At 33.0% G+C, this 288,358-nt stretch overlaps 11 protein-coding genes across 14 annotated transcripts in view; 6 read left to right on the top strand and 5 right to left on the bottom strand.

The window, feature by feature from the left end:
* Nos (Nitric oxide synthase) overlaps positions 1-42,881 on the top strand; it is a 103,146-nt gene extending 60,265 nt beyond the window's left edge. Inside the window, exons 1-22 of one of the 2 annotated variants that reach the window (XM_085204370.1) lie at positions 4,492-4,901; positions 6,470-6,606; positions 7,292-7,454; positions 12,147-12,238; positions 12,881-13,022; positions 14,831-14,970; positions 17,253-17,427; positions 17,767-17,948; positions 20,595-20,709; positions 20,947-21,186; positions 22,145-22,249; positions 24,415-24,476; positions 25,060-25,176; positions 34,781-35,006; positions 36,129-36,377; positions 36,540-36,693; positions 37,399-37,568; positions 37,800-38,010; positions 39,015-39,102; positions 39,476-39,746; positions 39,837-40,028; positions 40,418-42,881. In XM_085204370.1, the coding sequence (XP_085060496.1) occupies positions 4,584-4,901; positions 6,470-6,606; positions 7,292-7,454; positions 12,147-12,238; positions 12,881-13,022; positions 14,831-14,970; positions 17,253-17,427; positions 17,767-17,948; positions 20,595-20,709; positions 20,947-21,186; positions 22,145-22,249; positions 24,415-24,476; positions 25,060-25,176; positions 34,781-35,006; positions 36,129-36,377; positions 36,540-36,693; positions 37,399-37,568; positions 37,800-38,010; positions 39,015-39,102; positions 39,476-39,746; positions 39,837-40,028; positions 40,418-40,525 (3,657 nt within the window). In that variant the 5' untranslated portion in view covers positions 4,492-4,583 and the 3' untranslated portion in view covers positions 40,526-42,881. Of the gene's footprint in view, positions 1-4,491; positions 4,902-6,469; positions 6,607-7,291; positions 7,455-12,146; positions 12,239-12,880; positions 13,023-14,830; positions 14,971-17,252; positions 17,428-17,766; positions 17,949-20,594; positions 20,710-20,946; positions 21,187-22,144; positions 22,250-24,414; positions 24,477-25,059; positions 25,177-34,780; positions 35,007-36,128; positions 36,378-36,539; positions 36,694-37,398; positions 37,569-37,799; positions 38,011-39,014; positions 39,103-39,475; positions 39,747-39,836; positions 40,029-40,417 lie in introns of those variants that run through there. The other variant, XM_085204371.1, reaches the window with a different exon arrangement.
* Positions 42,882-49,032: 6,151 nt separating this feature from the next.
* On the top strand, positions 49,033-87,522 carry LOC146527848 (nitric oxide synthase-like). The gene is made up of 22 exons (XM_085204750.1): positions 49,033-49,527; positions 64,888-65,024; positions 65,252-65,414; positions 67,310-67,401; positions 69,413-69,554; positions 70,604-70,743; positions 71,495-71,669; positions 72,729-72,910; positions 74,208-74,322; positions 74,667-74,894; positions 75,099-75,203; positions 77,524-77,597; positions 77,965-78,116; positions 78,461-78,690; positions 79,002-79,247; positions 79,699-79,852; positions 80,498-80,667; positions 81,143-81,353; positions 83,088-83,175; positions 85,052-85,319; positions 86,227-86,418; positions 86,715-87,522. Exons 1-22 carry the CDS (start codon positions 49,204-49,206, stop codon positions 86,823-86,825), a joined length of 3,699 nt encoding a protein of 1,232 aa, XP_085060876.1. The 5' UTR covers positions 49,033-49,203; the 3' UTR covers positions 86,826-87,522.
* A 299-nt stretch (positions 87,523-87,821) lies between these two features.
* On the bottom strand, positions 87,822-91,171 carry LOC146527847 (cilia- and flagella-associated protein 299-like). Its single transcript, XM_085205050.1, has 4 exons — positions 90,889-91,171; positions 90,165-90,342; positions 89,494-89,691; positions 87,822-88,130 (listed from the first exon to the last, which is right to left on the bottom strand). The coding sequence occupies exons 1-4, from the start codon at positions 91,056-91,058 to the stop codon at positions 87,960-87,962; spliced, it is 717 nt and encodes a 238-aa protein (XP_085061176.1). The 5' UTR covers positions 91,059-91,171; the 3' UTR covers positions 87,822-87,959.
* A 22,078-nt stretch (positions 91,172-113,249) lies between these two features.
* LOC146527846 (annexin B9-like) lies at positions 113,250-130,418 on the bottom strand. Of its 3 annotated transcripts, XM_085204737.1 has the most exons (10): positions 130,267-130,418; positions 130,121-130,170; positions 129,584-129,997; positions 126,339-126,515; positions 124,852-125,056; positions 120,198-120,277; positions 117,669-117,750; positions 117,186-117,359; positions 116,788-116,969; positions 113,250-115,569 (listed from the first exon to the last, which is right to left on the bottom strand). In XM_085204737.1, exons 2-10 carry the CDS (start codon positions 130,133-130,135, stop codon positions 115,513-115,515), a joined length of 1,386 nt encoding a protein of 461 aa, XP_085060863.1. In that variant the 5' UTR covers positions 130,136-130,170; positions 130,267-130,418; the 3' UTR covers positions 113,250-115,512. The 3 variants fall into 3 exon arrangements, with proteins under 3 accessions (XP_085060863.1, XP_085060865.1, XP_085060864.1); XM_085204739.1 differs by lacking the exon at positions 129,584-129,997 and having other exon boundaries at positions 117,669-117,741; positions 130,267-130,416; XM_085204738.1 differs by having other exon boundaries at positions 117,669-117,741; positions 130,121-130,368.
* A 2,141-nt stretch (positions 130,419-132,559) lies between these two features.
* On the top strand, positions 132,560-140,620 carry LOC146527845 (15-hydroxyprostaglandin dehydrogenase [NAD(+)]-like). Its single transcript, XM_085204779.1, has 5 exons — positions 132,560-132,719; positions 138,556-138,795; positions 139,239-139,412; positions 139,777-139,931; positions 140,311-140,620. The coding sequence occupies exons 1-5, from the start codon at positions 132,624-132,626 to the stop codon at positions 140,459-140,461; spliced, it is 816 nt and encodes a 271-aa protein (XP_085060905.1). The 5' UTR covers positions 132,560-132,623; the 3' UTR covers positions 140,462-140,620.
* Positions 140,621-143,871: 3,251 nt separating this feature from the next.
* LOC146527844 (15-hydroxyprostaglandin dehydrogenase [NAD(+)]-like) lies at positions 143,872-147,528 on the bottom strand. The gene is made up of 5 exons (XM_085204778.1): positions 147,410-147,528; positions 146,768-147,007; positions 146,262-146,438; positions 145,137-145,300; positions 143,872-144,807 (listed from the first exon to the last, which is right to left on the bottom strand). Exons 1-5 carry the CDS (start codon positions 147,503-147,505, stop codon positions 144,657-144,659), a joined length of 828 nt encoding a protein of 275 aa, XP_085060904.1. The 5' UTR covers positions 147,506-147,528; the 3' UTR covers positions 143,872-144,656.
* Positions 147,529-148,129: 601 nt separating this feature from the next.
* On the bottom strand, positions 148,130-150,271 carry LOC146527843 (15-hydroxyprostaglandin dehydrogenase [NAD(+)]-like). The gene is made up of 3 exons (XM_085204061.1): positions 149,880-150,271; positions 149,301-149,540; positions 148,130-148,262 (listed from the first exon to the last, which is right to left on the bottom strand). The coding sequence occupies exons 1-3, from the start codon at positions 149,967-149,969 to the stop codon at positions 148,257-148,259; spliced, it is 336 nt and encodes a 111-aa protein (XP_085060187.1). The 5' UTR covers positions 149,970-150,271; the 3' UTR covers positions 148,130-148,256.
* A 1,110-nt stretch (positions 150,272-151,381) lies between these two features.
* LOC146527842 (15-hydroxyprostaglandin dehydrogenase [NAD(+)]-like) lies at positions 151,382-154,815 on the top strand. The gene is made up of 5 exons (XM_085204059.1): positions 151,382-151,557; positions 152,443-152,676; positions 153,371-153,547; positions 153,811-153,959; positions 154,638-154,815. The coding sequence occupies exons 1-5, from the start codon at positions 151,462-151,464 to the stop codon at positions 154,780-154,782; spliced, it is 801 nt and encodes a 266-aa protein (XP_085060185.1). The 5' UTR covers positions 151,382-151,461; the 3' UTR covers positions 154,783-154,815.
* Positions 154,816-157,145: 2,330 nt separating this feature from the next.
* LOC146527841 (15-hydroxyprostaglandin dehydrogenase [NAD(+)]-like) lies at positions 157,146-166,097 on the top strand. The gene is made up of 5 exons (XM_085204058.1): positions 157,146-157,663; positions 158,046-158,282; positions 159,128-159,301; positions 163,468-163,619; positions 165,778-166,097. The coding sequence occupies exons 1-5, from the start codon at positions 157,571-157,573 to the stop codon at positions 165,926-165,928; spliced, it is 807 nt and encodes a 268-aa protein (XP_085060184.1). The 5' UTR covers positions 157,146-157,570; the 3' UTR covers positions 165,929-166,097.
* A 2,092-nt stretch (positions 166,098-168,189) lies between these two features.
* LOC146527839 (uncharacterized) lies at positions 168,190-274,897 on the bottom strand. The gene is made up of 14 exons (XM_085204057.1): positions 274,347-274,897; positions 262,039-262,320; positions 201,202-201,338; positions 179,278-179,569; positions 178,411-179,000; positions 176,048-176,400; positions 175,553-175,786; positions 175,009-175,197; positions 174,585-174,791; positions 174,109-174,322; positions 173,386-173,616; positions 172,451-172,638; positions 171,658-171,880; positions 168,190-171,315 (listed from the first exon to the last, which is right to left on the bottom strand). The coding sequence occupies exons 1-14, from the start codon at positions 274,360-274,362 to the stop codon at positions 171,208-171,210; spliced, it is 3,264 nt and encodes a 1,087-aa protein (XP_085060183.1). The 5' UTR covers positions 274,363-274,897; the 3' UTR covers positions 168,190-171,207.
* LOC146527840 (15-hydroxyprostaglandin dehydrogenase [NAD(+)]-like) lies at positions 185,259-189,672 on the top strand. Its single transcript, XM_085204912.1, has 5 exons — positions 185,259-185,579; positions 185,761-186,000; positions 186,588-186,758; positions 187,298-187,431; positions 189,472-189,672. The coding sequence occupies exons 1-5, from the start codon at positions 185,469-185,471 to the stop codon at positions 189,623-189,625; spliced, it is 810 nt and encodes a 269-aa protein (XP_085061038.1). The 5' UTR covers positions 185,259-185,468; the 3' UTR covers positions 189,626-189,672.
* Positions 274,898-288,358: the final 13,461 nt, after the last annotated feature.

Genomic DNA, 288,358 nt, shown 5'->3' with positions numbered 1-288,358 from the left:
ATCTATCGAATATAAAGCACAATTCGGCGGAAAGTGGGGAACGGAGTATCTTAACACTAGGTTCCCTCTATCTACCGTGCTGTGTGCGGGATAGAGCGTGAAGCTGATTTTATGTTGCGGCGTTGAGTTCTGTTATTATTCCAAGTCAACCAAAAAACCAAAATATATGAGATTGTATCTATATGCAGGAAGGTATTAATTTTACCTTGCTCTATGGTCAACCAACAGTGACATACTTTCAATTATCTGTTTCATTAAACATTTACCGTCATAGAAAACTTTAATTAACATCGATTTTATTGATAATGTATTGATTGAAAATATATGATTTTAAAATGACAAACTATAACATTCGAACAATGCTATAGTTATTTATTTTAACTAAATCATTTGTTTATATGTTTCTTTGTATGTAATATTTTTTTTAGATTCACATTAACTAGGGTTGGCACAGGGAACCTGGGGACCTAGTGTTAAGACAGTCTGTTCTCATCAAGACACTACCGTTCCTCACTTTCCGCTGAATTTTGGAGGCATTGCGTGTTGAATAGTGCTTGTTTATTTTGTGTAATTTTTAGGGCTTGTTGTGGATATATTATTAAAATTCCCAACAAGCCCTAAAAAAATTGCAGAAATTAAGCAAGCGAACTTGTTAAAACATTTTTGCATACAAACAACTTGGTTAATGCCATCGTCTAAATTTTAGTGACTTGTGCATTTCAGTGTTTAACTTTTTAATAAAACTTTTACAGTTTTACTTTTAAAGCCTTTATTTAAATGGAATTGTACAATTAAATATTGTTTTGTCATAATTTGGATTATGTTTGTCTTAAAAGTACGCATATACTACTCTGATATAAAAAAAAACTTTTATATAAGTTTTTTTTAAATAACACATATTTTTATCTTAGCAAAGATTATTAATTCCTATTTAACTCGTTTAACCAACTATAAATTGACGTAGCTCAACGCCGTAATTTTTCTAGTATGTCTGAGATATCTGTGGTATAACAATACAACTGTGACAATACAATAATAATAAAGTTTATTTTTATACGGCATCTTTTGCGTATAATATAACATTTTCTCAAAGAATCTCAAGCAAACGATAAACAAGAATACGTGAAGCGAGCAGTCTAAAACTAGCATAATAATAAAATAATATTTCTTATGAAAACAATAATATTACAGTCGAATTGTATATTAGGTATAACATTATTTGTACACCACATATATATTTCCCCAAACATACATACAGCTTCACGCTATACCCCGCACACAGTAGGGTAGGCCGAGGGAACCCTGTGTTAAGACACTCCGTTCCCCACTTTCCGTCGAATTTTGGAGGCATTGGGTGTTGAGTGGCGGGACACAACGCCGCGCTTTGCCTCGAAACTAGAAATATATGTAAATTTAGATAAATGTTTCATTTCCTCGAGTGGGGATTGAACCCACAACCGTCGTGCTAACCTTTTAATTAAATTAAAATTACATTTTATATCACTCCAAATTTTTTTGTTTTTTTTTTATTTTTGTAAAGACTAGCTTTACTTGCGGTTTAGCCCCCGGTCAAATGGGAAACAGCCTTTCTTCAAAAATGGAATGTCCAACACAATATAATCGAGGCCAGCCGTGGCGCAGGGATACGAGCGTATTACTGTAATTGCTTCAGTTTATAGATTCGATCACCATTCGAGGAAATTAAATATTTAATATACTCTTTTTTTCACTCTGGTGAAAGTAAAGTATTATAGATGAGACAATAGGAGAACGATATGTAATATAAAATATCTATAAGCTTAAAACATTGCAAAATTATTTGTGTCTGTGGATAATTGGAAATAACGATTATCAATTAAAAAACAGAACAAACACATACAGAACTTATTTTTTACTTACAGAACTTATTATAAAATCTTTCAAGGTATTTTCTTAGCCAGGCGGCTCATTTTCAAACTTAAAACAAAATAGGAAAGGATTTCTATTTCCTATCAAGGTATATTTAGTTTTCTCGAGTGGGAATCGAATCCACACCTACCGCGTTGTTGGCACACTTTGAACCACAACTGGCCCAAGTCTCTTAGTACATGTTTATACTATTTAAATCATAAATAAACAGCATGATTTCAAATCGAAACGTTATGCATGACTTAATGCAAATATTATTAGTATGGCACATGACTGAAGTCGCCATATTAGCTGGTTTGCATAAGAGATAACAATGATATGTACAACCCTATGGTGACAGTAGTATTTATTTACATATCAAATATTTGTGATAGCCAAATATAGTGGATGATTTGCACGTGGTGATTGCCTGGTAACTGTTAGATATTTTTCTATTTTTCTCCTTAACAGCAAGGTAATGTTAAGGCACTCCGTTCTCCTCGTTTTTTTTTAGGTTTTTTTCTTTAGTTCTGTACAAAGTGGGTAAAACAGACTTAGTGATATGTAAGTAAGCATTTACATTACTGGAACTAGTGCCTACCAACAAAAAGATAGAATAGTCTGAAGTTCAAATCAAAATAATTATATTGATTATCTCTGGAAAACAGCTTTACTTTATCTTCATAATAATAAATGAAATAATGTTTTATATCCTACTCGGGATATTCTCATCTAATTAATCGCGGAATTACATTTTAATTAGGGGGTAAAAAAAATACTTAGAAAAAAATTAAAGTGTATATGGCGTTGAAATTATATGTTATTTCTACAAGTACCTCGATGCAAAATGCATCTTAAAACTTTTTCTGACATTATTGAAAATAACCCACTCGGTGGAATTATATAATTTATTTTCATTTTGCCACTTTGGTAGACAAAACGAAGCATTTCTACCTCTTAATGCGCAACGACTCAAGAAATGGAATCAAAAACTATCAAAGTTGGGAAAAGTATAAAAATTAATATATAACATGAGATAATTAAAATTCATGTTATATATATGTCTAGTATACTTTAAGACTTCATTCTACATTAGATTGAAGCCTTTATATAGGCCCTTATTATCTTACTGTTCTATAAATAGATGCCGATAAGGTTCCTAAGTACTGCTCTTACTTAAGTAATGGTTTACGTCACGAGGTTGTCTAGATTTAGCTCGCCGAAATAACTTTTAAAGAGAAATATTCCATTGTTAGAAATCGGAAGCTGTTAGCGTTTTTAAGAAAACACGATAAAAATACATACGTACATACGTCTATATGTTTCCAACGTACTCGGCTAGAGGTTCCACGTAATTACAACCAGTGACATGTATCACTCAATAACAACACTACATACTAGATACCTTCCAATCAGGGCTTCCGCCTACAAGCAACTGTGTTCGTTTGACACAATTTCACTGCTTTTAAATTTTTAAATCTACCTACTTTTACACGAGTACGCTAACACTATATATATTTTTTTCTTCACACTAGCTTAGTAGCGGGTAGATGGAGATAATTTAGATTTTCAATTTTTTAAGCTCAAGTTTCAAGAAATTGGTTTACTTACATCGCCCTTAGAGTTAGAGGCTGTTCCACTGAACTGAAATTGAACCATTAGTTTTTTAACTTCATGTTAGGTAGGCAGAAAGAACCAGAAAACCATGTGTAAAGACACTCCGTACCCATTAAGACGGCGGATGTTGAATGGGGGTACTCAACGCCGCGTGTCGCCTCATTACAAGAATAAGAATATAATTTTTTTTTGACAAACTTAAGTTTGCGGGCGTGTGCACGAAACTATACTTATATAATTATAATAAAATTATAGTTATATAAATTGTCAAATTTCTTAATTGTAGGTCTAAGGGAAATATCTTATAGGTTTTGATTACGTGTACACACGATCTCGAGAAACGGTCTTGATAAACGGACAGACAGATAACAAAGTGAACCTCTAAGGGTTCCATTTTTTTTTCTTTTAGGTATGAAACCCTAATAATTAGAATATGATGTGAACCAACACAAATTACTTACATGCCTAACTGAGACTAACTGAGCCATGACGGCCCCAAAAGTTGGTTCAATAATGTTTAAAAAAATCGTCTTTCGATACCTAAGGATGAATATAATAAAAAAAAACTAATTTTTATGTAGATGTTTGTTAACCGAATTCGCAGTTCAAAAATGCAATCTCTCAAACGCACTCGTTTTGACTGTCATCAATCATTTTCACTCTAAAAACATAACTGAAAAATATAACTTTCTTTTTGTACAAGTATTTATTTTTTTGAAAGTAAATCGTATTCTACAAGTTAAGTTATTATTGAAAATAACATAATATACTCGTAGTTCAAGACCTGTATAGGACCTGTTTATATTTGATTTTATATATCTTGTCACAGATAAGCTATTTCATTTTCATACATTAACTAAACTTAACCAATTATTAAATAAGATTCAAACCTTTGTTTGCAAATATTAAAAACAAACTAGTGCCTTGTCACAGACGATAAAACTGTTATATATACACCGGTAACACCTACTTGTGATTAGTGCGCCGCGTATGCGCCTGCGCATCATTTGTACTTATAATTTTAAACCTCCTAATTTTTACCAATTTTAATAAAAAAAGTGTAAAGCTAACAAGTTAAAATGGCACCCGGTGTTATACAAAATTCGGAAACAGTTATTAACAATACTTTAGAAGTTATTAAACGAAATGAAGATCTTTTACCAGGCTTGAGTGAGGAAGTCAATACATGCCCTATCGACCATCTTGTTTTGGCTCAAGTAAACAAAGATCAAAATGGTGAAAACAGTAACAACGGTGAAAACGGAGAGATTAAAATTCTTATACAAAAGCTCGATAGAAAACAACCCCGCAAAGTTACAAGGCCTAAAGTGTTAAAGAATCATGAATCTCGGGAATATTTGTATGATCGACTTTATGATTCTACATGTCCAAGAGTGGTAAGTTTTGTCATATTAAATGATTTTTTAATTAAGAGGGTAAATGTAAAAAATAATAGAAATATTTTTATATATAGTAATACTAATTAATAATGAAATCCTATATAGTATAAACCGTGAAGTGTGTAAAATAATTTGTCATAACTCCATCTTGCACGTTTTGCACGTCGCAACCTCGTTTACTTAATAAGACCTGGTTCACGTAAATTTAATTGTTTTTTTAAGAAAATTTTAATTTTTTTTTTGTTATTTTGTATTACAGTCTCATACTTTAAAATATTTTTATTTTACCTTTACCAAAATCTTTTTTTGAATTGATACATTATTATAATGTTTTGATTCTGTTTTTTTGCAAGCGCAAAGCGGACTGTTGAGATCGGCCACTCAACACTCAATCAATGCCTTGAGAATTCGTCTGAAAGTGGGAAACGGGAGTATCACAATTAGGTTCTCAGGTTCCCTCTTCGTACCCTGCTAAGCGTAGAATACCCTAATTTAAAACTTAATATGAAAAGTTTATCTTACTTTATGGAATGGACAAATTAAATAATTATGTTGCTTCAGTGGGAATCGAACTCACAACGTGTCGCGTTTATAGTCATACGCTTCTGCCAATGTGCCACAAGGGAACTCTTTTAATTACTACTAACATTATGAATATTACTTAGGGTCACTTAAGTACATTTATTATGGATAAATTATCATAAATCTACATTGAAATCGTTAAGTGCTCTATAAATAACATGATCTTAATAGGACATTGATATGTCACTGGTAAAACTTTGAGGTCATTATGGCGTAGTGGGTCAGAGTTGGAATGTAAACGTTAAGGTTCTGGGCTCAATCCCCACTCGAGGGAATTAATTATTTTAAATTTCCATACTTTGTCAAAAATTAATATCTTCACTAAGGATATAAATGTTTTATTACTATATTTTTATTTATTTTTTTAGCTTCTATGTTGTATCCGGCACATAGCAGGGTAGACAGAACCTAGTGTTTATACACTCCGTTACCATTAATACAATTCCCATCGTTACAGAGAGAGGAAACGAAAATATTTAATATTTCGTTCCCCTGAGAAATAGGATAGGATGTGGATTTCGAACCCATAAATAAAACTTGCGTTTACACACGCTTGTGTCCTTATGACCTACAAAGGCCTTTTTATTATTGTATTTATTAACAAATATTTTAATTTTTTTATTGATTACTTTAAATATTATGAATCTGTGAAGATTTTTATATATCTTTGTTTAAGATTATAATACATTTAATCATTTACATTAATAACTATGCAAGTAATATCTACGAGTATATTTATTTTTCAAGTCTAGTTCTAGTTTGCCAGTTATTAATAAAATAAATAATTTGTAAGTTTTAAATGTTAAAAATGTGCATCTAAACTATAATATGTCAGGATTAAAATTAAATAATTATATAAAATTGAATATGTATTGAAATATATATTTCTACGAAAGGGCAATATCTGTTGTTCCTGGTCTTTTATATTATTATTTTTTGAAAAATATATAACGTATTTTTTATTTAATTTAATTTTTTTACAGCCAACGCTATGTAACGAGAGGGCTTGCCTGGGTAGCCTTATGGCTATACCAGGCCGCGGTGATGTGCCGAGAAGTTCTGAAGAAGTACTTAACGACGCTAAAGACTTCCTCGGACAGTATTTTGCTTCAATACGAAGGTATATCTATTTCAATATCTTCATGTATATGTCATATTTGGCTATATAGATCATTTTACTAGAACTTAGTGATCGTTCACTCTGCTGGATTTAAAACATATTGTTCTAGAAATAAAACAAAATATTATACAAAAACATATGCTATGATCAGATTTTTATACATATGTGTATTCTAAAAACCGCAGACCCGTTAAGAATAAACAAAAATATTCAAATACTAAATTTCAACATTTTATTGTGTAAACTAGTTCATCTAAAATACCTTTATGTTTTTCACATATGTTGCCCGAGCGTGGATATGCATCCATAAATTTTTAGTTACATGTAGATTTGTTGTTAAAAGCTTAGTTTACTTTTTTATGTCAAAAAAACTATAAATTTCAGCTAACTTTGCTAAACTAGAGTTAAATTGTATTTTATATTTTAATAAATAATTATCATGTAAATTTTAGTCTTTAATAATTTTTGCATTTATGATATTGTAAGATTCATGACATTAAATTATAATTTAAATATTTATACTTTTCACTTATGGAAAAATTATTATAAAACTGCACTTACTTTAAAATATTATGGTTTTTAATATGCCATATAATACTTTTAGATAAAATACAGTAAGATTTCTTTGTACCGATTTATAAATAAATATATTATACAGCAATATATAATAAGTTATTAATTGCAGGGCGAACACTGTAGCCCATGAGGCGCGCTGGAAAGCTGTTCAAGAAGAAGTGCTGAAAACTGGTACATATCAGCTGACGACCACAGAGCTGGTGTTCGGCGCTAAGCTGGCTTGGAGAAACGCGAGTCGATGCATTGGTAGAATCCAGTGGTCTAAACTTCAGGTGAGAATCTAAGAGTTAAGGGTCTGTAGGACAGTGTTTGACATTTTAACTTCAAAAGATTGGCTGTCGTTTCGACTTACACTTAGGCGGATAGCTTATATTTGAAGTATCTAAATGGTGTGTTGAGGGCGACGCATTGGGGTACAAACGTGTGTTTGTTAACGCGTCGGTTGTGGATTCGATTCTCAGTCGAGGAATAAAATATTTAATATTTTTTTCCTCGCTTTGCTTTTAAGGCCATTTATTCCGCCACTTCAAGAATTCGAGGGTAAGTGCCGAACGGAAGTGCCTTCATGGGAAACAAAATGTCTTATCACTACGCTCTCAGGTTCTCAGCTTGTAGCTGAGAAAAAAGTTGACTATAAAAACGATTCTATTTATACACGGGCGTTGATTATATTTAGGTTTATTTTGATTTTCCTGCTCTGGTAATTAAAATAACATGTTAATTCCATGCCTTGTCTGAAGCTCAAAGTTAAGAATGGAGTGTCTTGCTACTACTAGTACTACTTAGTGTAAGTACGATATAAATTAATGTTATAGAAAAAACATTACATTAAAGCATAAACATAACATTATAAAATCTTAACAATACAAATTAATTTGATCGTTTTTGTTAAAAATATCTAAATTTTTTAAAACATATAAACTCTGAAAATTATACGTTTAACAAACAAAATTGCTGTCAGGAATTCCCCAAGTTACGTAAACACGAAAATGATAAGGAACCTAGATCAATTAACTCAATTCTTGTTACGCGTCCAACCGTCTCGGCGAGCACGGGGGAACTAAATGAATTTGCCGAGTGCCGACTGTAATGAGAAAACTCCTATTTCCTGCGCCGACACAAAAACATAGCCAATTAACTGCCAGTTTGTTTTTAGTTCAACTTTAACTTTAACTATCTTGGCATTCCGATAAGAAAGGTTTTGGGCATTCATCAATGTAGCTAAAGTTGTAAAGTTAATTTAAATTTAACATACTTAGGGCAAGTTTCGGTTAAGAAATGTAGGGATAGGGGATTTCTTGTAAATCGAAAATTCATATGTAATGTGTATATTTAGTCCATGGTGGTGCAGTAGGGCAGATATTAGTAAACGTGATGATTGGGAGTTGGAATAATATTTTTCGTTAGCCCACGCTATATCCGCACATAACAAGGCAGGCAACCTGGGAACCTAATGTTAAGACAAGAGCAAATGAGAATATTAAATATTTCACTCCCTCGAGTGGGAATTGAATACGCAACCGACAGGCACCTCGACATAATAATGATTATATTTAAATTGATGTTGTTTTCCCGATTTTGTAGACTAAGAATGGCGTTAAATTCCGCCACTCCAGAGTAGCCAAGCCATAGCCAAGTGGCAGTGGGCAAAAGGCGTGGAGCTGCTTTTTATATATTTATATTGTTTTTTATTAAATTAAATGTAATTATATTTGAGGCCAGTCGCAAGGGCACAAAGTGTGCTGCAAAATCGACTAGTTGTGGGTTCGATCCCCACTCGAGGAAAGGAAATATTTAAAAAAGTATATATTTTCATTTCTTCACTCTGATGTTGAGGGAAAAGTGCGGCGTTGAATTCCGAGTTGAGCAGGATAGACAGAGGGAACCTTGTGTTAAGACACTCCATTCCTAACTTTCCCCAGATATTTTTCGACTTCCAATAGATTCCCTATGTACTCTGCTATATAAAAAAAATCTTATTTTTAAGATGCAAAGGCAAAAAATTTAAAATTACGTCGAAATTAAGGCGCAATTACTACACGAACAACGTTTAGTTAAACAGAGTAATGGTTAGTTTGTTTGTCTTACGTGATTCGAATGCGTGGTCTCGATACTGGACATCTTACGTGGTTCACATGTGAAGGTATTATATATGTATACAATATACGTATGTATGTGGTACTCGTTATACCCACTTCTAAGATATTTAAACGGACCTAAAGTACGTGATTTTTAACTATTTGCTACATTTTATATATAATGTATTAGTATGACGTATTTTACTATGTAATTTGTAAATATAAAGTATGGGGGAACTAGAAAAATATTATTTTTTATAGGATAAGGATAACTAATATGATGCATTTCACGATAGACTTAGATATTCTTTTTTCTTCGAGAGTTGTCTAATAAAACCAGAAAATATATATTATTATAAGCTAATATAGCAATTATTTTCTACTTTTTTTAACAATTAGAGAAGAGATATCTCTTCTCTATAAATTAATCTCATACAAATGATATGAAAATGTAAACCAAAATCACACACACATATAGGCACACTCTCTTAAATATGATGATGATAAACATTACCATCACCAATTTGTTTAAAAATTGAGGCGACGAAGTGTTAGTGACACCTAATATCCACAAAAGAAATAGACGAAAATTGAGGAAATTATCAAAGTAATTTTTGTAATAGCTTTTCTTTTCTTAAATGACCCGGCCATACAAATATTCTTTGAGTCTGTAATAATGGTAATTCAGCACTGATTGCCGGAACTCTGTGGTAGTCTTACTAATTTGTGATATACATTTATGCATTAGGAGGAAATGATGAAATGTTTCTTAGATGTAATATAATTTTAAAAATAATATCATATTTTTAATCTAATTGGTATATATATTCTAATAGATATTTTTTTATTATGTTTTCATTCAAAAAAGTGTTACCGTCGTCGTCGCGAATTTTTAAGTTTGCATTGTAGAACTTTTGCAACTTTAGTTTAATAACTTACACAGTTAAAAAGTTTTGTTGAAGTGTAAAAATTACATGCTTAAATTCTGTTATTGTGCTAGTTATAAAAAATATGATTTTTAATTACATTTTTAATATAAGTATGAAAAAAATAAATAAAATGAAATATTACAAATAAAACAAAACACTGCTAAATACAAAGTAATTTAAATTAAACATTAATTACAAACAAAACAAGGCTAATGTAAGCTCCAAAAACAAAAATTAAAAAAAAACCATGACTTAACGATAATATCATATAAAAAAATTACATTCCAGCAATTATTTTCACCGTAACAGCAATTAGAGAAAAGAGAGTTTAATCTCAATATTTTTGTAATTAGCGAGCTTGATTGAGCCGCGGTCGTTCTAAACTTATTACGAATAATTTATTCGTTCTACCGTCATCGGGTAGGATGGGAAGTAAGAAGAGATGGTGGTAGGTTGGGGGGGATGGGAAAGGCTCAAATCGGAATTAGTGGTACTAAATTTAAGTCTTTCTGATGTTCGCGACTTCATTTCGTAATTACATTGCTTAAATAGATTGCTTGGGTTAATCTGTATGAGGATCCGTGGCCGCCGGAACACTCTAAGTGAATGGAGTACTTTATTTGTGTTTGTTCTTTTCAATTTGTTTATATAGCGTGAATTTGGTTTTCATTTTGTATATTTATTTTATTTTAAATGTTTTTGGAGAAGTTAATATTAGCCTGTATTGAGTTCTTTTTCTTTTCAGCATTTACGTATAGTTTAACGCAATCGTGGTTTAATTATTGAACATAGAATATTATCTCGATATTGGAGAAAGTTAATCTTTGTTCTACAATTTCTTTCTATTACAAAAAAATGTGTATTGTAAAATAACAGGCGTTTGTTTATTTCTAAAGTAAATTTATTTCGGAATATTGTTGCGATGGCAATTTATTTATCTAAGTAGGTATATAAAAGGACTTGTCCTCACTGACTGAGGTAAGACGCACGCACAGCCGTAACCGCTGATGGTAGAAACGTTAAATTTGGGGAGATGTTTACTTTTGTAATCTGGACATCCACTAAGAAGGGATTTTGTATAAATAAATTTAAATCGCCACCGATTTTTATAAAATTTAGATTTTTAAAAGTATTTAATTGAACACGTATTTCATCGTTTTCTAGAATTCTCCCCCTAAGGGTGCAAATAAGGTGTTGAAAGTTTGTATGGAAAAATCTTTAAATGGCCACCGAATTTTATAAAATTTGAAATTTAAACTCTTAAAAGTATTTAATTGAACACATGTTTCATGGTTTACTAGAATTCACCCCTAAGGGTCCAAATAAGCAGGCGAAGCTGCGCGCGCCCACTAGTTTATTATATTTTAGTTTTATTATTCAGTCATTGCAAGTCGGGGGTTGGAGAACAAAGCGTGGGGGGTGAAGCCCCCTACTACGTTAATATAAAAATGACAACATACAAAAACATCTACTGAAGTTAAAGTAAACAAAAACATAGCAAATATCTATAAAATAACACTTGTATGCCAAGCACGTAGTGCTTTGATCGCTGTTTACGCTTTTGGTATAAAAGTTAAAATATGTATTTATGAACTATAACAATAACTTTTAAATAAATTTTGAATTTACTTTTAAATATAAAGTAATGATTTGAATATAGTATATGATTATGTTTTAAACAAGTTCCAACAAGTTCACTCGAGTGTCTAACATTAGGTTCCTTCTGTCTGTTACAGCGTAAAGTAAAAAAAATGTTTATACAAAACATATTTAATAGTAGAGTATTTATTTGGTAATTAGTATTAACTAACAGACTTCTATACTTCACTTAGAACTGGAAAATAGTGAAAACCACCATCTTCTACACTCAAATTCTATCATCAATCACTATACAATAAAGTTTTAAAACTTATCAAACATAAATGTCATAAATTCATAACATTTTATATCTCAACAGGTATTCGACTGCCGGCAAGTGACAACCACCAGTGGAATGTTCGAAGCGCTGTGCAACCATATCAAATATAGTACCAATAAGGGAAATATCAGGTTAGTTTTCTCTTACTATGGAGTAAAAAAATTACTTAGTAACTAGTATAGCGAAATATATATAACGAATATACAGCGTGTTCATAAAGTTGATTGGAAATGAAATGAAAATGTATTCAGATTGTATTGCTTTTGAATGTCTGTATTTGAATAGATTTTTAAAGAGATTTTCTTTTAGCTCGTTAAGTTGTTTGGTATGATGCCAGTCTTGGCACCGTGCACAAGCGTGCGATTATAAACGCGACGGGCTATGGTTTGACTCCTAGCAATTAAGTATTTAATATTTTCATTTCCTTGTTTTGGTAACGAGGCAGAGCGCGGTGTTGAGTTCCGCCGCTCAACATGCTATGCTCTAGAGTTTAGCGGTAAGTGGCGAAAAGAGTGTCTTAAGTCTTAACACTAGGTTCTCTCTGCCTATCCTTTGCTTCTGCTTTGGTTGAGAATACCGAGACGTGACGAGACAGTGACTAAGACAGTGAATAAGTGCTATTTTCAGGAATGAAATATTTCTATTTCTTCACTATGTTAAAATAAAGTGCGGCATTAACTAGCACTAACGAAAACAGTGTGATCTCGATTCTAGTTTGTCTTCGTTTGCTTTCCCTTAATTAAATAATTAATATAATTTCTATAATTCAATAGATCAGCAATAACCGTGTTCCCGCAACGTACAGACGGCAAGCACGACTACAGGATATGGAACAGTCAGCTTATAAGCTACGCCGGATACAAGCAGCCTGATGGCACCGTGCTGGGGGACCCCATGCATTGTGAGTTCACTGAGGTAGGTTACCATTTGAATTAGTTACAGTATAGTTCCGGTCGCCCTGAAGTTAGCTGTAGAAGAATGCATAGACTTATTTTTTAGACATGTATCTCACTTCAGATTGTACTATTTTTTTCAAAACTTTAGGTGTAATAATCTTTTTGAGTTTGGTAATTCTAAAGACAAAAAATATTTTTTAGTTGCGAGAAATTTAATTTCTCCATTATCTGTTTTGAAAGATAATTAATTTATTTAATATTTAGTTTTGTTAGCATCAATAACTTGAAGTATATCGAAAAATAATCTTACCTATCTAAATACACTTTTATTATTTATTAAACATTTTTGCTATAAAAATGTTTCTCATACAATTGAATAACTCTACAAAGATTTAGATTTTTAATCTTATTGAAATAGTATTACAAACCAAAACGACGGATAGGCTCTAGGCTAGGTTTTGTCACCAGAGACTAGCTCTCAGCGGACTATCGATGAATCCGTTTTGAAAACTGGGCTGGATGCAAATTGTTTAGATCTCTAAACAATCGTATATATAGAACAGCTGTAGAAGGATTTACTTAGGATTTAAGATTGTTTCTCTGCATCGTTTTGTAAGAAGCTTTGTTTTTGATTTTCATATTTTGTTTTCGTACATCGAATATGTTTGTTAAGCGAGAAGTTAAGTTTGTTTTTTAAAATATTTCACATTTTATATATAAAAATATGACATAAAATTTTAAATATATAAAGAAATGCTATTTTTGGTCAAGTTTAATATTAAAGAGACTTTCGTAGCGTAGTTGTATAAGCGTGTGACTGTTAACGCGATGGTTGTGGGTTCGATTTCTAATCGTCCCTCGAGTAGAAATTTATTTATTACTATTTTAATTTCTCCATTCTGAAGGCACAGAGCGGCGTTGAGTTCCGCCACTCAAAATCCAATGCTCATGCTCAAAAATTCGGCGGAAGCTAGGGAGCGAAGTGTTATGTAGATTACTTACTAAATATAAAAATAAGTATTCACAAATAAAATATATTCTTTAGATAATTTGCGTACATTTGTTAATGACATAACAAGCTCCATTACGTTTAATTTATTTCAATATTTTATTTTAATTTCCAAAATTATAATATAAATACTTTCCAGTTTACACAGAAATATCAACTTTGACCTTTTATTAATAAATCCCTCAATAGTGTCTCCCCAGCCTTACCACACCTGATCCGTATTATTTATTGTTCGACAGAGTTTGATGTCTAAGTTTATTTATTGTGTATCGATAATCCTAAGATATAGGATTATTATTTTACAAGTTTTTTATTGAAAGGCTGTTTTTAATGTCTTTTGTAAGAAAGAATATTTTGCTTTATACAAAGAAATACCTTGTAAATATTTATTTTTAAATTTTATTTTGAGATATGGATTGCTATAACAATAAAATATTAATTGTTATGGTATATTACCGACCATTTGTTTTTAATACATATAATTATAAATACACACTTTTTTTTCAGCTTCACGCTATATCTCGTATGTCTCGTAGCTGGGTAGGCAGAGGGAGCTTACAGTTATTTTTCACCGAATTTTGAAAGCTTTGCGAAAGACGTGATTGGAACTCAACGCCGTGCTTTGCATTGAAATCAGAGCGAACAAATGAAAATATTAAAAATTTCATTTTCTCTAGTTTGAATCGGACCCACAATCTACCGCGCTTGCAGTCACACTATTGCCCCTGTGCCATGAGTGACTCTCCCATATATATATTCCCATATATGCTCTCCCATATATACTCTTAAAGTAATCGTATGTTATATTCTTTATGTAGCTTTGTATAAAACTGGGATGGAAGCCGCCACATACTGCATGGGACATACTACCTCTCGTACTTTCCGCTAATGGAAAAGATCCCGACTACTTCGAGATCCCGCGAGAGTTCGTCATGGAGATACATATGACTCATCCTATGTAAGTATTGTATTGGTAAAACTTTGCTATTTTTAAATTACTTTTAAAAAATGGAGAATTTATCGACTGTGATATTTAATTTTTGTATTTTAATTCATTTTGTAGAAATCTTTTGATATTTTTTCCTGAAGAAGTTTTCTTCTTCGAGATTTAATATAAATATCAAAAAATTAAATTATATGTTTTTTCTATTTGCTATAGACAGCGTTACAGCTTAAATATAACTCTTCCAGTATTCGTAATTTACGTATAGCTAAATATATTAATAAAGAATATATTTAACGATTCTCGCGATTTTTACACATTTAAAAAAACTTATTCGCATGAACATTGAACTTTGCAGTAGTCCGTAGTCACAGTTAGACTCACGGACGAGTTTCATCTAAAACAATAATATATAATTACATAGATATATAAGTATGTATAATTAAAAATATAGTTATCCACAGATATAAATATGCATATTTTTAATTTAAAATACATATAAACCATACATTGCTATATCAACATAAGCGATTAATCGATACAATGTATACAAAAGCTACTTAAATGAAAAACGTATCGTACGATTTTCATTTGAGATTTATGCCGACATAAAAAACTCTAAGAATGCATATAGTGGTTTGTAAAGGCCCGCAAATAGGCGAATAGGAGAATGGCGTCCATACAGAACAGATTGCTTATCGTAAAACTGTGGTCCACTGATCTCCAATCTGCGTTTATAGCCCATAAATCTGGGCTCATTCAATAATGTTTGCCTATTGATAATGTTAACTGCCTGTAATGTGTTTGGAGGTGATAGGTTGTTATTGACATCTTGTGGACTATATGTAAAGATTTTTTTCTTGTTTATTTTGTTATGGTATAGAATAGAAGGATTTATTAAGGTTTGTTGTTAAGCACGATGATTGTAAGTTCGATTTTTAATTGAAAGAATGATAGTAATTAAAGGTAAAATGAAATTAAGTAGCCATATTTGGCCTGAAATTTGTAATTTTAAGACATTAATTGTCATTATAGTAATTGATTCTAAATTTCTTACATATGTAATTTTAGAATATATTATACTAAATCCACATAGATAATTTAATTTACGATATGCTAATCCGAAGTACACAGTGATTAGAAAATTATAAAATAGTTGTAATTTTTATATAGTTTTCTAGTTTACTTTACCAAATTTATAATTCACGTAGTGTAAAACAGAGTGATTTATTACTATCTAATACACTCAGATATCACTAATATAAATGTAGTAAACAACATTCAATCCTATATCATTACAAAACAATATTAAAACGCGATTTCAATATGCGAGACGCATTTAAAAATATTTACATTTTTCCACTGCATACATTCCATCTAGTTTTATTATCATTATTTTTTCGCACAAATAATCTCGGAGTCTCTAGCGAGTTTCAAAACTAACACGTGGTGCATTGTTTGAAACGTATCGAAGCGTGTATTCTGCTGAAGAAACTTGATCCAGTGATACTTTAAAAGATTTTTCTAGATGCAACATTTCTATAGATTGCATTTGCTTCGTAGCGTTTGTTTTTAATTAGAACAAACAATAGTACGCTGCTATTAAAGTGGGGTTTTTCGATTATATTTATAAAATAGAGATTTTTTCCTTGTCACTCTTGCTTCCTTTTCTTTTTAATTATGTTGCGTAATGTCTTTTTGATGATGAGATCTAGTTTGAAAGATGATGATGATGATAATGAAATTTAAAAGAATTCATTTCATCATTTTGGTACTTTACCAAATTTTGAAATTCTTTTGATTTATATCACCGTTTGTGATGTCGCGTTTTGTGGGATTGAAGTTGGCAGAAAAGTTAAATCCATTCGTACTCTCAGTTAATTTTTTCTAGAATTTTGTTGCATTTCTATTTTACATGTTTTACATATTAAAAGTATTAAGTAAGATCTTTTGGTTATATCCCGCACGCAGCAGAATAGGCAAAAGGAGCTTGGTAACCTAGTGCTAAAACACTTCCGTTTCCCACTTTCCGCCAAATTCTGAGGGCATTGCGTGTTGAGTAGCGTTGATGAACGCCGTGCTTTGCTTCATTACCAGAGCGAAGAAATGAAAATATTTCATTCTTCCGAGTGGGAATCGTACCTACCGGCCGCGTTCACAAAGGCATGCCTGTGCTTCTACGCTACGATAGGCCTCCATCTATATATATTATGTGCACATATAAAAACAATCTCATATCTATATCTATCTATTTTTTATTTTACAATAATTTTAACACTATTATTATATTAAAACAGCCACGAGTGGTTCGAAGAGTTGCAACTCCGTTGGTACGCGCTACCAGCGGTCTCCAACATGCGTTTCGACTGCGGTGGTATAGAGTTCACGGCGAACGCCTTCAACGGCTGGTACATGAGCACAGAAATAGGATGTCGAAACTTTTGCGATGCTAATCGATTGAATATGATGGAGGTAGATATTTAGTTTTCATTTGTGTTTTAGATGTAGTAGAAAAAATTATAGCTAAAACTATTAGTTTAGAAATATACGGACATTTAATATGCAAATTTATGTAATGATATCTTAAAAAACTGCTAATTATAACTAAGTACTTTTTATTGGCTCGATATTAAATGATAATGTTTTTTTTTCTCTATTAAATCTTGCATCTTAATTTGTGCAATTTAATAAGTCATTTGAAAATTATTTATATTTAATTCAAAACGATCGTAGGTAGTGTATTCTTAAATTACGATAACTATCACAAAAAATATCGAAAAATTTTATATTTCATATTTTTCATGAATACAGAAAGTAGCACAGAAAATGGGATTAGACACACGAACTCCTGTCACCCTCTGGAAGGACAAAGCCCTGGTGGAAGTCAACATCGCGGTACTTCACAGCTTCCAACAACACAACGCTACTATTGTGGACCATCACACTGCTTCTGAGAGTTTCATTAAGCATTTAGATAATGAGAATAGATTACGGTAAGTGCTATATATATAATATTATTCATATTTAATTATAATATTTAATTTGCAAGTAATATAGTAGACGATTAACTAATCAATAATTAACTCAAAAATTAATCAGAAAATTGAGAACGGAAGTATCAATGGGGAACAGATTGTCTTAACTATAGTTTCCCAGGTTCCCTCTGTGGGATACAAAAAGCTAACAAAAAGTTTTTACAGAATAATATTTAAACCTTTAGTAAATTGTAAGGGACGTTATTATTAAGTAATGGAAACAAATATGCTTTAAAGATAAATGTCCAATACATGATAATAGATACCCTTCAGTCATAGAAATATATAGAAAGGATTTTTATTTTTATTCGTCCCGGCTCGCTATACTTTAATTAAATATTCAAAACGAAAGTTAGCCTTAAAGATTAAAAGTTTAAATTGTGAAGGTTCATTAGACAAAATATTACCCGTTAAAGTTAGCATAATTCCAACTTTAAAACACTCTTCTATAATAAAAGAAGCTACGAAAAAGTAAAATTCCTTTATAGAGGTTAAGAACTGAAAGTTAAACAATTTATATGAATTTATAAGCTTCGTAGCGAAAATATTTCAACTTTTATCAGAAATAAAACAGTATATGTTAGTATGAAATATTAAAAAAAAATCTTAGAATGTTCTTTTCAATGTGACATGAAACGTATCTCATTCGATAGAGATTTGATAGTAGCAAAATCACAACTTAATTATAAAACAGAATTGTAGCGGGTTAGGTAGAGGGAGTCTCATGTTAAGATCCTCCACCCCATATTATATATTTCATTTTCTCGAATGGGAATCGAACTCACAACCTCTACGTCTACGGTTACACACTTGTGCTTGTTATTATTATTCCATTATTCCTGTCCTCGTAGTATTATTAGATATTTATAATTTATAGATATGTTCGTCAATTACTTTAAATATATAAATAACATTTTGGAAAATAATTGTGATTTCAAAAAAAAATTAAAAATGGCTTCACTCTATTTCCGCACGCAGCAGGGTAAGCAGAGGGATCCTAGTGTTAAGAGACTCCGTTCCCCACTTTCTGCCGAATTCTGAAAGCATTGTGTGTTGAATGGCGGACCTCAACGCCGCTCTTTGCCTCGACACCAGAGCGAAGAAATTAAAATATAAATGTAAACAAATATTTCACTTATTCGAGTGGGGATTCGGACCCCACAACCCTAAAATTGTGATTTAACTAACCCAAAAAGTCGTTAAAACGGAACGGAACGGAACGTAATATATAAATCATAATATTTACATGTAAAACTAAGTAAACGTATGGCGTAATTGCAAGCGATGTAGACAACTTGCAACCATTAAGCTATCATCACGCCAGCCTTGCGTCTGTTTGGCCACATGTCCGGGAGCAACGTGTGACTGTTTGTGTCTGTGCCAGTAAATGGGTACGGGTGGGTACTACGGGATATCGATGTTATCATGAAAAGCCAGTGCTAATTATAGATTTGGCCTATTTTGTTTTTTAAGTAGGTAATTTGGAAAAAAAATTGTAGCAATTATCCTTAGATAAATCTAATTGTAATACATGTTTAGGTTGTATAACAATGTCTAGTCAAGGTTTGCAAAGTGACAAATACAAATACTTATTTTAAATTTTACATGTCCTACGAAAACCTCGTAGAAGTGAAAAAAGAAGCACTTGCTATAACGACTTATAATTTCATAGCATAAACTTCTTAAAAGATCGTCGTGGTGCAGTGGCACAAGCGTGTGACTATAACCGTGACGGTTATGGGTTCATTTCTTCGCTCCAGTAACGAAACAAAGAGCGGCATTGAGTTGTGTGACTCAACACACAATGACTCGAAAATTCAATGAAAAATAGTGAACGGAGTGTCTTAACACTAGGTTTTCTCTGCCTACGCTGCTATATGTGAAAAAAAGCGTGAAGCTGAAAAAACATCTCTAAAATTTTCACAAGAGAAAAAATATGTATTAGTAAATTCCATTGAAGAATTGAGACTCAGGTATTATGCGTCAGACAGTACGTCGGCAAGAAAGCGAGGAAATTAATTAAAATCTGGTAAATATTTACAATACGAGAGCATTGTTCATACACTATTATCGGCTTACAAATTATGAAATGCATGCCACGTAATACTTCCAACGTTCTCGAATTTAGTATGAAGAAATTGTTTTATATATATACATATATAATGGAATATATGATGAGGATGTTTATCGGTTATATTCAGTTTTCGCGTTATAATTTATCTTTGGAAGGTGAGCATAATAATTATGATGAAATTGTCTTAGAATAGATATCTATTTATATCTTTTTGTTTGGTGAACATAATGGCTTAACTCTAGATTTTTTTTCTGTCTATCCTTAAATGTGGAATGTGGAAGAAAAAAATGAACTCAAATCTAAGTGCAATATTCCAAAGTGATTACAAGAAGTTCTTTGAGAAAAAAGTTCCTTTGTAAAAATTTCAAATTAATCTAATACAAGATGTATAAAAATTACTAGATCTATACAAATACATATGCCTCCAAATTTAACTTCTTTTGAACATATGTGAGGGTTGCTTCCTGTTGACTGTACAGTACATACATATGTTAAAAGTGTTATTACTATATATAATATAATTTTCAAAGGTCTGGCTGTCCGGCGGACTGGATATGGATCGTGCCGCCGATGTCCTCATCCATCACTCCGGTATTTCATCAAGAGATGGCGCTATACTACTTGCGTCCAGCTTACGAATATCAGGTTATTAAACTTTAGATTTAATATTTAACAGATTTTTTAACGTCAGGTAATTTAACTTAAAACTTTTTCAAGTTAAATTACTTGACGTCTAGTTCAGTTTTATCATTTTTTCAAGATTCTCATATTATAATGATATTTTAAAGTATTGAATTCGTAACTATTCCATTTCAATATGAGAATCTTCATCATCAGCGTGATTTGTACTTACAACCAAACACTAACACCACATTCCTCCAGGAACCAGCATGGAAGACCCACCAATGGCAGAAGTCGAAGCCGATCACAGGCAAGAGGCCCATAAATAGAAAGTTCCACTTCAAGCAGATTGCGCGCGCCGTCAAATTCACATCTAAACTCTTTGGACGAGCTCTCTCTAAGAGGATTAAAGCGACCGTTTTGTATGCGACGGAGACAGGCAAATCTGAACAGTATGCTAAGGAGTTGGGGGTGATATTCGGGCACGCGTTCAACGCACAGGTATTTGTAAAGCAATAAAACTATTAGTATTGGCCATTGTAGTGCTTGTTATGGTGCTGGTAATCTCTTTGAGGAGTTCCAGTTGACAGCTGTTTTGGGGTACTTACTGTTTGTTTGTATGTATATTTCTATTTATTATGTGAAATGTAATTGTCTAATTTTATACTGTTTTGAGTCATTGTTTAAGACATAAACGATTTATAGGTATGTTATTTAAGGGAGAATAATGTGAGAGTCAAAATGATAATTAATTGTTTGAAATATTATATGTATTGTTTTTCATTATTCGTGAAACTCTATGGAAAATTAAAGTTATTGATTTGTTTGTAGTGTTGGTCTGTTAACAAGCTGTATTCTTGGAACTTTTACGAATTAGACGTAATTTATATATATTAGGAGTATATTTAAAATATTATGCTTTAAAATATTTTAAAAGAAACGATCTCGCAAGATAAAGCGTGGCGTTGAGTTCCACCACACTAACAGTATCGAATTCGGGCAGGAGGTAGATAACGGAGATTCTTGACAATAGATTGTCTCTACTTATCAGGAAAAAAGACAGGAAAAGCGTCAATATTATCAATAAACTATAAATTTTCTCACCCAATATGTAATTACTAATTGAGACAAACATAGATAACTATCGTAATGTCTTTAGATTTATTAAATAACATTTAAAGAAGCAGTTATAATATCTTAGAGTTTTATTGGCACATAATGATGTAATGATGAATAATTAACACTTCGTCTTATAACATCGATATTTATAAACTAACTAAAAATAAAACGAATCTACCACAAAATACCGTTTTAAGAAAAGACCGACGGTTTAAAAATACATTTATGGCTTCAAAATCTTATTTTTCTCGTGAAATCTGTCATATTGGAGCGGATAATAGATTTTTAAATTATAAACGGGTGAGTCATAGACGACGGTTTCAGTGGAATTTACTTTCAGGTTCATTGCATGATTGATTACGACATCACTTCTATAGAGCACGAGGCGCTCTTGCTGGTCGTCACTTCGACTTTCGGCAATGGTGATCCACCGGAAAATGGCATTGTGAGTACGCTTTTGGTGATGAAACTATTGTAGCAGTGGACAGCATCTGAGTTTGATTCTTGGTCAGGGGAAATTATTATTTTAATTTCCTGTAATATACCTAACATTTTATAGTAAATAAAAGTTTTATATTTTATTTAATATTATTAGAGATAATAATAGTTTCGAACTGTCATACGCGGAATATTTTACCATATATGTAAATAACGATACCTTTGTATGATATCTTATTATAGACAAGTTAATCTATAGGATTAATGAACATATAAATATTTAATAACTAATAACTGATTATTTACTTATAACATATACAAGTATATATTATCAATAATAATATATTTTAAGTTACAAAAGTAAATAATGAAAACCTCTCGAATGGTAATGGTCGTTAAATTAAATTAATAGTCGATCTCAGGATTTATTGTGTGGTTTGTAGTTAAGTGCTGTTTAAGGTCTATTTTTTTTAAACGTTTATTTAGATACGAATGTTTACCTAATTTTCTAAAAAGTTACGAAATTACGATTTTTATGCGGTAAAGTTTTTTACGAATGGTGTCGAGACGAAACGCGGCGTTTAGTTCTGCTACACGCAATACCTACAGAATTCGGTGAAACGTGGGGAACAGAGTGTCTTAACACTAGGTTCCCTTTGCTAAACCTGCTGTGTGCGGGATACATCGTGAAGCTGTATGATTTGAAAATAAAACAATTTCTAGTATTTGTTTATCGTAAATTTTTTTCTTTAGCTTTTTTTATAATTATAATTGTTTAGTATATCTCTCAATTTTAATAAAACTGTAGGGATAGCATTAACTTTTTAATTTAAGCAAAGTTATTTAATTTGATAATAAAAAAAACACTTGTTTTAACCAGCAAATAAAAGAGTTTCTGTAATAGTAAATTCTAACAGCTTCTTATATGTTCAAATGTTTTGAATTTAAAAATAATACTTTTTTGTAAACAAAACTTCTCATTCATGTAATGCGTTTACGTCTTTAGTGATTCATAATTTGAAAGTGAGTTGAAAGAAAGAACTAGTTGCCTTCATGTCTATAAATAAAGATTAACATTCTCAACATTTATCAGATAGTTAAAAATAGACTAAAAGTTAAATGTATATCGCTATTTAATTAAATATCTATTACTTCAATCAGGAAGTCTGGCTTTACACGTGAAATTTTTAATAGTTTTATTTATTTTGCCATTGTTAATATATTTTTTAAGCATTACCTTTTTTTTTTTCTCGTAAATAAGGAATAGTAATAGAAAAAAATCTTTATCTACTATCTTTTACCTTATTTTAAAGATATAAATATGGTGATACAATGATAAGAAATTAAATAACTCATTTCCTTTATAGAAATCATACTCACATCTTAACATTCAGCTTCTGTCCACTGCACCATGACGACCTAATTGGTAGTCGTTGATATTTTTCTTATATTTAAGCAATATGTACACAGAAATTCCCCCATAGCAAATACTTTTTTAGATACAGAACTAATTTAATCACAAATATAGAGGACAATGGAACCTTATCTCAATTATTATCTATTATTAATATGCATAGACCTACCTATCTGTGATAGAACCGTTCTATCCAGTAATAATTTGGTTCAACTTTAACAAACATTTTGCATATCATAATTGCATATACAAGCTATTTGTCAATGGTTCCGCGTTAACTGTGATTTTGCGTTAACCGCAATAACATACCACGCATACCACGTGTTTGGTTATATATAATGGAAAGCTAATATAATTATTGTTTAGTAATATTAGTATTATCATATAATTATGTAATTTCTTCTACTTTTCTGTAGTTTCTGTAGTTTCTGTAGTTTCTAGGAAATGGAGAACGGAGTGTCTTAACACTAGTTTCTCCCAGCTTTTATTTAATAAGGAACATATTTATTGAGTTTTCTTTAATATTGTAATAGTGTTATTAGATAGGAAAAAAATATTTTAGAAAACCTACAAAAATTTTAACTTAAATGGATTTATTTCCAAGGGGTGGGTTCAAATCCAAATATGTAAAACTTTTGATAAGTGTCAATAAATGTATTTTAATTAAAGTTCACTTTAATTAAAATACATTTTATAAATATTTTGTACAAATAATAAATATATATATTTTTAAATAATTAACTATTTATTTTATATAGGCTTTTGGAGAACATCTCTGTGAGATTTTGTATGCGGATCAAGTTGGAGAAGAAGGTACCGGGTAAGTTAAACTATGTTTTTATAACATTTCAGTAATACTACTAAATTACATAATTATATTTATAATCCTTTCCTTATTTTGATTGTTAAGATATTGCAATATTTAAATGTATTAAATATGTAGATAAAGCAGAGGTGTTTAGTTTTTCTTAGAATGATTTGAATTTTAACGTCATATTTATTGTATTTATTACAAGAATACTATTAATAAAATTAAATTTATCCTCTTAATTAATATATTTCTTATTATTTTTCTTAATAGTATATTTCCATTATATGTTATTTACATTAAAATTAAGTATAAAATATTTTATATTAATGATATATATTCGTATTTTTATGGATTAGGAGAAAACATTTTGAAATATAATATTCTAATAATAAAATGAAAGTTCTAATATAAAACGTGAAGCTTTTAGCTATATTACTTACAAAATGCTTGCTTACAATATATAATGTCAAAGTTTAATGAAATATTTTAAACACGTTTTTGTTATTATTATTAAAAACACGAAAAAATAATTATCAAAAATAATAAAACTATTATAAATAAGTACAAATTTTAATCATAAAATATATTTTAGGGGTTCCCAAATGCTAACACCAAAATCTTTCATCAAAGCGAATAGTCAAATTGATCTCCAAAGATACGCCGTCGCCAATCCCAAACAACTCAGCAGACTTGAATCATTGAAAGGTAGGTCTGATATAAATATATATCTAGAGTACGGTCTAGACTTCATTTTAATTAGAAAGTAATATTTTTTTATAGAGAAATATATTTTAAGGCCGTCGTGGCACAGCGGCACAAAGGTGTGACTGTAACGCGACGGTTGTGGGTTCGATCTCCACTCGAGGAAGTGCAATATTTATTTACATTTATATTTCCATTTCTTCGCTCTGGTGTCGAGGCAAAGCGCGGCGTTGAGTTCTGTCACTCAACACGCAATGCCTCCAGAATTCGGCAGAAAATGGGGTACGGAGTGTCTTTACACTAGGTTCCCTCTGCCTACCCTGCTTCGGGCGGGATACAGCGTGAAGCTGATTTTGAAGAAATATATTTTGCATTAGTTAATTGTTACAAAAAAAAGTGTTTTTGGTTTCAACATTTACAACGTCTGTTATGAATGACGATTGAATGTACTGGAATGGATAATTAGTGTACCGGACGGGCGGAACTCAAGTGAATGAGCCGCTGACGCCCTGCACACTATAGGTTCCAGATCATGGGAACACGGAGTATGCTGAGACCCCAAGACGTTCTTGTGAGTCGTTCTTGTGAGACGTTCTTGTGAGTCGTTCTTGTGAGACGTTCTTGTGAGACGTTCTTGTGAGACGTTCTTGTGAGACGTTCTTGGGAGTCCTTCTTGTGAGACGTTCTTGTGAGTCGTTCTTGTGAGACGTTCTTGTGAGTCCTTCTTGTGAGACGTTCTTGTGAGACGTTCTTGTGAGACGTTCTTGTGAGACGTTCTTGGGAGTCCTTCTTGTGAGACGTTCTTGTGAGTCCTTCTTGTGAGACGTTCTTGCGAGACGTTCTTGCTATACATTGAAACAAGATACTGAAACAGGATGTTGAAACAGGATATTGAAACAAGATGTTGATCACTGTATAACGGTCGGTGACTGTCGGCTCTATTCGTGTCTTGTTCCGATTCTATCTTCTTCCTGTTGTGCTCACCGTTGATTGCCGACTGTCTCTGTCTCGCCCGACGCGCACCTCCGTTGCGCGGAGCTAAACGGTAACGAGAGCCGCGAGCCACCGAGCCGTTTTATCTTTATTTACAACAATATTTTTACTATGATTATCACACATTTACATTTATATTTTAATAACTAAAAATCGGATGTTTTTACAATTTATACATATTAAAAGAACATAAAAATATCTATCTATCTATGTATAAAACATTATACTATTTAAGTATTATCTATTATTAAATTACGAAAAATGCTGTTACGATGACGAATTTTACATGAGTTTTTACAATGAAAATTCTCTCTAAAATTAATTACACACATTAGGAATATACAAATCTGTTATTTTGTTACAGAAAACTATGACAAACAATAATTAATAATAAAATTTACTATACGGAAGTTACTATTATATAAAAAGCGATTAATGCGGCAAATCATAGTACAACTATACAAATAAGATATAAAGTCGAAAATTATTATCTAAAACGGAACCCAAATCTATTTATATTTATTATTTAATGTAATTACTTATTTACAAAGGAAAAAACACTATTAATTTAGAAAAGACACTAATAATAACATTCAAAATTACGAGAGTGGTATGACGTCACTTTTTGCCAAACTAAACAGTCTCTAACATGTTGTGACGAGTTCACAGCCGATGATGCGCGTCGGTTGTCGCGAACATTTCTCCCGCCGTGCAGAATCAGGTCTCGATGTGATGCTGCATCTTTCCCGCGGTGAGCGACGACGTCTTCTTACTTTGGAAGCGGAACGAGTTTTTTGGTTGGCCTTTTCAGAAGACCACCCTTAGTGCGTACTTCAACTATTCGCACTTGTCCATCTGCACCTGGATATACTTTTTCTATGCGTCCTCTTGGCCACGTATTTCTTGGAAGTTGTGAGTCGGCTATAAGTACCGGGTCACCTATTTCATAAGTAGGGCCTCGACCATGAGGCTCCCGCCGGTGTTGAAGTTCAGGGAGATATTCGCGAACCCAGCGTCTCCAAAACATGTCCGCTAATATCTGTGAGCGTCTCCACTGCTTTTTGCTATCGATGTCGTCCTCACTAAATGTGCCAGGTACAGGTAGACGAGCTGAACCCCCAAGTAAAAAGTGATTGGGTGTTATAGATTCTTCGTCGTCATTGTTTACAGAAACATGTGTGAGGGGACGACTATTCACAGTATATTCTACTTCGCAGAGTAATGTAGCCAAAATTTCTTCTCGGGGGTATCTCTCACGAAGAATAGTGTATAGAGCTGTTTTCACGCAGCGAACAAGACGTTCCCATGCGCCTCCCATGAATGGTGCAGATGGTGTTATGAAACGCCATGCGATGCCTCGACGACTGGCTTCTTCTTTGAATGCTTCTCGAAGTTCTTTGTCTGCTCCATGCATGTTTGTACCATTATCTGAGTAAATTTCGGAAGGACATCCTCGACGTGCAGCGAATCTTCGCAATGCAAGTATGGCAGAGTCTGCGCTTAGGCTGGCGGCGATTTCCAGGTGAACTGCTCTAGTGGTAAGACACGTGAAGAGTGCGACGTAACGTTTCACGTGTTGTCTGCCGACGACTACTGTGAGAGGGCCAAAATAATCTAAGCCGGTGTATGTAAATGGTCTTCGATGATGAGCGAGACGGGATTTAGGATGATCACCCGTAGAAGGCTGTGGGGGTTGTGCCTTGCGAATACGACACTTGAGGCACTGATGAACTATCCTTTTCACGGTGGGACGAAGACGAATTACCCAAAAATGTTGACGTACTTCATTTACTATTATTTCGGTGCTGCTGTGGTGAAGACAACGGTGGGTCCAATCAATATATAACTGTGTGATGTAGTTATCTCCATCTAAGACTTGTGGTTTCTTTGTTTCGTCTTTTATTCCCTCGGCGGCGGCTATACGGCTGCGAAGAACGACAATGTCATCTCGGAGTTCTACGGGTAATGAATGAAGGCGACTTTGTTTGGCAATAGTCCTGTTGTATCTTAAGTCTGTGATATCTTCATTGAAAGATTCTTCTTGAGATGTTCGGATGAGAAGATTTTCTGCTTTTGTAATGTACTTCGAATCCAATATCAGAAAATTGTTGGAATCCATAGATTTCTTGCTATGTAGAGTAGTAGATTTCTTTTGCAATGTTTCTCTTCGTTTGTTCCACGTAGGATCTGATTCCATATTTCTACGTGTTCGCTTATAAAAGATCTTCTCTTTTTTATTTCTGCAAATATCTAAAAATTGCAAGACTCTAGCTGTGGCACGAAGTAGTCGCTCCCATTTTGAGAAGCGTTGTGGATCAGGAATTGCTTCACGTAATTTTGTCTTCAGCTGGAGTTCTTTAACGGTAAAAGTATGTTCTTCACCAGTATTATTTGACACGACCGGTTTTTCGATAGGCCAGGTACTCGGATTTTCTTTCAAGAAGGCAGGCCCGTGATACCATTCATGATCAGCTCCAAAATCAGATGGTACTTCTCTGGTGGCTATATCGGCGACATTGAGCTTAGAAGGTACCCAACGCCATTCTTCAACTTTGGTATATTCTTCAATGGCTGCTAGTCTATGTGCGACAAATGGCTTATAAGACCTGGCTCCATTTCTTATCCACGTCAGAACTGTCTTACTGTCTGTCCAAAAGATTTTGCATTCCGGCGCAATACGATGTTCTTTTATGACAGCTTCTGCTATGCGAACTCCCATGACGGCTGCTTGTAGTTCTAAACGAGGAATTGACATAACCTTGAGCGGGGCTACTTTCGCTTTAGCCATGATCATGTTGACTTGGACTTTTCCATCCGGAGCAACCACCCTCCAGTAGGCAGCTGCTGCGTAGGCTGTTTCACTGGCGTCGCTGAATATATGTAGTTGTACAGATGTGGCATCACTATAACCAGAGTAGCATCGAGGTAAGCTCACATTTTTCAATTTCTGAAGGTGTAGCATCCATTCTGCCCACTGCTTGGAAAGATCTTCATCCAGATGTTGATCCCAATCTATAATTCTTCGCCAAGATTCTTGAAGAATTTGTTTAGCACGAATAGTAACGGGTGAAGCGAAACCAAGTGGGTCATAGAGTGACATAACTATCTTCAGAGCTTCTCTCTTCGTAGGAGCTGTTTTCTTTAATAAACTGGGCGGTAATCTTGCTAGTTTTAAATTGAATCGTAATTCATCGGTTGACGGTCTCCACATTAAACCCAAAATCTTTTCTTCTTTGGTACCCAGGTTAATAGTTTCTGTCATATTTGATTGTTTTTCAAGTTCATTTATTATTTTCGGGATATTTGAAACCCACTTGCAGAGTTTGAAACAAGCTTCTCCGTGGATATGTTGGACCTTTTTGGAAGTTTCTATAGCTTCTTCTATACTTCGGAAACTGTCTAGGTAGTCATCCATATAGTGGTTGTGGATGATAGCTTCCACTGCTTCTGGATGCGTGTCGATGTACCTTTTTGCGTTCCAATCTTTAGCGAATATCGCGGTGCATGGTGAACTCGCAGCTCCAAATATAAGCGACGTCATGCGATATTCTTCAGGAGTTCCCTCCCGCCGGTGTCCTCTCCACAGGTAGCGAAGGGCATCCCTATCTTGAGGTCTTACTTTGACTTGCATAAACATTTCGGCTATGTCGGCTGATACAGCGAAAGCATGACGGCGAAATCTCATCATGACTCCAGGAAGCGATTGAAGAAGGTCTGGTCCAGTCAAGAGGAAATCGTTTAGTGACATACCTTTGGTTTTAGCAGCGGCGTCGTGAACAATGCGAAGCTTCTCTGGTTTAGCCGGGTTTTGCACGTCGAAGTGTGGCAGGTACCATGTTCTGCCTGGAGAGATACTTTTAGGTGCCACCTCAGCGTAGCCCTTCTGGACGAGTGATTCCATTTGTTCGGTGTATCTCCTTTTCAGTTCAGGATCACGATCAATTTTTCTCTCTATTGATATGAGCCTCTTCAGCGCCGACTCATAATTATTAACCATGATGCTGTTCTCTGATTTCCATAAAAGTGTGGTTTCAACATGCCCATCTTGTAAACGGTGTGTGTGTTTCTTCAAAATGTTTTCAGCCTTTATTTCTGGATCAGAGTCTGGCCGACGCGGATTAATGATAAGAGATTCCAAGGCAAAGTAATCTCTCAGTTGTTCATCCATTCTATCTTCAATAGCAGTAACTTGATTGACGAAATGGATTTTCTGACCCAATGTCCTATTGTGCGCACCATGTAGCACCCACCCGAGCGACGTGAGTGAAGCGATTGGTTGGTTCTTCGGTCCTATACGGACATCTTCGGCGAGTAGTAAATTCCAATTGTCTTGACCAATTAGAATTTTAGGCGTGGCTGAGTCGTAGGTGAGCTGGTTCTTCAAATCTATTAGATGATCGCAGGCAGCTAAGTCTTCTTCACGAATTGTTTGCGGGGAAAGATTAAGATGCGGAACGGTACGAGCTGTAAAGCTAATCTTCTTTTTCTGTGAATTAGCAAGTGTCACGGTAACACGCCTTGATCCCGGCGTTTCAATAACTATATCCCCGATTGCTTCCATCTTTAAAGGATCCAGCCGTCCCTCAGCACCGACTTCCTTTGCCAAAGCTTCATCTATGAGAGATACAGTTGATCCGTCGTCTAATAGAGCGTATGCGGAGGTTTCTCCCGCCGGTCCATGAACTCTGACTGGTATGATTTTAAGATAAGCATGCGCCTTTGACGGTACCCATGCGTTGGCCACGGTTTCCTTTTCTTCTTGTTGATTTCGAATTTCTGATTTCTCCTTTTTATCATAGTGTAGTAATCGATGATGAGTACCGATGCATCCCTTAATATTGCACTTCTGTGGTTTACAGGAATGTCCTGATTGTCGGAACCGCAGGCATCTGAAGCACAGTCGGTGTTCTTTGGCGAGTTCCCATCTTTTATCTGAGTTGGCATCTTGAAATTTCTTGCAGCTAATACTGTGATGACCTTCTTTGTTACAAATTTTGCACGTACTTTTCACCATTCCATGAAATCTATTAGTTTTCCTTTCTTCGGTAGTATTGTGCGTTCTATGTATCACACGACGAGTAGGCTCTGAGTGCGGGATCTCTGTTGAATAAGGTGTGCGACATGCTGCTTGTTTGGTGAGAAACTCGCTGAAGTGCGTCAGGTCTGGTTTGAATATAGATGCTTGTTCCTCGTACCACCTGGTACATAACGACGATGGTAGCTTTTCACGAAGGGCCCTCGTTATATCTGGCGCAGTGATAAAGTTGTGTAAATCGAGGGCGCGAAACAGATTGACACTGCTTCTTACCTTACTGGCGAATGCATGTATCTCCTTTGGATTGTCAGCACAACGAGGTAGAGATCGAAGCTTGTCATATTCACTATATGCGATTGCATCTGGACGACCGAAATTCATTTCAAGCTCTTCTATGATGGCATCCGGTTTTGAATGAGCTATGAGTTGTGTGTCGACGACTTCCAATGCTTTTCCAGTTAGGCTTCTTCGAATTCTGGCTGTATTTTCAACTTCATTGAAGTATCCCTTAGTGTTTTCATATATGGCCCTGTATGATAGCCATTCATTTAACACTCCACTATATGTAGGAAGATCCATGATGACTTTGGACGCGACGGGAAAATTGTATGACGATGATGGAGGTAACATTGTAGGTTTAGGTACCTCTGTTTTCATACACAACGATGTAGGAGCGGTTTCGGCTTTTTCGCATCTTTTCTTCAAATTTTCTATTTCCTTTTTTAGCTCCTCTATTTCCTTTGTTGAATCTCTCTGTATTGCTTGTTGATTTTCGGAATTGTTGCCGATATTCGGATGTTGAGGCATTCTATAGCATGACGGCACTGGATGTGGTTGCCTCGGAACATCTGCACATGGTGTAAGTGATTTTTGTACGATTTGTGCATTATCTTCAATCCAGGAGCTAACGTAGTCGGTTTTCGATATATTATCTTCCTGGGATTCTGAACTATCTGATTCAGCATCTTCCAGAGCTATTTGCGCGAGTTCAAGCTTGATGCGAAGTATTTCTTCACGAGCATTTCTTGCTCTACGTCTGGATTTCGTAGACTTCTTCGAGTTTGCACGTTTCGAAGTTGTCGACTTTATTTGTGTGCCTTCAAATTGTTCCTCCTTGTTAATTGAAATAATTCTTGAGTCTTCCTTTTCGTCACTTGGTACTATTAAGTTCTTTTCTATTTCGGAATCCTCTTGTGTATTCGTAGGCGGGTGTGTCACCTCTGTGTGACTAGATGAAGGGTCGGCTTCATATCTCAATCCCTCGGATCGACCTCTTGATCTTGTGATAGGCATCTTAGTAAAAACCTACGATAATTGGTAAAACTCACCAAGACGAAACGATAATACTCGAAGGCGGATGCACGAAGATTCTCGGAGACGAACGACGACACTCGAAGGCGGAAGCACGAAGATTCTCGGAGACGAACGACGACACACGAAGGCGGATGTCGGAGGATGATGCACGAACACTCACGAAGACTTACGATAATACTCGAAGGCGGATGCACGAACACTCACGACGTGACTTACGGCGCGATAGATGTCAGCGCAGTAGCGAGCACGACAGTCAATGCGGACGCCAACGGAGGCGGCGGAGAGCGCAGCGGAGAGCGCTATGTGACGGAGAACACTGCGCGACGGAGAGCACTGCGCGATGTAGTACGATAATACTCGAAGGCGGATGCACGAAGGTTCTCGAACACTCACGATAACACTCGAAGGCGGATGTCAGAGGCTGATGCACGAACACTCACGAAGACTCACGATAACACTCGAAGGCGGATGTCAGAGGCTGATGCACGAACACTCACGAAGACTACAGGCGAGTAAGGCGACTTCAGCACAGTTGCGAGCGCGACAGTCAATACGGAATATACTGCGCGATGGAGCACGGCGCGACGGAGAGCACTACGCGATGGAGCACTTACGAAGACTCACGAAGGCGGATGCACAAAACACTCACGACGTGACGGGATATGTGACGTCAGCGCAGTTGCGAGCGCGACAGTCGATACGGATGCGAAACGCGACGGCGAATGCGTTTGCGAGCGCGACGGAAAACACTGCGCGATAGAGTACTGCGCGACGGAGCACTTGCGCGACGGAGCACTGCGATAACTTGCACGATGACGGATGATGCTTCAGCTTCGGTGAGGAGTCCCCAGATCCAGCTCGAAGGACCAGCACGTTGTACCGGACGGGCGGAACTCAAGTGAATGAGCCGCTGACGCCCTGCACACTATAGGTTCCAGATCATGGGAACACGGAGTATGCTGAGACCCCAAGACGTTCTTGTGAGTCGTTCTTGTGAGACGTTCTTGTGAGTCGTTCTTGTGAGACGTTCTTGTGAGACGTTCTTGTGAGACGTTCTTGTGAGACGTTCTTGGGAGTCCTTCTTGTGAGACGTTCTTGTGAGTCGTTCTTGTGAGACGTTCTTGTGAGTCCTTCTTGTGAGACGTTCTTGTGAGACGTTCTTGTGAGACGTTCTTGTGAGACGTTCTTGGGAGTCCTTCTTGTGAGACGTTCTTGTGAGTCCTTCTTGTGAGACGTTCTTGCGAGACGTTCTTGCTATACATTGAAACAAGATACTGAAACAGGATGTTGAAACAGGATATTGAAACAAGATGTTGATCACTGTATAACGGTCGGTGACTGTCGGCTCTATTCGTGTCTTGTTCCGATTCTATCTTCTTCCTGTTGTGCTCACCGTTGATTGCCGACTGTCTCTGTCTCGCCCGACGCGCACCTCCGTTGCGCGGAGCTAAACGGTAACGAGAGCCGCGAGCCACCGAGCCGTTTTATCTTTATTTACAACAATATTTTTACTATGATTATCACACATTTACATTTATATTTTAATAACTAAAAATCGGATGTTTTTACAATTTATACATATTAAAAGAACATAAAAATATCTATCTATCTATGTATAAAACATTATACTATTTAAGTATTATCTATTATTAAATTACGAAAAATGCTGTTACGATGACGAATTTTACATGAGTTTTTACAATGAAAATTCTCTCTAAAATTAATTACACACATTAGGAATATACAAATCTGTTATTTTGTTACAGAAAACTATGACAAACAATAATTAATAATAAAATTTACTATACGGAAGTTACTATTATATAAAAAGCGATTAATGCGGCAAATCATAGTACAACTATACAAATAAGATATAAAGTCGAAAATTATTATCTAAAACGGAACCCAAATCTATTTATATTTATTATTTAATGTAATTACTTATTTACAAAGGAAAAAACACTATTAATTTAGAAAAGACACTAATAATAACATTCAAAATTACGAGAGTGGTATGACGTCACTTTTTGCCAAACTAAACAGTCTCTAACATGTTGTGACGAGTTCACAGCCGATGATGCGCGTCGGTTGTCGCGAACAATTAGAATGTACTAAACATGTAGATAGATTTGTTGAAGGCAGGCTAGGAATCTAGTATTGATAGGTAGAGGTGTCACCTAGTTATTTGTTTCTTAATTAAAATTTATCTTAAAATTAATTATAAAATACCGGTTCAAAGTAAATGAAACTTAATAAAACAATTAGGTAGCGCAACGGATGCAACTTCAATAGACAGTTTTGGTCCATTGAGCAACGTGCGCTTCGCTGTCTTCGCGCTCGGCTCCAGCGCTTACCCAAACTTCTGTAACTTCGGGAAGTATGTAGATAGACTGTTGGGAGACTTGGGAGGGGAGAGGATCCATGACGTGGCGACGGGAGATGAAATGTGTGGACAGGATCAGGCGTTTAGGAAATGGGCGTCTAGTGTGTTTAATGTAAGTGGATTCTTTTTTACTTTAAAAAAATATTACAATTATGGAAAACTTGGAATATTTGAAATATGTATAACAAGTTACAAACTTATTCATTTTTAATATTACTTTTACTTCACTTCACTAAAACGTATTTTTTTTCAGTTTTCTCAATTTTTTTTCTTTACATTTGTATTCATATTATTTTAATAGTACGAGATTACAGTGAAAATATACCACGATAATGGAACATTTTTATTTCTCATTGATGTTGGGATTCCCATGTTTCATATACAATTCCATTGTGTTTCAACTTAACATATTAACTATGTAATAATATATCAAAGTAATTACGACGTTAAGCCGGTGAAAAAAATTGATTATTAAATGATTCTGTTCTTTTTAAGAAGTATCTCCAAAGCGTTGGATATTAAGAAAATTGTGTAGCGCGTAAAATATTATTGTTTTTAGTTCAAATGAAACGATTAGAAAATATAAAATAATATGAAACAATATAAATTATCAAATATTGATTTTATATAGCCGCCTACACTAGGCAGGATACAGGGTGAACCAAAAAAAGTTCTAATACCTTTAGAGTGGAGAACGGAGTGTCTTAACACAAGGTTCCCTCTGCCTACCCTGCTGTGGGATACAGCGTGAAGCTGACCTTTAAAGGAAAACGATGGTTGTTCACTGAAATAAATGACTTCATTCAGGCCGACCATATAATCCGATATCTATATATCTTAACAGCCAGACATTCTGTCACTGTAGATAAGATTTGAATAACGTAATAATGTAAATATTTGCTTTGTTAATCTTTTGATAATTGTTATTTTAAGAGTCATTAAGAATGATCTATGTTTATCTTTCTTTTTCCCTAACCTTATCTTATCAGATACGAACTTTCTTTAACGTCATTTCTTGGATATAGGTGATCATAATTATTTTTATGATGCTGTTCGCCTTTTATTGCGTCGTAACGTGACTAAGTATTAAATTGAATGAAGGCTATATACATATTTTAATTTCGGACATTTTTTTTTAATTATAGTAGAAAAATATGTAATATTCATATATATAAAAAAATTATATATAGAATATGTAAAAAAATATTTCATTAAGTATAAGTTCCTATTTTAGGTTGCCTGTGAAACATTTTGTTTGGATGATGATGAAACCTTGCAAGAGGCTAAAAGAGCTCTAGGAACAGTGGCGCTGAGTGAGGAAACAGTGAGATTCGCCCTCCCTGCTTGTAAACCACCAGCTTTATTAAGCGCCTTACAATCATCACAGAATAGACAACTAGTCACGTGCATTGTTAAAGCTAATAAAGATTTGGGAGACTCTACTGCTGAACGTTCTACTATATTCATTGATTTGGAACCTCAGGTATGTAAATTGCGTTAATTTTTTTTTATTTCTACGCCTTTACCTCGCGTCTTCTCCAGATAGACAGAGAATCGAGATATTCATATAACATTTGCCAATTTGCTTACAAAGATATACTTAATAACATTCAGAAACATTTTGTAACTAATAAAATGATTTCAGTGCGAAATAAATTACGACCCTGGCGATCACGTCGGTATAATGGCCTGCAATCGCAAAGAATTAGTCGACGCCTTACTTGCTCGACTGAAGGACATCGACAATTATGATGAACCGTTGCAATTGCAGCTCATGAAGGAGACACACACTTCAAGTGGTGAGCAAATATTATTGAAATGGATTAAACTGACACGTCTTTATTAATTTACAACCAGTAAATTGCAGCAGTTGCAGCTGCAATCTTTGCCTTTCAGCTTTTTTTGCTTTCAGTTTCATTCATTTGATTTAAGTGGGTAAAAACCATTATAAATATTAATTTCAAGGCTGTATTACTTAAATGGTTGTTTGTTTTTTGTAAGAAAGCTGTTAAATTATATGTCATTCTTTCTTTTTCGGTTTTATAGTAAATATTTATGCAACAAATATTTGATATATGCAAAGTGATTTTTTATGTCAAGATAATGCACACTATGTTGTAAACATGTATAATACAAGATAAATAGAATAAGCAAATATATTTAGAGCACTAATAAACTTACACAAGTCAATAATTTATTAGCCTTCTTTATGTTAGAAATAGTCAAAATATGTAATGTCAAGTCAAAATTACACTTTTTTTTATTTTTTATTATGGAAACGACGTAATTGCCAAAGATATGTGGGTTTGAATCCCGCTACGTTACAATTTTTTGTACGTGTCTAAATAATTATTAGTGATTCTTTATTATTGTTACGTGCAAAATCATTTTTTTTTAAATATTATATTTATAAAATATAATTTATTTTTTATTGCTAAAAGTACCATATATATAAGAATAAACATAAGTTAGGATTATTTAAATTTAAATTCAATATTGTGTAGGTCCAGTAAAATCATGGGAACCTCACGAGCGTCTTCCGGCCGTCAGTGTCCGTGATTTGTTCACGCGTTTCTTAGATATAAGTACGCCACCGACTACCATACTATTGCAATACTTAGCTAAGACTAGCGACAATGAAGAAGAAAAGAAGCAATTGAACACTTTGGCTACGGTAAGGTTATTTTTGTTTGAATAGAGTAAGTTTGCAATAATTAAATTATTAATGGGACTTTTTCCTTTTTTTATTAAGTCACTATCAAACAATAAAAACGATGAGTTATAAGAAACATTCTAGAAATATGTTTCTAGGTCCAGCACAATTGAAACAAGATCATTTTTTAGTAAATCATATATATAAAAAAATCTTATTGTTATTTTTAAATGTAAATATTTCTTTTAAAAGGACCCAGCAGCCTACGAGGACTGGCGCCACTATCGGTTCCCAACATTACCTGAAGTGTTACAACAATTTCCCTCAGCGAAACCTAGCGCGTCTCTTCTAGCTGCTCTGCTGTCTCCTTTACAGCCAAGATTCTATTCTATATCTTCGTCTCCCATAGCTCATCCTAAACGATTGCATTTGACTGTCGCTGTTGTTAGTTATAGGACTCAAGGTGGGTTGTTTTTTTCTTTTTGTTATATTTAAAATACTAGTATTCAAATTTTAAGTATTTTTAATCATTAATAATAGGTAAAGTAAATTGACATTAAAAAATAACTTGAGTTTCTCGCCGCTTCTTCTCAGCAGAACTGCCTTCCGAGCCCGTGATAGCTTTACTCATATATTCGTTCGACGAGTCAAGTGTTTACTATAGTTGTCTATTAGAATTAGGAATAATTTTAATTTAAATTTCAATTTAATGCCTATCTCTTCTTTTCTTGTTAGAAACAACTCTTATATTAATTTTAACAATATAATATAATTAAAAATGTTGTCCTATACCGAAAATATGAACGATTTTACATATATTCGCTATACGTAAAAAATATTTAACTTAGCCTTTTCAAAATACAACATAGGTACGTAATAAATGATAAAAACATTGTATAACATATAGCAGCATCCATCATTATAATCGAGCGCCAGATGAATTATTTACAAACGAAACGAACGAGCGGACATTATTTGGGGCATAAGCACGTTTATAGATCAAAGTTTACAATGTGAGATCCCACGTAGTTTACGTAGATCCCGCTGTAGATTGCAAAACATTCTATTTTCATTGTGAGATATGTGAGAATGTCTATTGTAGGTTGTGATATAAATTGATCTGAAAATGTCTTATGTTCGTAGTTAATGTTGTTGTTTTTAGGTAATTTTATTATGACTTCAAATAGATATAGAAATATGGTCAAGATTTATTTTCAGGCGAATTATACCGATAGAGTTTACCATTTAACAAAGCAATAACTTTATATGGACAGAAAGTAGTAAATAGAAATTGTAATCGTATATAAAATTAAATATACATTCCTTAATGTAGGCTTTAATTTAATTTAAATTAGTATTGTTTACGTATAATAATATTATAAATAACATTATTTCTTATTTATTTATTTTTACAATTATTTATTATTCGCCCGTACGTACATACATGGTGATGTAATGTTTGAACAGATGGCGAAGGTCCTGTCCACTATGGTGTTTGTTCAAATTATCTCATGGATCGTAAAGCTGGGGATGAAGTGTGTCTCTTCATCCGAAGGTAATCGCTTCCTTATCGTATATCAACTTTCTATGAAAATACATAAAATATTGGGCTTAAGATAGATAAAAGTGTATTGAAGTGTCGGTAGTATATCAATTTTAATAAGTTATTTATATTACAAATATAGATATTTTAGATTTTTATGATATTTGATTTATTTTTGAAGTATATTTTATATAAATTTGCAAATTTGAATTCTTAACCAGAAATAATTATTTTCATTTCGCTGCTCTCTCGTTTTCTTAAAGTCCGCCAGGTATTGCCTCATCATAGGCTTGCCCAGATTTACTAATTTCTCAATCTACTCTACCAATTACAAATGGTCTACAATTTTGTCTACTTTTTTCTTTACAATATTCTTTGCTTTCAGCGCTCCTAATTTCCATCTCCCGCACGACCTTTCCGTGCCTCTCATACTGATAGGCCCAGGAACAGGCATAGCGCCATTCAGAGGATTTTGGCATCATCGCAAAGCTCTTATAAACACTCGTTCTAGATCCAATATTGGTCCAGTTTGGTTATTCTTCGGATGCCGAACAAAGACCATGGATTTGTATAGAGAGGAAAAAGAGCAAGCGCTCAAAGAAGGCGTTCTTACTAAAGCGTATCTAGCATTGTCAAGAGAGAAAAATATTCCTAAGGTAATAATTTACTTATTTCTAGTCAGTAAAATAAATAAAATATCGTATAATATTATTATTGAAACTTTATATTGCTTAACTTTTACTTAGATGTACGTGCAAGAAGTGGCTGAAAATGAAGGAGCAGAGATTCATGATTTGTTGATCAATAAAGGAGCTCACTTTTACGTTTGTGGAGATTGTAAGATGGCTGAGGACGTGCACCAGAAATTGAAAGGCATAGTGAAGAAACATGGAAATATGACGGATGAGCAAGTACACAACTTCATGTTCTTACTCAAGGTGAGTAAATAATTATAAGCTATCTTAGGATCATTGATTTTTGCTTAAGTTAGATGACCGTTATTTAAAATTTGGGGTGTGTTATTAGCATAGAATGTGTTAATTTCTTTACGAAAATGTAATGTCTGCTTCAATTACCAAAAAATCTATTTCTTGATTCTTAAATATTTTCACTGAAAATCTATTACATCTATTATAACTGAACATCTTAAGTAAATTTACAAAATCTAAGCAAATTAAAGTGTATCTGTAAATTTGAAACATTTTAAATTATATCATAAACCAGATATTTATTGATTCGAATTTTGAAAATTTTGCATCTAAATAACTAAAAAAAGTATTTTCCAAAGATTTATCCCCTATCTCATACTATACTGAAACAAATATAGGAAGAGAACCGCTACCACGAGGACATATTTGGCATCACCCTACGCACCGCGGAGGTGCACAGCGCGTCACGCGAGTCGGCACGCCGCAACCGTGACGCCGCGCCGTGACGACGCGCCTCGCGCGCCACCGCCCTCGCCCATACTGCTGCTGCTTAACCTTATCATAACAACTGCTGACCAAACCTTTGACGGCATCAAAGCTGATGTTAAGTATTGATGTGGTCTAAGATCACACATAGTTGCTTAAAGGTACTTACACTACTAGATTTGAAGACCTCCACATTGTAAAACTCAATTTAATACATACATTATAACATAAATATTGCTCATATTATAATTCAAATACATACAAAATATAATTGTAATATGTACGTAGGTATAGATTTTCACATATCCACTTACATATACATCAGAAAGTAAAGGAACATCGCTCGTTTTAAAATTAACAACAAGAGGTTTAAAGGCATCGAATATCAAGAATCGAGAGGTATCTAAAATAAATGTATCATCATTAAAAATTATTACATATTAAAAAGTATATTACATATCTCACGATATAAGACCACGAGTACTTCTGAGTACTTTATTTTTATTATTTTTATTTTCATTCCGATGAATGAAAGTCTTTGAAAAGCTAAAATTCAAAACAGCCTAAAATTCAAATGTTAGCGCGTGGTTATAAAAATATAAGGTTGTTGATACATTTTATTCCGATCGAAATTTGAAACGTTTAGAACTTTAGTATATATTTCAAATGGTAAAATATTTATTTGCTAATTTGATTTCTTTTGAATATTTGAATTTATATTAATTTTTATCACTAAAAATATTTATGACATAGTATTATACTTTCATAATAAAAAAAATTACATTCCAATATTTTAATTATTAATATGTGAACTTTTACAAATGTACAATAATTTCTTACAAATTGCTTTATTTCTTTCATATTGCACCTCAATATATAACTTAAATAATTATCTGGTTAATTATTTTTATTTAAGCCGACTTGCAAATAAATAGGTTACATTAAAAATACCTCTATATTAGCTTCCCAAATATTTTCTATTTCACAATTATCAGTCTTACATATATTTGAAGACTGTATCAGCTTTTAATGTACATAATAATCTTTTAAATTATTTTAAAGATTTACTTCATTATTATCAATTACAGCATCTCGTCTCTATGGTTAATCTATTGCCATTTAAAAATTCAGTTTAAGTGCATTTACATAAGTATTCTCATTTGTTATATTAATTTCGTTATATTTCAATCCACTATGACATATTTTTGTATGTTTATCATAAATTTATGAAAATATTCTTTACATCGATTTATTGACATCCAGCATAAGAGTTAAGTAAATTAACGTTTATTTCTTATTCCAACTTATATTTTTATTATGATATAAAAATGAAATATATCTCTAAAAATTCTTTAAGATTTTAAAGCAGGGTTAACATGTTTTACGCACAATTTTTTTTGTTTACTAAAATTTTTTAATTGAACAGCTTCAATTAATAAGGTCATTGTTACAAGTTTTATCATCTTTATAATTATAATATGAATTTACTAATCCATATCTACTCTTTAAAATGTAATTTTAATACATTAGATAACGATAAATTAATAACTTTTTAATCGATTTTAATATTCACATTCATATTGTCCATTACAATTATTATAATTATGATACTCTCATATGTATATGAAATGCATTTAGCTTTAGTACGTAATTAAATTTTTATTATATTTTTATATTATTTTCTATTTAATGTAGTTAGCGAACAACGAGTTTATTTCAAACGTTTGTGATTGCCAAAATTGTACAAAATACTTTATAGCTAGGTTATTTTACGCTTTTGTAAATACAAATATTCTGTTAACGATTTTCGTTTGCGTTCTATATCCAATATAATCATTATTATTATTAATAAAATAATTATTTTAAGAAATTACAATACATATTTACTTATACCAAATATAATAAATAATTATTTAACCAATTTATTTTAGAATTTAATAATTAAATATTAAATGTTCTAGATACATACGTTTATCATCGTCTAATACTATTCTATCTTCTACGCTGTTAGTCGTGAATGTTGAATTTGTGATCCTTTACGCTAGTTCTAAGAAATGTATTCATATTTTCTATTATTCATGTTTAAATATTAAATATACAAAAAAATATTTCTAATGATTAATATTTCTATATCATAATTATTATGAAATTAATACAATTGTCTTTACCAGATATTTAATAATGAGGTCATATCTTCTAAATTTTGGCACGTTTGGGACTAAAATGTATTATCAGATTCATATCAAAATATATTTCGCACTATTTCAACTAGATGTGTTTGACTGCGTGTGCATTGTAAGCTATTTGCGAATATTGGATTTAAAAATTGTCTGTTATTTAACAAATAAAGTTCCTTAATATTATGGTAATGACTAATTTTTGTTTTATTTTTTGTATACCCATACATATATATATGAAAAATCCGATACGAAATTTTTAATTTTTTTTCCCTATAAGGATGGATACTCGGGGTAAGTAATTATAGTTTCATCTTCTCGATCTAGCAAGACCAAGAGCAAAACTAGGGAATAACGAAAAACGGAGAATCTATTACTCTGTAATAGCTGAAACTGAAAAAACATTCCCCATAATTTTTAAATTTATTTCAAACGTATTATATTACATGGTTTTAATTATAAACAAAAATACTGTTACGTTCTGCTCTTTGAGTATCTCGTTCATAATGAAAAGTTTTTTATAAATACGCTTGAAACTCTGAACTCTTGAATGCTGAAGTTGACAATTAAAATAAATAAAAAAAACTATTACCTTTTTTATTCAATTTTACACAGATTATTCACTAACCAAAATTGACTAGATATTTCTAAGATAAGAATGACTCATACTATTGTCTGCTAATGAGAAGTGCCATGCCTTTAAAGCATATAACAAGAATTAAATTAAAAGTCATTGACATTTGGGTATTAAATTCGTTTTGTTAACTATTTTTTTAGAGGCCAGTCGTGGCGCTGAGGCACAAGTGCGTAAATGTAAACTCGAATGGTTGTGGGGTTCGATCCCCACTCGAGGAAATGAAATATTTAATATTTTAATTTCTTAGCTCTGGTGTAAAGGCACAGCGCGGCGTTGAGTTTCATCATTCATAGCCTCCAAAATTCCTCTGAAAGTGAATAATTATGATAATTATTTATGATGAAGAACGTCAAATATTTTTTTAAATATTATTCGTTTATATATAAAAAAAATAAAATAAAGAACTATGAAAACTTGTACTTGTTGTGATATACAATGCTTAAGTATCAGGGTTAACCGCAACAATAACTTTCACTACAATATTATCTTTGAAATATCCTGTACTAGCCAATTCTTAGAAGTTCACATATCAGTGCAGAATTGGCCCAACTGTCATGAGTATTTTCCAGGAAACTAAGCAGAAATGTAATATGAGCAAGAAATCTCTGTACTTGATATTGGTTTTTTTTTTATTTTTATATAATTGTTTTTTGTTTCAGTTCTATCTTTCAGTGTCTTTTAGTATGTCAATCATTTCATATAATACTTTTTATCAAAATTATTATGACATACAAGATCTGATGAAAGCATGCGATGTGACTTGGATTTGAATTTGATTTCCACTCGAGTATATATTTGTCTTATTAAAAAACAAAGTGGCGTTGAGTTACGCCTCTCGAAAATGTGTAGTTATTGGGCTGATAGAATGACTTCTGTACGCGGGGTGCAGCGTGAAGCTAAAAAAAAATCAATAAAAATATTTTTATGAAAGTAATAGTTCCAGGTATAATTTAAATGGACAAGTGAAAGGAGATCATATCAAATGACGTAAAAACTGGATGTCGTGGTCTATCTGCTACTCTGAGGACCTTTAACTTCCTCTTCCGTATCATAACGTTATTTTTTTTCAAGTTTCAAATTTTTTTTAAGTAAGTATTAGAATATTAGTAATATTGATAAAGCCTGACATAACTCACGTACACAAACCGCCATTCGTAATATACTATATACATAGAATAGTATGACGGTTGAGCAAATACTAAAATCCGGAAAGTACCTGTTGATTTGCCACGTCCAACTTACAATCGATTGTCGGCTTCTAAACGGAATTACGTTTTAATTCGCATAATAAATGGAGGGGCGCCATTGTTTTTATTGTAGTTATTTTTAATTGTTATAAAACATTTTTTTTTACTAAAAATTACGATTCTCACTTTCCATCGATTTTTTAGCACATCACGTGTAGAGTGGCAGAACTCAACAAAGCTCAAAGCGAGAAAACAAAAATAATTCATTCTTCCAAGGAGGAATCGAATCTACAACTATTCGTGTTACAGTAAATTTGACATTAATATTTATGTACATACCAAATATAAAAAAATATTTGTTAACGTAAACTAATTAATTGGATATTAACCTACTTACTTAAGATATTCGCTGCAGTTTAATATTAATTGTAAGAAATCATTATCAAATATAATGTAAGCTAATGTCTTAAATGAATTTAGATTTAATATCCTATCCTATATCTTATAAAACAAAGTCGCTTTTCGTGTCTGTCTGTTGTTTCTAACTCTTCTTCTTCTAAACCACCCAACGGATTTGGATACGGTCTTCACCATTAAGTCGAGTGTTTTTCGTAGAAGGTTTATATATAGTTTATTATTTGTACATTCTTATGTAAATTAACATAAATACGATAAATGTGTATAAAGTCCTACCCGTTGAGACACTTTCGCGCATGCGCTGCTCTAATGGTAAGTACTACATGAAAAAAATGTACTGGAGTATTGTTCCTCTTAATAAGATCTACAAAAAAGTCCGCGATGGCATATTCGTATCTTTTAAGAATAACGTGTAGTGATCATTTTTCTATCTAAAAATAATAATTTCAATATATTTTTTATTGTGAGGGATATTTTTCCATAATGGTATTAATCCTTATCCTTTAAAATACTTTATTAATTTTCTACGTTAAACGAAGATAAAATTTGCTTTTTACACTATTTCGAAATTGCGAATAGTTTTACAGAAAAACGCATTTAATTGTTGACACATCACGCCGTTGACACATCAGCTGTATGTTACTCAAGTTTCACTTATCCCATACTCTCAGCATATAAATAAGTACATTAGTTACGTTGGCCATTTAATGTAGACCAAAACTGTCTTTTACTATTTTTCATTTTAATAAGTACTTTAGAAGTTGTTACAATATCAAAAAAATCCTTGCAGCGAAACGGCTCGCCACTCGCCATGCGTCCGCCGTGCCCGCTTGCCTTACATGCATCGGTGGTTCAGTAGTAGAATACTCGCCTGCCACGCGGGCGGCCCGGGTTCGATTCCCGGCCCATGCATTCTATTTAATTTTCCTCACAGGCAGCCACGTCGTGCCTGCTTTTCATCAGGGACAGAATACCCCCTTCAGCATTAACCACAAGCTCGAAAAAAAAAACCCGGCTGCCTCTAAAGCAACGAAGATTTAGTTTGCACGTATTGGATAATTGGAGTTGAATGTATTATTTAAGCGCGATATATTTGGTTTCACATTTTTTGTAGTAGTTATTAGTAGGTAGGTTTTTGTTTATAATTTCTTCCGTTTAAAAATAGTCATTTAACTATCTAAAAATAGTCATTTAAATATATTTTAATAAGTACTTGAAAAGATTAGTAGCACAGATTTAAAATTACGGTACCTACTAAAAAATCCTTGCTGTGTAAAACAATTGGAAAATCCTTATTGAAACTACAAAAATGCGGGTTGCATTAGGGTTTAATTAATTTTTACAATTTCTTAAGTGCTTTGCAAACATACATTACATGAATAATCCAGTAGATAAAGCGGGCGAAGCCGCAGGAGGGTCGCTAGTAATAATATATTTTGAGTACAGTCATAGCGCAAGAGCACAATAGTGTGACCGTAAGCGCGACAGGTTGTGGGTTCAATTCCCAGTAGAGGATATTAATAATTAAATCTTTTCATTTTCTTCGCCCTGGTATCGACGCTAAGCGGGGCGTTGAGTTACGCCACTCAACACGCAATGCCACCAGAATTCGGCCGAAATTGGAAGTGGAGTCTTAACACTAGGTTCCCTGTGCCTACCCTGCTATGTGCAGAATACAACGTGAAGCTCACAAACAAAAAAAAAAAAGGAAAAAAAATCAATTTATTAGTTTAGTTTAAAAGAAAATGGTTTATTCTACTTTTTAAGCTTTATAAAATATTCCTATCCATACCTATATTATAAATTCGAAAGTAACTCTGTCTGTCTGTCTGTCTGTCTGTCTGTCTGTCTTTTACGCAATCAGGCCCAAACCGCTAATTTAATTGTGATAAAATACTCATATAGAGATACTTGAGGTTCCCGGGATGAACATAGGATACTTTATTTTCTCATATTTGTAATATTTTCGATATATATCAATGATTGATTGATTGATTGATTGATTGATTGATTGATTTCTTGATATATGGCGTTCCGAGCGTGCCAGTAATATATATCAATATATTAAAATACTTATTAATTTGACATGTAATTTATTCCGCCATGTTTATAACAACCGCCGTTGCTAAGCAACGATTTGCAAAGTTTGTTGTTAGAAAACGTCACCCAAAATGAGCTTGCTTAACGCATCTGTCTATTGAAAACTGAAAATAATTTCATAAATATATTTAATAAATATTCGTATAGTTCAAGCGGGCGTAGCCGCGTACGGGTCCACTAGTCTTTTATAAATATATTATATTTTCTTAGCGTTGTTCATTATTAAAATAGCACGATTGACAGGTAAATATTACACAGTTAATACTCATAGTTGATTCACAAGTGCATAATTGATAGTGCATGCTTAGTAAACGCTGAAAAGGGTATTTTTTTAAAAGATTATATTATTATTTCGGAAAATACATAAGATATCTACTCGTCGACCTAGTATAGATATGGATTGGTTTATATTTGCAGGCAAACTCATGCCTTGGGTTCATTCAAATGCCGATAACTTTTTTTTTAATGAACCGATTTTGATGAAACAATCTTTCGATGTTAAGTTGAGTTAAAACAAAGCAATGGTGAAAGTTTCAAGTAAATCGGTTCAGTATTTTCGGAGATTAAAAAAGAAATAAAAAAAATATATTTTAGCTTTCTATTATTCTTTTTAAGTGTCCCTCTATCCATTTCAGTCAAAAATACTAAATGTACAGATAAAATATTTTTATTGTTTTATTATACGTATAAATAACTCTAGCTGGTCGCAAGTAGAGACAGTATTTATGTATTACTGAAAAAAATATTCTTCAGTTTCCATCTCTATTTATTACCTTGGCTTATTATCTACAGGTTAATGATACGCATTTATTTATATTTATATAAAAATATGTGACACTTCCAGCAGTACAGAACGACACTAAGATAGGACTTCCTGATATTCCAATGAAAATAAGAAACGGGATTTTACACTTTGTAGAATCGTCTCTTCTTTAGAACGAGCCAATAAATTATCGAGAAAGGAATTAAGTTATCGAGAAGGAAATTATAAATTATACGAAACCGTCGTGGCGCAGCGGCACAAGGATGTAACGTGACGGTTATGGGTTCGATCCCCATTCGAGGAAATAAAATATTTATTTACATTTATATTTTCATTTCTTCGCTCTGGTGTCGGAGGCTAAGAGCGGCGTTGAGTTCCGCTATTTAGCACGCAATGTCTCCAGAGTTCGGCAGAAAGCGGCCCCGCTGTCAGCGGGATACAGCGTGAAGCTGACAATGAATTATCTCGTAGCGTAGTGAAAGCAGCGTCTGATTATAATGATAGTTTCAGTCCATATTCGGTGAAATAGCCAGTTTTTATTTTAATGTGGGGGGGGTATGCCTACTTTTTGTAATCTATTCAAAAGGAAGAATTCTCTCTAAGAAACAATTTTAGATTCTAGAGTTAATATGTATATCAATGTTACTTATATTCCTTTACAGACTATGGTGTTTTGGCTTTACGGTTTATAAAACGATTTAAACGTAATTTTATTAACTTCTAGTTAATGTTTACCGTCGACTAATCATATTATAGTTTCGACCTTCGAAACCTATAAATAATACAGAGTTAGTCCACATCAAGTAAATAATTACTGCTTTAAAAGGTAATAATATTTAAATTCCTTAAACTGCCGTTCAAACAAATCAAGGTTACAAGTTATCTTTAACTCACGAGAGTCAATGGTTCACAGCAACCTTCTTAGCACAATACAGATAACAAGCCATTTTTAATAAATAAAAAAATAAATATATAAACACCTTTAAAGAAAACAATTTATATTATAGCAATAAATGGAATTATTCCAAAGCCTTATCAACAAACATCAACAACTATAGCATAATTATCTAATACCGATTCATAATGTCTCAGCGGCCTTCACTTGAGTGGTGACAATAACTAAAGCGGATGTACGTGTAACGGGAAGACGTGTTAAATAATTGGAAAGTCCACTAAATCTAAAACCAAGGCTCTATTATGTTTAATTTTTATTACGGTAGCGAGGTGTGACGCATGGTTGTTGATATTTTTTTTCTATCAGTGCTTAGAACTGGCGGACCGGTTGCCGAGACAACCGCGTTCAGTCCGCTCTTGGATCTACTCCAGGTTACATATATATCATGCTGCAGTGAGTCTCTTCCTCAGTTGCCTGCGCCGGTTACAGGTTTATAGTGCGTGTGCGCGTTTTCCTAAATAAATGTCAATTATATTCAAGTGCTGCATGAAGGACCAAGATTGTGCTAAAACTGAAACTGCTTTTGTCAAAATGGAGAGGAACTTCGCCAAAATAGAAACTAATGGGAAATCGGAAACTGATTTCGGGAAAAATATTTTTAAAGAACAAATGAATGGGCACGCGTCCTGTCCGTTTACAGGTTCCCAACTGATAGTGGAAAATCAAAAACAAATGAAACCAAATTTGAAATTAAAAGTTCCTCAGCCGATAAGACTGAAGAATCATCTTGTTGGTGAAGAAAATTTCGATGTGTTACATTCACAGATTGAAGAAATCAGTAATTTTGTAAGTATTTATTAAGTTTTTCTTTATTATTAAATATTAACAAATAATACAAGTAAATTATTATTTTATTTGTGATAATAATTCTAATATATAGTTTGCGTATTAGTAGGCTCTGTACTTATAAAAAAGTAAGAATATTGTTCGTATAATATAAATTACAAGACATTTTTTTTGATCAGCGTGTTAAGTCACGTGGACTATATTTTAATAGATCCTCGTTGACACAACGCGATAAGGTAGGAACTTCCTGAATTGGATCACATTCTTTATATTATTAATAAATATTGTATTGGTACTTAAGCGTAATTACCTCTACATAGGTTATTTTACTATAATACATACGATTTATAGGAAAAGACATTAAATTCACATTGTTAACCAAATATAGAAGATGAAAAGTTATTTTTAAGAATCTCTCTTTCTCTCTCTCTCTTTTAAGTTCTTACAATCAAACATAATATATTTTATTAAAATCTTGAGGCCAGTCGTAGTACAGGTGCACAATCGTGTGACTACAAGAAATATTTAATATTTGAATTTCTTCGCTCTGGTGTCAAAGCAAAGCAATATATTGAATTCCCCCACTCAACTCGCAATGCCTCCTGAATTCGGTATAAATAAGAATTCCCTCTGCCTCATTTCTCTCCTCATTCTCATCCATCAAAAAAGAAAGATAATATAAAGATAATAGAAAACTATGAAACAAAGATATCTTTGCTTTAAGTAAACACATGCAAGCACTAATAGATTTGACATTTCCTTAAGTACAATGTGATTAGCACATTTAAATACTAAGATCAAATTTGAAATTCTGAAAAGGTACAATAAACTTGGTGATTTGTAGCCATAGTTAATATAATTAACATCTATATAAGAAACGTCGAAATGAAGTTTATAATAGAGGATTAAATATGTATGGATTTTTACCATATAAACTTATTTGTTGTAAAATGTTTTATTTTTATATTGTAAGTTTAATGATAAATGTTATTTTTGATGTAATTTTTATTGAACAAAAAAAAATATATTCACAAAAAAAAGTTAAAATAATTTTATAATCTATCCTTATATTTAATGTTAAGGTTTAATGCATATTGTTAATAGTCAAGTATTCTCATCTTTTGCACAGAAGGCAAATTGGCAATTAAATATAACTATAATAAAATCAATTATAATAAAAAAAAAATTAAATACTTCAACAATTCCTATAGAAGTATTAATACATATTCGATTTTCGTCCCGACGATGAAGAGATAACCAAAATATACACGTTTGTATTCACATCACCTTACGTAGCTCAAGGAATGTTATTGTATCAGCGCTGCCCTTGCAAAAAGAGAGCGAAGCTTAAAATGATAATGACTGCAAGTCTGTTCTTTTAGTTTTTGTTCTTTTAGTCTCGAAATATAAGAGTTAGTTAGGTAGTAAGTGTTCATAATATTTATCTAAGCCTTTAATAATACAGAAAAATAATAATTAATCGACTTCACACTATACCCCGCACACACCAGGTAAGTAGAGGGAACCTAAAGTTAACGCAACGTTCTCTCGACTCAGTTCAATTCAGCAGTTCTACAGAACTAGATATCCTCATAAATGCTACAAATCTGATGTAGAGGTCAACACACTATCTATTTAATAATAAAAAAAAGAAAATTAAAAATACGAGCCTCGAACCCATAACGATGATGTAATTGATGTCAAAATATACTATAAGCGAAAGCCGAAAATTTTTAGTTTAACAAAAATATTTTTTTTCTTTTCTATATTATATATATTTTATTAAAATAATTTCAAAACAAATTGTTACGGGATTCGAATTTGAATTAGGTTACATTAATAACATAATTATCCACTGTACTATGGTGGCGTTTCTAAAATAACTTACTATAAATATATCGATGATAGACAAAAGCTAATCTCCTCAATTTTTATGAAAAAAAAGATTATAATACGTTTTGTAAGACAATAATCCCGCAATATCCTATACAGGTATATACAGGTATACTATAGATGTATAGGTACTTTACCATATTCAGATAGTTTTTTTTTTATTTTGCACTAGTGTTTCGCTCTCAGCTTTGCCCACGTGGGCTTGAAATTATACCTGTTTTATTCGTTTTGGCAAGCGCATAAAAATATGTTTTTAGTACATCATATTACGCCAATGACAGCAGGTGCCCAATTATGTGACTGTAAACACGACAGGTTGTGGATTCGATTCCCGCTCGATAAAATTAAACATTTAATGTAGTTTTCGAGGCAAATCGCGGCGATGAGTTCCGCCAATTAACACGCAGAAATCGAGTCTAAGTGGGGAGCAGAGTGTCTTAATATTACCCTCCTTCTGCCCTACTCTATACGGGATACAGCGTGAAGCTAAAAAAATAATACACTATTTTCATATTCTCGATTTTAATATCCCTGTCTATTTATAAGTGAAAATTGTATTAAAAACCGATGCATCATTTAAAAAATTTAACTGAACATCGATGGAGAGCCAGTGCCAACTAAAGGCAACTAAATCGTACTACGATATCTTATAGATATATTAATTTACATTGTTTACGTTACATATATTGTTTCATAAGATTTCGCATGCACGTGCAAAGATGAAAATTCTCATGATTTAATATATTTTGCCTGGGCTAGTTTCAATATTTATAACCGACCGGCTCATGTGCAAGCGTGGTATATATTTACTTAATAGCAAATGATTACAGCAAAAGTTAATAAAAAAGCTTGACTATTGCTTCTTAAGCCAAAATTCATTGTTTTTCATGAAATATTTATATACTTGTTGAATCTTATATTAGTTTCAATAGAGAAGCTTTCAGTAGTGAAGCTTTTTGTTCTGAGTATACTTGTTTTAGTTCCCAAAGTTTCTCTTGTGTAGTTTAAGCGTCGGTGCAATAGGAAAAGTACTGTAAAGTAACGTAATTTAAATTTTGCTTAAGGTAATTAAAATTTTGAAGTAATACATTCCATAATTTATTATTGAGGTTAGATTCCCCCTAGAAGAAATTAAATATTTTATATTTTAATTTCGTCGTCCAGGTAACGACGCCTAGCGCAGCGTTGATTACCGCCACTCAATACGAACGCCCCCAGAATTTGGCCGAAAGTGGAGAACGCTATTGTCTTAAAACTAAATTCCCAGGTTCCCCCTACCTACCCTGATGTGTGTGGAATATAGCATTATAAATTTTAATGTACTTTTAAAATAGCACGAAGCCTTATAACATATTAATTGTACCAGGGACATATTCATATAAAATTATTAGAAATGTATATAATGCAGCTGAATAACAGAAAGAGGTATTATAATAGTTAATACGGATTAAATTATTCTATAGAAGACTTACAATTATAGTCGTCACACGCGATTTCCAATACAATGAAGTTAATTATCCTATACGATAAATATTGGCATAAAAATGAGAATTGATTTTTTTAATTAACTTGTAATTTTCTTTTTCAGTTTTGATTTCTTAATGTTTATGTATAATTCTATAATAATATATTGGTTCTAAAATTATTATATACTATGGACTATTTGGTTGTAATTGGGCAAATTTCAGATTTTTAACAAGTGACAGAATAACCGCTCTAAAAGCATCATTAGAATTAAAATGATTAACATTTTTAGTTGAACCATACAAATTAAAATAAAAATAATATATATTGCAAGTAAAACTAGATGCTATACATATGTATATCATAAAGGTATCGCCATATCATTATATCGAAATCCATCTTTGTCCCTTGTTCGATGATCATAATTTTTTTTAGATATGACTAAACATTATTGAGAATCTATAAAAAGTTCATGTGTCCGGTTGTTAATTACAACAAAAAATAGGTTACGTATTGTTATACTGTGAATATACTGGTAACTATTTGAACTAGACGTTGTTATATCATTGGTATTTAAAATGGCAGGAAAATATATCTTCGAATCTATCTTTATCTGCAATTACTTGTAATCAATAATTGGAAAAACTAGGTAGATTGATACAGGGTGGAAGAGGCAGCGCTCCTTTTACTGAAACTGCATATAGGGTAAAATATTTCAAACCCAGAGCTAAAGAAATTAATCAAGGTACTTGAACAGTTTTGACGTAGGTTTTTTTTTCATTTTACGATTTTTATCCCTACCTGTATTTCGTGTGACGCACATATACGTGTGCGAAATACCACTATTAAAGCAAATATTTTTTTTATTTTTTCAATAAAAATATTACATTACTTACACTAAAATATCTTTTCATATCTTTCTACATCATTTATTACAACTAACATCACATAGAGGTTAGGTTCTGTGCTCTGTTACGTTCCATTATAACCGGATCTAAAAAATTTGACAAGTGAAGAATATCCTAGAAATTATTGTATACCTATATTTAATTAATAGCTGCATATATAAGGTATATAATATATTCTATCTATTCATTTCATCACAATATAAAAAATATATGTTTTTAATACGAATAAAAAAAACAAACGTTATATGCATTTGTAATGCAGCGAGCACTCACAGACGATCTATATTCTGCCATTGTATTAAGACTGAGACAAAAAGAATTATAAATAATTTATAAAACGTAGCAGTTTCTTTTATTACATATTTTTTATTTTAGAGGCCGTCGTCGACAGTTGTGGGTTCGATTCAGTCTCGGGAGAATGAAATATTTGATATTTTTATATCATCGCTCTGACAACAAGGCAAAGTTCGCAAAGTGGGGAATGGAGTGTATTAACACCACTTTCCCTCTGCCTACCGCAAATATATGCGGGTTAAAGCGTGAAGCTATTAAAAAGACATATTTTGAAATATTTCAAATACATATAGAATTTTAATAATATAATTTTTGTAGGATATTTATGTGTTTAAGATGTCGGTGATATCATAGAGGAAGTAGACGTTTTCAACGCTTGATTAGGCGAAATACGTGAGTTACGTTATCCAGATGTAGTACACCTACATACTACACGTGGAATAGATATTTCGGAACACGTAACAAGCTAAGCAGTAAATTAATAACATTTTGTAATGGGAACTATCCATTATGAAAAACAAAAAAAAAAAAAATTTTTTTCTTCAAAATAGAATTAGAAATTGTAGTAAATATGTAGTTAATGTTAATGATATTCATTAGATTAGTGCAAAATTATATGTAACAGGGTCTACAAAATTAAATATTTTAAATATGTCAAACAAAAAAGTCAAAATCAATTTTAAGTCAAAATTCAATTTTATGGCAAAATTTTTGATATTCTTTCGTATTTCTTGGAATATGCATTAGAAAATGATTTTATTCTATAGTTATCGTCTTCTTTCCGAAATTATTAATAGGGAAGAAAGAAGTGTTGTAACAAAAGGTTATCTTTCTTTCTTAACAAAGGTTCCCTCTTTTTTCCGTACAAAGACTATCAATTACTTTTAAATACAAAGAGGACATTATTTACAATATTAACGGTACAAAATGCACATAAACAGTCGACTCTTACATCAGTACTCAATTATCAAAAGCAAATAATGCGCTCGTCTCATACATATTTATAGATTTTGATGAGATAATTATGAATAGGGTTTTGTTATTGATAAATTATGTGACGCTTACACATTGACTTCTTGAATTAAACTTTACAATAATAGCAATAAAGTTGTAAATTGTATAACAAAAATAAATTTTTCCACTTTTGATAATGAGGGTCGTTCAGGCGATTATATGGCGAACCAATAATAACGGAAAGAAGAAGTAACGGAACAAAGGAGTTTTAGTTCAGATAACTATATATTGCCATAATATATAATTTTTTGTGCTATTTCGAATATACTAGTTGAATTATTACATTCTCAAAGTTAGGCGGAAAGTCGAGTCAGGAGTATTTTTATATTATCAGAGTGCTTTAGATTTTTTTTAAATTAGCTAGTTTCAAGGATTGGGATGTATTTTTTTTTATAAAACATTATTTTCAATCTATTTGAACCTGTGCCCGTTTCCCGTTCTATTTAACATGAAGGTTGTCGTTTTTTTACCATGTCATTATAATTTAGAACCGTTCAGTTGAAACTAATCCGTTTAAGGTAATGATGATTTTACAGAAATTATGTTATTGATATTTTAAGTCACGTTTCCAACGGATTAATGATTGCTCGAAGATGATTGTGATCTTTCCAAGGAATTTTATAGCTTATGTATTACATAAGGTATAAAAATTGAAAATAAATATGTATATTTTTAGATTCTATCCTTGTTTTACAAAATTAAATCTTAAGCAATTTTTTAAAAAAGTTATTTTTAAAAAAATATTTTATTCTTAATTACAATTTTGAGGCTTAAAAATGTTACAATTATATTTTATTTTAGTACTTATTTTCATTTCCTAGTTGTGGTAAGAAGACAAGTGCGGGATAGATTTCCACCACTTAACACAGAATCAAACGCAAAAAAAATTTTTATGGGATTGTATATATTATATTTTTATATATATTTGTATAAATCTATAAACAGACTATCTGTAATCTGGTCTTCCATTTATCTCGATATCTCAAAGTGTTTTAAAGATAAAATTACTGTTGACGATATGGTTTCTCAAGTGTTGATGAGGCGGAATCCATAACGTTATACGTCTATACTGGTATATAATAAAATCGGTCAAGTGCAAGTCGGATTTACCCACTGAAGATTCAGTACCAATTTCAGGATTCTAGGTCAACGGGAAGTACTTTTTATAAAAGTTGCAAAGGTTAACTTTGCGGGCTTAAGTTTTTCATTTTGTAAGAAGTGAGGAACGGAGTGCCTTAACACTATGTTTTCTCTGCTTACCCTTTAATCTATTGATCTGGTAACATACATTACATATAGTTTTGCTTGTTTTAATTTAATCTCTTAAGCAAATTAAACTGATTCTGTAACATAATACCTGTCAAGCACTCTTGTTGAGATAATGATGGATGCTATCTCGAAAAGAAACCAATCGGCCTTTGCGTTCCGTAAAGAGATTTCAATTTTAAGATAATAAACTTATATAAGAAATAATGTCATAGATATGTGCTGTAGAAAGTTTAGTTATTAATAATCCATTGTACCTATTTGGTTGTTATATAAATGAAAAGTCTAATTTCACAGACCTGTATCTACAAAATATGTAAGTCATTAATTTCACTTTTTATGTGTTTTTTTTTTATTATTTTATAATTAAATGTGTAAAAAAATATTATAATGCTAGGGAGAATTACACCCCTTTTGCCGCAAAAATAAAAGTTATTCAAGATTTAGATTTATTTATATTACATGCTTATTTATTAGTGTAGCAAGTACTCAAAGTCGAATAGAAATTCTAGTTTCATAATAAAAAAAAACAAATTTATATAAGAATTTCATAATATCACGCAACTTTTCCTGAAAGACCTCTCACGGTCGTGAGAACGGACGGAGAACGAGTCTAAGTGCTAATTTGTTAACAAAGCCCGACTGACACATAGTATTAAATAATGAACTAGTTTTCCGAACTACTTGTTAGAACACTATAATTAATTATTATACACTTAGAGAGCCAAATGACGAGTTTAGTGGTAACTGACCTGATGAACCGACCTGACCGGTAACCAAACTGATTAAACACGTCATTTGGCTCTCTAAGAAGTGAAAATATTAAGGATTATCTCGAGTGGGAATCAAACCCACTACCGTCGGAGCCGAACCCTTGCCTTGTGCCTCTGCGCCACGACGGTCTTTATTATATATACATGATACGGATGGTATTTATGATATATACATAACATAATACAAGCATACTCGGCTATTATAATAAGTGGTCATATATTTATTGGTCATATATTTATTTAACATTCACATAGTGAACTACTCAGTTAACACTTATAAATATTCGAAAAAAGAGCTAAAATTTTCCTTATTCTTTTAATATATTAGTTTTATCAGTAAAAAATTGTGTCTCGTGTACATATATAGTATTAAAATATCAGTAACACGATTAAATTAAATATTAATTTTAACGTAACTCTTAACAAAATATAGTTATTTCACATTAAATTTACCTATTTTACAGACAAAAGCCGCCATTTTAAATTTTACTTTTTTTACAAAAATAAGTTGAATAGCTTTAAATTTAAAATGCTTCCAAGAAACATTTAAGTTAAAAGAACCAGCCAATATAATTTTGTATTGTATTCAAACGAGTAAAAAAAGAAAGATGCTCCAGAATCAGACGATCCACAGACGAACAATAACCTGAGTTAAGCGGATGCGGGGAAAACCCTGAGACTGGCTGCGCGAGCGCAGTTAATATAAGGTTCAACGTAATTATAAATCGAATTTCATTGTTACTTATTACATCTATCAGTCACGTTTAACATAGATTTTTTTTATTTTGGGATTTCTAACAGTTAGTTGTTTAGCTTGAAATAGATATTCTTATGATCTCTTATATTTCTTTTAGCGTACGCTGTATCCTGCACAGAGCCGGGTAGGCAGAATGAACTAAGTGTTAAGACACTCCGTACTCTATTTCCCGCCAAATTCCGAAAGCATTGCGTGTAGAATGGCGAAATTCAACGCCGCGCTTTCCCTCGACACCAGAGCGAAGAAAATGTAGGAATCGAACGCCAACCTGTCGAGTCTACAGTTACATTTTGTGGTTCTGCGCCACTGGCGTAAAAATAATAATGCAAAGTATTCAATATTGATTTTGAGCATAGCTGTGTATATAAACAATTCATTGGTAAACATATTTCAAGTAGGTACTGACTTCTCATACGTAGAACGAACTATATGTAATAGGTAAAATTTCGTAATACAAAAATTATAATATAATAAGCTTTTATATTATTAGAACAATGATAAATGTAATTATGAACGATGTAAACAAGATAGATAGACCAAAAAATAAATAGGGTTAGATACACGATTATACGTTTAGTTGAGATAACCGGATATTATAGATATGACATATTATGTCGAGTATCTACTTATTGAAAGGTAGGTAGTTCTATAAAAAATCAGTTTCACGTTTTGTACCGCACACCAGGCAGAGACAATTAGGTGTCAATTTACTCCGTTTTCCGTTTTACTTTCGATGTATACGCTACCAGAGTAGGGAAATATATAATTTTTCATTTCCTCGAATGGGAATCGAACCCACAATCACATCAAGTCATTTTTGTACTACACAATTGTGTGGATTTAAAAATTTACACATAAAATTGTTATTCGAGATTTAAATATTTGCAAACAATGTTTTTATTTATATTGTAATTGAAAGTTTATGTTAATAGCATATTATTCTCGTACTATATTAATAATAAATTTTTATGAAGTACGTTTGTAGTGATTTTTTTATAATAGCAGAAAAAATTCTTTGTGAATGTTTTATTCATTAAAAATTTCATGAATTAAACAAAGAATCGTTCTACAATTGAAATCTGTATAAAAGAATATTAAATTTTTAAATTTACTTTATAAAATTACATTCGAGTACAATTGCTTAGTACTTCTTTAAATACGTTACGTACAAGTATTTTAAGTTACTCTGTAATAATTTAGGACATATAACAAGCAAAACAGTATTTTTTAAAATTTTAGCTTCCCTCTGCAACCCACCAATATCAGGGTAGGCAAAGAGAACGTTAGAGAGTAGTGTTATAACACTCCGTGCCCCACTTTTCGACGAATCTTTTAGATATTGCGTGTTGACGGAATTCTACCACTGCGCCACAACGGCCTAGTTATTATTAAAAACATAGTCATTTACTCGTCCAAGGTCATTTTCGAGGAAGCATGTCAATGTCTATTATTTTATGATAATTTAAAATGTCAATTTGATCAGAAGCCAGTTCCAGGTAATAACGGTGTCTCGAAAGTACACTGAACCCAATTATAAATATAATATAGTATAATGAACATTTGTATAGTCACGATTTGCTTTGATTTATCATTGGAAATAGAACTACATTAGTCATTGTAAAATTGCCTAAATGTTTTTTTTTATTATATCGGTTTCTTTAAATCGATAACGGTAATCGGTATTTTTTTAAGTAAATATCGTAATGTCATCTTTCATGAAGAGTTCTTCTTCCTCCTGACATTAATCCCGGCTATTGCCAGGGTCCGCTTTCCTACTCCACTTTGCACGGTCTTTTGCGTCCTCGGTGGTTAGACAATTGGCTTTCATGTCCTGCATCACGATATCCAACCAGCGCTTCCTTGGGTGTCCGGCAGGTCCCAAATCTTTCATGAAGAGTTATTTATAATATTATTAAATACAAGTACATTGGTAGAGTGTTAAATTAGTTATGAATTTCATAACGCGTTTATGTGCTCTAGTCAATTATAACTTCGATAATATGTTTGTACCATTCTATTGAGTGCATAGCCTGTTAAAAGATTTTATAAAACTTCATTATTCTGAAATTAAATAAGAATAAAAAAATATATATTTCAGGGTAATATGTTTTTTTTATTTTAAAAATTAAATGACATTTTAGTATAAAAAGAATGTATATCGAAATAATAAAATATGAAGTAAACTAAAACGGAGCGCTGTGAGATGAATGTACGTAATATTTTTCTTATAATTTTGATGAAGATAATTAATGAGCGCTTCCAACTACATAGTAATGGGGATTATAAATGACCATCTTGACAGCAATTACTTTGCTCTCATTAAATAGATAAAATGTTGAAACCTAGCAGCTAACATTCGCCGACTAAAAAAACAGTAACCGTATACTTTCAATATAAACATTATTATATATTTTTTTAAAATATTTTAAACAAAATAAAAAAAATACGTAAAACTGGCTAGACTGTAGGAAAGCCTACAATTAATAAAAAAAAAATTGGCGCCAATAATATGATTAACGCAATATTTTATCTGTGGTTGTATTTCTAATGATTGTTATTTGAGTTTTAGTCAATTCCACTTAAAATTTCTAAATTAAAAATACATTATATACCGGTAAGTAGCTTTTAAATTAAAATATTTTTTTTAATTAACGTAATTTATTTTTTAACTTCACACAGTATGACTAAACCACTGCGATACTATTATTAATATCAATTATTAATTATTATTAATTAAAATAAAACTACAGTAGTACAGTACTTGTTAGTTGTTGAAACGCATACCAATCAATATTTTATATGGATCTGTCAGTGCATGTCGACATGAGTTGACAAGACAGGCGGTTGATTGGCTTGGACTTAATAAACCAATAAACAAACAAAAGACAGTACAATTGATAGTTAGCCGAGGTTTCACTATAGCTCAGGCCAAATATACTGTGGGATTTCTATGTTTTATTCATATCTGTAGCTAGAAACAATCAGCTTCACGCTGTATCCCGCATATAGCAGGGTAGGCAGAAGGAAACTAGTGTTAAAACACTAATTTTTCGAGGTTTCGCTTTTTTTCCTTGGTGCAAGAGCGAATATTCAAATAGGTACTTATTTAAAACTGTAGAATTAATTTAATTCCTGTATATAAAATCACTGTAAACATAATACAATACATTTAATTAGCTCATATTATCAATACAAAAAGCGATATTTAATAAGCATCACGAATATATTAACTGCGTTTTAAATCTGAATTCTGATATAATAATATTAACATATAATTATGTACCCAGTCATTACTGTAATTCTATGTTTACATATATTGCACATTTGGTGCAACTATTACGTGACGGTTGTGGGTTCGAGAGAATAGATTATTACTTATTAATATTTATATTTCTTCGTTCTGTCACCGAGGCAAAAGCCCGGCGTTGATTTCCGCCAATCAACACGAAATGCCTCGAAAAATGACGTGATTGCATTTTTTTAAATCGTTGGATAATATTATGTCTAATTAAAGTGATTTTTTTTTTAAAAGTGCTAATGAATGTACGTATTTATGTAATTTACATTACTTTTATAAAACACAGAAAATTTGAAGCCTACAAAAATAAATAAAAAGAGAGGTACTGTATTATTTCGAATATGGATCCGATAAAATGTCAGAAAAACCAATCGCAAATCACGTACAGAGGCAAATTCATAATTCTCTTTTCACATTCACTCTTTTACCTGAACTCGAAAAGCTGTGGGTAGTTTGATATTTTTTACTCTACTTTTTTTGTTTTTTTTTGCGAGTAGACAAAGAGAATCAGGTGATATGACATGACTCTTATGGCGCAGTGGTGTAGTGTTTTCTACATGTAACAGTTACGAGTTGCATTCCTGCTCATGAAATTATTATATTTAAATTATAATCATTTTCATATATGTATTATACTTTTACCTGGTATTTTTGATAGGAAACAAACGCGGCGCTAAGTTTCTTCGTTAGCCAATTTTCGTTTTTTGAAGGAAATTTGTATTGGGTAGGTACCTAATATGTATTCTAACATATTTTATTTCGAAAATTCTTTGAATTATTTCAAACATAGGTATTTAGCGTATTATCAATATCATTTGTTAAACAAACAATAAACACGGCGGTCGCTAACCGGATTGGAAACGTATTAAGATTGTAATATTAAATTAACATTTAAATTCCTTAATGTCACGATAATATTACAAATGCAAAGTATATTTTGTAAAAGCTTACAAAAATAGTAAGTTTAATCTACAACAAAAATCATATAAAGTGATTTTTTTTTTTTTTTATTCTAAATCTATGCTAAAGCTACAAGCAAAATCAACCGATTTTCTGATTTTCACCAACTCAAAAGTTCTGAGGTAACAAACATAAAAAAAAAACAATCTAATTCATAACCTACGTCTTTTGCAGAAGTCGGTTAAAAACTAGTAAAAATCGATTTTATTGGCATTTTATTAATACATACATAGAAATTGAAAAGATTGTTTTACTTTTTATATCACTTTTGAACGAGACCTTTGCCGTTGATTTTGTAGTACGATATAATGGTGATCAAACAATCATTTTGTATTTATCTTAAATATGCAAGGTTTACGATTAATTAAGGTAAATGTTAATGTTTCGAGATATATACAGGCTATAACGTTTAGTGCCTCTAAATGTAGCAATTTAATGAGACACTACATACATTAGGAATAGTTATGGCACAATATGTGAAATATTTAGCTACAATGTGCATTTCTCTCTTTATTAACGACGAATTCTATCTTCAATATTATGTAAATCATTAGAATTGGACAGAAAGTTTTATCTCTATTTATTATTCGGTTCATTTAGTGTAAATATTTTTACAATTTTTTTTATAATGTATCGCTTACGTATTAAAAGATTCAAAAATTTTTTAATACGTAAATAGGTATGTATTGAGGTATAATGTTTGAACAGCCAGATGTACAATCCATATACAATAAAACATTTTTGTTTACTTTTGCTAAAAAATAATTTTATTTAAATGAACTTATTTTAAATACAATTTAGACTTGTTTCTAATAACAAAGCTACCTCCACACTATCCCCACTTACTAAGAAAACTTGACTGATTAATTTAAAATTCAAATACACTATCAACAAGTACAATAGTCACAATCTCTAAATAAACTAGCCATCTGCGATAACTATAATTATCAACCTTCAATAAATAGAATTCAAAAGAGTGACACGACTCGTCATATTTTTCCTCGTATCAATTGTGGACGTCATTTCCGCGGAGTTAATTCTAATGCATTGTAAACGCTTTGATGTTTGTTGCTACGTAATTACTCTCTACATTATAGAATGTTGTTATAATCTTGCTATGAATTTATGTTTGTTTTATTTGTCTATTTTTATATGTAAAAAACAATTTAAATTAAATCAGCTTCACGCTGTATCCCGCACACAGCAGGGTAGACAGAGGAAACCTAGTGTTACGACACTCCGTTCCTCACTTAATGAGGTCAATTTACCGTTCATCACCGAATAAAAGAAAATACCAAGGTACTTATATATGTAAAGTATACTGTTCTGATGAAACAAAGTAGAGTACGAAAGTACATAATTTTTATAATATAAAATAGAGCATACAAAAAGAATAAAAAAATGTAAAATATCGAATTTAAAAGTTATATTAAATTCTATTTCATTTCAGCGTATAGGAATTGAACCCATAACCCGTTGCTCTTACAGCCAAACGCTTGAGAACTTACGCCACAACGAAAAGAATAAAAAAAATCTCTTGCTTCAAAAGAATAAAAAAATTAATATACCTAAACAACTAACGCAAATTACGAATATAAATTATTCATCATATGGTCAATCTAGTTACCGAGCTTCAATGAGTCCTGAATCTTGCAGACGACAGGTCCCCGAGGAGTTCGCGACAATGTAGACCTGATTAGCAGATGCTGATGTCATGTTTCTTAAGTGCCAGCCAACTAATTACTGTTGCTTGGAATTAGGTTTTGGTTGTTTTGAGACAAAAAAAGTAAATAGCTAATTTTCGGCTAGTAATATTCATTCAATGTATTATTATGTATTATTGAAAACAAGAAAACAAATCGTGGTAGGATTTGAATTGAAATTTTATAGTACATTTCATGATCTATTATCTCAATTGTGTTTTCATGGAATTTTTAATATTAGTAAAACGATATTTCCACTAGGAATAAAAAATGAAACGTGATGTTGAATTAGTCTCAAGGCCACAAACAAACAATATTAAGTTATATAACAATAACATAAGAAGAATAGTGGTGCTTAAAAAAATATTTTTGAATGTAAACGACAGTCTTTCCTTGGTTATATGGAAAATAATAAGTAATAAGTAGTTTCCTATAGACTAATAAGAACCCCAATATAGTCAAACAGAGTAATGGTGGATTTACTTGCCCTCTATCTTCTAAAATAAATAAGAATTGAAAATAAACAGTTATATAATTAAAACATAATTTTTACTTTATAAATAACAGCTTTGATAATTAATAAATGCATGCTAGTGTGAAAACGTGCGGTTTTGTGCTTTTTGTGCAATAACGAGAAGAAAATGGATACTCCAAGCTCAAAGCATTCTACAAGCTTCGTATCTAAATTTAAGCTTAGATTAATGTGTGGTTTTTCAAGAGGTTTTAGAATTTACACATATAATTATAAGTATCTACATGAGTTCCACTGTAAACGTGACATTTGCGGGTTCGATTCCCACTCCAGACATGAAATTATTGCCATTTTGTCGTTCTGGCAAGAAGATAAAGTACGAAAAGAAAGTTTCGCCACTTGAAAATTAAGTGAAAAGGTTTGTATGGAATAATAGCGTGAAACTAACAAAAAATCTCTGATTTCGGTTACTTTTGGAAAACCAAAACCAAAATATATTAATAAATATTAGTACCTACCTATGACAATTAATTAAATACAAAATTTCTATTCTTAAAGAACACAAAATGCACACCGGCCGTATGCCAGAATAGTATAATGGACATTCCAAACAGAGGCGACACACCGAGAAGTGTGGAAGAAGTGTACAAGGAAGCTCAAGCTTTTCTCAAGCAATATTTTTCTTCAATACGCAGGTTGCTTACTTTTTAATTTTCAATCAATTCAATTATTGTTTATTAACTACTAAAATGATTATACAGCATATTAAATAAATACATATTATATTAATTTAATTATTATTATTCACCAAATTATCCACCAGAATTTCATTTCCAAAGACTTTATTACTGTTGAACTTAGTATTTAATATGTAAATAATTTAATATATTTATTAATGACTAATTTCATATACTATTTTTAGAGAAAACACAGAAGCCCACATAAAAAGGTTACAAGAGGTGCAAAGAGAATTGGACCAGAAAGGCACTTATCAGCTAAATACGTCAGAGTTGGTATTCGGAGCTAAATTAGCCTGGAGGAATGCATCACGATGCATCGGTAGAATACAATGGAAAAAATTACAGGTAAATAATATAACATTTTTGATATATTATGCGCGTTATAGTAAATCTTAATATTTTTGATATATCTTTATGACGACGGCTAAAATATTCTTTTTCCTTTAAAAATGAATGTTTTTCAACCAATTTTTGTCACGACTGAGTTATAAATGTGTAATATTTAGACACTATTAGAAAAACAATATTAATTTCTAAATTCTGAATATTTTAGTTGCAATAAAAACAAAAAAAAAGTATTTTGACGCTACTTACTAATTAACGACACTTGTCAGAAATAGCAGTTCTTAATATCCTTTGACCACAACTGGTCAGTCACATGTAAAGTTTTAACAAGGTCAGTTAAGAACTCCTTACTTTTGGTATAAGTAGGGCAATAAAAATGTAGAAACACACGAGTTTACAAATAGACATAGAGATGGAAAAATAAACATTAAAGTCATATTGGTATCGGATCGTTGCTAAATGCATAAATATGAATGTTGTCAATGAAAATATTTTCGTTTATTATTTTTATTATTATAGCATTCGTGCGTAAAATTTAAGTAGTTTTTTTAAAATTATATAGTCAAAAAGACTAGAAAATACATTTTTATTGTGCACTGAAAAGTACAAAATGTGTTCAAAGTTATAAATTATATGAGTATTAACTCGAGCGATTTATGTGGAGAGTGGTCTATTAACCTCTGAAGAGTTCCGCTACATAAGTCCGGCTCTATTATATATATATTCTTGTATTGTGACCTAAGCTTGTTAAAGTAAATAATAAAAAAATATTAAAAATTTTAGTACTCATCATATACAAATAAATTTTACACTTTTATAGAAATACTAGCGGACGCGCGCAGCTTCGCTTGCGTATTTAAGGGTGAATTCTAATAACCCATGAAAAATGCGTTCAATGAAATATTTTTAAGAGTCTAAATTTAAAATTTTGTAAAAATCGGTGGCGATTTAAAGATTTTTCCATACAAACTTTCAACCCCTTATTTGCACTCTTAGGGGGTTAATTCTAGAAAACCATGAAACATATGTTCAATTAAATATTTTTAAGAGTCTGAATATCAAATTTTATAAAAATCGGTGGCGATTTAAGAATTTTCCCATACAAACTTTCAACCCCTTATTTGCACCCTTAGGGGGAGATTTCTAGAAAACCATGAAACATATGTTCAATTAAATACTTTTAAGAGTCTAAGTTTCAAATTTTATAAAAATCGGTGGCCATTGATAGATTTTTCCATACAAACTTTCGACCCCTTATATGCACCCTTAGGGGGAGAATTCTAGAAAACGATGAAACACGTATTCAATTATATACTTTTAAAAATGTAAATTTTAAATTTTATTAAAATTTTTTTCATACAAACTTTCAACCCCTATTTCACCCCTTTAGAGTTAAACTTTTTCAAAATCCCTCCTTAGTGGATGTCCAGATTATGAAAGTAAACATTTGTCCAAATATCACGTCTGTATCATCAGCGGTTACGGCTGTGCGTGCGTCTTACCTCAGTCAGTGAGGACAAGTCCTTTTATATATATAGATTTTGTCCAAATTATTTACCCGAAATAAATTAAGGCCACATCAAGGAGGCTACGTTTTCGTAGTCTTTTCGCTTCATTAGCTAGCTTTCGCAGTTAAATTTAAGTAGCGGCCTCTTAACTAAAAAATATATTTTTTTTATAACCTGAATAGTTTTTATCAATTTTCGGCTAATTGAAACGAAAAAGAGATATTTTGGCGCAACTCGCAATGCCTCCAGAATTCAGTGGAAAGTGGGAAACTGAACCTCTTAATGGGAACGGAGTGTCTTAACACTAAGTTCCCAGGTTCCCAGGTTCCCAAGGTTCCCAAATAAACAAAATCGAAACAAATCTTGCAATAAAATTTATTTTTACAGATATTCGATTGTAGAGCCGTAACGACCGCGAGCGGCATGTTCGAGGCGCTCTGCAATCACATCAAGTACGCCACAAACAAAGGGAACATAAGGTAAGGTATTTATTTATTGGAGAATAATATTCCTCATACCCATTTGTATGGTAATACTGATTTATTGTCACGCAATATATCTAGACGACGCTACCCGCGTTTAGAACTTACTGTCATTTATTTCATTGGTTCAATTAATATGAATATTGAATCGTTAGTAGTAAAGTGTCAATATTCAAATTTTAATGAAGATTTAATCGTTTATATATACAAGTTACAAATTATTAGTAAATGATAGAATTCATTTTGATATTTGATTTATACGTTATATGAGATATTAAATATTTTTAATATTATTTAATAGTAAGACCGACAAGGAGGTTTTTTTATATTATGTTGGTTCATCTCTAAAAGCTATGTTTGTCGGTTCGGTTCCTGTTTGGGGAAATTAAATATTAAATATATGCATTTCCTCGCTGTTGCGTCCGCTGCATTCAACACGCAATGCCTGTAGAATTTCGCTGAAAGTGGATATCTTAAGGGGAACGGATCATTTTAGTACTAGATTCCCAAGTTCCCTCTGCCTACCCTGCCAAATGAAGGACACAGCGTGAAGATAAAATAATCCTTGTTTTGTTTCCATAGCATAATATTAAATAAATTTTAACTATTACATTGCATTAAAACTCCGAATTAGGACTTAATATGACTTGTAACTTGACTTAATAACTTTTGACTTAATAAGAAGAGACTTAATAAGAAAAAAAATATAACGTAATGATAATGATATAGTTTCCGAAGAAACGATCATTAGAAACATGAATGGATTAGCACTCAATAAGTTTTTTTTTAACATACCTGTGTCCTTTTGTGCCCAAAACAAAACCCCTAATGAAAGTTTTAACAAAGCAAATTAAAAGGAAGAGTAAAGTTGACAATTGTCTTAATGAATGAATGGGTGGACAACTTTTTTATACTCGTATACACCCATTATGTGAAACAAAGGGGTATATTTTGTATGGCTGACCTGACTTTATTTTTTATTTAATGTATTATATGCATAGTTATATCTAGTTTTTTAACATTTTTTACATTTATTATGTAAATAAGAGGCGCAGCGGCACAAGGGTGTGACTGTAACGTGACGGTTGTGGGTTCGATCCCCACTCGAGGAAGTGAAATATTTATTTACGTTTATATTTCCATTTTCTTCGCCCTGGTGTCGAAGCCAAGCGCAGCGTTAAAACCTGCCACTCACGCAATGCCTCCAGAAAGCAGAGAGTGTGGAGCGGAGTGTCTTAACACTAGGTTCCCTCTGCCTACGCTGCTTTGTGCGGGATACAGCGTGAAGCTGATTTTTTTATATAAATAAATACTGTTGCATTGATGTTTTTTTGCATAGTTTTACAATTAATATCATAGTTGTAAATTCATTTAAACAAAACTCTAATAGATAGAATAGAAAAAATAAAAATGGAATTTGCTTCCACTATATGCTACAATTCCACAAATGGACGACCAAAACTCCAGGACTTTGGATTGGATTAAATTTTTCATTACTTAACTGCTAAACAACATAAAACTAAAAACTAAAAGTACTTTTTAAAACTATTTCCATTTAAACTCTTATTAACTGTTTTAGAAAATGCTAGCCTCTCGTCGCTACTACAAGTACTCGTAATTTAACACAGACAAAGCTGGCAGCGAGTAAATTGATATGCTTAATTTTAAAGTTAAACTTAGAAATTGTTGATTGTACTTAAATTCATTGGTTCAATTCCCGTTTGGTGTAAATATTTATTTTTTTGTTGATTGTGTGTATATCTAATGGTAATTTGTTTGGTTAAACGCGCTAATCTCAGAAACTAGCCAGTCAAGAATAAAAAATACACTTAAAACATTACGTCTTATATCTATCTTATTTCAACGGAGAACGGAGTGTCTTAAGTCTACGTTCTCATAGTCTAAACAGTGAGGCTAAAAATATACTATTTATTTTTTTATCAAAATATATGTTTATATATGTATATGCTTGTTGTTTAACAAGTTAATTATCAATTCGTATTTGTAGGTCGGCGATAACCATATTTCCACAACGTACAGACGGCAAGCACGACTACAGGATATGGAATCCGCAACTCATCAACTACGCTGGCTACGTCGAGCCAGATGGGACTGTGCTGGGTGACTCGGCAAGAGTTGAGTTTACTGAAGTGTGTATTTTTATTTTTCTGTGCTATTATATTTAGATTGATGTTATATTAAAAATAGTTACAATATTGGTAAAAATGGTTTATTTTTTTTGATAAAAAAATCTTAGCTAATTAAGATATTCGCTGGTAATTTTTTATTTCAGGATAATTTTCTCGTAATAAATCTATTTTTTGAAGCCTCGTAGCGCAGGGTCACAAGTGCGATTGTAAACGCGACAGGTTGTGTGTTCGAATCCCCCTCGAAAAAATGAAATATTCAATATTTTTATTTCTTTTTTCTGGTAACGGGGTAAAGCGCGGCGTTGAGTAGTGGCACTTAAAACTCAATGCCTCCAGAATTCGGCGGAATGGAGTGTTTTGACACTAGCTTCTCTACCCTGCTGTGTGTATCATACTGTATAGTGCGAAGCTAATTTAATTTAATTTTCTTCTTCAATGACTTTAATAGTGATTTAACAGAGACAAGACAACAACAACCCTTAACAAATCGAGCATAATAGAGACGATGTTTATACGAAAACTTACGTTAATTCTAAAATCGCTGGTACCCTAATAAAGATTAATTTATTTCGCAATTCTGTAACTTGTTTGCGTTTTCCCTTGTAACGAAGCTTACTTATTTGTTTGTTCTTTCACGCAAGCATATTTTAACTTTGTAATTAAATTGATGGACGATACTAAATAAAAATCTTTAATCTTAAAAATATTATTGAAAAAATACTTTTACCTAAGATTCTTTAGTTTTCAGAAAAGTTTTTAGCCTTTTTTTCATTAAGAGCATGAATGGCTACTATAATTGATTACCCGAGAGACCAAAACCGACTGTTATTTAGAATTTTTCTTCCGTTCCTCTGAAAGCTTTAGGCTTGATTTTTTTCTTTTACATTTTTATGTAATCTAGTTTTTTTTATAAATATGTGTATATGTATATATTTGATTATCACCTAATGCTATTTTCATATTCAAATTTTCGACATAAATTATAACCTCATTGTTTATATACACTATTTTTATCGAACTTAATATATAAAATATCAACAAAATTTTAGATATGCATGAAGCTTGGATGGAAAGCGCCTCGAACAGCGTGGGATGTTCTACCCTTAGTGGTGTCAGCAGACGGAAAAGACCCCGAATATTTTGATATACCACGTGAAATTATAATGGAAATTGAAATGGAACACCCACAGTAAGTGAAAATAAAACTTAATAAATAAAAGAATAGTTCTAGCTCTACAGCGTAGCAGAGTGGACGTGTCGAGACAATTTCTTCTCTGCTATCTCCACGGATTCAAGACATAGCATTGGCAGAACTTAACGCCGCGCTATGTCTTCACGATGCATGGAAAAAAGTAATATCTGTTATTAGACATCGAATCCACAATTATCGCAACAGACTCTATCGTATTGTACTACTATGACTTCTTACAGACTATTTAAATGTACTTTAGAGAATCGCTAATGTTTCTAACTTACTAATTCTCTCTACAAATTAACTTTGTTATTTCAATACCTTAAAACTCATAGAATTGTGTAAACTTGGTTTAAGTTGTAATTAATGATGCAAATGTTTCATGAACTTTGGGTTAAAATATTTAGCGGCATTACGTTGTTTTACAATCTTAATGTACGGGTAAGATTTGTTTTACAAAATATGTGCGTAGGTGTATAAAGTTATGTTTTCTTGTTATTTTACGTAAATTGAGGGTATTAGATATATTTTTATATATGGATAAAGCAGGGTAAGAAGAGGGAACCTAGAGTAGGGCACTCTCATCCCCACTTTCCCCCCAATTTTCGTGACATTACTTGTTGAGTATCGGATGACGTGCTCTGTCTTGCTACCAGAGCCAGGAAACAAAAATAATTCATTGTGTTTATAACGACGGCCTCATATATGTGTAAATGATTATTATTTACTTTACTATTACAATTTTTAGATACGACTGGTTCAAGGACCTAGGTCTCAAATGGTACGCCCTGCCCGCTGTATCTAACATGCGGTTCGACTGCGGTGGTCTGGAGTTCACGGGCACTGCGTTCAACGGCTGGTACATGGGCACTGAGATTGGATGCAGGAATTTGTGTGATTCTAACAGACTTAATATTACTGAGGTAAGAATATTATGTTAATTTATGTACAGTGCGGTTGACGAGTTGTGGCCTCCATAAAGTTTGCTGTAAATAAATGGCTGTTTGATTTTTGGTGTTTTCTTATTGTTAATTTTATTATTTTACTATAGTCGAAGTAAAGTTCTTATTACGTACGTTGAGTTACGCCACTCAACACGCAATGCCACGAGAATCAAGAGACGGCGGAAAATCGGGAACGCAAGTGTCTTAATGAGAACGGAACGGAGCGAAAGTTTTAACATTAGATTCCCAGGTTTGCTCTGCCTACCCTGTTATGTACAGGATACAGTGTAAAGTTAAAAAAATAATAATAATCTTTTATAATACACCAAGAAACCATATCAGAAATTAAGCTTTTAATATTTTTTTAAAAATGAAATTATAAAATATTTGCTAACTACAATTTGAAATAAAATAAACATTTCAAATATAAAACTCATTTCACATTTAGCTTTCAATTTTGAAAGACCTGTCCTAATATAGAGTGGGGATTATTGTGTTTCCGTTACTTCAATTTGCTGGGTATCGTTAGAAAGCTCCTTGAAGTCGAGCTTTTATAAATTACTTTACATAAAAGACTTTTTTTAATATCGCTCTTTACATTTAAAATAACTCAAAGTCTTAGTATAGATTTGAAAAGGTTCATTTTATTGCATATCTTTTTGTTTAAATGGGCTAATGGGATTGTCAAAAACTTTGGTTTGTTCAACTATATATTAAAAAATTAAATAAAAAGTAAATGCTATTTATAGATAATGTAGCATGACTGCGAATGGGTTAAAGGTTCTATTACAAGTTAGAACAAAGATTGTTTAAAAATAATTTTATTTCATGGTCTGGAAAGGCAAAGCTTGGCGTTGAGTTTCGCCTCTCACTACTGCACTAGGGCGACTACTTCAGTAAGATAGGCAGAAAGAATTATTCCGCAGCTTAGCTTAATTACATGAAATAAGGAATATAAATAAAATATAAATTATTTTTTTCACAATTGAACTTATTTTTTTATTATAAAAAATGTACAAAATCAATAACAATTTTCAGAGCGTAGCCACAAAATTAGGATTAGACACAAACTCATTCGTCTCCCTGTGGAAGGACAAAGCGTTAGTGGAAGTGAACATTGCAGTGCTGCACAGCTTTCACAGAGACAATGTGTCTATAGTGGACCACCATTCCGCTTCCGAGCAGTTCATAAAACATTTGGATAACGAAAACAAAAGCAGGTAACATTTTTTAAAAAATATCTTAAATAATTTCATTAATTATATTTATAACAGCATAATTAGTAAAGTAATAATAAAAATATTTTGTCTAAAATTGATTTAACAAAAGAAAACTTATTTTGCTAATTTAATTTTGTTCATTGCACATTTAATATCCAAGCTTCTCTTTGCAAATCAGACAGAATAACTGCAGAATCGCAGAGCGCCAAATTGATGTAAAATATGAAATTTTGTGGAATATGCTGAAGCTAAAATCGTAAAACGTCTTCTACTGTCTTCAATATTTATATAATTTTACTTTAAAAATATGAAGAACCGAATAACTCTAGAAAGAGTATACTGCGATATATTATAAAATAAACATATTGCAGTATGCCATTTATTTACGATTTTTTTGAAGTATTTAGTACTATATAACGTTGTCGAGGCATTTATTTATTTTCTAAGTAAATTCACGCCCGTACATAATTCCTGAATTTTTTTTTATTCTTTTTTGCCTTGCCTTGAAATCCGGTGGTTTATGGATGGAATTGACCTTGTTTTTATATTTTCATATAGTTAAAATGTGTTCCTTAGCATTTTAATTGTTCCTGAAGATGAATAACCTATGTACAATTGAAAATGAAAGTCCATTTTTAGGTATACCTACAATTATCTTCGATAGTTTTTAGGTCGAAGACCAGTAACAGCCAATTCTCTCTTGTTATTTTCAATTGAAATTTTATTTAAGCACTTACAATAAGAACGAGGATCAATTCGCAAAAAATATTTTACAGTCAATTTTTTGACCTCACACTAATAAATATCAATCAGATACAGACATGGTCATAAATTGCAATCTTGCATTAATTGTGTAGCTTCTCTCGTTTAAACTTATTTTTTTATAAAAAAGAATAATATTTTTTTTGTCTTCATATCATTTTTCAGTCTATGTCCTTTATTTATCTAAGAATTTGTGCGTAATGATCGGTTGAGTAGTTTTGGAGTGAAAGCGTTGCAAACAAACTTACATTACATTTTAAATATTACATAATATGATTATATGGCAAGCCATAATAAGTTATTGACTATTCCTATATAATTGTTTATAGGTAGGTACGTTTGCGTGTTGGGTCACGGAACTCAACACCGTGATTTTTATGCGAGGATATGAAAACAATCCATTCCCATGAATGGGAATCAAACCTATGAAGACTCTGTAGACGCCTTCAGATCCAATGAAATTTAAGGATTTAAAACAAGTCAACTGTCATTAATGATTAACTGTTTAATATACATAATGATTATTTATGAACAGGGGAGGATGTCCGTCAGACTGGGTTTGGATAGTTCCGCCGATGTCGTCATCCCTTACTTCGGTTTTCCACCAAGAAATGGCATTATATTACATAAGGCCTTCGTACGATTATCAGGTAAGTTGGTTAATTAACATGGAATATATCATCTGTATAATGAATAATAATAACAAAATGTTACTAATTGGATGACATTTTTGTAAATAATTTGGCTTATAATCTAAATTATATTCCGTTTTCAGAATTAAGCTATTTAATCTTTACGTAAATATAAATTGAGGACGCATTGAACGTATAATTTAAAACCATGTGCTATAGTTTAACATTTAATTCAGAAAAGACTTTGAGTCCCATTGTTATCCCTGGTTATCCCGGAAAAAGTAAAAAAAAGTAAAATAAGAAAGAAATTGTAAAAAACTAAAATAGTAATAAATATTTATACACAATTATGAAACCACCAGGAACCAGCATGGAAAACCCACCAATGGACCAAGGACGAAGGTAGACCTAAAACTAGAAAGTTCCATTTCAAGCAAATAGCTCGAGCTGTCAAATTTACATCCAAGCTGTTCGGACAAGCGCTCTCTAAGAGAATTAAGGCGACGATCCTCTACGCGACTGAAACTGGCAAATCTGAACAATACGCTAAGGAACTTGGCACTATATTTGGTCACGCTTTTAATGCTCAAGTAAGTCTTTTTTTATGTATTTTACTTATATTTTATTTTACGTATTTATTGATAGGTAACTGAACCTACAGAATACTTAATATATTAATGGACTCTATGCTAGCTATGAAAAAAATAATACCTGATAGGAAATTGAACCCGTAATTCTCGCGTTTATAGTTAGGTCTCAAAAAATATAATAAAAAACTATTGTATTATCCTTAGGTTCACTGTATGTCAGAGTACGATGTGTTCTCCATAGAGCATGAAACCCTCTTGTTGATTGTCACCTCAACGTTTGGCAACGGCGAACCACCGGCTAATGGAGAAGTATGTACATCTCTTAATGATTAAAAATCGTGAAAGCCATATAAAAGGAAGTGTGGAATAAAAAAATATTGTCTATGAGAAATACAAAAAATATGTGTGTGTTTCTGTATTTCTAAAAATATATTTTATTTTCTCGAGTGGGAATCGAACCCAGAACCGGTCGCGTTACAGTCAAATAGTACCCCAGCGCCACAACTGGCCTCATATAGCACTTTTTAATTTAGTAATAGAGTTATTTTTTATTCAAAGATAACATCAATTGATATGCTATCTATATAAATAAAATCGAAAGGTCACTCACTCATCACGAAATCTCAGGATCTACAAGTGCTAGGAATCTCAAATTTTGCATAGGAGTTATTTATCGGACGTAGGTGCTCGCTAAGACGGGAATTTGCAATATTCGATTTCTAAGGGGATGTTTTTGGGGTTGAAAGTTTGTATGAAACTTCGTTACTACAAATTCTAGGAGTCTCAAATTTTGCATGGACGTCACTTATAGGATGTAGGTACTCATGGAGACAGAAATTAATAATAACGTAGATCACGCGTGCGAAGCCTCGGGCGGGCCGCTAGTACTTTATAAAACTATTACAATTACTTGAATAAACTAATTGAATTTATAGTTATGAATAAGAAGTAAAATATAATTACACTTCTCACTTCCTAAGTTATTGTACCATAATAAAACTAGAAGTTGTTTATTATACTCATATATTTTATATCGCCTATAAAATTATTATAACTAATTATCCGAGTGTGTATATGTGTGTGTGTGTGCATGTATGTGTGTGTAATAGGAATACATAAACGCTATAATCAGTAATGGCGTTTATCGAGTTATAAAGAAATATTATTATTAAATACAATATTCTATTAGCTTCAAGCATTGAGAAAAAACCCCATCTCTCCATTCGGTGAAATAATTATAGTATTTTTTTTATTTCCATGTTCTTATAAAACAAAATCCGGGTTTTAAGTTTCGCTACTCAACAGGAAATGTTTAGAAACGTGAGGAAAAATAAGAATCGAACCCATAACCACCGCTCTCCATATCTAAGTACTATGCCACTGTGCTAAAATGGCGCCAAATATAATTTATAAAATATTTTGCCAATCTATAAATATTTATTTATTTATTTATTTATTTATTTATTTATTTTAAGTTGGGAAACAAACAGCATTTTACAGTACTTTTTAGTATAATACATATCCATATTCCAACTGCCAATAAAGTTTCCACTTATACATAAAACATGGAGTGAATATGTTGCTAATTAACAATTAAAAATTAAATTTACTGTCTAAAGAGAAAAAAAAAAAAACAAAGATTTTTACGAATGAAAGGTTAAGGTTTACATTAGGTTAGGATTTACAGAATTTTGAATTTTGTCAATGATCTTACATGAAAACTGCATCAAACTACTATGAAAAATGTCAATATCACTAAAGCAATTATTGTATGCCCTACAAGATCTTAGTATAAAACAATTTTGGGCATAATTGGTTTTTCGAGCAGAAATGTAAAAGGTGTCTCTAGATCTGGCACTAAAAGTTGGACATTTTATGTGAATATTACTTAGCAGATAATTGGAATCTATAAGATTGTGTAACAATTTATACAAAAAAATTTGATCTCTATATCCTCTTCGTTTTTTTAATGATAGTATATTTAGGTTATGAGAGTTATCTAATTTAAATTTGTAAAGTAATCGCCGTATAAATTTATTTTGGACACTTTCAATTGCAAATACATATTTATCATACTGTGGGTTCCAGACTGGCGAGGCATACTCTAAGTAAGGTCTAACATATGAATTATACAAAAGCTTAAATGTATGTATGTTCTTAAAATCACTCCCCTGTCTAAATATAAAACCGAGCATTTTATATGCTTTTCCTATAATATTCGCAATATCATTGGGGTATTGGGGTTCATAATCTCTTTCGTTTAAGTTTTCTGTTGTTTGTGTTATTTATTCAAGTGTGTTTTTTTAAAAACAATTGAAAAATCCTTATTGGAACTACGAAAATGCGGGTTGCATTAGGGTTTAATTAATTTTCACATTATCTTAAGTGCTTTGCAAACATACATTATATGAATAATTCAGTAGTTAAAGCGGGCGAAGCCGCAATCGGGTCGCTAGTAAAGCATAAATTCTTAAAGACCACATATAACGATGAGATAGAACAATATTTCCAATATGGCTATCCATTTAACTCATATTTAAACAATATATATGTAGTTACAAAATAGGTGTTACTTTTCATATTTATTTGTGAAGTCATATGTTTTGAATTGTAAGTATAAATTTCACAGGGTTTCGCTAAACACCTTTGCCAGATGCTATGTAATGAGAAGAAGAATTCTGGCGATCAAACCGACAGTGCCGGGTGAGTATTTAGTAATATAGAAAGCCTTTTAAAGTCATTAAAATTTATGGTGGTGACCCAGGGGCATACAAATTAAATATTTAACATTTTCATTTCTTCTCTCTGGTGTTAAGGCAAAGCGTCGTTGAGTTACGCCACTGAACACGCAATCACTCCAAACCATGGCAGAAAATGGGGAACTGAAGTGTCTTCATGAGATTGGAATATCTTACCACTGAGTTTACAGGTTCCCTATGCTATTATAAACATTACTTAATATTTCCCCGCATGGTATTTGAACCTATATTTATCACGATGTGATACGAAACTCTACCAAATTCTTTTTTCAGCATATAATTATAATAATATTCTAATTTTATTTTAACAGCCCCACAAAATTACCGACGCCAAAATCTCTAATGCGTACAAACAGTGTGACGCCCAGCATTGAATATAAGAAACAGCTTTCACGTATGGAGTCCAATAAAACTAATGTTAATGACTATAAAAGGCAATTGTCGAGGCTAGAATCTAATAAGAGTAAGTTAAATGTTATCTTTAATTAAAAGTGAATCTGATAGTACTTAGTACTTTAGAAGAAATAAATGTGTTGCAACTTAAAATAAATGTGAGAAAAGTAAGTAAAAAAGTCAGAAGGCAGTTGTGGCCCTTGTGGATTCGATTCTCACTTGAGAAAATGAAATATTTAATAGAAATTCGCCATTCAAGACGCAATCCGGTGAAAAGTGGAGAACGGAGTGTCGTCCCACTAGTTTCCCTCTGCTTACTCTGCCTAAGTATTATTTAAATCTAAAATAACACTTTAAAATCTTCAAAATATTGTATTATTTATGTAATATTGTTATTTTGTTATATCATATTAGGTAGTATAACAGTGACGTCATCAGCAGAAAACATAGGACCACTAAGTAACGTGTGTTACGCAGTATTTGCTCTTGGGTCTAGTGTTTACCCAAAATATTGTCAATTTGGTAAAACTGTTGATAAAATCTTGGAAGATTTAGGAGGGGAGAGACTATTGGAAGTAAACTGTGGGGATGAAATGTGTGGGCAGGAGCAACAGTTTCGTGTTTGGTCGTCTAATATATTTCATGTAAGTGTAAATATTTTATAGCATATTCTATGTAATACGAGTATATGAAAAAAACTTATAAGAGCACATATTATAACGTGACGGTTGTGGGTTCGACTTCCAATCACAGGAATAAATTTTATTTTCTATTCCTTGTACCTACAAAAAAAAACAGCGTTGAGTTTCGCTATTCAACAGACATTGATTCGAAAATTGGGGAGAAGTGTTTAGGTTACCTCTATATACATTGCTATAAACGGAAAACAGGAAATGAGGCTAAAATAAAATGAATAGTCATTTCATAATTTATATAAAAATCTTTTATATCTCAGGTTGCTTGCGAAACGTTCTGTCTAGAAGAAAACGATATGGTAAAAGATGCTAAGAAGGCTTTCGGTAAAATACCGTTGACTGAAGAAACTGTGAAATTCAGTAGAACTGATAGCAAAAGAGATATGAAATCTGCACTCGAATATAGTAATAAGAAGAATTTTATTACATGCAAAATAAGTGAAAATAAATATCTTGGAGAATCAACCAATGATAGATCTACCATATTTATTGATATGGAATCGGATGTAAGTATTAAATATAAGATTATCTAACATTGTTTATGATACAGTTGAAATCTTCGTTAAGTTATGAGTGTTAGAGTGATGTGCCACTATCACTAAATCACTCACATTCTATCACAACATGCCTCGCAAGTATTTTATTAAGTAGTATATTATTTGCGAATTATTATCATCTAAAATTTCTCTTTTACAATATAGGGAACACTATTTTTTTAATTTACTATAACATGACATCTGCTTAATCTACTCTAAACATGTATATTTAAATTTAAATTAAATATATTCCTATTTTTGTGTATTTTTAATATTAATCAAATAAGCACAGTAACAGCACATATTACGAAAATATCTATGGATCTTAAATATAACAAGCTCATTTTATTATAAAAAGGCCAAATTACAATAAAAATTATTTTACTTTCTGCATTTAATATATATTCTGCATTTTTTCCAGTCTGAACTCAAATACGAACCCGGCGACCACGTCGGTATAATGGCGTGCAATAGGAAGGAGATCGTCGACGCTGTGCTAGAAAGGTTAAAGGGAGTCGACAATTTCGACAAACCCGTGCAATTAAAGGTTATGAAGGAAACTCTTACGCCTACTGGTATGATTTTTTTTTATTAAATAAATACATAATATTTATTAAGTACCTTCGATTCCCATCCAAAGAAATGAATGATATATGATTTAATATTTTCATTTCCTCGCTCTGGTGACACGGCAAAGTGCGGCGTTGAGTTTCACCACTCGCAATGTCTCAAAAAAGCGAAAAGTTGTGGAAAGGAGAGTCTTAACTCTAGGTTCGGTCGACCTCTCGTGGTATCCCGTGATAGAGCATAAAGTTAAAAAATAGATGTACCGATGTTGACCTACTGTCCAACTGAAAAGGATGAATTGGGGCCAAATGCCCAAAATTGTTTTATGATTGAAATAAAAGAGTTTTTCAGTCTGATCAAACTTCAATATTATATTCTGCGCCTAAATTTGTAAAATGGGCGAAAAGTTGACGACGGAGCATATCTGGATAATTAAATTCTTCTATTCTTCTCATATTTTCTATTCAATAAATCGAGTCAGATCTCGTCAATATATTTTTTTACATGCAATTGACATGTTATCTTTCAGCAAACTAGTTGTTTTATAAAAAATAACACATACATAAGTTATGTATATAGTATATTATATCCATACCTCTTTATTTTTCTTCATCCCTCTAACCCTAAAAAAATCTTTAAATAATCCTAATCAGGTGCGGTAAAGTCCTGGGAGTTCCACGAGCGTCTCCCGGCGCTGACAGTCCGGGAGATATACACGCGGTTCCTGGACATCACGTCACCGCCCTCCACCAAGGTGTTGAAGTATCTCGCCTCAGTGTGCAGTGAACAGAGCGAGGCGGATTATTTGAGGGAACTTATTGAGGTAAGAATGGTAGAAATGGTGTATATCATTAAAATATATTGCAATTTAGGTATATAAGTGATTTTTGTCAATATTTTCTATTAAATAATAATTATATGTTTTTGGAGTGATCATTGCGGTAGAAATGTTAGGTTACGTTCAAATTAAGATTTATAGAAGTGCTGTATGGAATAAAGCATTTATATAAGTTTATTTATATAAGTTCAATTATGGTGTTCATTTAAATGTGTTAAAATAAATAAATAAATAAATATAAGTTGAAAAGAAAATTTTGACACGTTGTTATCCTCAAAATTGGTAATCATTTATCTAACTGCTCCATAATATTAATATCTTTATACAATTGATATGTATTTCATTAATAATATAGGATTCAGAATTGCATAATCTTTGCTATCTGATATGAAATAATCGAAAATGCTACGAAAAGGAATTCTTTATTATAAAACTAATTTCTTTATATTTGATTCAAAAGGACTCCAACAAATACGACGAGTGGAGTCACCACCACGCCCCCAACTTAGCAGAAGTGGTAGACCGCATACAGTCATGTCGAGCTCACGCAGCGTTACTCGCAGCACTGTTGCCACCTCTGCGCCCGCGGTACTACTCTGTGTCGTCCTCGCCGAGGGCACATAAGGGACACTTGCATTTAACTGTTGCTGTCGTCGTTTATAGGACACAGAGTAAGTTAAATTTTGATTTATATAAAAAAAATCAAATTTACAAATAATATACCTAGATCGAAATTAATACATTGTGTATCGAGTGGCGGAATTTAACGCCGCGGCTTGTCTTGGCAGAGTTGAGTAATTAAGTATAATCATTTCTCTTGTTGCTTAAACATTGAAACACATAAATATATTATAGAATTTGAACTACTTATAATAACCTCTAAATTCGAGTACTACTTTGTTTAATTTTAACCGACAGAAAATAAAAGATATTTATGTACATTAGACTGTAGTTGTTTATGAAACAAAAATGAATTACATGTTGTATTTCGAAATATACTACCATTATTTTCCCGTATAGTAGAATAGACAAAGATAGCCTAAAGTCAAATCTGCCTGTCATACCATTTTTCACCAGAATTCGAAACATGTGTTTAATATACTCTATATACTTAAAATATATATTAATAAGAAAACTTAAAACTGTAAGCGTTTACAACTTTGTATGTAACACATCCTGCAAGCAACATTGAAATTACTATTATATTATCAGTAGCCTAACAACTTCGTTCGTGCTAGCTTTATGACTTTTGCCATACTATTTCCATTTACAACCCGTTATGATATTTCTATTAATAATTCCACGTAAGCTTTTTAAAGTTATTATTTTTAATACTTATCAGTATATATAGAGAGCAGCCGCATAAACCATCTTGCCTGATTTCATTCGAGTTTTTTACATCGTAATTTCGGAAACTAAAAAACAAAAAAGTTTAATCAAAATCTATCCACAAAATTTGAACGACATATAGAAAAGATCCCCTATTACATTTATTATATGCATAGGAAGTAAAATCTCTCTCTATGACCCAATTTCACTATCTGCGTTGTTTTTAGAACAGGAACACACTAATGTTTTCACATCACTGACTTTGTAAGCAAAATATTCGGTAATTATCACTAAAATTAGCTTTCCGTATAATAGACAATAGTTATACCCTCATTTAATTTTATTATCTATTTTCACCATATATTATTAAGGAATATTAATTTAATACTTATCCATACCTATATTATAAATTCGAAATATAATATTCGTCTGTCTGTCTGTCTTTTACGCAATCAGGGCCAAACCGCTAATTTAATAATTATAAAATACTCATATAGAGATACTTGAGGGTCTCGGGATGAACATAGGATACTTTTTTTCTCATATTTGTAATATTTTCGATATATACCAATATATTAAAATACTTATTAATTTGATATGCAATTTATTCCGCCATGTTAATAACAAGCGTCGCTATGCGACCGTTGCTAAGCAACGATTTGCAAAGTTTGTTGTTAGAAAACGTCACCTAAAATGAGCTTGCTTAACGCATCTCTCTATTGAAAACTGAAAATAATTTCATAAATATATTTAATAAATATTCGTATAGTTCAAGCGGGCGTAGCCGCTTTCGGGTCCACTAGTATTGTTATATAATATTTTTATATAACAATACTAGTGGACCCGAAAAATATAATATTTTTTGTATATGAATCGTGCTTCCTCGAATTGTAGATTATCATAATTACAATATGTATATTTATATAAATTTAGTAGAATTAGTAAGGTCTATACTTTCTTTCATACAGAATAAAACAAAAACACTTTTTTACTCCTAATCTATTTCATAAAACCTAATTTACATGTAAATTTTAACTTTTAAAAATATATAATATTCATGTAACAAATTGTTTCAGACGGTGAAGGCCCAACTCATTACGGTGTCTGTTCAACTTATTTAGAAAGTTTGAAACCTGGCGATGAAGTTTACGCTTTTATAAGGCGGTAAGTATTGTAATTAACAATAGAATAACTTCAACAATGTTTACATTTTCTTTCTGTTTTAGACATTTTTAATGAATATTCATTATATTTTTACTTTCATATCAAGACATTATTATAAGAATTCTCCACTTTCTACCCGATTTTAAGATATTGACATGGTAGAACTTAGTGAAAAACTGTTCTTACTAAGGGAAATTATTTTAATTCATTCTCCATAGAGGGATTGAACCCTCAACCATTGAGAATACAATTAGATACAGTCCACAAATTCAAAGCTGAATGCAATTCAAGTAGCGTATTTACTGTCTTGAACATTCTTCTGTATGTAAAAATTTTCTCTTACCAGTGTTCAGTGAAATGTAATATCTTTATATTATAATTGGTTTAAAATTATACTTTTCCAGTATGATCAATTTCAAACAGTTCTAACATATGAATGGTTGTTAATATTCTTTATGATATATATGATCCCATATTGCCAATATTTTTGGTTTACCTATCATTTTTCCGTATTTAAAAAATTGTAAGATTTATATTACGAGACCATCGTGGCGCAGTAGCAGCGTGTGGATTGTAAACGCATAACTTGTTGGTTCGATTCTCATTCCAGAAAATGAGTTATTAAATATTTTTATATCTTTGCTCTAGTAAAATAAAAAGCACATAGAATTTCGCCACCCGATAATTTAGCGCAAAGTGGGGACGGAATTTCTTAACACTACGCGATTTAGGTTCCCCCTGCCTACCCTGCTATATATAAACGGAATATAGTATGAAGCGAATAAATAATCTTATTTAAATATATAATCATTATTAATCGACATATAATTTTATAATAAAAATTATATACAACTTTAACATATTTTTTAGATGTCTAAATATATATATTGTTTTTATAAAAGTTAAAACTCACCAAGGGAGCCGTTAATACTAAAGGCTTATCTACTAAATCTGTAGTTCAAACGTGACGGCTGCAACATACTCGTAAATCGTCGATACTACCTACTCGATACAAATGTAATCTGCCATAAAATCAAATTGAATTATCGTAAAGCGTTATAAATCAATAGAAACTATTATAATATATACAATGCAAATAAATTTATATTGTATCTTTGTGAAATGATATTGTATATGGTTATTACATTATTATATTGATAAGAAAATCAGTTACTGCTTTACTCTTATACTTTAATTTATAATAATAATTTTGTCTTTATTTTAGCTTCACGCTCTATCCCGCATGTATTCTCTGCAGGGTAAGCAGAGGTAATCTATTGTGACACCAAACACAAATGATACCAAATCCGCCCTCGACATAAGAGCGAAGAAAAAATAAATAAATATTTCATTTCTTCGAGTGGGAATCGAACCAACAACCGTTGCGCTCACAGCCGCACGCTTGCACCCTTGAGCCATGATAGCCTTAATTTATGCTATTTATTTAACATAGGTACATATAACAACTATGTAATCGGCTCTAGTTATTTTGTTGTTATTCATTCTCCGTTCGATTAAGCTTTGTTGAATTGTAACAGACGCGCGTTTAAATTTTTAACGAAATTTCAGTCGACGCTGTTTATATGTATTTTTAATAACAATTCTGTTTTTTGCAAGCATAAAAAGTGCATTTAATGTTTTACTCATGTATTCCATTAATATTCGTCGTGGCCAGGCCGCACAGCATCTAAGTCCCACTCAGTCCAATTAACTATTTTCATCTTCTCGTTCTGGTAACAAAGCAAAGCGGGGCGATGGATTTCGCAACTCAACACGTAATGTCTCGTAAATTGAGAAACGTAAACACTAGGTTCCCTCTGCCTCTGCTATATGCAGGGTACAGCGTGAATTTTAAAAAAATATTTTTTATTGACAGGGCACCAACATTCCACATGCCACAAGACATATCAACACCACTTATCCTGGTAGGACCTGGTTCAGGAATAGCTCCGTTCAGAGGCTTCTGGCATCACAGGCGAAGTCTTATGAGAGAGAGTGTTAAGAAACCCGGCCCTATATATTTGTTCTTCGGCTGTCGATACAAAGGCATGGATTTGTATAAGGATGAAAAGGAGAAAGCGGTAGGAGATGGTGTCATCACCAAGTCTCTACTCGCTTTGTCTAGAGAGAAAGGTTCTAATAAAGTAAGTTGTATAGATATTAAATGTACCTAGTAATTATTATTAAGTGTTATATTGTTGGTAAATATAATAAATAATCTAATATATGTAAAGGGACTTGTCCTCATTGACTGAGGTAAGACGCACGCACAGTCGTAACCGCTGTGCGTAGAAACGTGAAATTTGGACAGATGTTTACTTTCGTAATCTGGAAGGGATTTTGAAAAAATTTTAACTCTAAAGGGGTGAAATAGGGGTTGAAAGTTTGTATGGATTTTTTTTAAATCGCCAACGGTTTTTATAAAATTTGTTTTTATAAAAATTGAAATTCAGACTCGTCAATTCTCCCCCTAAGGATGCAAATAAGGGGTTGACAGTTTGTATGGAAAAATCTTTAAAACGCCACCGATTATTATAAAATTTGAAATTGAGACTCTTAAAAATACTTCATTGAACACGTGTTTCATGGTTTATTAGAGTCCGCTAGTATTATATAAAATTTGATAATAAATTATAATTGCATATTTCCATTACAATTCACCGATATAGCTAATGCGTTGTATAACTATTATGTTGTCATTTGCACGTTACACGGAAAATAACCCAAATAAATAATAATTCATATATAATTATTATTACTTTTTATCTATTTATTTCTATTCTGTATGATATTTAGGCTGTATATTTTCATTGTTCTCGTGCCAATAGCAAATTAAATTAAATTTTATTTGGAGTTATGTATGTTGGTTAAATCGTTGATTTACTTGCGATATCATACAATTTTCTATATGCGGGATCCCGCGAGATTAAAAATTCCGAGTCCCGCATTTCGAGATTGAATTCTGATGGCGGGATTGGACGCCCTAACCGCAAAAGCCTTAATGTATAAAATAGATAATGATTTATTTAATGATATTTGTCTCTCTCACAGAAACACGTCCAAGCTCTCTTACAAGACGAAGGGGCGGACATAACTCGCATGTTAATGGACGAGGGCGGCCATTTTTACGTGTGCGGTGATTGCAAGATGGCGGAGGAGGTGCAACAGAAGTTAAAAGAAGTTATTAAACTGCACGCTAATTTAAGTGAAGAGGAAGTTGAAGACTTTATATTATACTTAATGGTAAATATATATATTTTTTGGGTTACGTGGCCTTTTGTCTAATAGATAGAATATAGAATGTGTACCTATGTGGGTTGAGGAAGGACCTGGAGAAAATTATGAATCACTTGACTGAACTTGACAGAACTCAACGCCGCGTGTTGCCTCATTTTCCAGAGCGAGGAAATGAAAATATGTAATATTTAATTTCCCTGAACGGGAACCGAACCCACATTCTATCTGTCATGTGTCGCCACGACTGGTTTTCCTAAATGTAGAGAGCCCTTATTTATAAACAAATAATATTTATCTTACAGGATGAAAACAGATATCACGAAGATATATTTGGTATAACACTACGTACTTCTATAGTCCACAAAGCTTCAAGAGAAACGGCGAAAAGGACAAGATTCGAATCCGGATCATAGCTTGTTAGTTAAAGAAAACATTATTATAAATATTATATAACTAAAATTATGCTATTTTTATAAATGTGACATTAATTTACATATATTTTTTGTTTAATAAGAAGTACAATCTTGCCAAATATTTTTCACATATTTGGAAGAAAACGGAGAGAAACATATTTGCTTGATATTTAAACTTTTTTTTCCTTTCCTTTACAGTTTTATTATATTATAACAATATATTTCTACTTTATTAGTTAGTTACGTATAATATTCACGGCTATTTTAATAAACAGTATTTATAGATTTATTTATACGAGATCAAATAAATGAAAAATTTTATAACCAGAAGATCTTTTAATATTTTTCATCCTACTGAATCTCTAAGAAAATAACAGTATAATAATTAGAATTTTTTAATTTCTTAAAAATCATAATAATATAAAAGTAACATGACTGCGCATTAGAGTAGTAGGTTCAATTCCAGCTTAACATTATGTACCTAAATTGTTATTGATGTCTCGATTTCACATAGCCTTTAAGTTTGACGCCAGAATTGCATAAATATTATATGAAAATAATATCAAAAAGACTTTTTTTGTATAAAGTCTATATATAATTAGATATTAGAATAGAATAAGAATATAACTGATTATTATAAAGGTTTTGAAGTGACCAAAGTAAATAAGCACATTACAATAAAATGACATTCACATTATATTATCTTTTATTTATATTTAATGTTTTCATTTTATTTAAAAAAAACTGCTTCACGCTGTATCGAGCAAATAGCAGGACAAACCAAGGGTAATGCTAAGACACTCCGTTCCTCACTTTTCGCGATTATGTGTTGAGTGATGAAACTCAGCGAAAGGATTTTGCCTTAATGCCAGAGCGAAGAAAGGAAAATATTAATAAACAATAATTTATTAATTAAAGGTTAACATAAAATCATGTTTAAATTTTTAACGTGCCAATTAAGCTCATGTTTCTCCGCCTTCGCTTTCGCATCGAAAATTTAAAAAATCATATTTTTGTTAAATTACTTTATTAGTCAATCCATGACCTATATACAATATATTACAATATCCAAATATATCATTCAAAACTATGAAAACAATTAAAAAAATATTGCAATTCAATATTTAAAAATACTTAAGTTTTCCTTCTAACAAGATGATCGTATATTTCAATTTGGGTGTATTTTGGGGAGTAAATCCTTCTCTTGGTGGTATTCTGTCCGGGGTCATGGCGCGGGTCGGGGCATATGATCTTATGGTCGTGACGATTTTGGAATAGAAGACCCCGATCTGGATCCATTACTGGCTGTAAAAAACATTTTTTTAAAAATATTTATTACAGTTGTTTGTGCAAAATATAAATATGTACTTGCTATGTCAAACTACACATATGTGTAAATAAGTAGTTGAGTTTAACATTTTCATTTCATCGCTCTGGTTCGGGGCAACCCGCGGCGTTTAATTCCGCTACTCAACGCGCAATGCTTACAGAATTCGGTGAAAAAGGGAGAGCGGAGAGCGGAGTGTCGCTAGTAGATATTATGTATTTAGCAGATCAATATGAATATCTATATTTTATTAACATATACATATCACATATTTAACAACGTCTTCAACCTTGTGGTCAAATACAAATAACTAAGAGATAGGTGAGACATATGAGACATTCTAAGGGTCAGAGGTAAACCCGACCACAAATACCAACAGTGAGTTACACTGAAACATAACATAACCTAGCTTTCCTCGATAAATACAAAATTCAATACAAAAACAATTTTTCGATTCAAACTATTTGTTTCTGAGATTAGTGCGGTTAAACAAACAAACTCTTCGGCTTTATATTATTAGTATAGATACAAAATATTTGGTTGACATGTTGACGATCGTTGTTATACTAGTATGGCACGTTGTTATTATTATAGTTAACTTATATCACTTTCGAATTTCACATAGAAAATCTAGAATTTGTTTGTGAGCCTTTTTTAGCATCACGCTATATCCAAAGGCAGAGGGAACCTAGTGTTAAGTCATTTTCACCGAATTCTGGAGGCATTGCGTGTTGAGTAGCGGAACTCACATTCATTTCCTCGAGTGGGAATCGAATCCACAACCTGTCGCGTTTACAGTCACGCTTTGTGCCCCTATGTCTTAGGAAGAGAAAATTAATCTTAATAATAATAATGTTAATTAAGCAAAATTTTACTTTTATTTTTTTTTAATTATCCAAAAATGTATTGTCAGGTGACAAAGTTCCTTACGCTACCCTATTATCTTTAGTGCGATGTTAATATCTTTTGACAGAAAATGGCGATAGTAATTTTCTTTTGTTGTAGATGTAAAGTGTTCCTTAAAAGGAAAGCTAGATAAAATTTAATGATAATTTAATTAAAATATATAACATTATTAGATTTATTTTATCATTTTATACAATAATATAATGTATCCACATAACACTAGCAGTTACAAAAATATTCTACTCTATACATAGAAAGAAAAATCATAGAAAGTGGGGAAATATACAAAGCAATCTCTGAAATCATCGCTGTGCCTCGGTACCAGAGCGGGAAGTTTAAAATATTAAATATTTCATTTCCCCAAGTGGGCATCGAACCCAGAACTGTCGTTCACTTGGGCCCTTGGATAGTAGTTAAGTTCAAATATACAATTACCTTATAATTTCTACTAATATTGCTCCTAACGGTGCCATGTCGCCAATGATAATACCCTAAATCGTTGTCTCTCGGCCACAACATTTTATTACGTCGGAAAAACGTCCCCCAATCCTCAGTCAGGAGTCGATGCGCGTAGTCTATGTAGCCGGATATTTCGAAACCGCCTTTGGTGAAGTGACGAATGAAAATTATGGACTGCAATCCGAATGGTAATCTTTGTTAGTCGATAAAATTTAAATAAGTTTGAGTGCAAGCTTCAAGTTATTTATATTATTTATATATTAGGTACATATTATAAATTTTACAGATTTTGTTATAACAACACACGTAATGTTAGGAAAATTGAGCGAAGAGTGGGAAGCAGAGTGTCCTAACACTAGGTTCCCTTTGCCTACCCTGCTATAGCGGTATATAGCATGGAACTCAAAAATAAAGCTTTTAAACGACATGATAATATTTACGACAATTCGGCAGAAAGTGGGTAACGGAAGTGACATGAAGGGAACGAACTTTTTAAACACCAGGGAACCTGGAAAAGGTTCTCTCTACCTACCCTGCTATATGCGAGATACAGCGTAAAGCTAAAAAGTTAAAAAAAATGATATAAAAATATATTTAACAACTTCTTACAATTTTTTTGGAATTATTAAATTAAGTACAACTAATACCTGTAAAGCCCCAACTCTATTGGCCCTCTCCCGCGCCGCCAGCTCGCGGTTAAAGGGATCGTCGATCCTCGCCCCCTCGCTGACCAGCACGTGGGGCCGCACCACGGGGTACACTATACTGTGTATGACAGCTCGACGAGTGTAGAACTCTTTTTCGGTTAACGTATCGCCATTGGCTCTGATTTCAGATATTTTTTATATGTTTTTTTTTTGTAATACAATGAAACAAATATGAGAAAAAAAAACAATATTAAGAATATTTAGACATCCTGCATTTTCTATGATATTTATAATAGGTAAACTATTTTTTAGTAGTTCTCTTATTTTTTTCAATTTTTGTCGAATTTATGGAAGGCACGTGTTAAATGCCGTAATTCATAACTGTACGTCTTGTAACTAGGCGAAACTAAGAAACGCTTATATTTTAAATATACATAAATGAAATAAATAGTACTTATTTGATTTATCTATCCACACTATCTATTCCCTTCCAAAAAGGAATGATATGTATCTATAGTCTTCACAGTCTCATTCATCCCATACAAAGAATATATATATAAAAATACAGAAACTTGAAATTCTAATATTTTTTTATATTAATGTAGATAAAACGCATTAAAAAAATCAACAATAATTTTTAACTAAAAATTATTACCAAAATATTACTAAAGAAACATAAAATAAAAAGTAAAAGTATTTTATTAGGAGTTCACATAGATTATACCTATAACCCAGAGCAGCTACAGTACGAGCGGATTGGATACTCCTGAGATTACAAAGATCAGCAATTTCTATGAGGGAATCCAAGTAATCTTCCCATGTATCGAATGGCAACAAGCGTCTATCCGCTTCCACGCTCGGCGGATATTCGTTTTTCTTTTCCGCCATTGCCATTATTACAATTTTAAAAATAAACACGAAACACAAAAATAAGGTAAAAGATTAAAAATTGTCAATCACATTTTGAATTTGTCAAATCATTATTAGTTTTATGAGTACAGATAAAAATATTCTTATTGTCAATACAAATTTAAAAAGTTGCGTTAGTTATATTTTTTATCTGTGATGCTTATTATTGGCTCGTAAGAACAAAACAAATATATGCTAAAATATTAAAAGAATAGGAGCGAAAGTATTCCAGTTTATACCATGAAATAAACCATTTTCTTAAAAATCCAGTTTCTATAATTTAATTGAAAAAAAAAAAAGATATTATGTTTAAGAACCCATTGAATTGAAAACTTTCTTATTATGAAACATTGAACTATTTGTAATAGAGGAGTGGTCATTTTCAAGTAGATTCTTTAACAAGAATGGCACTTATTGACAGAATCTATGACTTAAGTCTGGAAAGTCTTGGAAGGCATTGTGTCCAAGCGTTTGTTAGATGTAATTATAAAACTAATTTAAATTGTATAAAATATTATTTGATAAATATAATATAAGATATTTTAAATATAAAAATATAAACCTTCATATAAAATGCATAAGAATTATTTCTATACAACTCCAACCACATTATAAATTCAATTTCACAATCTTGTTTAGAGATCGAATTTTCTTAAAAATAAAAAGAATTTTTTTGTTAATTTATCTTCATACTGTATTCCATATATTAGATAATTTAAAACTTCTGTTAATCTTAAAAATAACATGGAATAAAAACCGTTCCTTAAATAGATAAATTGTAACCAAACCTTTCAGGGGCTGTAGGGGTAAAAAATATTGTAACAGAATGCCTTAACACTAGGTTCCCCGATCTTCCCTGCCTTCCTTGCTATATGCGGGATGCAGCTAAAAAAAGAAAAAATAATCTTTATAGAATAGATGTCGCTTATTAAATTATGTACGACACAATATTTTTAAAGAAGTCGCCAAGTACTTTTCGTGGGAGTGCGGACGTGATTCGATTTAGTGCAAGATAAATTGAAGAACCTGAATGCAATTTTGGATAACAGGAGGAGTTTTAAAGAGTTAAAGTTGCGGCTTCGAGAAAATATACTGGATATTTTAAATATTAAAGATTAGAGAAGTAAAATTCTAAAATTGGTGTATAACTTCACGGTGTGCAGTAAAAACGTATTCACACTGTATCCTGCACATAGCAAAGTAGACATAGGGAACCTGGGAACCTGATATTGACACTCCATTCCCCATTAAGATACTTCCCTCCTTCATTCAGCACTAGAAGAAAATGAATATATTTTATTCGCATTTACAGTCGCACCTTTGCGCCTTTGCCCACTTTGTTTTTTAATTAAAAGTAATTTTCCTTATTAACTTTATTTATATATCTAACTGAAATAAATTTACATAAAAATGCGTGCAAGTTTATTTTAATCAAATATTTCTATTAAATAATTTAAAGTAGCGCAGTGTTTTCTTTTAACCAATGTTAACGGAATTGCTAAAACTTCCGGGATTTCTCCTTTCAACTTTTGTTTTAATTCAATTCATATTCATATGCAAATTTGTTCAACTAGAATTCCAATTCTGTACAACTTCAATAATATTCAATAAAATAAGGCCGACAGAGCTTCTATATTACCAATATTGGATAAACTGTACCGGTAAAATCATAATATTTATGTATTTCGATGACAACAAGTAGGTACTGGTGGAAAATATAATTTACCAGATTAAGTTGAGATTATTTTGTATTATATTAGAATAATAAAATGTTAAACGTTATTGGTGGGTATTTTATATTGTTTAATAATAATATAATAGACTCAACAATTTTGATAAACTTGGTTACCTCTCAATTGGAATTTAATAGCTTCATTTTACTAGAAGAATATTTTAATATTTGTATTGTGGCCTTCTATGACATTATATAAATATATTATAGTATGTTTATTGTTATATGTATTCAGAATGGACAAATAACTTTATAAGAATAATACAGTATATGAGTGTAAGACAATTTTAAATCACACCAAAACACAAAATAAACAATTAATTCTATATATTACAAAACAAACTTCAAAATTTTTAAGCTTCATGTTTTTTCCGCAAAGTGAAGGTAACAGAGCTTAGTGTTAAGACACTCCATTCTTCGAGACATTGGGTGGCCAATCTTGACGTCGCGTTTCGTTTTACCAGAAAGATATTTTCCTCTGTAGGTATAGCTCAATAACTTGTATTTTGAAGCTAAAAATAAAATAGGTTGTGATTTCAAAACAAATAGAGCGTATAACAAAAGCATTGGAATAGAATAATAGATAATGCATTCTCATTTTATTGTAAGGTATTCTAATATATGTATTACTTGCACAGAAATGCAGCTTTTCTGTATGTCAATTTCTTATATTATTTTTTAAACTATGATCAATAAATACTAATTTATTATTTTTTTTAAATATTAATTTTTAATTTATATTGAAAACTAGTGTCCAATTCCCGCCTTGACACTTTCACGTGTACTTTACATGTTATTATTATATTTCGTTATATAAGCTATAATATTTTTGACTCTAGTCTAAGATAATTTGTATCTATTTTACATAAACACGGGACAAGTGTGTGACCCTCGGTTCCTTCCCCATCGGGGAAATTAAATATTTTTGGTATCGAGGCCTCTAGAATTGGGCGGAAAATGATAAACGGAATTTCTTAACACTTGATTCCTTCTGCCTACCATGTGTGTGCGGGATACAGCGTGAAGTTCGTTTTGTTTTTTTCTCGTATATTAAATAATAAGTTAACAATAAGCGACATTGAATATAAATATCAAAGTTTAACCTTTATTTTGTTGATGTAGTATTTGTAATATTTACATATTATTTGTTTTCGAACACACTCAGCAAGACACCGGCAGCACCTTCCGAAGGTATAAATTATTCGTACCATATCCCTTGCCTCGGGCTTATTTTTACCACATACCTCAAGCTAAACATGTTTAAATATGTCATGGACATTGCTATTTTTATATTGATTGGTAAAATTTAAGTAAATAAATAAAAGGAGAAAAGGGGGAGAACAATAATAATAAATAAAAGATTCAATACTAAATTTAATTACATGTTTATTTGTAATTAGTCCATTACCTGACCCAAAAAATACAATTGGAAACATTAGTTTCTAGAAACTTAACTATACGCGTTTTTTACATTTTTATCGTCTTTAATATTTAAAATCGTATGTAAAAAAAACAGTAAATTCCTAAAAGCTTTCCCAATATCAAGAGTACGGTAAATTTGGGGTTTTTGAGTGATCTTAAGTAAATTATGTTTTCCCACCTCATAGAGTGTATATATCTACATGCTAAGTAAATAAATACCTACTTGAATTCTAATCCAAAGTAATTACTTTACGACACTCAAATCAAGATTTATATATACCTACACATTTTTTAATTTATTTAAAGATATTTGTTCATACTTGTATCATTAATATATACCTAATATATCAATATAATTTAAACTACTTTCTAGTCTATATTAAGTACCAAATTATACAGGAATTTATATGAAAATTTTTAATATCAGGAAATGTTAAATTATTACACGAAACTATCTATTACTACTTTATAATATAATCAAAGTTCCAGTATATTTATTTATATACTTTATTTACCTAAAAACTGTCAAAGTAATCATCATCTTAATTTCATCAGTTATATAAAACAACGAAAGTATGGCTGCTTGTGGCTCTCCTATAAAAGACACCTTAAAAACTATTTTATTTCATAATTTTTGATTATAAATTATAAAAAAAAGAAATAGATAAATAATCTTAAAATATCCTACACTTTTAAATGACTTTATCATAATATATTGAACTTTTGTATGGCGATATTTATACAGGTACCTGACAGAAATGGCTTACGTTGGCGGACGTCGTTTGTTTCTGACATGTTCTCTTTCAACTCTGTCTAGAATTTCTGACTGAGCCAAACATTCATAATTTACTTTAAAAAAGTTTTTTTTTACCAATACTTGCTAACCGTTACTTTTTTTTCAGCTTCACGCTGTATCCCGCACACAGTAGGGTAGGCAGAGGGAACCTAGTGTTAAGACACTCCATTCCCCAATTTCCGCCGAATTCCGGAGACATTGCGTGTTGGAAGGTGGGATTAAATATTTCATTTCCTCGAGTGGAAATCGAACCCAGAACCTGTCGCGATTACAGTCATACTTTGTGCCCATGCCCGACTGTACCACGACTGGCTACTGTAGGTATTATGTAGATACAACAAGACGAAATATTATCTGTAGCACCATTTTAAATAGCCGCATTCATCTCAATCGGAATGTAAACTTCATAGTACGATTTTAAATATGTCCCAATAAAAAAATACAGTCGATACCTCCTTCTTTTTAAAGTCGGTTAAAAATAATAAAAATTACATAACTAAGAAATCTAATTTCTATATCTACGTATATATAATACATTAAATTAATACTATACAGTTCAAAGTTAGTAACTTAAGCAGATATTTAAATCCAAAACACTCTCATTAAGTTTCAATATATAGAAGGTCGATTTATACACGAGATTTACAGTCTGTTAGTTTGTTTGGCTTAAAGTTACTTGTTGATTAAAAGTTGGCTTGAATATGTTATTTATTCGTTCATTATAATGTACGCGTACGTTTTATATTCGTATTATTTGAAATTACTTTTTATAATGAATATTGCAATTGAGAGGAAAATTAGTGGCTTACAATGGTTGCGGGTTCGAATATTAATAAGTATACTGGTGGATAAGTTATAGCAAAGTAATTAATGGTGAGAGAAATACAAAAACAATTTACATAGGTAAATAATACACTGCCAGAAAATATGTATTAAGATTTTAAAGTATTGGGTTTTATAAGTTTATACTTAGACGTACGTATTAATGATAATATTTTAATTTTTTGCTAAAAAAAATGCTCCACGCGAATTTTTTAAAAGGTAAGGTACAAGTTTCTATAAAAACGCCATGAAAATATAAAATCAGAACCGCAATAATATTCAACTGAAAGGTACTGAACTGAACCCTTTATATAAACTAAATTGAAATACTAACCTAATACCGTGCAAATCCCAAATACTCTATAGAAACCATGGAAGCAGTAAAATTTTATAGCGGCGACCCCAAGAGCGTTGCGTTAGATAGCAATTTGAATATATATTTTTTTATAAAATTAAGTATAAGAGACAGATATACATAGTTTTCTTCATTCACTTGCTATAGCAATATATCGTATATTGCAAATTTAATAATTCGTTAGAGGACATCGTGACTGGGGCATAATGATGTGACTATAACGCGACGAATGTTCGTTCGATTCCCACTCGGAAAAATTAAATATTATTTATTAATATTTTCATTTCTTCGCTCTGGCACTAAAACAAAAGCCCGACGTTGAGCTTAATGCCTATTTTCACTCAACCTACCCCGCTATAAGCAGAATGCTGCAGAATGAAGCTATAGAACAAAAAATCTGTACAACAAAACCTTATTTAACGCAGCGACGTAATAAAAATAGCTATTTCGATAGGGTTTCGAACCCACCACCCTCGCATTTACTGTCGACCAATGTGTCACAACGTCGTTAATATAAATATATTATAAAATATTATGCACATTAACCTAATTTACAATTTGTATTTATAAGCTCTTAAAGTATAACAGTACTTTAATGAAGCCTCAGGTGTCGACGTAAACAAAAGGCCTACTTCATTGAATGAAATGAGCTAAAAAACGAGAAACATTGAGAAAAATAGTATTGAGACAGGAAGCGAAGCGCCGGTCACTTCATGTATGTGAACATTGTTAATCAAGCGAAATAAATGACTATGTGGTTATAGGAATTACAATTTATTTATTAAATAATGAATAGGGGACAGAGTGATTTGACACTAGGTTTCCTCTGTCTACCCTCATATGTATGGTATAGAGCGTAAAGTTAAAAACAAATATCTACTACCTATATAATTTTTAGGTATCGAATTTCTTATACACATCACATTCCGGCCGTTGACGACTGTATCATCGACGTAAATGGAAAATGGATATTTTATGGAAGTTGTAAAAAATGCAGAACACTCCAAGGAACAGCGTTAGTGAGAGACGCGGTAGAATGAATATTGTAATAGGTACGCACTTTGCGTTATCGCTTACAAAAAACGGAGAGAAGAACGAATTTCTTTTGTTAAATTCCAAGTAATGCGAAATATTAGTGTAAGATGAAATAGAAATATCTAAAATGTGTGATTTTTTTTACACGAAACGAAGTAATGAAAATATTAAATATTTCATTATGGCAATGTGATATTTAATATTTTCATTAATTCCGAATCCTATTTCGTGACGTGATGTGATGTGACTAAATGTAAAATAATAATAATAAATAAAATAAATTTGAAAACGTTTATTGGAACTATTAAGGGTTATATATGATATTAAGTTACAATATTATTTGAATACACTGATAAAATGACCCTTGGATTGTTTTTAATTTAATATTTATCTAACTTTCAAGTGCAGCTTTGCCTCGTAGTCAACTGTAAATATAGGGTGGAAAGCGAAGGATGTAGTATGCTACCATTAGGTTTCTTCTACTATTCCTTCAACATGGGAAATAGGAAAAATTAAATATATATATATATATATATATATACGTAGGTATAACATAATAAATTAATAAAATATTTCTAAGTTACGGAATTCAGGCTTGTAAGTCAGGCTTTGGCACCTAGATATATGAGAAAGAAGACAAGTAAATACATTTTAAATTACGAAATGGAATTATGTATAAGTAAAAAAAAATGGCCTATGTCCAGCAGTGGACGAGGACAGGCTGATGATGATGATGATGATGATGATGATGAAAAAAATAATACAAAATATGATGGTTAAGAGAACGGATTCGTAAATTATTTCTATTGGTTTGCATTCGCTCTGCTACAAAGCCAAATAAAACAACTCACATCGTTAGAACGCAAATATTTGTGTCAACATAATGTCTTTTGTACGAACAAATATGACCTTATGCTTATTTACTTTACATTTGGTGTAAGTCGAGTTTACTTTATAGGATTTATAACTTTGCCCGACCTAAATCTTACTGTTTTTGCTCAGTTAACACTGTTGAATCGAAATGAGTAATTATAAATGAAAAAACCCCTTTTCAAAGTCAAGAAATTATTTTCATACGGTCACTATTTTTGTTAAGTTTTCGCTACATACTAAATGCCAACTTAATATTCAGTTTAAAATTTAAAGCTCATTTTAAATATTATGTACAATGGTATAGAAATCATGCAGGCAGTTGTGGATTCGATTCCTAGGGGGGAATGAATTATTTTCATTTCTTCGCTCACAACAAATTTGCTAACAAGACAAGTGCGGCGTTGAGTTCCGCCACTTTCGATAATCGGGCGGAAAGTGTCACATAATGTCTTTCCTCTGCTGATATAAAATGTCGGTATTTATTTTTATATTACTATTATATATATATATAATATTTTGCACATTTTTTATTTAAGGATTATTTAAAGATCCTTGTTAAACTACAAAATATTTTAAAATTTCATACTTTTCATAATTTGCAAAAGAATATTTTTTTTATTCGATCAAAATTATGAAAAAGTTTGAAAATAATTGATAATTACTTATTCTACTTAAAGTTTCAAATTAAATAAAATTTAAAATATTTACCTAATTAAATAACATTTCTTTATCAGCTGCTATGCGTCTTGAGTAACGCAATTGAACGCCTGTTTTTTGCCTGGACACCAGAGCGAAGAACTAAATAATATTAAATATGTCATTTCCTTGAACGGGAATCGAATCGGATTGTTACTTCAATACTGACCTTTATGCAAATAATAGGTACATCGTGTTAATTAAACATACGTTAGCTTACAAAATTTATATTCCAATTTGGTATAAACCAAACTGTTCATTAATACCAAAGTTACCTCGAATCATGATTTTAGTGCTTGTTGCTTATTTAACAAAAGCTTAATTTTAATGGACGCATAGTAAAATAAGCATTAATTTCTGAATTAAATATCATTAATGCCATAATGTTTATTTAATCTACAAATTAAAAATTAATTTATTAACTACAAAAACTATTAAAAAAACTGTAAATAACTTATTGAAATCATGTAAACATGACTCTATAAACTTAAACTTTACATTTTAAGAGATTAACAGCTTTGTAGTAAGCCGTTAATGTACCTACCACATAGCCGAACTAAAATTTACAATACCATTAAATATTTAACTAAAATATCTATTGTATAATTACTATTTATTGTGGAAAAGGAATTATTAACATTTCCACGTTCTGATAAAAAGACAAAGCGCGGTGTTGTGATCCGTCATTTAATAGACAATGTCTGGAAAATTGGGTGGAAAACGGAACTAGACTGTTAGAGCATACTAGGTTTCTTATCTACCGGAAATGTAAAAAAATCACAATTCTTCCAAGGATCGAGAAAAAAATGTCAAAAATATATTTTTTTCTATTCACTAAAAATGTACCTATATCTATCTATCCATACCTATATTATAAATTCGAAAGTAACTCTGTCTGTCTGTCTGTCTGTCTGTCTTTTACGCAATCAGGGCCTAACCGCTAATTTAATTGTGATAAAATACTCATATAGAGATACTTGAGGGTCCCGGGATGAACATAGGATACTTTTTTTTTCTCATATTTGTAATATTTTCGATATATACCAATATTTTAAGATAATTAATTTGACAAGCAATTTATTCCGCCATGTTAATAACAATCGTCGCTACGCGTTGCTAAGCAACGGCTTGCAAAGTTTGTTGTTTTAAGAAATCGTCACCCAAAGTGAGTTTGCTTAATGCATACATGGCGCGCGCCGATATAGATTTGTATACATTAACAAAAATTTGATGATTTCTATAATTTGATATTCATCCTTATGAAAATAAATATAATAGTCACTTTTAGCATTTCATCTTGATAAAAATTATAGTTTACTGTATAACATTCTAATAAATAAGATGTCACTGATTCGAAATGACCTAGCCTACGAGTGGTATAGTATGATCGACGCGAACGGGCAGATGACTTTGATGATTTTGTTAATTTTTATTTATATTCGAATTACTATTATTCATTATGTAATTATTTGCTGCTTATAATTAATTTATCTCAGTTCGGTTGCCTATACCGATGTTTGTTATACACTTAAAATATCGTAATTTTAATCATTTGGTATTTTATTTAATATTATTCGCAAAAATTAATAATTATTTAATATAGAAAAATGTTTAGTACGCGTGCACGGCAATCTTTAGGTACTTTTTCTAATATTAAGAATTTCGTTTAGTTACTTTTACTTCTTTTGTTTGTTCATTTCGGTTACTCAGATATTTTTTCTAATAATAAATCTCTACTTATTATTATTTTTTAACTTATTTTAATTATTTAGGCTTATATTTTCGCGGGCGTAGCCGCGTCCGGGCCCACTAGTCTATATATATATATATATATATATATATATAATTATTTCGACGTACAAAATAGAGTAGAACAATTAGATATCAAACTCCAGCCGTGTCAGTTGCATGAATATGATAGGTGTCTGACTGACATCGCTGAAAGTTATACTTAACTGACTGACGGCTGACAAGTGTCTACGTGTGTCATACTCATAGAGCTTAGCGCGTTCATTTGCTGAAAAGCTGAATTGATGACGAATTATTAATACTAATTAATGTTATGTTGTAATTTTTTTATGTAATTATTAATTAATAATCGAAGGCAGTAGTGGCGTAGTGGCACAAGCGTGTGACTGTAAACGTAACAGGTTGTCGGTTCAATTTCCACTGGAGGAAATTAAATATTTAATATTTTAATTTCTTTGCTCTGGTGTCGATTCAAAGCGCTAGCGCAAAAAGTTCCGCCATTAAGCAGTTCCGCCAGTAATGCCTCCGGAATTCGGTGGAAAGTGGAATGGAATGTCTTAGCACTAAGGTAACTCTGCCTACCCTGCCACAAACAGGATACAGGAAAATGGTTTGAAAATTATTTAAAACTTTTCAAAATTCAAATATAATTAAAAGTAAATATTTCACATCAGTTTAAAAAAAAATCAAAGCCACATTAAAAAAGTACAAAAAAGCTAGCAAATAAGAAAATATCATATAAAAAAGCCGCCTGGAATTGTTTTATATTTCCAGTATGTCAATAGTTAAGACAATGTTTACAAAGCTACAAAAGATGTTATACAAAATGAAACACTTCTCGAACAGATTCGGATCCCAATCTGTCGTTTTATGAGGGCATGACTTCACTCAACCCTCCCTTTGTAGGAGGGAGAAAAAACAGAAACAGAATTTGCCTTTTCTTTTGCCTTTATAACATAGATTCCTTAGAATATTCATTCTATGGGTAAAGATGCGTAACGCTGTCTGACGCCGGCCGTATTGGTATGTAAATAAAAAAGATGTGAAATATTCCTTTGTATTTCTTACCGATACAGTTTTTACAATACGAAAGTGTTTGTGTAGTTTTATTCAATTCATTATTTAAAGTATTCTTCAGATTAAACAAACAATAATGTTATACAATAAATATTTGTAAGGAAGGATGTATGTATATTTAAATTAATTGATTAAATAAAAAAATCGTGTTTAAGTACATTCAGTTCTGAAACTCATTATTTGTTTTAATATATTTCGAAAATTGGACTTATTTTTCTTTTTCATGCATCCTTTATAGTGTTAGGTAAAGGTATGTATACCATTCTCTATATTGGTGGGTGGAATTATGGAGGAATTGGAAATAAAAATGGTGGATTCGGCCACCGTCAAACTTTATCAAATTAAAGTGTGAGTTCGATTCCCGAATTCTATTGAATTGAATATAAAAATAAACTGTAGGTACCACGTTACTATAGATAATAATTAACAAATTTAAATAACACACTGTACCCCACAAATGGTTAAATCTCGTTTAAATACATGAATCGTAAATTCAAATTAAATTCGTACGGGAATTATGAATCAATGAAGGCAATGTTTCACGCTCAATTTGAGATCATTTATTTGTCGTATGAATTAAATCTGACTGCGCTCGATAAATCACGCGAATCACGCACATATTTGCACTGTTGATTAACTTTCAAATAAATTGCTGATGGACGCCGAAATTCTATTTTTATATGTAAATTTACAGTCGAATAGTTTTTTGTTTTATTTCTTTTAACTTCACGCTTTATCCCGCACTTAACAGGCTAGGTAGATGGAACCTGGGAACCTAGTGCTAAGACACTCCGTTCACTAACGTAGTAAATTATCACTAACAAAAAACACTACACTTTATCATATCATATCAAACCGAATAAAAACGAATTTGGATTAATTTGAAATAAATTAATTTAAATTACAATTTAGAATAAGAGACAACTTTAATCTAAGGTTAAATAATGAACGGTACTACCATTTGTCTAGATAAGTTCAGCTCAGTAAAATGGTGGAAATGGTTTTTTACGCAGATTAGTAAAATAGTTTCTGCGAATGAACGAAAACTAGACACGAAAATTTATATGAACTAACACGAATTTTATCTAGACATTTATATAAGATATTGGAACCTACCTACCTCTTCAATGTATTTTTAGTTTTTAAATTTAGTCATCATACGTTATACGTTATATTTTACTCTAATTTAAGAAAAAAACAATTAGTTATAGTTAAAAAAACAATAATACATTACTAATAAAACTTTAGAAGCCTGTCGTAGCGTCGGAGCACGGCGAGTGAATAAACGCGACTGGTTATGGGTTCGATCCCCACTCGAGGAAACGAAATATTTATTTAAATTTGTATTTCCATTTCTTCGTTCAAATGCTTCACTAAATTATGATATTGAAAAAATATCAGCATAATAAATAAAAAAAATATTATTTACAAGTATCATAGAATCTAATTAATATTATAATGACAAAATTATATCAACAAAAATGATATTTAATTTCAGCTAAAAACACTGTCTTATTTTGCTATCTCCGTCCTGAGGGGTCCCCAAACAATTGTTCAATGTAGAACAAACATCTTCACAGTTCTATTGCTCTCCTGCTTTACTCAATTCCTAATTAAAAGGCCCTACGGACTTTATTGTAGATATTTAAGGGGGAAATTTCATATTTTATATTTTGTGTAATAAAATCTTTTTTTAGAATTTCATTCCTCATCTGTCATTCGCATTCCTCATCTGTCATTCGTAACGGTTAGACGTTCAAACTCAAACGGTAGAAAACAAAAAAGGATAATTATGGCAAAGTGTACGCATTGCTCTAAATTGATAGCGAAAAAGAATCCTGGACTTGAATGTAATAAGTGTAGTGTTATAGTGCATGCTACAGCGATATGCTCAGGACTAACAGCGAAACAACTAAATTCTCTGAGATCAGCTGAAAATTTGGAGTGGACGTGCCGTGACTGCTCACAAAAATCACCTCGAAGAGGCTCATTCATTACACCACAAGAAGAAGTAGAGGACGACGAAGAAGTACAACAGCAAAGCTACTATCCATTCGACATGAAAAAACTACTTAACGATCTAACAACTGAAATAAACAAAATAATTAAAAAGGAACTAAGGGAAACAAACACTGCTTTCCAATATTGCAGCGAGAAAGTAGTCGAATTTCTCGAGTGCATGGAAGCTTTCAAGGACAAAGTAAAACAACTAGAAAAGAAAACCATTGATTTAGAAAATAAATACAAATCTACCGACAATAAAATTTGTGCCTTAGAACAACGTTTAAATGAGTACGAGCAAAAAGAATTAAATAAAAATATCGAAATAATGGGAATACCTTATCTAGAGAACGAAAATTTGGAAGAAATATCAAACACTATAGCGAAAAAATTACACAAAAACGTGGCAGATATAAAAAAAATCAAGCGGGTACCGACGCCACCTGGGAGATTAGGAAAATTAAAATTCGAAATGTATGATGAAATTAAAAGAAATAATTGGATTAAAGAAACAAAAACAACTCAAATTTACGTTGACAATATACTAACCACGACAGGCAACAAAGAAATGCATGGACATATTTACATAAGAGAAGAATTAACTTACTATAACAGAACTCTTTTATGGAACGCTAAACAAATATGTAAAGATAAATTTAAATTTGTATGGTGCAAGGAAGGGAAAATACTGGTAAGAAAATCCGAAAAGAGTAAGATTTTTACTATTAGAAGTGATGAAGACCTGAAGGAACTAGTGAAGTAAGCAAGTGACCTTTATTCGATATGCCAATATATATAGTGTTGTTATTAAAATGGCTTCTAGTATAACATCGAATAACATTACAGAGATATATGACTGTGTAGATATTAACGAATATTTTAAACATGTCTCTAAATATAACTGTAATTTAACTTGTATCCACATTAATATAAGGTCGCTTATTAAAAATGTTGTCTATATAGAATTAATTGTCGCCAAGGCTAAAAGAAATATAGATGTTTTAATATTAAGTGAGGTAGGTATAACGGAAAACCTCAGTACACTATTTTATTTGGATGGCTACAGTATGTATACACAGCTACGTAATGGTCGCAAAGGAGGTGGTATTATTATGTATATTTCAAAAAAGCATAAATTTAAATTAAACAATCGCGTTACTAAATATTTCGAATGTATCACTGGGCAACTAACGACACCCTCAAAGCGAATTATGTACCTGTGTGCTGTGTACAGACCTCCATCGTATAATGCATTACACTTTATCCGTGAACTAGGTAGTATACTAATTGCTATACCAGATAAGGATCTACTTGTTTTGGGTGCCATGAATATAAATCTTCGCTCATACAATAACATCCGTACGCAATATCTTAATTTAATGAGTGAGAATGGTCTTGAGTGTGGGATCTCCGATTATACTAGAATAGAAGCTACAATAGACTACACGTCCAAAACTTGCATAGATCACATCTTTCTGAGATCGCACACACAAGACGCGGTCAGCGCGGCGGTCGCAACTGTACTGGCAGATCATAGACTTACGATCATAACCTGTTTAGAACCAAGCAATATACAGGCTGTTTCTCAATATAAAATAAAATTTGATAATAACATTATACAAAATGAATTAAAAAACGTTAAATGGGAGAGCATATGCAATACGGATTGTCCGAATACAATTTATAAAGAATTAAAATTAAAAATATTACAATGTTATGAAGCGGGAGAATATAAAGTAAAAATAAAAAATTCTAAACGGAATAAACAAAATTGGGTAAACTTTAAGGTTGTAAAAGTATGTAAGGAAAAAGATAGTAAATTTAAGGAATGGAAAAATGATATTAACAATAGGATATTAAAACTTGAGTATACTAAAATAAGAAACAAATGTAATAAAATTATACATCAGCAAAAAGACAAAAGTATTCAAAATGAAATCAGATTACATAAACACAATCAACGAAAAATTTGGGAAATACTTGATAGAATAACAGGTAGAATTAAAGAATCACTAGACAGTGTAATTTTGAAGGCCTTTGATAGTGATGCTACTAAAAGAATTGCCGATAATTTTGCTTATGAGTTCAATAATAATATTAAGAATGTAATCTTGAAATGCAATACTCCACTATTAGACAAGAATTTATACAGACACGCTACAAATATGTCGATGAGATTTAAGAAAGCGGAAACAAAAGATATATGTAAAATTATAAATAATATCAAAACACAAAAATCTGCCGGCGTTGATAATATAAGACCCCTCGATATTAAGTGTATCTGTACAAAAATCACACAAGTCATATGTAAGTTACTCAACACAAGTGTTCATTCGGGCTCTTACCCTGACGAATTAAAAATTGGAATTGTTAGGCCAATTTTCAAAAAAGGATGTAAACAAAATTATAATAATTATCGCCCTATTACAATTCTGCCCGTAATAGATAAAATAATTGAAAAATTTATATCTAATCAAATACACGAATTCTATAAAAGTAATAATATACTAGCTTGTCAACAATTCGGCTTCCAATCCAATAAAAGTACGACACAACTACTATCTGACCTAACCGACTACGTTAATTCAAGCTTAGATAAGAAAAAACACGTTCTAATGGTATTCATAGACTATAGTAAAGCCTTCGACATCCTGCAACATAATATTTTGATAGAAAAATTAGAAAATACAGGCATTAGAGGACCCTTGCTGAGATGGTGTGAAAACTACTTAGCAAATCGAGCATACGTGGTTAAAATAGGTACCGAATACAGCGAAAAAGTCGATGTTACTGAAGGCACAGCTCAAGGTTCGGTATTAGGCCCCCTTCACTATCTGGCATATGTAAATGACTTGCAGTATGTAATAGGTAATTGTCAACTGTTCCAATATGCGGATGACACTTGCCTCGTAGCAGCAGACACAGACATTAGGACAGCTGTGGAAAATCTTCAATGCGACTTTAATTTGCTCTGTAAATGGTCACATGACATAGGTCTAGTAATAAACCCACAGAAAACAAAACTGCTGCATATATGCTCAAGTCACAACAGATTTCTGGGCGAGTACGAAATTATATCTCACGACCACGATTGTATGCATCGTAATAGTATGACCTGTAACTGCAAGGCCATTGATCAAGTTAAAGAACATTTATATCTAGGGCTTATTATAGACAACAGATTTAATTGGGATAAACACATTGAATATATATGCAATAAACTACGGCTTATTACAGCAAAACTTTATTTAGTGCAAAACAAACTTCACTTCAAAAATAAATTACAATTATATTCAGCTTTAATGGACAGTATAATCTCATATGGGCTTAGTAGCTACGGTCGAACATTCAGAACTCATCTCAACAACATTTATAATATTCAATTAAAAACACTTAAAATGATTGCACCATCGTCAGTAAGACAAAAATTCTACCACAATGAACATAAACTTTTCGAGTATTGCAAAGTATTACCAGTACAAGATAAAGTGAAACATATTTTACTTAAAGAAAATCTCTTTTATCACAACAGAAACTTCAAAGAACACAAAATATTAACGAGATCGATTTCAAATAATACAATAGAAACAACTGGAACAAACAATTTTTATGGTAAAAGGACAACAAACTATATAATCCCAAGACTGATTAATGAAATACCGAAAACCCTCAAAGATAAAATTACTATACATAATATAAAATACAAAATAAAAGATTTTTTCTTAGCAAATTATTAAAGTAAAACAATACAAAATAAATATTTAAGAAATGAAACAAAAAAAAAAAAAAATTATAATATATATTTTTTCTTATAATAAAAGTAACACACTGTAGCTCGACATATAAAACGTACGCGTAGTTACAAATACGCATCTTTTTCCAACCTACCTCACAATCACATTTTTATTTTTTGTTTTGTTAGTGATTTTGTTTATGTTTGTGTTTGTTAAAAATATTTGTATCTTTGTATAGTTTTTATGTTTTCTATAACTTAATGTACTTAGGAATGTGCAGTGGTCACACAAGCCAAATCGGGCTTAAGACCGCGAAGAATAATTAATTTTAATGTACTTTGTTATAAATAAATAAATAAAAAAAAAAAGAGTAAAATTAAGACATTAATTATGAGAGATATATATATATTTTTAAATTTCTTCAATTAAATAAAAACTAATATAATTTTAAGTATCAGTGTAAGTTATGAACTTAGAAACTTCGAAAGCTTTACTCATCACTAACAAATCGATATACTCGTAAATATAAAGACTATGAATACCGATGTATGTTATTATGAATCTAAAAGACTACAATATCTCCTTTAAAAAGATTTCAGTATGCCTAAAAATTACAAAAGGAATAATTTTAGTCTTATAATTTTATTTTAAAGGAAAGCGAATGCTTGTTTTCGTTGTAACAGCCTGTTTTACAGATATTGCCCACAAAGTGTTTTATTGGCAACGGTTTAAGTATTTAAAGGTACATAACAAAAATATATTTTCTTTTAGTGGTCTATATAAGATGTCTTAATGACATTGATAAAAATAGCTTTAATTTTCATTTTAAGATTTTAATTTTATCATATAATGGGACAATAAGTGTTTTTAGAGAAGTGAAAACTGAAGATCCATGAAAATATGTTACATTTCCTCGCCTTTTCCAGCATGACGTTGGGTTCCAACAGGAAATATCCCGGAACAAGAGCGGAAAACAGAGTGTTTTAACACTAATTTATCTCTGCCAACCCCGTCGATATACAAGAGAAAGGTAAAACATAAATTACGTAAAAGCTTAAAATTAAATAAAATATTTACATGTAAATCTTATAATTAGTGAATCGAAAATTATCGCGAACATGTGCAGAGTTAACGTCGCGCATAATATAAATTTAAATTAATATTCAATAATTGGAAAGCGTGTTACATTTGAGTCTACTTTTAACTCTTAATTAACGAATAATGATTCTGAACGATGTATTGTTGCTTATTATTTACTACAATTATGCTGATTAATAACTTTAAATATTCATTTTCCTTACACATACTATGTAAAGAATGGCATATAGATATATATGACGCTCTATATACTCGTCAACAACCATGGGCGTAGGAATAGGGAGGCACCGGGTAGGTTGTGCCCATCCCAGAAATTTTACTAACAAAAAAATTGAAAAATATAGAAAGAGAACCTAACAAACACCAATTTATACCTACTCTGCTATGTAGGATAGATATAGAAAATGTACGTAGATACATACATACCTACATATATCAATACATATCTTATATATATAAAATCGAAAGGTCACTCACTCATCACGAAATCTCAGAAACTACATGTGCTAGGAATCTCAAATTTTGCATAGGAGTTACTTATAGGACGTAGGCGCTCGCTAAAACAGGAATTTGCAATATTCGACTTCTAAGGGGTTGTTTTTGGGGTCGAAAGTTTGTATGAAACTTCGGTACTACAAATGCTAGGAGTCTCAAATTTTGCATAGACGTCACTAGGACGTAGTCATGGAGACAGAAATTAATAATAACATAGTTCACGCGGGTGAAGCCGCGAGCGGGCCGCTAGTATTATATATATTGATAATATTTATGAAGATATAGTCTAATGATTCTCTATAAGCAATAAATAAGATATTCTGAGGGTTGCGGTTTTATTGTAGACTCATATTATTATCAGATCTGACAGCGACTGTGTAGATGAGAAATTTGATATATATAAATTATTGGTACAGCTAACTAATGATGGGCCTTGCAGAAATAACTAATGACTTACCAGAGCGTTGTTATAGAAACAAAAGTAATATTAACTCGAAGAATAACAGTAATAATAATAAGTATTATTTGTGAATTGAATAAATTTAAATTTAAACTTGGTGTCTAAATATAGATATGTATTGAGTGACGCAACTTAACGCTGTACTTGAAATAACCGAACTTGTATAAGGAAGAATATATAACAGTCGACAAGTTATTTCGTTTTAAACTTTTTCCAAATTTAAAGGTATTTGTTATAATGGCCGGCTGCACTACGGTTACGACATATGTCCGAAGATACCTTGCATAGCAGGGAGAGAAAATCTACTATAAAGACATTCCTGTCTCCGCTTCCCGCCTGAATTGGAGATATTGCTCGTTCAGTGGCTCAGACTTGCTGTTTGTCTTGCCAAAGCAGAAAAAGTATATAATATATATTTTAGAAAACGTAGGTGCATTCCTTTTCCACTCGAGAAAATGTAATATTTTACATTTTATTTTCTTCCCTTTTGTAAGGACGCAAAGCGCGACGTTCAGTTCAGTTCTACTCTACTAAACACGCAATGCCTCCAGAATTCGACGTAAAGTGGGAAACAGAAATGTCTTAAGGGGAACGGAGTGACAGGTTCCCTCTGCCTACTCTGCTATGTGTGGGAAGCTTTTCAGTCTTTCATTTCTATATTTTACTGTAGGCATCCGAGTCGAGATCGAACCGATAGCCATTGTTTGCAATAACACGCTATCCTACTACACCATTATGATATTTAATATTATTCATAAAATAAGAAGAATATTAAATAATATCTAAAATACACAGCATATTTTCAATATAATCTTGATAAATTCAAAGCAGGTCTCAGGATAAGTTTAAATAAAAAGGCGCAGAAAAAGGGTTAGTGGGCTCTTGAATTACTCCATCGGTTTTCTCATGTAGCGGAAAATTGGGCATCTCTCAAGAAGGGTATACAGGTGCCAATATCACGTTTTCTCACTAGCGTTTACAACGTCAATGTTAAAATATTCATCTTTCTATTTCATCTTAATAATTTCTAAAATAGTTTTGTACTACTACTATATGACATAAAACAAAGGTCAATTTTGTATTTTTTTTACACTTTCGAATGGTATTAACATAGAGATAGTATAGATAACATTAGTAGATAAACAAAAAAGAAAAAACTTATTTTTTAATACACGAAAATTATAAAAAGTAGAATGCTCATCACATTATGTCTTTATTAGTTTAGTCAAGCGCTGTGATGAAATCGTTTAAGATTTTTTTTCTACTTTTACATGTCTTATCTTACATGTCTAACAACCCATAGCCTCCACGTGGCGCACCCTGGAAGCAGCTAGGTCTGGTAACGCAGGGCCTAGGCTGACTGATCCTGTCCCCACAATGAATTGGAATGTTCAAAATGGCAAAATATGATATGAATTCTCCAAGCATTGACACGAAGAAGAACAGCCCTTATAGGATTTTCTGTTATCTAATTTCCTCCCAAACAGAGACCAGGCAAAGTAAAATATTTTTAATATACATTTCAAATATTTCTTTATATAAAATAGAGTACAAAATGATGAACGCAATGGCCGCCCGTGTATTTTAGCTCATTAGTCTCGAGTCATTTATTTCACTCGATGTCGTTTTATAGAGTTTTTGTTGAAAAAACACGAAAATAAATTACTATGTTCATTTCAAAATGTTTTTATCGACACTGTTTTATGACATATTCGATGATGTTTTTTTCTGGCCTTAAAAATATTAAAGGAGTATAAAAAAACTGTAGGTATCTACAAAAAAAAGACACTATATTATGGTTTTTACAATTATATCCAAACTCGTTGCTATTTTAGCATAAATAACGACAGTTAAAGCAATGTAAACCTTTTTAAGCCCGCGACCAAAGGTTACTGTAAATAAATAAATAAAATGCTTAGTACTAAATATACGCATTTACTTATTCAATGTAAGAGTTTTATTTAAAACGTGTAAAAATCGTGAAAATCTATGTAAAGTAAGTACCTATTCATTTGATCTCGTGGTTCGTTCTCATTATAGATAGCGATAAAGAGAAATGCAGCTTCGTAAAATCATATAAATACTCTAAACATTTTCAATCACTGAAATCTCATTTGAGGCCCAAATTATAGGAGTATTTGAAATAATTTCAAAATCACGCTGTACAGGGTAATGGAATATTTGTTACATAGGTATTTATGTTATCCTCTCATTAAGCATTCGATAAATAGTTTTTGAATAAAATCTAATAAATCAGCTTCACGCTGGATCCCGCACACAGCAGGGTAGGCAGAGGGAACCTAGTGTTAAGACACTCCGTTCTCCTCTTTCTTCCGAATTCTGGAGGCAGTGGCCGAACTCAACGCCGCACTTTGCCTCGACACCACAGCGAAGAAATGGAAATATAAACGTAAATAAATATTTCACTTCCTCGAGTGGGGATCGAACCCACCACCGTCGCGTTACAGTCACACCTTTGTGCCGCTGCATCACGACGGCCGCAGCCTAAATAGTTTTTATATACCTTGATATTGTAACTCCACCTATTAATTATCATCTATCATCCTACTAAGTAATAATTGGGTGGATATTCTATTCCTACAAATATTATGAATGTTTTAATACTGATATGTCCTGGTAAAGTTCTTATTCCCTCGATATATCTAGAAACGGAATACTAATGACTTAAAAGCGAACCCTAGAGCCTTGACTTTGATGTGCAATCTATCTGTAATTTGATGCACTTTATACGTTTATAACTAACCTATTAATACCATTTGAGATGCTGTTGTCTCTTTAGAAATAATGATTAAATAGAATTTATTAATTATTTTTATGTGCATACCAAAATTTTTTAATTTTAATTTTATTTGAACCTGCGCTTTATATTTTTTTAGCCTTTCTATCTAAATTCGAGATATTGCGTGTTGGACAACGGAACGGAACGGAATGTCGTAACACTAGGTTCCCTCTGTCTACCCTGTTGTGTGCGGGATACAGCGTGAAGCTGATTTTTAACATTATAAAATTGAAACAAAACACTACAGCGAAAACAAGCTAACACAAAATATAAATTTATTAAGTAAAAACGTCAACCCAGGAGTGATAGCTTGCATATCTGATACCTCATTCATCAAGGAAATTTGGGCGGTCATTTTTATTGTCTCGCGAATGCGATGATCCATCACTCGTCTATTAATTTGTAAATGAAACTTACCGCCATTATGTTAATTTTATTACGAAGTTTTGTGTTACAGATAACAAAGAAATATTAATTTATTATAATTTTTTTTTGGTATTTTACTTTCAAAAGGATTGGTATTTTACTTTCAAGAGGATTTTTGCTGCAAATCAATCAATTTTATTGTTGTTTTGATTCAAAATAAATGTTTTAACTGATTTTGTTTATTTCAATTATATTAATGACAAGTTTAGAAATACGAAATTGTGTGATAAAATAAAACGTGCTTAGAATCGTGTAGTCCTTAAATACGTATAGTATATTATACGCAATTTTTTTATTTAACGATTTATGTTTATATTTTATTTGCTAATGAAGTAGGTTTCTCATTATTACAAGTACAAAGAATTTTTATTATTAAAGCTGGATATACATACGAAATTTATCAAAGAAAATTTCGCTTGGCAATTTTTTATAAATAAACACTACAATTTAGATGAATTCGTGTTATGAAGCAGACTACGGCGTTTATCGCCATCTTTATTCTGCCACGCCGTACATGATATTTTAAACAAAAAAAAAAAAGAAAAAACAGTGCAGCAACTAGGTTTTCTCTGTCTACTAATAAAACTATTAAATAAATAAAAGACTTTGGTGATTAATAATAAAATTTATTCATAAAGAAATGTAACTTATATAAAAAACGTTGGCCGCAATTAGCACTGTCGGTTATACATTTAAAGCGTACACAAGTGATTTAGCCATTTTTATATAATAAATATTATAGAGATGAATCTTTTGAAAAATGTACTTTTTGACTTAATATTATATTTATTGTAATTATAAAATGCTTTCTTTTAAGTCTATTGAAGTTTCCATAGGCACTTATATCAACAAGGACGAAGCTGAATGTGTGTTAATAATTATATGAATCACATATATTACTGTTTCCTTGAAAAAAAAATATTGCTTTATATGACACATTTTAGAATTTACTTGTTAGACATATTATACACAGATAATTGTAAAAAATATAAATATTCCTTTTAACTAAACAATAAAAACAATTTTAATTTTAAATTAGATAATTTTACACGATATATTTTTTTTAATAATTTTTATTTTATTTTTTTATAAAAAAATACAATAAATATGCAGAGATTCAAGTATTAAAACAAAGTAAATAAATATGGAAATTATTTGCGTCAAACAATCTAATATTATTGTGTAAAATGAAATAAAATGGCCGTAAGCTTAATATTATTTTAATAGGTATAAAACATATAATATAATCAATATGCACTTAAATCTATTATAGTATGTGATTAGCAGTAATTTTAACAATTTATATAACATTTAAGGTAAAAATCAACATTCAAACGTTATTGACTTCAGAAGTCTTTCTTGTAAGAATAGCATTTTGAAAATAAAATTATATCATTCAAGGTAACAACAATTACCAAAAAAAAAAACAATTTTTGCATTTTTATTATTTATAACACCACACTATGAAGAGATTAATCACTATATAACATATACATAAACATATAAAATCATAATAGAATAATAGATTTGTATTATAAATAATATCTAAATAATGCAGAACTTTTAAGTTTTTTTTAAGTCTTCAATACACAGTCTGTAATTTAGGCTAACTTTTATGCATTTCTTATTAATTATTGGGGCAATAATTGTGTATATTACATTATAGTTATTGTCTTATATATAGGTTTACATTAAAGCAAAAACAGTATAACAATATATTTTCATACAAAAAATACTTACTTAGCACTATGAAAAATATTGTTATTTAAACAAATTGTTTTATAAATACGCAGATTTTATATCCATTCATTCGATAAACTCATTGTTTTGCATTCTCATAAACTGTACTACAGATGTAGTCTTACTTCTTTCACCTTGAATGTATAGAGTTCAAAAATGTCCTTTTATAAGATTTTTTTATATTTTCATTCAATATGTTGAGTGCTTAGTGTGTATGATATTAGTGCTAAAAATCGCAATCGAGTTACATCAAAAAATGTTTAAAGAATTGTACTTTATAAGTATCAAATTATGAATTTGTGACATATATTTGAAGTCATTTACATAAAATCCAAGATGTACCTCAACATTTTGTATTTTGGTGGTTTGATTGCACTAAGGCTTCAAATAAATGAGATTCAAATTAAGTTTAAAAAGAAAGACTGCGTAAGAAAAACAGATTAATATATGTATTATTTAATATTACAATATTTCGATTTATTATTAAATCTATACTGACATTATAATTTATAAGCACCTTACTTTTAATGCAGAAAGCTAAATCTCTTTACGAGTCTAAAGGCACTTTAAGCAACGAACTAATTGTATATTGTACTTATATTTTTTAAATGTTATAGATTATATATATTATAATAATTTGTAAATGTAAATGTATGTTTTCAGTTTTACTGTATTCTCAGGAACATAACATTCGGTCAATGTTATGTTCTCAATGTATCTTTTATTATATTTTTTTAATAATTAACTTTATTAAGCTTTTCATTTTTTAATTTAGATTGGCAGCCAATATAGCTCAGATTACCCTAGTAAAAATAAATTTATTATATGTTATACCATCGTTATCTGAAAAACTTTATCAATTGAAATAAAATATTAACAAAACACATAATCAAAAGTGCTAACTGAGCAATCTAAAACCTAAGAATACTATTATAATTTTCTTACACATAAATTTATCTTTTCAAAGAAAGGAAAGTTATCAAAAATCTAATTTAATTAATAAGTAATATTTAAAAAAAGTTTTAAATGAAAAAGCTATTCGAAGTGTAAATAAAGATCTTAAAGAGATTGACGGTGGCAAAAACATCCATAGATTCAACATATTTCGTTTCCTTTTATCTTTTCAGCCTAGTAAAGGCCGAGTAAACCCAGAAGACACTTCTTGTAGTAGCCGGAACAATCATCCTGAAACAAAATTAAAAACTTTAGCGATGATGGCCGTTGAACTCTAATTGTAGTTATTTTATATAATTATAATTATTTTACAGCTTCACGCTTGTCTCCGCTTAGCTGAGTACATGGGCTGAGGGAACCCAATGTTAAGACATTCAACGCATTCTACGCCCAATTTTAGGTCTTTTTGTTCTAAAGAGTAACAGAGATGTGTGAACTATGTCATATAAAAATGATTACAAAATTACTCATAGTGATACAAGCACAAAAAATGGTTTATTACATGCTTTATCTTTGAATAAATATTAAAGAATCATACTACCATACTTCCAAAACACAATCAGTCTTAATCATTACATTCTTTCACTATATTTCCTATGTCTGTCCAAACATAATATGTTTGCAAAAGGATTTTCTAATCCATTTTATTATTCGTCATGTGAGTTTTAGTTAATCTCATAATAAAAATATTAAAAAATACGTTTCTCATCATGACTTCCAAGGCTTACTGTCGTAAAATTTACAAATGAATGGTTAAAATAGGTCAAAGTGATAAAACATTATTATTCAAGGTCACAAAGTTATAATACAATTATTTTTATTATTCTGCTCTGGTTATTATAACTACAAAAGTAGTCCAAGAAGTTTTCTACCTCAACGTCAAATGACAGTATTCTTAAATAAAAGGTAGTGAATTTAATTGTTCAAGTTTCTGCCATTTTGGACGCGCAGTTAGTTATTTGTGTAAAGGGTGTGAATCTTCTTGTGAAAATAGAAAATCTATTTTCTATTTGGATTCAGTGTATGGGGGCTCGCCGCTATCATTAATAACGAAATTAATATAAACTTAAAAAAATCCATTACAGGAGCCTACTTCGCATTATTACTTAACAAGCAGAAAAATATAAAACAGAATTAGCGAAAAACGACCACATTTGCAGAAAAAGAAAATCTTGTATCAAGGCACCGTCTCACACCTCGGTGGTTGTTAATAAAGGCGACAATCCATGAATTAATTTGGCCATTTGCATTTCCATTTCTTTGCTCTGGTGTCGAGGCAAAGTGCAGTGTTGAGTTCCGTCACTCAATACGCAATGTCTCCTGAATTGAAAGTGGGGAACAAAGTGTCTTAACACTAGACTTCTTCTGCCTGACTTGCTGTGTGTGGGATACAGCGTAAAGCTGCTTTAATTTATTTTTAATATTCGATAGAATATAAAGTAAACCCACCTCTATCCAACTCTGCAAAGTTTCTCCATATTTCGATTGGAACATGTCAGCTATGTCCCCGAGGTCGACTTCACATCGGGTCACCATTATGCGTATTAACTGACGATCGTTTGTGCCTAAGCCCTTCATCGACTTGTGGAGCCGTTCCGCGAAGAATAATGGCTTGTTGCGTACCACTTTTACTGTAAAAAAATTGAAATATATTCGTTTTTAGTATTCTAATAACAAATTAGATTGCGTTTCTATTATATTTCTTAAATGGTTGTTGAATATCAAGATTCTACTAAACTTTTTTCTAACGACACCAAAGTACATTGTTAAATAATAATATTAATAATAATTTAATTTCCAAGTATGTCCTATAGAATAATCTATTAATTTCAACAAAAGGTCCTTACCAATAGCTCGCATGGCTTTCTCCAGATCACCAGAAAACTCAGCCTTGATGGCATCATCAATATCATGACCAGTAAGGAAATGATATTCTTGGAATATGGCAGCCAGTTGTGGAAAAGAGCGAGAACATAACACTGCGTTGAACACCGACTCATCTGTTCCTAGACGGAGTTCACCTGTAAATTTAATATAAATATCATCAAAATCAATTATCAGATAATAGATTCTATGCATTAGACTCAGTTGAATATTTTAAGCACAAAAAGTAATTAATTATATAGTATATATAGCATACATATATAGGTAAACAAATATGAACCAATCAAAGGTCAATTATGTATTTTTAATACTTTCGAATAGAAAAAAAATTACATAACGAAGGAACAAAAATGGAATTTAACAGATGTACACTCCAAGCCGACGATGTGTAGTTCTATTTAATTGCAGACTAACTTGAATAAAGAAATTAATTCAAAACGACATACCAGCTTGCAGCAGGCTTCTGGCGTCTTCTCTAGCCCTCTCCTGGTCCACGTGGAATTCTTCAGACCGGTTACCCTGTAAAAGCTATACTTAACAACATTGAAAAATTATATAATAGAAGCGATAGGTCGTATCATTTTCCCTTTATTTATTGCAAAAATCAACTCAAATAAGCTTGCAAAATGTGTGACTAAAAAAAATTAAGAAACATCTTTCAACAAAAGCAATGTAAATAAAGGGAAAACGAAAGATAAACAAAAAGAAGAAAGAAAAGAAAATCTAAATAAATAGGGTAAAGCCCGGATAGTTGCCTCGGACGGATACATGCCTCAGTTTCAAATGCTCTATGTTAGACGTGTTGTCAGTGTTTCTTTTTGATCATAATAAGAAGCGTCCCCCGCGTAGGACTCGGTGCCGCATCAGCTGTCGAAGTAGGTGCACGAGTTTTGTCCGTGTGAGTAAAAATCTTCCGCGACGATACTTTGACGAGCGTCAGAATTATATTGGCAAGTAATCTCCGTTAAATATAATTATAACTAATTGCGGTTTCAGTAAAATAATTATTTCTTTGATTGCATTAGAGTTTAAATTGCACTGTAATAAACGTTTTGTTGTTAAATATGTTTTATTTATTTTGTAAATAAAAAGGGCAAGTATCCGTATCAAAAAGGATAGTTGCCTTACTGTCTTTTGCGGATTGTTGCCCTGGGGCAACTATCCGTAACTACACATTTTAACGAGCAAACAGATTTTTTTCTTAGTTATTTTTTTCATTTGGTTTTACCTTTTTTTCTTGGTGATATTTTTATTGGGCTTTACTATAGTTTATCTTAAATAAAATAAATTCTCAATAGCAAAATGCCTCGCAAGTATAAACGAAAGCCAGGTGTGGTGCCGCGCCACATCAGCTGGACAGAAGATAGCTTAGCACTTGCGTTCGAAGATCTAAATAAAAAACAAAAAAGTATCAACGAAATATCCCGCATTTATGACCTTTCGAATCTTAAGAAATTTAAAATAGCAATATTAGCAAATTCAAAAAAATGAAGTACCAACAAAGAAGTTAAAGTTGATAATTATTGTGTAGAATGTTTTCAAAATTATAATTTAACTAAATCAAAATCAGATTGGATACAATGTGAGATGTGTCGAATGTGGTTGCATGTAACTTGTACAACATTCAAAAACCATTGCATGAGATGTGGCAAATTGAAAACCTTGGCTTCTGGTAATAATCAATACTAATGCCAAACTTATTCCCATAATTATTTTTAATATTTAAGATAAATACTAATATTTAATTATTTTTTTAAATTAAAAAATTACATGTTCAAATTTAAAATTTTAAAACCTTAGTACTTTTAAGTATTGTTTGGGTAATAATTATAAAGGATCTCAGTAAGTAATTAGAACTGAATACTTATTTAATAGATGCTATGCCAAAGTAATTTCATATTTTTTTTGTTGTTCTACCTTTAAAATAAATAGTAATATTTAATTATTATTTTGGATACTTAATTACCATTTTGGAGTGTATTTTGTTGGCTAAGTTAGAAGATTAATATACTATGTTTAAGAACACACATTGAATAGGTACTGTAAGGGTATACATTCCTAACAAAAGAGCTTTTTCAAAAAGTGTGGCAACTATCCGGGTTTTACCCTATAAGGATAGAAAGAAGCGAGTGAGAAAAGAGTATCTAACATGCAACTAGTAGCTTAAAATAATATTACAAGAAATTATTAGTGACGTAATGCATATGCATATATAATAAATAAACATAGTAGGTAAGTAGTTAGTGATATTAAAATATTACAGGGCATGCATTTCATCACTTACTTGCTTTAAATGAGAAAACTTCCTATAACTTTAAAGAGTTGGCCAACTATATTATATTTTGTTTATGTTTTACGCTCTTCCCTTATTTTATCAAGTACGCAGAGAGAACCTAGTTAGAAAACACCCCGTTCTGAATTTTTCTCCTAAACTTGACATCAAATATAATGTGGCGGAACCCAACGCCACTGTTTATAACCAACCCATAGTAATAAAAAAAAACTACTTTAATACAAATAATTCACTAGAATTAGTAATTCTATCGTATGAAAAATCGTATCCAAAACCAATGGTTTTGCAATGTTGTATTAAGGCGGCGTGTACGAAACACGATTGGCCTTATTTTTACGCATATCCCATATATTACTATAAGGTTGGCAGACAACTTAAATATAAACCACTCAGTTCTTCAAAATTTTAACCTCTGAGGAAACTTTTTACTTTTTTAGTTTTCCTGATTTTTTATTATCAAGTATGGTCATTGGATTTAAGAAGATGGAACTTTGTTTGATTTGACGAGGGGAAAGATATTTCCTTCAGTTTATTGAGTAGGGTTCGAACCCACAATCATCCAGTGTGTAGTCTGATATTTCATGACTAATTATTATTACTAAAAAAATGTAATAAAAGATTTTTTTTTTAATTTAATAATTAATACATTCACATTATTAATATGAGTTCACAATGTACTTACCATGCATAGTGAAGTCATCAGTCTCTTAAAGTTGCCTGAGGTGTCACCGCGTAAGTCATCCTCAAGGAGAGTTCCGTACACTGAAAAAATATATAAATCTATAAACAAGTGTCATATACAAAAATAAATAATAGCTTTAAGTAATTGTAAATAGACATAATATTTAGATAGACAACCCCTAGTGTGAAGAAACTCCGTTCTCCATTTTCCGCCGAGTTCTGGAGGCATTGCGTGTTGAGTGGCCGTGGTAGTCAACGCCGCACTTTTGCCTCGTTACCAGACCCAGAAAATGAAAATACTTATCCCCATATGGGAATCGAACCCAGAACCTGCGCCGCGTCGCTAATCCACGATGTCATCGATAAATAGATATAGTAGAAACCATTTTGAATCAATTACTTTGAATTGCTATATATATATATTGAAGCTACTTTTTAATCTAATTAATGGATAGCTTTCGTTTTCCATTAGCTAAATTAAACACAGTTAGTAGTGGATTATTACCATATTTTATGTAGTTAAAACTATTTGTTATAATTAAAACTCGTGAATTGCAATTCTAAGGTGCTATATCTAAAAAAAATGACATTTTAAACTAAGTATTAGTTTCGAACTAAGAAATATTCTTGTATGTAACGGACCGTAAAGTTGGAACCACTTAGTCGATTGATAATTCCTAGGCATAGAGAATAATAAATTACTAAAGCAATACATAAATGAAACAACAGTAGTCTGTGATCGTATAGCAAAACATATATATCTATGTTGATATAAGTACGTAGGTTAGTATAATATGTGCCATTATTTGATTAATTTGTTCTAAGAGCGATTTTATGTAAGTGTAAGCATACCTACAATTTATACATAGCAACATATTTTCTTTCTTCGCTTATTTTTCATAATATGCAGGAAAAACTAGGATAGTTATCCTTTTGAGGCCATCGTGGTGCAGTGGTGCAAGCGTTTGACTTCAAGCTTCAAGGTTGTGGGTTCGATCCCCACTTGGAGTAATGAATTGGTATTTTTTCATTTCCTAAGTTTAATAACAAGGCGAAGCCCGGTGTTGAATTCCGCCACTCAACACGCAATGCCTCTAAAATTGACAAACACTTTTCGCATGTATGCAAGATGAGAGTGATGGCAAGACGAGAGAGATGGCAAGTAAGTACTCCTGCTATATTCGGGACAGTGTGAAACTAAAAAAGCTAGGATAATTCATTGCAAATAATTTTCTATACAGTGGGAATAATGATACGACTCTATCAAATGACACAGTAAGAAAATACGTAAATTACATTCATTATATGAGGATCCCGTTTATCTACTTTTATACGTAGTGATTCTTTTCTCTCGCTTTTATTATTAATTAACTTAAACCTAAGTAAAAGCTTGTAAAAGAATTCTTTTAATGATTTATTGGCAGCATAGTATAGAAAATAATGTGAATCGATGTTATTAATAACCCGTTCTACGATTCTACGAAACAAACGTATGTCAATCATATACATATACCATTTATATACTATATAAAAAATAATGGCGTGCAATACCAAGTATATAATACAGTATCTTAGCCTATCATGCAAAATGGAGAAAAGTGAACTTGAACCAAATAGAAATTAAGTTAAGAAAATTCACATACTCGTATATTATTTATTTCGTCTCAGCCATCATAAACGTATTATGTTGTGAAAGTAACATTTTGGTGTACGTTCTCATAAATTATTCATAGTAGGTACACAATACTGGCGAAAGTAGCGTCGAATATTAAAAGGAAATTTTATAACCTATTATAAGCCTTTAACCTCTTTTCTTAATGGTTTTACGAGGGATTGCAAGAGGTCAATATAAAAAGAAAATTGAAAATTAAAATATTATTCTCAAGTTTCGAAAGTGTTCCCGGGTTTGCCTACTCTGCTATGTAAGGGATAAATTACTTTATCAAAAATTGACAAAAAAACTCTATAAAAAGCCTCTATATAAAAAAATATCACTAATAGACCATTTGGCATCGAAACAACCGAGCCCTATATAAGTAACGTTTTCCTCTTTCACAATAATAATTCCACGTCACTGATGACTCACCGGCGACTACGAGGAAAAAAATATAACTATGTAATTATATTATAGGATGTATAAGAACATAGGTATAAAAACTATTAATTTAATAAGATCTAATGAATATCATGTAATGACACAGCTTCTGAGTGCAAACGCAATGAATATGGGTCCCAGTAAGAAAAATCATGGCGTTGAGTTACGTGAATCAATAATGTATCGATAATTATACGGAAAATTGGTAATAGAGTTCTGACACTAGGTTATCTCTGCCAAAAAGAGCCTTCAATTTCTCTAAGCCTTCATTGAGTTATATTATTAACTTTATCAAAAATCATGAATTCAAAATTATACGGTAACTAATTACTACACTATTACTCCTAGTCTTTTCAAACAATTTTGAATCGTCAATCAAGATAAAAATGTCAGCATTGTCTGCCCTAGAACTAGGTGGTACTACCAAGTTGTTTGTTTGTTGAACAGTAAAGATTATTCTTATAATCTTTTAAATGTGTTAAGAGTGTTCCGTTTGCGGCTTCGCCCGCGCGAACCTACTTTATTATAAAATCATCGCATCTACTATATTACGGCATCACAAAACAAATTAATATTTTCAGTATCAATAAAAAATAAATGTAAATAAATTAAGTACATATACACATGAACCTTCCTCTTGAATCATCTTATTTTTTAATGAAAAATACCGCATAAAAAACTTTCGTTCATTATTTGAAAGATCTTAGCATATATAGGCGGGACGCAACTTCAATTCATTTTACTAGACTAGATTTTACTTTTTGATTTCATAGTCATCTATTTAATTTACTTAGCTGAGAGCTATATAAGTATCAACTTTAACAATCTTAGTTAAAAACATAACACAGGCTATAAAAATACCACATATAAGAGACTTAACAACTATCTCGAGGTGACTAATTTCAAAAACAGGTTATCGACCTGACTGCTTAATCACTTCAACCTTGATGATTGAGGGTTTGACTCCCGCACGGGAGAATGTATTATTGCAGCGTTAAGTTCCACCAGAAAATTTGCAATGACAAAGTAATAATATATCTGTATGTTCGATGGACTGACCTTCGAAACGTTACGTTCCAAACAGCCTAATAGCTATCCACTGGCAAACGGGACAATCGATTAATGGTCTAACATGAAAATAGGTCAAGTGAGAGCGATGATAGCAATTCATCTTACATAAATAGAGTACGTTTTTTAAACAGGCAGTTACCCTGCATCCTTCATTTTTATATGGCGACAATCAGTAAAAATGTATTAATTAAATATATTATTTCTATTTATAAAGAGAACGATAACAATATCAATGAAAAAATAAATAAATAAACTATATGCTAAAATATACTAATTAATAATAAAGATTTACTATGTTTACAGCCATGACAGTTTGAAAAGAAAAACTGAAGTTCATATTTAAATGATTCATCAATAGGCCTTATCAGTGTAAATAACGAGCATTTCAAACATTTTAATTGTGTGTAACCAATTACAAGTCATACTTGCTTTCAGATATTGAATACGTAAAATGTAATACCAGCTTCACGCTGTATCCCGCATACAGCAGGGTAGGCAGAGGGAACTGTTAAAACACTCCGTCCCCCACTTTCCGCCAAACTTTTCGGGGCATTGCGTGTTGAGTGGCGAAACTCAACGCCGAGTTTTACCTCGACACTAGAGGGAAGAAATGGAAATATAAATTTAAATAAATATTCAATTGCCTCGAGTGGGGATCGAACCCACGAGTCGCGTTTAATCACACTTTGTGGCCCTGCGCCACGAATGGCTTCTACTATGTTATATTATATTTATACTATATGTTATATTTCTACTATATGTTATATTTCTACTAAACTAATTTTCAATAATAGAACTTACACGCATAATAATGAAACGTTCTTATTTTAGGAACGTTTAGTACATGTGGAGGAAACAGTTCATTTCTGTTCAAGGATGTTTAGCACAATGCAAGTATGTGGATTCACGGTAATGAGCGAATATGCTATATATTCGCTCATTCACTTAGAATTGCTTGTATCCTATACTTGCTTCAGGATTATGCTCATTTTCGAATGACGCGAAATCAAACAGTAATTGGTTAGGAAGTTAATTTAATAGAACGTATCTTGGCTTTTATGTATACGAGTTAGTCATTTTTTATCTAATATCTAAACAAACTTAAATAAACAAAGAAAAAGATAGATTATAAAAGTTCTGCCTCCAAAAAACACGTAATGCCTCCAAAATTCGGCAGAAAGTGGGGAACGGGTGTCGTAACACTAAGTTCCTTCTGTCTACCGTGCTGTGTGCGGGATACAGCGTAAAGTCGATTTATTTATTTTATAAACATTCAAATAAAATGATAAATCATCATTTAAGAGAGAGCCAATAGAACAAAAAAACCATCGTAGGATCAATTTTACTATGAATCAATTATACGATAAACTTTATAATTAGGAAAAAGAAAAATAATAAGACATAATCTTAGATGAATTGAAAGCTATGGAAAACAATCAATACCTACATATAGAAAAGAAAAAATCTTAACTTTTAAAAGAATACTCACTAGCAGTATATGCTTGCTTGATAACATTAATCTCGTGGTTGGACATGGTGCACATGACTTCGATTAGCACATCTTCGTCCGTTCCAATACCGGCTGTGGCATCATGGAGTTCCTTTGCATAGAACTGGGGTAGGGGAGTCATGAGCGCCACTAGGAGATCTTCAAATTTACCACTGGTTTCACTTTTTAGGTCTGATACTAGGTCCTGTGAAGAAAGAAAAGCGTTATAGACTTTTAAATCTGTATTAATGAGCCTCAAATAATATTTTATAAGGAACTATAATTTTTTGACTTTTAAATTTTATTGAATGTTTATTATTATTGTAAAGTAAAAAAGTTGTCTTGGAAGCCATATCGGCAAAGTAAAACAAGTCATAAAATTTTATATCTTCATCCTGAAAACATGCCTAGAGATAAAATGCATGGTAACATTAGATTATAGATAAACTTATTATACTTTATTATGTCAACAATATAACGAAGATGATTTCTATACATTTATAGTTATTTATAAAGGAAGCTCAAATGTCATAGGTTGACAGCACATCAGCTGACATTGACTGATTAAGTCAATTTGCTCGTACAGTACGGTCAACAAGTCCTGGCCGCCCTGAAGTTAGGCTTTCTGAACTTATGCGCATAGTTCACTCGGATACAAAATATATGACTAAATACTTGTTAACTGTACCTATTGTAAGTTATAAGAAACTGAACAAAAAGTTCAATGACGGTAATAATAGAAATTAATAACATAGTAATTTAAGAATCTTAAAATCACGCCATACATTAAGAACCGAACTGAACTGAAGAATTTTAAAAAATACATTAATTGTTACAAATTATTAAAAAGACAATAAAATATTATTTCATTAAATGACAAATCTCTCCCATTATTCCTTTTTATTTTTGAATTAACTAAAATGCAAATTGATTATCGATTGTCTGTCTGTCCTTATATAGCGCCTTTTTTGGTAAAATAAATATTTTAACTTAAAATATTGTAATATAAACATATAGGTCAAAGTAACGTAATAGACCAAATTTGTCACACTGTGAGAAAGTAGACAAACGGTCATTACTTAGAGTGGCCTTCATTAACATTTGTAACTTAAGGCAAGCGTTTATCTCGTAAAAACGAAAACAATATTATTCATCTTTAGTACTATAGTATAGTTAATAATAGCTTATATCTAAAATATGTAAATTTACTTCCATTACGTTATACTTCCGTATACTTCCATTACGTTTTGGTAAATCAAGAACAATTGGCGTTCAGTTCCACCATTCGAGACTTCGGCGGATTTTGGATAACGGAAGTGTTTTAACAAAATCGATTTCCAGGTTCCCTCTGCCTACACTGTTAAGTGCGGGGTATAGCGTGAAAATAAAAAAAATACAATGGGCTAAAATGCTCTTAACACTTGCTCTTTCAGTCTTTTCATCATGCTAAAAGCGGAGATTGCGTAGAGCTAAAATAAATTACATACCTTTCCATACAATGTTTTGAACTCGAAAGCAATTCGCAGACGTTGCTCGTTGCTTCGTCTGGTCAACACTTGTATTATCGCCTTCTCATCAGTACCGAATCCTTTCATAGCCTTGCGTAGGACTGCGGCATCGTCGCGGGGGTCGAAGGGGTTGACGGGGACGACGGTTGGTTTGGACTGTAGGACAAACGGAATATATGAAAGTTTGCACTTTCTTTCATTTACTCGTGATATATTAGTAAAAGATTAGAAATGTTATAATACAATTTGTTAGCGACAAAAGCTGACTTTAAATAATGATTTAGCAATATCTTCTAAATAAAAAACAAATAATTAAACGAATGTTCATCTCATTGCTAACAAGTCATAATTCCTCCTGCAACGCAGACAAAGGACAGTATATTATGCAAATGCAGATCCTATGACCAGGATCAGGATGTACATCCTAATTAGCATATCTTGCCATTATTCACATTTCAAGCAAATGCAAGAAAGGGAATTACCGTATAACGAAACGACTTGAACCCACGCCGTATACCAATGGATGCTCTGTAAACGCTACGCATACTGGAATTCGACGTGACCGAGGACATGTTAATTGTTTCAAAGTGGACTTTAACGATATAATCATATAAGGAAGCTCTCGTGCACAGTCATCACAACACCAACACAAATTAACTAGATATTTTGAAAGAAAAAAACTCAGTCTATTAAACTACATCCATAGTGGGGGCCAGAGAGAAGACTGAATCGCTTATTGTGATAAATGTATGAGACGAAGTGAGCATAACAATGTAATTGCAGTAAACTGTTCCTTGAATAGAGCCACTGCGTATAGGTACGGTACGAGCATCTTATAGCTGATGTCGAATATATGATATGATACATTTTCAACTTGTTATTTGCTAAGTAAATACGTAAATATTTATATAATTAAAAATTATATATTAATTAATTTACGACTTTCCTGTCCTTTTCCCAATTACATTAAAACATTTCTATAATTATTAGATTTGGTTATGTACAAAGCTCTAATATTATTTTTAAGCCGCGATACCTTGACGTAATTAAACCTATATCTTGGACTAAGTAATATTCATTTTAAAACTTAATTTCAAACTACAGCTTTAGCAAGTACTGAAAATGTGTCCTATTTTATTCTAAAGACAATCGTCAATTGAATAATAATATTTTATTATAGCTAGGTAAGTTCAAACACATTTGATTCAAAAATAAACAAATATTTCTGAATATTTGTGTACAGAAACAGACCAAAAACAAAAATATATAAGTGTATTAAACAAATTAATTCTATACTTCAACTATTATTAAAAAATATTATAAAATACTTGGTTAGCATGTTACTTCAAAGAGTTTCATAAGTAGATCTAGGTCATGGTATTAAGATTGGCATAGAAAATTAATGTATATGTAAAATTTTTACTTTATAAGTAAAAACTAATGAAATTTAAAATATTTTTATACAAATTTTTAAAGATAAATAAAATGTATGAGGTAGAAGAATAATCATAAATGGGATATATGAACGGCATTTTCATTCAACACAAAACAATTGGACTCAAGCCACTTATCACTATGTAATCTCACTAAAATAGTACAATAGTGTGGAGTGTGAATCACTGTGTGATGATGACTAATTGGAAACTGTTTTACAAAATATTTAAACTTCATTTAAATTTGTTACTTTCTCACATCCTCATGATAAATAATAATATGTATATAAAAAAAATGGTAATAAAAGGTAAATGGCTTAGTTGCATTGATATCAATATATAGTTCTTAAATTTATTTTGTGATAATTAACAATTATTACATAACTTTTTACATTTCATTTACATAAAATAATTCTTAGTTAATGAATAGACTTGCAATAAATATTTGGCTGCTATTAGGTAATTTAGCCTATTGGGCCAATTTTATTGTATTTAATACTGATATTATTCGGCTGAATACCAAATACTTGATTGAAAATTTATCATATATTTTTAATTATCTTATAAAAAATTGTCTTTGGTATGTAAAGTCTATTATGTTATGAAATTTATAACTTTTTACTTTAATTTAAATTTAGAAGCGACGGGTCATCATACGGAAGGATTTTTTTCTTCTGGTCTTTTAAATGTTCTGTAACCCTTGTGTGAAGTTAAGACAAAAGTTGTAATATGTCTGTAGTAATAAGTTAAAATAATAATACCAACTTCCTGACTTCCATTGATACAAGTTTTCTTGTTTCATTGATACACTGGCAGAACAGTTTTGCCAATATTCCAAGATATATACCAAGATGCTCATAGAATATTCAGTGTAAGGCCTAATGTTTTATGTTATATTATAATTACTTCATTAGGGATATGTAGGTTGACTAAATATTGAATTATAACATTAAATAAATGTTGTCATGTAAAATTTTCACTTTGAATTTCAAACTATACAAAACAGTGCAATGTTTGTGATGAAAGAATATAAAAACAATATTAAAAGCAAAATATGGAAAAGTAATGCTACTCAATAAGTTTAATATACGTGTACCAGCGAGGTTTCCCCGTAATATAATAACCCTCCTTTATCCCCCACCCCGGAAAACAGTGTTTGGGTCAAACTCTCCTGTTCCTAGACTTTGCAAGTTGGTTAACGAGTACAGTGACCTATTTGACATTAATGCTGATTCAACTAGCAAGATTCGATTAATATTGAACACCAAAAATCAAACATGCTAAAAATATATTAAATTTAACATTTTTTTTTTATTTTTTTTTATTTTCTTTTTTGTTTTGTGTTGTTTTCTACGCTTAGGAGGTTATTTTCGGTCTATTATAGCAAGATGTATCTACCTGTAAGTGTTTGTTACATTTAGTCTTAGTTCCATGTACTATGTATCTTTTTTGTATGTATTGATGTAAACAAATGTTGGTGGATCAATAAATAAATAATAAAATAAAATGATATAAATAGGTTATTTATTAAAAATAGATGTTTGTTAAGAAGTTCTAAGCAAAAGTTAGTTAAGCTATCCAAATTATATCCTTCTGAATAAGCTTTCTAAAATGATTTACAACATTTCCTGTTATTTGGTTAAATTAATTTAAAAAAAATCCACAGAAATGCACATTTAATAAAGCATTTTAAAATCCTACAACAATGTTTTGCTTATCACAAAATAATAAATAGATACAGGATATAGCTACACTGCTTACAGACTTAGTACCTTTTGTTCTGAAACCTACCTGTACTACTGGGGGCCCTGATGTAGATCCATGAGAATATGCTGACTGAGAGGATGGGTAGCCTTGAGCAGAAGGATAGCCTTGGGCAGAGGGATAGCCTTGAGCAGAGGGATAGCCTTGAGCAGGTGGGTAGCCTTGAGGAGAGGGATAGCCTTGAGCAGATGGGTAGCCTTGAGCAGAGGGATAACCTTGAGCAGGAGGGTAGCCTTGAGCGGAACTTGGTGGAGGATAACCCTGGCCGGGATAGCCACCCGGTTGCGGTACGCCTTGTGGTTGAGGATAGCCTGAACCAGGGTAACCGGCCGGGGGTGCCGGATAACCCATCGTTGGCATGCCTGGCATTGACATAGGGTTTCCGAACGATTGCGGAGCGGCGTTGCTAAATCCAATATTGTGAAGGTATCTTTGCGGACCCTTAAAATGAAATAAATATCTACATAAATCTATATTACCTTCTCGAAGGGTGTAATCCATTCATTTTGTGATAAACAAAACGAGCAAAACTACTTATAGGATACACTTTCACACATTACTTACTTGGTAAGGATTCATTTTGAAGTAGTTAAGTACGCGTTGCTATTAAGTACCTACAAAAAACGTCGATATAACAGTAATTAATATAGTAAAGATTTTATCTCGTAAAATAAACACGTTGTTTTTATTTAAACTGAAAAGACGCTCACTTGACACTGGTTGTGAAACGTATCTGAATATCTAGTAGTATATGTATATGTGTTCAGTAAAAAGATAACTGATTAACTGCTGTCTGGTAGAGACTAGAGAGTTCTTGTTGGAATTTTCGTTTTCACCTGACAAGTGACAGTGACAGTGACAGTCACTGTTTGTGTGTGGCAATCTGATTTAGAGTACCACAGAGTCAGTCAGAGAAAAATACCAGAGTCAGTGAAGAACGGATTGCGAAAAATATATAACATTTTTTATGAGCTATACAATAAATTATTTATGGTAAATATAATTTTATGTTAACTGTTATAAATAAAATATATATATAAAGTTAATAAATAAATTCAATATTATTGTCCGTATTCAATTTGTAGCGACATCTATTGACATTAATTGAAATATTCTATTCTACAGCGACCTCTGGATTCCAGCTTCCGATGTCCTTGTCTATAATAATGGTCTATAATAATAATATTTAACATTTTATGTCCCTTTGTGTGTTTTCCATTTAACGACATTGGCGAAGTGATTAGTGCTGTACTGGCACGCTCGGATTGCCATAATTAAAGAACAACAACAACAACATTTTGTGCCTGATAAAATATTATTGCAATATATTTTATTGTAATATTGCTCACTTGAAAGGAGTGTCTTAACACTGGGCTTTTTAAGCATTACATTATATATAGCAGGGTAGTAAAAGCTACCCCTGTTATATATGGTATACGCACACAGAAGGGTAGACAGGAAGAACCTAGTGTTAAGACACTCCGTTTCCCAGTTTCCGTCCATTTTGGAGACTGCGTGTTAAGTAGCGGAACTCAACGGCGCGCTTTGCCTCGACACCAGAGAGAAGAAATGGAAGCATAGACGTTAATAAATATTTCACTTTCTCAAGTGGGGATCGAACTCGCAACCGTCGCTTTACAGTCACACCCTTGGGTCGCTGCGCCACGACGGCAAAATGAAAATTGTTTGTAATAAAATATATCTCTAAAAAAACGGTTAAGCCGAGTTCTATTCGCCCATTGATGGTTCCGTACAATATTCAGGGTCGTAGGTTAAACGGAAAATACAAATATGTAAACTCACTGATTTTGTATGAACCGAACTACAAATGTAAGTTTGTAATATTTTTTTCTGTTAAATACCTACCTATAAATTATTTTTTATTGAATTTTAACTTTTTTATTTGCAGTTTGAGTGACGGAACTAATCGGCTTGACCTCGACACCTGAGCGAAGAAATGGAAATAAAAATTTAAATAAATATTGAATTACTAAAAATATTCATATAATATAGTTGTACAGAGTTTGTTTTGTCATTGTTAATTTATTTAGGTATGGATTTGAAATATTTTTAACCGACTTCTGTAAGAAAAGGTTATCAATTCGACTGATTTTTTTTTTATTTTTTTTTTCTCTCTATGTTGTTTCCTTAAAAGGAACGCAGATGCTTTTAATCCGGTGTTTAGTAATAATGTAAATACATGTATATATAAAACATAATTAATAGTAAACATAATGCTGTTTATGGTTAAAAGGTCAATCAAATAGATATTACAATTAATAGGTACAAGCTTGCCTCTTCTTATTATGTATGCAAGCTGCATACATAATAAGAAATCTATCCATATGTTTATGTATTCATATATTATTCATATATATAAAAATGTAACTATTCGTATCTATATATGGAAGGTATATGAGAAAAACTTTTATGAAGGGCAATACATCTCAGACACGGCTTAACCAATTTAAATACAGTTTTCACTATTATATTTTGGTGAACTTCCCTTAACATTTAGTGTATTTTACGAGAAAATGTAAAAAAATATGGAGTATATAAAATCTATATACAACGATTTAGTAGTTGTGAGCGGTCTAGAAATACTAGATATTATAATTATTACCATATTAGATTTATCTAACATATTATGGTAATCATCGGAGTTCTTACCGGCGGTTTTTATGAAGAAGTACCAAGTAAATTTCGAATTAATATATACTTGGTATATGAGAATTATTTAACAAACTATTTTAAATTGTAATTTAATATAATCCGTTTAAAGAGTTTCATTAAAAAAAATAACACGAAACATAAACGACGTGAGTTGAAACAGTCGGTTTCGTTTCTAATAAAATCAATAAGCAAAATTACAACTAACTTTATATGTGCACTATAAAAATATAAACATAGTTAATTATAATAAATAATTATTGCGTAGTTAAAACGGGCGAAGCCGCAAGCGGGTCGTTAGTAATCTAGACTTATACATCATCTACCATGTATCCATTCAGACAGCGTAAGTCAACTACGCGTAAGACATTGTGTAGGACGTCTCAGCTTATTCGCAATGTTCGATTTTAAAGATAAAATTGTATTTATTACCGGAGGATCCATTGGTATTGGAGCTAAAGTAATTGAGTTTATGCTTCACGAAAAAGTAAAGGTTAGTTACTAAATATATAGTTTCGATACAAAATTATTTATTTTAGTATTAACAAAAATAATTGTATATACCTATATCAGTTAAAGGATTTGTGTTAATGAGAATAGTGAATTTTCTTAATTATTATTCTATTGCTATATTGTAGACTTTTTAAATTTTGCGATTTGTGTTGTTTTTTTTTTATTATTAATAAATTTGCCATTTTTATATAATAGTATACTCGTATAGCCGCAATGCACTTTACGTATATATTTTTAATTATAATACTTATCTATTATTTTTAATTTGAAATTTGTCAATCAATTTAAATAAAAGAACATTTTAATATCTAAATTCACCTTATATAAAAAACATCGGTTAAGTGCGAGTCAAAATCGCCCACCGAGGTTTCCGTACCTATTTCAGGATTGTCAGGTCAACGGGAAGTAAAACTTACATACTATAGTTTACCAACTTAAATTTGCTAATATTTCTTTTCTATGAAATACATATAAAATCATATAAAATTTATACTTTTCAGAACTTGTCCTTTGTTTGTTCTAATGACTGTAGGTCTACGGGAAATATCATTTAAGGAATCATAGACCTTAATATTTGGTATTAATTTAATTTGCTTGAAACCTCCACGCGATCTCGAGATAAATAGTCTTGACACACGGACGGACAACAAAGTGATCCTATAAGGGTTTCGTTTTTTTCTTTCGAGGTACGGAACCCTAAAAAAAATTGGCTCTTTCATAATATGTGTTCATTGAAAGAGCCATCAGCGTTGTAGGTCGTTTTCTAAAACAATCGATGCTTAGAGCGATCTTTGTGGTATTTTAGCAACCTTTTTAAATTTTACTGAGTATTGTTCTAACATTCCGTGATTATTTGTCATTGTAGATAAGACCATTTTGCAGTAAATAGATTATATTACGTTATCTATAAATCGAACGACTTCGGGACTGAGATGCGTCATTATACATGAATCTTATCATTTCCTGTAATCATTATAAATAATAATAAAATTTACGTTAATGTTATCTATATATCTATATATCTATAAATTAATTTTTAACAAATAGACAAGCCGACTTCTAACAACGAAATAAAAAGTGAAAAATAATTATATAAAGATTTTATAATTTTGAAGTCGGTGCCAAGTAAAACAAACAGGCTTAGTAATTATATAATCTCTAATAATTATAATTTTTATTCTAATAATTTCTCTAATAATTATAATATATTTTTAAAATTAAAAAAAAAAAAAAAAAAAAAAAAAAATTGTCGGTAGGGGTCTCATCCAACCCCTCTAGTATAAGTTCTAGATATAAGTACAGTTTAAATTGTCCCAAAATTAAGTACGCCACATTAAAAGAACTTTCTTAAAATAAAAAAAGGCACGGGCAACTATGAGCCCGTGGATGTAGTTTTTTAAAATAAAAAAAAAAAAAAAAAACAGGCTTAGTAATTAAATATTGTAGTAAGATTGTTGTAGCATTACAGGTTTGACCTATATTCTTTTGTGCCTAAAGAAAGCTACCATAGGTATACAGTATATATTATTTTATTTAAACTTAATATAAATAAGGCTACTGTAGCTGTGTGAAATCCACTGGTTATGGGTTCGTGCGGCGTTGAGTTTTGACACTCAGCACCCAATGACTCTAGAATTCGGTAAAAATGGAAAACAGAGTGTATTAGCACTAGGTTCCCTCTGCCTACCCTGCTATGTGCAGAATATAGTGTGAAACTAAAAACAATGTAAATAAACAAAAAACCTGACTGCTCACAAAATAATCTAAAAATACAAAATAATTTACATATAAATTTCAAAAATCTCAGTATTTTTCTATGTTAATAGAAATAATATGTACTGAACATTGGAATAGTTTTATAATTGTGTATCGAGCAGTGGCGGACTAACTCCGTCGGAGGCCCGGGGCGGTGTCGTTGAAAGAGGCCACTTCAACCCCCCCAGTGTAAAACATTTTTATATATCACATTTATTTTCATGTTCAAATTAGTGTGTATGCTTACTTAGTTTACATCTTGTAATTAATATTTGAGTTAGACTTACATACACATAGAAAATTAAAATACTAATTATCAAAAGTACATGTAGTAGAATTTAGCAAAAAAAAAATCCTCGTGTCCTCGAGATAAAAAGACGAATTGGGATAACAAAAGAAGCTATCATCCATGTAAATGACGTATGGAAGAAAAGAGAAATTTCTATCAAAACCGAAATAAGAATGTTACGAGCACTGATATTCTCTATTATTACCATTCGATAGATAGGTACAGGTGGAGGCAGATCATCTGCTCTAGATGTAAAACCTGATCATTCTCAAATTCATTGTAAATTTCTACCAGATTATCTAGGACTAAAGCCAGAGCGTTATCTGAAGCTTCCATCATAAGCTTAGTTCCAATATAGATTTATCATCATGAGCTAGTTCACACGCTATAGTAATATTAGTTCCGCGTATAAAATAAAATAGACTGAGATCCCAAGGCCCTAGTATGCCTACGTCATTTTAGTAAAGCTGAAATTTTGAAAATTATTAGTGAGGCCCTTTAAAACGCACGCTCACCTACGTTAAAGTAAAAACGCTTGTATTTAAATATAATTTTGAGAAAAATGTAAAAAAATATATTATAACCCTGATATAACCATTAACGTAGGCTTTACTCTTGCCAGACGTCCTAAAGATTGTTTAATATTGGGACAAAATACGTATACTTCTTCTACTTCTTCTTGGCATTATTCCCGTGCTGAGGGTTCTTTTGGAAGAACGTATTCGCGACGGCCAGATCAGACGCAATATAGGTTCACACAATATTTTCTCCTTCTGTATTACGAAGTCCGTATCTAAAACCCCCGTGAACATGTTCATACGGCTCAGCAGCCTTACTGACGTGACTGTTCAAGTCTTCCCCAACAACAAACAACCATTTCGGTAGACGGTATAGCAAGTAGAACCTCTTCATTCTGCTTTCAGAATAACTCTTTTTTGGACACGCTACAGCCGGCCTGCGGCGCATAGGCACTAATTTAGTTTGTAGTTACGCCTTCAATCAGCACCCTTATACGCATCAAGCTATTGCAGCGACCATCAGCTTCAAGAAGCCAGTTCTGAAGCTCTTCAAAAAGGACTATTGCCACACAGTTTTTACCTGAGGGTGATCCGGTGTATATAAGGCGGTAACCCTGTCCGTTATTGCGAGGCTTATTGCCCTTCCAGCAAGCTTCCTGGAGGAAAGCACACTGGACCCGAAGTCTTATAAGTACATCTGTGAGTTCTCTGCATCGTCCGGTTAGAGAGCCAATATTCCACGTTGCAAAGCGGAGCTTCTGTCTAGGTACTAGCGTTTTAAGCAGTGTTCGTACTTGACACGTTGTTGCGTTCCATATTAGCGGCGGATGGCGGTTTTTAAATGGAGCAACTGCCATTTGACTTCCAAAACCACTTTAAAAAATTACGCTATAATTTTACATATATTATTTATGGACTATTTTAAGACCCCTTATAAGCACCCAAACCGATCTGATGGCTCAATCATCCTCCCAGATAGAGATGTACCTTTATTTTGCGCTACTTCTGGAAGGGCCCCACTTTCAGGTTAGTGAGTACGCAAACTTTTATAAAATGACGTCGGTCTGTAGGCCCTAGGAACTTGAAGTAAAAAACTACGAAACTGGAACCACATGCAACCTAAATGGACATTATAAAGATAAAAGTAATTTTAATTAATATAATGTAAACTACCGGTACAGGCTGCACTAATCCCTGTACTTATTTGTTTATTGGAGGCCCCCTCCAACCACAAACTTCCTCTTAAGTAGATAGTATGCGTTTTTCAAGGGCTTATTTAGGATTTGGTCAAGGGAATTTGCACCATTTGGAGGCCCCCCTGGACCCCAGGCCCGAGGTGGACCGCCCCCGCCGCCCCCCCCCCCCTTAGTCCGCCACTGGTATCGAGTATAAAGCTATTTCAATGGTAGGAATTGTATAAGCAAATCATACTTTTAGCGTTCCGTACCTCAAAAACGGAACGGAACGGATAAAAACGGAACTCTTAGGATCACTTTGTTATCCGTCTGTCAAGATCAACTCGAGATTATGTGGAAGTATCAAACTGAAATTAATATCATAATTATCTCCAATAGACGTCTTATAGATAAGGTTCGAGAGTCTTGTTTACATTCTACAAAATAAAAGGACTCTTACTTAACAGATATATAGATATATAAGTATTTCTAATAATGTTCAACCAGCTCACAATTTTCTTAAATATTAACAATTGTTTCCATAGTGAGCAATATGGTTTCACCAAAGGCAAGTCCACTACGGATGCGGGTGCCGCACTCCTAAAGCACATTTATGACGCATGGGAGAGGTCACAAAATGCAATTGGAGTGTTTTGTGACTTATCCAAAGCCTTTGATTGCGTAGACCATGTAACTCTGTTGTTAAAACTAAAACATTATGGTATACAGGATACTGCCCTTGACCTTATTGCCTCATATCTAAACCAAAGTATCCAGACGGTTAGTATAAATAATGTAAAATCATCTGGATCTCCTCTAAAGATGGGCGTTCCACAAGGATCTATACTTGGTCCTCTTTTATTTCTTCTGTATATTAACGATCTGCCTTTTTATGTGAAGAACCTATGTGATATTGTACTTTTCGCGGATGATACCTCTTTAATATTTAAGGTTGACAGAAATATAATAAACTATGACGAAGTGAATAGTGCATTATCGCATATTCTTCGTTGGTTTGATGTTAATAATCTAATGTTAAATGCTAAAAAAACGAAATGCATCGAGTTTGCCTTACCAAATGGTAAAAAACATAATTTTAATGTAATAATTAAAGGAGAACCTCTTAATGTGTCGGAATCAGCTATTTTCTTAGGTGTTACTATAGATTCCAAACTCCAGTGGAACGCTCATCTGGAAGCACTTGCAGATAAACTCAGCTCTGCCAAATTCGCAATTAAGAAAGTAAGACAAATGACGGACGTTGAAACTGCCCGACTAGTCTACTTTAGCTACTTTCATAGTATTTTATCTTATGGAATGCTGTTATGGGGCAGTGCTTCAGATATCAATTCAATATTTATTCTCCAAAAAAGAGCCGTAAGATATATTTATAATCTAAGAGCTCGAGATTCTCTGCGAGATGTTTTCAAAGATGCAGGTATTATTACAGTTGCTTCCCAATTTCTATACTATAATATTCTCTTTGTCCGACAAAATATACATTGTCATAGAAAAAATAGCGACAGTCATACGATTGAAACGAGAAATAAAGATAAGCTTGTTACACCAAGTTTTCGCCTCCAGAAAGTTAATAAATCCTTTATGGGTCTGAGTATACGTGTATATAATAAAATTCCGCAGTGTATTCTTAATTTTCCACTTCCAAAATTTAAAATATCTGTAAAAAAAATTCTAACAAGTAAAGCTACACTTACACTGTTCATGAATATTTAGAGGATAAGCATGTATGGAATTAATGTCTATTGAATGTCAGGCAGGACAACTGCCAGCTAATGTAATAGTAAAATATACCATTGACTTTAAAAAGAGCAACTGTTGAGTTTCTTGCCGGCTCTTCTCAGCAGAACTGCCTTCCGAACCGGTGGTAGCTTTTTGTTGACATGTACATTCGAATTATAAAGTTTATTTGAATAAAGAATATTTTGAATTTGAATTTGAATTTATAGATATAAATACGTCTTCTACTATATTTATTTTAATATTTTCTTCATTTTTATTATTTACACAGTTAAAGTAACATTATATTACTAACTTTAAATTATTGCTTTTTTATTACAGCATATAACAGCGTTAGACATCGCAGGCGATAAGGCTTTGCCTTTGCAAAATGCACTCAACGAGAAGTATGGCGCAAATAAAATTAGATTTATAAAGGGTGACGTAACCAATGAAGACCACCTTACGGGAGCTTTTGATGCCATCCTAAAAGATTACGGATATGTCGACGTTGTAGTTAACAATGCTGGAATCATGAACGATAGTAAAGAAATGTACAAGAAAGAAATAGAAATTAATCTGGTAAGACAATACATAAATAGATAGATAGATAGAAGAGTAGATAATTGTTAGATAGATAGGATAGTAGATAATTCTTCAATAGATAGTATAGTAGATAATTGTTTAAGTAGATAAATGGCTAATAGTAGGACTTTTTTTATTGATAGAGAATTCCTAGTTCTGAGAAAGATTTATAAAAATTTTTTTTTAAAATCCACTTCTATAATTCACTTTGGATCTACATTATACGATATCGTTTTCACGTTCCATTTTCAGACTTCGGTGGAAGTTGGGGAACAGAAATATCCCAATAGGGAATAGAGTATCTTAACACTAGCTTCCAAGGTTCCCTCTGTCTACCCTGCTATGTCTGTGCTGTATCTGAGTGATGTTAAAAAAAAAAGGAAATATGTACATGAAACATTTGGGCTAGTAGAGCTTATTGTAATTTTTTATTATTTCAGACGGCGGTAACAACGACTACATTAAAAGCTATAGATATAATGAGTAAGGAAAACGGTGGTAAGGGTGGAGTGGTACTAAACATGTCATCGATTGCAGCTTTATTTCAAGATCATCTTCTTCCAGTATATTTTGCGACTAAAAGTGCTGTTTTGCAGTTTAGTAATTGCATTGGGGTAAGTTAAATTATAAGAATATTTAAAGGCTATGGGCGACGGTGCAGGGGCACAAAGTGTCACCGTAAACGCCATTAGTTGTGGGTTCTATCCCCATTCGAGGAAATTAAATATTAATTTAAATTTATATTTCCATTTCTTCACTCTGGTGTCGAGCCAAAGCGCGGCGTTGAGTTCAGCCACTCACCATGCATGCATGCTTCCAGAATTCGGCCGACAGTACGGGCAATAAAAGCTGTTTAACTTAATTAATTTCTTTTTTTTTCTGACCGCTTAATATAACGACGATTACATGAAGTTAAATTACATTTAGCTTAAAGGATAACTTATTTTACAAAATTATATATTTTTTTAAAATGTTTAGCTTCCGGCGTATTACAACAGAACTGGAGTACGTGTATTGACTGTATGTTTTGGAGCCACGAATACTTCACTTCTTTCTAAAGAGAAATTAGGCAACTTCGATAAGAAAATTGAAAAAGAACTGGTTGCTGATATTAGCGTTCATCGTTTACAAAAGTAAGTACTGTATTTTCTCCGCTAATTGGTTGTTAAATGTCTATCTATATTAATATTATGAAAGTGAAATAGTTAATTTGGTTGAAAACGCTATTTTCAGAGACTACAGATTCAAATTGAAAAAATAGTTTTGTGTTGGATAGTGCCTGTCGAGGAAGGTCAAAGGCTATCTCATCACGGCTATCCTTTCAATGTGATCCACTGCACCTGCAGTCAGGTTCATCAGGCACAATAAATATATCAGAGATTAGCTTCACGTTATTATAGCAAAACCTACCCTAAAATATCCCCTAACCCCAACCCCTAACCTAAAAAACCCTAACCTAAAATATAATTATTCAAAAGGCATAAGTTTATATAAAGTTTTCTGATATTACAGGGTAGAATCAGCAGCTACAGCGACTTTAGAGGCTATAAAGAAAGGTGAAAGTGGTACCACATGGTTATCTATAGCAGACGAGCCTGCAAAAGATATTACTGATGTTATTAAGAAAGCTTATTCCATTCTTACTGAATTAGTTTTTAATTAATACTGTAAAAATATTCTTTTTGTTTTGTTTTTTCGTATATTTTGGGAAACAAATATATATATATAGTTATAAAGAAAATATGTTAATGTAACTTTATTCTTTTGTTATTATATTATACAAATCTATACTAATATAATAAAGCGGAAGAGTTTGTTTGTTTGTTTGTTTGTTTGTTTGTTTGTTTGAACGCTAAGATCTCTGTATCTACTGGTTCGATTTACTTTGTTTTTGTTTTGTATGAAAGCTGCATTCTTCAGAAGTGCTATAGGCTATATAACATTACATTATACATATAAACTAATATATTTTAAAGTACTTTCTAATTTGACACGCAATTTATTCTGCCATGTTAATAACAACCGTCGTCGCTACGCAACCGCGTTCGTTACCGCGACATTTTGATATTCATCCTTATAAAAATAAATATAATAGCCACTTTTAGCATTTCATCTAGATTGAAATTATATTCTTATATTTCAAGCAGGCGTAGCCGCGTCCGGGTCCGCTAGTATACATATAAAAGGAGATATTCCCACTGATTGAGGTATAGACGTAACCCCAGATGGTACAAACATCAAAACTGTTGAGATATCTTGATTAATTTCTTTAGGTATGGGTTTGAAATATTTTACCCTATATGATTTTAACTACTTTGTTTAATAAGTTTTTTAACCTACAGGTTGTAAACTTTTGGAGGCGCCTTATTAGCCTAATAAAGTACCTTTTCTTTTAAATTATGTTAACAACATATTTTCTAGCTTAAGTTATGTTTGTGGTTATCTTACTTATTTATTAATAAAGAATTTTAAAAACAAAAACTCTATATACGGTTTCCGTAAATGGTTTGCTGACACTTTCATCCTGTATACAGAAAAATATGTAAAAACTGATAATTATTAATGAAATATGAAAAGTAAATAATATGAAAGTCAGATTACAAAAAGAAGCAAAATAAAGTTTTAAAGAAATAAATAATAATAATTTACAATACTTTTATTAAATTAGCGAATTATTTTTACATTTTTAAATATAAATTATTATAAAAAAAAAGATACATTTAAAAATATAAAAAAACCACTCTCCCGAGGGCGGGACAAGGGTCCGAGCCATCGGTGGCTAGGGCTCCAGAGAGAGGAACCTCCGCACAATACGTGCCGTCTCAAGTAATACTGCCTTCTGTATCCGGTTCTTGATCCAACAGCTAAGCGATAGCCTCTTAAGATGTTGGTCGAGGCTTTTCGCTATTAAACCGTTAACTGAAACCACTATCGGCACAATGATAGTCGCATTGACATCCCACATGGCGGTAATCTCATGGGCTAGGTCCAAATATTTAGATTGTTTTTCTTTTTCGGCCTTCACGAGATTTTCATCATGTGGGATAGTAACGTCAACAATCACTGCGCGGCGCGCCACTCGGTCTACTAGTACTATATCAGGTCTATTGGCAACAATATACCTGTCAGTAATAATAGACCGATCCCAGTAGAGCAAAGCACAGCTATTTTCAAGAACTGACATGGGATTGTACCTGTAGTAAGGCACCTCCAATTCTACAAGGCCATATTGAAGAGCAAGTTGCTGGTGTATTATCTTGGCTACTTGATTGTGTCTATGCAAATACTCACCATTAGCAAGATGAGAACAACCAGAGACAATATGTCTGAGGGACTCCCCAGGTCGATGACACGCCCGGCAGATGTCGATAGTGCCATCTCTCATAATATGTCTCTGGTAGTTCCGTGTCTTGATAACTTCGTCCATAATTGCACAGACAAAACCTTCAGTTTCTCCGAAAAGATCCCCGAACTGTAACCAAGATAATGATGAAGCAGTATCCACGTCCTGGCCCACTAGGGCTCTATGGAATCTACCATGCAGCTCCTTGCTCTTCCATACAGCCATGCGATCAGAAGTAGTAAATACTACAGGCCGACGCCAGTTCTCTTTGCCCAAGGAAAGAGGAGTAAGGCCTTTGTCAACTGTTACCACATCCTTGTGCATATCCACGTCAATCTTGAGAAAATATTCTCTAAGACTGCATACCTCGTGGTTATGGAGGTTCTTGACATTCAAAAAGCCACGACCTCCACACTTACGCGGGATATACAGTCTCATTACAGACGAACGTGGATGGTGCATTCGGTATGTCGTCAACAATTTACGTATTTGGCGATCTACGGAGTCTAACTCAGTCTGCGTCCATCTTACAATGCCAAAAGTATAGGCTAAAAGCGGCATAACCCAACCGTTGAAAGCACGCTCCTTGTTGCCACCAGATAAAAGGCTGCCAAGTACTTTTTTCAGGCGACTAAAGAAACGCTCCTTCACCAATTGCTTTATGCTCCGCTCATCAATACCCAATGCTTCAGACATTCCAAGATATTTATAAGTCTCACCTTCACCAAGAGTTCTGAAGGAAACAGAATCTGAAATGCAAATATTATCAGATCTTATCACACTCCCCCGCACTACATGCATGCTAGCACATTTATCGACGCCAAATTCCATTCTTATATCACTACTAAAAGTTTGAGTTACCTTTAGTAGCCGCATAAGATCAGAACGTTTTGACGCAAATAATTTCAGATCATCCATGTACAGCAAGTGAGATATGACCTTACCCCCCCGGCGAAGACGAAAGCCTAAACCTGAATCCTCTAACATAGTGCTAAGAGGATTCAGAGCTAGGCAAAACCATAAAGGACTCAGACTGTCACCCTGAAATATACCCCTCTTTATCCTTATCGGTTCAGACGTTGCAGGAATATCACACTCCCCTAGATGACGAAGGACAGTGACCCATTGTCCCATACAAGCCTCTAAAAATGATCTCAAAGTCATATCAATCTTATATAACTCCAAGACCTTCAAGAGCCAAGTATGTGGCACTGAATCATATGCCTTCTTATAGTCTATCCAAGCAGTAGTGAGATTTTTCCTGTTCCGTCTTACCTGTTGGCTTATAGTTGTGTCAATGAGAAGAAGTTCCTTTGTACCACGGCCACCAGCCTTACATCCATTCTGAGTCGGTGCCAAAATTTTGTTACGAACAATATGTCCTGTGATTTTTTTATTCAGAATAGATGTAAGGAGCTTATAGATCGTAGGTAAGCATGTTATTGGGCGATAGTTTTTAGGCTCCGTGGTACATCCGGATTTGTATGACAGGAATGTTACACCTGTTGTCAAAAATGTTGGTAACGTACCAGAATCAAGGGCATCCTGGAATTGTGTTGCGAAAACGGAATGTGAACTGCGAAACCACTTCAGCCAGAAATTATGCAACCCATCTAGCCTGGGACATTTCCAATTACTAGCATAACGAATAGCACACCACACGTCAATTTCGCTTATTTTTATTGATCTCATTGGTATAATATTTTAAAAAAAAAAAAAATTTTTCCTGACATGTTTGTTTGACGGTTGCTAGGGTTCCATTTGTAAAAAGGAAATGTTCCTGTTGTAAAGCATAAATTATGGCAAACGTACGTACTTTATTAGTATTTAACGTTTCTTAGCCTCAAGTTATCTGTATAAACATAAAAAATATGAAATAATTGAAAAACGGAGAATTGAGTGTGCTATACTAGACTTTTCAATGCCTACCCTCCTAAAAAGTAAATTTGAAAAAGTTAGAAATTGGCATTTGAGTTTTACTGCCAACTAGGAGAACGTTTATTTAATAGTGAAGTATTAGACAGAATGACCTCTAGATATTCAGTGCAAAAAGTCCCTCCGCTCTGGTAAGCAAAACAGAGCACAGAAGTTTCGAAAAACAACTGTTCCTTTTCCATTTCCAATAATAATAATTATTATTTCTTTACAAAAAGTAATGATATCCCATCAAAAATATAAATATAAATATGAAATGACAGCCAAGTTAAATGTTAAGTAATGCGACGTTCCCATTGACAAAAGAATGGGAGATCATATGGGTGTCGAGTTTCGTGTTTACTTAGCAAAAAAATTCACTTGACAGTTACTAGTTCCCACTAAAATTCCCAGTGAACTTTGGAGGTAGAATTTTTATTCCGAGTGAAACTAACCTCGACATACACCAATAGATAAGTGAAAAAATATTGGTTGAGGATATCAACCGTACCGTACCGTATTAAACGGAAATTAGTTATTTTAATATATCATGTAGAAATAACACTTCTAACCAATATATTTCTGGGCCCAGCAATTAGTACTAAACTCCTTTAATAGCATTGGTCATAATGTCAAAAGCTTCGTGTACTTGTTTAGTAATGTCTCGTGCTATGCTTTCGTTGACAACCCAAGTGCTACCGCTTTTACCATGATTGTAACTGATATGTACACCTGCAGCTGCTGCCTCAGGTCTATAAATGTAAAGCAACATAATTATATTAATATAATTAACATTCATGTTTTTCCAAAACTTGAGTGCTCTGTTTTGCTTTCCAGAGCGGAGGGACTAATTGTACTGAATATCTAGAAGTCATTCACCATTAAATAAACCTTCTTTGTTGGCAGTAAAACTCAGTGCCAATTTCTAACTTTTTCACATTTACTTTTTAGGTGGGTAGGCATTGAAAAGTCTAGTATAGCACACTCAATTCTTCGTTTTTAAATTATTTCATATTTTTTATGTTTATACAGCTTATATAACTTGAGGTTAAGAAATGTTAAATACTAATAAAGTACGTACGTTTGCCATAATTTATGCTTTACAACAGTTGACCAAACTTCAGTATGAAAAGTACCTACAGCATTTCGATCGAAACTGTCATATTTTTGTATTATGGCAGTAGTTGTTATTCCAAAACACACCGCCATTACGTGTACTTTAGTGCGTTGGTAGTATTCATCCCCCTGGAAAAAAAAAGAAAATTTAAAAACATACCATGAAACAGAGAACCAGACGTCAATGAAAAACCGATATTAGTGTCCTAATATATAAAACTAGCGGATGCGCGCAGCTTCGCTAGCTTATTTAGGGGTGAATTCTAATAAACCATGAAACATGTGTTCAATGAAATATTTTTAAGAGTCTAAATTTCAAATTTTATAAAAATCTGTGGCGATATAAGAATTTTTCCATACAAACTTTCAACCCCTTATTTGCACCCTTAGCGGGAGAATTCTAGAAAACTATGAAACACGTATTCAATTAAATACTTTTAAAAATATAAATTTCAAGTTTCATAAGAATCGGTGCCGATTTAATTTTTTTTTCCATACAAACTTTCAACCCCTATTTCACCCCTTTAGGGTTAAAATTTTACAAAATCCCTTCTTAGTGGATGTCCAGATTACGAAAGTAAACATCTGTCCAAATTTCCCGTTTCTACGCACAGCGGTTACGGCTGTGCGTGCGTCTTACCTCAGTCAGTGAGGACAAGTCCTTTTATATATATATATAGATTATAAAAAGAAAAAAAAGGAAAAGAAAGGTGATATTTATTAACGTCCTCTAGTTCTCAACATCTCGCATTTGTTTTATTAAAATTGAAAAATATTCATATAAATAAATAAATTTTAGCATTATTTCAGTGACCAAATCAGTTGCACGTCTCAAATGTAGTGCTAATTTATGAAAGAAGATTGATAATAAAGAATTTTAAATATTTACTTAATAATTTGATTTTAGGTTACAAGATAAACATCTATTTATAGCTTTATGCTGTGTTCTATATAAAGCAGTTAAGGCGGAGGGAACCCAGTTTAAGACATTCCATTCCCCACTTCCCCTCTAATTGTTAAAACATTTCAGCGTAACTGAACGCTACGTTTTGTATTAAACATAAATATTTTTGTTGTAGCAAAAACTCACCCCAATACAGTTGCTAAAATAAAGCACAGCATTTTTAGTTTCAGCGTAAACAAACGCTGTTGGAGAATTTTGTAGAAAGGCAGCCATTGATGATATGTTTATGACAGTTCCTCCTTTCCCGCCACCATCTTCACACATCATGTCTATAGCTTTACACGTTGAGGATATGACTGCTGTCTGACAATAATTATAAAGAAGATTACATACATATGTATGTGTGGCGGGCAACGACTGGATGCGAAGAGCTGAAGATCGAGCTCAGTGTCGGGCCATTGGAGAGGCCTATGTCCAGCAGTGGACGAGGACAGGCTGATGATGATGATGATGATGACAATATTTTACTAATACATAAATTTTTATAAATAAGAATATTAATTATGCCTTACACCTTATTTTCTACAAATATTATTATAATTTAGGTTTTATATGAAAACTACAATAAGTATTATATCATCATGAATTCTAAATAATGTAATTTAAGATGTTATAGTAGTGACTAAACTTACGATATTAATATCAACTTCCTTTTTATATCGACTCATGGTCTCATTTGAAACGCCAGCGTTGTTGACAACTACGTCGAGTGAACCGAATCTTTTTGCGACCCCTTTGTAAATAGAACCTAAGTGTTCATGATTTGTCACATCGCATTTAAAGAATTCCATATTATTTTTGAAATTATTCAAAAAGAGTTCTTTTTCTAATATTTCCCCTGCGTCTTCATCCATATCCAAGATTGCTACATACTAAAAATATTAAAGATTTTTCAATTTAAATTTATAGTTATTTCAAAGGATCCCTCCAAAATCTGTACCTACGTTGCAACTACCAGGCACAGCTCTGAACTGTTCTGTCTGCACAGGGTTAATACATGAAATGCTCAGTAGTTTCTTTTTTTCTGGTATGTTTTAATATATTTATAAGATCGTGGAGTTCTCACTAAACTAATTTAACCCTTCAATTGTAGCAATGTATTTAAGTCAGAAGTAAGATCAGTACCCACCTTAGTACGTACCAACTATATCCTTCACCATTTAACGAATAGAACACAAAAATAAAATATTAAGAATTTTATATATCGTTTATAATCTTTACAAGAAAAAAATTATTTTAAGTTAAGTTATTAATGGAAAAAATGGTAATTATACCTTAGCACCTGCGTTAAGAAATTGTCGTACAATAGATGCTCCTATCCCATTTGCCCCTCCTGTCACAACAACTGTCTTATTTGCTAAACTAAACATTATTGTTTAAAATGTAATTGTTTTACAAACAACGTGATGCTTTATATAGAAAATAGCTAGTTATTTATTTCAAAAACGTAATAAAATGTTATATGAAAGACTTTGTCACGATCGGGAGGAGTCACTAACGATTCTGATAACGAAATAATAGTTTTTTTTTAAATATAAATCGTTTTGTAATTTATTAATCTATTTGTGATTTTCTATCATACGTTACATACGTTAAAGATAGGTTAAGAATATGAATGAGAATGAGAAAGATGAAACTTTATTACGAAGACGCAAATAATAAATAAGTACTTGAATTACGACAGTTTTCTGCTATGTAAGAGTTTTCAATTTTTCTTGGCTTAAATTGGCTTATGCTGCTTTCTGACAACCAATCTATATCCCTTATACCAGCAGTGTCACATATATTTATAATTATTTTTGTTTTTCAAATTGAAAGATAAAGTTAGCACAAGAAAAGCTTAAAGATTAACAAATTTCAATGAATCAATTCTTTAAAATAGGTGTATAAAAATAAATTAAGTCTTAAATATTTATATTTTTATTGTAATAAAATAATAAGTATCTTATTCATTATTATTGAACATTAAAAAAATTGAAATTACTATATGTATTGTTTGACATTACTCTATAAGCACGACGTACATCTTCAGTTATTTCGTGGATTTTATTATCATTTATAACCCAAGCAGTTCCGCTTCCTCCAATTTTAAAGGCTTCGACAACACCTTGTGCTGCTACATCAAACCTATTATTAAAAAAAGATTTCAACATTATTACAAGTGGAGTAAATTAATTTTCTTAGAATTCAATTTGACCTAATAAAAGCCTTAACAACTTTAACTCGCACATTATTTGCGAAATTATTGCAAACTGTTATTTGTTCTTTTAATATTTTTTTAGCTTCACACTGTATCTTGCACATGGCATGGTATGCAGAGGGAATCTAGTGTTAAAACACTAAGTTCACCTTAAATTCCGTTTCTCACTTTCCGCTGAATTCTAGAGACATTACGCGTTGACTTTGTTTTATATTTATCTATTGCATTACGATGGGGTCAATATAAACAATAGATTAAATTCTACTAATATTATAGTTTTTTTTTTGTCTTTTGCAAGGAAGTGAAAATAATTCATTATCTAAAGCAGGAATCGAGTCACATAACTGAAAAAGTTCAAAATATAAAGAATAGAAAATGAAAAGATTTGAAGAATCCAAAATTTAAAAAACTAATAAATATATAAGTAAGAACTATTTTTTATTATCTTTTAAACAATTATTAAGTATTAGACCCACATACATAAATTTTCTTATATTTGCTAGTAGTACAATTTCATTGATAAGCAATAAAACCGTGACACAATATGGAAATATTCAAAAGAAATATCTATTATTTTAATATTGGAACTCGTTACAATTATTTGCGTTTATACTTAAAATTTTAAGTAGGTATTTTAACGTCAAGTTGTTCGCTCAAAAACTACGAAATTAAGCTTAATTAAGCACTTAGATTTTAATTTAACTTTTTAGCGGAGCGGAGAAATAATCATTTATGTAATTATTCCCCGAGTAATGAATTTTCATAGGAAATATATAATCGCTTTAGAATGGACCCGAGTCGAAGGAACACACGAAAAAAGCAGGTCCCATAATCAAATAGGAGTAGAATGTTGAGAAGAGAGAGGGAATCTCTGAGTTATAATATAATTAATAAAAATAATCAAACATTTATATTAGAACATTATATAAAAAATATTAAAATAGCTAATAAATATATGTACTTACGTAATTAGTTTCAATTTGTACTTTAAAATTTTCTAGACCATCGTGTTCAATACTTGCACTGTTAACTACTATATGGATGGCGCCATATTTTTCTACTATATTTTCAAATAGTTGAAAAAGAGCTTCTATGTTTGTAACATCACAATTATAGAATGTTATTCTTTCTTTTTTGCATATCGAATGCATTTCCCGTTCAAGCTTAACGCCAGAAGCATTGTCAAAATCTAACACTGCGATATGCTAAAAGAAATCTTATATTAGTGTCAAAATTCTCTGATTTCTACTTATCGCCCTTACCGCCGTATTTGGTTTTACCAGAAAAGTTGAATAAACTAAAAGCTTGTTAAATAGTGCACCAGATGGACGGAGAAATCAAGGCATACCAAAACTCAGATGGTTGGAGCAAGATTCGAGAACTCTGGGCGTAAAAAATTGGAAGAAGAAATCCAGGAATAGGGCAGAATAGGGATATTCTGGTCAAGGTCCACCCGCGTCTGTAGTGCCTTTGATGATGATGATGATGAGAAAGGTTAGAATAATTACAATATAAGAATCATACATATTTATAAAATACCGTACCTTAATATTTTCCTTTAGAAATACTCTTACAATACCTGCACCTATGTCATTCGCTCCTCCAACTACAATCTTATCTACTAAGCTATACATATTTCTTTTTGAAATTAATGACAAATACTTTTTGGTAGGATGGTTTCTTTTTATAGTTTTTAGAGTACTGATAAAATTGAAATAAAATAGTGTTCAAGTCATGCGAGTTATAAAAATTATTTATTTATCGCAATAGCTGTAATATCACATTAACAAGCAAATATTATGCTATTTACTAGCAACCCGCTCGCGGCTTCGCCCGCTTATACTACTGTCTTATTGACTTAATACATTGAATTACGTTCGTTTTTTATATATGTAATGTTTTTTTGCAAAGCACATAAGATTTCCAATGTGAAAATTATTAAAAAATTTAATTGCATTTTCGTACTTTCCTTGGAACTTTTATAAATTTCTGTCCGGTGACCATCTCGAGACAATTGCTTTCGGTTTTTTTCTTTACAACATACAATATAAATAAACGAATAAATATATTTTACGTACAACCATAAAAAAAAGAAAAATATATTTATAATAATAAAAGTAACAAAAATCTTTAACTTACAAAAAGTTTTACAACTGTTATATTCTTTAATCTATTTTAACATATAACATTTCATTGTTTCAGTAGTAATAATAACGCAATGCGCATATAGTAAGAAAATAAAAACAATTACTAATACAGTATGAAGTTGACAAGGAGAACGTAAATAAACATAAAATTATTATTTCTTTACGAGTAAAGTTTGAAATCGTTCGGTTCGTTAAAATCTCCTACTGCATAATACCAGCCTCTTTTAGTATGGTTTTTTCATGTCAGACATCTATAAATTTAACCTTTTACTATGGATGGGCGGTCTTACAGACCACTATCCTTTGCAAAACTCATATGCACTCATCTTCACCGCACGTTCGGGTCCTATAACGACAAAAAAAAAACTTTTTGATCTCCTACCCGCGAAAACAGACCACGTCTTAAATTACTGTATGATATGAAAGGCATATTATTATGCAATATTAAGGAAAAAATCACGAGCGCAGACTAGTCAGAATAATCAAGCTATATTTGTAAATTCTTTAAGAATTCGTTTTTTTTTTCAAAAAAATACATATTTCTAAATATTCACTGAAAATGGCTAAATATAATATGGATAGGTGTATATTTTCCATCCATTAATTTACAGACACCGATCAATTAAAATTTTATTATAAGTAAATACAGATATAGATATAAATGGTCAGCAGATATTTAATTATCCTATAGACGTACACAACGACGACGCGATGTACTAGACGTGCATTTTATTTATTACCTATTCGCATAACCTTGACACACTTTTTTCTTAATACAATTTACAATCAATTCTAATCTAAAATGGGACGATAATACAATTTTTCATATTTTTTTTGTTTTTTTTTTTTGTTTTTTATAACGACATTTCAGTCACTGTTAATCTATTTCTTGACTTTGACTTGAACGATGATAAAATATTATAAAAGAAAAAAAAATAGTAGTGCACGTCAGTTGTAAAGATCCGCTTGTGAAATAAAGATGTTTAGTTTGAAAAACAAAGTAGCGTTAGTCACGGGCGGGGCTGCAGGTATCGGCGCGGGGATTGTTAGGGATTTTCTGAAAGAAGGAGTGAAGGTAAGAAGAAAAAAAATATTAGTATTTTTATAATTATTATTCTTATTCTTAATATTTTTTTTATTTACTCCAGAATATTACTTCTATTTAAATCTTTATTAAATTCTCTTAATTTGTTACGCATGTTAGCGCAGGTAGGCAGAGTGAGGCATTGCGTGTTAAGTGGTGAAACTCAACTCGACTCGAGTGGGAATCCACAAGCTATTACGTTTACAGTCTTGTTTGTTCCCCTGCATCACCTGGCCTATATATATCGGTAGTTCAATTCGAGACAGCTTGAATCTACAAGTCTTTATAGTAGTTGTAATTGTCAAATAGTATTTGGAAAAATATTTATATCGCTGTACAACAGAAATCTAGTAAGACTAACTTTGGCCTTCTATTCAGCAACGTAAACATAAAATAGTATGTGAGCAAATGGTTAGAAGTATTTATTGTAAAATTAAATATATTAATGTATAAATATTTATAAACTATGTCATATATATTCAAACTAATATATATATAATTAAAGATCAATTAAAATATATTTAGTTTTTAATTCTATTAATTTTCAAGAAATACGATAATTTTACGAACCTAAAAGATAAGATACAGTCTTTGTAAATTTACAGTTGGATATAAGAAAGCTAGCAAATTAGAGGAAGGAAAACGTGAAAATAAAAATAAATAATTTACTCTTATAACCAGAAAGTACTTATCTTCAGAAGGTCAAGGCTAATATTATACATTTTTCATATTATTTTTTTAGCTTTACGCTGTCTCTCGCACGTAGAGGGTAGGCAGAGAGAGAGTTAACACACTCTGTTCAATTTAAGACTTCCGTTTCCCACTTTAATAATTTGTTTTAATTCTTGTTCAATATTTTATTTATTGCAATTACAGTTTGTCGCCATTCTGGATATAAATGAAGATGCTGGTCGTGTTTTGGTGCAAGAGTTAACTGAAAAATATGACAAAAGCAGAATTCAATTCATAAAATGCGATGTCACAAAAGAGGAACAATTAAATAAGTCCTTTGGACAGATAATTGAGGATAATTCGTGCATAGACATAATTGTTAATAGCGCCGCCATCGCAAACGATGCTGAATATAGAAAGGAAATTGAATTAAACCTGGTAATGTAACATTATTATATTCTATTCTATTTTTCTGCTTAGCAAGATTGGCAGTGAGAAAATATAATTTAAGACACTCTGTTCTACACTTTCTACTATTACATTGGTTGTCCCTACTGGCTTCAATAATTACGATATTTCTGATAACCCTCTTATGACCTAGAAACGTCTGAAGGTTTAAACAAAAGTTGAGAAACTAGATATTTCTGTACTTATTTACCTATAACATAATTATATATTTTTTTTTAAATTACATGTCCCGTGGAATTTTTAAAGACAAACTCATTTAACAATAATATAAAACGAATATAAAATAAACGAAAATTGAGAAATACACATATTTTTCTACTTTATTTTTTGCTTACCACTAAAAGAATTGACATATATTTTAGCTTCCCTTAGTATCCCGCATAAAGAAGGATAGGCAGAAGAATTCTAAGGTTAAATAATAACTCTGTTCCTAGTTTTTGCCGAGTTTTTGAGACATTGCGCATGAATAGCGGACCGCAATGCCGTGGTTTGTCTTGTTATTGAATATTAAATAATTCATTCTCCCGAGTAGGAATCGAACCCACAACCGTGACGTTCCCCTTCACTACGGCCCCGGCGACCTTTAAATATAAATCTGAAATTATAGGAAACTGAAGTCAGTATATAAATTGATATTAGGATCATTTATACATTTAATTTCCAGACGGCTCTCATCGCAAGTTCTATAAAAGGACTAGAATTGATGCGGAAAGATAAAGGAGGGAAAGGGGGTACGATTATTAATATATCGTCCATTAGTGCACTTTCTTTAATGTCACCAAACGCGTTTGTTTACGGTGCTACTAAAGCTGGTGTTCTTCACTTCACTACCAGTGTTGGGGTAATTATTCATTGTTTTTATTAGTAACCTGATAAATACCTTTAATATTACTTACTCTTATATATATATTATAGTTAAAATAAAAAAAAATACAGTCGAATTGATAACCTCCTTGTTTTTGAAATCGGTTAAAAAAAGAGTTGATAAATGATTATGTAAGTAAATAGATATTTTTTATTGTTTACAAAATTATATACATAAAATTAAAGTCATATATGGAACAAACATAATTAAATTATAATTTGTATCTATATCATTTTCAGAAAGAGGGTTACTATTCGAAAACAGGCGTTCGAACCATTTGTATGTGCTATGGGTCAACAAACACGGCCATGATACGGGCCGTTAAGAGTTTCGACGAAGATATTACCAAAAATATTGACAAATATGTGAAATATTTTCCTATGCAGACGTAAATATTTCGATTTTTATATATATTTTTTTTCAATTTCACCCTGTATTCAATATAGCAAGGTAGGCAGAGGGAGCCTAATGTTAAGACACTACTCTCCACTTTCAGTTGAATTCTGGATACATTTTGTGTTAAGTGGCGAAACTCAACGCCGCAATCTACTTTTTTTATAAATATCGTATTTAATATCAACTGTAGCTCGTAGTTTTCACTTTATGGACAATTTTACGTAATTCCTGTTAAAATTCGCGTAAGAAATTTGCAAAATCGTTACTTTAAATAAAAAAAAACGAGATCTTTTTCAAAAGTATATTCAGTTTTTATAGCTCAGTTGCACTCGATGTATTATATATTGTGGATAAAAATTATGATTTCATTAACATTTATTAAAAATACGATAAAACAAGGAACAAACCAAATTTATCATCAACAATTTCTTTTCATTTTGTTAATATAACGTTCATACGTATTTGCTATATTTTCTAAGTAGGCACAAAGAATTAAAGTAGATCGCATATAATTAATATTACAGAAATATTAGATAATATACGGAGTGTCCCAACACTATATAGCCCTGCCTAACCTGATATCAGGTTAATATGACCCCACAGCCACGTTGTTATTAATCTCCTTATTGTGCTATCAGTTTCAAATGTATTTTTTTATTATTTATTTTAGAATACAAGAAGCTTCGCAAGGTACAATAGAGGCCTACAAAACTGGTAAAAGTGGCAGTGTTTGGGTGGTTTGGAAGAAAGTTGTAGACATAACAGAAAAAGTCGATGAAGCATATGACATAATGAAAGCAGATTGGTTGAATTAATGCAGATAAAATAAAAATATAATATAAAATATACTTATGGAATGTTGTTTTCTTTTTTTTGCAGCTTTATTAACCTTTTAAAGGCATACTATGGGGAAACCTAGAACTATGACTCTCCGTTTGCTACTTTCCGCACAATTTTAGAATGAATGAATAATATTAATCATTGATTCGAAAATATTTAACGTACTTAGTTCTTGTTTCAGAAACAGTTTTCTTTTTTATTGTATAGACAAGCTATATATTTATACTAGTCGAAACTTCTCTTTCATATGCTGATTAATTATATTCTACACAAGGCCACGCTTTTTGAGACTATACTTGCTGTTTTCGTTTTGTTGTTGGAAACACTTTGTCCCGTATAAAAAATAAGGACGACCATAATAATAGACAATGAATGATTACCTAACTTATATGTATTTGTTATTTTGCTATTTAAAAATCATAATATAAGAACATAGATAAAATGGAAATGTAAACGTAAATAAATATTTAACTATCATCAAAGAGTTAGTTAGTTCTTTTTAATTTTTTTGTTTACCAAGTAATATGTGAATCTGTACAATAATACAAGTTTACAATAATACTACAAGTTTTAATTATGAAGTAATTGGATATAATCACAGTTAACCTTTAACGTCGTTTATAAACAGGAAAACTATTAAATGTATGAGGTATTTTTTTTACTCCTAGTAATTTTACTATTAAAATGGCACATAATTAATAGCCTATCTCATTAACGTTTGTATTTTAACTTGTGTTTTTGAGGCCGATTATTGTTTCATAATAATCGGCCTCATGGCTGTCGTGTCTATTTTACTTAATTACGAGGGTTGTGACTTCGATTCTTACTCCGGAAAATGAATTATTAAAGTGAACTATTAACAATGTCGTTATTAATTTTCATAGTAATATTCTGTTACCACATATTGTGGTTTTAATATTGAAAACTGCAACTAATTCTTAACTAAATATATTTAATTACAAATTGTAAAATAATATAATAAAAATAATGTTATTTCTATATTTTATTTGAAAGTCTTACTGTATAGGCTTTTCAAGCGGCAGTCTATTGAGCTCTACCTTCGCTTCTAACAGTCGCTTTGTAAGCCACTTTACATACACTGTCTCTAATGCAATGGTTGTGGGGTCGATTCCCATGTGATTTGGCACTGAATTCCGCCTGGTTTCCTCTGCCAACCCTGGTATATGCAGCATACAGGATGAAGCGAAAAAAATATGTCCATCCTAGAGGTTGGCAATGCACTCATAGTTTCTCTAGTGTTACGCGGTGCTGAGGGCAGCGGTGATCCCTTACCATCAGTTGACCTGAATCTTAGTTTGCCTTTTTTAGAAAAAAAAAGTAAATTGAAGACACATTACTCAACACGCAAAAGGAGAATGAAGTGTTTTACCTTTAAGTTCCCTTTGCATGTCTCGCTGTATTTGGGACACAGTGTGAAAAAAAAATGTTGTTCCTCATACTTATATTCTTGTTTTATGATAACTACAGGGCAAAGGTGAAGGTTAAATGACAAAATAAAAAGAAAATAAAAAAAATAAAATAATATGACTCACCCAACATATCTATGTTATCAGATCTTGATATATATATAATAACCTATCTACAATGTTTAAATATATATATACATATAATAAAATGGGACCTGATCTTTTTTTTTTTTTCGAACATGTGGATAATGCTGTTAGCCCTATTGGCTTTTACAGCGACACCGGTTGAGTAGGGAAGAGGGTACTCTGTCCCTGAAGAAATGCAAGCACTAAGTGACTGCCTGTGAGGAAGTCTGCGGGGCTCGAACCTCGGCTTGCGGCCGTCGAGCGGACTGGGCGGGAAGTGATCGATGTCTGTATAATATATGGAAGATATGCAGGATGTAACGCGATCGAATTAATGGTGGTCTACGAATAAGGGATCTCAGTTGACCTCAGGTCTATAGAACTAATTACATTACGGCTTAGCTCAGAATAGTCATACCTGGATCACGAGTCACGACCACATGCGTTCATAATATATAAAACAAGACTAAAAGTAGGATTTTAGCGTGCACTCCAACCCCCTTATCGTAAAGGCATGTGACCACACTGCTTGTCGAAACATAAGTTCAAGTGCCTGAGAAGCGTCTTTTTAGACTCATATAACGTCATTATAATTGCTAATACCCCGTATGCAGGTAGGAAAAATCTACATATAGACGAGACACACACCGACGTCGACGGTATCGACGACGTAGACTAATTTAATTGATAGCTCGACCTCTCGCTAGAATGGCTGAGCCCAGCCGTTAGCTCGTTAGATTAGTCTAATTTGTCCCTAGTCGCGTCTGCACGTCGCGGTTGATTTGCTTAGAATAGGGAACTTCCGAGCCCGATTGAAAAAATGGCCTGCCGCCACTACCACCGAGTCATTCGTCGTTCATTAAAATAATAAAAAGAAAAAAAACCAAAACCAAATTAAATATGACCGAATTTTTTGGTACTTACAATAAACTAGCTCAAAATCTAATAAATAACTTGTAAATGCTTCTCAATGTAAAAGACAAATTAAATCCAGGCAACGCCGATAATTTTTGCTAATTCAACAGCGATATGTTTAATACAGATTATGCTTACATGCATACAAATAAGTGACGTAAAATATCTATAACGTTATAATAAATGGTATATCTATATATATATCTATATATATTACGTTACATTTCGAGGCAATCACTTGAATTCTCAGTACTCAACCTCAGTCGAGCTTGATAGCGAGAGTGAACGGACCGATATGAGTGTTTCAAACAAAGTGTGTTTAGTTACAGGCGCCGCTATCGGCATTGGAGCTGGTGTAGCCCGCGGCTTTTTAGAGAAAGGAGCAAAGGTATATATAATAATTATTTAATAATACTAACGGCCCACACGCGGCTTCGCCCGCTTTTGTAGCCAAATATTGTAGTAGGTGTATTAATCTCATGTATACGTTATATTACTGTAAAGATTCATCTTAATCCGTTCAGTAGTTTTTACGTGAAAGTATAATATCTGAACATTGATTGTGTTGATTCTCACAAACTTTCATAGTTTAGTTTTTTTCGCATCGCCATTTGCGTGAGTTATAAAACGTAAAATTCTGTTTTTTCGTTTGTGTTTCTGTACGAAATTCGCGAAATTCTCTTTTAGTGCTCCCTTACACCCCTAAGGAACCTACATTCCAACTATATATATAAGCGTTGTTATTATATTCTTTATTCTCAATATTACAGCATGTAGCCGTACTAGATATAAACGAAGAGCAAGGCTTGGCGTTAGAAAAGGAATTAAATGCCAAACATGGTGCTAATAAATTGAAGTTCCATAAATGTGATGTGACCACGGATGAACTTCACAAAGCCTTTGACGCAACTATTAAGCAATTTGGATATATTGATATTTTAGTAAATAATGCTGGCATTATGAATGACCATCCCACTATATACGAAAAGGAGATAGCTATTAACGTGGTAAGAGACGAAAATCAATCTATCTTTATAATAATGTTAATCTAATTACTGACATATTTTTAACGCAAGAAATAGAGAATAATGAAAGTACTAATGAAAGTACAAATTATTACAATCTTCACTTTTTACAAGATTAGCATAATAATGTTCCAAATCTAAGGCCGCAGTTAGTCTAAGATAAAAGCAATGATTTTTTAGATTTTATTTTTTTATTAAATTGTTTCTAATAAAAAATTGAATTTTCATAATAACTTCAGCAATGTATAATTAACTATACTAACTAATAACTGCGAATAATATATTTAATGAGGTAAATAATTATTCAGAAAATAATTAATCTCTGTTGAACTTAAGAAACACTGGAGTTGGAGCTTAATTACGTACGTATACACGTGTAAAATTGAGAATGAGAACCTCTCGGTTTTTTTGTCAGTTAAAACTAGTTTAACAGGAAAAAAACTTAGTAATTCATTTTGAAACTAGACTTAATTGTAATTATAATACATATAAAATAGTTTTACTGGAATACTTGTCATATATATTTTAAAACCCGTAGAGGGCTCGAACTTACAACCTGTTTGTAGTCGTGCCCCATTTGAGGGAATGATTTAATAAAGGAGTGTCTAGACACTTTATAACAAAATACAGAAGTTTATAGTAAATATAAAAAATGTTTGTGAATGTGTTAGACAGAAAGACACTAATCTAAAGACCGAACCCACAACCTGTCACGTCTACAGTCATATGCTTGAACCACTGGGCCACCACTGGCCTGGATGTCTTAAAAAAATACATAAATAAATATAACAATATTTCTTTTATAACTAACGATCTTATTGTTACAGTCAGCCTTGATAACTGGTTCAGTTAAAGCATTGACTTTAATGCGAAAAGACCAAGGAGGCAAGGGAGGTACCATAGTCAACATTTCTTCTATAGTTGGTCTGTTCCAGTCACATATTTTGCCCGTATACAGTGCTACTAAGAGTGCAGTTCTGCAGTTCAGCAATTGTCTTGGAGTAAGTGAAATATTTTTTGTTTATCTTTTTTGTGGAACGTTTTAAAGTGTTTTTTTAATTCTTGAACTTGTCCTACATATGTTTTTTTACTGAAGAATATAAGGTATTAGGTGATAATTATTTTTCACTTAATTTGGTTTTATTGACTGTATATAAATATAAAAAGAGAGTTATCCTTGTCTCATTTACACGGCCTAAAAACATTTTATTTTTTTGGACCACTAAATTCTTACTGAATTTTTTCATAAAAAATATTTTTTATTTAATATGGCGGGTAGGGTGCCTCTCCCATTAGAGCGGTTCTACATAGGTTTTAACGGGTTTGACAACATGAGGCCGAGCGCTGCATGTAGTGGAATCAATTCATCAATCATGTCTCTTATAACTTAGTTGCGCACCTACGAGGGAAGAAATAAAATTATTAAATATTTAATTTCGTCGAAGGGGAATCGAACCCGCAACCTGTACGGACTGGTCTCGCCCACTAATTAGTTTATTCTATAACGTAATAGCTCCAATGATAACCTGATTCGTAATCGTAAAGGCTCCAATGCTAAATTATATAAACTCATTATTCCAAAATAAAATAAATCAGCTTCAAGCTGTATCCCGCACACAATAGGGTAGACAGAGGGTTAAGGCACTCCGTTTCTCACTTTCTGCCGAATTCTGTAGGCATTGCGCGTTAAACGGCTCGACACCAGAGCGAAGAAATGGAAATATAAACGTAAATAAATATTTCACTCTCTCGAGTGGGGATCGAACCCATAACCGTCACGTTACAATCACATCTTTGTGCACCTGCGCGATGACGGCTTCATTTTTTTAGGATTTACTCCAAAATAAAACAATAATAATTATGCAAAATGTAAAATATGCACCATTTTATAGTTGTAGAACTGTAACCGGTCTATGAACGGTCAATGACAGAGACTGTATTAGATTGATAGAATATAAAGATACGATTTATATGAACACGTCGATAGAGTTTCGTTATATTCTTTCGAAGAAGGGTTCTTAATCCAAATGGTTTTTTTTTGGGTGTTTCTATAAAATTAAGGTGTTCCCAAAACTAGAAATAAAAAATCTTTCTACCGAGTAAAACCCGCAATTATCACGTTTATTTATTTTACGATTTCATTAATTGGTACTTAGGTTTCAAAGAGAATTTTTAATGTCCCTGTTATATCAGCTCTGGTGACGTTTTATAACTATTTATAAATGTCTTTTTTTTAACTTTCTTATATAAATAATAATTTAAATTAATTATCATATAAACAATAGAAACCGCTGTTTTATACAAAATATGTCCATTTTTTTAGTTTATATTGATGACTTGGATGAATCTATAAGATAGGTATTGGATCACCTTTTCTATGGTTAATTATTCAAATTTCACGTCTCGTACTACTTTCAATATATAATGTGGGTTTGATATTGTTGTCAATTGTATGTAAAAATGTTTCTTTTACAAAGCTTGATAAAGATCGCTTGAAATTTAAAATAATTTAGTTTTTTTTAATATTTTTAAAGTGCTATTACACACTTAGGAAAGAAACATATTTATATAGGAAGCGTATAAAAAAATAGAACGTAGTGGGATTTGAAGCTGTGCATCTTGGAACCGTCTTGGACAGTGTCGAAGAAGTGCGAGTTTCTTAAATAAGTAACGGAGTGTAACACTAGATTTCCCCTGCCTACCCTGCTTTGTGCGGGATAGAGCGTGAAGCTACAAAAATACGCCTCCAAAGTATTGCTGAATATTAGAAAAGATTAAAAGATTAACTTTGTATTGCAATTGAACGATATCAATTTTCTACCCACCTTGAATCCTTGGTACTTATCGGTTATTAGTGAGTAAGATAAAGCTAAATTACAGTAATCTACTGATACGTTATATTATCAACGTTGTGTATGTATGGTATTATTTATTACAAAATCGTCCTAATTTTACAATTCATAATTTGACATCGAAAATAATTATTTTTATATTTTTTTTAAATAAGTGTGTTTTACATTTCACTATTTAATATATTTTTTCTGCTTTCCTCACTTTCCGCCGAATTGGATGGCGGAGTTTAACACCGGGTTTTGCCTTTCTGCCAGAACGAAGAAATAAAAATATTAAATCTTCAGCATATAGTCACACCCTTCCCACAATCTATATATATAAAAGGACTTGTCCTCACTGACTGAGGTAAGACGCACGCACAGCCGTAACCGCTGTGCGTAGAAACGTGAAATTTGGACAAAAGTATCCTTTCGTAATCTGGACATCCACTAAGAAAGAATTTTGAAAAATTTTAACCCTAAAGGGGTGAAATAGGGTTTCAAAGTTTGTATGCAATAAAATTTAAATCGGCACCGATTTTTATAAAATTTGAAATTTAGATTTTTAAAAGTATTTAATTGAATACGTGTTTCATCGTTTTCTAGAATTCTTCCCCTAAGAGTGCAAATAAGGGGTTGAAAGTTTGTATAGTTTTTTTTTAAATCGTGACCAATTTTTATACAATTTGAAATTCAGACTCTTAAACGTATATAATTAAACACATGTTTCACGGTTTTCTAGGATTCACCCCCTAAGGGTGCAAATAAGGGGTTTAAAGTTTGTATGGGAAAATTCTTAAATCGCCACCGATTTTTATAAAATTTAATATTTAGACTCTTAAAAATATTTAATTGAACACGTGTTTCATTGTTTTCTAGAATTCATCCCCTAAGGGTGCAAATAAGGGGTTGAAAGTATTTATGGAAAAATCTTTAAATCACCACCGATTTTTAGAAAATTTGAAATTTAGACTCTTAAAAATATTTCATTGAACACATGTTTCATGGGTTATTAGAATTCACTCCTAAATACGCAAGCGAAGCTGCGCGCGTCCGCTAGTATATATCTATATATATAAAATCGAAAGGTCACTCACTCATCACGAAATCTCAGAAACTACATGTGCTAGGAATCTGAAATTTTGCATAGGAGTTATTTATAGGATGTAGGTGCTCGCTAAGACGGGAATTTGGAATATTCGACTTCTAAGGGGTTATTTTGGGGTCGAAAGTTTGTATGAAAATTCGTTACTACAAGTGCTAGGAATCTCAAATTTTGCATAGACGTCACTAGGACGTAGTCACGGAGACAGAAATTAATAATAACATAGTGCACGCGGGTGAAATCGCGAGCGGGCCGCTAGTATTATATAAGTACCATAACTAACTACGAAATACAAAATCCTCCTGGCATCATTAAACAGAAACATTATCAACATTGACAGCTACACAAATACAGATAGAATACTATTACAGTGCAATAACCTTTGTTAAATATTGTTTAAAATAGTATAGATAAACTCTACAAACATGTTTTCAGTAAATAATATAGAAATGCCTCTTAAAATCATTTATTATATGTATATCTTATATTCTCAGCACATTTAAAGTAAATAAGTTAAAGAGTCCAATAATTTTATGAAAGTATACAAAATAAATTGTATTAATATTATTTAAAAACCATATATTATTCTAATATTATTAATATAGTAGGTACTAATATAACACTTCTGTAGTTGTTGTGTAAAAAAAACTAAAAAATAAAATTGCAGGAGTACTTCTGGGAGATAGTAGAAGTGTCAAAAAAAACATTTTGATTACAAAGAGTAAGTAGCATAACAAAGCGTTATCTTTATCGTCGTGATTTCTTATCAAATGTTCTTACAAATATAATATCTTAATGGATGAATTATTTTTACTAGCGTATATAAAAGATAATTAAAAAAACTGTTGCTATTGAAAGATAATATAAATCTTTATATTATGCACTAAGGCAAAATTAAATTAACTATATAGAGGTCTATATAGTTAATTTAATTTTGTTTTCTATTATAAGAAAGGGCATACATTTATTTATTTATATACCCACCTTAAATTTCAAATAAGAGAATTGAATCGATATTCGAATTTACGACCGAATATAAACGTATAATCGCATGTACATAATAATAATTGCTAATATATCAGTTTCACGGTGTATCCCGCAAAAACTCGGTTAGGTTAGGAACTTGGGAACCTGGTCTTAACCCCTCCGTCATGACGACCTAAATAATAATTAGACGACCTAGATAATAATTAAAATAATAATAATAAAAGTAGCTGTTTATTTTTTGCAGAAAAGCGAAAATTTTGACAGAACAGGGGTACGGGTGATTGCAATTTGCTTCGGCATCACAGACACCAATCTCATCAATGGCAGAGTTGGATGTTTGGATGAGGAGCTCGAGGATCAGTTGGAGGCTGCCCTAAAGCTGTTTCCACATCAAAGGTAAGATGATGCGTTATTACTAAAACTGAAGTTAAAAATTTAAAGATTAGGGACATTTGTGGAATAATATAGAATAGATGTTTAGATGAATCTATAGCCGATAGATTAAATTATTATTAAATTGTAAAATAATAACAAACCTGTGTTAATAGCTATCTACTACGTTACAGGTTACTTCTCCCCACATAATTATGTAAATGCTCACGACTATATAATAAAAACAAAATAGAAACAAACCTACACGAAAAAATAACACATTCCTTCTCCCCTCATAATAATTAGGAAGGCGAAGCAGCAAACTGTGGAGTCACTCGAGCGTCATTGAGACCTATTGGGTTGCGAAGCTTAGATGATAACAAGAAAAAAATGTCATATAAAAAATTTCGTTTGACCGGTGGGTTGAGGGGCTATAGATTTTCAAAAATGTAAAAAAAAACTGTTCCATGGACATACTCGAGCGTGTCAGATATTGGTATCATCAATTGCCTACGTCTTCTTAAGCATGAAAATATGTTAATCTGACAGTTTCCATGGTGGAGGTGGTCGTGCGTAAGAGTTAAAAATGGCAAAAAAAATTATATCGTCGAGCGCGTCAGATTTTCTAAGGGGGTGTTAAGTGAACCTAAAAAAAGCTCTTATGTAATAATCTGACGATTTGGATGTGACGCAAGCTCGTAATCGTTGTTTGAAAATGCAAAAAAAAAATCGTCATCTTGAAATACTCGAGCGCATCAGATTAAGATATATGTGGTTCATCTTCATGCCCTAGACGTGATATCTCAAAATCAGACGATTATCTGAAGGGACTTGCTTAATCTGACAATTATTAACATTTTTTTAAGCCAATACAAGAAACAAGTCAGCTTTACGTTGTATCCCGTACACAGCAGGGTAGGCAGAGGGAACCTAAGGTTAAGACACTCTGTTCCCCACTTTCTGCCAAATTTTGAAGGCATTGAGTGTTGAGTAGCAGCACTTAACGTCACTGTTTTGCCTCGACACCAGAGCGAAGAAATGGAAATATAAATTTCAATAAATATTTCATCTCCTGGAATGGAGATTGAACCCACAACCAGTCGGTTTTACAGTCACACTCTGTGCCCCTGCGCCACGACTGCCCTCAATTTTTTTATTCATTGAACGTAATCAATAGAAAAGCTCAAGAAATAGAATGTAACTAAAAGAATGTATGTTTGAAATAGAATACTTGTATTTATGAAAAAAAACTACAAAAAAAAATACTTTTTCAAGTATTTTTTTAAATTATCTTCTTTATTGATGAGTTAGGGACTAATAAAAAAAAGAAAGAGGGAGATAGGAATAGAAATACGGTGAGAGGAATATATGCAATTCTTAGGTACATCGAACTTTATCGATCAATTTCTATTACTTCGGCTTGCGGAATTTGTCAGATTATATATTTTTCGTAATCCTTGAATGATTCCCTCCAAAATAAAAAAAAAATTAGCCGCGCTCGAGAATGTCCAGATAACGTTTTTTTTTTACAACTTTGGAGCCCTCCCCCATCTTTGCGTCACTCTCAAATTGTCAGATTAGTGGAATATACACGATTTAGCATGTAACTAACTTACCCTACCTTAATCTGATGCGCTCGAGAATGTCCGATGATCAATTTTTTTTTACTAATCTGATCCTTTATCCTAGACGCGCGGCCATACATAGGAAGCTCATATTTGGTGGAAGTACGTAACCGAGTACAAGGAATCCCCAGTATCTTAATCTGATGCGCTCGAATGACTCCACAAAGTCCCCTCTTCGCCGCCCCTACTATAAATGGTTTAATTAAAATAAAAATCAGCTTTACGCTATATTCCGCTCACAGCAGGGTAGGCAGAGAAAACTTAGTGTTAAGGCACTTTACCCACCTTCCGCCGAATTTTTCACGGCATTGCGTGTTACGGGGCGGAACTCAACGCTGTGTTTTACTTCGATACCAGAGTGAAGAAATGAAAATATTAATTTAAATAAATATTCCTCGATTATTATTAATATTAATATTTCCTCGATTGGGAATCGAACCCATAGTCAGTCGCCTTTACAATCAAAGACATGTGCCCCTGCACCATGCCTGGCCTCTGAAAAAAAAAAATATTTCAGTATACACATTTCAAAACTAACATCCCATATTTCATTACAGCGTGGATGCAGCAGTCCAAGGTCTTCTTGTTGCATTGGAAAGCGGTGCAAGCGGAAGCAGTTGGCTGGTTACTTCGAACAAACCTGCTGAAGACATTACAAATAACGTGACTAAGGCTCACGAAATATTATGCCAGGGAATGTTTAATTGATTATTGTAGTTTTAAATGGCGTTAACCAAAGGGTTTTATATTATCTGTACAAAAAAGTATATACGAGTATATTGATGATTTATTAGTTTTTGAAGGGTATTTTTTATATTTTTTTTATAATTAAATTTATTTTTTATTGTGCAAAGGCTATAAATATTTTAATATTTTACATATTTTTCATTATTCGCATTGTAATTTTTTATTAGTTGCACGCTGTATCTCCGAGAGGATCTAGGAACTTAGTGTTGAGACACTCCGTTCCCGTTAAGACACATCCGTTAGCTACTTTACCAGAGCGAGGAAATGAAAATATTAAATATTTCATTTCCACGAGTCAGAATCGAACCAACAAACAACATGTGACGTTTACAGTCACATATTTTACGAGTTGCAATTATGTATTAAACTCTCTACTCTACCTCACCTTGATCGTAAGGTTAAAGAAATAATTTCTTAAAGAAATATCATGCGATTGAGTATAACAATACAGTTTTATAGTGGTTAACATTAAGTAAAACCATCAATTTTAGTAGGAGGTCATATTTAATATTAACCTATAATTTTGATGTGCAAAACGATGTCAGTTCTTTATTATTATTTTGTGGTAAAACTATAATCTATATATATAAAAGGACTTGTCCTCACTGACTGAGGTAAGACGCACGCACAGCCGTAACCGCTGATAGTAGAAACATGGAATTTGGACAGATGTTTACTTTCGTAATCTGGACATCCACTAAGAAGGGATTTTGAAAAATTTTAACCCTAAAGGGGTGAAATAGGGGTTGAAAGTTTGTATGGAAAAAAATTTAAATCGGCACCGATTTTTATAAAATTTGAAATTTAGATTTTTAAAAGTATTTAATTGAACACGTGTTTCATCGTTTTCTAGAATTCTCCCCCTAAGGGTGCAAATAAGGGGTTGAAAGTTTGTATAGGTTTTTTTAAATCGTCACCAATTTTTATAAAATTTTAAATTCAGACTCTTAAACGTATATAATTGAACACATGTTTCATGGTTTTCTAGAAATCACCCCTAAGGGTACAAATAAGGGGTTGAAACTTTGTATGGGAAAATTCTCAAATCGCCACCGATTATTATAAAATTTGATATTTAGACTCTTAAAAATATTTAATTGAACATATGTTTCATGGTTTTCTAGAATTCACTCCCTAAGGGTGCAAATAAGGGGTTGAAAGTTTGTATGGAAAAATCTTTAAATCGCCACCGATTTTTATAAAATTTGAAATTTAGACTCTTAAAAATATTTCATTGAATACATGTTTCATGGGTTATTAGAATACACCCTTAAATACGTAAGCGAAGCTGCGCGCGTCCGCTAGTCTATATATATAAAAGGACTTGTCCTCACTGACTGAGGTAAGACGCACGCACAGCCGTAACCGCTGTGCGTAGAAACGTGAAATTTGGACAGATGTTTACTTTCGTAATCTGGACATCCACTAAGAAGGGATTTTGAAAAATTTTAACCTTAAAGGGGTGAAATAGGGGTTCAAAGTTTGTATGGAAAAAAAATTTTAATCGGCACCGATTTTTATAAAATTTGAAATTTAGATTTTTAAAAGTATTTAATTGAACACGTGTTTCATCGTTTTCTAGAATTCTCCCCCTAAGGGTGCAAATAAGGGGTTGAAAGTTTGTATAGGTTTTTTTTAAAACGTCACCAATTTTTATAAAATTTGAAATTCAGACTCTTAAACGTATATAATTAAAGACATGTTTCATGGTTTTCTAGAATTCACCCCCTAAGGGTGCAAATAAGGGGTTGAAAGTTTGTATGGAAAAATCTTTAAATCGCCACCGATTTTTATAAAATTTGAAATTTAGATTCTTAAAAATATTTCATTGAACACATGTTTCATGAGTTATTAGAATTCACCCTTAAATACGCAAGCGAAGCTGCGCGCGTCCGCTAGTTATAATATACATTTATTTTAATAAATAAGACCGTTTTAATAATAGAGGCGGCGTGGCGCAGCGGCATAAGGATGTGACCGAAACGCAGCGGTTATGGGTTCGATGCCCACTCGGAGAAATAAATATTATTATTTATTAATATTTTCATTTCTTCTCTTTGGCTAAAGCCCGGCGTTGTGCTCCGCCGCGCTATTCGCAATGCCTTGAAAAATTCGGCGGGAAGGGGTGCACTAACGGTCTTAACACTAGGTTCCCTCTGTGTACAGGTTAGAGCTGAATAAGAAAAAAAATAGATATCTTAGGAAATTTCAAATGAAACATATTTTCATGCAATAAATAATTTTATTTCAAAACTTCTTATATCACCATTACTTTCGCCTTGAATGATTTGAAATTAGTATCTTTGCTTAATCTGCTATTTTCCATCATTATTGTCTTCCAGGATAATACCTGATTTGGATAGTTCACTTCCATTAGTGGAACCTTATTTTTATATTTTCAATAAGTCTTATTATCCACAAAGCTTGAAACGTTCTATGAAATATTTTCTATAAATAATTATTAAGCAAAACTGTAACTTACTGTCTCTTTATACAATTAGGTATATTAATAAAATGCCAACGAAATTTTGTTACTAAAAATATGAGCCATATAAAAATATTATTTTAATAAGTGTTAAAAACAACAGAAGCTGCATATATCAACAGTTGCATAAAACGTTTAAAATAGTAAATGTTAATCAGATATGTACATATTTTATCTAATATCTATACAAATAGGGTATATTAGCATAATAACGTATTCAAATGCTAAAAATAGCCCGATGCTATCATAGAAACCAACGTAAAACTTTGTGGATAACAATCCTAGTGGAATAACTTAAGGAAAACAAAATCCTGAATCAACGTACATATTGGAAGACGATATAAACATTTTCTAAATGACTTTTCTAAAAATTTATTTTTATAATAACAAACCTTAAAAATTAACAAAATTGTTTAAAACGTCCGTCCGTAAACACCGAACTCGTTCAAATCATTTTCACTTATGTAATACAATTTTTTTTATCGATAAAGAACACTTTATAAATTACAACTACACCTCGTTTAACAGTTTCTATATATTTTTTTTTATCGAATTTAGATTCTATATTGCTGTGTTATACTTGTTTGTTTGTATGACAAATAAAAAATTAATAATTTTTATTCAGCTTCACGCTGTGTCCTGCATGTGGCAGGGTAGGCAGAGGGAACTTAGTATTAAAACACTCAGCTCACTTTCTGCCGAATTTTGGAGGCATTCAGTATTGAATGGCGAAACTCAACGCCGCGCTTTGCTTCAACACCAAAGCGAAGAAATGGTAATATTAAACATATCATTTCCTCGAGTGGGAATCGAACCTGTTCGTTTAAAGTCCCACGCTTATGCTCCTGCGCCATAATTCGCTTAAAACAAATTGACACAAATTATACATACAAATACACATAATAAAAATTACACATACATAAAAGATATTCGTTTATACAAGCTGAAGAGTTTGTTTTGTTGAACGGTGTAATCTCAGAAACTATAGGTTCAAATTGAAAAAAATATTATATTATATAATTAATTTATCTAAAAAGGCTATATATTACATGACATTAATTGATTCGATATAACCACTGTATCTTAGGTCTGGTTACCTTGGGTACTTCGAATGAGTCATACGTCTTACACAATCCTATCATGTATTACGGTACTTTCAATTACCGTGCGGACCAAGCCGCAGGTAAATTAAAATTTAATAAAATATAATATGCTATAATATAATATTTTATAAGAAATAAACAGACAAGTATAACCACAGTTTATAATATTTAATTTAATACAACTAACTTCATTAAACCGCATTACCTTATTGTTAATACAACGAGGTGTTCCGTAGGATTTCGAGTCTACAATTTCACTAATAGTTAACATGTATTTATAGATTTCAATAATTTCCTTGGGAAACAATTTTCTTTTATATCACTTTAATACATTACTAAGATATGAATAGTGTTAATTTTATTTACACAATTTAGGATATTTCATAATTGGAATTTTTAATCTTTCTTTTATTTACTCTATATATTAGATCAATATTTATTTATTTATCTGTGGCGTATCTGTGGCCATCAACTGCAATATCTACGTCAATAGACGATACATTTAAAAATCATTTGTTTGTAAAATAAATTAGTTTTGTATAATAATTTATCTGGTTAAATAATATTTATTATTTTGGATAAATTTAATATGAACATTTTTTTTTGTTTTATAAAATGGCAGTACAGTATCACGTATACAAATTTAGAACAACAATAAGAACACAGGTGTTTTACCAATCGTCTTAACACAATATGAACAGAATTATTGCCACAACGATATCCTTGTAAAGCCTAATTACATATCTATTAAAGAACTTCACTTACCATCTCTTAAGGAATTCTAATTTAAAATATGTACAACGCTTTTAAAATCACAATCGAGTAATTCATGTTTGACAGCTGAACTTGTGCCACGAGCTGACCGAGTTTTTTTTATATTTGTGCGTTAATGCTCAATACCAGAATAATATTGTCGGTAATCTTAATGGACTCTTAAATAAAATGAAAATTAAAAGGCAGGCTTGTAGCGTGGACTCAAAAATCAATTAACTATATTTGGTCCAAATGCATTTGAAATGATAGCTTAGATGAAATTATTTATACAATTGAAAATTACGGATTTGTTAATGTTTGATGAACATATTCATTTGAATTTTGAGCAGTTTCTTTGATAAGCAATGTTACGTAGTTTAAAGAAACTATTAATGAAATAATATTTATAATATTTCAATAAATTACAAGTACTAATAAAATATAATAATAATTAATTTAAAAAGTCAAGGAAAATATTAAAGAAAAATATTGTTCATTGCTATTTTATGAAAATTATATAGCCCTTTCATACATACACCTCTCACATTATGAGAAGTAGACAAAAAGAAATCTCCGAACCAATAATATATTAAATTTCCTCTTTAACCAAGCAAACGGGTCAATATAATATTCCGACTGGGATTTAAACCCACAGCCACTTCATTGAACTCTTCTCATCATTGACTCAACAAATAATGATAATTATCATTAGCTGAACACCAACAATATCATTATTGTACAATTACGTACTCAATACAAAAAAACCGTTTAATTTCATTCATCTTCACAAATGAGGAGATAAGAATAAACATTGGTACAAAACCAGACTCTGCGCAGGAAGTCAGTCAGACAGTGGTGACCCTATCGACTTCCACGTATCGCACAGAGTCCTCGCTTGGTCAGCATATCACTTCTTTCTCGTCGAATATCGCCGTGTCGGACGAAAGGCTTTTTAGTCTCTGCTGCAGCGCTGAACGCCGCCTGCGGCACGAACGCGCTGCTGCTATCTGGAATTGATATACAATAAGTAAATTTAGGAAATTATTATTACTTTGAAAATAATGACTTTAACAAAAAAACTATCAAAAGATACAAAAACACTTTAAAAACTGACTAACTAACTCGTGACGCAGTGGCACAGCGAGTGGCCGTAAACGCAACTATTGTGAGATCAATTCCCACTCGGGGAAATATTTATTTAATATTATCATTTCAAGGCTCTGGTAACAAGATAAAATATCCCGAAAATTGGATTGACTTAACACTAGGTCTCTGCCTACTCTGCTATATTCCTATACAGGGTGACACTAAAAACAAAAAAACAAGAGAAATAAATCAAACAGACATACCACAGCAAAAGCAGCTAACACAGTAAAGGCAAGTAGTGCCGCGGCGTAGTGAGCGGGCACTCTCAATAAGGCTGAACACTGGGACAAACGTTCGTCTTCCCCTTGCGGGCACTGCGCTATCCCGTCACACCATAGTGATGGCTCTATACACGCGTCTAGTGATGTACACTTGTATTGGCAATCACCGGACAGGGCGAATACACCGCCACGGTCGCTCGGGTGCCTGGAATATTAAAAAAAAAACATATACGTCCTATCCTATCCTTATATTATATTATAAATCCATTATATTATAAATGTGAAAGTTTGTGAGGATGGATGTTTTTACCACTTTTACGTAGAAGCTGCTGAACGGATTTAGATGAAACTTCTTTTTTTTTTCACGAAGATGAAAAAAAAAAATGATGTGACTGAGAATAATATAACTAAAACTTTAGAATAACTACTAGGTTCAAGCTATAATTTATCGAACTGTAATTTATGTAAAGATTTTGTATAATTTGGCAATAATATAACAATAAATTTATGCAAAAATATTAAAAGGTATATTTTTATATACTAATATCTGTATTCTACATTATTTCTTAGTAGTTTTATTTATGGTAAAATGCTACTTATGAAGTTACGTTAAGTTTAAATTTTTGAAATAAAAAATGAATACCAAAAAGTTAAAACAAAAACTATATTATAACAAAATAATAACGTCCACAAACTTAAGGAAATATCAATACCAACAATTTAATTAAAAATTCCGTATTTATCTTGTATACTCAAAAATCATAATAAAAATTACCTTCTAGACAGTTCTAGCCAAGTCACATAATATGAACCACTCTCAGCAGGAATTAATTCAACAGACAAAGATCTTGGCCAGTCAAGATCGAAGAGGTCTGGAGACGGTGGTGGTGCCAACACATGTCGAGCGAGTGGATCGACTTCCTTGGACCAACCTTCAGAAAACACTTCAACTACATCGTCTTCCTGTAAAATAAATAGTATTATTAATTATATCTAATAGAGGCCGTCGTGACTTAGTGCATAAATTGACTGTTAACGCGACGGCTGTGAATTCGATTTCCACATGGGTGGAATTAATTATTTCCATTTCCCATTTCTAGTCACGGCACATAGCTCACAATATCTTAAAATCGGGTGGAAACTTGGTCACTTTATTTAATAAAATATCTAAAAACGTGTGAAATATAACAATAACTTCGAAAATTTAAAAGAATAAAACAAGCCAAACAATTATTCTCCAACCATAATTATCTTTCCAAGGAAGACTACATTTTAATATAAATGATATAATGTGTGAATGTTGAATGCGAATGAAGTTTAAGACAAATTACTGTTGTTTTTTGGTAGTATTGTATTCTAATATTTAATTTAATTTTTATTATCCACAATTGAATTTTTTATACATTATAATATGCTAAATAAAGTTGATTTCTGAGAATATCCTTGTGCAAAAATATAAGAAAAATAAAGATAAATTAAAGCTTCAGTAAAACATCCTGAACTTAAAAAGATGCAGGAATTATATTGAGTTTATATTTAAAATAATAATTCCAGAATATTATTTAAGCATGTTTTTTTTAAAATAACTTTTGCTGGTAAAATAACATTCTTAGAAAACTATATATAATTATGTACATAAATATTAATTAGACAAAACGAAACAACGTAGTAAACTGCATTAAAGTAGTCCATTATACATAAGGCCTTTACCTGTTCTTCAGGAGGCTTGGGGCATATGAATATTGGAGTTAAGCCCCCAGCGTACACCGCTAATCGGTTCGTCGTTCGGCACATGTGCCCCAAATCTGGGGCAACCGTAATATTATTCTGCAGTGTAAAATTGTCTAGCTCCGGCTCTTTAAGTATACTTCCTTGAATTTGTAAGTACAAATATCTACCTGGCGCTGGGTCTATTAACCAAGGACGATGCTCGCAACGCTCCTGAAGTTTAGAAACATTAAGTTAATTAACTTTTTTTAATAACTAATTTATTAAAAAAATAACTTAAATTATTTGTTAACTTAAATACATTAATTAAAAAGTAAACTGTAATAAGCATCGAGTACGATACAAGTACCATCGCAAAAAGTGGTAATCGAGGTATGTAGCTCTATTAGGAATTACACCTATGAACAAGCTATTAAATATCATCATTATAAAAACATTTTTATGATAATTACTAAAATAAAATGTTCTTGTATATTCTCAACATAATTTTCAAGTTTAAGTAGTACGTTTAAAATTTTAACTTGCTATAATAATAACATGAAAGAAAAATAACATAATATTTTCAAAATTTTGCGTACTTTGACTGGAAAGCAACACAATTATGGTAATTTTATGCTTACAAATTTCCTATAAGATTTAACAAACTGGGAAAACTTATTTAAAACATAAGCTATTTTCCTATATTTCCATTTAAATAATACTCACAGCATCTGACATGGGCGAATGGGCTGACAGTCTCATTTCTCCGCTAGCACCGTACACTCGGTGTGTACTGTCGCAAACACTGTCAAGTCGAATGAATTCTACGGATGCTTCGAAGCCGAAAGACCGAAAATCGTCAACCGCCGACATATTTACGACATCGAATTTCAGCTCCGTCACCATTGCCGTAGACGTAAATTCGTATTCGTTCACGTCACTAGAAAGTCGAAATAGGAAATAGATGTGAAATTTTATATTTACAATTTTACTCTAGATTATGGTAGCGAATTTTCGTAACACATAGTATCAAGTTGTTTCTTCGTGTTTCTACTTTGCCCAAATCTGAAAATAAATTGCTTATGCAATATTAGGGTCTACTTTTATACCTTTAAATAATTGATTGATGAAATTATAAAGACCATTTATAAAAATAATATTTCTTTTTTAATGGAAGAAAATTATTTACTAATTTTACACACCTGCATAAACAGTCTCTAGGTATACCGGGTCCACTATCCCTCCACGGACGCTCAAATATTCTAACAGCAGCAGTAGGATTGCCCCCACATCTGTACCACGGTGAATGAGCGGAGTGAACTGATCTGCAGAGTCTACCACCATTACGAATTCCCCACACACGTAGACGTATTACTTCTCCAGGATTTGCTTCGAAACGATATGTGCAACTAAGGAAAAGGAAGTTGTTGAATATATTTTGTAAAATATTGATTATTCAATATGACTTCATTTAGATAAGTTAAGGAAGAAGAAGACAAAGAAAACTATGAATTAACCATTATATTCTCAACTTTTTCATACATTTTAACCACCTCAACGCGGCACTTATTTTTCTACTTTATTTAATAACTATGTAATTTAAAATAAATAAACAACTTTAAGAACCTTATGTTTCTGTTGCCCCCTCTACCATATAAGAAAACATCTCGCGGTGAAGAGAATGTGACAGGTGGGTCAGGAGGTGCTTCAGGAAAGGATCTCGATACAAAGCGTCTCGAACATGGTCCACGGCCCCACGGTTCCCCATCTTGATGTAGATCCACAAATTCATATAGAGCTTTGAAGAAAACTGGTCTAGAACGATTAATACAATATTATTAAAATTAAATTTGATACTGGTTTTTTTTTCAATTAAGGTATTATATTATAGGATTAAATAACTAATCAATCAAAGGTATTATATTATAGGATTATATTATATATAATTGGTTACTTAACTTGAAATTAAAATGTGTTACTGAATAAAAAAAAATTTTTTCTCTTAAATTTAAATTGTAAAATCGAGAAAAATATTAAAGTAGAATAGAACTGTTGAATTTACGTAACTACCGCAAGTATAAATAAGTAAGAAAAAAAAAAAAATGATTTTCATCAAAAACTTTGAAACTTTTAAAAACTGTCTTTTAAATCAAATAAAATCAATTCTTACTTCAGAGCGGTTCCTTGAGTCAACTTTAATTCTAAAGTCAACGAGTCTCCTTTAGACAGAAAGCTTTCTGTTCTGGCACATGCCCTAGATCTCCTTAACAAGGCGTGTTCGCATGTTCGAGGTGCACGCTCCCTGCAGAATCTCGCGACTAGCGTTGCATTTGTTGGGGGCCGTCCAACAATTACGGATTGAGGGGACGTCGCTCGTGACATTTGCAATGAACGTTCTTTATCACTGTGAATTAAGAGGAAATCCTTTGAATTTCTATTTTCTTGAAGAAGGATTTTTAATTGAAAATTTGAAAAAACATCCCTATGCCCTAGATATATTATAGTACATATAGTACTACTATTATTGTCTACAAAAATATTTGTTATATAATCGTATTTTGTTTTTTCTTATTATTAGTTAGAAGGTTTCAAATAGTTAGAGGGTTTACATATACGAGTAAAGCTTACAAAGCCGATAAAAGTACTATTGACGAAACCACTTTACCAAAAAATATCACTGCAGCCGGGAGATATCCTCATAGGGCCATCCCATATATTCAAATGGCTTCCACAATACTCATCTTCAGGCAAATTCGGATTTATAGCATTGGTGACGTAAAACTTTAATACTGAGAACCACACTCTGAATCGCGGTGCGGAAAATTGTCGCCTGTAAATAATATTCCTGCCCGAAGGACCAGAAGTGTCGATACCCTGCATGTGATAGAGACACGTTGTGTTCGGCGGGAGGGAATGCTGAGGATGTTCTAGGACCCCCCTACCAGTGCCTCTTATCCAAAATTCGCATGCTCTTTTGTTTTTTGCATAAGTTGGTGATTGTTGATCCACGAATCGCACCTAAAAAATAAATGGTAATAATATTTTTGGTAATGTTATCTTTTTAAGCATATTTTAATATCTAATCTTAATTTTTACACATATAGTGTATCTCTTCTCTCTTTCATGAATTAGGTATGTGTAACTTGTACTAGCCGGTCGGCATTACGGGTGGGAATAATAAAATGAAAATCTTATTTGTCAGAGAAACTAGGTCGATGTTTAAGTCCAGATAAACAAAAGCACATATTAAAGTAAAAGGACTTGTTTGTTCTAGCATAAAAATTAAATTTGATGAAATTACAGAAAAACACTATGACCTAATTGGTAAATTAAAATAAAAGGTGGGGTTGTAGAAATTTTGGTCATTCCATTGTAATGACCGTGCGGCCTGTGTACTAATTACGCTTTGGCGGACACCCAAACGAGGTTCCCGAGTTCTGATTTATACACTCGCTAATAACGGAGAACTTTAAATATTACTTTGATCATAAATTGTCCTGCTAATGTTGCTTTCAATAAACAATCTTTAGACAGAAACGGTTTGAAATACAAAATGTATATTTATACTTCACATTGCTTAGAATTTCATTTATTCTATGTATTTTTACTTTTTTTACTTAATTGCTATTCGTTATTTGAATATTTATGGCTTTCCTCTTTACCCCACATTTAGCACAGTAGGCAAAGAGAACCTAGTGTCTGTTTATTCCGAATCTCCGTTTTTCGCTATGAATACACCCGAGTGGAAGTAACATCTATCGTGTTTGAAGTAAGACTGCGCCAAAGAGTCACGTGATGTCACGTGGAACGGAGCGCCTTAACACTAAGTTCCCTCGCCCTATCAAGCTGTATGCAGAAAAAAAATACAAGAAATCCCAACAAGTAGTCTAATCATAATTTCAATTAAATACAATTATGTGTTCATTATTATTTAAGACCTAATATAAGACCTAGCAGTAGTACTACAATAAAGAATAGCTATAGTTGAAAATAAGACAACAGCGTAGCGGAACAGATCCATTAATAGAAAGTTGTTTGCATTTTAAATCGTTTAATACTAGCATTTGCTGATAAAAATTCAAATTTGCCAAGTTCTGTGGCTCAAAGTCATTTGTGATTACATTTTAACCGTAGGCGGCTTAAACTTATCTCAAGGACGGTCACGTTCTGAGTAGATTAAAAACAATTATAAGCTTTTAGGCACAAAGGCTTGCTATAAATTCGATTCGCAGAACTTTCAAAATAATTGTCTAAGAATTTAATTTTATAATTCATTTATTTTCCTTTCTAGGTCGCGTGTATTCTGAGAAATTAGGTAGGTTATAGCAGTTCTTTCAATTAACATTATTATTAATATTATTTGATGAAAATAATGCTAGTTTTATTTCAATAAGAAAAAAATACATAATTAACATATATACAACATATTTATAAGAATCAACGTTAGCAAGTAAATAAGCTTCTTATTAATATACTTATTAAATGTTTCATATTAAAAGTATATCGATAAAAATGAAATTGCCTTGAAAAGGTAAAAAGTTTAATCTCATTTAAGGCTTACGTAATACCGTAATAAAAGCTCCAGGAAAGCTCAATCGTTGTTGGCTTAACGACATTATATCCGGCTTGCACGTATCAACCGACCTAGCTGCCCTAATGATAATAGATTGTCTTTGAGGCTATCTTCTATTGGTTTCTTCCAATATCCGATAGCAAATGAAAACAATGTATTTGCTTTGCTTTTTAATTTGCTTTTTAACAATGCTCTATATTTCATTTAATGTTTGCTCCAATTTTTTACAGTACGTTCAAGTAACCTTTAAGTATTATTACATAGAATATTTCAATGAAAGATCCGTAGGAGCAGTTATTTAATATTTACCTGACTTTCTCGTTTAGTAAACTGAGCTCTTAAAAAGAAATATTTCGTTTGATATTTTCAAGATATATTGACTAGCGACAGGCAATACTATCTGTAAACGTTTGCTTTCAATTTTTTAGTCACAATAAAAAAAATTAAAGGCTTACTTCGACTTCTAATTGGAATCCATGCAGTGATTGCAATGTTGCAGGCTGTAGAAATGTTCCAAAGGGAGATGTGGTGAATTCCACAAGCAACTCTGGTCCGCTAGATATTGCTTCCGGAACTGATACACCTCCGCCACAAAACCTTAGTACAACCGGATCTCTGGTTGTATACCCATCATACACTGTCACGTAATCTTGGACCTCATCGCACTCTTGCCAAAATTTTAACTCTCTACCATTGTTCTCTCTATCATTTTGGGAAGGAGCGTAAAGTGCTTTTTGACTCCTGATTGAAACCAACTGGCCATTTGGTTGCTTAACCACGATCAAAGCATGTTTCCCTTGAGGGACCTCGTGTTGGCGTACAGCATAGTAACAAGTCAGGTTCCTTGGGTATACTCCGGGAAAGTTAGGTGACTGTAATCTACAGTTTTTACGATCGCAGTCACTAAAGATCCGAGAGCAATAAGTCCCCGAGATCAAATCCCCGAGGTAATACTCCGGAGTTTTTGTCGTCCTCCCAACGTTCGTATCTTCACGTGATATGTTTACGGGATATAACATTGGCCTTAGTTTGAAAAACGGGCGCTCTGAAAGTAATGCTTATTAGAAATAGGAGTTTTTCTTATGATATATTTATGATATTAGATGCTATTAGGCTTATTGAAGAAAAATGTGAGGAAATTCGCAAATTTTCTAAAAAAATATATAGAATTAAAGAGTTTACACGGTGTGAAGCATTTTGATATCGTATATAGTAGGATTAATCGTAGGATATAGTTATAAAGCCATATACATTTATTATATAACTGCATAGCTAACAAATATTATAATATGTAATTTTGTTGAAAAAAAAGAAAGAGTTACCTGATGGCGGCGTTCCCCCATATCTGACCGTCGCATACTCTTTCCTCAAGACCTTGTACGCCATACGAAAATCAAAATTATAATTATTTTGTTCCTTTGATAAATGTAATAAGCGTATTATTAAAGTAATTGATTTCGTTTCGCTGTAGTAAATTGAAGGACCCCATGATGTTCCGCACCACGAGCCTCCCACTTGTGGCCGACTCGCCTCTTGTATTTGCATATAGCCGTCTGGACAGCCATCGTCAGTGAAGGAAGTGAACCGTCCGAGAGTAAAGCTATCGAATAAAATCTGTGGACAAATTAAATTATAGAGAATTAGAACTTAAATTATCAAAACAATATTTTTTTTTCTTTTGTCTATTTGTCTGTGCGTTTGTGCACGCTAATCTCAGTAATGGCGTAACCGATTTAAATGCAGTTTATTTTATTTAATTGGGTTCATAAATAGAAAAAAGTTATAGCAATATGTCGGAATCATGATAATGATTATATTTAAATTATTTTCCTATGTCTGCATTGGTAGATAAAGTGGTATTGTATTCTGTAATTCAATACAATGTCTGGAAAATTAAGTGAAGAGTGGAGAACGGATTGTTTAATTCTAGATTCACACTTCATACTGTAGTATTGCTTTTTATTATATACAGATAATTTATAATGTATACAAAAGTATTTGATTTAATTCCAAATATGAATGTTTCCTAGATCTGATTAGACAAGGGAGACGTTGTTTGCAACCTGACTCTCATCACGTACACAAATTGCCGGAGACACGTGGATTAGAAACAATGACTGAATGCGGCAATTCTATTAAAAGTTATGTTGAAACATAAAGACCAAATAAGAGAGAAAGGGAGAATGGAATTCTTACATAAACTGTTACTATTATAAAATTTATTACTATATCAAAAATTAAAAATAAATCAGCTTCATGTTGTATCCAGCACACAGCAGGATAGGCAAAGGGAACCTATTGTTAAATTCCGCCACTCAACACACAATGCCTCCAGAATTCGGCGGAAAGTGGGGAAAGGAAGTGTATAAATGAGAACGGAATGTCTTTAGTGTCAAGACCTAGTGTGGTTAACCCAGGTTCCCTCCGCCTACTCTGTTATGTGTAAAATGGAAGGAGGTAAGCATAGAGTAAAATGTTGCTTACCACCACAAAACGCAAAAAATATGTGAAGACAAAATAAGTATGAAAATAAAAATATTTTTTCTCATTACAATGCAAAATGTTTTTAATATTTTCCTTCTTTTGCCTCATCATTTCGCCGCCAGCTCGCCCAATGTTGATAATAATAACCGTCAGGCGAGGTGACGTCATGAATAACTGATCGCTGTATAATGCTATCTGCAGTGCAGTTTAAACAGTACTGTATTATATACTGTACAAAAGACCAACTAAGATTAAAGTTTTGGTTGAGATTACAACAAGCTAGAAGTTATTGGTGATAAAATTAAATATATTGGATTGGATTTGTTTGGATGATTGGAATGAATTAACTAAATTCGTTTCTCTGTAAATTAGAGTAGAACATTATTATAACTATAATTACAATATGTACAAACGTTGCAAGTTACCTGTAAATTAGAGAAACGACAATTACAGTTCATTTTTCGTCTCTCTATCTTTTATCTTTTACCTTTACCCATTCTGCTTTGGTTTATAGCAATTAATGATTATTTATTATTTTCTTATGTTGCTTTTGTTTTCACACGTATTCACTCTTTTATTCCTTCCGTGGCTGTCAATTAATTATAGACAGCTGACTGGTATCATAAAAGAAACACTATATTTAAAGAGAGTATATTCTCTTTACAATTATATTTACAAATAATTGTTTTTTTTTATTTGTCAATATATTAATATTAATTACTATATACTTTTCATTTTTCGCCTCTTGTGAATCGAATCCAAAACTACCATGTTAGCATGCTAGTCCGCGACGATATCAAGATATAAGAAACTAATATTAAGAAATTAAATTTTTCCATTTTTTATGTCAAAATGAAAACATATTATCATAATTATAAAAAAATTTAATTAATTCCAAATAAAGAGCACCAAAAGAAGCAACTCGTAAAGTCGTAATCCTTAATTCCATTCCAATTTACATGTTAAATTAAAACGAGCATTGCTCAAAACAAATGTTAGCTTACATATCTCATCTAGAATTTCGTTGCAAATTGAAATGCCACATCTTATACGAGCACATTTAAATTTTATCAAAGGCAGTAAAGTGTCTGGCGTTGAAGCTGTATTTTCCACACGAACAGAGCGGGTATGACGGAATATATCCCTTACAATATTAGTCACCTGTCTCCTTATTCTGGGAGTTTCGTGGGTTTTTGGAATAAATTTCGTTTTCTGTGTTGAATATGCTTTAAATGTTTTATATTATAGAGGAATGTAAAATATTGTAATAGGTTTCTTTTTTCAACTTCAGTAGGCAGAGAGAGCCTAGTGTTAAGACACTCAGCTCCCTTCTTTTCGCCGAATTTTCCTGAACCTGAACGCCGTGCAAACAAATTAAATTTATATCTAATGACTGAATGATTATTCATAATAGCTAATAGGTTTCATAGTTAATAGGTTTCAATAATCCGACGATTATAATTGACAAACTTAAGTTTTTTTTTTTCTAAGAAATACCTATTTTTTTTTTTTATATTTTCTTTAATTTGTTATATAAATTCTCACTACGTGCAGATTTCACAACTGTAGATCTACGGGAAGTATCATATAGGTTGGTTTTGTTTCAAAAGACCGTAGACCTGACTTAAATAAATTTCTTTCTACGCGATCTCGAGATCAATGGTCTTGAGAGAGGGACAAACGAATTATAAAAGTGACTCTATAAAGGTTCTTTTTGAGGTACGGAAACCAATAACAGACAGAGTAATAAAATAATGATTTATTTTGAAATTCGTTTAGTTTGGATAAATACGACAGGTTAAATTAAGTTTTTTACAAAAAGATAAAAATCAAAGGCAGTTTTAGATTTACCAGGGCGAATTAAGGCAAGCAAGCAATAATGAAAATATAAAATATTTCATTCTCTCAAGTAGGCATCGAACTCACAACCCTCGTGTTTGTAGTCGCACCCTTACGCTCCAGCACCAAAACGGCCTTTATAAAATATTAAGCTTTCATTTTACCCTAAATTGCGTTTCTAAATAGACGTTCGATAGCTTGTTATATTTCGATCAAGTGACCCTCCACCGGTCATGTAACAATGAAGATGATAGCGAGTAACGTAATTTTCGAAAATATGTTGACCTCGTACCTATCTATATTAAATTTAGCTTATAATGTTGTAAACTTATAGGAGATTGAAAATTATGTATACATATAAAAGAAAAAACTATTAAGGCTAATCGTGGTGATGGGGCACAAGTGTGCAACTGTAAACGCTATGGGCTGTGGGTTCTATTCCCACTCCAGGAAATTAAATATTTAATTAAGTAAAAGACATATATAGAAATAAACATCACCATAATAATTAATGTGTTTGGAAGCAGATAACGACATTCGTACTTAGTAAATTATAGCAATCAATCAACTCCACGCAAATGTAACAGTTTTGGTGTAGGCATAAACCATTTAATAAATATATTGAAGCCTATCTCTGTAACAATAGCAATAGGACTTTTACAGTTATCTTAGTAAAAAGTGTTCGTTAATTTGAAATAATATTATAAGCAGATAAAATCTTTCTTCGCACTAATGTTTATGTCTAAACTAAATTTCACTATATGCATAATATGTCGTCGTTAAGAAGATTTTTCTAGTTATATTTTTTACTGATATAGGTACATATTATCATTCTATTATATTACTAGCGACCCTATTGCGGCTTCGCCCGCTTTTACTACTGGATTATTCATATAATGTATGTTTGCAAGGCACTTAAGATAATGTAAAAATTAATTAAACCCTAATGCAACCCGCATTTTCGTAGTTTCAATAAGGATTTTCCAATTGTTTTACACAGCAAGGATTTTTTAGTAGGTACCGTAATTTTAAATCTTTGCTACTAATCTTTTCAAGTACTTATTAAAATATATTTAAATTACTATTTTTAGATAGTTAAATGACATTAAATAATACATTCAACTCGAATTATCCAATACGTGCAAACGCATCTAAATCTTCGTTGCTATAAAGGCAGGCGGGTTTTTTTTTTTCGAGCTTGTGGTTAATGCTGAAGAGGGTATTCTGTCCCTGATGAAAAGCAAGCACTACGTGGCTGCCTGTGACGAAAATTAAATAGAATGCATTGGCCGGGAATTGAACCCGGGCTGCCCGCGTGGCAGGCGAGCATTCTACCACTGAACCACCGATGCGTGTAAGGCAGGCGGGCGCGGCGGACTCGCTTGTATAAGCATAACGTCGCGAGGCGCGTTTCGCAGCAAGGATTTTTTGATATTGTAACAACTTCTACAGTACTTATTAAAATGAAAAACAGAAAAAACAGTTTTGATCTACATTAAATGGCCAACGTAACTAATATACTTATTTATATGCTGAGAGTAAGGGATAAGTGAAACTTGACTCGATACAGTTGATGTGTGAACGGCGTGATGTGTCAATAATTAAATGCGTTTTTCTCTAAAACTATTCGCAATTTCGAAATAGTTTAAAAAGCAAATTTTATCTTCCTTTAACGTAGAAATTTAATAAAGTATTTTAAAGGATAAGGATTAATACCATTATGGAAAAATATCCCTCAGAATAAAAATTATATTGAAATTACTGTTTTTAGACAGAAATATGATCACTACACGTTATTCTTAAAAGATACGAATATGCCATCGCGGACTTTTTTGTAGATCTTATTAAGAGGAACAATACTCCAGTACATGTTTTTCATGTAGTATTTACCATTAAAGCAGCGCATGCGCCAAAGTGTCTCAGCGGGTAGGACTTTATACACATTTATCGTATTTATGTTAATTTACATAAGAATGTACAAATAATAAACTATATATAAACCTTCCCTGAGAAATACTCGACCTAATGGTGAAAACCGCATCCAAATCCGTTGGGTGGTTTAGAAGAAGAAGAGTTAGAAAGTTCAGACAGACACAAAAAGCGACTTTGTTTTATAAGATATAGGATAAACATTCATGGTTGCACATGTTTTTAAGGTTTCGTACCTCAAAAACGGAACCCTTATAGGGATCTCTTTGATGCTGTCTGTTCGTTTGTCGAGACTATTTATCTCGGAATATCGTTGAGATTTCAAGGTGTAATTATTGTAATACAAAGTCGAACCAATTATAATTCCATGATTCAATTTAGCAAAATAGATTGAGGCATTTGTCCCTTAACAATACCTGACCAAATGTGTTCGAAGACGTTCTGCAAAGGCTGGTTTCGAGACCACTACACGTGAACTGAGATTGCTCATGGTAACATGCCTTTGAGAAGCAATTACAAGCTCCATGAATTTTAATAAATTTTGTTCGGTTATTGTCTTTGTGGAAAATAAGCCTAAACTATTAGGATAGCAAAGCATATTTATTGTAATTTTATAGGAGGTATGTCATTTTTGTATTCTATGTTAAAAATTCTTTCTTCTGTGTTATTTTTATTTTTAGGTAAAATTCATATGCGCATAATATTATATATTTCAGCGTTCAATAATATATTATTTAATATCGATCGTGATGTACTTGCCAACAAACATGCAGATATTATTTTTTTAATCTATAAATAATTAGAGATAGCAAAAAAAAACAAGAGTTGTTTTCTTATCATTCATAGTTTATTTATAACATGTTTTGCTATTATTACTAATTGACATAAACAATAAAATTTCATATATAAGAGCTATTCTACATAATAATATGTATTTATTTCATCACATCAATTATTGACAGATAGACAAACATTAACGCATAATAGGATAACACCACGCCTCTCACTAATCTTGTTGATACGGTCAAAGTCAAAGTAAATATAATCAGTATAATATATAACGCTCGAAACATCGGGCTGCCCAAATTGTTAGGAATGCCTATCGGAAAAGATTGGAACTATTTCAGTTATCTATAGATAGTTTCGTATCGTTTCGTTTACGCAGCATATTTCATTCGATAAATTGTATTATTGGACTAAATTTTCCTGGTCATATTTAATTTGTCAGTTCTTTAGTGATGATATTGCTGTTGTGAATAAAATGGAGGGTGTTGAGACGTGGAATGTTAAAGGGAAAGTGGTATTAGTGACTGGTGGGGCAGCAGGTGTTGGAGCAGGTCTTGTCAGAGGACTCCTGATACAAAATGCTAGTGTAAGCTTTTTATATTATACATTTTTTCGCTTGAGTAAAATTTAATTTCTTATAATAAAAATCATAATAATAAAAAGTTTGGTTTTACATTTTATATAGCGTTTAGCATAATTGTGTAAAAAAGGTTAATTAGGGCAACCTAATAAAACTTCGTAATGAATTCTACAATTCATTATTACAGCACGTCGCCTTCTTGGACATATTGGAACGTGAAGGAGAAAGCTTGGAGGTAGAACTATTGAACAACTTCGGTGCCTTAAAAGCCAAGTTTATAAAATGTGACATTTCGAACGACGAAGAACTTGCTAGAGCGTACAAGCAAGTAATAGATAAGTATAGACGACTTGATGCTGTTATAAACAACGCTGCAGTTATCGGTGTGGAGGAGGGCTTCGACAAGAAAACGGTCGATGTTAATTTAGTAAGTACTACGGAGGCGAAGTTTGCGAATCGAATTTGCGATTGGAACGATACAATGTTAAATGACTACCTACAAACATCGATTTACATGTTCCAATAAAGTTCATCTATCACTTGTAGTGTGCGCTCTATTTGAGAAATTCTATTTGTTTCTGTGGAATGTTTTATCGCTGAATGGTTTTATTTTTAGTTTTATTTTGTTTTACAAAGCTTATTATTTATTATTAATTATAAATTTGTACTGAGTCACGATTCATTTAGATGAATTTACAAAAAATTCTCACTAAGCCCCGCAAATAGGAGAGGAAACCTAGTGTTGCGACACTCCATTACCAACTTCCAGTTCACTTTTCAAGACATTCCATTGTCCATTGAATAACAGAACTCAACGATGCCCTGAGTCTTATTCCCATCCCCGATTGGAAATCAAACCCACAACTGCCGAGGTAGCAATCTCTATCTAAAATAAACACAGTTGTGCAAAATAAATATTAAAATATAATATCAATAAAATTATATAATTTTCTAACGTAAATTAATTAAAAACAAAAATAATACGTTCTCATACAAATGTGTGTATTTGTTTAGTCAGCAACAATCAACAGCACATTAAAGGCGTTAGAGTTGATGAGGGTGGACAATGAAGGCCGTGGCGGCATTGTGCTGAACATGTCATCGGTGGAGGCTCTTCAACAGAAATCACCTGCTGTATACTCTGCTACAAAGTTCGCTGTGTTACAATTTAGTAATCAAATTGCGGTAAATATATATGTTTTTCCATGTTTATAGCAGGGTAGGTATCTTAGAAAGAAGCTAAGGAATCTAAGACACCTCCGTTCCTCAATTTCCGTCGAATTCTCCAGATATTGTGTGTTGAGTGGCGTAACTCATCGCCGCGTTGTGTTTTGTTAATAAAATGAGGAAATTAAAATATTAAATAATTTAATTCTCCGACTAGGAATCGAATCCACAAAATGTCGCTTTTACATTCACGAGAAACGCGCCTCCACGACCTATACTTGTAATTTAATTAAAATAATACTTGTAAGAATTTTATTTGTAGTATATATTTTTCTAGTTATCGTTACTGGTAGAAATTAATTGGTTTCATTTTGTTAGCTCTATTTTGGATAGGTATTAAAAAAATAAATGTTAAATAAATTTACTGTGTGGAAAAATCTAACGTTTTACCGCTATTAATAAATACTTCTGCTTAAACGAATATACACGAATAATAGCTTAGGTGTGCTAAGATATATTTTATTTAAGTGAATCTTATTAGATTTTTATATTTTCAGACTGAAGAAATGTATGCAAGAACTGGAGTTCGTATTGTCACAGTATGCCTGGGTCCCACTGATACTGCTTTACTTCATAGGCATAACTACAATAAGGAACAGATTATGGCTTTAGAAATTTCTGAAAGGCAGAGGTAATTTATTTAACAATTTAGTAATTATATTTATTTAAAAAAAATCTATAAATAGTTGAATTAACTTAATGTTATGGTACAAGTGGTTAAATTATGAAAATCTCATATAGTTTTAACGTATCTACGTTCTTGTATCGTAATCCATAACAACGTATTCAATAAAATAATGAAATATACAATAATAAAAACAAATATTAAGAAATATACTCGGATACTGAAATAACAATTTCGACTCTACAATATACGCGAGTCACTTCAGTCGACAAAATATGTAAAATAATTCATTTTAGTATCAAATTGCTTGTAAATGCTTAGTAATTAATGGCAAGGGGTCTTTAAATTTGTGTGTATTCAGGTAACAGGTGTTTACTTGAAGAGGTAGCGTTAATAGGATTATCGATTAAACGAAGTTGCTTAGGCTGTGTACTGAGGTCGGTTGGTCTCATGTTTGTCAAGAAAATACACCTTATGTGCTAAGAGTAAATTTTAATATAAAATATTATTTTAGGTAAGATATTTTAGTTATATAATTTTTAAAACGAAAATAATAGCCTTAATATATGCCATGATACAGTAAATCTTTAGTAATAAAATGCACTTTAATAATAATCTATTAATATACATATATGTATAATATTTTATAAAAAGGAATGAAACGTATAATACCTACTATTAATTATTGCTAGAACAAAGACAAATAGTACAGAAGTTTAACGAACGACTTCAGGTGAGTCGAAATGTTGTCGATCATGCATTATGCATGAGCTCCAAACGGGAATGCTCCAATTTCCACATTTTATGGGTAGTCACATTTGTGAAATTAAATTCGTTTGTGATACACCGAAAGCTGAATCCTCGGTTCTAGGGAAAACACGAAACATTACTTTGCATCCATTCAATGCAATATCCAAACGTGACACGCGTAAAAGTGGGTTTGTGAACCAATAAATTATAAAGATGTTGCGATTTTCAATTCTTCTTTGAAAAATGTTTGTATTTTATGGCTTTGTATTCCGTTATAAGATAGCGGCTATCTGTTATACGAGTACATATGGGTGAATAGAGAAGAACGTAAAATAATATATGAGAAATCCCCCCCTCGCATACGCCTATAAAAAGACATATATAAAATTTAGAAATCATTTAAAGTTTAACCTTATTTCTTTAAATTATTACGGTAACATTAGTACGAATTGTTTAAATCATATTGTTTTTCATTTAAACAATTAATCTAACCACATACAAATGATTGAACAAGTTTTTGACAATATTAAACAAAGACTGGCATTTCGGATCACCCTCGTTTTATACTAAGAAAACAAGGGTGGCGGCGGCCGGAAGCTTTCGCCAAAGTTACATAACGAAATGTCCTTGAAGGCTGAAACCCTATTTCATTACATGCGACATTATACACGTTGTATAAAAAATATGAGCTCTACGTTATTCCCTACATCGTCCGCTTTAGGTTATTATTATATTATAACTAAACTAGCGGCCCACCCGCGGCTTCGCCCGCGTGAATTACGTTATTATTAATTTCTGTCTCTATGACTACCTACGTCCTATAAGTGACGTCCATGCAAAATTTGAGACTCCTAGCATTTGTTGTAACGAAGTTTCATACAAACTTTCAACCCCAAAAACAACCCCTTAGAAGTCGAATATTGCAAATTCCCGTCTTAGCGAGCACCTACGTCCTATAAGTAACTCCTATGCAAAATTTGAGATTCCTAGCATGTAGTTTCTGAGATTTCGTGATGAGTGAGTGACCTTTCGATTTTACATATATAGATTATACAACGTTTTTAGCTAAATTTTAGATAATGTGTTATTCTAATGTAACTGATAAGTTTCATCTAAATTCGTTCAGTAGTTTTTTGCGTGATAGTAGAACAAACATTCATCCTCACTAACTTTCACGTTATACTCGTAAATATTAACAGGAACTAGGATATATCAAAACAAAAATATTGTTAAAACTTCTACATCAATCAAAATACATGATGTACATAAATCTGATACAGCGTTCGTTCCACTCAGGGTAACATCAGCAGTAGCAGGCATAATGGGTGTAATTAACTCTGGCAGCAATGGATCTGCGTGGATAATCGCTGGAGATAAACCCCCGGTTGACGTCACTGCGAACGTGAGGGAAGGCTTCAAGATTATTTCTATGGCGACTAATATAACCTGATGTCTTAATTAAATAATTCATATTTTATTTGTTATTTTATAAGAAACAGGAGAATTTTAAGTAATTGTTAATTTTTTAATAAAATTGTAATTTACAATATAGATAGTTTAATTTTTTTAAGTGTTTTTAAGTTTCATTAATTATAATTTTCATATAAAATTAAAACATAAAGAAATATTGATATCGTATCTAACCATAATTAACCAGGACAGTTTTCTATTCACTTACCTTAAACACCTTTGTTATAAAGTAGCTTAGCAAATAAATATTATTAATGATTTATTCCCAGCTTCCCCTATTGTTATTGTACGAGTTACTTGCATTGAGGAATGGGCGTCATCAATAAACACTCGACATTACAATTCCCTTTACGATTTGACAATAAATATTATTAAGTATTCAATTTTGATTGTTGTTTTGAAAACATTGATTTATTCTTATATTCTTTAGCTATTGTTCATTGAAATATTTTTTACTATAATATTTTTCACATATGAAGTAGTTAATTGCTAGAGCGTTTTAATTACTATCGAAGAAAGGAGGTCCAGAATCAAAATCCCACCAGCCATAAAAGCTATTATAGAAACGTGGCTGACTTGGCTGTTTGTTGTACGTGTCGGTTGTTTGCCACACGGTACCCCCGAATTGTTTTCATAACCTCGCTATTGTAAGACAGAGTGCAGCGTTGAGTTACGTCTTTCAACACTCAACGTCTCGAATTTGGTTAGGGACTGGAAGGACGGATTGTTTTAACATTAGGTTCTTCCTGAAAAAAAATCTTTGTAAACTACAGTTATAATTTACTCACGTTTCCCGTAAGTCGTAACTCACACGCGGTGAAACCTTCTCGTGAATAGTTGAAGGTATTTGATAGAAAACATTATTCGAAGTTTTGTTAACTTTTATATTTATTCGCTATACTTTTATCAAGGGTTCTTTAAGCTTTTTATGACTTACTTGAAAAACTATAACAGATTTTTGTTACATTTACTTTCAAATAGACTAAAATTATATGTACATATAAATCTACAAATAGAGATATATATTTTTGTAGTGATTGGCGGAACCCAAAACTATACACATTATTTAACTGTATAAAAAGGTTACTTCTGAAAAATGTCAAAGTTTCAAATAATATATTTTATTTTCCTACACAGAGAGTCATTATTTAAATCATGAACCTTTTTGTTCATTGAGTTTTTTTTCCACAAAGAAATATATTAAAATAAGTAGATATTTCACACAGATAAGCTGTGGTAACAGTACTGTGATATATTCCAAACAATCTGTATTTAACATCAGCAACAAGATAAGATAGTAAAAGTACTATTCATATTCATATTGATTTTTTACTGCAGTATCATTTTGGTTGTCATAAATCTGATTGTATGTGTACTACATACAAAAAACTATGTTTTTTTTTTATTTTTATAATAATTAAAATATTTCATAGCTATATAAAAATTACTATTTTAAAATATATGAATCTGGTACAAAGGCTAAGTTTTGAATCTTTAACCATCGTATGGAAACGGGGTCCAACTTGTGTCATGACATCCTATGACAATATTATACTATATTATATTTTCTTATATTTTACTCTCATTAACATAAGGCTTAATTCATATTGAAGCTGTCTTGGCGCAACGGTACAGCGTCTGACTGCAAACGTGACGATTGTGCCTTCAATCCCAATTGGAGGGATGGATCATTATCATTTCCTCCCCGTTTCCTCCACTCAACACGTAATGTTTCGAAAATTGAGTGAAAAGTCGAGAACGTTGCATCTAAACACTGTTTCTCTGCCTATCCTGCAATGCGGGAAAGAGCATGAAGCTGCTTATGTTTAATATAAATATAAATAAATACTGAATACATGTTTTAAATTAGAAATACTAAATAAAGTTTCCAATTTACTATAACAATTTTAAGAAAAACTTATTAAAAGTTGGTAATAAATCTGTCTGCATCTAAAATGTAACAGCTAGCTATTTTACGAAAATGTTTTTGAGCTTCATACATTTATAAATTCCTGCATAACTCTCGGTAATAGTTTCGAGATGAGAGTGAAACATTCTGCATTTCAGCCCCCGGGACCTGATTAAAACAATTTAGAGTGTTTTAGACTAATTGAAGTTTTGAAGTATTAGAATGTATGAAAGCATCACATTCTTTGATAATGTTTTAGTTTATAATTTAATTTAAGATTTATTAGATACAAGGTGGAATATAACGAGAAATACGTAAGTAAATATAATATAAATAAAATAATAAACGTGAAAAGAACTGGTGGATTTAATATTTTGAACTATGACGGAAAGTAGAGGGCGGAGTATCTTGACAGACAGAATAAATCTACATATCAATCAATAATATAAATGATAACTAAAATAAAATAGTTTAAGCAAATCAAAAAGGAGTACAAACTTTCTTAATATTACCTTTTATTAGATAAGTTCTTTCATTCTCTTGAAACTTTTATCCGAGAGCAACTAGGTTGACTTGTGAAAATACTTTTGCTGAATTTCTATTCTTTTATTTTGAACCAAATCGGTCCATCGTAGAAGTTGCAAGAATTTCTCAAAATCTAGGGCTGCTAGGTATTTACTTTGGATAAACAACAGAATTACTTACCAAATGTTATATATTGGATGACGTAAAAAAGGTAGACATTTACTTATTTAGGAAAAGTATAAAAATTGAACGTATCGGGATTTGAACTCGCGCCCTTATATTGTTAGTACCTACTGATGAATTATATACATTCATTTATAGTATCTTATAATATCAGATTTGAAGCAGGTAAAGAGGATTAAGTGCTAAGCTGTACGATCTCGGCATAATTCTTTTGCTTCTCCAAAAGTCATTATTCTATTCATATATGCAAATTTCAATAGGCATCGTCTACTTATTATGCATATAATTTGCGTGTATTATTATTTATTTAATATTATATTTAAAATATTTAATCTAATGTATAATAGAGAAGATGCACAGAAAACAAACGATAACTTCAATCAATTTTCCCAACGGCAGTCAATACCAGCATAAAAGTGAAATGATGTGAAAAGAATTACAATAAAAGAAAAAAAAGTAATAAAATACATTTCCTGCTTATTCCCAAAGTTACGCGAAATTAGGTCTCTCAAGTAAATACGTTCTCGTACAAATATTATCTTTGAACTCACTGCGGTGTTTTCATAAGGAACCTTCAAGAACAATATATCGAAGTTACATAAAAGTGACATATTTAGTGTATGTATTGAATTCTGAAAGTTTGTGATATCTTTTCTCATGTGTGTTTTATTTTCATTTCTGTATCCACTTTTGCAAGTATTACGTATATTATAATATTATTAGAAATGTAGAATGTTATTGCAGTATGACAGCGTTTAGGTAACTCTAAAGGCTAAAGACACTAATACTCCCATTAAAAATTTTGGAGAATGGAGGGACTAGGTTCCCTCTGCCTACTCTGCTCTGTGCGGAATATAGCGTGAAACTGTTTTTTTTTAAATTTCCGTTCCGTTCCCATGAGTTACACCACCCAACACCCAATATATGAATATTGGGACAAATATATTTTTATGATTTTATTCTAACATTTTTGTTATATTTATCTAATTGACATTGATGAGGATACTCCTAGCCCTCATGAATGCAAGTCTATTTAGTCAATTTCACTGAGAAATCTATTAAGCTTACTTCATAAAACACGTAACTTAATTACGTAAAATACAGAAACAAAAAAGTCGTTTAAATATAAAATTAATATTTTGATAATAAAATATATATATATATTTATATATATATTATAGTATTTTATCAGCATTTTCCACTATATATTATCGAAAGTTATAGCCAAAAGCGCCGTTTAGGTAGAAAAAACATCCGGCCACCGGATGAGCACGGGTGACCTGTTTTACCAGCGTCAGCATACATTACGTAATGTGTAATCACTAATGTCTGTACCAGCCTTTGTATGGGACATTAGTTGATGAAACGGGAAAATTTGTTGCGGAATATTTTGGATTTACTTGTTATTAGGTTAATTTTAATTATTGCTTAAATAATGTAATTGGTGGAGAAGGGGGAACAGCAACGGAGTGTTTTAACATTAGGTTCCTGGGTTCCCTATGCCTATCCTGCTGTGTGCAGGATTGAGCGTAATGCTAATGTTAATTTAAAATAACATGCATTATAAACTATTTCAATTGGGGGTACTTAGAAAAATAAAAACAATTAAGTACGTGTAACCAAGGTGGTAATGCAAGGTGGTTAGAACTCTAGAGGCAGCTGAGTTCTAATACTTCCTGCTTCCGGTCCTTGATCGAACAATTAAGCGATATCCTCTTGGGATCTAAATGTTAAACCAATACATATATAAAAGATTCCTTTTTGTTCTCGTATAAAAACAGTTGTATCGTCATGTTATAAATAAGTTTAAGAGGCACAAGGGCATGACTGTGAACGCGAACGGTAGTGGGTTCAATTCCCACTCGAGGAAATTAAATATTTAATATATTCATTTAATCGCTCTGGTATCAAGGCAAAACACAGCGTTGAGTTCAGCCACTATGTAATGCCTCCAGGATTCAGCGGATAGTAGGGAACGGAATGTCTTAACACTAGGTTCCCTCTGTCTACCCTGCTGTGTGCTGGATATAGTGTAAAGTTAAAAAAAGAAGTTAAAAAAATATTTTCTATTTAAATAAACCCACTTGATAAATTAAAGCTAAAATTGCCACCTAATTTATTCATAATTGACATAACTTTGCAGAAAAATACAAATTTCTATATAAATACGGATCAACAAGCAAAAAAGACTCTACAAATTAAATACAAATTAGAAGGCAATATTTAAAGTAATGGCTCGTTTAAATAAAAGAAGAATGACTAATGAAGTAGAAACTAACTAAGGTGTCACTTCATTCCAGAAATGAGTTTTCTCCAATGTCTTAAGTTAAATCTTTGTACAATTAAGAGCGTAATTATACGCTGTTGTTTCAAACTGTAACTTTAAAGTTTGTATAATATATTATACTAACTTTATATTACTTTACTTGTAAATAGTTCACGTTAATTAATAAACAGGTGCTATACAAACGATACCTTAGAAATTTAATTATCGATTATTTATTGTAAAACCATTAATAATTGTGAGTTACATATGAATTCCACTGGCGCAGGGACACTAGTATTACAGTTTTATAAATACACTAGTGGACCCGAACGCGGCTACGCCCGCTTGAACTATACGAATATTTATTAAATATATTTATGAAATTATTTTCAGTGTTCAATAGAGAGATGCGTTAAGCAAGCTTATTTTGGTGACGTTTTCTAACAACAAACTTTGCTAATCGTTGCTTAGCAACGCGACGGTTGTTATTAACATGGCGGAATAAATTGCATGTCAAATTAATAAGTATTTTAATATATTGGTATATATCGAAAATAATACAAGTATGAGGAAAAAAAAGTATCATATGCTCATCTCGAGACCGTCAAGTATCTCTATATGAGCATTTTATCACAATTAAATGAGCGGTTTGGCCCTGACTGACTGACTGAAAAGACAGACAGACAGACAGAGTTACTTTCGAAATTATAATAAAGATATGGAGGTATGGATATATACAGTTTAATTTACAACATGCTATAGGTACTTTTGGGAGGTAATTCTTCGAAAACACAGACAAAGTCAATATTAGAGTAAAATACATAAATAACAGAGTCGTGCGTTGAATGTGATATAAATTCCCTACTGACGTTACTGCCAAAGCTTTATATTATCTGGCTTTTATAACATGGTCCTTTATTAGTTTACTCTAGCCCGGCGTAACAGAATATAGATATTTAAATATCGTGTATTTTTTAAATGAAACTCCATAACCAGTACATGGACTGCTAAAAATTGTTCGAAATTTTGAGTTTCATTTAAAATCGTGAAATAATCGTGAAAATCAAAGAATTTATCATCGTCTATCTTAATTATGTTAGTTAGGGTTCTTCTATTTATCTATCTTTCTTATCCTATATTTCGCACAATTTTTGACACATTGCATATTAAGTGGCGGTTTGTAATGTTGCCAGAGTGGAGAAATAAAAATAATTGATTCGACTAAGTCAAAACCACAACCGTTGCCTTTACAATCAGACGCTCAACTATAAATATATTCGTCTCACTAAAAACTGAATAGATTTCATTTCAAATGTATATAAAATACACGAGTGCTTCAAATATACTCGTATGTATATGTTAAAAACATAAAATAAGAGGAAAAAAATAAAAAAAAAACATATATTATTTACAAAGAAATTGTATGTTATTCTGTCAAAACTATAATATGAAAGACAGATCAAAGAACGTCACTTTTGTAAGCGTTTCATGAAAAATGTTATGAAATATGTCAGTAAATATAAAAAAATGTATGTATTTGGTGAAACGAAAAATATATAGAGATACAGATACAGATGTTGATTTAACTTTGCCAAATAAAATTATCTCTCTTATCGATAAGAATATCGGTCGAGTGCGAATCGAAATCGCCCACTGATGGTTCCGTATTAATTTAAGGATTTAGGTGAAAAGCAATAGGCTTATGCACTTATTGTGTAAATTATTTTTTTCCATCCATTTTTTTTTCTTTTTATATAGATAATACTGAATATTTGATTAATATTTAATTTCAGCTATCTTGAGATAAATGGTGTTGACGACAGACGGACAGTAAAGTGATCCTATAAGCATTACGGTTTTTCTTTTTGAGGTACAGAACTCTGAATATCAATAGACAATTCTCTCTTTTTCAGTTGGTTATAAACAATTGGTAGATATGTTATATTAATATTGTTGAATTGTATTTTAAACGTGTGATGTATCTACTAAGCTACTTTTATTTTTCTACGAACAAAATGAATAACTCTCTATTGAAGTTAAAGTAAATAAAATATATTCAAAATCAACTTTTTTTATAATCAGCCTACAGCAGGATGAGCAAAAGGAACCTAGTGCTTAGAAACACCGTTTCTCATTCCTGTCACATTCTGGAAGCATTCCATAATTAGTGGCGGAACAGCACCGCGCTTACTTCAACACAACATAATACAATTTGAAAGTTAAAACCTCACAATTTAACAAAAAATCCGTACAAACCACCAAAAATATCTTACAACTCAACCACCAGCACTTAAAAGAAACACACCCAAAGAAAAAAAAGAAAATGGTCACAAAATACTTTTATCCAAGCAAATTCTGAAATGTTAAACGCGAGTGAAGTGACCTCATAATTGCGGGGCTAAAGGGCTGAAAGGGTCTGTTATCATAGCTCTGGATGAAAGCTGGGAATTAAAATACGCTCTGGCTCACCTGACTACGCTGCATTCGCAAGTAGCGTAGTTCATAACAGTGTACAAATATACCAACAATGGCCGGTTTAAGTGTGGAATTTATTGTGTATTTAAGATTAGTTGTTGTTGTTGGGTATTATATTTTGTCTTTTTTATTATTATTACTAGTGGACCCGAACGCCCGCTTGTACTATAAGAATATTTATTAAATATATTTATGAAATTATTTTCAGTTTTCAATAGAGAGATGCGTTAACCTTTAACTATGGACGTGAATTTTTTATAACACACATATGGACGTCGGGTCTGTCAGACCAGTGTATTTATTGGTCATATTCCGTCTGTTTTTTAAAGGAAGAAGACAATTTTATGTTTTAGTTTACATGAATAGCTTCAAATCAAACAAAATCAATATAAATAAAATCGCTTTTTATAAAACTTTACGCATCACAACGATTTAAGTAACTTAAGGTCACAATTTCAGTCTTTGGCCACATGGGATGACTCTTAAGAAAATAATACTATAAAAAAAAGACAGATAATAAAATAAACATTTTTTTAACAAAATATAAAGTCTAACAATTAAAAAAAATAAAGAAATTACATCTTATGTTATAAAATAAAAATTTTGACAACACCTCAAGATAAGGTATTATTGAACATCGATACACAATGGCTTACAACATTGTAGGCAAACAGGACGATTGCAGTCAACATAAGTATGTGTTGTCTTTCTATATATCTTTTGGGGGCAAAGTGTACATGTTTTTCAAGGACCCAAAACAATTTTTTTAGCTTCATGTTCAATAAATGATAGATCAGATCGCGAAACGCGAGTCAAACTCATTCTCAATTCTTAGAGTAGTTTAGTATACGAAACGCGTCTTTCTATTTGATAAAGTGCTATTTTTTTATAAAATGTCGTCGTCCAATTCTTTTGTTTGATGTTGATTATAAAGTACCGATATTTTTGTCCTTGACGTGCTTGGTCGATCATTTTTTTTCATTTTATCACAAAAACTAAAAAATTTGAATCTTTTCTAGGTAAATCATATGTATATTACTAAAATATATAACAAAAAATGCAAAATAATATATGATATATAACAATAAAAACATTTGAATACAAATAATACAATTAAAATATTAAAGTATATTTTGTAATATTATAAAAATATATGGTGTTTTGAAATCATTCATGTATGGGAAACATGGACGTCGGGTCTGACAGACCCAGGGCCCATTTAGAAAGTTAGATACTCACGTGTTTTGAACCCAGAGACGCAACCACTGCTATCTACATTCATTTTGTCATTAATACGAAAGGTACTGAGCGACTCAGTGGCGGAGGTCACCGAGAAGTGGCCGATTTGTAGAACTCGTAGAACTAGATGGGTCTGTGAGACCCGACGTCCATACTTAAAGGTTAAGCAAGCTCATTTTGGGTGACGTTTTCTAACAACAAACTTTGCTAATCGTTGCTTAGCAACGACAGCTGTTATTAACATGGCGGAATAAATTGCATGTCAAATTAATAAGTATTTTAATATATTGCTATATATCGAAAATATTATAAATATGAGAAAAAAAAGTATCCTATGTTCATCCCGAGGCCCTCAAGTATCTCTATATGAGCATTTTATCACAATTAAATTAGTGGTTTGGCCCTGATTGCGTAAAAGACAAACAGACAGACAGACCGACAGACAGAGTTACTTTCGAATTTATAATATAGGTATGGATTTAAGGTAGGTAGTGATAAACTAGTATCAAGACACTACTTCTCCGTCTTATTAATTATACTAATTTGAACGCAGTACTCTGTCATTTAGCATTGAATGACTTTATGAGTGGAAAATGGAGAATTGTCACTTATTTCAAATAAACATATCTAGAATAACAAATGAACTTGTAAATACTTTAATTATACTTAATCCTCAAAAAGCAGAATAGACTGAAAGAAGCTATGATTAAGCCACTTTGTTCTCCCACGCATCACCCAATTTTCCAGGCATTGTATGCTGAATGAATTAATTTCCTCAAATGGTAATCGAACCTACAAACGTCGCGTTTACGTGCACTGCAGCACGGCGGTCTCGTTTCTTCTAGGTGTGTCAGCCAATATTAAAAGGCTACGTGTTGGAAAACCACTTTTTAATAAAAAGAAGTACACGTCCACGATTCGCTGATTTCAGATTCATAAAATATGAATAAACAGAAGGAGTATGAAATATTTTTTCATTTAATGGACTTGAATTAAAAAGCTCGGTGCTAAGTTTTAAATGTCAAGGTTGTCGGTCTCAAGAGCAGCATGTTATTAAAATTGTGAAAATATAAAATGTTTTCGTGGTTATATTAAAATAATAATTAAAGTTTTTGTATTCTAGATCAGTTTTATCTAAATAATGAGATTTTTATATAGAGGATTACTATTGTTATTGTGAAAATTGATAATATAGCGCAATTATTTACTAATTGACTATTTTTTTAAGCTTTCGTGTTAAGTGGCGGAACTCATATTTTATTTTCTCGAGTGGGAATCGAACCCACAACTTGTAGTCACACGCTTGTGCAACTAAGCCACGACTGGTCTCATATTCACTGACTGTAATAATTAATTTAATGAATTTTTCGTATCTCTAAAAAATAATTAATGTTTTCAATACAGAAAACATTACCAAATACAATTAAAAATATATATATTGGATATAACTTGTTTATAATTAGTATATTAAATTTATTAACCTTGTACGATTTCTCCATCAACACCAATATTAACAGGAAAACATAAAAAAATGCTCAAAAAAGTATTTTAAGAAAAGTTATAATAGAAATGAGCTTATGAAGAACACTCAAACAAAATTGTAAGTGGATTCGGTCGTAGCGTAAGAGAAACCACCCCAAAAAAATAAATATAACGCTTTACCAGTTCAAAAGACTTATTGAAAACTCTGAAGAACAAAATAATAAGTTACATAATTTAATTTAATAAAAAGATAATATTGGTTGATTATTGTTTTAATTTCTTTGTATTGACATATTTAATTATGTTATTTATTTTGTCTGTAAATTCGACTCAATGGAATGCTTACTTAGATACTTTAGACTGATGGCAGGATTAGACTATCAAATATATCAAAAATTAATTAAACTTAGAAAAATCCTAATGCCATTATTACACATTGGTCCGCATGTAACTCAATACGTGATGGATATGGGTTCGATTCCCAATCGGGGTACTAAATTATTTACTGTTATTTATTTACTCACCTCATTTCGCAAATTTCAAGGACCGCAAAGATAATGTAATCTTAAGTTAACTAACGATGCGCTTTGCTTAACAGATAGGAGAAATCAAAATAATTTAAATACAATGGTTTTTCCGAGTGAGAATCGAACCTAAGCCGTTTACATTTAGACTTTGCACCACTGTGCCACGAAATCTTAAAAATGATTTAAATATAATACAAAACAGTAGTCCAGTTAAGTCCCTTGAAATGGTTTCCCCTGAGGGTGTTTTTAAAAAGTTTTATTACGCCTTGCACTTTCCCAAGTTTGTCATAAAAAGGATTGTTGACACAAAATCTTTAATAGATTGTAGATAATAATTCTTATATTTTTGTTTATTATTTAATTTAGAACTTTTTTTCCTTTCTTGGAAAAGACAGGAAACACTAATGATGAATCGTTTTAATTACCGCTTTCTGTGAAGGCTCTGTGTTGCTATAAACTCAGAAATGAACGTGCGTAACTCGAACTGACTGCCTTTATGCGGTGTTCGTTAAATACAAGTTTTCTTAATGCCATTGAGAAGCATTTTGTATAGCCTTAATTATTAGTGCAATATTTTTTTTTTTGCGGTGCAGAGTTCCGCCACTCAATTTGATATGTTCTAATGTTTGCTAATGCTACCAGAATTCGACGAAAAGTGGGAAACAAAAGTGTCTAAATGGGAATGGAGAGTCTAAACACTAGGTACCCAGGTTCTCTCTACCTACCCTGCTACGTGTGTGGGATACCGCGTGAAGCTAAAGAAAAAAGTTTATTTTTATCTCATCGTAAAGGATGGACAGATGAAGTGAAGTGAAGTTTTAAGACACTCCATTCTCCACTTTTAGTCGTGACATTTTGTATGGAGTAACAGAACTCTTAATTATGAGAAGCTTATTAAATAACATTCGCTCAGACTGCCTTCAATACTTAAATACATAATATCTACATACCTGAACTAAATCACCATGTACTCCACCAGCAGCGGTTATGGTAAGCAGACAGACATACGGCACTAGATCTTCCCTCGGCCTATGTAACTCGAGCTCGTAGGTACGCCCGATGTCGCCATAGTAGGTTTTGTTGCAACCTGAACAACAAAATATTTAATTTTAATTATAGTTTCAGGCTTTTATCGTGTATAGGAGGGTAGGTAGAAGAAATATAGAGTCAAAGAATTCCGTTTTTCAAACAAATACTGTTCCGCTGCGCTATGGCGACCTAAAAGCTACGAGTTGAGTTTCCTCCGAACGGCAATCGAATCCAGAACCAAAGTTATAGTCATACGCTTATGTGCACAGCTAACTGTGCCAGAACGGCCTCAAACTCATCATTAGCAACGCTAAAGCACTTTATTAAAAATGAAATCTGGAATAACAAGTATATTATTATGCGTTACTATTTATAAGTTTTAAGTACAATATCGAATTGAATATTTTAAAACAATACAATTTTTTAAGCCATTGTTACAGATAAAAACTTTTTATAGTGTTCTAATGAATATCTTTTGTTTAACTTTATTACGTTATATTTTTCAATGTCAGTTTAAATTCGAAAATATTAAATAAAGTATACTTTTGTCTTACTAATAATATATTGTATCTATAATGGAAGTGCCGAGTGATAAATCCGCTTTTCTACCCGAAACATTACGTTAAGTATAAGAGCAAGAAATGTCGTTTAAAATATACGGAATTTTTGCTATATTTGAGAAGATTCCCAAGGAAATATGTTTACAAAATGACTAAGTATATTAAATAAAAATGCGAATTATTCTATATGGACTAGATATATATTTTAATTGTTAGATTTATTTAATTTTAAATAATTATTTTCTTATATGGTATTATTATAAAGTTTTCGGTATTTAGCAATCGTAAAAGATATAGATAAAAATATGAGTTATGAAACGAAATTCATAACAAACTTTGTTGTGCATATATCTATATATAAGTTAGTAGATAATGTATTATAATGAAGGCATTCGTGGAAAGGAAAATTGTGGACTGCGTGAAAAATTTTGCGCAAAGAAATATACCTTTTCCCGCTTGCGGCGACCATGACCTATTTTACTTTGTACAGAGAAATCCAGCTGAAATTAGCTCATTTAAAATCTTTAATACTTGTTTTTAATATTAATGCTAAAAATAGGTAATTTTGTTCGACCTTGCTCTTGCAACATGACTAAAAACTTTTTCAGCCATTCAAAATTATTTTTAGAATATTTTTTATATTTCTAGTCTTAAGAAATACATGTAATACATAAGAACTACGTTGATTATAATTTTATATGAATATAGACTAGATTTGTATATATTTAAGGCACCATATAAATACCTTCTATAACAGAATAATAATCTTCATATAATACAATAAAATTAAGTGAAATCTTATCTTACAAAAATAAGTGTAACTCGACACACTAGCTACAAGATACGGCTTCCAAAGTTTGAGAAGCATTGAGTGTAACGGCAACTTGTACGGAACAAAGTTTGGTCTTGTATGAAAGCTTTCAAGTTGATTGCCCAAACAATAAATATGTGTCTCAGACTTCAACGGTAGAACTTTGTCCTCTAAAGACGAGCTTATTTTAGAAAATTGTGGACAGAATGTGAACTTTTTTGATATTTTAAAATGTATATAAAACTTTATTTTATTAATTCGCAATGGTTTTAATATAAGAATATGTATAAGAATATAAGTGTATTCTGTAGTTATACCTTCAAATATTATAAAATATTAAAAATATATATATTTTTGGAAAATACTGATATTGATCATCAAAAGTAGAATATATTGACAATTCTTTTGTTATTAAGTGATAGACATAACACACAACCTGAATTCCGCAGCGTAGAACGCTGAAATTTGTCATGTGCCTTTAGGCGAATATAAAGAGGCAATAAGGATTTCCAGAAATTCTAAGTCCACTCAACTAAAATTGTGACCTACTGTTATAATATAATAAGAAATTGTATAAAACGAATCTTGCATTATTTCCTCTCTTGAAAAGAGAAAATAAAACAAGAATTTGATATATTTCGCAATATGCTGCCCAATGTGGGACGATCTAGTTTACTTTCTAGTATCAAGTTAGCGACAGACGGCCAAAAGATATTTTAAATCGAGGCCCAATAAAGAAATCTTTATGCAACTAATGGGTTATATTGCATTGAGAATTTAAGCTAAATATCTTTTATTTTACAAAATATATAACATTATATTTATATTAAACTTAAGCTATTATTAATATAACCATTTTTTCTTATCAAGTAATTTGACAGTATGACAGAAATTGGCTGACATAAAACGTGACTGGACAAAAAATAAAATGTATTTTTTTTCAACTTCATGTTTTAGCGTTTAGCGAGGTAGGATGGACGAAATTTACTGTGAATATTGATCGATCTTGCCCGAATTCGAGACATTGAGTTGTGATGGGCGGAAATCAACGCCGCGTTTCTTTTCACCAATAAATAAAATCAGCTTCACGCTGTATCCCGCACACAGCAGGGTAGGCAGAGGGAACATAGTGTTAAGACACTCCGTTCCCCATTTTCTGTCGAATTCTGGAGGCATTGCGTGTTGAGTGGCAGATCTCAACGCCACGTTTTTCCTCGACACCAGAGCGAAGAAATGGAAATATAAACGTAAATAAATATTTCACTTCCTCGAGTGGGGATCGAACCCACAATATCGTCGCGTTACATTCACATCCCTTCGCCGCTGCGCAAGAACAGCCTCTGATATTATGATATAATAGTACAATTTTCAGTGTTTATTCCGTATAAAAAGTTAGTATTTCATTTTCAATACAAATAATAGAGTCACGAAACGAGTGACCTGTACTGTAAATGGACGTACTCGTATCAGAAATCAGTTCTAGGCCTTTGTGAAAGGCCAAAGGGTGAGAATAATATTTATTGTTGAAATAAATGTCAACTCAAAAGCTACTTCAAATAGCGTTATGATATATTTTTATTTTATAATAAAATACTATTTTTTGATAAATATGTCATAAGGAGGTAGATATTCATGATAATTTTATTATAATCAAATGTCAATTAAAATTAAAATATATTTGGTTAAAAATTATTTTATTTGTATCAAAATAAATCAAACGTATACCTATATACCTATATTATATATATATATATATATATATATATATATATATATATATGTATTTATGTTTGTGTATATATATATAATATTTTGTTAGTTTGTATATATTATATTGTATTTATTATATATCTGTATGTATTTTCAAAATTGATATTTTATTTTTATTTTTTTTTTATTTTTGCACGCCTACACTTTTTGTTCTCCCACATGACAGGTTGGCTGGTAGAAAATGCTTGTTAGCGTTAAGCCCGCCTATTGTACATTTTTTTTATTTTTTTTGTGCAATAAAGAATATAAATAAATAAATAAATTATATACCTTTATATATCATTAAATTAAGCACAATAAATAACATACTTATATATATTTTTAAAAATATACTAACGAAATTAATGATATATAAACATTTTATTCTATTCACAACTTCCAAATAAACGAAAATTCCATAAAAACCTTGAATATTATCATCTCAAGTAATTTAAATTCCATACAAACCATTGAACATGAAGTACGAACATTACACCACCGTAACGCTAACGTATCAAAAACTGGCACAGCAATATTTTCTGAGAACGAAAATGCATCAGTTGCAGGGCACTTCCGTTGCCAAGAGAACGCTCTACAAACACCGACGACAAAGTGGTAGTGCTTTTGGTTTTTGATGTTTCGTAGATCTAGTTATTTGTTTTTGTATTGTTTGAATATAACGAATATTTGGGTAAAGGTGTTTATTATAATTATTTAATTTTAATAACTGTAACGTATAAGTAAATGTAAAAAAATACAGTAATTTTCGCTTCGTTGCTCATAACAAACATTCTGAACAGTGTTTAATGGGAACATTTTTAATTAAAAGTTTCAATATATATTTTTATTACAGCATAGATTTTAATAAAACCTGTGAAGTTTTAATTAAATAGTTTGAATTGATCATACATAAATTTATCATTATAATATTAAAAATTCTGAACTATCCTTTACTTTTTGTTTTTAAAAGAAATGAAATTTAATTTATGATGTGCGTACTTGGTAATTTAAAATACTTCTAAAATCTATTTGCCCTAGTTCAGAATTATTATAATCTCGATATATAGAAAGTTTCAAAGAAAAACGAATGGACATGAAAAGCTGAAGGAAAAATAAAAGTGATAAATAAACAGATTTGTTTTACTTTTTATAAGAAATAACATTAATATAAAAAAATAAGAAATGAAATGACTACTACACTTAACTATAGCAGTAAAGTATATACTTTAAAAATAAAATTCAATTGTGCTACAATTTTCAGCGTAAAATGTATATAAAAACATTTATAAAATAAAATTCCCTTATTAATGACGCCCTGTACGAGGCATAATGAGAACGCTCAAAATAATTGTGTGAACGTGAAAATTTATATGTAAACGGATTAAATGTCCAACATGACACGAATCGCTGCCGTGAAATGGTATTAAATATCGAATAAAGAATGGATTTTAAATCATTTTTAAGTCGATTTAATGACAGTTAAAAGTTAATTGCTTTCTAAAAGCAAGAAGGTATTCTTGCTAGTAACTTCATTAATTGTTTTCTTTGCTGCTGTAGAATTTATTTTTACTCACATTTCCAGTTATTTGTTTCATTTGGATTAATTCATTCTCCGTCTGCCTATAAAGCCTCTGGTAATATATTCATATGCCTCCAGAATTCGGTAGAAAGTAGGGAACGGAGTGTTATAACACTAGGTTCCTTCTGCCTACCCTGCTAAGTGCGGGATACAGCGTGAAGCTGAAAAACATGACTAATAAGATATTTGTATATATTGTAATTCTATACCTTGATTAACATTTTAAAATACATATTAAAAGATTCAAACAAGCTGAAAGCCACTCCTTGCGATCCCTTAAAGACTTCATTCATCTCGTCTCGTTGTGTGAAAGGTAAATATCAAGGCAGAGCTTGCTGAAAGACTAAACATAAACAACGCAGTAAAGCGAACAACACAAAAGGTAAAGTTAAGGGAACTTTTCATATTCGTTATAATATTATTAATAATTATTATTATGAATAGTCATCTAGGCTGTAACTTATAAGGGCTCTAGGGCCTGCATTTATAAACCTCTGTCGAGTCTGAGATCGATCTTGAGATGCCCTTTTCATTCATAGATGATTTATAAGTGTAGTAGTCCAGTTATTGCGTATTGAGTGGCAGAACTTAACGATACACATTAAATTGATTCATTACCTCGAGTGGGGATCGAACCCATAACTATCACGTTTATTAAGTTATTCATTCACGAGGATGACTGTAACGCGACGGTAGTGGGTTCGATCCCCACTCAAAAAAAAAAATATCAATAAATTTCATTCCTTCGGTCAGGCACAAGGCCGGGGTTGAGTTCCGCCACTGCCTCGAAAATTTCGGCGGAAAGCTAACGGAGTGTTTGTAGCGTATGGGATACAGTGTAAAGTTGAGTAAATACTTAAAACAATTCTAAAATCAAGGAATTGTACCTGAAATAAGGAATATGGATACAGGTAGTGCTAGTAGGTCACGTGTTAATTCTATCGATTCAGAATAACGCCTGACGTGACGGTTAGCACCGCAACCACAATTGATTGGTCAACGCTTCCTAATATAATTTAACTAGCATAGTGAAAAGCTATTAGTATGGTACAATTATTAATAGTAATAAAATATATGAGATGGAAACTGGGGAACGGAAGTGTTTTATCACTAGATTCCCTATCTTGCTGCTAGGCTACAGCGTGAAGCTTAAAAACATATGAACGATGAAAAGAGGCAAGAATTGAACTCAGTGGCGTGCTAAAGAGGCATGTGGTTGGAGACTTGGAGAGGCCTATGTCCAGGACGTTCAGTCTGTTGAGATCAGTTGTGAGAGTTTAGAGTGATAATAATATGGATAAGATCCGTTAACACTAGAAGCGCCGCCGTCCCATTTTTGTCCCAAACGCAAGGTTGATTGTTTATAACTTTTTTGTTTGTTAATGTATGTAGATGAAACTTTTTGACTATTACCAATTTTACACCTTTATTTAATTAAAAATATAAATAATTTTATAGCAGTCATACTTTTTGAAAAAAAATGAGATTTACCTAAAACTGCCGCTGGGTCATTTTTGTCCCGCCATTATTATTTTATTATTTGAGGGTATAATTTGACATATTTTCATGCCTCGGGGACGAGGTGGAGGTGAAAGGACGATGCGGGGGCGGAAAAAAATTTAATAGTAGGTTTAGCAGTCAATACCTAAGTTTTTAGGGTTCTGTAGCTTTTAAGGAAAAAAAACCCTTATAAGATCGTTTTTTGTCCATCCGGCTGTCTTTGCCTTTATCTCAGGAACTCTTCGAGAAATCGAGTTGATATTCATATGAGTATATGAATATCAACTATATGACGATCTACAGTCCCTTGATTTCCTGAAAAAGCACCCTTAAAAAAAGATATGACTATTTATATAGTAAAAAACATGTATTTCGACACTATAAAGGGAATCAAATTAATAAGGTACTTTCAGTTAACTTAGAATTATGAAATTTGGCAGTTAGCATCTACATGTAGTACTAGTACAGGAAAAAATCTGAAAACTATACATTTATGCATAAATCTTAAAAAATAATAGCCTGAAAAGTGGGGTAAAATTGGTGTCAATACTAAATTTTGCCGCTAGTTCAAGTGAGGTATCAGATGAAAGGATGACTAAGCTAGGCTTGAATTTTAGAAAAACACTCGATACCAAATGTGGGCAATTGTAGGGTAGGTGGAGGGAACCTGGGAACCTAGTGCTATGCACTCCGCTGGCATTTTCCGCCAAATTCTTAAGGCATTACTATGCAATGTTATAAATCATCTGTGATGTATCACTGATGAAGAATATATTAATGCATTACTTGGCCTAATAATAATATTAACTAATTTCAATAACTTATAATTTTGTAAGAGTTATTCAGTTAGTTGTCACGACCTCAGAACGTATTTGAAATATTTGATTCTTTCTTTGTGTTTGGTTTTTCGGTACTTTTATGTGTGTTAAAGAACAAAAATTGATTATTAAAGATGATCTACATACTTTACGAATTATTTTAATAATATTTTTTTGTATTATACCAAAAATCAACATAATAAGTAGAATGGGACAAATTTGTCACGACGGCGGTTCAAGGGGGGTCTCAATCTTCGGCACTTCTAGTGTTAAATACATTTTTTTAAATTACTCTTTAATGTAATGGAAAGTGTCTTATCGCTACGTTTTCTTCTGCTCAACCAACTTTGTGCTCCACAGTCCTTACACTAAGATATTTTTTGGTTTAGCTTCATTAAATATATTAAATAATTTCCCTGAGTGAGAATCGAACCCACAACCAACGAAGGATATAAACTCGAACTCGAAAAATATAAACATAAATCTTTAATTAATGTATCATAAATGTATGTGTATCTAAGTTAAATAATTATTATAAATTCCTTAGATTATATATTTTCATTCTAAATATTTTATATTTGTCCAAATTTGTTCATATCGGTTCTAGAAACACGGCATGGCAAACGTACCGGTAGTCATTTGTTCCCGCGTGCCGTTTGTTCCAAATGGTTCTTTAATGTATGTTGCCTTATAAATCAAAGAGAAAATATTCGGAAAATACTTTACTTTTAACGAATTAAGAACATAGAAATCTTTTCCGTTCTTATTAAATTTATATACCCGGGTATATTCCACATATAGCAGGGTAGGCTCAGGGGACCTGGGAACCTAATATTGAGACACTCCGTTACCATTAAGACACTTGCCTCCTGAATTCAGAGGATAGTGAGGAACGGTATTTTTTCACGTTTAATATATATCTTACAAAGGAAGCATTCATTAATACACACAGTAATCATTATTATCTTTAAGCAAGAAATACAATTTTAATATAACATACTACCCTCATAATATATTCTGCTTAAAATAATTCTAAACTAAAAATAAAATGCTTCACAATACAGGTACATTTCAGCAAAAAAAACGTACAAGGTTTCGCTAAAAATAGTTTGGATTATGTTTTTAACGTGAACTACATAGAATATTTATATCTTGGTTGGTCGATTTACTGTGCTTGAAAAAATCCAAACGTCCCTCAAACGAGAACAAATGCTAAAAACTAGGGCAGATGGAAGCCTACTTTAGAATGTATTGGTACTGTGCATTATGCTCAAAGACAGAGACTTTAAGAGAAATTAATCGTAAAACAAGAGTTGCGTTATTTTTCTTTTTTTGTATTATGTAGGTGTCTTGTGGAGTAATTGGTATAGCATGTATCATACAAACATACAGGTAGCGGGTTCATATATATAATTTGTTCGCGACAACCGACGCGCATCATCGGCTGTGAACTCGTCACAACATGTTAGAGACTGTTTAGTTTGGCAAAAAGTGACGTCATACCACTCTCGTAATTTTGAATGTTATTATTAGTGTCTTTTCTAAATTAATAGTGTTTTTTCCTTTGTAAATAAGTAATTACATTAAATAATAAATATAAATAGATTTGGGTTCCGTTTTAGATAATAATTTTCGACTTTATATCTTATTTGTATAGTTGTACTATGATTTGCCGCATTAATCGCTTTTTATATAATAGTAACTTCCGTATAGTAAATTTTATTATTAATTATTGTTTGTCATAGTTTTCTGTAACAAAATAACAGATTTGTATATTCCTAATGTGTGTAATTAATTTTAGAGAGAATTTTCATTGTAAAAACTCATGTAAAATTCGTCATCGTAACAGCATTTTTCGTAATTTAATAATAGATAATACTTAAATAGTATAATGTTTTATACATAGATAGATAGATATTTTTATGTTCTTTTAATATGTATAAATTGTAAAAACATCCGATTTTTAGTTATTAAAATATAAATGTAAATGTGTGATAATCATAGTAAAAATATTGTTGTAAATAAAGATAAAACGGCTCGGTGGCTCGCGGCTCTCGTTACCGTTTAGCTCCGCGCAACGGAGGTGCGCGTCGGGCGAGACAGAGACAGTCGGCAATCAACGGTGAGCACAACAGGAAGAAGATAGAATCGGAACAAGACACGAATAGAGCCGACAGTCACCGACCGTTATACAGTGATCAACATCTTGTTTCAATATCCTGTTTCAACATCCTGTTTCAGTATCTTGTTTCAATGTATAGCAAGAACGTCTCGCAAGAACGTCTCACAAGAAGGACTCACAAGAACGTCTCACAAGAAGGACTCCCAAGAACGTCTCACAAGAACGTCTCACAAGAACGTCTCACAAGAACGTCTCACAAGAACGTCTCACAAGAAGGACTCACAAGAACGTCTCACAAGAACGACTCACAAGAACGTCTCACAAGAACGTCTCACAAGAACGTCTCACAAGAACGACTCACAAGAACGTCTCACAAGAACGACTCACAAGAACGTCTTGGGGTCTCAGCATACTCCGTGTTCCCATGATCTGGAACCTATAGTGTGCAGGGCGTCAGCGGCTCATTCACTTGAGTTCCGCCCGTCCGGTACAACGTGCTGGTCCTTCGAGCCGGATCTGGGGACTCCTCACCGAAGCTGAAGCATCATCCGTCATCGTGCAAGTTATCGCAGTGCTCCGTCGCGCAAGTGCTCCGTCGCGCAGTACTCTATCGCGCAGTGTTTTCCGTCGCGCTCGCAAATGCATTCGCCGTCGCGTTTCGCATCCGTATCGACTGTCGCGCTCGCAACTGCGCTGACGTCGCATATCCCGTCACGTCGTGAGTGTTTTGTGCATCCGCCTTCGTGAGTCTTCGTAAGTGCTCCATCGCGCAGTATATTCCGTCGCGCTCGCAAACGCATTCGCCGTCGCGTTTCGCATCCGTATTGACTGTCGCGCTCGCAACGGTGCTGAAGTCGCCTTACTCGGCGTTAGTCTTCGTGAGTGTTCGTGCATCAGACTCTGACATCCGCCTTCGAGTGTTATCGTGAGTCTTCGTGAGTGTTCGTGCATCAGCCTCCGACATCCGCCTTCGAGTGTTATCGTGAGTGTTCGAGAACCTTCGTGCATCCGCCTTCGAGTATTATCGTACTACATCGCGCAGTGCTCTCCGTCGCGCAGTGTTCTCCGTCGCATAGCGCTCTCCGCTGCGCTCTCCGCCGCCTCCGTTGGCGTCCGCATTGACTGTCGTGCTCGCTACTGCGCTGACATCTATCGCGCCGTAAGTCACGTCGTGAGTGTTCGTGCATCCGCCTTCGAGTATTATCGTAAGTCTTCGTGAGTGTTCGTGCATCATCCTCCGACATCCGCCTTCGTGTGTCGTCGTTCGTCTCCGAGAATCTTCGTGCTTCCGCCTTCGAGTGTCGTCGTTCGTCTCCGAGAATCTTCGTGCATCCGCCTTCGAGTATTATCGTTTCGTCTTGGTGAGTTTTACCAATTATCGTAGGTTTTTACTAAGATGCCTATCACAAGATCAAGAGGTCGATCCGAGGGATTGAGATATGAAGCCGACCCTTCATCTAGTCACACAGAGGTGACACACCCGCCTACGAATACACAAGAGGATTCCGTAATAGAAAAGAACTTAATAGTACCAAGTGACGAAAGGGAAGACTCAAGAATTATTTCAATTAACAAGGAGGAACAATTTGAAGACACACAAATAAAGTCGACAACTTCGAAACGTGCAAACTCGAAGAAGTCTACGAAATCCAGACGTAGAGCAAGAAATGCTCGTGAAGAAATACTTCGCATCAAGCTTGAACTCGCGCAAATAGCTCTGGAAGATGCTGAATCAGATAGTTCAGAATCCCAGGAAGATAATATATCGAAAACCGACTACGTTAGCTCCTGGATTGAAGATAATGCACAAATCGTACAAAAATCACTTACACCATGTGCAGATGTTCCGAGGCAACCACATCCAGTGCCGTCATGCTATAGAATGCCTCAACATCCGAATATCGGCAACAATTCCGAAAATCAACAAGCAATACAGAGAGATTCAACAAAGGAAATAGAGGAGCTAAAAAAGGAAATAGAAAATTTGAAGAAAAGATGTGAAAAAGCCGAAACCGCTCCTACATCGTTGTGTATGAAAACAGAGGTACCTAAACCTACAATGTTACCTCCATCATCGTCATACAATTTTCCCGTCGCGTCCAAAGTCATCATGGATCTTCCTACATATAGTGGAGTGTTAAATGAATGGCTATCATACAGGGCCATATATGAAAACACTAAGGGATACTTCAATGAAGTCGAAAATACAGCCAGAATTCGAAGAAGCCTAACTGGAAAAGCATTGGAAGTCGTCGATACACAACTCATAGCTCATTCAAAACCGGATGCCATCATAGAAGAGCTTGAAATGAATTTCGGTCGCCCAGATGCAATCGCATATAGTGAATATGACAAGCTTCGATCTCTACCTCGTTGTGCTGACAATCCAAAGGAGATACATGCATTCGCCAGTAAGGTAAGAAGCAGTGTCAATCTGTTTCGCGCCCTCGATTTACACAACTTTATCACTGCGCCAGATATAACGAGAGCCCTTCGTGAAAAGCTACCATCGTCGTTATGTACCAGGTGGTACGAGGAACAAGCATCTATATTCAAACCAGACCTGACACACTTCAGCGAGTTTCTCACCAAACAAGCAGCATGTCGCACACCTTATTCAACGGAGATCCCGCACTCAGAGCCTACTCGTCGTGTGATACATAGAACGCACAACACTACTGAAGAAAGGAAAACTAATAGATTTCATGGAATGGTGAAAAGTATGTGCAAAATTTGTAACAAAGAAGGTCATCACAGTATTAGCTGCAAGAAATTTCAAGATGCCAACTCAGATAAAAGATGGGAACTCGCCAAAGAACACCGACTGTGCTTCAGATGCCTGCGGTTCCGACAATCAGGACATTCCTGTAAACCACAGAAGTGCAATATTAAGGGATGCATCGGTACTCATCATCGATTACTACACTATGATAAAAAGGAGAAATCAGAAAATCGAAATCAACAAGAAGAAAAAGAAACCGTGGCCAACGCATGGATACCATCAAAGGCGCATGCTTACCTTAAAATCATACCAGTCAGAGTTCATGGACCGGCGGGAGAAACCTCTGCATACGCTCTATTAGACGACGGATCAACTGTATCTCTCATAGATGAAGCTTTGGCAAACGAAGTCGGTGCTGAGGGACGGCTGGATCCTTTAAAGATGGAAGCAATCGGGGATATAGTTATTGAAACGCCGGGATCAAGGCGTGTTACCGTGACACTTGCTAATTCACAGAAAAAGAAGATTAGCTTTACAGCTCGTACCGTTCCGCATCTTAATCTTTCCCCGCAAACAATTCGTGAAGAAGACTTAGCTGCCTGCGATCATCTAATAGATTTGAAGAACCAGCTCACCTACGACTCAGCCACGCCTAAAATTCTAATTGGTCAAGACAATTGGAATTTACTACTCGCCGAAGATGTCCGTATAGGACCGAAGAACCAACCAATCGCTTCACTGACGTCGCTCGGATGGGTGCTCCATGGTGCGCACAATAGGACATTGGGTCAGAAAATCCATTTCGTCAATCAAGTTACTGCTATTGAAGATAGAATGGATGAACAACTGAGAGATTACTTTGCCTTGGAATCTCTTATCATTAATCCGCGTCGGCCAGACTCTGATCCAGAAATAAAGGCTGAAAACATTTTGAAGAAAAATATACACCGTTTACAAGATGGACACATTGAAACCGCACTTTTATGGAAAGCAGAGAACAGCATCATGGTTAATAATTATGAGTCGGCGCTGAAGAGGCTCATATCAATAGAGAGAAAAATTGATCGTGATCCTGAACTGAAAAGGAGATACACCGAACAAATGGAATCACTCGTCCAGAAGGGCTACGCTGAGGTGGCACCTAAAAGTATCTCTCCAGGCAGAACATGGTACCTGCCACACTTCGACGTGCAAAACCCGGCTAAACCAGAGAAGCTTCGCATTGTTCACGACGCCGCTGCTAAAACCAAAGGTATGTCACTAAACGATTTCCTCTTGACTGGACCAGACCTTCTTCAATCGCTTCCTGGAGTCATGATGAGATTTCGCCGTCATGCTTTCGCTGTATCAGCCGACATAGCCGAAATGTTTATGCAAGTCAAAGTAAGACCTCAAGATAGGGATGCCCTTCGCTACCTGTGGAGAGGACACCGGCGGGAGGGAACTCCTGAAGAATATCGCATGACGTCGCTTATATTTGGAGCTGCGAGTTCACCATGCACCGCGATATTCGCTAAAGATTGGAACGCAAAAAGGTACATCGACACGCATCCAGAAGCAGTGGAAGCTATCATCCACAACCACTATATGGATGACTACCTAGACAGTTTCCGAAGTATAGAAGAAGCTATAGAAACTTCCAAGAAGGTCCAACATATCCACGGAGAAGCTTGTTTCAAACTCTGCAAGTGGGTTTCAAATATCCCAAAAATAATAAATGAACTTGAAACACAATCAAACATGACAGAAACTATTAACCTGGGTACCAAAGAAGAAAAGATTTTGGGTTTAATGTGGAGACCGTCAACCGATGAATTACGATTCAATCTAAAACTGGCAAGATTACCGCCCAGTTTATTAAATAAAACAACTCCTACGAAGAGAGAAGCTCTGAAGATAGTTATGTCACTCTATGACCCTCTTGGTTTCGCCTCACCGGTTACTATTCGGGCTAAGCAAATTCTCCAGGAATCATGGCGAAGAATTATAGATTGGGATCAACATCTGGATGAAGATCTTTCCAAGCAGTGGGCAGAATGGATGCTACACCTTCAGAAACTGAAAAATGTGAGCTTACCTCGATGCTACTCTGGTTATAGTGATGCCACATCTGTACAACTACATATATTCAGCGACGCCAGTGAAACAGCCTACGCAGCAGCTGCCTACTGGAGGGTGGTTGCTCCGGATGGAAAAGTCCAAGTCAACATGATCATGGCTAAAGCGAAAGTAGCCCCGCTCAAGGTTATGTCAATTCCTCGTTTAGAACTACAAGCAGCCGTCATGGGAGTTCGCATAGCAGAAGCTGTCATAAAAGAACATCGTATCGCGCCGGAATGCAAAATCTTTTGGACAGACAGTAAGACAGTTCTGACGTGGATAAGAAATGGAGCCAGGTCTTATAAGCCATTTGTCGCACATAGACTAGCAGCCATTGAAGAATATACCAAAGTTGAAGAATGGCGTTGGGTACCTTCTAAGCTCAATGTCGCCGATATAGCCACCAGAGAAGTACCATCTGATTTTGGAGCTGATCATGAATGGTATCACGGGCCTGCCTTCTTGAAAGAAAATCCGAGTACCTGGCCTATCGAAAAACCGGTCGTGTCAAACAATACTGGTGAAGAACATACTTTTACCGTTAAAGAACTCCAGCTGAAGACAAAATTACGTGAAGCAATTCCTGATCCACAACGCTTCTCAAAATGGGAGCGATTACTTCGTGCCACAGCTAGAGTCTTGCAATTTTTAGATATTTGCAGAAATAAAAAAGAGAAGATCTTTTATAAGCGAACACGTAGAAATATGGAATCAGATCCTACGTGGAACAAACGAAGAGAAACATTGCAAAAGAAATCTACTACTCTACATAGCAAGAAATCTATGGACTCCAACAATTTTCTGATATTGGATTCGAAGTACATTACAAAAGCAGAAAATCTTCTCATCCGAACCTCTCAAGAAGAATCTTTCAATGAAGATATCACAGACTTAAGATACAACAGGACTATTGCCAAACAAAGTCGCCTTCATTCATTACCTGTAGAACTCCGAGATGACATTGTCGTTCTTCGCAGCCGTATAGCCGCCGCCGAGGGAATAAAAGACGAAACAAAGAAACCACAAGTCTTAGATGGAGATAACTACATCACACAGTTATATATTGATTGGACCCACCGTTGTCTTCACCACAGCAGCACCGAAATAATAGTAAATGAAGTACGTCAACATTTTTGGGTAATTCGTCTTCGTCCCACCGTGAAAAGGATAGTTCATCAGTGCCTCAAGTGTCGTATTCGCAAGGCACAACCCCCACAGCCTTCTACGGGTGATCATCCTAAATCCCGTCTCGCTCATCATCGAAGACCATTTACATACACCGGCTTAGATTATTTTGGCCCTCTCACAGTAGTCGTCGGCAGACAACACGTGAAACGTTACGTCGCACTCTTCACGTGTCTTACCACTAGAGCAGTTCACCTGGAAATCGCCGCCAGCCTAAGCGCAGACTCTGCCATACTTGCATTGCGAAGATTCGCTGCACGTCGAGGATGTCCTTCCGAAATTTACTCAGATAATGGTACAAACATGCATGGAGCAGACAAAGAACTTCGAGAAGCATTCAAAGAAGAAGCCAGTCGTCGAGGCATCGCATGGCGTTTCATAACACCATCTGCACCATTCATGGGAGGCGCATGGGAACGTCTTGTTCGCTGCGTGAAAACAGCTCTATACACTATTCTTCGTGAGAGATACCCCCGAGAAGAAATTTTGGCTACATTACTCTGCGAAGTAGAATATACTGTGAATAGTCGTCCCCTCACACATGTTTCTGTAAACAATGACGACGAAGAATCTATAACACCCAATCACTTTTTACTTGGGGGTTCAGCTCGTCTACCTGTACCTGGCACATTTAGTGAGGACGACATCGATAGCAAAAAGCAGTGGAGACGCTCACAGATATTAGCAGACATGTTTTGGAGACGCTGGGTTCGCGAATATCTCCCTGAACTTCAACACCGGCGGGAGCCTCATGGTCGAGGCCCTACTTATGAAATAGGTGACCCGGTACTTATAGCCGACTCACAACTTCCAAGAAATACGTGGCCAAGAGGACGCATAGAAAAAGTATATCCAGGTGCAGATGGACAAGTGCGAATAGTTGAAGTACGCACTAAGGGTGGTCTTCTGAAAAGGCCAACCAAAAAACTCGTTCCGCTTCCAAAGTAAGAAGACGTCGTCGCTCACCGCGGGAAAGATGCAGCATCACATCGAGACCTGATTCTGCACGGCGGGAGAAATGTTCGCGACAACCGACGCGCATCATCGGCTGTGAACTCGTCACAACATGTTAGAGACTGTTTAGTTTGGCAAAAAGTGACGTCATACCACTCTCGTAATTTTGAATGTTATTATTAGTGTCTTTTCTAAATTAATAGTGTTTTTTCCTTTGTAAATAAGTAATTACATTAAATAATAAATATAAATAGATTTGGGTTCCGTTTTAGATAATAATTTTCGACTTTATATCTTATTTGTATAGTTGTACTATGATTTGCCGCATTAATCGCTTTTTATATAATAGTAACTTCCGTATAGTAAATTTTATTATTAATTATTGTTTGTCATAGTTTTCTGTAACAAAATAACAGATTTGTATATTCCTAATGTGTGTAATTAATTTTAGAGAGAATTTTCATTGTAAAAACTCATGTAAAATTCGTCATCGTAACAGCATTTTTCGTAATTTAATAATAGATAATACTTAAATAGTATAATGTTTTATACATAGATAGATAGATATTTTTATGTTCTTTTAATATGTATAAATTGTAAAAACATCCGATTTTTAGTTATTAAAATATAAATGTAAATGTGTGATAATCATAGTAAAAATATTGTTGTAAATAAAGATAAAACGGCTCGGTGGCTCGCGGCTCTCGTTACCGTTTAGCTCCGCGCAACGGAGGTGCGCGTCGGGCGAGACAGAGACAGTCGGCAATCAACGGTGAGCACAACAGGAAGAAGATAGAATCGGAACAAGACACGAATAGAGCCGACAGTCACCGACCGTTATACAGTGATCAACATCTTGTTTCAATATCCTGTTTCAACATCCTGTTTCAGTATCTTGTTTCAATGTATAGCAAGAACGTCTCGCAAGAACGTCTCACAAGAAGGACTCACAAGAACGTCTCACAAGAAGGACTCCCAAGAACGTCTCACAAGAACGTCTCACAAGAACGTCTCACAAGAACGTCTCACAAGAACGTCTCACAAGAAGGACTCACAAGAACGTCTCACAAGAACGACTCACAAGAACGTCTCACAAGAACGTCTCACAAGAACGTCTCACAAGAACGACTCACAAGAACGTCTCACAAGAACGACTCACAAGAACGTCTTGGGGTCTCAGCATACTCCGTGTTCCCATGATCTGGAACCTATAGTGTGCAGGGCGTCAGCGGCTCATTCACTTGAGTTCCGCCCGTCCGGTACATAATTTTAGTACTAAACATAGAGTATGTTCATTATTCAATGATTATAATGCATAGTCGTTAGTTTATTTATATATATTTAAATGCGAGTATTATTTACGAATGGATTCAATCTATTTTAGTTTTAGTTTAGTTAACGAGTTTGTTATTAATAAAATTGAATTCTATAAGAGTTACCTATATTTTTTTAGTTTCACGCTATATTCTGCAGGCAGCAGGATAAGCAGCAGAGGAAACCTAATGTTAAGAAATTGCGTTCTCCATTTTCCACAGAATTCCGAAGGCATGGCGTATTGAATGGTGGAACTCAACCAGCACAACACCAGAAGTTAGAAATGAAAATATTAAATATTTCATTTCCTCGAGTGGTCCTATCCATCGAACCTACAACATGTTGCGTTTACAGTTACACGCTTGCACCTTGCGACTAAGGCGACGAATGGCCTAATACCTACCTACACAATATTACAATATTTTGATTTAGCTAAACGTATCCCATCTTTGATTCGTAAAATTATATACAGGGTGGAATTGTCACCGCCACTTTAAATGAAATCACAGTTTTAACTACTCTATAAAAGCCTAATATAATTCGGAAAAAAAATAATTCTCAAAAATGAAAAAGTTTTTTTTTCAAACAAAATAGTACAAGTTTTACATAACAATAAAACTTGTATTATTGTGGAGAGACGATGCACAGCATCTGTGAGAGGGCGCTGTATACTTCCCTTTGATTATCCAATGATTTTCACTTCCGGTTGCTGTCTTCGACCAATCAGCGATCGCCGGAAGTCACGTGGTCTCAGGTGGTAGGGCGCCGGAACGTATAATAGGCGACACTACGCTTCTTACCTCATAGCAGATTCTCACCAGGAGCCTTAAAATGATGCTGTGCATCGTCTCTCCACAATAATACAAGTTTTATTGTTATGTAAAACTTGTACTATTATTTGGGATGTGACGATGCACAGCATCTGTGAGAGACGTGTTTATAACTCCTGGTGACCACGCACGACGCTATGTGATCTAAATCAGAATGATTGTATAAACTGATTCTGATACATTCAGATAAATTGATCTGTAAAACCACAAAAAACATGAGTAACATTGTTTTATTTATAAGCAAATTGTTAATTGCTTAATTTTTTAATTCAATTAATAATCGCTCTGCCGGAAGCTGAGCCAAAATAATCTAACTTCAACTATTAGATTTACTTATAATTTGCATACAAACAAATTTTAAAAGATGATCCGCAACTCGCTGATAAGCATGAGTAGGAAAGGAAGCTCGCATAACCGTCTAAATAATAAAGCTAGACGTGCTCACTTCTTTTGATAATAATTTAATAACCTGTTTATATAAGTATTCATTATTATTCATGAAGCCCTTGCGTAGCCTCACCTCTAAGTTACACAACAAAATTGTTACCTTTTGTAGCCTGTTTCCGGTGGTCTAGCTAGTTTCTTAATGTAGAACTTAGAAAAACATTTTTCTTAGGATGACACCACCGTCTCTAGAGCGTAATTTTCGACAGGTCACCTGTTTCACCAAAATATTTCTAAACGAGATATGATGTTATAAGTACGAGCAGGATCGAAATGACAATGAAAATGTCGTCCGATCTATTGGAAACCATCTCCGGCTCAGACAGCGGGTCGTAGATAGAACCGGCAACCAACTCCATACTTCCTTTTTTAACAACTATAATAAATTTATAGTAAGTAGACGCGTTCTAGAGTGGACACCACGCCTTGGCAAGCGTAATTAAAGACCGTCTTCCCGCTAGATGGGGTGACGATGTCCGCAAGGTGGCGGCAACGGCCGGATGCAGAGAGCCGAAGATAGAGCCCAGCGGCGCGCCATTGGAGAGGCCCACGTCCAGCAGTGGACGAGGACAGGCTGATGATGATGATGATGAAGTAGTTAGTCAAGTTAATTTTTACCTTGTAATTGATGCCATTAGTACAACATATTCATAACACTAGAGTATTTAATAGAATGCTCTATAAAATATTATGTACTTAGCTTCTTAGCTGTATTTTAGAACTACAATAGTTCACTCTCTGAAATTCGCTTTTAGGAGCAACTTCACAGTGTCAAAATATACGATTTAAATACAGATGCACTCAATTTAAACGTCCGACTTCCCCGGACTTAATGATGTCGTAGACATCCAACATGCCCTCCGCCATATTGGAGTTGTGACTACGTGTATACCTCGCTAGCCAGGTTCAGTTTATGCAAAATTCATGGCAATATGCGGCGGAATATCTACGTTACGCACGTGGATATCGTCAAGGTATATATGTAACTACCTTTACACAGCCCTCATGTCCCATGAAGACGATTACATATTACAAAAAACGAATGCAACTTCTTGATAGTCTTTTTGCAATATTATTGTGTATCATACTTTGTCGTATCCAACAACTTAGTAATAAAAGGTTGTCGTCTGTAATTCTCGCATTTCATATTCTGTCATATCTAACAACTTCAGTAATAAGCCGCTCAACTGGCGGCTTTAATTTGGTCTTGATTTGCCTTCTGAATTATTTAGCTGCCTTCTTTTCCTCCTTCTCCTGCTTCTTACTCTTGCTAGATGCAAATTTTACTTCTTTTTCCAAATACTAACATCAGTAGCCGTCGCATTTTCTAGCTGGATTCTTTTCTTCTAGATGGATTATAGATTTCTCCCACTACATCAGCTTCAATTCTGATGGCTACTCGAATGCACCACAGGGATGTACGGTATCTATTATATAGTACGTCAGCTATAAAATACTTTTGCCGCGGCACTCGCGGGGATGTGCACTCACTTGCACGAGGGTAATGCCAAATTAGCCCAAAGAAACTTTTGGCGACTTTTTATAATACTTGAACCCGCTATTTTAGTTTTTTAATTTAGTTTTGACACATTGCTTCTTTTTATCCATTACTCAACCATCCATATCCTATTGGTTTGCTTTATCAGTTGTAGAACGTGAGTCGAACTATTTTCTATCCTTGCTTTCTCGAACCGCTTGAAAATTCTTATTGGATAAAGCCAGAGACGATATGGAGAATGCTCATTATTAAGTCGAAAAGAGTTTTCAGAGCCCCCAAACCATCTACACCCGTTTCCGATATACCCATAGGCAGCCTCCGTATTTCTTAACACCATGTATACAGGAAGATACGGTTACATTTAAATAAAATTATTAACAATCATACAACACCTTGTACTAAGTTCTGGGCTTGTGTTACCCGTCGGCGGGTTCTCACTCCATACTTCCGATATCCGGTATGCACTGATACTTGACAATTGCTAATGTATAATTAAACGTGCTAGAGTTTCATACTCAACGCATGCTTCTCAATTTTTGATGCATGTACGGTTGACGAAGGTCTAACTGCTTCAAATAATCTTGGAAAAGGATTATTGGTGGCATGGAGGTAAATGGCTAGATGCATTCCCGCGATTAAACCGGGAAGGGCCTACGGAGCCCAAACCATCAGCCACTGCCTCCGATACGCTCAGAGGCAGCCTCCTTATAACTGCCCCCCTCCCGTACAATTGAGAGCATTAAAATAGTACCGAGCTTTTTTAAATTCTAATGTACGGATAAATGCACTTTAAATAGTTGGACATACCTTATGTCAAGTAATAGCCCGAGTCCCTCTTAAGGCAACTAAGATAAGGCGACTGGCTAGAACTTTTGCCGAAGAGGCCATACAGAAGATCCCGTGATTGCTAAATACTATGGAGCCCATTGCTAAATGTTATGACGTTCACAGCGATGGCAGTAACCATGAATAAGCAGCAAATCCACAATTCTTTTATCCTCACTCCTCCAGGATTGAGAAAATGAACCTCCGATATTCCGTGTTTGAAACACTTTTCCTGCCAGGAGGCTTTGAAATTGTCTTCGAATCCTTGTGTCTAATTCTTCCGAGTATTCGCCTGCAATTGTCAAAAGAAGCCAAAAGAAACTGCCACGCAGATTTATCCATTGTTATTCGTTAACTCGCTTAGGATACGCTCCCAGCGATTATAACATTTCAACAACGTTAGTAATTATCCTATTACAAATAAATAAAAAAGATTTATCTATAAATAGACAGACATATATGTCGCAGAATAAGGTGGTTGGGACCGGAGCTTGTTCCAATCCCATTTCTGATTGTCATCGATCGGTGTCACGTCAGAGTGACAGGCAACGCCATCTGGTTTTGACAACTGGCAACTATTAAATAATCCGCTTCCCTGATATATATTAGGAGAACAGAATTTTTTATATATTTGATAACTCGCTCAGGATACGCTCCTAACGAATTTATCGTATTTAAACGAAGGTAGTATATTAATGGATAATACAACTAAGTAAACTCGGTGAAAACCGATTTATTTAGTAAACTTCGTTTACATCGCATGACATTATGCCGAGAGCGTTAAACAAGCGATGAGTCCTCTTGCTTTTTGCAATGCCCGTTAGTTGAATAAAATTGGGCCATAACTGCCGAAAATCTGAGACATATACCTAAACTTATTGTAGGTTATAACACAGCCGTGTTCGGTAAGCTCAGAATCCACTACAGTATTGGTATATATAATACCAAGCAATAGAACAGTATTACATGCATGTAGATACTTGTTACACAAGAGATTCAAATGACTCACCCGTTGTCCAGTTTGTTACCTTTGAATTTCACAAAAGCAAATTCTCTTGATGAGGATGAACATCTTTGCTGGAGTCCTTTCCAGGAGTAGGCCCGATATAGAAATCCGGTTCACGATGTGAAGAAATTCCACCTCCAACACTACACTTACCACAGCACTTTCACTTTTAAACGATGTTACTCTGATGGGAAATAACGACGCTATGAGGTAAGAAGCGTAGTGTCGCCTATTATACGTTCCGGCGCCCTACCACCTGAGACCACGTGACTTCCGGCGATCGCTGATTGGTCGAAGACAGCAACCGGAAGTGAAAATCATTGGATAATCAAAGGGAAGTATACAGCGCCCTCTCACAGATGCTGTGCATCGTCACATCCCAAATAATAAATAATTAAATTATCGTTTTAAAATAAAACGCCATTTGTAAAGTATAACATAGGCACGCACACACTTACCTGTCAAAGCGGTAACGTCGCATACGTATGTGTGCGTGACACGAAATACAGGTATGGATAAAAATCGTGAAATGTAAAAAAAATCCTACGTCCAAACTGTTGAGGTACACCTTGATTATTTTTTTAATTCTGGGTTTGAAATATTTTACCCTATATGCAGTTTCAGTAAAAGAAGCGCTGCCTCTTCCACCTTGTATATATAACATTTAACAGATGTGCATTCATTATTTGCATGGAAGCTAATCCCTAATCTAGTTGTAGAACAAGGCTTAGGTAACGAAACGCTGACTGCGGCGGCACACTCGCACCAACACTATTTAAACAAGGTTTGTCAATTTAAATAACATTTACAGTGAAGTAATTTTAAGATGGGAACTGAATTTTACGTAGAGATATTAAAATGTACTTTAAGAGTGAATCCCCACTCACGGGAATTTAAAATTTCCATTTCTACGTGAGTTCTGCCACTCAACACGCTATGCCTTAAGAATTCGGCGGAAACAGAGTATTTTAATATTAGGTTCCCTCTGCCTCCCTGAATGCAGCATGAAGTAGCTAAACAAATCGAACTTACAGTTATCGCAGTTACAATCAGACGCTGAACCACTGCACTACGACAGCCTTAATAAGTGATAGTTTTATTGTATTGTTTAGTAGTCAAAATATTAGTCCAAGCTATTAAACATACTAGCATTAGGCTAACAATTATCTAGATTGAAGTTTAATTTAATAACAATCATCTAAATAATTAATTCATTTTAATTATTATTCAACAGAATTTACCCCCATTTGACTAGCAATGACTAATTATTTTCTTACAGATTTAAATATTATTTTTTAATTGTGTTCTCTTTTTACTCGCATAGTTTTAAATAAATGAAAATTAACCTAGATCTGTTTTACAAATATAAATTTTTCGTATGCGTCGATAATGAATATTTCTTCATTTTCTTCTTCATTCTTCATCAGTTCATTTGACCTGATGTCCTTTGAGTTTTGTTTCACGCGTACTTTAATAAAAATTCCTTTTGTAATTATTTAATTCCATTATACTTGTACTTACTGGTAGTCCCGTTCTTGTTTCTGCGGTTTTTCGCAAACTCATTGCATTAGCCCGTATCAATGTTCCGAGAATGAAACGGCGAGTCATTGCAAGTCATCACGCTTAAAAGTTTCCTTTCAGATAATTATATACTATAGAAGTAGGTGCTATTGATATATTATAAGGGGTAAAGTTGAAGAAAAACTTTTAATATCTGTTTATTTAATATATCTATTTATTATATAATATTTTTTTATTTAGTGAAAATAGAAAGTTTTTATCTCCTAATAAAGTTCTGCATTTGGTACGTCAATAGCAAAATTTTCTTTTAGCTGTACGCTGTATCACAGCAAGGTGCCTTGCTCGGGACTCTACGCCGCACTTTGCCTCATTATCCCCGTTAAAGCCTCAAAACTGACATGACATTATTCACAGTAACTTGAAAATCATTTTTATTTTCCATATAAATTAAAGGCCCCAGAATTCAGTGGTAAGTAGGGAATAGTGAGTAAATGTCTTAATGGGAACGGAGGTTCCCAGGTGCTCCCTGCCTACCCTGTTATGCGCGAGATACGGTGTGAAGTTACAAAATAATTGTAAGAATCGACCAACTCTTTCTTTAGGTAAACAAAATAAAAATGAAATATTTTAAATATTGATTGATGTCTTTAAAATGTAGAAAACGAAATAATGTCACTATATTTTCTTTTATTGTTATTTAAAATGAAAAAGAAAATTTTCTTAAAGAAAATAATATTACGAGTACACTATGTATCGATTAAGAGCAATTTATGAAAGAAATATAAAGAAATATTTTATCTTGTGAAAATAGTCTTAGCCGTTCAAAAATAATTTCACCCTAATAGAATGCGGTAAAAGGTTGAGAAACCTTTCAAGCACTGCCTTTGAAGAGCCGAAACTATATCGATCAGTAAAGTGCTCTAAGTTCGTATAACGTCTTAGAAGCAATGGCATTTTGTTGGCCTTACTTATGAGATTTTAGCTACAATATTAAAATTCATTTTCATTTTTATAACTAAGAATAAGAATTTCGGAAAAAATCCTTAAAAACGGAAACAGAAACGTTAATTAATATTTTATACGTAGGTTCAGAAGAATCGTGGTTTAAGACACTCCGTTCTTTAATTTCCGAACATTTTTTGAGACATTGTGTGTTGAGTGGCGGAACTCAACGCCGTACTTTGTTAACCTGAACAGAAAATAGAGTAGTAGAGAGAGAGATACGCTACAATGGCCTCACTAACACTATGCGTTCTTTATAAGTAAGTATTAATATTTATATATAAACTTCTAAAAGTTATATAATATAAATAAAAGCAACCATTTTAACTTATATAATGGCGAATATTCTGTTCTCCCAAAGTTTGTGGCTGTGATTGATGAGATTGCTGATAGCTTGCGGTGACGGAAATTAGATCAGTTTTATAACACCAACCTTGAACTACTTTAGCAAATACAAGCAAGGAAGCCTATCGAGATGAACGATAACGAACAAAAGAGAAGAAATAACAAATGATTTATTATTTTTTCATTTTATTTAATAGTCGTTGTTGTTGCGCCATTATTTTTAAAACATTGAATATGTTTGTTAAATATTAATGAATAACAAATAAAGAAATAAATGATGAGTAAATAAATTCAATGACATGTAAATTTTAAAATTCTTTTAAATAAGCCATTTCAGCATGCTGTTCGGGGCCTTAATTTTCCCATTTCTCATCTAATTTCCAAAAGACTTTGTATTTGTGCTACATGAGGGGACTAATACAACCGTTGCATTTACTACCTTACTGCTTCACGACGGCTGCATTGAAATAACAATTATTTAAGATATAATTAATTATGATATTTAGTCAAGAGATATATAAGAGCCAAATTGTAAATTCAATAACATTTAGATAAATAATTCATTCGTAAGTATGGATTTTCAAAAAAAAAAAAACATTGTAAAACTTTAAAAATACATCACCAACTGCGCCTTTAAGTCTTTGTCTCAAATAAAGTTTAAAATTTTGAACGAAACCGAATAGGCAGGATCTGAGTTTCAATTTAACTTGTAATAAGTTTAGCAATTTGTTGAAATTAGCTGAAAGTTGAATTTCCAAAGTTTGGAATTTTATAAATAATATTTATTGTTGGACAAATATAATACCCATATATAAGTTCTATCTATAAATAATATGTTAGATGGATAGTGGGAGAAGGAATGAAGAAGAGAGGTAAATTTAAGGAAACTCTTGAACAAGTCTGCCTGCCCCGGGAGATAATGGTCACTAAATCAGATAGCTTAGATCATTGGGGATTGGGGGTGGAAAGACGGCTGTAACATCTTACCTACATTTGTAGATACAATTTTCTGTTAGTTCTTAGTTTATGGCGTTTTGAGCGTGCCAGTTGATATGTACAATGTTAGGTAACGGAAAAGACGGATTTACACATTTCACATGTAGTGTGTCTCTCATGCTATATATGGGATACAGAGTGAAGCTGAAAAAAAAACCCCTTTAAAGTTTACTCATCCAAATTGAAATATATAAATGCGCTTATAAGTAATTGCATATATTTTCGTGGTTTATTCACGCAGCAGTTAAGAGACTCCGTTGTCCAATTTCCATGTTGACTAGTTAGATAACCTAACGGCATATTTTTTAATAATATAAGTGTAATTAATTTATTTAGCAAAATAATGCAAAAATATTCTCGACTTCATAAACATATTTTTATAAAGGCAATTTTTCAAAGTCCTATCATTGAAGCGAAGTATCAAATATCAAGTACATTTTATTTAGTAATCTAATAGGTATATAAAATCGAAAGGTCACTCACTCATCACGAAATCTCAGAAACTACATGTGCTAGGTATCTCAAATTATTTATAGGACGTAGGTGCTCGCTGAGACGGGAATTTGCAATATTCGACTTCTAAGGGGTTGTTTTTGGGGTTGAAAGTTTGTATGAAACTTCGTTACTACAAATGCTAGGAGTCTCAAATTTTGCATGGACGTAACTTACAGAACGTAGGTACTCATGGAGACAGAAATTAATAATAACGTAGTTCACGCAGGCGAAGCCGCGGGCGGGCCGCTAGTCTAACCATAAATATAATAAAATAAACATTTTAATTGCCACTTTAAAATTAATTACAATTTTGAAACAGCAGCAGTTATTAACTAAGTGGCGCAATTATGCAAATTGGTGTAATTAACGAAAACAAATTAGCACCTTCAGCTGACCTTAGTTGGAATTGCAGCCACGGAATCTACATTCATCTCATTTCTAAGGAAAGCTTTTATAAAAGTAAAAAATAGGACGAGCTAGCGTTCTCCATTGTTTTCCGCTGCTCAGTTTGGAATTTTTCTATTTAAATTCCTCATATCGTACACTTTTTTTTTTGAGCACGCTACTTTTAATATACTGGCTGACACTTCTCTCTTAGACAGCAACCCTTTTAAAATATGTTAAAGAAAACATTTTCAGTAGCAACCCTTGTTATATAATCAGAATGCTGAAATGTATGTTATTCGGTATTACAATCTAATTAAGGCAGCAATTACAAAGGTTCTGGTATTTAAAAGAATGAAGAAAGGACAGAATTCTAGAACAGCATAAACATTAAGATGTGAGAATAAATGGATGAAGTGATATTTCTGGAAAGTGTGTTTAGTACACGGGAGATACGAAATGGATGTGGAAGGGCTCTCGGTTACAGAGTTTAGGTCTAAGATGCATTGATGAGACGGCGAACGTGTTTTTGAGTTTTCTATAAATTTTCATTTTAATTTCAAGACAAAAATTTAACAATCTACTTATTCTCATAATATTACCAATTGTTGCACCTAACTGAAAAACTCTCATTTCGATGCCTACTCGGGGGGCTCGCTGGAACAAATTCACTTCATCACTCAATATGTAATTTTTCGAATGTGGCCGGAAAATGGAAAACTTAGTGACTTGACACTTTGTTCTCTTTGCCTATCGCTACGCGAGTGTAATTGTGAAAATAAGAAAATATTGTAAAAAACTCATTACGAAGTAGCAAGCTTAAAATGCAATTACAAACTGACATCTGTCTTTTTTAAAAGCTTTAAATCCCCAACAACATTTTGTTTTGCAAAATCAACTTTAATAAAATATTTATTCAGTGCCCGGCTCGGGAAATATTGCATTGTGATGCCCAGAGGGAATAAATTAATGTTCACCGATACGAGCTCACTGTAGAGTGTTGCCATTCAAATATTTGCTCTTTTCCAATATAGAATATGATACCTACATGTTATCTATAATTTTTTCATTTCGCTTCTTCTGTATAAAAGTAGGCTTAGTGTCAAGCGTCGATATATTACAATTTAAAGTGAAAATTTACAAAAATGCTTGAAAGACTGTCAAACTCTGCACCTACTCTATATGTAGTGCTATAATTTAGTAATAAAATCGGTTAAGTGCGAGTCAGACTCATTCGCCAAGGGTTCCGTACTAATTTTATGATGTAATTCAATGGCAAATACTAATTACTATTTTCTTCTTTATTTGTACTCGAAGTACGCGCTCCTTGCCTTATCTACTATCTACCCATAGTACCCTACGGGTTTATAGGTTTTGATTCATGCACTTATTAATTTCCACTTTGCAATATTTCTTTTTACTTCTTTTGTAAGTTTTTGAGCTTTGATTTCATGGATCACGTTGACACACAAACATGGTTTTTTTCTGAACATCATAAACGAAAGTTACATATACATTCACATTTATATTATTAGTATGATAAATGTCCATTTTAAGGCATTTCATTATAAAACATTCATTTGGTATTTGGGTAGTGTAATATTGCATAGGACGGCCAGAGGGAATAAATTAATGCTCAACGATGCGAGACCGGACTCGGGTGTTGCAATTCAAATATTCATTTCTCTGTATTTAAATGGACCTCAGTATTTAGTTAGTTTTTATATTTCCAGCAATTAGTAATTTTTATATTTACTTCTTTTTACTTACATAGTAGGGAACTTAGTTTTGAGGCACTCTGTTCCTATAAAACACTTTTGTTCTGAAATCTCAAATTCTCGAGACATTGCGTCTTGAGTGGCGGAACTCAACGCTGCGGTTGTTACCAGAATGAAAAAAATGAAGTGGGAAATGGAATGTTCTTATGGGGTACAGAATGTCCTAACACCAAGTTACCATATGCCATGTAATAGCAATACTAAAAAAAACTTTCTCAAAAAATATTTTTTTAATGCTCTTTAATTATTCAATGTCCATCCTACAATGAGTGCTTTTGCTAGATTAATTATAGGATCACTCTGTCATCGGTTCGTCTGTCAAGACTCTTTTTCTCAGGAACCCTCGGTATACGAGTCAGACTCGCGTTTAACCGGTTTGTTATTTTTTTTTAATAAATATAAACACTTTCCTACCATGCCACTGCGCCATAATACGTATATTCTAAATGAAATTATTTTACCTAAAACATAATAAGACATAATTAAAATATAATTAATGGCTTAGATATATTCGATAATAAAATTACGCCCCGTATAATAACAATTAAGTTATGAAGGCACCAAAATTGCTCCATTTCAAGAACGCTTCGTAATTACATAGCAGGTATATGTATTTATTAATTTAATATATCTACATATATGTAAGACAAGTCCTTTTATATATAGATTATATACATTGTAGATTTCAATTTATTACAAAAATTATAATAAATAATTGAAATTTATTATAGAAAGTATATGCATAACAACGAATGTTTCATATGAAATCAATAAGTTCTGAAACTTATGTAATATCATGTAAGAAACAAGTAGTAGTGCGATTCATCGTCTTGGCTGCAAAGCAAACTTTCTTGTATGCCAAAATATCTTCAACTCTCTACTTGATTTTCATAATATTTTAAATTATTACACATTATCCAAATATATAGAGTGTAATAATAATTTTAAGGTTTTTTCGCCAATTTGCCACAGGTGAATCAAGAATTAATTAGGATTCCTTAAAATATAATGTTTGTTTACGCAAAGTAATATATATTTTTTTATATTCATTGTTAATATAGTAATATTTAATTTTTAAAAAGTTTTTGGAATGAAGTTAACATATGAATTAAACCCCGCTTCCAACTCAGTGGCTTTTGATTGTTAGTTAAAAATTTGAAACTTTACATGGTCTAAATATTATACTATGTTTTTTTTTGTAGCTGTATAAAATTTTATGATACATATAATATAGATATAGACATGTATTCATATTTATACTCATATATATTTCCATTTCTTCACCCATGCATCGAGTCTAAGCGCGGCGTTAAGTTCCGCCTCGCAACACACAATGCCTCCAGAATAAGGCAGAAAGTGGGAAACGGAGAGTCTTAAATTAGGTTCCCTCTGCCTACCCTCGTGTGTGCGGGAAATCATTAATATGTACCTGGTTAAAGAATAATTTCATAATTGAAATAATTTCATAATTGAATTGAATAATTTCATAATTGAAATTATTCTGCATACAAAAAATAAAGTAAACCATGTAAAATTTCAGTTCTAAATAACCTTGTGCGGTTGTTTAAATTTTAATATCCATTACGATATGTAGTCTCGGAGGAACTATTTAAAGTTAGACTTCCACTGCTGTTATTGCGGTGCAACTATGATTGTATTACATTTTCAAGAGATTTCAAACTATTAAGCATGTATGATGCAATTTTTTAAAGCCTTTTTTTTATTTATTTTTGTTTTTGTCACAACAACAAAAATATAAAAGAATCTAGTGCACTATTATTCTGTTAATGTATTTTAGCTCTTTATTCCGCATAATAGTATAGTAGGGAGACACTACTTTTATTTTACTTTTTTCTAGATTCCGTTTAAATTTGAGACAATTCACTCCGTTCCCCACTTTTCATCGAATTCTAGAGACAATGCGTGGTGAGTGGAGGGCATGGTCGTATTTATAGTCACACTTTGTGCCCCCCATTAGAAGTCATTTCTTCTAGTTATAATTAGTAATTATAATGAACTACTTTATATTATAATGATGTAACCCATATCATAACATATTGTTAGCGTACTCGTGTAAAAGTGGGTAGTTTTAGGGGAAAAGGACAATAAAAGCAGTGGAATTGTGTCAAACGGGAACAGTTGCTTGTAGGCGGAAACCCTGATTGGAAGGTATCTAGTGTGTAGTGTTGTTATTGAGTGATACATGTCACTTATTGTAATTACGTGGAACCTCTATACGAGTACGTTGGAAACATATAGACGGTATGTATTTTTATCGTGTCTATTTTTAAAACCGCTTCCGATTTAATTAAGTAAAGTTAAAAGTAAGCAAAAAAAAGGCAATTCGTAATTTCCAACCACTCTTTTTTATTATAAAGTCTATTGAAAAATTATAAATGTTAGTAAGATTTTCAATTTCAAGAAGCATTCTCTCGGTTGATTTACATAATCTCCCTCGACTGAACATCTCGGGTATGTAAATATTGGTCGTTAAGATCATCATAAATTATTCCATTTATCCTATTTATAGGTGAATACTGTATCCGGAAACAGTTGCATAATTATGTTTTTTTTTTGTATTAAATTAGGATTTTTTAAAGTAAACAATGATAAATTAACCTAAAATGGGAAATTCGTTTTAGAGTGAATAATAATTACGAAAAGGCAACGATAAATCAGGGTGGACTGGAAGCATCTCATCAGATCTTCCAAGGGGTTAGTTGAAGTTATGTCACCCATCAGGAGTGATATGTCACTAAATGAAAGATGGTAAAAGGTCCTTGATCATCATTAAGGATAATTTTTCATCATCATAAATGTAAAATGATGAAAAAGTTATATTTTTTGCTGTTTTACGCTTTTCCCGCATAACAGGGTACGTGTAGAGATGTTCTCCAATTTTTACACGAATTCGAGACATTGCATGTGGAGTGATTGGTGTCAACGTCGCTCTTCGTCTGTTGAGAGCGGGGAAATTAAAATATTTATTATTTGTCTGACTTAGAATTGAACTCACAGCCATCGCATTTACAGTTAAGCATTATCCTACTGCACCACGATGATCTCAATTTGTTTAATCATTTTTAACTTCACGCTGTATCCCGCATAGCGGGATAGGCAGTGGGGACCTAGGTTCTCTACGCCACAACGTTCAATCAGTTTATTTTAAGTCGATCTAGGCAATAGGATATACATTTATACCACATAACGGAATTTCCGCTTCCGTTTTAAACACCAATGTTACAAGCTCTCTAGTTATATTGACCCCACTAAATACATAATATAAGCTTTATAAAAATACCCCATACATATAAAATTACTTCAAGTTGCATGTCATGCCGGTGGGTGTGGGTTAGGTTTCAGGGGAATCGAGGTCACTGTTCAAAGCCGCGAACGTAATCCGATTGTCTCGTAAAGGATCGAACGCTTTGTTACACGCTTAGTCACGTCTACGATAATCTAATTATGATTTCTAATTTTATACTGGGGTTGGAATTATATGTTAAGTTATTAATAACTTGGAGAAAAAGGTGGAGGCCAGTCGTGGCTTAGGGGCACAAGCGTGTTAACGTGATTGTAGGTTCCATTTCCACTTGAAAAAATGAATAATTACTCATTAATATTTTCATTTCTTCCCTCTGGTAACATGATAACTCGAAAATTCGGCGGAAAGTGGAGAACGGTATGTCCCATCCCGCTGTGTACGGGATACAGCGTGAAGCTAATTTAATTTTGTCTTATAAATTTACCATCAGAAATACAAAGCTCAATACATTCAACAATTGCCGGCGATAATTGATTGGTATTTTCACGCCTATCGAGTGTACAAAACGCTATGAAACATCTACTCATAGTCAGTCAGTAGTACGTTTGAAGAGAGGGCACGATACACTAGCTGTACGCACTCGTGGTAATTGCGGTCAACCGCGGTGTTTCAAATTCAGGTTAATTAAACGGTTCAGGAGGTATGTACGTACATGGACGTACATACATACATGCAGGAACCTAATTGAATAGATATATTTTATTAGTAGGGACACAAAGTAACGCGAAAGGACTGTAACGCGACTGGTTGTGGGTTCGATCCCCATTCGAGGAAATAAAATATTTATTTAATTTTATTTTACATTTCTTCGCTCTGGTATTACGATAAAAAGCGCGGCTTTGAGTTCCCCCACTCAATATGCAATACCTCCAGAATTCGGCGGAAAGTGGGGAGCGGAGTGTCTTAACACTAGGTTCCCTCTGCCTACTCTGCCGTGGGAGGGATACAGCATGAAGTTGACTTGATTTTTTTAATTTTTAATATAGAGAATTATTACTACTCAAAAAGTCTGGAAGTCTATATTAACACTAGGTTCCCTGTATCTACGCTGCCATACGTGAAGCTATAAAAAATATTTTAATATCCCATAAAGATTTTACCATATGTGCTGTATGCAAACTAAATTACACAAATTAATGAGTCCGTAATAAAATTCTATAACTAAATATTTAATTTATATGCTTAAATAACGTATAACACGTGAATTTCCTCTGAAAATTTTTAATATAGTTAAATATTCCGACTACCTATAAAGTGGTCCGAGTGGTTTTGGCTAACTGCCCACAGTGCAGAACTATAAAACATTAACACTGTGGCGTTGCTACTGCAAAATCTTTTTAAATTACTTTTATGTTTTAAAGTTTGTAAGAAAACTACACATTAAGTAAAATATACGAGTATGTTATATATTTTTGTTTAAATACCTACACGTACGTGTAAACACGACGATAGTGGGTTCTATTCTCACTCCGGGGAATTAGGTATTTCCAATTTCTCGTAAGAAGCGCAGCGATGAGTTCCCCCACTCAACATGAAAAGTGGGAGGCGAACTCCCTTAACACTATATACGCTTATTCAAAGTTAATTAGGAAAATTATTAGTAATATTTATTACATAGATGCCACTTTCATTTAGATGTTAGTGAAGTTTTAGAGAAGTGTTATTGAACCCAATGTTACTAAAACAGAAAGTGAATCAATTGATACTGAGACTGACAGTAGCAATACACCCTGTATTGATATCTCTCTGTCTCTCTCCCTCTGTAATTTAAAAAAAAATTAAAAATGAAATTTTCCTTAATCAAAAAAAAATATTTTAAGATAATCATAACATAGTATGGCATATTCCACAACTGAAAAGTTTCCACAGAATATAGGATGCTGCTACAAATGTCAATTTGATTATAAAAATTAACATGACCTACTTTTCCTATACATTACTTCATTAAAAAGGAAATCTCGTTTGTTGATCTAACTAGATGTATGTGGAAGAAAATTATGACTGATATCATTCTAAGTATGTTAAGCTTTAACTAACGGATATGTTGAACTAGTATTTTATTTTCTGTTTTACGCTGTTTCCCGCATATAGCAGAGGGAACCTGGAAACCTCCGTTCCTCACTTTCCGAATTTCCACGTTTTGCCTCGACATCACAGCGAATATTTCATTTCCTCGAGCGGGATTCGAATTAATAGCCAGTCGCATTGCATACACACGCGTGTGCTGCATCACGACTGCCCTGATATTACAGTTATTGGCAGAAATGACTTCATTTTCTAGTTTTTTAAAGAATAAACAACCAACGATGTATACAAAACAAAACAAATTGTAAAGATATGAAAATTTAGTTCACTGGAAGCTTACCCATAAAGCTTTATGCACTTTATGAGAAGAGCTAGTAGCATTTTTAATCTTATTTTATAGGTCAACTTCAGTTTGAGATTTTGAAATTGCCTTGATATTGAATTAAATCATCTTTTTAATATATGTGCATACATAATATTATGTATATTTACCAAATACAAAAAAAGATCCAATTATTCTAAATATAATATATTAAACTATAATATAATTTATTAAATTATAATAAAAAAATAATATTTTTTGTTCCATCAAGTAGTATTACTATAAAATAATTGCTTACTGTACTGAAAATGCAAATAATATTACATAATCATTCTCCGAGTCGACATCGAACCCAAAACCGTCGCGCTTATTATATGAGCCTTAATCTATTTCCTATTGGTTCAGACATATATTTTTATATTATGTAAATAATCTGTGCTTCTTATCTATTTTTATCTTACTTTTCTCGTAATGGGTATAAAAAATCTTATCTCTGTTTCTTCTGTATCTAAGAACATAAAGTGTTTTTTTATAGAAGGTACCTTCGGCTCCTTACTATCTCCCAGGGGTAAGCTTTCCAGCGATAATAAGGTGAAAGTACCTCTAAATCGGTCCAAATTGATAGCGCGATACTTAAGGGAGATGGGTTGATGCGTATGCTTTTTATTGTAACAACAAATCGTAAATGTGTAGTAACGATCATTTTTTATAGACACTGAGAATATAGTGACACATCACTAAGTTCATTGTACTTTCTTTTTTTTAGGGTTTCGTACCTCAAAAGGAAAAAATGGAACCTTTTTAGGATCACTTTGTTGTTTATCTATCAAAACCGAAACACGAATATAATGTACTTAAGATTAAAGTCAACGCAATTGTTTTTGCTTATTTTGTACGAAATTTTAACACTCGTCCCTCAACATGCAATACCCTCAGAATTCGACGGAAAATGGAGAACGGAGAGTTATAAGCGTTAGATTCCCCATGCCTACCCAGAAGGGGACGGGATAGAGCGTGAAGCTAATAAAAAAAATTAACACTATATAAGTAATAAGTTTTGAACTAATATTAATTATATTTATTTCACTCCTTCAAAACGACATATTTCATCTTTTCTATCAAATTAAGAAACATTCAGTTTTAGAATATTAATCTATACAACGAAAAAAGTTGATACAATACAGTAAACACTTACATAGCAAATTTTCAAATCTTTTCCAATAGAGAATTTTCAAATATCCTGAAGAACTATTATATTGAGATTGAGTGTGCTCTGAAATCACTTTAAAAGTGTATTTCTACGTCATGTCTACAGCAATATTCGCCTTGAAACAAAAAAGCTTATTCAGGAAAAATTCTGAACGAGAAATGTGCTTTGTGTGAATTCATATTTAGGGAAAGTGATTTTTCGTTGAGTTTGGTTCTCTTTTATACGTCTTAATTACTGTTTTTACATACTAAGAAGAAAATGGTTCAGATCGTATGTATATTATATATAATATACTAATTATAAAGATTACTAAAATAGGAGCAAATATTTTTAATAATTAAACGTTATTTAAGTGGAAAATAGAGTGTATCCCTCTGACCGGAACGGACTAGTTCTCTCTTCATATAGTAGAAGAGAATCACTATTAAGAAAAACCAACATGAAAATACCGCAAAAACGAAAACAATATCAACACATAAAACTCAAGAAATCCTTAATAGAGAGTAAGGTCGTAAAATATAAAAATTCTGTATGAACGAGGCTTGGTTTCCAACTGACGTTTTACGAGAGCTCGTAACTGGGCAGGGGTATAACGGGTATAACAATGTACGAGTAACCCAGTGGAAGAACCACACGGTATTAATGACTTGTTCAAATGTAATCAAGACGTTTGTGATATAATGCGAATGTGTTCGAACTTTGTATGTAATTTATTATTTGTTTTTAACTTCACACTGCATTTGTATAGCAGGGTAGGCAGAGCACCTAGTGTCAAGACATTCCACTTGTTCTGCACTTACTACCCAATTTTCGAGACATTGCGTGTTTAGTGGCGAAACTGTGTTTCGTCTTGTTCCTAGAACGAGAAAATGAAATATCAATCCCCAAAATAGGAAATGAACCCACAACCGTCGATTTAACAATCAAACGCTACGTCGTCGCGCCACGAATGGCTGTAGCGTATAAGAATTACTTTTAAGAAGTTTATAATATAGCAGAAAAGATTTGAGTCTGCGGAGCTGGGTACAAAGAAGTACACAGAGCGAAAAAGACTAAATTTGAATCTTAAAATCTTAAAGTATACCAGTCAGTGAAATCTATGAATATATTTTTTTTTAATGTGACATTTTTTTCAGCTTTACCCTTACCCTCCTATGGCAGAGAGAACCTATTGTTAAAACACTCTGTTCCCGACTTTCCGCTGAATTTTCGAGGCATTGCGTGTTGCAACGCCGCTCTTTGTCTTGGTATCAGCAAAGAAATGAAAATATTGATAAATAATAATTTATTCCTATGAGTGGTAATCGAACCCACAACCGTCATGTTACAGTTACACGCTTTTGCACTGCGCCATCACGACCTCTCACATGTCAATAATATGCTATAAAACTTTTATTTATTATCAAAACAGAGTAAAAGCTTATATTGAACTTATCCCGAAATTTCAAGTAAACATGTTTCTGGATCGCAATCAAGAGGATTTATGAATTAAGTCCATGTTAAAAGTATTAAAGAGCACATCTTTCAACTGCAGCACTGGCGCCTAGCCAAGCTGCACTGTGAACGATTATATCCATTATGAGTTTTAACAATTCTATTACGAAACTGCCTTTGTTCGTGACTGTTATGTGTCGAAATATAATTAATCACGCTGTATCCCGCACACGGCAGGGAAGGCAGAGGGAACCCCGTTCCCCACTTTCTGCTGAATTCTGGAGGCATTGCGTGTTGAGTGGCAGAACTTAACTAACTAAACTAATTAAAACAACTAATTAATAATTAGTATTATTAAATTAAACTATTTTATACGATTATTTTTATTTTATTATATAGTGAGGTAGAAATAAAATTTTACTACCGTCAATTTATTTCACCTTTTTTATTGCAAAAACTAAAAACCTATTAAATTCCCAAATTACCAGTAGATATCTATCTGTTGTCACAATTTATAAGTGAAAGATGGGTCAGTATATATATTGTAATAGGACTAGACTAGACTATCCTGACAATATACAGGAAGTTCGTGAAAAAGACACCAGAACGCACACGATCTCCCATCACGTAACATGAAAGAAGGTCATACTGCAATGTAGTTAACTAGTTCTTCCATTTGTTGGAAGCTTTGTGTTCTGGACATGTTTCACTTGTTTTAGTTGGTTTATAATTGTGTTATAATATTTTCAATTATATTTTATTACTTAGTGTTTTTTTATTAGAGTTTTCAAAAAAAAATTATGATTACCTTTACAATGTATAATAAAAATATTATTCTCCGAATGTTAATCGAATCCACAACTGTCGCGTTAGTCACATGTTTGTGCACCTGCGCCATGATAGCCACAAAATGATGATGCAATATACATGCACATAAAATAACAAAAATATTTAAAAAGTATCCCGTATATATCAAGGAAGGCTGAGAAAATCTGGTATAAGCTGAACCCATGACAATCCGGGTTTCTACTTCCCCTAAAACTGGAAAAATTGCGTTTAGAGTGGGGGATTTCAAGTGCTTTTTTTGGTATTCAAAATTCAAAATATTCTTTTTCAAATAAACTTATTATAAGCACTTTTGAATCATCGAATGAACATATAAACAAAAAGCTACCACCGGTTCGGAAGGCAGTTCTGCTGAGAAGAGCCATACTAATAATACGTAAAACCATGCTAACTGTACCGGACGGGCGGAACTCAAGTGAATGAGCCGCTGACGCCCTGCACACTATAGGTTCCAGATCATGGGAACACGGAGTATGCTGAGACCCCAAGACGTTCTTGTGAGTCGTTCTTGTGAGACGTTCTTGTGAGTCGTTCTTGTGAGACGTTCTTGTGAGACGTTCTTGTGAGACGTTCTTGTGAGACGTTCTTGGGAGTCCTTCTTGTGAGACGTTCTTGTGAGTCGTTCTTGTGAGACGTTCTTGTGAGTCCTTCTTGTGAGACGTTCTTGTGAGACGTTCTTGTGAGACGTTCTTGTGAGACGTTCTTGGGAGTCCTTCTTGTGAGACGTTCTTGTGAGTCCTTCTTGTGAGACGTTCTTGCGAGACGTTCTTGCTATACATTGAAACAAGATACTGAAACAGGATGTTGAAACAGGATATTGAAACAAGATGTTGATCACTGTATAACGGTCGGTGACTGTCGGCTCTATTCGTGTCTTGTTCCGATTCTATCTTCTTCCTGTTGTGCTCACCGTTGATTGCCGACTGTCTCTGTCTCGCCCGACACGCACCTCCGTTGCGCGGAGCTAAACGGTAACGAGAGCCGCGAGCCACCGAGCCGTTTTATCTTTATTTACAACAATATTTTTACTATGATTATCACACATTTACATTTATATTTTAATAACTAAAAATCGGATGTTTTTACAATTTATACATATTAAAGAACATAAAAATATCTATCTATCTATGTATAAAACATTATACTATTTAAGTATTATCTATTATTAAATTACGAAAAATGCTGTTACGATGACGAATTTTACATGAGTTTTTACAATGAAAATTCTCTCTAAAATTAATTACACACATTAGGAATATACAAATCTGTTATTTTGTTACAGAAAACTATGACAAACAATAATTAATAATAAAATTTACTATACGGAAGTTACTATTATATAAAAAGCGATTAATGCGGCAAATCATAGTACAACTATACAAATAAGATATAAAGTCGAAAATTATTATCTAAAACGGAACCCAAATCTATTTATATTTATTATTTAATGTAATTACTTATTTACAAAGGAAAAAACACTATTAATTTAGAAAAGACACTAATAATAACATTCAAAATTACGAGAGTGGTATGACGTCACTTTTTGCCAAACTAAACAGTCTCTAACATGTTGTGACGAGTTCACAGCCGATGATGCGCGTCGGTTGTCGCGAACATTTCTCCCGCCGTGCAGAATCAGGTCTCGATGTGATGCTGCATCTTTCCCGCGGTGAGCGACGACGTCTTCTTACTTTGGAAGCGGAACGAGTTTTTTGGTTGGCCTTTTCAGAAGACCACCCTTAGTGCGTACTTCAACTATTCGCACTTGTCCATCTGCACCTGGATATACTTTTTCTATGCGTCCTCTTGGCCACGTATTTCTTGGAAGTTGTGAGTCGGCTATAAGTACCGGGTCACCTATTTCATAAGTAGGGCCTCGACCATGAGGCTCCCGCCGGTGTTGAAGTTCAGGGAGATATTCGCGAACCCAGCGTCTCCAAAACATGTCCGCTAATATCTGTGAGCGTCTCCACTGCTTTTTGCTATCGATGTCGTCCTCACTAAATGTGCCAGGTACAGGTAGACGAGCTGAACCCCCAAGTAAAAAGTGATTGGGTGTTATAGATTCTTCGTCGTCATTGTTTACAGAAACATGTGTGAGGGGACGACTATTCACAGTATATTCTACTTCGCAGAGTAATGTAGCCAAAATTTCTTCTCGGGGGTATCTCTCACGAAGAATAGTGTATAGAGCTGTTTTCACGCAGCGAACAAGACGTTCCCATGCGCCTCCCATGAATGGTGCAGATGGTGTTATGAAACGCCATGCGATGCCTCGACGACTGGCTTCTTCTTTGAATGCTTCTCGAAGTTCTTTGTCTGCTCCATGCATGTTTGTACCATTATCTGAGTAAATTTCGGAAGGACATCCTCGACGTGCAGCGAATCTTCGCAATGCAAGTATGGCAGAGTCTGCGCTTAGGCTGGCGGCGATTTCCAGGTGAACTGCTCTAGTGGTAAGACACGTGAAGAGTGCGACGTAACGTTTCACGTGTTGTCTGCCGACGACTACTGTGAGAGGGCCAAAATAATCTAAGCCGGTGTATGTAAATGGTCTTCGATGATGAGCGAGACGGGATTTAGGATGATCACCCGTAGAAGGCTGTGGGGGTTGTGCCTTGCGAATACGACACTTGAGGCACTGATGAACTATCCTTTTCACGGTGGGACGAAGACGAATTACCCAAAAATGTTGACGTACTTCATTTACTATTATTTCGGTGCTGCTGTGGTGAAGACAACGGTGGGTCCAATCAATATATAACTGTGTGATGTAGTTATCTCCATCTAAGACTTGTGGTTTCTTTGTTTCGTCTTTTATTCCCTCGGCGGCGGCTATACGGCTGCGAAGAACGACAATGTCATCTCGGAGTTCTACGGGTAATGAATGAAGGCGACTTTGTTTGGCAATAGTCCTGTTGTATCTTAAGTCTGTGATATCTTCATTGAAAGATTCTTCTTGAGATGTTCGGATGAGAAGATTTTCTGCTTTTGTAATGTACTTCGAATCCAATATCAGAAAATTGTTGGAATCCATAGATTTCTTGCTATGTAGAGTAGTAGATTTCTTTTGCAATGTTTCTCTTCGTTTGTTCCACGTAGGATCTGATTCCATATTTCTACGTGTTCGCTTATAAAAGATCTTCTCTTTTTTATTTCTGCAAATATCTAAAAATTGCAAGACTCTAGCTGTGGCACGAAGTAGTCGCTCCCATTTTGAGAAGCGTTGTGGATCAGGAATTGCTTCACGTAATTTTGTCTTCAGCTGGAGTTCTTTAACGGTAAAAGTATGTTCTTCACCAGTATTATTTGACACGACCGGTTTTTCGATAGGCCAGGTACTCGGATTTTCTTTCAAGAAGGCAGGCCCGTGATACCATTCATGATCAGCTCCAAAATCAGATGGTACTTCTCTGGTGGCTATATCGGCGACATTGAGCTTAGAAGGTACCCAACGCCATTCTTCAACTTTGGTATATTCTTCAATGGCTGCTAGTCTATGTGCGACAAATGGCTTATAAGACCTGGCTCCATTTCTTATCCACGTCAGAACTGTCTTACTGTCTGTCCAAAAGATTTTGCATTCCGGCGCAATACGATGTTCTTTTATGACAGCTTCTGCTATGCGAACTCCCATGACGGCTGCTTGTAGTTCTAAACGAGGAATTGACATAACCTTGAGCGGGGCTACTTTCGCTTTAGCCATGATCATGTTGACTTGGACTTTTCCATCCGGAGCAACCACCCTCCAGTAGGCAGCTGCTGCGTAGGCTGTTTCACTGGCGTCGCTGAATATATGTAGTTGTACAGATGTGGCATCACTATAACCAGAGTAGCATCGAGGTAAGCTCACATTTTTCAATTTCTGAAGGTGTAGCATCCATTCTGCCCACTGCTTGGAAAGATCTTCATCCAGATGTTGATCCCAATCTATAATTCTTCGCCAAGATTCTTGAAGAATTTGTTTAGCACGAATAGTAACGGGTGAAGCGAAACCAAGTGGGTCATAGAGTGACATAACTATCTTCAGAGCTTCTCTCTTCGTAGGAGCTGTTTTCTTTAATAAACTGGGCGGTAATCTTGCTAGTTTTAAATTGAATCGTAATTCATCGGTTGACGGTCTCCACATTAAACCCAAAATCTTTTCTTCTTTGGTACCCAGGTTAATAGTTTCTGTCATATTTGATTGTTTTTCAAGTTCATTTATTATTTTCGGGATATTTGAAACCCACTTGCAGAGTTTGAAACAAGCTTCTCCGTGGATATGTTGGACCTTTTTGGAAGTTTCTATAGCTTCTTCTATACTTCGGAAACTGTCTAGGTAGTCATCCATATAGTGGTTGTGGATGATAGCTTCCACTGCTTCTGGATGCGTGTCGATGTACCTTTTTGCGTTCCAATCTTTAGCGAATATCGCGGTGCATGGTGAACTCGCAGCTCCAAATATAAGCGACGTCATGCGATATTCTTCAGGAGTTCCCTCCCGCCGGTGTCCTCTCCACAGGTAGCGAAGGGCATCCCTATCTTGAGGTCTTACTTTGACTTGCATAAACATTTCGGCTATGTCGGCTGATACAGCGAAAGCATGACGGCGAAATCTCATCATGACTCCAGGAAGCGATTGAAGAAGGTCTGGTCCAGTCAAGAGGAAATCGTTTAGTGACATACCTTTGGTTTTAGCAGCGGCGTCGTGAACAATGCGAAGCTTCTCTGGTTTAGCCGGGTTTTGCACGTCGAAGTGTGGCAGGTACCATGTTCTGCCTGGAGAGATACTTTTAGGTGCCACCTCAGCGTAGCCCTTCTGGACGAGTGATTCCATTTGTTCGGTGTATCTCCTTTTCAGTTCAGGATCACGATCAATTTTTCTCTCTATTGATATGAGCCTCTTCAGCGCCGACTCATAATTATTAACCATGATGCTGTTCTCTGATTTCCATAAAAGTGTGGTTTCAACATGCCCATCTTGTAAACGGTGTGTGTGTTTCTTCAAAATGTTTTCAGCCTTTATTTCTGGATCAGAGTCTGGCCGACGCGGATTAATGATAAGAGATTCCAAGGCAAAGTAATCTCTCAGTTGTTCATCCATTCTATCTTCAATAGCAGTAACTTGATTGACGAAATGGATTTTCTGACCCAATGTCCTATTGTGCGCACCATGTAGCACCCACCCGAGCGACGTGAGTGAAGCGATTGGTTGGTTCTTCGGTCCTATACGGACATCTTCGGCGAGTAGTAAATTCCAATTGTCTTGACCAATTAGAATTTTAGGCGTGGCTGAGTCGTAGGTGAGCTGGTTCTTCAAATCTATTAGATGATCGCAGGCAGCTAAGTCTTCTTCACGAATTGTTTGCGGGGAAAGATTAAGATGCGGAACGGTACGAGCTGTAAAGCTAATCTTCTTTTTCTGTGAATTAGCAAGTGTCACGGTAACACGCCTTGATCCCGGCGTTTCAATAACTATATCCCCGATTGCTTCCATCTTTAAAGGATCCAGCCGTCCCTCAGCACCGACTTCCTTTGCCAAAGCTTCATCTATGAGAGATACAGTTGATCCGTCGTCTAATAGAGCGTATGCGGAGGTTTCTCCCGCCGGTCCATGAACTCTGACTGGTATGATTTTAAGATAAGCATGCGCCTTTGACGGTACCCATGCGTTGGCCACGGTTTCCTTTTCTTCTTGTTGATTTCGAATTTCTGATTTCTCCTTTTTATCATAGTGTAGTAATCGATGATGAGTACCGATGCATCCCTTAATATTGCACTTCTGTGGTTTACAGGAATGTCCTGATTGTCGGAACCGTAGGCATCTGAAGCACAGTCGGTGTTCTTTGGCGAGTTCCCATCTTTTATCTGAGTTGGCATCTTGAAATTTCTTGCAGCTAATACTGTGATGACCTTCTTTGTTACAAATTTTGCACGTACTTTTCACCATTCCATGAAATCTATTAGTTTTCCTTTCTTCGGTAGTATTGTGCGTTCTATGTATCACACGACGAGTAGGCTCTGAGTGCGGGATCTCTGTTGAATAAGGTGTGCGACATGCTGCTTGTTTGGTGAGAAACTCGCTGAAGTGCGTCAGGTCTGGTTTGAATATAGATGCTTGTTCCTCGTACCACCTGGTACATAACGACGATGGTAGCTTTTCACGAAGGGCCCTCGTTATATCTGGCGCAGTGATAAAGTTGTGTAAATCGAGGGCGCGAAACAGATTGACACTGCTTCTTACCTTACTGGCGAATGCATGTATCTCCTTTGGATTGTCAGCACAACGAGGTAGAGATCGAAGCTTGTCATATTCACTATATGCGATTGCATCTGGACGACCGAAATTCATTTCAAGCTCTTCTATGATGGCATCCGGTTTTGAATGAGCTATGAGTTGTGTGTCGACGACTTCCAATGCTTTTCCAGTTAGGCTTCTTCGAATTCTGGCTGTATTTTCAACTTCATTGAAGTATCCCTTAGTGTTTTCATATATGGCCCTGTATGATAGCCATTCATTTAACACTCCACTATATGTAGGAAGATCCATGATGACTTTGGACGCGACGGGAAAATTGTATGACGATGATGGAGGTAACATTGTAGGTTTAGGTACCTCTGTTTTCATACACAACGATGTAGGAGCGGTTTCGGCTTTTTCGCATCTTTTCTTCAAATTTTCTATTTCCTTTTTTAGCTCCTCTATTTCCTTTGTTGAATCTCTCTGTATTGCTTGTTGATTTTCGGAATTGTTGCCGATATTCGGATGTTGAGGCATTCTATAGCATGACGGCACTGGATGTGGTTGCCTCGGAACATCTGCACATGGTGTAAGTGATTTTTGTACGATTTGTGCATTATCTTCAATCCAGGAGCTAACGTAGTCGGTTTTCGATATATTATCTTCCTGGGATTCTGAACTATCTGATTCAGCATCTTCCAGAGCTATTTGCGCGAGTTCAAGCTTGATGCGAAGTATTTCTTCACGAGCATTTCTTGCTCTACGTCTGGATTTCGTAGACTTCTTCGAGTTTGCACGTTTCGAAGTTGTCGACTTTATTTGTGTGCCTTCAAATTGTTCCTCCTTGTTAATTGAAATAATTCTTGAGTCTTCCTTTTCGTCACTTGGTACTATTAAGTTCTTTTCTATTTCGGAATCCTCTTGTGTATTCGTAGGCGGGTGTGTCACCTCTGTGTGACTAGATGAAGGGTCGGCTTCATATCTCAATCCCTCGGATCGACCTCTTGATCTTGTGATAGGCATCTTAGTAAAAACCTACGATAATTGGTAAAACTCACCAAGACGAAACGATAATACTCGAAGGCGGATGCACGAAGATTCTCGGAGACGAACGACGACACTCGAAGGCGGAAGCACGAAGATTCTCGGAGACGAACGACGACACACGAAGGCGGATGTCGGAGGATGATGCACGAACACTCACGAAGACTTACGATAATACTCGAAGGCGGATGCACGAACACTCACGACGTGACTTACGGCGCGATAGATGTCAGCGCAGTAGCGAGCACGACAGTCAATGCGGACGCCAACGGAGGCGGCGGAGAGCGCAGCGGAGAGCGCTATGTGACGGAGAACACTGCGCGACGGAGAGCACTGCGCGATGTAGTACGATAATACTCGAAGGCGGATGCACGAAGGTTCTCGAACACTCACGATAACACTCGAAGGCGGATGTCAGAGGCTGATGCACGAACACTCACGAAGACTCACGATAACACTCGAAGGCGGATGTCAGAGGCTGATGCACGAACACTCACGAAGACTACAGGCGAGTAAGGCGACTTCAGCACAGTTGCGAGCGCGACAGTCAATACGGAATATACTGCGCGATGGAGCACGGCGCGACGGAGAGCACTACGCGATGGAGCACTTACGAAGACTCACGAAGGCGGATGCACAAAACACTCACGACGTGACGGGATATGTGACGTCAGCGCAGTTGCGAGCGCGACAGTCGATACGGATGCGAAACGCGACGGCGAATGCGTTTGCGAGCGCGACGGAAAACACTGCGCGATAGAGTACTGCGCGACGGAGCACTTGCGCGACGGAGCACTGCGATAACTTGCACGATGACGGATGATGCTTCAGCTTCGGTGAGGAGTCCCCAGATCCAGCTCGAAGGACCAGCACGTTGTACCGGACGGGCGGAACTCAAGTGAATGAGCCGCTGACGCCCTGCACACTATAGGTTCCAGATCATGGGAACACGGAGTATGCTGAGACCCCAAGACGTTCTTGTGAGTCGTTCTTGTGAGACGTTCTTGTGAGTCGTTCTTGTGAGACGTTCTTGTGAGACGTTCTTGTGAGACGTTCTTGTGAGACGTTCTTGGGAGTCCTTCTTGTGAGACGTTCTTGTGAGTCGTTCTTGTGAGACGTTCTTGTGAGTCCTTCTTGTGAGACGTTCTTGTGAGACGTTCTTGTGAGACGTTCTTGTGAGACGTTCTTGGGAGTCCTTCTTGTGAGACGTTCTTGTGAGTCCTTCTTGTGAGACGTTCTTGCGAGACGTTCTTGCTATACATTGAAACAAGATACTGAAACAGGATGTTGAAACAGGATATTGAAACAAGATGTTGATCACTGTATAACGGTCGGTGACTGTCGGCTCTATTCGTGTCTTGTTCCGATTCTATCTTCTTCCTGTTGTGCTCACCGTTGATTGCCGACTGTCTCTGTCTCGCCCGACACGCACCTCCGTTGCGCGGAGCTAAACGGTAACGAGAGCCGCGAGCCACCGAGCCGTTTTATCTTTATTTACAACAATATTTTTACTATGATTATCACACATTTACATTTATATTTTAATAACTAAAAATCGGATGTTTTTACAATTTATACATATTAAAGAACATAAAAATATCTATCTATCTATGTATAAAACATTATACTATTTAAGTATTATCTATTATTAAATTACGAAAAATGCTGTTACGATGACGAATTTTACATGAGTTTTTACAATGAAAATTCTCTCTAAAATTAATTACACACATTAGGAATATACAAATCTGTTATTTTGTTACAGAAAACTATGACAAACAATAATTAATAATAAAATTTACTATACGGAAGTTACTATTATATAAAAAGCGATTAATGCGGCAAATCATAGTACAACTATACAAATAAGATATAAAGTCGAAAATTATTATCTAAAACGGAACCCAAATCTATTTATATTTATTATTTAATGTAATTACTTATTTACAAAGGAAAAAACACTATTAATTTAGAAAAGACACTAATAATAACATTCAAAATTACGAGAGTGGTATGACGTCACTTTTTGCCAAACTAAACAGTCTCTAACATGTTGTGACGAGTTCACAGCCGATGATGCGCGTCGGTTGTCGCGAACACTAACATATTTGTATTACAAAAATAATTATTTTAATTAACTTTTCTTTAATATAACTTAGATATCTGTATAGTATTAAATAAACAAAACTTCTGACGTTTAATGACGATGAGTTGTTTGAAAGTTTGAAACGTTGAAGCTTCCGAACCAATTCTTGAAGTTGAGATTTAATCTTGCGCTTTAATACAAACTACAACTGCCTGTTACTGCTGACTATCTCATTTTTATTTTGTTATATTATGGAGTCAGGGGTTTGCTTGCTAGCTTGGCAGCTAGCTTGAAAAAAAAAGCCAAGATAAGCATAAGGTTTTTAATTTAAATTAGAAATTATTAATTCTGAGGCGAAAATGTAAATGGTAATTAGAAAATACTTAATATGTATTACATTTGTTAATAATACTAATTAACATATTTAAATTACAATATAACTTAAATAAAGTAAAAACTGATAAAAATAACTTTAGATTAATCTATATATATAAAATCGAAAGGTCACTCACTCATCACGAAATCTCAGAAACTACATTTGCTAGGAATCTGAAATTTTGCATAGGAGTTACTTATAGGACGTAGGTGCTCGCTAGGACGGGAATTTGCAATATTCGACTTCTAAGGGGTTGTTTTTGGGGTCGAAAGTTTGTATGAAATTTCGTTACTACAAATGCTAGGAGTCTCAAATTTTGCATAGACGTCACTAGGACGTAGTCATGGAGACAGAAATTAATAATAACATAGTTCACGCGGGTGAAACCGCGAGCGGGCCGCTAGTATTTTACATAACTAGCGATCCAAACGCGACTTCGCCTCTTAAACTTGCTGCCTACGTGTTATTCTGATGTATAAAGTTTAATCTAAATTAGCTCAGCAAATTACATCAATATTATAAAGTAAATAATAATTTGTCACGTACATTCATATATTATGTATTTACGTGGTTTTCGAAACACATTGCAATCAGCGTTCGCGTTTCTAGCATCAAACGTTAATTAGTTCATTGTAAACAAGCCTCAACTGTACCTGAAGCTTGATAGATTCGCTACGAAGTTGCTTCTCGTGAGAGTTTAAATTAGAATTGAGCAAATCAATTTAAATCTACACATTTCGATACAAATTATTGATTGAAAGTTAATAATTCATAATATCGTTGAAATATATTTGTTTAAATTAGATACGGTTATTATAGAAATTGTTTTCCATATAAAATAATATGTGTTAAAGATTAAAAATAAAACAGATTTGACAATTCATTATTGTTAGATTTTAAGCCTAGGATTTCTGCTAAGTAAAAAAGCCTATCTTTCACTTATAAATTGTTTTCTTTCTGATACAAAGTTAGTTTAAGACAACTAAATTCCACCTTCACACCCATGGACAATCTATTCCTATAACAGGCAAGTAAATATTGTACCCCAGGTTCAACAGACGTTGCGTGTTGAGTGGCGGAACTAACACCACATGTCTGTACAGACTGAACTTTTGTTTATGTTTTAAATATAAATACTTAGAAGACATTTCATAATTGCAATATGATATATTATAATTAAACTAAGTTTTCAAACCTCAAGTAAAGAACCCTTTCTCCTTATCATGGCTGATAATAGATTATATATTTTTTTTTTACTTATACGCTGTATCCCCTAAGTAGACAAGGCTCCTTTCTCCAATTTTCACAAAATGTTTGAGGTGTGCGAGTGACAGAGCTTAACGCCGTGCTTTGTCTTGTACCAGAGATAGGTAATGAAAAAAATCATTTCGTGTCGCGCTTAAGACAGATTTGCCATTGCGTCAAAACGGCCTAGCATTAATTCTAGCTTCATTTTTATATTATGAACATATCAAGCAAAGCCTTTAAGTGGAGAACGGAGTGTCTAAACACTACCTTCTGTCTATGTTTGGGATGCATTAAAAAATACATTTACTTAAGAAATTCTTAAGTAATATTAATTACCTATTCTATTATTCCATGCGTTGAATACGGATCGTTAGAACCCGGTCCAGTATCAGTAACCGTATAAACAACCAGCCACTCAATATTCGCAACGTGAGTACAATTTCGCTTTTGTAATTTGATTTGCATGCAGATGGCTGACCTATTACGATCGCCTATGGTCTGTCTACGCCGTAGGGGGAGATAAGCATTTTTGATTGTAGCAATTACCATTTTTATCCAATTATGTCTAGAGTTTGTGTTATTTTCGTCTTTATTGTCTAAATACATGTGTTTTATTAGAAGTTTGCTTGTAATGTGAATTTATATTTAAAAATTTTCGAAATTTGTCGAAAAAGCTCAAATTTCAAGCTTCAAATTACGTCCTTAATAGATCACCATGTTTTTTTCATTGCGTAGCCAAGATATTTTTGGATTACTAAAAAAAAATACAATTTTATAGCATAACCTACACATATTTTTAACAACCTTTTCAACCTTTATGTGAAAAAACGAGTTAATACAAAATTAACAATATCTATTGATTGTAATATGTATATGGGAAAAAAATATTAGTAAAACTTGGCGATATAAATTTTCATTGCACTAAAACAAAATAGAATTTTTTACTTTATTTCACAGTACGTAAAGAACAATATCCTTTGTTTATCCTCGGGGCGATATTGTGGACGAGTTCATTAAAACTTAATAATGACAGATTCAATCCGCCTCAGGCTCGCCGTTGTGGACGTCCACGTGTTTTTTTAAACACTAGGAAAACCTATCTATGTTTAAAGTTTACTTCGATACAAATGTATTATTATATTTATATAATCTATTAGGTAATTTAATATAAATATTTTTAGTTAATTGAAGTATTTTACATTTTTTTTCCCTTTGTCTGACAAATCATTGACCTATTTAAATGAACTGTAGACACGATAGGTATAGGTTCAATTTCTCCTCAGGGGAATAATTACAATTCAAATGATTACATATTATACTAGCGGCCCGCGCGCGGCTTCGCCTGCGTGAACTACTTTATTATTAATTTCTATCTCTATGAGTACCTACGTCCTATAAGTGACCTCCATGCAATATTTGAAACTCCTAGCATTTGTAGTAACGAAGTTTCATACAAACTTTCGACCCCAAAAACAACCCCTTAGAAGTCGAATATTACAAATGTCCGTCTTAGCGAGCACCTACGTCCTATATGTAACTCCTATGCAAAATTTGAAATTCCTAGCACATGTAGTTTCTGAGATTTCGTGATGAGTGAGTGACCTTTCGATTTTATATATATAGATTAAGTGGAGAAAGGAATATCTTGACACTAAGTTTCCCTTCTATATCTGCTCTGCATTAAGCAGAAAAAAATATTTATTTCATAAATACAAAATTCCCCAGAGAACAAATAGAATCCACAATAATATTTTTTGAAATACACGCTAAACCGCGCTACTATGACGTCAACAAGTTAGAGAAGCCTCACAAAGCCATTGTTAGAAATTTCATTGTACAAAGTATCTTTGCTTAGGTCGTTCTAAAATAATAGGGATAGAAATATAAGTAAATATTGTAAAGAATATTTTTAATTAAGAACTCGTTTAATATGATTTTTATATAATGAAAAATTTAATTACTTGTTTTATCCTTAAAAGCCTGTTTTAAATTTTAGATTTTAGGCTCAAAAAATCCTTTATAAATTATTGAATTGAAATATATAACAGTATATAGAATTTTTTATGTACTATATTATACTATTATTCTGCTAATATTTTAGTGGCAAACTTAACAGCTCTGTAAATTGGTGAAAACTAAATACAAAGTGCCTAAACTATATTACCGGAGCAGATAACTTCGCATTAGCAAGAGAAATGTAAATCAGTTAATATTAGTTATATGCTTTATCTCGTATAGCCGGGTAAGCGGAAAGTAGTGATAAGACACTCCGTTAACCACTTTCTACTCGAACTCCTTACTAGTACCGGAACTCAGGGTTATGTATTATTATTTAAAAATATACTTATAACAATAATCACTATACTTTGCCAGAGCGAAGCTTCGCCTCTCTCGACGTTAAGCTCCGCCTCTCAACTCGCAAAGTGGAGAACGGAGTGCCTTAACTCTATTTTTCCTCAGCCTACCCTGCTATAGCGTGAAGCTGATAATTAATATAAAGCTGATTCTATATAATTAAAAAATATATATCACGATATTCTACACAAAATGAAAATAAATCTAGCAATAAATGATTAAAATGCGTGTTGGAAATCGTTATTGTGTGATAAAATTAAAAGCTCTCATTCCCGTTATTGAAATTTAATTACATACTGGATCATCGCTGATTACCTTCGTAGTAATAATTTCATATATTCCCATATATGGAAGTATAATATATATTAATGATAAGTTATGCTATATTGTAAGTTTAAATTCTGGTCGTGTTAATGTTTGAAAACCTATTTATATATATAGTTTGAGTGTAGAAGAAAGCTTATTCGGAAAACGCGAGGTTAATATCCAGTTTTATGTTAATAATTAGATATCTTTGATATAAAAATTATATGCTAAACAGAATACTTATAATAGATTTGTTAATATAGAGTGATTAAAAGTTGTTATGCTATATTTATTAGACTAGTAGAATAAAAATCAACATGGACATCATCTGATTCTAAGCCCAGTGGTCATGGGTTCGATTTCCATTGGTGATTATATTCAAAATATATTCCTTTTCTCACTCCGGTAACTTAGAATATATTGGATTAGGACATTGTATAATGGAGTGTATATATAAAAAATGTGTATAAAACTAAAACATAAGTTTGATTAGACAAACGATTAAATATATTAGTATGCTGCAGAAATCGTTCGACATTGAAATATCAATAGCAAGTATCGCCGCATACTCATACATTTAATCTCATTTTTTGATTGAAAAGCCTCAAAGCAGATTGAAAGGAAACATTCAATATATCACAGGCCCGAGTCCCCAAATAAGTTTTTCGATACTGAGTGAGGTTGTTTACTGAGAGATATTCTTTTTAGATATTTCATATCAAATACTTCTCGTACCACGTCATTTATCAACGTTTCTATGAATAAATGGTAAATTACTTACCGTACTTAATGTGCATTTACTATTTGTATTGAACTTTACTTTTGCCCTAAAGTATTACTTATACTTATTTTAGTACATAAATGGCGGTACTCAACGCCGTGCTTTTGTTATAGTACCAGAGCGAAGAAATGAAAATGTAAAGCAATAATAAACTTTTCTCTTGAGTGCGAATCGAACCCACACTTGTCGTGTTACAGCTACACGCTTGTGCCTGCTTTCATTTCCTAGGCCTCAGATCAGTTGAATATTGTTTTATATATTACGCATTTTGTATTGAAGAAAGTAAATACAATAAATATATTATATACAATTACAGCACATTTATATAAAGTTGGAGTAAAATTTACCTAAATGCTGAAATAAGAGAAATGGTCCTTTGGAAATAAGTTGCTGCACAAAGTAAAACTTAATAAATAGCCCTTTGAACATAATACGAAGCGTGCAAAAAGGCAACGAAGCGCTTTGAAACTTTGTACGTGAGTAAAAATATCTTAAACTTTGTATATAAAAACTGTTTTATTATTAAAATAAAATACAATTATTATTAAAACTAGTTCATAACTATAAGAGTGCTGGTAGTGGAATCGCCATATCCCTAAGGTTGGTCGGCTTTAATACAAATTCGGGTGTCCCCACCCCTTTGGCTCGTTTCCCACGATGCTTTGTTTCTCATGGAGTTATTATATGAAATTCCCTGGAAGTCGGAAATCAGCGAGCCTATTGTCATCGACATCCAAATGTTCATGTGCCCCAACATGTGCAGCAGGGTTCTCGTAATGCTTTTATAGAACTTTCTCTCGGAGTCATAAATCTACCATAGGCCCACATGCCGTCGAGCTCTTGTTTTATATTTATTATCTTTTATTTAAACCATTTGTTACAACAATGCTAGACTAGGTTGACTGTCCCCCTCCAAATTCGAAGTACATGTTTCGAACGAAACCTGGATCTGAGAATTTAAGCTCAAATTAGGCATATCAATATAATAATAGTTATTATAGTTGTCAACCATATTATACTATGTCGTGATTTTCATAGTTAAATGTTGGAATTTCATTTATTCTCCATCTTCATCAGCTGTAATTCTTTTTTTTTTTTTTTAATATTTCCTTTGCATATTAATGTTCTACTTCAGTATAATCTTCGACATCATATATTTCATTTCCATTGTATGCTATAATTACCGTTCGCATTATAGGATAGGTACAGGGAAGGTTGTATTGGATAATAGGTACAATATTTCATATTTTCTATATTCTACTTTACACAATTATCAATAAAAAAATCATATTAAAGTTACAATACAATCTAGTATTTACTGAAACAATTTTATTTTAATATGTTCTAAAATAATATGTATACTTTGATATCTGTGATTTACATCTTTCTAATTTATGTATAATATTTTTTATTTCTAACTTATATATTTATTGTAAAGCACTTTCCTTCTAATATTCGAGTAGGTTTTACTACATTTTCCGAAGGGTCTAACTACTTGAACTTATATCCGAAAGTATAGAGGATTCTGAAACAATTAGTTCCTCTACGTGATAAATTTTTCCATTGCTTATTTTATATTTATTATGCGGTTCTATACTTAAGATTTTGTATGGACCCAGAAATCTTGATTTCGTTTTGTGCCTATCTATCATTGAATTTTTTAAATAAACCTTATCATCTATTTTAAATACTTTTGGAGGCTGAATTCGTTTATTCAATCTATCATTCCTATAATTCTTTTGTTTCCTACATAATTCACAATTTAAAATATATTTCTTAATAATCTGTCGCATATTTTCAAAATAATATTTTTTTCGTAATTGCTTATAAACACTTTTAATACCTTCATGTCTATTATTTAATAAATGGCACTCATTCATTAATTGTAATTGTTCCTCTTTATTATCTATCTCTATTAAAGACTTAGTATATCTTACTGGCTTAAACTTACTATGGTCAAAGATTTCCTATATACTACTGAAACTTTAAAAAATAATTCTTCATTAGGAATTATAAACGCATATTTTTCTTTACTTAAATATTCTAACATAAAATTTTTTATAACTTTTTCCTCATTATTTGGTGGAATATAAAAATACCACATACTTTTTTCATATTTCGCGTTTTCGTAAGGCGCACTTTCAAACACTACACGTCTCAAACATTTCGGTGGATAATTGTTAATAATTGGTATGCCACTATCACTGTCTTGTTGGCATGAATTTATTGTATTACTTAACTCAGTATTTACAGGATTTTCTATTTCTATTTCATATGGTTGTTTGTCTAACGATATTTCCTCATCGGAATGAGCCAGTAATGAATCCGAGGTTGTATGGGATATTTGAGTTACATTTAATGCATCTGCAACGTGATTTTCTTTATCTTTCACATGTTCTATACTATGTGATATTTTTTCGCGGTCAGCAACTTCGTGAAAATTTAAATTAATATTATCAAAATTATTTTCATGGTGGAATACTTCCTCAGCAACAATACCTTTCCCTAAATTGATCTGACCAGGACGCAATGGAGGGGCTGATTGCATTGAAACATCCCCCATTTCCTGCGGGATCCTATTTGTATTAGGATGATATTGGTTCCTTTTAAAATAACTATTCTGCGGCCTAGTAAAAAAATTATTTGCATTCGGAGTCCATTGATTTTTATTATGATGGTAATTATTATTATTATAAAAATTATTATTATTATTATGTCGCATCGGAAAGTGATTCGATCGCGATGTAGACGGATAAACATGTCTCTGGTTATAATTAAAGTTCGATTTATATTGCGGATACGCATTTTGATGTACATAACGCCGCGGCGGTAAAACGTTATAAAAATTTGGTTTAAAGTTGTCATATCTCCCTTCTGCTTCTAATTGCAATATTCTAGTTGCCGTTTCATTAAAATTACAGTTAGATACATATATTTGGTCATGATACGGTAAACTATTTCTTAAGGTGTTCTGGGCGGTATTTATGTACGTCTCCATTACCTCATCTACTAAAAGTTTTTCACTATATTTATCTAATAATTTACTTCTAATAAAAAATAACTTTTGTTTTAATTCGAATATTAAATCTTTATATAAACCTTTTCTCTTAACATTTCCTAACTCTATTAATAACGTATTTAAATCTCTATTATCTCCGCATTCTCTTTTTAATGCTAATTCTATATTATTCCATTTAAAATCATGCTCAATCATAGATATTGATATAGCAGCTTTAGATTCTAATTTACTTAATAATAACATAACATTTTGTGGTGTATCTCCACCCACTATTTGTAGCCATTGCTTAGCACAGTTAATATAATTATATAAAGTAAATGCATCGCCCTTATACGAAGGGACGAACAAAAGTAAGGTTTTTGGATCCATTGTTTAATGTAAACACGGGACTCTAAAATGGTAGGACGACTGACTCGCGCTACTTTCACTACTCTCACTATCAGAAGGAGAGTGAATAACACTACTAGTATTCCTATAGCTATTTTATACAAAAGTTGGGAGTTTCAGATGGGAAGGAATGGTGACAAAGATAATGCTACTTGGTACTTACAGAATGCTCACGACGGCAGCCTCCTTGATCATTTTCTTCCACTGATAACAGTATTTTTACGTATTTATATGGTTTCGTTGCCTAGCCATAGTCTTAAGAGACTTCGCGAAACTTTTTGCGGAATTACTTATGATTGCGCGTTTTGTTCACTTAGCTAGGCCCCACCGTTGGGCGCCAGTAAAAATATCTTAAACTTTGTATATAAAAACTGTTTTATTATTAAAATAAAATACAATTATTATTAAAACTAGTTCATAACTATAAGAGTGCTGGTAGTGGAATCGCCATATCCCTAAGGTTGGTCGGCTTTAATACAAATTCGGGTGTCCCCACCCCTTTGGCTCGTTTCCCACGATGCTTTGTTTCTCATGGAGTTATTATATGAAATTCCCTGGAAGTCGGAAATCAGCGAGCCTATTGTCATCGACATCCAAATGTTCATGTGCCCCAACATGTGCAGCAGGGTTCTCGTAATGCTTTTATAGAACTTTCTCTCGGAGTCATAAATCTACCATAGGCCCACATGCCGTCGAGCTCTTGTTTTATATTTATTATCTTTTATTTAAACCATTTGTTACAACAATGCTAGACTAGGTTGACTCGTGTCTAAGAAATTGGATAAGCTTAAATTACTGGTTGCTATTAAGTACAGTGACATTATTTTTTTGTTTAAAATCACTCATCTCCCGAACTTTTCAGGGTAGGCATTAAAACACAGTGTTGAGACACTACGTTCTCCTCTTTTTAATTATTTTTTTAGTTATTACATATTGAGGAATCAACTCTGCGTTTTAAATACAATCATCCACCCAACCGGGCCTGAACCCGCAGCTTTCCTTCATACTATATCCCGTTTTACTTTTTATATATGTATATACACTTTATCTGTAAAGCTGAAAGTAATTTACAAATACATAAATGTTTTTCAGTATTCCATATTTGTCGGGAGCCACGCGATAAATTTTATACATATTTTATTAAAAATAAATTACACCAAACGAATTGAAACAAAGAGCGTATAAATTTTATCGTATTGTATTTGTTGTTTTAAAATATTTCACATTTTTACTGGTATTACGAATACCGTGGAATAGTTATTAGTTAGGAATGTTATATGATGAGGGGTGTAGAAGAGTTTAGTATCGTACTTAAGAAAAATGAGATCCATAAACAAGTAAGTCAGGGGCACAAGCATAAAACTGTAAATTATGATTGTTAGTCCGATCCCCATTCGAGGAAATGGAAATTATTAATAGTTTCATTTCTCCGCACTGATTTTGAAGAAAAGCACGATGTTTAGTTAGTTAGTTCCACTCAACAGGCAATGCGATCAGAACTCGGGGGCAAAAATCATAGCTAAGATGCTTTAAGCCTTGAGGAGAAGAGACCGAAATAGAGGTAGAGAGGCAAAGCACTAGCCAGCTTGCCAAGTAAGTGGAAACATAGTTATCACTTATATATAAAAAGTTATAAGTTATAAATACATACCTGCGGATATTTAAACTAGGAATTGGAAATGAGAAGTAGCACTTCAGAGTGCAGTTGTGATCTGTATAAATTAGCATTAGATTAGTAGATGAGTTAGTAGAGAGTAGGATGAGGAGGATCGGGGTGGTTGTGGGGGTGATTGGAGGCCACTAGCGGGGGACTAGCCCTCGTGCCCTATAAAGATAAGTTAAAAGATAGTGTTAAGATGAATATTTCTTAGAATGGTATGCAGTTGGGCTCATTCCTTTTACCAATTCAAGATGTTGCGAATCACAATAGCCTTTAGGTGTTGCTTAATTGTACGTGGCGTAGGCGCAGAGCCTGTGGCTGTAAACACGAAAGATAGTAAGTTCGATTCCCACTCGAGGAAACTAAATATTATTTTTTTTCAATTATTTTTAATATTTGCTCTGATAAGAAAGCAAAGCTCGACTCGAGTTCGGTGGAAAACGGTCGTATTTTAATAGGACCGGACTATCTTAACACTAGGTTCCCATGTCCTCTCTGACTAGAAGAGAAGCTAAAAAACATTTCTATATTTATTAAAGCTAAAAAACATTTCTATTATTATTATTATTTATTATATACATTACATCTGTTATATTTCGCATAAGAGATTCGGGACTTGAAATAATTAAGTATAATTTAATATTTTAATTTAATATTGACATGGCAAAGACAAAGTGATCCACAGTAAATCCACTTTTACAAATTATGGAGGGAATAGGATTGGAATGAGCTCCGTGTGCTCGCGTTCATAAACTCAATTATAATATAAGGCGATTTTCAAAGAAAGAGGCTCTTAACAAGTAAAATAAGTTAATGTTAAATATTATATTTAGTCGCTAATTATAATACTCGTGACACTGGAGCACGAGGAGTGACTGTAAATGCCACAGGGTATAGATTCGATTCCCACTCGAGTAATGAGATATTTAACATTTCCATTTTCTTCATTCTAGTGTCAATGCAAAGCACTGCGTTGAGTTTGGCGGAAATTGGGGAGCGGAGAGTTTTAACACTAGGTTCCATCTGCCTACTCTGCTGTGAGCAGAATACAGCGTGACGCTAAAAAAAATATATGCTTATTCTGACGCCATAGTGCCACAGGAGTGACGTTGTCCTTGATGAAATGGCTAGATTTCCTCTTGTATCTTCATATTTCATTGGAAGATATTTCGAACTAAAAAAATATCACTTGTTAACCTAAGTGCGAAATGCCGCTATGCCTTTTAGAAATAAATAAAATTATTCTCACAAATGGTATTACAATTAAATATATCCGAATATATTCATAAAAAAAACGTAATTTTCGAATAAAATAGACTCATAAAATAGGCATTTCTTATTCATATGGTGCTTCAATACATTTATTAATATATCAAGGAAATCGCTTTAGGAAATTTGTTCCAGAATAAAGCAGCGGATAAGTAGAGAAAGAATATGCAAGCCACGATTAAGTTAGATTGGAAGCCGTTTAAGTTGAGCGCGGAAATTGGAAATGTGATCAAATGTGATATTTACGTTAACCAAACTTAAAGAAGATATTTATATCAGAATAAAACTTATAGAATGAGTGAAAAATCACTAAATAAGAGACTCTATTCTCTCTTTGCCACCGTCAATATCATTCATGCTGATATATAGGAAGATTGGATATTTTTATGCTTCTAACATTCATGTTAAGGCCAACGGCGCAGGGGCTCAAACGTTACTGTAAACGCGACAGGTTTGTGGGTTCAATTCCCACTCGTAGAAATGATATATTTAATATTTTCATTTCTTCACTCTGGTACCACTCAACATGTAATGCCTCCAGAATTCGGCGGAAAGTGGAGAACGAAGTGTCAATACAAGCTTTCTTCTGCCTACCTTGCCTACCTATTTTTCAAATGATATTTCCAAGTCATTATTAAATGGAAAATACGTAGCTTATAGTTTTTTTTATAAAACATACTTTGTTTCTCATGAAATAAAATTCACTTCACATTTTTAATATTCCCAGTATAGATAAGGTTACATGTAAGCTATACGAAACATTATGCTAGAACTCTATTCAGAAAGAGATCTGCTAATGAGGGGGCTTAAAAAATATCCTGCAAGGAAATTATAAGGAGCATCTTTATGATAAAATGAACGCCTATTTTAAAAGTTGAATGTGAAATATTTTTAGTGTAGCTTTACTAGACGTAATCTAGAAAATTACAAATAAAAACATAACAAATCTATATTCTTCTTCTTCTTAAAGATTGTGCTTACTTTAAAAAAAAATACAGTTCCCAAATTTCTCGACTTTGCCTTAAACAGATGTTTTTATGTAAAAGCTTTTTAAGCCTCAAATTTTTATTACTTAAAATTCTGGTGTAGGAACTACACTATTATGAGGTGAGCATAGCCAACCCGTCCCCAGTATTCCTACATCGTTCATCACAGCACGATTGGGATTACCACAATTGGGATTGAACCACAAACATTGTATATTTTTTTTTTATTTAAAATCTAATAACTCTACAGACATATGGTCCGTGCCCAGCTGACTTACTAATAAACATTTAAAATGTGTACTAAAAATATTTATAGTCGCTCTATAAGGTGCCGCTTTAAATAGATTTCGCTCTATGAAGTCGACTTACAACCATAGATAGGTAAACATACAACTACGATTTCTTCAAGAAAATTTTACAGAACATTTTCTTGGATAAAAGCAGTTAAAGTAGCTAAACTTTCGTAGCAATTCGTTGCACTGAGGGGTTAGATAGATAGATCGAGTGCTTGTAAAGGGGATTAGTTATGTTTTCCGCTTTCTACTTGAATCGGAACGAAAGTATATTAAGATTACTTTAAAAAGATTTTAGGTTTTTCTTCTTGCAATGTATTTATGTATTTTTTTATATATTTATATTATTTGTACTCAATTTAATGGTTTTTCGAGAATTGCTCAAATATTTGTTTTCTGCAAATATGGTAACGACTATAATAAATTTTTAAAAAACTTGAAATCAAATTTGAGACTTACAAACAAATATATCAGAAAAGCTAAAATAAAAATCAGAATTCAAAATTTTTTATCCCAACATTGACATATCAGCGACACATGCCATTTTCAGGAAATGTTTTTGCCTAAAAACCCACTCAACCGACGTAAAATTGAATAAAACACAGCCGAGTTTGTCGCTCAGCTGTTACATGACATGGACGAATAAGTCAAAATTTCATTTAAATGGATATTTTGGATTAGAGAGGTAAATGCTGGTATACGATATCCCCCTAAAAGAGAATAAAAGGCTTTTGTTACCTTAAAAGTTCCTTTGATATTCTATTTCATTATGTCACTGTATATTTATTATTGTAAATGTTAAATTATATCTTTGATATATGAAAAAATGTGACGTCATCCAATTTATTTTCCATACGACTGCAAGAGTATTACGTTTCACAATCGTTTCTTTTTTTATAAATTTATATTATTTTCTTTAATTTGACACGTATTATTTTTTACATTAAAATTAGTATTAAAATCGTTATCTGAACTCGTAGAACCTAATGCACGATTTTTAGCAAAAAATAAAAAAAAATACTCACGTGTACAATGCCTTGGCTCATCTGATGCGTCTCCACAATCGTTGCTGCCATCACAGAATCGATTAATCGGTATGCATCTCTTATTAAAGCATTGATATTCTGATATTTTACATTTGCTGTCATTCGCATGTAGAACTGGCAGTGGTTCAGGTTCTATTATGTCCTTATATGGACTGTCCTTTTGGTATACTACTTTTGGTATATCATTCAGTAAATCTCCGCCAGTTACGTTTATTGTTGCTATTATTATTACTCCAATAAATATAGTTTTCACATCGAGATCTGGAAAAAGAATTTTATAGATAAATTCAGGATCTAAAAATATAAATTTCATTTAAGTTTATTTTTCATTTTTAACACAACATAAAGCAATTTAATCCGTCATGGCGCAAGGGCAGCGTGTAACAGTAAATGTTGTGCGTGGTTGTGCGTTCGATTCCTACTCAGGAAAATGAAATATTATTTATTAATATTTTCATTTGTTCGCTCTGGTAATAAGGCAAAGCACGGCGTTAAGTTCCACCATTCAACACGTAATGCCTCCAAAATGCGGCAGAAAGTGTGTGAGAGAAACGGAGTGTGAATGGAGAACAAGAAGTTGAAATAAAAAACAATATTTTAATATTTTAAAACATATAATACAAAATTATAAATATTTTTATATTGTGTTTATAAGAACTAATATACATACAAATACAGAGAGCATATCAAAATAAATAGACATACTCGTAAATTATTATTATTAATCACCCATATTGATATATTATGATAAAGATATTATGAAGCAAAGCTATTGATATTTACGTAAGTTCAATAGATCAACGCTAACATCCTAGATGTACTTCTATGTTTGTGTTCAATTTGAATTCATGTGCCTTTACATCTGTAATATTTGCTAACAAATATAGCTACATAATTGTTCGATCTTCTAATTTTGCACGTTTGTTTATTGATTGTTTGACTGTAGAGATGTTATAGAGTTGAATGGCGGAACTAAACACCGCGCTTTTATCAGAACAATGTCTGTCAGTACGGGGAAATAAATATTAATCAAATACAATTAGTCTCCCGAGAGGGAATCGAACCACAACCGTGGAGTTCATATTCGACCAATTTTTTTTTTATAAATGTGTGAAAAAGCGAAATAAAGAAAGATTTTATAATATAACCTACGATTATAAAAAAAATATCAATTCTTCCATTTAACTACGCAAGAATTCCTTTCATTAAAAATATCTTTATTTCCAGTACATTTTTACATCAATCAATCAATCTTGTAAAAATATTCATTATTTAAAATCAAATATTGACAAATGGTCCCGAATTCGGCAGTAAGTAACATTTCTTATAAATTGAATCTAAACCAATACGACGAGCTGGCTCATCAAGGAGGAGGAAGAATTCTGTCACAATTTATTTTATCGGAATTAAAATTGACCTAAATTTATTAAAAAAACTGAATAGAAGGGAAAATTTTGAGTTATTTCAATTATTAAAATTTTAACAAGCTATGGTACTTGTCGTTGCTATAGTCATTTGTAGATTTTGTTTTTATTTCAATCGAATCATAAATACAGAGATTGAGATTTTTTCTTATCAATATTTTGTCAGTTTTTATAATTTTAACGTGGCGTGATGTTTGCGGGTTCGATTTATACTCCAAGAAATTAATTATTTTTTGGTGCTATACAAAAAACATTGCTTAATTTTATATAGTATGTTGCAATATTCACTAAGAGCAACAAATATGTTGTTGTTAGTGAATATTCTCCAAGAAACTTAACATCATTATTAAGACAACGTTAAAATATGTACAAATAGAATTAATGTTCTTGTCTTAACACTAGCCTTGCCTATTTATTTCACTTAGATATCTCGTTATATTAATTCAATTGACAGTATGAAAGAATAGCTTATAAATATGTACCTACCTACAGTTTATTCACGATACCTAGTTTTCATCTGTGGCAAGGTATCTAGAACGCGCACTTCCATCTACTTCGGTTGACTTCATGAATCGATTTATGAAGATTAAACATTTTTACTGTGTAGCTTTGTATATTTTTTTTAAATAGGACACTGGAAATTTGTTCCCAAAAAAATGTTAACGCACATATTAAATGCTTTATAAAATATTATTTTGTAAAAAGTGTAAAGCAATCTAGTGTTATGACACTCTGTTCAACATTTTCTACCAAAATATTTGAAACATTCAGTGCTGAGTAGTGAAACTCAAAGTCTGGCTTCGCTTACTAGAGCGAGGAAACGAAAACAAATATAATTATTCCCCCGAATGAGAGTCGAACTTATATCGTTGCTTATATGTACAGTTAGAAGAAGCCCTACTATTACGGGTAAAACAGGACACTAAGATACTACCTGTCTGTCTGTCTGTCATCAGACGTAATCTCATAACACAGTCATTATAATTAATTAGTTGAAATTTTCACATTTCAAGTATTTCACCATCTTAATAATAAAAAATAAGAAAATATTAAATACTAGCGGCCCGCTCGCGGTTTCACCCGCGTGAACTGTGTTATTATTAATTTCTGTCTCCATGACTACGTCCTAGTGACGTCTATGCAAAATTTGACACTCCTAGCATTTGTAGTAACGAAGTTTCTTACAAACTTTCGACCCCAAAAACAACCCCTTAGAAATCGAATATTGCAAATTCCCGTCTTAGCGAGCACCTACGTCCTATAAGTAACTCCTATGCAAAATTTCAGATTCCTAGCACATGTAGTTTCTGAGATTTCGTGATGAGTGAGTGACCTTTCGATTTTATATATATAGATTTCATTACCCCATATAAAATCGAACCTACAACCGTCGAGTTTACAATCACACCCTTATAACAACCCAGCCACGGCTCAATAGAAATCTTACACAATGAATATAATTTTATCAACAAAAGGGTAAATATTCCGCATACCCCCACAGAACATGTTAAAATTTAATTGAGGTTGAAAGTTATCTGAATAGTACTAAATAAGACTCTCATTTTCTCACCCTATTGTTTTCAGTATATGCGGATCCTAGTTTAAAAGGGATTATAATGAGAGGTACTATTTAGGTTGGCGAGGTCCCTTGTGGCATAGTAATATTGTTATACTAGCTAATCAGTATATATAGATAGAGTATTAGATATAAGCTTATTGCCAAATTCATCAAGTAATATATAGAGGTATACTGTTTCCCCTCTTTTCACCGAACTCTTGAGACATTGCGAGTTGAGTAGTGGAACTCAACGCTGCGCTTTATCTTCTTACAAGAGCGAAGAAAAAAAAAACAGTTCATCCCCCAAGTTACAATTTCACACAAGAATCCCATACATACACTACCTGTACAACTAAAATACATATTCAATTCAATAATATCTCCCTTTAAAAAAAAAGAAACATACACCTAATCTGACCAAATAACATTGTTTATTCGTCCAATATATCATTTCACAGAATTATTACACGAGTTCTTCGTAGCGCAAAGCCGTAAAGCGGCCATGGTGCTATAAAAGTGTTTTATAACGGAAATTATCTGCAGATGACGTTAGAGACCATTGTGACAAATATAAGAGTCAAATTTTAACTGTAATATGTATTTTTTTTAAATATTAACAATACGCACATAGCAGGGTAGGCAGAGGGATTCTAAGATACTCCGTTCCCCGAATTCGAAATTCTGCCGAATTCTGGAGACGTTGCGCGTTGAGTAGCAGAATTCAACGCCGCGCTCAGCTTTGACACCAGAGCGAAGAAATGGAAATGTAAACATAAATAAATATTTCTCTTCCACGAATGGGGATCCAACCCACTACCGTCGCCGGTTCAAGCACCGCGACGACCTCAAATACGTGTATAATTTAATATAATTTAAAGTATATAATTTAATAACACCAAAATATTCTCGTATTTTAATCTGAATTTACAGTTCTTAATGTCCTTATATATAGAGAGAGAGAGAGAACAAAAATAAAATAAAATAAATTTATTCAAAGCAATCAACGAAACGGAAAACACAATAAGAAGATAGAGGAGCTTACGTTGTAAGTTTTTTTTTCTAGAAAATATTTTCTAGAAAAGTATTTCTTATTTACTATTTAAATCTTATTTCCACAAAGCTGCCCACTTTAGCTGGGTTTAGTACATAATTCTAAATGAAAGAAACCCGTCAACTTCAGTTGCCTACAGTGCCATAATTTTATGTAGGTACGTGCCAATCTTGTAAGGCTACTTAAGTTTGAAATTTGTTCTTTTACACTACCAGTAGTTCCTTTTTACTGGAAATTTTCTTCAATTTAAATGAAATATATTTATGTTTAAGTCTTTCTCTTTATGAAATCGTTCGTCTGAGAATTTTCTATGTACGAGTAAGTTTGTGGCTAGGTGCACAGTGTTTATTTAACCTTGAAATTCAACATTAACTAGAATAGAAAATATTTTATATTAAATATTTATATGTGGTCTAAGAATCTAAGCTTCTAATAACTAAGAAAATGTTACTTGAATTTCCTTTTTTAATTTTTCATCATTAATGTTAATTAAAACACTCCAGGGACAAGTTAACTTGTTGTAAGTATTAGCTTTTATATCTCTTGTTTAAACTTTATTCTCTTTAGAGATTTCTTTACTATTCAAATTTGTAACAAACGGTATTGTTTTGACAATTACATTTAAAAGTAAAAAAAGTAAGAATTTACCAATCTGAGGTTGTCGTAGTCCAGTGGGTTAGCAACTTTAAATGAGTTTCGCCGAGGGAAACGGAGTATCTTAACACTCCTGCTTACACTGCTATAGAGAAAAGTAGTAAATATTTCAATGTCATAAATATATAAAGTATAGAGAACTTAGAGACGAGAGAGATAAGGTTCTCTCATTTTACTAGTACCCAGATGAAAAAAAAAACAAGGGAATCTGGCCGATAAAGACCTCACCAGCAGTAGAAAGTATTTCAGTACTGATATAAGCTTGCTACGAGGTAAAGCTGTTAATTAAACAATGTAAAAGGCTTTGATGCATAACTATAATATTGAATATATCAATATTCAGGATATCACAAACGTACAATATAGCTTGCAAAATTAACTTTAGCAATTTGACATTGTAAAATAGACCAGATTAGGTGAAAAATAAAGTATTAAAAGTTTTTTTTTATAAATTAGTGTTTTTTAACTTATATTAACTATTTAAATTAATCATTTGCTAGTATTAATATTTGTGATATCATAGTAAATATGTTTACTCGAACATAGTGAATCCTAGGGTTAATTGTTACATTAAAATAATAAAACAGATATAAAATCTCTAGAACCGTGAAATATTATACAAATTGTAACAAACATAAATTTTAATAGTAAACTAGTTATACATGGGTACGGAAGTGTGAAACCCGAAAAGCTGGAGAAGCGTTCATGTTCAAAACGTTTTACAACGGCCATTTAACTAAATTCATACTATAGATAGTGTTTATATGCAAGCTTTTGGTAAGTGAATAGAACCCCTCGTTTACAATTCATATAAAATAGTATTTAGGTAAGTAAAGTAAAGTAAAAAAAGTAAAGGGAACCTCGTGCTAGTATCTTGTCTCCAAAGTGTATTAATGTGTTTCAGTTATCACTGAAATACTTTGATTTTCTGAATTTCAGGCATTACACATTGAATGTTTTATTTATCAGAGTCGGAAAACAAAAATAATTCACTCCCACGAGTAGGAGTCGAACCCGCAACGTAAAATATAATTCCTAAAACAGTACGGTCGGTACGGTACAATATTTAAATTTTATATGTGGCCATTGTATTTTTTCAAAAAATGCTTAGAGTTTTCAATTGAAAATCACATATGAGTTGAGTTTGGTGATTTTTATTTCACTTTCATACCTTTCATTTCGTACAACTGTTTTGTAATAGAACAACGAGGAATCAAAACTGTTGGCACACATATCGTTGATATCAGAAATTGCTGTCTATTTTTAACAAATATCTATTTTTAATTTTTTTATGAAACTTCAAAAAATATGTTTTTAAGAATTTTTATGAAAAATTATAATGTTATTTAAAATTAGGCAATACATGCAAAATACTTATTTAACTGAAAAAACATACAGTCTAATTGATAACCTCCTTTTCTTACTGAAGTCGGTTATAAAAGAGCAAAATATGTTTTTTTTAATAGCGATTGATAGATTATTATAGCGTGAACTAAAAAACCATGTTTTTCTTTTAGTTTCACGCTGTATCCCGCATGGAGCAGCGAAGTCAGAGGCAGTCTAGTATTAAAACACTCCACTCTCCACATTCAATAAACTTTTCAACGCCGCCGCTGTATTGAGCTTAGCCCCAATACTAGAGAAATGCAACATTTTAAATATTTAATTTCCTCGAGCGGAAATCGAATCTACAATTCCTACCTTTCTATTCCCTACCTTTTATTAAAAAAGAAACAACATATTTTATTTTACAAAATACTAGTATGAATAAAACGTTGTTATCCCAATTTATTAGTACAGCTTATAGGCTTTGTGGTGTCACACATTGGTTTTATTTAGGAAGAATGTAATATATTTTGTTATTATACCTCGGTATTTGGGACGGGGTATTATTCAAATTTCATACTATTTAGTACTGAACCTCGTTGTTTTAATACGAGTACGACCACCGCTATATTAAACAACTTCTATTTAACCCACAATGCTAGAAATGCTTGAAAGTTTCAAATCTCATAATAATTTTTCTGGTCAACTTTTATGAAAATCGAAAGTGGGTTCTAATTTTGTAAATTTTTTATACTACTGTTGTTTAAAAAATTGTCATATTTTTTATCAATAGTGAAAAAAATATTTTTTACAATCTAAATAATCTAACTTTTTGTTAACGTACCTAATAAGCTATTTTGGACTACATTAAATGTTGCAGATGTATATAATAATTAGATGGGTATTAAATCGAAAATGTCTATATTATTTATTAAGTTAAAAATTCCAAATATTTACATCTTAAAAATATCATAATTTCTATGTTTTTCAACAAGGTAGTTGAGACCTAGGGAGAACTGTCCACTTTCCATCCGAATTCGATGCATTTCGCGCTTAGAATAGGAACTCAACAACCTCACATTGTTTTATCACAACGCAAAAATGAAAATAAACTCATTCCCCTGGGTGGGAATTGAACCCACAACCGACGCTTTCATGATCAGACGCTGTTCCACTGAAACATATTGGCTATTATAGAACAATGATAATTACGGCAATGATAATAACTAATAATTATAAATATCAGCTTTTAAAAAAGGCATTCATTCTCTTTAATAATTATTATTTATGCTGTAATTTGCTCTTAAAAAAAGCAATTATACGAAGTGAACACCAACACGCTTCATGCCTCGACATATTCATTTATATTACAGCAAAACTTTCACATATCTACTTTATTAAGTACAAGTCTACGTCGAGAGAATTCAACTAGTAGTTGCTAATTAGATTTGCCTCTTCTAACTGATAGCTGAAGTTTTAGATTAAATAACAGTAGATAAATTGTTTAAAAAGGAATTTCTGTTTGTTTTTTTTTATTTTCTTGTCTTAAAACTAAGTTCTGTAAACTCTATACGTATCTCATGAGCCTCGAATATGGAAAAGACAGGGAAAACGAGCGGACAAGTCACCTGATGGTACACTACCACCCATGACCCCATGTAACACCAGAAGAGCTCCAGGTGCGTTGCCGGCCTTTAAGGTGAAAGTAGATACTCATATTTATCTGAAAGTATACAGAAGTACTACAGAAAAAAGACAAAATAGAAGAAGAACGTATCACAGTTATTAATATAGCACAATATTTTAGTAGTTGCCTTGCAAACATTCTACGGGCGTAATATATTGCCTAGCTCTACCTCTACGACGAATCGTTACAATTTAATTGATGTTCCAAAACGATCATAGTTTGTTGAAACATTATAATATATGATATAGCAAGTATGAATAAAATAGCCGTGTTTCTTTTTTTTCAGCTCCTATATTCCTCATGTAGCAAAGAAGGCAGAGAGAGAATCTTGGAGGCATTACGTGTTGAATGACGGTATCCAACCCTGGAAATATTACGGACTCACAATCAGTCGCCTTTACAGTCACACTCTAGTGCCAATGCTCCACGTGTAGCCCCCAAAATAGCCGTGTTTCATTATATTTCACTTAAACTGTTTTGTCACCCACATTTCATGAATATAAATGTTCTACTATATAATTTACACGACGCCTATGTCGCTCATGAAACTTTTAAGGTAGATTACTTGGGGACAATGCCACAAACTTACGAATGGGCTGTCTCAGCCTTATGAAAAATAAATGACAAGTGAATACAAAAATTCAAGAAAATGACACCCTCAAAAGCGTAATGTAATAGACTTTTTTCTATTCCTAATTAATATAGAAAAACGTTGAAAAGACATATTTCTATAATGATTAATCAACCGAAAAAGGAGCCAATCATAATTTGTTTTTACTGTATAGTTATTAATAGTCAAATTAGACCTTTGTGCCCCACCTACCCTAATAATATACGATAAGTAAAATATCATTTAAATTGCTAGCGTCAAAGAAAAACTTACCACTATCTTTTATGGCTTCAACTTTAAAACATTTATACAACTACGTCAAGAATGAAATTTAAAAGAAAAAGGAGATAAAATAAGTTAAAGTCATTGAGGTCGCTAGAGGTGAACCTGGCAAAGGTCAAAATCCCAGACATTTTTCACAGGTTTCTGACCTCGTCGAAGTAACAATAAATTTTATAGACGTGTCTATGAAAGTATCTTATTCATGACATCGTTTTGTGCTTCATGAAGGTGTCATTTATTTGTAAATTAAAAATATTGTTTAATTGAATAAAAAGGTTATTTTAAAATGTCCGAATAAATACACATAAACGTTTTTAATTAATGAATATTACACATAACCTCTAGAAAATCGAAATTCAATATCATTTCTTTCATTTGTTTCTAAATAATGCATTAAAAAGAATAAGAAATAATTCTTCTTAGTTGAGCTATACTTCTTCACGCTGTATCCCACACATATCACAGAAGACAGGGGGAACTAGGGAACCTAGTGTCCTTACAATGGAAAACGTAGTGCCTTCACTACGTTTTCCATTAAGATACTTCTGATCTCCACTTTCAGTCGAATTCTAGAAGCATTACGTCTTCAGTGGCGGAATTCGACGCCATTCTTTCTCTCGTTACTCGAGCGAAGAAATTATGAATATAATTTTAAACAAAAAGTACTGACTTCAACCGGATCCCATAATCAGAACCTAACCAAACTCTTATCAAACTATCCTTGAAATGTATCCTTGCTAATAAAAAATAATCATCATCATCAAAATCGTTTCACCTAGTCCAAAGTTCTATAGTAACAAACGTAAAATACAGATTGATAACCTCTTCATTTTACAGAAGTCGGTTAAAAATATTAATAATTTAATTTCCCCGAGTGGTAATCGAATGGTCCACAACCCTGGCGCGTTTCTGCCCCTGTGCCACTATAGCTTCGAAGTTTAGTTAATCTGAGCATAAAATAAAACCTAATGGAAGAGAACCTACCTACAAAGAGTAATAGGCGATTACCTAAGTAGGCTTAACGTACAGGCAATTTTAAAGGCTATAATAGTAAATGTAGATATATTTTATATGTATAATAAACTAAAAAGCTCATGAAACTTTAAGTATTTAGTGTATATATATACAAACAGAGTATGTTCTAGAACTTTTATTACTAGACATGTTTCCCTGGAAATATAAAGCCGTATTATTATACGGCTATATGGACCAAATTATTTGCTTAAATAATAAATAATATAGCGAGTTCTTTAAATTTCTAGTAATTCAACACAAGGCTTAAAGAAATTTATTAATTTACTTTTTTACGAAAATACATAACGCTACTGATGTTTAACCTACTTTGAAACCAATAAAAGATGGTTTATAAATGGAAAACAAAAGAAAAGACAAAGCTATGGCTTCGTTCTTTTCAGCGGAGCGAGAAAACAGATTGTCTCGAGATTGTCTTTTTAGAACCACAGTAAATTGGAATGGCACATAAAGCCTAAACTGTGCTCTCGCCTCATTTGCTCGACCTCCGGGAATAAACATCTTTATTTCGATCGATTCAGCTAAGCTCCTTTAAAATTTTACTTCCAAAGTACGGATATTTGTTGGCCGACCGAATGCAATTTAAAATATAGAGAAAATCTCTTTAGCTCACGAATTATTTTTAATAACGCATACGAAATGGTTTTTGAACGGTGGATTTTCAATATTTCCACGTGAATGTGAATCGTATATATTGAAATTCGTTAATAGGCATTTAGCGTTAGCTTTTAATGCCAGAGTTTGCTATTCGGGGTATATTTAGTATATAGTATATAGTTTTTTTAGGTTCACTATATTTCCCGGTCATAGCAGGGTAGGCAAAGGGAACCTGGCAACTTATTGTTGACATACTTTGTCACCATTAAGATATTTTCGTTTCCCACTTTCGCCGCTGTATTGCAGTGGAATTGCGTGTTGAGTGACGGAACTGAACGCTGCTAATTATTTTATAACATTAACAATAAAAAAGTAATAAAAAAATAATTCAGAATTCGGCAGATAGTGGGGAACGGAGTGTCTTAACACTAGGTTCCCTCTGCCTCCCCTGATGTGTGCGTGATACAGCGTGAAACGGATTTTGATTCTTATTTAAAAAAAATTAGAACAAAACGAACATCCTTCTAATAAATGGTAACCCCGCAAGGAATCAAGAGACAGTTGAAACATATTTCCCTCTTCGTGCCACTTGATTGCTCACATCCGTAGAGGCAACGTAGAGATCTGTCAACTAAGATAATTGCAGCTTAATCAAAGACAGTGTGCGTAGTACTTGTACATAAAATTGATTATTGTTATGTAAATCAAGTGATTAAATTACTATAGATGACCTATTTAAAACAAAACAAATGTTTTAGCCTTGGTGTAAAAGTAGGGTTCTGTTAAATTAAAATAAATAAAAATAACGCTTTACGCTGTATCCTGCACAAAGCAGGGTACGCAGAGGGAATCTAGTGTTAAGACACTCCGTTCCCCACTTTCCACCTAATTCTGGAGGCATCGCGTGTTGAGGGGCAGAACTCAACGCCGCGCTTTGCCTCGACACCAGAGCGAAGAAATAGTAAGCGTAAATAAATATTTCTCTTCTTCGAGTGGGGATCGAACCCACAACCATCACGTTACAGTCACACCCTTGTGCCGCTGCGCCACGAAGGCCTCAAGTAACTTTTAGTAAGACTTGTCAATTGCTTACCAGAGAGATTCTGCGCCACGACTTACCTCTAAAAAATGTTACTGCTTATAGATTATTAAAAGATAATTATGTCGTAATTAATATAAAAAATAGTGTCTTTTTTCTCACCTGGTGAGACATATATTATTTGTATTGAGCAATTCTAACTGTCATGACGGCCTTATGTCAGACGCGAGGATTGACTAGTCAAACCTAGGAGTGCAGGAGCTCCTACGTTTGACTATATCTTTAACAGAATATATCATATATTGCCATCTTATAGGAATTAATGAACGACTCTATTTATGTTGATTCGAATGAATAGGTGAATGATAGTTCGTGGTTGTAGATTCGATTCTCATCGAAGAATTGATAAATCTTAAGCAAATTTACTTATGTAACGTAAATGGTTGTTAATGTATGTTTATATACTTTTATATCAAAAGTATGTATTTTTTAAAACTTATTTACATAAACAAAATCATTTGTACTATGTTATTTAAATTATTATTATGCTACGAAAAAGATTTAGGCCATATTTTTACAATGTGCCTAAGAAAACCCTAGTGTATTAAATCAACATGAAATTTTAAATATTTGTATGCATTTCGTTTTCACATTACTTATGTAAATTCTATAAACAGTTCAGTTGTTTAAACTGTTCTGTCGACACCCAATTTGCTATCTCATGGGATAAATCAACGTCTCTAAGCACACTGCCCTAACAAAATGTTATTTTAGGCTTATAATATTTAAACGACGTCGTTATCGTAGCAGGACGGAGGTATTAAATATTTCATTACAGCCCTTAAGGCTAGCGAAAATACAAAATATTATGATATTATATTTAAATGAAATTTTAATATTGTATCTTAAGATAAATTATCTTGTATTAATTATTTAATTATATTAGAATACTTACAGGTACTAGACTACATAAAATATAGACTTAACGATGTTTTATATAATATTAAATAATGTTTAAAAGGCTTACCTTTTATAATTTTCATTTTGCTCACACCAATTCTCCGTTGCTGTCACCAACTCATGTTACCCTAACATCAATTTCTAATATATCATCAATTTCTTCAAATCGATGAACAAACCAACAATATATCATCTTATAGTCATCATTGTTCATTCAAAAATTAACTTTCCAAATCATCACATCATATTTAATTCTACCTCTCCCAATATAACAGCTTCCGTGTTCAGCAAATGTCAAGATTAAAGAGAGTGCAATTGAAAACAAGGTTGTAGCGCTAGCGCGGCAACGTGTCAAGGTTATGCACACCACAATAGACGACCACTGCAACTACACGAGCCACACAAATCTAAAATTATTATTATTATTATTATTTAAAAATCTAACACATTATTATTAATAAATACCGACACTTGTTTCTAATAATAAAACGTTATTTCGATTTCAAACGAGAAATTGCGAATTTTCTATGCCAACCCGATGACATTTCTCGGATGCATTTTCAAATTTATGGTATAGTTCGTGCGATGCAATCTGAACCGACGCAACATCCCTCTCTCGTGGCGGAAGGAGACTGAAAGTGCCGGCAGAGGCCGCTAGATGCAAAATTGGCGCAATTCTAACGCATGCGCGTGACATTCGCAAACCGGCGGGACCCGACGTGACCCGATGCCCCTCGCTTGATAGAAAAATCGAGGACGCAACGTGACGTCAAGCTCTGCCGCAAATACATTAGGGATAATAGAACAAAACATAAACAAGTAATACCAACAGTAGTAACTAATTGAGAACTTAAAAAAATGATGTTGTTATTGTAATGGTAAATAAAATGGTAAATGAGGCTTTTTTTAGCATAATCACGTTTTTTATACGTGTAATGTAAAAAAAAATCCGATAATCCTAGTGGGGTGGAAGGAGGAAAATAGGGGGGATATTTTAAATATTACACCATTGTGAGCCTTTTTTGGGCAATTTTTAGCGGCACTCACGTAAAATGTTCCTACCTTTTCCTTATAAATGACACTTGGGGACGGAAGGTGTCTTTGATATCAAGATTAAAAAGGCGAGGAATTGTCAGTCTATACAATACAAAATGTTTCGGAGCGTGAATTAATATTCTTCTCCGTTTTATATTATCATACTAATGACATAATCATTAAAGATACGATTCTTTTGAAATAGGTAAACGAGATATGATATTATTCTTGCATATTCCTAAGATTCTTATACATTCTTAATTAAAAAGTACAGTATTATTTAATTTAAGGGTAGATTGTTAATTATTTGTGGTACTAGGTAAGCTGCGGTGCATTCGATATAAGCGAGTATTCGCGTAATTAGATACGTGGTCAATTTGATAAGACCAACTTAAAGTACTGCCGCTATCACTGTTAAGTTCAGGACCAGGACTAACCCAGGAGTTCCACCGAGGCACCGCAGTGGCATGCGTGAGTGATCCTGCAGGAATCTTATATAGGTAGAAATGGTTTCCACTATGTTTTAGCGGTAGTCTGGGGCTCTCTAGACGAGTCACTTCCAATTGTAGCATTAGCTGTAGCAACCGAGAATTATTTGTTTATAACTTTTATAATTGGTACTTCAACACTAACAAGATCTAAATCGAATCACGATTAATTCGAGTTTGATCTCGATTGAATTGAGACTGCTGATATTATTTAATGTAATTTGAAAAATTATAAGCGCCTTGTCAAATATATCTGCAATTGTTTCGTCGCACATCTTTTGTAAGCGTTTTATCACTACATATCAATTGAAAACAATTAATGGCTATCTTATATAATATACATTATTTTTAAACATCTGAGGATTTTCTCTGGCTTAAAATAAATAATTAAAAACAAATATTTTAAAACATTTTTGTCAGTGGATATCAAGTTGACTACTGTCGCGCGACTACGGCCTTACATAATAATTGTTACCTTATTGATATTGTGCGCCTGACTAAATTTAATAGCAATGTCTCTATGCGTAACAATATATATTCAGCTCAATTATTGTAGTTGTGTTTATTATATTAGTTTACATTGTAATTCTTCAAGAGAAGAAAACCTAAAGATAGTTCGTAACATAGATCCATATGACGTGGCATACTTTCTACGATATATGGTTGTTCTTGAAGTAGGTGAGATCCGACAGTATTGGCAAGTGAATTTAAAGTAATAAAATTAATAGTGATTCGATTTTTTTATGCATAAAAGTTTAACATGAAACAAATATTGGTTTTCTATATAACAAAATAATCATAATCCTTCGATTTTTTGAGATCAAGTATTTTACCTAATTATTTACATTTACTTACTCCTTAAATAATAAATTAATTTTTAACAAAAACAAAAACCGACTTCTAACAACGAACTAAAAAGTGAAAAATAATTATATAAAGATTTTATAATTTTGAAGTCGGTGCCAAGTAAAACAAACAGGCTTAGTAATTAGATATTGTAGTAAAGGTGTTGTAGCATTAGTTTGACACCGACATTCGGCTATTAGTCGCGCACATGCATAATGCAAATTTAAGACTTATGTGATTTTCTCATGGATACCATTGTCAGACATGGACCAAAAAAAAATGGGACCATTCGGGAAGCTATACCTTTCAAATAAAAAAAAAAATCAAAATCGGTCCACCCAGTTAAAAGTTATGAGCTAACAAACATAAAAAAAAAAAAAAAAAAAATACAGTCGAATTGATAACCTCCTTTTCTTACAGAAGTCGGTTAAAAATAAGTTGCAACCATATACACCTGAACTTAGGTAACCGTCTGTAAAAATCCTGTACCTTTATAAATGTTTATTAATTTCACAAAAACCCGTCAAAGCTAGTCGATTTATAATAGATTTATTTATTTAAATAATTCTCAAAATTCAATAACACATACTAAGTAATTTAGAAAAGTAATGTTAGTAAATGTATAATAAGGTGAGATTTATGGATAATTTATAATTTCCATACAAATAGTAGCGTTTCATCTTCATTGTAATGAAAAATGAGTATGGTTAATATTTCAATACTGATAGGGTACATGGCCCACTCATGGTCCACAGCCGAGATTCTCAGCTTTTAACCAATAAATAATGGATTAACAGTCACTTTTGTAGCCTTCGATTTACGGTAATTAAATTTTATTGCATTTAAATAAAATCTATTACTTCATAAGTCTTTCCAATAGAATAAGCTGAATAGTTTATAGTAAAGATGACTTTGGTGTTGGTTTTGTAACCAAAATATTTATGTACAATTTGAAATAAACTCCTATAGATTTTATATTTTTTCAATATCTTCCTACTTGTGGAACTATTAATTAGGATTATGCTTTTGATACTGTAAATAATAAATAGTTTCTATAAAAATGTTTTTTTTATCGTATTTGTAAACTATATTAATGGCGTCAGTTTTCTACTCGGTATCTCTACTTGACTTTGAGTAGGTAACTATTGAAAGTGTTAAGAACGACCTGTTTGATTATCCATAGATAGTTTCATACTTTTGATGGAAAAATAATAAATTTAAATGAAATATTTCAGAATTAAATATTTAAGACTCTACACTATTTTTTAAAAGTCTAAAAGCTACGTTTATTATACTATGGGTGACGAAGCGTAAAGTTGTTTCTTTATTTATTATATTTATTTTATGGGTTGTTACCAGAGCGAGGAAATTTTAAATATAAAAACCAATGAGTGAGAATCGAACCCACAACTGATGCGCCAATACCACATTAATACTAATATATATCTTTATTATAAGAAAGCTAATATATAGGATAGGTTACATTTTTTATTATAAACTTAATAGTAAAATTAAAAAAAAACAACTTCTATTTTGTAACTATTAAAATTATCAACTCGATACAGATAAGAGGTTTATAAATATCTCACATAATACGTATCAAAATAATAGGAATAAGGCATTAAAATATTTCCAAACTAATCTCCAAAATAACTGACTTACGACTGTCAGCCTAACATCAAGTTAATACTATCTTAGTGGGTCCCACTTTAGTGCCTTTGGTCTTATATGAAAGTTAATGTTATATTTGTAGGTAGATATAATGCGATTACAGCACTGTGACAGGGAGAAGATGAAAATCACTATATTTAGAAAGCCAGGCCAGAAATGGCGCAGGGGTATAAGTGTGCGAGTGTTAGAACGACAAAGTGTGGGTTCGATTTTCACTCGAGGAAATTATATATTGATATTTTCATTTCTTCGCTTTGGTAATTGCGTTGGTGGTTGGTAGTTCCGCTACTGAACACGCAATGCCTTCAGAATTTGGAAAATGGTGAAGTGTTTTAATGAGAACAGAGTATCTTAACGATTTCAGACTAAGATTCCAGGTTTCCTCTGCCTATCCTGCTATGTGCGGGAAACATCGTGGTCGCGTGTTTAGTATTAAACATTTTTGGAAACCCGACGTTCCAATCTCTTTAAACCCGTGGTCACGAGCAGACATGATTGATCCGGATAAAGAATTTCATTTAATTTGTGTAATAATAGGAAAAGTCAAAGATCTTATTATATTTTCATTAACTTGGTCTCGTAAGCGAAGTGCGGCGTTAAGTTCTGCTACTCAATAATGTCTTGTATTCAGGTGGAAAGAGGAGAACAGTGTCTTGAAATTAGTTTTCCGTTACTTTCCCTGCATCGTTATGTATAGCTTGAAAATTGCTTTCTATTTTTTATATTACCTTACCCAATGAATCGAATATAATGAAAAATGATTATTATTTAACCACAAAATGCAATAAGCTCTTTTTAAAGTGTAATTCGACATACATTCTATCAAAATATTAAGCTGCAATATTGCAAGTTACTAATAATTAATTTTCAATGAAGCGATTAAAGCCATTTGGTATGTAGTTTTTTGGATATGTCAGTTTAAAATGTGAAATTAAAATAATATTATTTTAAAATACCAGAAAGATTGATCCTCACTCGGGGGAATAAATTATTATTTATTTATATTTTTTTATATATATTTTGATCGCTCTGGTAACAAGGTAAAGCGTGGCGTTAAGTTCCGCCATTCAACACGCAATGCTTTGAAAATTCGGTGTAAAATGAGGGACAGAGTGATATTATGAATGACAAAATATCTTTATATTTATGTTCTAAAACTAAAAAAACTTATGAAAGAATCACAAAGGCTAGTCACGTGTTTTTTGAAGTCGTAGTTCAGACAGTCTGTCTGACGTCTAAGTTGCTAAAATGTCAATTGAATTACGTCTTAGAACTCTTTCCAGAATGACCAAGTACTTTCGCGAGCAATTTTTCTTTGTGGAGATAAACATGTTATTCGAGATAGAATATTAGTTTACGACTAAATATATATATAATGTTAGGATTAAATAAGTGTTATATAATAAAGAATATTTTGATTTTTATACAACTTATTATAGTAGAAGACAGTCGTGGCGTAGAGGCACAAGTATTTGATTGTAAACGCGACAGGGTTCGATTCCCAATCCAGGAGATGAAATATTTAATATTTTCATTTCAGCGCTCTGGTATGTAATATTTTCATTTCCAGAATTCGGTGGAAAGTAGGGAGCACTAGGTTCCCATGTTTCCCCTGCCTACTCTACTATGTGCTAGATACAATGTAAAGCTGAAAAAAATCTATAACAAAATTTTGAAAAAAATCCCTCGAAAAAGGTTAGAGACGTCATAATTCAATTTCTTCAAGGAACATTTTTCGCATTGTTAACGTGAAATCATGATAACGTCGGACATCCCATCCCATAAATCACTCTCGTTTTACTTATTCAACGACGACGCCTCGAGTGCGGAATTCAACGCTAGATCTTGTTATAAAATGTGAATAAAGGAGAGTCAGATAGAGAGATTCAATTCAACCACGAAAATTTAGAACTATATTTTTATTTTAAAAGAAATGTAAGTTTTTGAATTTAATAATGAGATTTTTTTTATCCTGGTTATCTTCCATTCGGTAAAACAAATTATATTTTCAAATAGAAATAAAAAAATATTACGCCATGATGATAGCAGTTGAAAAAGTATTTAGTTAATGTAATTGAAACTATTTAATATCAGCTTCGAGTATTAAACATTTATATGGCTATTTATTCTACGAGCATTTCATTAGATATATAAAATATGAAAAAGAAGATTGAAAATATTCTTAAAGATATAAGATAAGTTTTAAGCTTAAGCAACTTCTTTAATTAAATTCATTTAATATTTTAAATACTTCTCTTTATAATAATTAGATAATAAAACAATAAAGATTCTCGTGAAGTACCAATTTACTCTTGCTCATAACTAATGCATTCATAGTTTTATGTATGCCTAGAGCACATGAAGCTTTATGCTGCGCTTATCGTGCTCTTGAGATGCCAACTATGAAACCTCATATACTTCTATCATTTATTTCTATTTAAGCTTTTAGAATGGAATTTACAACAAATATTTTTTATAAAATATTACTAACTTCACCTTTTAACTTTAACTTCGATTTTAAAGACATTGTGTTTTGTGTGACAGAACCCATTATTGAATTAAAATAATCCAAATATTTTTATTTTCTCGAGTGGAAATCGAATTTACACTTCAAAGTTATGAACTGAACCACGATGGCGTTAAGAAATACTTTTTTTATCAGCTAGTGGTAAAACACTCTGTTCCTCAAATTCAGTGCTCCTGCACAACGACTGGCCTCACGAAATACTTACATCTAAATAAAATATTTTCGTTTAAAATTAATATGGTACACGAACGATGTCCATTAGCAAGAATAATAACAGTGTATCACTTGTTTTCTTGACAGATAACTAAATGGTTTTAGATTCATATAAATGATCGGTTCTGTATAAGGTGACGCTAACTATCGACTTCCCATGGGGTCGTTAGTTTTTGGGGTCAGATTAATTAGGATATGTTCACACAATATTTGTTTTTCATTTAAATTTATAATTCTAATTGCATTAGGTCCTTGTCTCAAGGAGAAATAAATAGAATGTATCGAGATCGATGTGACACTAAAAAAGTCTATGGTTTTAGTAATACACATCCAAGTTTCTTTTAAGAAATAAAATCATCCATCCATCAGCCTTTTAAGGTCCACTGCTGGACATAGGCCTCCCCCAATGCTCGCCACTCCGTCCGGTCCTGCGCCCTTTGAATCCAGCGGTTTCCCGCTGTCTTCTTAAGGTCGTCGGTCCACCTGGTTGGAGGGCGGCCTGTACTCCAACCAGGTGGACCGACGACCTTAAGAAATAAAATACACGAACCAATTATAAATAGTCGTATAACATAATAAAATATATCATTTCTAATAAAATACATAATTAAAATTAAAAATATGTCCCTTGAAAGGGTAAACTAATCTCTGATGTGTATGTAACCTAATGTATTCAACACAGCAGGGCCTTCCTGTTTTGGCCCGAATTCCTTCTATTTCACCTCCTATAAATTAATTTTATAGCTTAACATATACGTTTAATGTTAACAAAAACTACATAACAATTTGTTCCAAAGATTTTCATTTAGTATAATTTATAATGTTATGACAATTTATATTAATATAAGTACTTTTACCTCACTAGGTAATAATTAAAAAATACAATAAAATCATATGTCTATACAAAATTACTTTAAAATAGCCAGAAATATGGAGATGCGAGTGATATGGGTTCAATTAAATATGAGCTAAGTATAAACCATTTCATTAATAGTGTTGTCGTTATGCAATAATTATCTATGAGAGCACACGCATATTATGATTAATAGACCAATAAAAAGAAAGCCTTGCAATTTGCTTCGTTTTTTGCATCTGTAATAATTATTATATTATTTAACAGCATCGTGGCGAAGTGGAAAATTAAATATCTTCATATTTCCACTCTAGCAAAACAAAACACAGCATTCAGCTCAGCAACTTAACACACTGTCTCGAAATCGATTGAGCAGCGGACGGAGTGTTCTGACACCATTTCTCTGCCATGCTGCGTGCAGGATTTATGTTTCTAACCTAGCGAGATATGTTAAAGCGTAATTTTCAAACTCTCTTGAACCGTTATCTATATATATATAAAATCGAAAGGTCACTCACTCATCACGAAATCTCAGAAACTACAAGTGCTAGGAATCTCAAATTTTGCATAGGAGTTACTTATAAGACGTTGGTAGTCGCTAAAACGGGAATTTGCAATATTCGACTTCTAAGGGGTTATTTTTGGGGTTAAAAGTTTGTATGAAACTTCGTTACTACAAATGCTAGGAGTCTGAAATTTTGCATGGACGTCACTTATAGGACGTAGGCACTCATGGAGACAGAAATTAATAATAACGTAGTTCACGCAGGCGAAGCCGCGGGCTAGTACATTATATAAAACAAGACCGCCTTCCATAAATCCATTACAGCAAACGGAGATCAATGTCAGTTGCCGTATATGCATACAAATTGGATAATAGCGAGCGTCGCGGACGTCACCAATCAGTATACTATATTGGCGCAAGTGCCGATAAGTGGTCCGTGTAATGTGCCAGTTAATCCTGCTGTGGGGTTTCTGAACACCAAAAACCCTCACAGATTAAAATATAAAGTTGTTTAAAAATGCTTCTTTATAGTATGTTTTAATAATGATTTCGTTGTTCTTATATCTTGGTTGTTGCAGCTAGTGTAGCTAAATTTATATAAAATTTTTATTTTTAGGTATCCTTCTATCCGTGACCATGGCCTATTGCAAATTGTTCAAAACGTCGGGTGTCCAAAAATGTGTAATATTAATATACGATTAAATAAATTTATATACGAAATTAATAATAATATAAAAATATTTTTTTATACGAAAATATCAAAAATCTTGTATCTCGTACATTTATCTATGTAAAATGTAGATAGAGACAACCTAGAGATAAATTATTTCGCTTTTTTTTTGTTTATGCGCTTAATCTGTCAACGCCGAGCAGACGTCAAAATATTAAGACACTTCGTTTTCCTTTCAAATTTCTAAAAAGTTCTCACTTCACTTCCTAACCTTGTATTGTAGCGGGAAAATAAAAATTATTAATTCCAACGAGTGGAAATCAAACCCGCAATCATCGCGCTTGCATCATTTATATATTGATTCTAATTACCCTATCTTAAATAAATACAATTATGTTTCTATTGAAGTCAGTAAATATTATTATCGCTAATTACATTTCGTTTTTTCGTTTTTCGATTGAGCAGTATGCTGTTGGCCATACCGGCCTCTACAGCGTCACCGGACTTGGGGAGGCCGAGCTAGACGAGCTCTGACCTTGGCATGGCTACCGTGGAAGGTACCAACAAAAGAGAACACAGTGGCGCAAGGGCGTCTCCTTTGAGACTCGGACCGCGACTTGCGAACACCGTTCGTAGTGGGGGGCTTTGCTTCGATCGGTTCGACCAAAGCCTACTGGGGAGGGCTCTTGATGCCCTATTGGATTAATGAGTGCGGGCTCCTCTCGCGCCGAGGCGCGATTGGGCCACAGTAAAGCTGGGACCTCGTCTCCACCGGCGGGGACGGTGTGCGTAGCGTGTATGTGTGCGATTGTGTGTGGCCCTACCTACAAATTTGGGGTCGTTCGCTTTAGTGATGGGGTCAGCATCATCGGTTAAGATATCCCGGGGTCGACGGCGATCCCACGGGCGTCGTTTGGCGTAATTACACGAGTTTACCACCAGCGGATTCGGATGCGATTCGGCTTTAGTGAAATAACTACTAGAGAGCTTGCGACAGTGCTCTTTTACTGAATCTAATTTGACGTCTCTATGGAGATCGGTATTACGCATGTACCACGGGGCACCGGTAGTATTACGCAAGAAACGGTTTTGAATTATTTGTAAACGGCTAAGGTCTGTCTGTGCGAACACAACACAGGCGTAGGCGAAAATGGGTCTGACGCATGCTTTATAGAGTCGGATTTTATTTCTAAGAGAGAGTTTGCTTTTAGCACAAATGAGTGGATACAAACAACTTAGGACATAGGCCGCTTTGCGGCGAACATAAGTAATGTGGGCTTTAAAGGACAGTTGGCTGTCGAGAATGACACCTAAGTATTTGGCCTGTTTGGCCTCGGGAATTATTTTGCCTAAAAGGCGGACATGTGGCAGGTAGTCTGTCCTACGGAGGGGGAAGTAAATGATGTTACTTTTATCGGGATTGACCTCTATGCGCCATTGAAATAGCCACTGACCTATGCGGTCCATGGACTTTTGGAGTCTTTTAGCTATGCAGACTGATACACGGCCGGACGTATAGACGGCGGTGTCGTCTGCGAAAAGGGCTAGGTTTGTACCTGGGGTTTTGGGGATGTCGTGAGTGTACAAATTGTACAGAAGCGGGGATAGTATGGAGCCCTGAGGGACTCCAGCTCTAACTGGCCTACTGGAGGAAAGGGTGCCTTCTACCCTGTATCTAAATGAGCGGTTTGATAAGTAGTCTCGAATGATGTGCACGAGTCTGTCAGGTACGTTAGTCTTTTGTAACTTGTAAATCAAGCCATTGTGCCAGACTTTATCAAACGCTTTTGCAATGTCTAAGAAGATTGCCGCTGATGGCATTTGTTTGGCTCGGGATAACAGGAATTCCGTGAGGCGGTGTACCTGGTGTATGCTGGAGTGTTTGGCTCTGAAGCCGAATTGTTCGGGGGGGATTATGTCATTGGCCACGACTGCGGCTTGGAGACGAGTGAGGAGGATACGTTCGTATATTTTGCCCATTGAACTGAGAAGGCTTATGGGGCGATAACTGGACGGGGATGTGCGAGGTTTCTTAGGCTTGTGAATACCTATGACTATTGCCTCTTTCCATTGGTCTGGGAATGAGCACTCTTTTAAAAGAGTGTTGAAAATGGCAACGAGAAGCGTTAGAATGTGAATAGGAAGAATTTTAAGGATCTTATTCGAGATGCGATCGGATCCTGGGGCTTTCTTTGGCTTAAGGCGCTTTATAATGTCTTGTACCTCTTCGACAGAGGTCGGTCTTATAGGTTCGCCCGCTGGTGGCAACGGTGCCCACGTTTCGACCTGTGTGTCCACCGCGGCGACGTGAATTGGATCACACGGTTTTTCCGAGGGGGAGCATTGACTTTCTAGGTTATCCGCTAGGCATTCGGCCTTTTCGAGGTCGTCTGAGGCTAGTGTTCCGTCCGGACGGATTAACGGCGGTAATTCGACTACGGTGTCGTTTTTGAATGATTTGGTTAATTGCCAGAACGCTACGTGCGATGGCGTAAGCTCTGATAACCTATGATCCCAAGATTCGTCTCTGAGGTCCTCGAACCGGGCTCGAACCTGTCTTTGGAGCCTCCAGAGTTTAGCGCGGTTAGCCGGCGACGGAAATGAATCGTGCGCCCTATTGGCGATGTTTTTACGTCTCATGAGCTTTCTGAGATCTCGCGGGATCTTAAAATGTCCTTCTGGATTACTTGGAATTTCCCTAGAACACTCGTCGAGAGTGCTACCCAGTCTGTCAGTAAGTTGGTTAATTTCCGCCTCGACTACTTCCACCGAGTCGAATCTGTCAGGTATGTCGTCTGTCGGTTCCGTGTCGGGATTGCCTAGGCGCTCCGCGAACTTAGACCAGTCGGTGATGGTGGTTTTAGGAAGAACTGGAGGACAATCGGGTCCTAATTTAACTATTACAGGTCTATGGTCTGAGTCTAACTCTGGTATTACCTCGATAGAGCGCAGCCTGAGAGAGACGCCCTGCAGGATGGCAATGTCGAGAATTGAAGGTCGGCCCCGGGGCCCAAATCTAGTGGGGGTGAGCGGGGCTATTATCTCAAAGCGAGAGGTGGTCAGGTCATAGATATTTTCGAGTTCGATTCCTCCTCTATTTGTGGAGTTGCAATTCCACCTGGTACTTTTACAGTTAAGGTCCCCGGCTATGATAACCGAGTCCCCCATGTCTAGTAGTGTCTGTAGGTCGCTTCTAAGTAAACTCTTTGATGGAGAGAGATAGGCGGAAGCTATAATAGTGGGTGGATGTCCAGTCATGTGAACCTTACAGACCGAAACTTCGATGTTAGTGAGCGTCGGCGGCGGATCGAGCGGTATGACGTGAAGCGTCTTTCTGTAAAATATGACGGTGCCGCCTTTGGCGCCGTCTCTGTCGTTACGAATAGTGCGGTAATTGGCTATCTTGGGATCCCTATTGCAATTTCTAAGGAACGTTTCCTGAACTAGAAATAAGTCGAGTTGTCGGTTTGTAACAAAATCGCGGACTAGCCCCATTTGCGTATTGAGACCGTTAGCGTTAAAATAACCTATGTTGAGAGAACGCGGCTTGACTCGCGCGAGTCTTAAATCGGGCGGGTTGATTCTAAAATTATTATTGACCGCCATTGGAAGTTTGAGCATTGACAAGTAGTAATTTGGCTATAAGCTTTCTGTTGAGCTTAATTACTTGAAGTCGACTTTTAGGATCGCCGTTTGAGTCTACTAAGCCTTTCGCGAAGGCCAATAATTCGTCTTTATCTAGTATATCTAAAAAGCTGGTCGCAATGTCGATCGCGTCTTCGATCCTATCCTGTTCTGTTACCTCCCCACGGGGCTGTCGGGCAGAGGAAGTGGCCCTGGAGGGCTTGGGTTTGGGATTGGAGGCCTTGGCGGCTTGGGTCTCTGGTAGAGGTTTTTTCCACGCATTGGTGGAAGGAAGAGGGGCTGGTTGGAGTTTTGGCTGAGGGCCGGACGGGTTTTGCGCTGGACGGGAAGGCATCGAAGCCTTATGCGTCCTGCCGCCCTTTCCGCCGGACCTGCGTGGGGCCTTAGGGCATCCGCGGTAATTTGCGGGGTGCCCTTGGGTCTCACACAAGACACAGCTGGGAGGTACGGCCGGGTCTGGGACCTTGCGCGGACAGTCAGCAGTAGCGTGACTCTCTAAGCACTTCACGCACCTGGGTTTTGCGTGACAGTTTTTGGCAGAATGCCCATAGAGTTGGCAGCGGTGACACTGCCCTGGAATGCCACGGGACCATGGCTTATCGATAGTAATGCCCGTGAGAGAGCAGATGGATTTAATATTGAAAATTTGTTTGCCCTCAGGGCTGCGGTCTAGGACAGCTAGGACCATGTCGTAGCTTTTTTTAGTGTACTGATTGTACATACGGTGGACTGCCCTAACTGGAAGCTTTTGGGATTTTAAGTCCCGAAATACGGATTCGGTCTCTAGGTCGGAAGGGATACCCTTGAGGACTACACGCAACTGACGCTCGTCCTCCAGAGCGTAGGAGTGGAACCCTATCTTGTAATTTCTAAGGTGGGCCGTAAGGACCCTGTGGTCGTTGGGTGTTAATACCTGAACTCTAACGCCTTGGGCTGTTGATCTGGCAGAATTGAACTGCACTTTATGGGACAACATCCATAATTGTAAATTGTCCCATGCTTTCCTATCCTGAACTACTATCGGGGGAGGTAACCTTGCCCTACGAGCGCCGGCCGGTACCGGTACCGAGCCGTCGCCGGAGTTGGACGCGGGGATCGAATTATTGTTATTACTATTGTTATTTCTAGCAGTTGTATTGTCGGTCTTGTCTGTCATTTCGGCGTCGGAGCCGTTTTTGTCTACCTGCGCACCCTTCTCGGCTACCTGCGCGCGTGCCCTATTTTTACGCGGGGGTGAGGACCGCGGGGAGGGGGTCTTTTCTGCGCGCGCGGCGCGTTTGGCTGGAGTTATTGGCGGAGTACCTAGCGATCTACGGGCCTTCCGTTTGGCCGATTTTGATTTGACGGTCTCGAAACCGTCATTATCCTCCACACCGGGAGTTTCTTCCTCGTCGGCCGAGGACTCAGAGGACGACGAGGACGACGAGGAGGCCTCCGCGGCCTCAGACTCGGACTCGGATTCCGCGTTGTTTGCGGAAGCCTCGTCCTCATCCGAGCCGGCGTCGACCTCCACCGGTTCGTCCTCCATCTGTTCTAAGAGCTCCGGTGACTGAGCGATCGTCTCGTTATCGACGTAATCTTTGATGCCATTAAGAGCGTCGGGGAAATATTGCGCGACGTAGCTAA

The sequence above is a fragment of the Heliconius melpomene genome, chromosome 20 (assembly GCF_056956725.1).
Source record: "Heliconius melpomene rosina isolate 202511_hmr_F chromosome 20, ASM5695672v1, whole genome shotgun sequence".
Classification (NCBI taxonomy): Eukaryota; Metazoa; Arthropoda; class Insecta; order Lepidoptera; family Nymphalidae; genus Heliconius; species Heliconius melpomene.
The sequence above is the reverse complement of the archived record's forward strand: the minus strand, read 5'-3'. Positions and strand labels throughout refer to the sequence as shown.

Coding starts and splice junctions, on each gene's coding strand:
- LOC146527848 (XM_085204750.1), top strand. CDS start 49,204: ATGTCAATTATATTCAAGTGCTGCATGAAGGACCAAGATTGTGCTAAA. Junction 74,323..74,666: donor GGCCTTCGTACGATTATCAG/GTAAGTTGGTTA, acceptor TGAAACCACCAG/GAACCAGCATGGAAAACCCA. Junction 85,320..86,226: donor GAGAGAAAGGTTCTAATAAA/GTAAGTTGTATA, acceptor TCTCTCTCACAG/AAACACGTCCAAGCTCTCTT.
- LOC146527847 (XM_085205050.1), bottom strand. CDS start 91,058: ATGGCAATGGCGGAAAAGAAAAACGAATATCCGCCGAGCGTGGAAGCG. Junction 90,343..90,888: donor GTAGCTGCTCTGGGTTATAG/GTATAATCTATG, acceptor ATCTGAAATCAG/AGCCAATGGCGATACGTTAA. Junction 88,131..89,493: donor ATATTAGTAGAAATTATAAG/GTAATTGTATAT, acceptor TGTTTTTTACAG/CCAGTAATGGATCCAGATCG.
- LOC146527846 (XM_085204737.1), bottom strand. Junction 117,360..117,668: donor CAGAAGCCTGCTGCAAGCTG/GTATGTCGTTTT, acceptor TTAAATTTACAG/GTGAACTCCGTCTAGGAACA. Junction 116,970..117,185: donor GAAAGCCATGCGAGCTATTG/GTAAGGACCTTT, acceptor ATTTTTTTACAG/TAAAAGTGGTACGCAACAAG.
- LOC146527845 (XM_085204779.1), top strand. CDS start 132,624: ATGTTCGATTTTAAAGATAAAATTGTATTTATTACCGGAGGATCCATT. Junction 138,796..139,238: donor AAGAAATAGAAATTAATCTG/GTAAGACAATAC, acceptor TTATTATTTCAG/ACGGCGGTAACAACGACTAC. Junction 139,413..139,776: donor AGTTTAGTAATTGCATTGGG/GTAAGTTAAATT, acceptor TAAAATGTTTAG/CTTCCGGCGTATTACAACAG.
- LOC146527844 (XM_085204778.1), bottom strand. CDS start 147,505: ATGTTTAGTTTAGCAAATAAGACAGTTGTTGTGACAGGAGGGGCAAAT. Junction 146,439..146,767: donor AGGAAGTTGATATTAATATC/GTAAGTTTAGTC, acceptor AATTATTGTCAG/ACAGCAGTCATATCCTCAAC. Junction 144,808..145,136: donor AAGCATAAATTATGGCAAAC/GTACGTACTTTA, acceptor TTACATTTATAG/ACCTGAGGCAGCAGCTGCAG.
- LOC146527843 (XM_085204061.1), bottom strand. CDS start 149,969: ATGTATAGCTTAGTAGATAAGATTGTAGTTGGAGGAGCGAATGACATA. Junction 149,541..149,879: donor TTCTAAAGGAAAATATTAAG/GTACGGTATTTT, acceptor GATTTCTTTTAG/CATATCGCAGTGTTAGATTT.
- LOC146527842 (XM_085204059.1), top strand. CDS start 151,462: ATGTTTAGTTTGAAAAACAAAGTAGCGTTAGTCACGGGCGGGGCTGCA. Junction 152,677..153,370: donor AGGAAATTGAATTAAACCTG/GTAATGTAACAT, acceptor TTTAATTTCCAG/ACGGCTCTCATCGCAAGTTC. Junction 153,960..154,637: donor AAATATTTTCCTATGCAGAC/GTAAATATTTCG, acceptor TATTTATTTTAG/AATACAAGAAGCTTCGCAAG.
- LOC146527841 (XM_085204058.1), top strand. CDS start 157,571: ATGAGTGTTTCAAACAAAGTGTGTTTAGTTACAGGCGCCGCTATCGGC. Junction 157,664..158,045: donor TTTTAGAGAAAGGAGCAAAG/GTATATATAATA, acceptor TCAATATTACAG/CATGTAGCCGTACTAGATAT. Junction 158,283..159,127: donor AGGAGATAGCTATTAACGTG/GTAAGAGACGAA, acceptor TTATTGTTACAG/TCAGCCTTGATAACTGGTTC.
- LOC146527840 (XM_085204912.1), top strand. CDS start 185,469: ATGGAGGGTGTTGAGACGTGGAATGTTAAAGGGAAAGTGGTATTAGTG. Junction 185,580..185,760: donor TCCTGATACAAAATGCTAGT/GTAAGCTTTTTA, acceptor TCATTATTACAG/CACGTCGCCTTCTTGGACAT. Junction 186,001..186,587: donor AAACGGTCGATGTTAATTTA/GTAAGTACTACG, acceptor GTATTTGTTTAG/TCAGCAACAATCAACAGCAC.
- LOC146527839 (XM_085204057.1), bottom strand. Junction 179,570..201,201: donor TACATGGTGATTTAGTTCAG/GTATGTAGATAT, acceptor ATTTGTCCACAG/ATTTTATTCGATAGCTTTAC. Junction 174,792..175,008: donor GGGGGCAACAGAAACATAAG/GTTCTTAAAGTT, acceptor CCTTTTCCTTAG/TTGCACATATCGTTTCGAAG.